We start from the raw sequence: 224,052 nt of genomic DNA on the forward strand, positions 1-224,052 counted from the left end.
TGGCTGTCCCCAGGTTGGCATTGGGATTCTGGCTCCTCCTGCTTCTCCAGGATACCCAGGCAGCCCCCCAGGTAAGGCAGGGTTGCACCAGGACCCTGCAGCCTCTCGGGGTGCAGGAAATTCTGAGGTCTGGGGGTACCCTGGGCTGCAGGGCTCCCAGGGGTGCTGGGTGGTGGGTGCTGGGTGTTGGGCACCCACAGGAACAGGCAATGGGCACCGTGGGGTGATGAAGGTTGGAAGCAGAGGTGTCAGGGGATAAAGGTAGAAAGACAGGAGAGTTTGTCCTCTCTAGGAACTTCGCAGGCAGGAGCAGGGGATACAAGCTATGATCTGCAATTTTTTGTTGGAATTCCTTGTGTGACTGCTCCCCTGGGTGCATCACAGGTAGGGAAAGAGATTTGGTAGGGGTGTGGACTCTTCTGCTTGGGTGAGTTGCATTTCTTTTTGCCTGGATGGTCAGGTGTTCTGTGAGAGGCTCAGTCCCTGCAGAGCTTGGTTTGGGGAGGCTTCTGCTCACTCTGCTGCTTAGAGCCAGGGCTGGCAGATTGAAAGGTGTAAAGGCAAACAAAACAATAAAATACCTTCCCCTTGACAACCACCCACCCCTCTGATGCTGACTTCCTCATGAACAGGCTATAATTTCTGCATTGAACTGACTTAAAACAGACACAGCCCGGGAGCTGCACTCAGCTGATGCCTCGCAGAGATGCAACCTCCCTGCTCAGATCTTATCATCTCTTGTGGCTTTGCTTCCCCAGGCTCCCATCACTTACCCCCCTCGTGCATCACGTGGGAACCACCCCCCAGCACCTGGCATAAATCCAGGTAATTTCCCTGGCTGACACCTATGTGCACACATACACACGTAAGGAAAAAAACAAGTCATTTTGCAGAGTCTTTTTGCATGGGTAAGGTCAGGCAGGAAAGGGGCTGCAGGTGCTGGATCCAAATACCAGCATGGTGGAAATAACCTGAGACACCTCTCAGTACACTGTAGGTGAAGGACATCCCCATCACTTGGAGGTTTTAATAAGGAACTGACTTATTAGGTCTCAGAAAATAACCCAGTCTTGCATCCACTTCACAGGCACTTGGGAAGGATGCTTCTGACTCTTGCTAAGAGCAGGAGTTTGCCTTTTTTAAGAGTAGTTTTGCTCAGGAGTTTGTGTCTTTGTGCCTTTAGCTGTGGTTTCCCCTCCCTCTGCTCTGCCCTGGGTGTCTGTCTGGCCCTGTCCCTGGGGCACGGGGGGGTCACAGCCAGGCAGGGCTGCAGGCTGCACTCCTTACTGAATACCTGGGGCATCCAGAGGAGTTTGTCTGCTCTGCTGAGTGCAACACCTGGGAGAAAGGCACCAGAAGAAAGAAAAGGTGTTTTTACCACTTGATAGTCCTTTTGGTATTTTGTTCCACAAAACAGAAAGGGCAGTGAGAGTCACGAGTGACATTCAGACTCACTGCAAAACCAGCAGCTACCTGGAATAAATACTTAGCTCTTGCTGGGATGAGCAGCTGGCTTGTCACTGTCTCATTGCCTCTATCACAGCAATATTTGTGTTTACTGCTACTGAAGAACAAGTGGTGCTGCTTAATGTGAGCAGGTCAGAGCTTATTTGTCCTATTTTAAACAATATTCCACCTCACATGAGTCCACAGTTTGGGGTTTGTTTGGTTTTTTTTTTTTTGTCCTCAGTTAACTCACACGTATAAATAATGTCTTTACTACCAAGAAGATGAAGCTTGACTAGTTGAAGCCTTAAATTATCAGCTTCTTGTGTACTCTCAGAATCTGGATAGAAGCTTGGAAGGGACTCAACTGTTTTGCTGCACCATTAGTCAGTTCTAGAATACCCAGTGCTGGCAGAAATTATTTTTTTTTACTGTAATGTGGTTTCTTCCTGACTTACAGCTCATCTGTAGCAAGCTGATTTCTTACTCTGCCTCACCATCACTTTTTCTCTATGAGCTCAAAAGGCCATAAATAAATGAGTCAGACCTTGTCCTGACTGAACCGAGGAGTAGCCCAGTGGCTTCAGCACCATCTTCTCAATCCCCAATGTTTAATTTGGAATATCAGACATTTGTGGAGATAAAAGGAAAGTGAGCAGAGGTACAAAGCCTCATCTTCTGAAAGAGCCTCCCCAAAGCAAGCACTGCAAAACCCAAATGTTTTGTACCAGATTTATTTGCTTCATTTCACTGAGCTTTGGTCTGCCAAGTTTTAGAAAGAGACAAAAATGGTTGGTGTGATAAGGCAACGAGAGCACAGAGCAAACAGACAGCCTTAGTTCAACAGCCTTAGTTCCTGAGAAATTGCATTCATATGTGGTTTCCATAATTCCGTGGAAATTCAATGCTTTCCTTTTGCCAAGGCCCTGAACTGGTTTTTGCTGCTTAAACCACATATAAATATTTTGTAACTCCAGCACCCAGCCATCACTCTGCCCAGGAGCTGCAAGACAAATAAGCATTTGCAGTCCTTCCAATGGGTTTGATGGTTGGTGTCTGGATTTCTGCTGTTAAAAGGAGAAAAACCCCAGACACTTCAGTCCTATCACTTGGAGCTTGGTTGTACAAAGAGATCTCAGATGCTGGTCAGACCAGGAAAATGCACACAGCATCTGCTCCTGAGCTGTGGCAGGAGTGAGACCGGAAAGTTTGTCATCCTGAATTCCTTGAGGTGTTTCCAGCAGTCCCATCCTGAGCAGGAATCCTGACTTCAGCCAAGTAAAAAACTCATTATAATATATTTTTTTTTTAATATTTAAAAAATATTTTTATTTTCTATTAGATTTTAAATATTTTTAAATAATATTTTATTTTTAATAATATTTTATTGCCTACCCACCCTGATTTCCTCAAGAGTAGCTGAGCTGTCAGAGGTGATATTTTACAAGTGGAAACAGCAGTTCCAGGTAGTGACACTGAGGTAACTCACGTTGTCACAGTGAGTGGGTGAATTACCTCAGCTGAGGCCTATTGCTATCCACAAATTATTCACACTTCTGTTCCCTTTTCACTTCATCTCTTTGCCTGGCTATATTTTCTTTTAGTTAACTCATTACCCTGATACTCATTACACTTAGAAAAATGAAACTTACATTATCCTTGTATAACTTCCCTTCACCCTTTTCCCAAAAGCAGCCTGAGCAAACCCCTGCAGAAAATCAGCTGGCTCCGTTGTTTTGTGGGAGATTTAAAACATTTGGAGACTTTGGCCCTTCACCTCTGCTATTTCTTCAAGGCATATTCTTAATTTTTAGGAACCAATTGGTACCACCCCTGTGACAGAGCTCTGCCCCTAATGGGAGACTTGAAAGCAAAACTTTGTGGATGTGTGTACCTGGCTGGAGTATCTGGCTGCCATTTGTGGGGAAAAAAAAATAAAAATCGAGTACTCTTATAGGTGTATTTTGATAATTGGTGCAGTGTTCATGCAGTAATTCATCACAGCACTGGCACCAGGTCAATTCCTGCTCAGAATCTGCATTGCTGTAGCTGAGAGCAGAATCTAACCCTGAACCCCTCACTCCAGCATTTTAGACAACCTGACCAAGCAGCCCTTCCCTCTCCCTTCCACACAGAGCTGTTCCTGTCCTGACCAGAGGAGACAAATAACCTCATGTGCTGCAGAAATCACTCAAGAATTTCCTGCCCACCCTGATTTAAAATCCACATCAGGTGCAGGTGTAGTGAAATGAGGCAGCCAGGTGCCACTAATTGCCAGGGAGTGAGCATGAGCTCGTGTCAAGCCCACCTGTGCCTGATTAGGGTGTATTAGGTAATGGAGTACTCGTGTGGCTGAAGGGGAGTATCCTGTGAAGACATCCCATCAATGATGTTTTCCTACTTGTTCTACCTTTGCAATACCTCTTTTATACCTCATGAATTGTGTGTTACTTGCCAAAGCATACACTTTATTGGCCCCTGGTCCTGCTCATGTGCAGTGGGTCTCACCCTAATCAGGCACAGGTGGGCTTGACACAAGCTCATGCCACTCCCTGGCAATTAGTGGCACCTGGTTGCCTCATTTCACTGCATGCAGGCAGAGCTGAGAGCCCAGGAGGAGGAGATCACTTGGTGGTGCCTCTAACCCAGCATCACTTACCTACAACCAGGATGCTCCTGGTTCTTAAATTTTCTTTCTAAAACTATTTAATTCACTGAAGTGACCCCTAAATAATCCTTTGCCTTGCTGCTGCTCTGCTGTTGTTTCCTCTTGTTCTGCCTGCCCAGCCCAGGGGGCTTCTCCACAGAGGCACCAGGAGATTCCATGGAATTTTCCTGTGCTCTAAACCCTCCTCCTCAAAAAGAAAAACCCAGGGTGCATTTTTGTGAACTCAGTTCCAGGCAGGCTGAGCACTCAGACACCTCCTGGCTCCTCTCTGAGCTACAAAAAGTGTTTGGTAGGATGGGTGACCTGGAGCTGGGTCAGAGATGTTGGGACTGGATCAGAAATGACAGAAATGTTGGGGCAAGGTTTCTCAGGGCTGTTGCTGGAACTTGGTGGAATTGAAGGGTTTCAATATGTTTCCAAAATTTAATATCCTCTTTGACTGAAAGCCCCTGTTTTCTGATGTAACCCAGGGCAAGTTAAATAACTTCTCTGTTTTCTGCTCCTGCCATGAAAAGCCCAGAATTATTAAACAGGAGAAATATTAAACAGCTGTGAAATGAGCTGGGCAGCAAGAGGCTGCGTTGCCTCCTGAGGCAGCAGGAGCCAGGAGGGGGTTATTTCCAAGGGCAATGGGAAACTCAGCTGCAGAAAGGGAGATGTAAGGTCTGAGCTGCTCTACCACTATCTTGTGGGAAAATCTCTGGGGAGTCTGCTGATGGAGATTTCACAGAAAATTGTCATTTTTACCTTCTGGCAAATACTGAAAATGAAATTTAGATAGCAAAAGTTTTAGGGGTTTATTAAGGGAGAAGCCAAACTAAAAAATCAGATTCTCTCATCAGAAACCTTGTAAGACTGCAGTTTCCCAGAGCATGCAGTGGCCCTTTTTTTTTTTTTTTTAAATACATTTTTTTCAAATTAACTTGGGAACATTTATAGATGATGATTTTTAGCCTTCTTTTTATTTGCTATCTGCTACAAGATTTCTAGAGGAGCTGCAGACAAACAGACAAACATTCTCAGAATTCTTAGTGATCCTGCAGCTGGGTTTCAAAGGGTGTTTGGAGCAGCACTGGCTGAAACCCATTTTTGTAGGGCAATGCCTCTCCCCTTTTATTGCATGCACCAAGGAGTTGGTTTCTGCTCTAATATAGAACTGTTCTGTAATTGTGTCTTTTCTCTGTTTCAATTTCCAGGCATCAGTAACCTCCCCTCATCCCTGTGCTATGCTTGAGAATTGGTTCTATGATGAAACTTCCCAAGGCTGCTGTTACCAGTGTCCCTCAGGTCAGAATATTGATAATTCAGCCCAATTTATACAGAGCCTGAAGAAAAGTGCAACTGAACTGAACAGTCTGGTGTGGATCCAGATGTGACTTTGTTCTTCACTGCTGTGCATGCAAACCATCTGTAATCTGCAAACAGGGCCATTTGCTGGAGTTTCTTGTGTGGTTTGTGGTGGTTGAGTTGAGACTCAAGTAACCAGAAGTGGGCAGGTCTCAGAATTCATTGCAGGGAGTCAAACAGCCCAGTGAAACGAGGCTAAATAAATAAGTTTCTGATCTGAGACAAAAACACAAAACGAAGGCCTGGGAATTCTGTCACTGTCCTTATGGGCAAAGCAGTTTACAAAGTGTTCTGCCTGGGAAAGGTCGGAGCCTCTGGGCAGAAGTGAGCTGGGACTCAAAGGCTCAAGAATTCCACAGCAGGAAACACCTTGGTAAGACAAGAGTGGGAAATGTCTGAAACTCCCCCTAATGGCCAAAAAAACCCCCTCCGAGGCTGGGGCATTTTATGGTACTTTACCACCATCACTCTGTGACAAAATTATTTATTTTTCTTTTTCCCCCCTCTTCTAAAAGGAAATTTTTGACATTTATAGCTGCTCTAATAATAGAGGGTTTTGTGCTTGGTTGCTCTCATTTTCAGGCAGTTACAGCCCAGTTCCTACTGGGACATCTTGTACTGCTGGCCACACCACTAGAATTGTTCAGAAGCTGTGTAAGCAAACAAGACCAGAGGTGAAAAAATTGGTCCCATAAAAGAAGAGAAGAGGTGGGGATCTGACTCTGATCCAGTCCCCAGAAAAGCTCTTGTGGGAGCAAAAGGTCCCATAATGACAAATGTCAGAAAAAGCCTTGTGAAGAGCAGGGATTTGATTTTCCTTTGCCTGCAAGGAGCCCCCAGTCTCAACCATTTCACCTCTGGTTATTCTTGCAGCTCCTTTTGTTGCCACATCCTCATCTCAGTCTTGGACATCACATCCTCCAGGCTCTTCCACAAAATAAACTCAGAATAATCTTTTTTTTTTTTTTTTTTAATCTTCTATTACTCCTTAAAATAATAATAACCTGTTCATATCTGCTACTAACTCAGCTGCTCCCTGCAGACTAAGTTCAGCTTTTCTAAAATTCCATGGAAGCAAAGTGGAGAAAATTCCATGGAATTCCATGGAGCATCTCAGACTTTTGGTGCATCCTGGCTTTCCTTCCCTGGGTGCTGCAGCCCACAGATGCACAGCTTGCAATGTGAGCACCCTGTGCAACCCATCCTCTGGTTTGAAGCTCATTTCAAGTCCAGTTTCAAGATACACTTCAAACCAAACCTCAAAGGGTAATTCTAATCAATGACTACAGGTGCCACATCTCAGGTACTGAATTCCTGTTCAGGTAAAAGGAGATTTCATACCTGGCATACCAGAAAAATGTTTTCCATCATCACTCAGCCAAATATTTCCCTCCTGCCAGGAGGAGAAACAGAGCCTTTCATGGGAAATCAGGATACATGCTAGAACAGCTCATGTCATGCAGAAGTCAGCATTCCACTTCACATCTGGGTATTCTGTTCATGGTTTTTTACCTTTTTTGTTTGGTTGGATTTTTGGGTTTGTTTGTTTAGTCTCTAAGCCAGTTATTAACTCCACAACCCAGTGCTGCATCAACACTCCATTTCCCACCCACAGTAAAGAGCAAATCTTTGGAGTGAAGAAATGAAGGTACTCATGAAAGAAAACCACCTAAACCACTTAATTCTGCTTACTTCCAGTCCATTTTTCTGTACAGGTGATTGCAGCTGGTATCCCTGCTGCTCAGGTTTTTATCTGATTACTGAGCTATGAACACTGGTAGATAACAGCACCTGAAGATCCTGTCAGGGAAGCTACAAAGCTCCTGCAGCTGGGGGGAGATTCCTGTGCAGGAAACCTCAGACAACTCAAGTTAAAGTTTTTGAGTTGTTGGGGGAGGGAAAAAAGACCTCCAGGTGTGTGCAGCTTGAAAATTCAGCAAGCAGCCTCCCCCTGGGAGAGGATGGGCTCAGAGAAGAAGTTTTGGGGAGGTAGGGGGGATGTGGTATTCCATGGGCCATAAATAAATAGCCCAGCTGGGTTTAGCTCCACTCCTCCACCATGCTTGCCAAAACGTGTTGTAGGGGAGTTGTTTCCCTGCCAGGTTCCCCCTCCCTCTTTGTGACTGGGTGATGCTGCAGCTGGGATTCCTTTCTCTCCTGTTTTCCACCTGTGAGCACTCAGCTTTGCCTATCTTTACATTGCTGCTTTACCTTTGTGTCTGCTTCTGCAACTCCTTCTCTTCCTTACCCTCCAGGAGTTATTTCCACCTCCTGGCAAAGCCTCAAGCTCATGGCTGACCCCAGTAACAGCAAAGGCAGGAGGATACTGAGGGTGTCTAACAGGTAAATGAGCAGGATGATCCCGTGGTTCTGAGCAGGTAACCTAAGTGTTCTCTTCTTTCTTCAGGGTCTGTTAAAAAGAAAGCATGTCCAAGGGACCCAGATGGAGACTGCATAAGATGTGGGCCTGAAGAATATGTGAATACATCTTCCCCAAAGCCCCACTGTAGCGCTTGTGTCTCCTGTGCAAAAGGTTTGTTCTCCCTCACACAGACCTTCCAGCTACGTTCTCTCTACATGTTAACACTTTCTTTATATTTTATTCATTTAGAATTTCCAGCAGCAATATTATCCAGCTTTGGTTACTGATATGGAGAGAAGAATGCTCCCTTGTAGTCATTAGTGTTACCTTCTCTGTCACCTGGGACCACCTATAAATTCTCTCAATCCCAAACTATCCAAATCTGATTTTTGCTTTCTCTCTTGCATTACAAGCAGTAGTGATTAGTAGTTACCTGGAAGTAACTCCTGACTAGTAGTAACTGATTAATAGTATCACCTGCTAGTTATTGGTATCACCTTCTTTGTGACCTGGGACTACCTAAAAATTCTCTCAATCCCAAGATATCCAAATCTGATTTTTGCTTTCTCTCTTGCACCCATCCAGGCTCCTATGCCTGAAGTTGCTCTCACAAGGAGTGCCAGGAGCCTGCTCTGCCTCCTCAGCCTCTGCACTGCTGCTGCTCAGCTGCAGCCCCTGCTGTGCTTTTTTCCTGGCAGGATGAGCCTTTTGCTGCCCTCTCTGTCTCTTCCCCCAGAGTTTGACCTCGTGGAGAAGAGTCCCTGCTCCCTGAATTCCAGCCGTGTCTGTCAGTGCCGCCCGGGTCTCTTCTGCCAGACCTCTACCCAGGACACCTGCACACGATGCCAGCAGCACACCCTTTGCCAGCCTGGTTTTGGGGTCAAACTCAGAGGTAGGATTGCTCCTTTCTGGCCTCCCTTCCCCCCCTCTGTACCCTGGCTGGGACCCACCTGCTGCGTTTTAGTTGGTTGGTCCCCAGTCATCATTTTAATTTAGGGACCTCAACAACTGATGTTACTTGTGAAAAGTGCCCTGAGGGGACTTTCTCTGACCAAAGCTCCAGCACTGAGATCTGCAAGCCCCACACAAAGTAAGTCCAGAGTTCTCTAAAGCGATTGGTTTAATAACAGAGGAGGAAAAGGGGCACCTGCCACTTGTGGGGCAAAGTATACAGATTTATCCTGAAGGCAATGGGATGGCTTTGGGCTCATGTGCAGAGCTGAGAAGGCCTCTTTATACCTGTGTCACAGCTCTGTGCTTGAGGAAGGAAGGAAGGAATCCCTCTGCTCTCACTTGTAGTTCAGTGAGTGCAGTGGAATTATACAAGTGTCTGCGCATCAGGTTAATTAACACCCTAGGGGTGAGAAGAAGGTTAATGACTTTTTCACTGAAGGTAATAAATGCAGGTGGTACAAAAATGACCAAAGGGATGTTTGTCTCAGAGAAAATACTTTTTATCCTGTACCCTGGCAGTTTCCTCCAGCACTGATTCCCTGTTCTCTCTGACTCCCCAGCTGTGCTGCCTTACACAAAATACCACTAAGAAAAGGAAATGCCACACACGACCAGGTCTGCCTGGACCCATTGCCCACCTACCTCACTCCAAGCATTTTGTCCATGAAATCCAGCAATGAAATGAGTAACTCTGACCTAGAGAGGTTGGAGGTGAACCTGGTGACCATCTCTAGTACCCTCTTCAGTGCCACAACAACTGAAAACCCCAGTTCAACTCCAGAGGAGAAAGCTCTGGCTGGGCCTTTTCCTACCTCAGCCAAGGAGGAGATGACAAGAGGAGGTAACAAAGATAAAGCATTTACTCCCTGTAGCATGTTTTGTTTGGATATCTGTCTTTGGTAGATGCAATTTGGATGTGGGAGCTTCCTGAAAGTCCCCTACAACTTATGAGCTGTTGTCTGTGGCTCTCTATATGTATGGCAAACATCCAGAGAGCTTCTCCTCTGCCTTTCCTCAGCCTTCCCTGTATTCCCTTTGCTCCAGGTCAGGTTCTCTGGGGAGTGCTCCTCACTGTGGCAGTGCTCCTTGTGGCCATGCTGTTGTTTTGGAAACTGGAGGTGTGCCAGAAGCAAGTCCTCAGCCTCAAAGAGAAGTGTGAGTTTGTGGAAGTGTGATACACAACAGGCTGCTGGGTCTCTGGGTGTTTGCCAAGTGGGAATTCCAATTTTGTGAAGTGCATTGGGGAAGAGAAGGTTGAGTGCTGCCTGGTGGAGCTGGGCCTGAGAAGGGCTCCAGGCAAAGTCTTCCTGCAGCATGGACAAGGGACAGAAAGGTTGGATGCCCTGGGAACTGACGGAGGGAGATGCTGCAAGCTGGGGGGGAAGGGGTAAGCAGTGGTTTCTTCTCTCGGCACAGACATTAGTACTAATGATACCTGAAGTGTTCTGTGAGCACTTTCTGGTTCCTGGGATAGGATTGGGCTTTGAGCTCAGTGAGAGGAGCACTGATTTTCACTGCTTCTGACTTTGCCTAGAGCTGGATGTAGGGTGTGCCTGCACAACAACATTCCCTCGTTTGTGGAAGCAGGGTGTGACACTGTAGCTTGGCTGTAGAGCTGTAGGTGTGGTGAAGCTGTCAGAGCCTCTGTGCTCCAGGATGAGTTTTTCTCCATGAATAGTTCCCCCCCCAGCACATCTGCATTCCATCATTTCACACAAATCAGGCTCAGACCTGGGGGTGAATGACTGACTGATGGAGCAGGAATTGTAATCCTGATGTCTAAAGAATAAGTGGGATGTTTAAATACAGAACTATATTTTCTGGGATTGTAATTTAAAAGGTGGAAGTTTTTTCCAGGTGAAGTGCAGCCCTGCTGCACAGGCAGGTGATGCTCTGGGTGTCACAGCCACTAGATGGCACCGGGGTCCCACGGCACGCGGGACGTGTCACTGCTGGAACACCGAACCCCCAGTTAATTGCTGGGCACTCACACGAGGGAGATGAGTTCCAAAAAAAGTCAGTGTTAGCCATGGCAACCTGTACAGATCCCCTGGAGTGCACACATTCTGCCTACGTAACTCCTCAGCACTTCCACTCCCACGGACTGATCCCGTGTGCCAGATGCTCATCACCACACATCAGAGCTTTTCCTACTCCTTTACTCAGGAATACCACTTAACACCTCTTGTGGGCAGCTTATTTATCTCTAAAGTGAATTTTTTCTTCCTTATTTCCATACAGACAACAGGCAGTGTTACTGGGCAGCATTACAGAGCTGGTGCATTGAAAAGGAAGGTGGCAGCAAGTCAGGGTGACCCAGCTGGGGACATGGCTGGGGGATGAGTCTGAGTAATACTGACATCCTTGTGATTGAGGGGAATTTTCTGCTGACAAGTTTTCCTCTTTCCATTTCAGGTTTTGATCCAGTGAAAACATGTCCAGTAAGTGTGAGCAATATCCCAAAACAGATCACTTTTCAACTCCAATGTAAATTATAATATTTTAAAATATCCTGCCCTTCTGTTTGGCCTTTCCCCCCATGATCCCCTAGGTGCAGTGTTGTGATGTAGTGGGATTTGCTACTTCCATGTCTTGGGCTGTGTTTAATGTGTTCACCACGAGCCTTGCTTGTGAAGGGAGTGTTTGGTTTGGTTTGATGCCATTCATGTTGCATAATATTCAAAATCACAGAATGAAGACACCTTTTCTGCCTTCTGGGAGAACTCTGTCAGTCCCCTTTTCTCTTGCTACTCCAGTCACACCAGTGGGATTTGTACTTTCCTTCCATCCCCTTCCATGTCCTCTGCTATTTTTAAATATGGCCTTAAGTGATGCAGGAACCTAGTTCAAAGAAACTTCAGCTCCTGTGCCAGTTCAGTACTCTGGAACCTTCTACTCCCTGTAACAATGGTGCCAGGAGGTACCTGATGTGATTCTGACTGCTCCAGAAGGGTTCTGCAGACCTCTTGCTGTCTTCACAGTGTTCTGTGTACATCCAGCCCTCCTCCTGTCTTGGCAGGTGATGCTGAGTACTGAGAGTGGCCCAGAAGAGAAGGAGTTACTTGACAGAACCCTCCCTTTGGAAGCCAACAATAACTTGGTCTCCAGCACAGAAAAACCTGATGTGAGTGTGAGTGATGTGACCCAGAGCAATGGGAATGCTCCAGATTGCCTGGTTGATTCTCGAGTCAGAGACCACACAAATAATCGAATTGGTGAGTCCTGCTTTGTGTTTTTTTTCCCCTTCTGGCCTTCTCAGGTTGTTAGTAAGCTGCAAAGTGTCAAAAGCTTCTAATGAAAGTTGAAATTGAATGTCCAGAACCTTTGAAACACAAATTCTGCTATTTCTATTCATTTGAATGTACCACTTTCTTATTTTCCTGTCTGCCTTATTCACTCATGATACTGGCATAAAACTGCTCTTCTTCCTCTTTTCCCTTCCTGAAGATGTCAATTTGCAGAGGAAATTTGAAATCCAGAACATGCCAGCTGGGAAATGATGCTGAAATATTTAATGACAGTTGCACTTGGCATGTCTCAATCTATTGTTTTCTTCTCTTGGTTTCACAGTAACAGCTTGAAATGTGTCCCATAAGTTCCCATAAAATCTTTGACCATGACAGGGGTAGGAGAGGAAGGAGAATTGTTTATCCAAGAGAGACACAGTATGCCTGAGACATCCTGGTAGCTCCCTTGGGTTCTCCACATCTTGTCCAGTTCCCAATTAATTATTTCTTCTAACAGAGTCTTGTGAATATCTTCCTGCCTTTTCTAATTTGTCTTTTTCCTGCAGTGGCCTCATCACATGTGAGCTGCATCTGCTTGATCTAAAGTGCTCAGAGTCCCAAAGCCAGACAGTGTAGGGTAAAACGTGCAGGTTTTCCTTCTCACTTAGCACGTTCACAGCTTCAATTTCAAATCTAAAAGCACCTTTTAAATGAAGAATGAAACAGGCAACTTGCAGTGTGTGAATTCTGTGTTTTCACAGTGATGGGCTTGACCCCCAGGCCTTTGATTAAAAATAGAATGGGAGAATAAAAAAACCACAAAACAAAACTGTGACCAAATAAATATTTTGCATGAAAAGGAAGCAGCTTTAGGGTCAGCAGTGATTAACTACTTTCAGCAGTATTTTTTTCCTTCCTCAGAAACAATATGCATCATGAATGCCAACACTGTTATTGTGGGGCCCATTTCAGATGGGTCTAGTGGCAAAAACTGTGCTGCTCGAGGATGTGAAAGTAATGCTGAAGGCCATGAAAACCCAGAAGAGGAGCTGGCAATGCACTACCCAGAGCAGGAAACGGAGTCTTTTCCAGGGAATGATGTAATGATTCCTGTGGAAGAGGAGGGGAAGGAATCTCATCACCCTACCACTGCCACTGAGAAGTGATAATCCACTGGGGAGATGGGTGAAGCTGCAGAAACATCCAGTGTGAGCCTGAGGCTCTGTGATAAGGGAGGTAAATCCCTAGTGCCTGAGGTTATCTGATGACTCCTGTGAAACACTGACCTGCACTCAAACAGGGAGTGCTGGGACATGTTCCATCATTCAAAGCATTGGTCTTCATAGCTGGTGTCAAATGTTTCTTTTTCCCTCTTTCTCCCAGTATCATGCTGGGAACAAATGGAAATCAAAGCCACAAAATTCAGAGGATTTGTGGATGCCAGCTCAAGTTTCACAACCTGCTTTCTCTGCATCAAGGAACTGAAAATTCTGTCTCATTGTTTCTCAGAGTTATGAGCATTCTGGCCAGAATTCCAAGTTAAACTTGAGCCCCAGTCATGTTCCATAGGTTGTTTCTATTGCAGTATTACCAATACTTCTAATTTTGTCATGTATTTTGCAAAATCTGTTAATTTTTTTAAGGCTTCAACTCTTGACCAGAAGTAATGACAATTTCAGTTTTCCCTAACGCAAACAGAACTCTTAAGTTTGAGGACTTTGTTTCTTGAGGAAATAGGATTAAAAGGGATCACAGACATAGGGCAAATAAAACTGAAGGAAGTCCATTGTACTTTACAACATACTTTCTAATTTTTGAAGTCTGAGTCCTGTTCTGTGACTACTTCAAATCATCAGTAAGTGTGCAGAATGGTCTCTGCTGGTGGAAGCCACACTGGCTGAACACTTGGGTGTGGATGAGCTTTGGGTTTAGCCCAGTGAGGAGTCTGTAAAAAGGGAAAAGAAGAAAAAAACTTTTTTTTTTTCTAGAAAAGGGAAGGAGTGAGAAACAGTCCTTATCACTTTGTTAATATCTGCTTGGTTTAGAATTGCTCATGATCATCAGGGTGACACTGATGTGCACATCTTTGCTTTTAAACAACTCAGTTTTGTGGTCACCTGGCTCGTGTTTTGCTGCTGCTTGATCTTTCATGCTGCTTGTTTGACAGCTGTAAAAGTGCTGACTCTGGTTTTGCACAGGACAATGGAAAATGAGTAAGATGACAAAGTGTGCCTTAATAGTCAAAAAAGGAACCACAAAAACATCTACTGGCTTTGTAGTTTTACCCTGGACAGAAAGCTGTAAAAACAGGTGTGCAACTTCAGCGTATTTTGTCTTAGAACACAGAAAAGGAACATAAGGTCAGAAAAACCCCCTTTTTGGGCCAGACTAGCAGTCTGAGCCCAACGTTTTGTCTCTGACAGTCCAAGATATTATTTAGGAAGAGCACATGAGCCTGGTTAATAGCTGCTGTTTGCATTCCTCACCAGATCAGCTGCAATTGGATTAAGGATGTGACTTTGTCCCAGCCTTCAGTTCATTCACATTACCATTGATATTTTTTTTCTCTTTTTTTAATTTCCTGGTACAATCTGCCACCCGTAGCAACAGATTACAAATAGCTGTACCATTCACTGTCCAAAGAAGTATTTTTACCACTTTCAAACTGACCTCTTTATTTCATCAAGTGCCACTAGTCCTTGTATTACAGAATTTTGTGCTATTCTGAGTTCCTTTAAGACTGATTGTATCTTCTTAAACCTCCAGGCTGAGTTCTGGTATTTTTTTATATTCCTCATCTTAGATGCTCCACTGCCTTGGTTATTTTAATTGACTTTTTCTTCATCTTCTCTAACTTCAGTAGATTATTCTGGACATCTGGAGGCCAGAACCACACACTGCACTTAAGAAGAGGGATGGGCCAAGGTTTTAAACTTTGGTTGGTGGTAAAATTATACTTTTTGTTTTGCCTCCCATTCATTAAACCTCACAATGGGAAGGTATATCAACAAAGGGAAGGAATATCAACAAGATTTTGCAGTTGAAGAAGGAAATCCAGAGAAATTCTTACTTTTCTGGAACCACAGTCCCAGAGATGAAGTGGGAAAATCCCAACATTATGAGATCTGCTCTTGGACTTCCATCAGTGGATAATCTGCATGTAGTACATTTGAACACCTTAGGTAATATCAAGTAGTTGTTAGTTCCAGTATTTACTGCCTGAATTCCATTCTTCTCTGCAAGTCCAGAGCACTGCATGATTTCTAAAAACAGCTGCTGCCACGGAGTGTTTTAGTTCATCTCCCGAGTCTTGCAAGAGTGAATTCTTTCTGCTTGCTTCTGTGTTTGTCCTTGTTTTGTTTCATGCAGAAGGGAAGCTGCTCCTCATGCTCACACTGACATTTAGCTTGGCTGTCAGCATCACCACGTCAGATGTGTGAGGTGAAGAAGGAAACAGAATTAACATTTTTTGGTTTTACTTCCTGTTATTGTTCAAGGGAAGGTCAAGTCACCAAGCAGTGACATCAAACAGCAGTGCAAGGAAGAAGGAAAAACCTAGAACAAATCCTGCTCCCCCTTTTCTCATTGCCTGTCAGGACAGTCAATCGTTTTCCACTGCAGGCACTTCTTTCTAGAAAAACGTAGGAACTTTTGTTTCATTCTAGAGAACCTCAATTTGTGTATCCACAAGTGTGTATCCATGTTCACCTGGCTGGGGTTGTGAAGGGGTCATCTCTTCCTGACAGCTCATTTGGGGGGTTCAGCTCTGTGCAGAAGTGAATCTTTTTTACTGGGACAGCTTTCTAGAGGAATCATCTGCCTTGCAGCCTGCTATCGATGTGTTATCCTTGGATAGTTTAATGAGGGTAATCCCCGAATTAAATCTTACATGGATTTTAAGCCACAGCCACACTTCTCTTGTCTGATCTGTCAATGCTTCATTGATGATAATTTCAGCACATGGATCAGTCGCTGAACAAAACTACATTTGCAAGAGATCCGTTCCCAACTTAGGAAGCTATTAATCACCTGGAGTCCTTCCCCAGGACAGACCCGAATTCACGCCAAGGCCGCTTTGCGGGGCAGTGCGTGCGGGGGGTGCGGGCACACGGGGCAGAGGGGGTTCGGTGCCGGAATGCTGCAACCGGGAACTTCTCAGCTGGACCGCAGAGCTCCCTGTGCACACCCCGCAGGCTGCTCCGCACCGCGTATCCAGGAACTGCCCAGCGCCCCGCACCGCTCCTGCCCCTTGGCGATCCGCCCTGGGGCTCAGGGGGAACGGAGCCCCGGAGAGACAGGGAACCGGGAGCGGTGGCAGAGCCGGGAGCAGCCGCCTGCCCTGCCTCCGTCCTGTCCCGTCCCGTTCTTCCCCCACCCCTTGTCGTCCCCGTCCGCGTCCCCGTCCCCGTCTCGTCCCCTCCCGTCCCCGCCCCGTCCCCGCCCTGTCCCGTTCCCTCCCCGCCCCTCCTTGCCCCGCCTCGTCCCGTCCCGTCCCGCAGGGTCCTCACTCTGCGGGGATGGGGCCGCGCTGGGCGCTCCTGGCAGCGCTGCTCCGCGCCGCGGCCACCCGGGTGAGTGCGGGGCTGAGGGGGGGTCTGGGGATGAGGGGGGTGTCTGGGGTTGAGGGGGTGTCTGGGGTTGAGGGGATGTCTGGGGCTGAGGGGGGTGTCTGGGGATGAGGGGGGTGTCTGGGGATGAGGGGGTGTCTGGGGTTGAGGGGGGTGTCTGGGGTTGAGGGGGGGGGTCTGTGTTTCATTTGTATGAAGAACATTTGATGTAGTTCCTGCTCAGACTGCTTTGTTTGACAGCTTGAGTTTGAGGATAGTAACTGTAGGAAAATAGAATAGAGACCAATAGAAATGTAGAACGAGAGTTAGGGTTAAAATATGTGCTTAAATATCTTCATTTAAATGGCCTCCATAAGTAAAAGTCAATGTTATGTGAATGGTTTAAATGTATAGATAGATATTCACCCATTATATTCACATGTCTCATTGCTGTTACTGTTATAATACTAATCTAGCAGGAAACTCCTACACTTGCACTACCTAACGCTGGCTTTTTTCTTTTGAGTGAGTGTATTTTTCCTTTTGCAAACAGATGGCAGGTCTTCAAATATTTTGACACTTGTTCGTTGAAGTCACTGAGTTGTGGTGATCATTAGGAACTGAAAATGAAGTGTGACTGGTTAAAATTGCACTGATCTTTAAGTTTAGTTTATCTCTTTTGAATTTCTACTCCAGGGCCAGGATGGACTTGTGACTCATGATTTTCCTTTAATTTCTCCTAGGAATACTCATTGCCTTACACACCACATTCAGCACAATGCAAAGATCCCATCACTGAATTCTATGAAGAAAGACTTAATAAATGCTGCAGCCAGTGCCCTCCAGGTAGGCTAAAATTCAAACTCTTACTTTCCAGCACCAAATTCAGTCAATTTTCAAACGAGCTTCTTACATTTTGATTATTTATACATCTTAAGAGCGTGGAATTTTTGCTGTTGTCAAGCTGGGACTATAAATGCTGGGACTCATACACACCAGAAGGCTGTGCTGCCATTCAGAGAGACTTAGACAGGCTGGAGAGTTGGGCAGGGAGAAACATGATGAAATTCAACAAGGGGAAGTGTAGAGTTTTGCATTTGGGGAAGAACAACACGATGTCCCAGTATAGGTTGGGGGCTGACCTGCTGGAGAGCAGTGTAGGTGAAAGAGACCTGGGGGTCCTGGTAGACAAGAGGATGACCATGAGCCAGCAATGTGCCCTTGTGGCCAAGAAGGCCAATGGCATCCTGGGGTGCATTAGAAAGGGGGTGGTTAGTAGGTCAAGAGAGGTTCTCCTCCCCCTCTATTCTGCATTGGTGAGGCCACACCTGGAGTATTGTGTCCAGTTCTGGGCCCCTCAGTTCAAGAAGGACAGGGAAGTGCTTGAAAGAGTCCAGCGCAGAGCTACTAAGATGATGAAGGGAGTGGAACATCTCCCTTATGAGGAAAGGCTGAGGGAGCTGGGTCTCTTTAGTTTGGAGAAAAGGAGACTGAGGGGTGACCTCATCAATGTGTTCAAATATGTAAGGGGTGAGTGTCAGGGAGATGGAGTTAGGCTCTTCTCAGTGGTGACCAGTGATAGGACAAGGGGTAATGGGTGTAAATTGGAGCACAGGAGGTTCAAGTTGAATATTCAAAAACATTTTTTTCCTGTAAGGGTGACAGAGCCCTGGAACAGGCTGCCCAGGGGGGTCGTGGAGTCTCCTTCACTGGAGACATTCAAAACCCGCCTGGACACGTTCCTATGCGAAGTGCTCTAGGTGGCCCTGCTCTGGCAGGGGGGGTTGGACTAGATGATCTTTCGAGGTCCCTTCCAACCCCAAGGATTCTATGATTCTATGATTCTATGACTCTAGAAAGTACCTGTAAAATTGACACCCTGTCCATCAGAACTGGAAGTTAACCTGGCTGGGGGTTATCAGAGGGAGGCTGCTGAGCACAGCTCTCTGTGTTGTTCTGACTGATGGATTCTTAAGTCAACATTTGGAGGAGAGAGCAACAACTCACTAAGAGAATTACAGCAATGAGGCAGCACCTGTCAGGCTGAAGCCCACTAATAACAAATATGTTGTGAAACAGAGCATGGGGCAGAGCTTGGTTTCTGTACTTGGATAACTTCAGTGATGTGAGGGGCTTTCCACTGGAGAGGTTGATCCATAATTAAGGGAGTTTTGTTGGTTTCCACTGCAAATCAGACACTGCAGACCACCACAGCAAACATCTGCTTTCAGGTGTCCCACCTGACACTTCAGTAATATTTATTAGTAAGATTAGTTAGGCAGAGTTGTTGACTGCAGAAAGATGTGTGGGGTTTTTTTGGGGCCGTAATAATGCTGTTTGTGTATTTAAATAATCGAGGTTTTGCCATACATTGTCATCATATTATTGCATTAGACATAGCAAAAAATCTGCCTGTTTGTCTCACAATGTGCTGAGCAAACAAAATTTGTGTCCATAAATGCTGAGTTGCTGTCAGAGAGCTCTGGTAGGGGAAGCAGGAAATTGGTAGATGCTGAGGAAACCACAGTTGCTTGAGCTAACTGAAAATTTCTAGATAGATTTGTCAGGTTTCCCTTTTTAAAAACACACCAGATGAAAGAGGATAATTCACAGCTAAAACCTTTTTCCTTTGTGATGGGTACTGTTTGGCCTATTTCTCTTTAATTTTATTTTTTTCAGAAAAATTAACTTTGGGGAGCAAGTGGTGGGAAGTCTAAATTTTTTTTTATTATTATTATAAAGTGGAATTTTTAGCCATAATTTATCGAAATGTGAAGCTTAAATCATTATCAGGGTATGGAAGGCAGAATTTTAAGGTTCAGGTAAATACCTGGATAAGCAAAGTCTTTGGAAATAATATTTATGTCTCCACTCCAGGGCCCCATCTTTCAGAGAGCAGAGCTTCTCCAAGCAGCTTTCCCAGTGTTCCTGCTGCTTTCTGAGCCTGTTTTGCAGGATATTTCTGTCCAGGCTATGAGATGCTCTCTCTGTTTTTCTTTTCTGCTTGTTTTTTTTTCCCAACAGGTGAATACAAGGCAGAGAGCTGCAGTGCCAGTGCAGACACCAAGTGCAGCCCCTGCAGCCCTGACACCTACACAGCAATCTGGAACAGGTCTCCTCTGTGCTTTGCCTGTGCACCCCCCTGCAGGAAAGGTTGGTTTCAGGTATTAAAGAGGCATTTGTGACTTTAACACCTGCTCAGCAAGCGGCTTTGGTCTAACCCAGTCTTTTCTCCCAAGACAACTCATAAGAATTGGGGAAAAGAATCAGGGAAGGGTCTTGAGAAGGGAGTTTCAGACCCAACTTGGATAGTTGTATTTCTAGCATCCAGTCACTCCCCTGGATTCAGTTTGTCTGCTGAACTGACAGCACCAAACTCCAGCTGGGAAATTCCTTTCTTGGTTTTATTTCCTTGGCAAAGCAGTGCAGTCAGTGATGGCACACAGGTTCAGTATATAAATTAGTACATTGCACCAGCATCTGTGCACTGGTAGAACAGAGCAAATGCTTTACCAAATTCAGTCATGCTCTTGTCCATAATTTTTAATGGAAACTGGTGTACAAAATATTCTACTTGACTCACTGGCAAGTAGGTTTGAAGAATACAGTCTTTGGTCTCATCTAAACAGGTAATCTTACAAAGCTGGTTAGTTACACTATAAAAATGTCTGTAGTAAGGTCTGTGGTAACTTTAAATGCAGTTGTACAACCTTCATAGGCTACAGATTTTAGTATGGCCCCAGATGCTGCAGTGATGACCCCAGGTAATGCAGAGGGGCAGATTTATGGCTGTGAGACATCACAGCACATCTTCCAGGTACAGAGTGTCAAGAATGAATTCTACAGATGCAAATCTCTCCATTCCTAGAGAGAAAACTCTTCTGACAAGGTAGATGTTGGGGCAAATAACATTTATTTTATGACAATATACTAGCCAGAAGCTGTAAAATTGTTTTCAGTTTGTGGTAGGTGAACATCATATTTACTTGAAACTTTGCAGGCATAATTTTTAAGTGTTGCTAATGACATCTTGCTTTGTTCTTGTTTTAAAAACAGGATTTGTGCAGAATCAAACCTGCACTAGGTCCCAGGACAGAATCTGTAGCTGCCCACCCAATGAGTATTGCATCTTGAAAATAGATGATTACTGCAAAGTCTGTAGGTTGCACAGAAAATGTGGGAAAGGTTACAGAGTTTCCAGAAGAGGTAATTTAATTCTGAACACTCTACATGCAACATAGTTCTCCTGTATGAAGAGGGTTATTTTTATGTAATAATAGTCCATAAATATTTCTAAATCTGTCTCCAAGTCAGCAAATCCCAGGAATATTGTCTTTTAATTCCCTACAGTTATGCATTCTTTTTAGAGCAACCACTATCTTAGCAAGCAGGCCATCACTAGAGCAACAGGATCTTCAAGAGCCATATCCAGATGGACATGGTGCAGTCTGTAACTACCAGATATCACCAAATTCCTCAGCCCAACTCAGTCTTCCTTGGCTTTGCTCTGCCGTGTGATTTCCTCCCTAGAAGTGACTCGGATTCAAGACCATTTAATTTCTGCTTGAATCCTTGAAACAGGGCTTCAGGTTCCTTTCTGTTACCCTGCAGTTATGTCTTTATTAAACGGTGGAAGTCACCTCTCTGACAATGGAGCTGTCTCCAGGTTCTGAGTAGCATCCTCAGAGGTGGAGCCCTGGCTGTTTATAAGACACAAAGATACAGAACTCCAGCAGAACGTGGGAGGTGATCAGATTGTCCGGGCTGAGTGAGGAAGCTCAGTTTGGGCTGCAGTACCACGTTTTAACCTTTTGGGGGGGGTTTTAGTCTTTGAAAAAGCCTGGCTATCAAGGGCACGAAATGACCAGCCGGTTAATCTGGGGTGGGTTTGGGTTGGGTGCTTCAAATCATCTCCTTTGTGACAGGTAAAGACCCTGCATGTTGTGTCGTTCTGCATCACTTCCAGGATCTGTACCACAGATCCAGAGTATTCATTCTTGTTTCTCACCAAATGAGTAACTGCAGTGGTTTATTTTTGTTTCTTTGTCTCAAGGGACAGACAGCACAGACACTGAATGTAAACCTTGTCCTCCTGGAACTTTTTCACCTGAAGAATCCTACAAGACCAGCTGCAAACCACATCGAGTGTAAGCCAGTGATTCCCCCTGACACCAACCTTACCTCTGCATGGGGCTGCTTTCTTTCCTGACTCCTCATTTTGTCTCTTGCAGCTGTAATTCAGTGGCTGTTCCTGGGAACAGCATTCGGGACACAGTTTGCAATGAATCAGAAGCAGCACTTGCCACAGTTCTGCCTCACACTGCTCTGGACCTGCTCCTGACCCAAAGGACCAACAAACCTGAAATAGTAACTCGAGCTGTCATGTTAAACTCTGTACCTGACCTCTCTTACATCATTGGTGAGTTATTAATTCAGTTAAAGTAGTTTTTATCTGACTAGGAAGCAAGTTCACATTTAGCTCCCGTTTTCTTTCCAAGACCAATCACCTGTACCCAAGCAGAAGCTGAATTAATTCAACCTGATACTGCTTGTAATGAGCTGCATAGGATGTACTCACAGCTCTGTGCTACTCCAGTGCATTCTGCAGCCCTTGAGAGTCTGGAAAACTTTCTAGCATTCCAAGCATAGGTCTGTTCTTTCCTATTCACAGCCTACCCAGAAGGCATTTATGTTTAGGAGGGTTCTGGACTCGTATTTAACAAAACATTGATCTCATGGAGAGGTATCTTTGGTTTCTGATGCCAAAAATCTGTCCTCACTTTTCAGGACAGGGAAAGTAAATTTTATAAAGTGGTGGAGACTGAAATGAGATCTTGGTATCCAACAGGAGAGGCAAAAAACACAAACATCAGACACACCTGATACTTGTAAATTTAGCTTTGTAGCCAGGGACAGAAACTATGAAACTCTTTCTCATTAGATCCTTTGTCAGATCAGCCTTCTAAATAATTCATCTTTCTATTTTATTTTCAGGATCAGTAGCAGGACCACTGTTATTTGTCCTGATAATTGCTATTTTGGGGTATTGCTTAGTCTTGAAAAAAAAAGGTAAGATTCATGAGGTGAAAACAAGCGGATCTGTAAATACTGGAAAGTGTGGCACCTTATTTGTTACTAATTTGAGCCTGGTGGTTGAATGATGTTTGTGTCTCAGAAGATGATGGCTCTTTTTGAAGCTTTTCTCATGGCTGGTTATGGATGATGATAATGTATGAGTTAATATTTTTTTTCAAGGGGGCAAGGCAATGATTTACATGTTTCTGCCTCAGTAGTTGGCAACCTATAGCTTTAGGAAACCCTGAGGAGCTTTTGACACCATTCAGCACTGGGGGGAAATTGGCCAAAGGGTTCAGAGGTCAAGGGAAGAGAGACTAACAGCAAACTCATGTACATCAGCTTGGTCATCTCTGTTTTTCAGCTACAGAAAAAAAAATTAAAAAAAAAAAAACACGCCAGGAATTCTGTTTGCATTTAGAGTAAAAGCAGTTTTATTTAATTACTCTGGATGAAATTAATCTTAATAGAGGGGTACAGTGATGCAAATGCCCCATTCAAATCTTTCTTGTTCCTCAGATCATAGATATTGTTTAAACATACAACATCCCAGTGGAGCTGGACATCTGTACAACAGCTGTGCTCCTACTGGAGCTTACAAAATACTTGGTACCTCCTCACTTAGACATATTATCAAATGCTGAAGAGTCAGGACCATAGCTTATTGTTATCACTACATTTTCTCACTGACACTATGCTAGAATAGTTAATAATTATATGCTGACTGTCCTCTTTGCTTGCTGGCTAAACTTCAGTTACCTTGCAAAATTAATACAGTATAGCTTCCAACATCTGTAAACAGTGTGTAATAAGTATACTTTTGGAGTTCATTCCAGGAGCAGAGGGCTCAGACTGGTTAAGAGAGCAGCTTTTGCAACTGAAAGAACTTTAGGAGTTAATGAACTGTTTTTCCTTATTTTCAGCACTTGCATATTATCCACCAGCTACAGAAGCAGATTTGGTGAGTGTCCTTCCTTCCTTCCTTCCTTCCTTCCTTCCTTCCTTCCTTCCTTCCTTCCTTCCTTCCTTCCTTCCTTCCTTCCTTCCTTCCTTCCTTCCTTCCTTCCTTCCTTCCTCTTCCTTCCTTCCTTCCTTCCTTCCTTCCTCCTTCCTTCCTTCCTTCCCTTCCTTCCTTCCTTCCTTCCTTCCTTCCTTCCTTCCTTCCTTCCTTCCTTCCTTCCTTCCTTCCTTTCCACTTCCATCTTTTCTATGTCTTTAGAAGTTAAATTAGACACCACATGCTCTTGTCTAATTGCAAGCAGAAGGAAATTGCACAGCAGAAAGTCACCAGGGATGAGAAAGGGGTGGTTTGGCCCCCAGAGTGCAGGATGTACCTACATAATGTAACATCCTCAGTGTCTGTTAGGCTGTACTAGCGATCAAACCCTGGTGTGGTTCACAGAACCAGATTTCAGAGTCTTTGTTCCCCAGCTAATCACTGCAGTGCTGTAGGTGCCTCCCGGAGACAGGTTCATTCTGTTTAATGCCTAAAGACCTGGTAGGATTTTTACATGCAGCCATCCCTATGTAAATAGCAATTATCATAGCAGTTTCTTCAGCTGCCTAAGTACTGACCAGTTCTGTGTGGTGTTTTAAAAGTAATGGTTTGCATTTCTCTGCAAACGTTGCAGCCTTTTTCCCCTACAGAAAAGCAGTGTGACAAGAAAGTAAGAAACACAGGGCTGCAAAACTCCAGCAGCTCTGGACAGGAGAAGCAGAATCTCCTGGAAACTTCTGGGTCCAGCAGTAGCTCCCTGAATAACCCACCTGGGAACACAAGAGTCAGTGTAATAAGTAGCAAGAACAATGAAAAGAAAGAAGCAGAAGGATTTCAGCAGCCACATTCAGCTGCAGGAAGGTGTAAGCTTCACAGTGGGGACAGACACAACTCTGCAAGTTCAGGTAAGAAGGTATTGGAATGACCCAGAACCTCCTGAAATTGATTTTCAATTGTGAGTCTCTTTAGTAGAAGCTTAAATGGCAGGATAAAACCTGAGACTCATCTTCAGCAGAGAGTTTCACTTTGGAAAATAAAAAGTGATGGTTTTAAGTGGTCAGACATTAACAATAACAAGATTGTGATCAGTGGTGTGCAGGCTGGAGGCACCGGGGTGGTGCTTGGCTCTCACTCCCACTCTCAGGTAAGTGCCTAGGAGAGCAGTAAGAAAAAAACACTGCCAAAAGCAGCTGGAGTGGCAGCAGATGGGCAGGGAGCTGGCAGAGATCCAGGGCTTTGTATTCATTTTTACTGCTTGTTTATTCCTGGGGTGACACATGGATTTTATGGAACCCCAAGCCCCCTTGAAATGTTAACCAGCTTACCCAAATTGGCTGAAGCAGGAAGGTATTTAGTGCCTGGTTTTATGTTCAAGAAGTGCATAAAGAATCCAGCTGTCCTCTCCTGGGTTTCATTCTTTTCTGTTTATTTGACAGAACTTTCTGGTCCTGGAGGAACACAGGTGAATGTGACTTGTATCATTAAAGTGTGTGGTCCAGACTGCAGCTCCCAGTGCCCAGAGCAGACTCACTCAGCTGGCTCCATGGAGTATGGAAACACTCCCTCAACAGGGGAAAAGTTTCCTCTTTCAAAAGAAGAAAACCCCTTGAAAAAAGAAACTGAAATTCAGATCTCAGTGGAAAATGAGGACAATTCAATTCAAGAGTGACTTCCAGAAGAAAAGAAGTTTCCTCTGGGTACTCAAGATCTGGGGCTGAAAACCAGTTAAAGGGAGTTACAGATGGTGTGCTCACTGACTGATGAAATGAAGCATACAACCTCCTGTCTTCTAAAATAAATACTATGTTGGATGTAGCATTCTACACAGACTTGAAATTTCAAATATTTCAATACTTTTGAGGTTTTTCACCTCTTCTGTCAGCTTTGAGAGCTGAAGGATGATATTGGCAGCTTAAAAAAAATTGAATTATTTTTCTTTTAAACATAATGGCCAACTCCTCCCTTTCTTCTGTGATACCTTAGCAGGACCTTCACCAGACTTGAAAAGGAAAATTCTAACTGTACCATTTTTTTGTTGTTGTTGATAATTTGGCTTCAGATATGCTACTTGTCAAGAGCATGGCTGTGACCAGCACTTGTAAGAAACTGCAGTTAAATTATCCATTTAATTTGAAAACTACTGCATTCAGCTTCCTATTCCAGATCTTCATGGACATACTTCCCCTCATCCTCCTGGATATTTCTTTTATTATCACAGTTTTCTTTTGCTTGTTACTGGACCAAACTTCTCAAATCAACTTGAAGTACATCAAGGAATGAAATCTTCCACAGTATTTTTCTTACTAGATTACAAGTACTATGTGTAATCAGTAGTGTTTCATTAGGTGTACATAGTTTACTTTAGAGAAGAAAACCTAGTTTAAATAGTTATCTTGGAGTAGAAAGTAAGTTCCTTTTATTGACAGCTCTAAAGTTTGTCATCTTTATGTCATGACTGACTTAATTACATTTCCCTGACTGATTCTGACCTTGTTTTTGAGGTTAACCATAAACCCAAAGTATTTTTCTCTATGTTGTAGTGACTGCTGGAGAAGATTCGTGTGAGCTTGTGTCAGACAGCTCCTGCCCACTGACCTCCTGAGGGCTGCACAGTCTCATCTGCCAAAAGTCAAACCTCAGAACCAGAAAATCCTGTTCTCTCACACTTCTTCCTTGATGCTGAGTGTCCCGCCAGCTGTTACAGAAAATTAGTAGATGTTTTCCTTGAACGAAGCTGGGAGTCTTTTGGTTGTGGATTTTTAGGATCCCATAATTATATTTTGCATCTGTGACCTCACCACCAATTGTGGTGTCTGCTCCACCAGGATTTGCAGTCTGGTGATGGAATTACATGACTGAAGTCATGCAGCAGGCACAGCAATTTTATTTTATGCCATAAAACGAACTGTTGGGCTAGATGATGACTCTTCTTCCTTCCAACCAAACCCTCCTGTTCTACCTCCAGAGAAAATAAATGCAGTTGTCATTTCTAAGGCCTTGGCCTGAAAAAGGTTATTTTTGTCATAGCATTTATTCTCCAGCTACAGAGGAGATACAGATAATGAAATACAAATGTTAAACTTCCACAAAACCCTGAGGTTTACTAACAGCACTTCTGGAGCTGAGACCAAAGGTCTCCCCGACCTTCTACAGACAGGTCTTGTCTTCTGCTGGCAACAAACCTTCTCCAGCTGTATCATAAACTTGTACTTTAAAGTCATTTTCAGAAAAGACTTTTGAAAACGGGCACACTGGAACTGTTATAAAAATGAAGGGTTTGGCCAAAAAAATAACCCCTAATTTTATACAGCAGTTTGAACCCCTTGGCACTGTACTATTTCCAGGTCTTTGTCAGCTCCCAGGATTGGGATCCCATGGAAGAAACAACGAAAGATCCTGAAAGTTTTTAAGATGTCGAAATGGAGGTTTCTATAAACCCACACCTTGCGGGTGTGGATTTATTGGGCGTTCAGTTTATGAAGCTGTGTGACAGGAGGCAAATTCAGGTTTTACACTGAAATCGAAAAAAAAAAACAACAACGTGCTTGCATTTGCTTATAAAAAGTAAAAAAAAACCACAAGCCTCCATGTTTATAACTCTATGTCCTGTATGTCTTCTCCATCTTCCTGGCCTCTCCAGGAAAATACATGGAACCTCTGACGCATTTAAGAGCCAAAACACTGCTGACCGCCTTGACGCGCAAGGACAGCGGCTGACACACCCTGGGTGACGTCCCGGTTCGGTTCGGTCCGCTCTGCCCGCCCTGCCCTGAGGGGAGCTGCGGGCAGACCCTTCCGGGAGGCGCTAACGGGAGCGGCCGGACCCGGACCCAGATCCAGACCCAGATCCAGACCCGCCTCTCCCAGTCTCGCCTCTCCCGGTCCCGCCTATCCCGGTCCCGCCTATCCCGGTCCCGCCTATCCCGGTCCCTCTTATCCCGGTCCCGCCTCTCCCGGTCCCTCTTATCCCGGTCCCTCTTATCCCGGTCCCGCCTCTCCCGGTCCCTCTTATCCCGGTCCCTCTTATCCCGGTCCCGCCTCTCCCGGTCCCTCTTATCCCGGTCCCTCTTATCCCGGTCCCTCTTATCCCGGTCCCGCCTCTCCCGGTCCCGCCTCTCCCGGCCCCGCCTCTCCCGGCCCCGCCCCTCCCGGCCCCGCCCCTCCCAGCCCCGCCCCTCCCGGTCCCGCCCGTCCCTCAGCTCCGCCTCAGGGAGCCGCGGGCCGGCGCACATCGATAGCTCTGCGCTCCCTGCCCAGGCCTCCCGCCGTCGCTTGTCTCGGGGTCGATCGCCGCGCGTCCCGCCCGCCCCCCGCACCTCCCGAGGAGCCGGGTGTGAGGAGAACCCAGGTGGGTACCGGCGGCGCTGCGGTACCGGCGGGCCTGGGCCCCGCTGTCCTTTTCTCCTGCGTCAGCCTTCGCTCCCCACTCACTCGATCGCGGCTGCATGGCGCCGGCCCGGCCCGGGGGCCCCTCCCTGCCTCACGCCCCTTGCCGGGCTCCGCCTCGCCGGTCCGGTCCCGAAAGGGGAGAGAGGCAGCCGCGTCCTCGCTTGTTTCTTCTCCTCGGGGTCTTGGCAGGTTCCCCCGGGCCGGGCTCTGCTCGCTGTCTCCGCCCTCAGCCCCGCGGCCGGGCCTGGAGGGGTCTCCTCAGGAGCCGTCTCCTCAGGAGCTCTCCCCGCCTGTCCCCGGCCTCTCCCCGGCTTCCTCAGGGATCTCTGGGGCCGCCTCAGGCAAGGTGACCTTTTGCTTTGACTCTGACAGGCGCTGTGTGCCAACAGGTCTCCCGTGCCTGTCCTCCCCGCCGTGTGTTTGCTTGCGTGGAAGGGGAGAGGGTGAGCTGTCTTCCCCAGGGCTCCTCCCCGACCTTTTTCGTGTCTGAGCGGGCGCTGAGTGCAATAAATGTCCCTCAGCACCTTGCTCTGACAGGAGACATCACCCCTGATCCCTCCCCCCCTGACCCTCAGCTGCCTCTGTCCCCGCTTCTCCAGGGCCTTTCACGGCTTCCCTGTTGGACAAATGACGTCTTTTTTCCAGAAAAAGTGAGGCAGATTTGCGTGAGGTCCTGGTTTGGACTTTGATTCTCATCCTGATAAGGGCTTAGTGTTGCTTTTCTGTTAAGGAAATAAATCCACTGTCACAGAAATGAAGTGCTGTGGGCTTCTCTCCAGTGGCACGGCAGTGGACTGTAAAGTGACAATGTAAAAGCCTTAAAACAGGAAAGATTCCTAAATAGTTATTTGTGTTAAGGTTGAGGAGGTGTTTTATTTTAATTACAGTTCTTATCATGACTTTTGGCATGAAGTTGTTCGTGCACAGGAGGTTTTCAGTCACTGGGATGCTAACCAGTTCTGTGCTTCTGAAGTTTTTGTCAAGATCTCTCCTCAGATTTGGCTCCTAACACTGTAAATTTCTGCCTTTATTATTTTTTAAGAGTAATGGGATGACGATTGCTCTATTTGCTCTTATTTGAACCTCAGCTTTCCTGTCAACTTCATTAGAATAAAAACCTGTGATACAAAGTGTTGGTCCCGTGTATATGAATGCTTGGTCTCTATTCTGTGGGATAAAACAATTGTTTTGGGAAAACGTTGGGAAATTTTACCAGGATAAAAATGTTAAATATGTCTAAGGTGACGAAATGCTTTATTTGTATGTAACTTCCCTCTGTTATTTATGATGTTTGTGTTTCATTCCATGTGACAGGATAGTTTCACTTTTCAGCCTGTAGAAAAAGCATTTCATTATTTACTTAATTCTGGTTATAGGACTTAGCTGCATTAGCAAAATATTTTTTTTCGCTGCCTTTTTTTAAAGGAAAAAAAGTCTTAAATGTGGTGGCCCCAAATTAAACCAAATTTCCTTATGGGAAACTTCTGAATTTTAATGTCAAATTTTGAATGAAACTCTTGAAGCCATTATTTTTTTCTCTTGTCAGATGCCAGTAAGTCTGACATACCCTGCCTTTAAGCTCAGTAGAACTCCATCACGTACACTTGTTTCCTACAAACAGGACTGATGCATTTACTCTCTTCCAGCCACAAGATGTGCATGCTTTTTTCCTTACTCTAACAACATGGTTGTAATAATGCCCTTGCAGAACCTAATGGGAGTTTTGCAATTCACTGGTTAACAACTTGAACAGGGACTTTTCATGGTCTGATTGCCACTCAAGTGGAAATAGAAATGGTTGGAGAAGGTTATGAAGGGGAATGTTTGCTTGTGGGAGCAGAGCTGCTTCCCTGCTGTAGCATTATTTCCCTCCTGGATGCAGTAATCTATGGTATCACTTTGAAAGCCTGTTAGAGTAACTGTTGGTGAGCTATTTATGGGACTTATATCTGATTACCTCCCACATGTACACTCCTCCCAAAAAAAAAGAGGTTTGAGCAGGGTGAGTTGTTTCACAGATATCATACAAGAATTCTACAGAAATGCAGCCAGGGGTGCTGGGCTGTCAGGTTAGACCAGGCTTCCAAAACCAGAGTGCTGGCAATTTGAATGAAAAGTTGGCAGTAGAAGGTGCAAAACTACTTCAGATTAATGTCACTTTTTGGTCTTCACTTTGCTGGAAGAGAATTGTAGATTGGACCTGTTGATTATTGCAACAAAATGTTGGGTTTTTGATTAGAAGAACGATGGAAAAATGAACTTAATTTGCAACTGTGAGTGGTCTGGAATCAAAGTCCTATATAGAAGTCTGAGTTGAGACTTAAGCGTTTTTAGAGGTAGAAACCAAGGTTGGTGTTTTTACTGGTTTTTAGATTAATTACAGTGAGACTGAAGGGATGGGCAATTTCAGTCTGCTGAGAGTGTATTTCAGACAGTCATATTCTTCATGTTTTTTTCTTTCAGAGCAAGAGTGTAATTATGGAACAGAGATCCAGAAAATGACAGAAAAGCATTAGTTGCTCTCTTCTAGGACAGTCATGTTGGAAGGATTGGTAGCCTGGGTCCTCAACACCTATTTGGGCAAATATGTCAATAACCTGAACACTGACCAACTTTCAGTTGCTCTTCTAAAGGGTGAGGCTTTGGAGTATGTTCTGTAGTGTATTCATACTATGATTTAAAAAAAATAATATTACCTTTTCATAATAATTGGAAGGTGGAATAGAAGAAGGATCACTTAATATTGGTTTTAATGTTTATATGAACTGTTTTTAATACAGAGTTTTGTGCTAGCATTTTACAGTCAATAGTAAGTTCTCTTGTGTTCCTTTCTTTGTTGCTTTTAATCAACACTGCTAAACCAATTTGTATGAAACTTTTAAAAGTATGGTTAGTATATTTTATCAGTATATTTAATTTATGTAATATCTGAGTGATGTTTCTCTTTAGTACTATTCCCTGTTGAGGGAGTGTGGCAGGAGATGTTCTGAAAGCTTTACCTCTCTTGGTTTGGTATAGTAGTTATTCTTCTGTAATTAAGACTTCTGATTTCTTTCATATCATGCTCGTGAGTCTTGTACTTTTACAGAGTCCACAAATCATAACTTTCTAATTTACCTTCTGCTGCTGTTGTTTGGTCTCTCTGTAGATAGTTTTTTGAAGTGCTTCAAAACATATTTGTGCATTCTTTTTGTAACATAAAGAAAAAACTTGGAAGTACCTTTTTTTGAAAGACAATGAGGAGAAGCTTTCTCCTTGGTTACAGCAAAGTTCAGATGTAAAACCTTGCAGATCTTAGCTTCTAGATGACTTCCTCAAATAGTCTGAGCAGGTGGCATCAGAAAATTACCTAGTATATTAAATAACCATTTCAGTTAGTTGTAGCACAACTTGAAGCCATAGTTTGTCTGTTCTCATAAAATGCCTTTTTTTTTTCCTTCAAAACATGATGCTAGTCATTTCAGGCTTATAATGTTCAAGTTGGCATTCTTTAACATAAATTTGCTTACTGAATTGTTTTTTTTTCTGGTCTGTACAGGTGCTGTTGAATTGGAAAACTTGCCACTAAAGAAAGATGCCTTGAAGGAACTGGAATTACCATTTGAAGTAAAGGCAGGTTTGTATTTTGCTTGTGTGTGCAGGACAAAGGTTTATAAGCAGGTTTATTTCAGGTTTTCCACGGGTGATCAAGTGTGTTTCCACAGGAATCTGATGGTATCTCTGGTTTTTATATCTAGGTTTCATTGGCAAAATAACACTGCAGATCCCTTTTTATCGCCCACATGTGGATCCATGGGTGATATCTGTCTCAAAACTGCACGTAATTGGTGCACTGGAGAAAAAAGAAGATTTTGATGAGGAAAGGGAGAAGTTGAAAGAAAGAGAACACAAGAAAGCCCTTCTTCTAGCACTTGAAGAAAAATGGAAGGTGAGTCACACTTGTCTTTCGTGGTGAATAAATAAATAGCTATGGTAGATGGATCACATTTAAGCTTCCTAACAAGTAGGAGAACAAATGTATAGGAAACTAAGCTAGAATTTTTGATTTATAGTGCAATTTCTGCCCCACCCCTCTGATGTGGTTTTTCCCGCCTATGTTGGATACTGAAACCACCCTTTTTTCCTGTTCCCTGTTAGCAGTCATTTCAGTGTAACAAAGTATTTGGTTTCCTACCTGATGTTTCTGTTTTGATTAATGTTTATCCCTATTTTCTCTTTTAGAAAGAACGACAACAGAAAGGGGAATCTTACTGGTACTCAGTTACTGCATCTGTGGTCACAAGAATTGTAGAAAACATTGAAGTAAGCCTTTGCATTTAGAGCTTTTCCCACTTGCTAAGAGTAACCTGTGTGCACTCTGCTTCACAGGGTGTAGTCCTCAGAGAAGAGATGTGTAAATCAAAGGTAGATATTTGGCAGAGGACAGGCCCTTTTCAGGCTGAACCTTCACAACTTGGGGCTTAAGTCAGGACACATACACTGTCTTGTGAAAGTGGGTAGTTGTTTTGGAAAGAAGGGCAGAGACTTTGGTGGTATCTGGGGAGAAAATAGGAGCAGAGAATAAAAAAAACAGAAGTGAGGAATGGGATTTAACAGGGGTCTAAATAACTGCCAGAAATCTGTTGGAGAATTGCAGAAAATAAATGCCACATTGCTTCAGTGTTAGTGAATATTACTGCTGTCCACTCTAAGGATGTAAACAGTTGCCTTTAGTAATGTCTTTTTTTTTTTTTTTTTTCCTATCTAGTTAAAAATCCAAGATGTCCATTTGAGGTTTGAGGATGGTGTCACAAATCCCTTGCAGCCATTTGCTTTTGGCGTATGCATCAAAAATGTATCCATGCAAAATGCAGTGTTTGAACCAGTAAGTGTAACCCTGTGTGCAGGGCCTCAGGGCAGCTGTGCTGCTGTGTTTTATGGTGCTAATCAATATTTAGTACAATGTATGGCATTTTAATAATACTCTGGTTATTGTAATAAATTGATTGTGGGCATTTCATGTTGCCTATTGAATATGTAGGGCTGAAAACTCCGTGGCACGTGGGGTGTGACCTTGACATTATTTGAGTTTTTCTGCTTCAGGTTGAGAAGCGGATGAGGAAAAAGCAGCTGGATGTTGCTGACTTCAGTGTTTATTGGGATACCAACTGCACCTTGTTGGGTGACCTGCCTCCTGGCCAGCTACAGGTGTGAGAGAGACTTTACATATGAAAGAGAGATTGTTGTTGTTGTTGTTGGTCTTCTATCTGTATTGCAGACACAGCTGACTCTGGAATTTCATGGATTTGGTGCTTTTAAGAGCAACAGAAGTTTATGGGTTCATGCTGTTACCATAGGACATGTGCAGCCCATGCTGTGCTTAAAATACCTTGTTTTGCTCTTGAAGAGAGAGCGTGTTTAAGAGTTGTTTCTTTCATGGACTGTCATGCTAATAAAGTCTATTTTAGTATATGAAACCTTTGTATATTAATGAATGTTGTGGATTCATTTCTTAGGGAATAAATCTGTTTGTAATCCACAGGAAGCGATGGATAAAAGTATGGAAAGTCGTGACCACAATTACATCATGGAACCTGTTTGCACTTCTGCTCTTCTGAAGAGAAATTGTTCTAAGAAGCCCTTGAGGTCACGCCAGAGTCCACGACTTGAGTGTGATATTCAGTTTGAGACTATACCCTTGAAGCTTTCACAGGTAAACACCAACCACACTCATTTAACTCATTTCAGCCCCTGAAACAGAGTCTCTTGAGAAGCAGGGAAAATGAGGCCATCACAAACTGTTTGTTGTCTGAGACTGTCTCTAGTCTGAGCCAGGCAGGCTTCAAGTAGCTATGTGCTGGATTGCCCACTGCTTCATCATCAGTTTCTAATAAGATAACAGAATCAGGAAGATACAGCTTTGCTTTTTGGTTATCACACTGCCTACAAATCCAAATCTGTAGTTTGACATAGTGTGTTTTTTACTTCCTATACACTACAACTGGTGTTTATATGTCAGTGCTTCTGAAGATTCTGCTGCTAAAGCCATCCTAAATTATTTATCACTGAGAAAACAGTTGCTGATTCAAGCAGTGGATTACCTGTAGAGGTCACAAAACTGGTAGTTTTTGTAACAGCTTAAATGCAAGTGATGTAGCATAAAATAATACTTTCTTAAAGATTTTGTTTTAGAGGCAACTGAAAGGGTTATACTAAAGAAGTTTGTTTCAACACCGAGAGTTCCAAATTATTTTATTATTTTACTGCAACTGATTGTTCCAAAAAAAAAAAAAAAACCAAGTTCTTTTTTATTTACAGTAGTGACAGGAGGAATGGACATCACAGAATCCCAGACTGGTTATGGTTGTTAGGGACTTTAAAACTCAGCCAGTTTGCTCCAAGCTTCACCCAGCCTGGCCTTGGACACTGCCAGGAACAGGGCAGCCACAGCTCCTCCTGGGCCAGGCTCTCACCAGCCTCATCATGGAGAATTTCATCCCTAAATCTGCTACAGAATGTGCTAAAGTGGCTGATCCTAGGTTGATAGTCAGCCATGGAAGGAGTTAAACTAAGCCTAGGGTTGTTCTTGTGTTTGTTTTAATGCTGCTTTGCTTTGGAAGGCACTCCCAGATTGCCTAATTGATCTGTGTAATGTTTCATTAAAAGATGCAGTACCAGCAGATCATGGGATTTTTAAAGGAATTGGCTAGAAAGGAACGACAGCTGAAATTCAGGAAGTGGAGACCAAAGGTTACAGTAACAGAGAAGTAAGTATGAGAGAAGAAGTCTGCATGGCTGGTGGTGTTAGTTAAAAACCATACTGGGGAGACTGGAATGAAGACAAATATAAAAAGCTAGAAAACAGGAAAACAGTCATTTATTAGAGTTTGTAATACTGGTCACCTGGGTGAGCAACCACCCTCTTTTTTTCCCTGAACCTCTTTTGGACATTTCACCAGTTAGACATACACTTGTTTTTGGTTTTTTATAAATATTGCTAATACAGTAAGTTGAAATGTTAAATGCTAATGCAATAAACTTAAAACTGTTTCAGCTGCAGGGAGTGGTGGATCTTTGCTCTGAATGCCAACATTGCAGAGATCAGGGAGCAGAGACAACGCTCCTCCTGGGGCTTTGCCTTGCATCGGGCCCGAGATGCAGTCTCTTACACTGACATGTATTACAGCAAGCTGAAAGGGGAGCCACTGTCTACTACAGAGCAGGTATTTAGATTTCCTACAGTACTGATGAATCAGCTGATATGTGATTTGTTCAATCTTCTCAAATTTTAAACCCAGCCTGGCTGAGTAACGTCTCCAGTTTTACTGCAGCACGTTTCCAGTTCACAGTCTGTCTTCTGACCACAACTTGAGGCCTGGGTTTGTGGGAGGTGTGTGTGCAGCAGGGTTCTTGTGCTTTTGTTTCACTCTGCAAAAAGCTTTTTTGAACTGTGACTGGTTTTCATCAAAAATAGCATTAACTCTTATGTCAAGCTGTAACATGCTTTCTTAACTCATCTTCTCTATAGACTCAAATGTATTTAAGTAAGAGAATGTGTCAGGTCACCCACATGGTTGGGTAGGTACTGTGGGGAAAGTTGTGTTTGGGGGTGCTTTGTGGTTTCATTATTTTTTCACAGTTGTATTTAGAATGAAGAACTTAGAGGCCAAGTGTCCCTAATGAACTGTGACCTTCTTTAGAAAGAAAGAAACCCTCTGAATAGCTGCTTTTTGTCTTTAGATGTATTGGGACTTCTTTGTTAAATCCATTCAGGGCAGCATGTACCTCACCTGTCTTAACTACAGGTGTGATTCTACTGACACACTTGAGTCATGTGTGCTCTTGTGTTCTTTAGACATGAGCTGTAGGAGTAGGTCAGTGTGCTGGAAATTCTGAAGTATCTGGCAATCTAGCTCATGTTGTCTTCAGCAGACCTGTGAAATCTAACAAGGGCAGTGCCATTGGACTAGAAAAATGTCTTTTGCTTTCTTGTTCTGGGTGAATTATAAGCTTTCACAAACATCTTAATTAGTACAGGGAAGACAACATGTCTGTGCAACTGAACAGGACTGCTACCTCGTCCTGATTTATCCAGTTAATTTGTTCTGTGAATCCCTAACTCATTCAGTGCAGATGTTTGATATATTTGTGAACAAGATGTTATACTCTTAGTGCAGTTACTTTACCTTTTTTTTTTTTTATCTTTTCAGGCAGAAATGGATCGTATAGAGGATGAGCAAACCTATGAAGAGTTGAAGATACTGTGTGAGATTGTTCATGACAACTTTCATGACATAGCTGAGGTGAGGAACACACTGCAGTACACAGGGCAGTATTTGAATTTTTTAGGTGAATTATTCTGAGGTATTGTGTTCTGTTCTGCTGCAGTGTATTAACATGTGTCTGAATATTTTCTCAGAGTAAATAAATGAGAAGTGAGCCTCATGGAAATGGCTTTCTGAGCACACTTCATGAAATACAGACTTGTTTCTGTAACAGTACAATGTCTCTCACATGCAGTTGTTAACATTTAGAGCTGTTCTGTGATGCCAAGGGGTGACTTTTTTGTTTACTGCTTCTAGACTAAGATTTAAATAATGCCATATGCACATGATTATGCAGCAGTTAACCAATGCTATGTTTTATTTCACTGCTGCTGCTCTCCTAATAGGATGTGCATTGATTGAAAATATCACTGCTGGTATACTGAAAAGTGCTGAGTAAACAGAAGATGGAATTGTGTTTTTATTGTGATGTTTTTATATGCTTGTGATATTCTTTCACTTGTGAGTAGTAACATACAGGTATTCCATGTCCAAACAGAGTGTTAAAGAGCCTTTTCCTGATTCCCATGGGGGTTCCCCTACTGGAGAATCTGCACATGGAAGTGGCACTGGAATGCTGCAGTATCTCCAGTCCTGGTTTCCTGGTTGGGGAGGTTGGTATGGATATGCTCAGCAAACATATGAAGGTGAACCTTTTGAAGGGCTGCTGCCAGACCCAAAGGAGCAGTGGAATCCAGAAGATATCCTAGGTATGGAAAAAGAGGGGGTTCTGTTTCTCTTTAAGGCTGTTATGTAAATCTTTATCTTAAAATTCAGATAAACTTTTTTGTTCTTCAGTAGCCTTCCAGAACCTTGACTTGTTTAATGCATTTTTGTGTGGCTTTTTTGTTTCTTTTTCTTAATTAGGTGCAGATGATTTTTTTGATCCTGCTGCAGATGCTTCTAGCATGAATACCTTTACAAAGAGAGATCATGTTTTTGCTAAATTAAATCTACAGTTGCAGGGTGGCTCTTTCACTCTGTTGCATAAGAAGAAGAAAGTGGTGCATGCTGAGGAGACTGCTTTTATGCAGCTGGAGTTTTCAGGTATTAAGTCAAGTTCTCTTCTTTCTCAAAAAAGACCAGAGCTGTGTCTGTCTTCAGACCTTCCTTTGATGTTTTGTTTTAATTGTCTAAATTACTATCCTGAAACAAAGTTCAAAATGAAGATAAAGAAACAGTTCACAGAAATTGATGTATCAAGTGAAAATAAGTTTTTCTCTTCAGAGGTATGAGTCCAACAGAGAAATTTAATTTTAGGCAGTGTTATGCATGAAAGAAGGAGCCATATAGAAATATGTGAAATATGTGAAAATATAGAAATATTCACAATCTTTGTCATGTGTTCCAAATTCCCATGCTGAAATTCTTTAATAGAAATCAATATATATATTCACTTCCAGAAGACTTGCTTGTTGGACAGTAATTTGTTAGCTGTAAAGTTTAAATAAAATCTGTGCTGCTTCCTAAAGATAGAAAAGCATTTTCTGTGTTTATGTTCCAGGTGTAAAGATCTTAGCAGAATCCCTTCCTCGCAGGAATTCTTCCCTTCTCAAAGTCCAGCTTGGTGGTCTTTTTCTGAGAGATTTGGCAACAGAAGGAACTATATTTCCTGTTCTGGTTTTCCCAAATCCTGTAAGTGAAAAAAACCTCTTTGACTTACTATGTAGGATGCATGAGTGTGCATGAAAATAGTTATGCTGCAAAACTCAATACCTCTCTTTCTGGGTAAAAAAAAGAGAACACAAAAATATAACACAAGTCTTGAAGAGATCAGTTTCTTCTTTTTGAACTTCTCCAAGGATCGTTTGTAGAGCTCTCTGCTGTTTGCCTCATCTGTCTGTAGTTTTATTTCCAGAGTTATATTAGCTGGGAAGAAGATAATTTGTTACACAAAACATGATTTGTGGAACAATGAGCATTGCTGCTTAATTAGTGATGTTTTCTTTCTTTATCCTAGAGCTCATTGCTCCCAGGAAGTTTTATTTCACCTGTGTACTGTTACATCAGAAGCAGAAGTACAGAACTTTTAAAATTTTCTTCCCAATGAATTGCTGAGAAGATCTCAGCTGTCTCTTCTAGGCAAATAAAATTTGAGTCTAATTCCATGGGAATTTCCTGTGTATTTTGTACTTCATAATTTGTAGAGAACTGGCTGACATTTGAACTTCAGACTTCAGTCTGTCTGCTACATGAATAGACAGCATGAGCTTCTTGGGCATGCTGAATTCTCTTGTTTGGCTACATCTAGGAAAAACAATCATGTAATAATCTAAGAGTAAACATTTAATTCATCTATAAGGTAACCTCAAGACTGATACTGAAAAGACTTTTATGCTTATATCAGGTGTCTTGGTTGATTTTATCTGAAGCAACATTTTCTTTTAAATTCTTTTCAGCAAAAGGAGGTTGGCTGCATGTCTTCCATTGGACTCCAGAGTTTCTGCTCAGAAATGACTAATCAGCACTCTGGTAAAGATTTCATTTTGTGTTTGGTGATAACAGGCACATGAGAGAATTCTTACAAAGAAGAAATTTCATAGCTGTGTGCCTAGAGTTTCAATTCATGCCAATGTTTTCAGTAAACAGTAAATATAAAATTATAGAAGCTTTGTTCAGACATAAGGGTGCAAGCAAGGTGACTTTAAAGAAAGTGAGTAATAGAAAATATATTTTAAGACAGTAGGAGTTGCACTTGCTTTTTGTCTTGATTTTAAAAAAGGGAAAAAAAGGGTAGAAGTTCAGCATTAGGATCCCAGAACTGAAAATGGGGTTTGTATCTACAAATACATTGGATTCTGTTGGCTGTAGCAGAAGCTGCTCATATTACCTGCTTTACTGTTACTAAAGAGTTTTCAGGCAGGTACAACTTTCGTGGCAGTCCCAACTAAAAATAAATTATTAATGCTTTGGGGTGTGTTTTTTTATTTTGTCTGTGTGTTTGCTTTGGTTTCTTAAACAGCTGCTTTCTGTAACTCATTCTTTGTTCAGCTGCAGATCCTGATGCCCCAGTTTTTGAGATGCTTTATGAAAGAAACCCAATCCACAGCAACTTTGAGAGGCGCCTGGAAGTCAGTACCAGACCTCTAAATATTATTTACAATCCACAAGCCATCAAGAAAGTAGCTGACTTCTTCTACAAGGGAAGGGTTCATACCTCAGGTTAACCTTTTAATGTGTTTCTTTTTGTGGGATTGGGGTTTTTTTGGTGGTACTATGTATTTATTTTTTTCATTGTTAGAAATAAGCACTAATCAAAGAATCCAGGCTTCTAAGAACTGTGAGTTTTAGGAGTTTAGTACCTGAGCCTGTAAGAGTATAAAGTGACATCCTCTGCAATTTAATTACTTGTTAGACATTGCACTAATTTAACATTTAGTCAGGATTTCCTCTCTAATGCTTATCACCCTCTCTGTCTCTCTCAGCTTAAGTAAATCAGATTGAAAATCTGTCAAAGAGCAGAAAAAGGCTTAGGAAGGGTTTTTTGGTGGGATTGCTTGGTTTTTGCTTAGATACTTCCTTTTTTCTGTAAAGCAGCCTGGTGTGTACAGTCAAGGGCTTGCCACTACTGTTTTCCTGTATTTTACTGGTAAAATTTACCAGTAGATCATTTCTTTTTTCATTTTCCTGATTCAATGACAGAGGAACAAAATTATATCTAGTTTGTTTTGTATTTCTTATGCAGGTTTTGGATATCAGTCTGAGTTAGAGGCGAGGGTGGCTGAAGCTGCCAGGAGACAGTACAACAAGCTGAAAATGCAGACAAAAGCTGAAATCAGGCAAACTATTGATCGTTTGCTAGTAGGAGACTTCATTGTAAGTTTTTGCTCCCTAAATATTTATGTAGAATTTTTTTGCCTTATGTTTTAGGACTTGAAGCTCGAAGGAGTTGGGTTTTGGGTTTTTTTGTTCATTTACATGGTGTTCTTTTTTAAGAAAGTGTGGAGTTCTGCATGTGTTATTGTAGCATTCCTTTTGCTGTCCTGCAAACCACTGTGGTTCATGGAAGAATAGCACTGGCTGTTCTTACTGGCTCCAGTGTGCATTGGAGCTCTGCTATTGTCAGATTTATTAAATTTTTGTGTGTTTTATTTAAAGATTATATTCTAAATTTAAAAATTGTTCTGCCTTGGTGGTTTCCAAGTAATCATCAGGAATCTCTGACTTTGGAGTTAGATAAATTGATGCAAGAGAGTTGCATCTTAGTATGGGATGCTTCACCTCATGAAAATGTCTCTTCACTGACTGTAATAGGAGTCTGTGGTTTAACAAGCTGTCAAACTTCAGTATGGCTGGAATTTTTTAATATTAACTTCAGGTGAAAAAGTGGTGAAGTAGATAGATTTGTCTGACATGTTTGTTTTTCATTTTTGGTTATTTTTTTTTTAGGTTCCCCTCACATATCTCTTGTGTGCTATTACTTCTTTCTTCTTGACTTTCAGGAAAACAGCAAAAGCTGGACTGTGTGCCTTGATATTTCTGCCCCTCAAGTGATCTTTCCTGATGATTTCAAATTTGTGGATCCTGTGTTAGTTGTTGTAGATCTGGGAAGAATATTACTCACCAATTCTCAAGGTCTGATCTGTAATTGTTGCAGCTTTGCTTTTCTTTGCACCTTCTAGAAATTCTTGAGTCTACATAGAAAGAAAAGATGTCTTAAGGCTATTTCCCCTATATATACAGTTTCACATACAGTTTCACATTTTGCTACTATAAAAAAATAATTTTCATTGATACACAATTTTAAAAATAATGGGGGGGGAGTTGTTGGGGCTTTTTTATTATTATTATTATTATTATTTGTTGGGGATTTGAGGTTGTTTTGGAATTAACTTTTAAAATAAAGGCTCCACTGAGATATCGTGCACCTCTTGGAGGCTGTGAACAGATGGGAAGATGGTGCATCAGGCATTTTACCAGAGAGATGAATTTGGCTTAGAGTGGTGTGAGTTTCAGCTGTGAGCAGTGAAAATGTGCTTTGAATAAGCCATCTAATTTAGGAGTCACATGGATCTCTGTTCTTAGCACATGCATCTATAGCTGTCTGAGGAAAGATGAAAACGGGTGGTTTTGTTTCCTTCAAAAGCAAAGATCACAGATTAATAAGCAAATCCTTTCCTTTCAGGAAAATTAAAAAGATAGTGTGGTGGGACTTGTACATTAAATTAGACTTGCTTAAAATCTAGCTGAGCTGTATGGTGTGTGAGGAGATGTTAAAAGCATTTTTGAAGAGAGCTGTCTGGTATTCATTTTGTTAAAAAAAAAGTACAAGTCTAGGATGAGCTGTTAGTGGTGTGGGGGAAAGTTGAGGTGTCAACCCAAAATTATTTACAGTGAAATATTTCTACTCTGGGTATCTTTGCTTTATGGAATAAAAAAATCCTTTTCATAGGATAATAAAATAAATGTTTGCCTTATGCAATAAGATTATTTGGACAAAAGCTTCTGATCTTAAATATATTATAGTTAATAGCTCTTCCTTTTCAGTTTGTTTTGAGGAGTTTAGGATTGCAAGAGTTGTGTAGGGAGGTTTTTTAAGCAACTTGATTAAAAGTAAATCTTGTGATAATAAGTGGTTTGAAAATCTGGAGCAATAGTGTCTTTTGATAGATTCTGTGATGCATTGTAACTGACAGCTGCATCTGTGTGAAAGAAGTGGATTTTCTGTTGAAAAAATGTGGGAGTGGAAGGGGGAAAGGACAGTTCTGGGTGTACTTCATGTTTAAAAAATAGAACTTCAGAACAGATGATCAGGTAATGATGGGAAACGATGGGGGGGGAGAATACTCTTGCTTTTATTTGTTTGGTTACTATTATTTTCTTTAATTCACAGAAGACTCTAAAAGGAGTGCAGATACTTTTTCTTCAGATACCAATGAGCTGAGTGATGAAGAATATAAAACACCACTTGCAACTCCTCCCAATACTCCACCACCAGAATCTGACACTAACAGTGGCATCAAAATGTCTGAAATCACCGGAGTAGAAATCAGTGAGGAGCAGCTGCAAGCACACTTAATGAGTAAAAAAATGTATGAGAGATACACCCTTTCATTTATGGACCTGCAGATCATGGTGGGGCGAGTGAAGGACAACTGGAAACATGTTCAGGACAGTGATGTGGGTCCCACTCACGTGGTAGAAAAATTCAATGTCCACCTGCAGCTGGAACGCAGGCTGATTTACACCTCTGACCCTAAATACCCAGGAGCTGTTCTGTCTGGCACCCTGCCAGACTTGAAAATTCACATTAATGAGGACAAAATCCTGGCTCTGAAGAACTGTTGTTCACAGCTGAGTAAATCTGAAACCAAGTCTTCTGATGCCCTGCATCTAGGGAAAGACAAAATCTTTGCAGAGGTTGACCAGCTTGGCAGTTTGCATGATTCTGTAATGAATCTGACACAGAGTGTTGTCATGCTGGAGCAGCACACCAGGGAAGTCCTTGTGGAATCTCAGCTGCTTTTGGCTGAGTTCAAAGTCAACTGCATGCAGTTGGGTGTTGAGAGCAACGGGAGATACATCTCTGTGCTCAAAGTTTTTGGCACTGATGCTCATTTTGTGAAAAGGCCATATGATGCAGAAGTGTCCCTGACTGTCCATGGCCTGTTGCTTGTTGATACTATGCAAACATATGGAACAGATTTTGATCTTTTGATGGCTTCTCATAAGAATCTGAGTTTTGATGTGCCAACGGGAAGTCTGCGAGACAGCAGGGCTCAGTCTCCAGTGTATGGACCACAGGATGCACGTCCTGTGGATGTAGGAAGTTCAGCAGAGAGAAGCACTGCAGCCTCAAATACTTCATCTGGTAACAATGGGAAAGATCAAGAGTCCCTGATAAGATTAGAGTATCAGTTTGTGAGTGCAGAGTGCCCATCCATGAATTTGGATAGCAGTCTGCAAGTGATCTCTGTGCAGGTGAACAACCTGGATATCATCCTTAATCCAGAGACTATAGTGGAACTGATTGGGTTTCTCCAGAAATCTTTCCCAAAGGAGAAGGAAGATTCCAGTCCTCAGCCTTTGGTAACTGACTTGGAAAGAGATTGGAGGGAACAGGAAACCTTCCAGTCTACCTATGCACAGAACACAGAGGTAGCAGTTGATATTCACTGGCTAAATGTACTCCTTCTCAGGACAGTTGGCATGACAAATGGAGAGAAATATGGCAGAAAAATTGCAACAGCCAGTATTGGTGGCACCAAGGTCAATGTCTCCATGTGTGGTAAATTTGATGTAAATGGTTCTCTGGGATGCCTTCACCTTATGGATCTAACACAAGACAGTGTTAAGAACCAGTATGTTGTCAGCATAGGGAACACTGTAAGGTATGAAAATCTTATTGGAGATGTAGATTATTTTGAGTCTTTGTTCTTTAGGCTTGATGATGGGAATAGTCTTCCAGATGCCCTAAGTTTCACTTTGACAGAAAAGTCAAAAGAGGAGTGTTCTCTCAACCTCAAAATGGCCTCCTTGCACTACAACCACTCAGCTAAATTTTTGAAGGAACTGACTCTGTCAATGGATGAACTGGAAGAGAATTTCCGCAGCATGCTGAAAAGTGCAGCTTCCAAAGTTACCACAGTCCTGGCAACTAAAACTGCTGAATACAGTGAAATGGTTTCTCTGTTTGATACAACACCACGATCAAGAGATGTTGCCAACCTAGAAGATAATGAAGGATATGCATTTGGAGCACAGCCACTCAAAACTGATACTATTAAGCTTATATTAAATGTAAACATTGAATCCCCAATTGTCTCAATACCTCGAAAGCCTGGTAGCTCTGAACTGCTTGTAGGTCATTTGGGACAAATATGTATTCAGAATTTTGTACCAGGAGAAGATGAATCTAAAAATGATAGACTGCAAGTTGAAATTAAAGATATTAAAATGTATTCTTTGAATAGTAGTCAATTTACAAGCAAGAAGGAGCCTGCAAGTGAAGTGTCTCATGGGCTGCATTCTTCCTCAGGTCCTGGCAGTGTTAATAGTCAGGAAGAATCCCATTTTACTCGTCATGACTTCTTTGAATCATTACATAAAGGTCATGGTATGTTAATTGGAGGACTCTTAATTATTTTATATGAGTAATAGAGGTTATTACAAAATGTTGTGTTGACCATAGGTCTGATTGTAAATTCTCTCTCACCCATCATCCTGAAATACTTGATTTTAATTAGTATGGAGAAGTTTCTTCACTAATGCCCATTTTTATTCTCCTAATCAAAAACTGAACAAGGCCTCTCAGGCAGAAATTTAACAAAGCATGTCTCTATCTGCTTATTTTAGCATTTCTAAGAGATTCTGAGCAATTAAAATGCCTACTTCATTAGCTCTGCACAACAGTCTGTAAGATACTCAGTTCACCTATTGAAATGTTGTTTTCATCCCACTTAACAGCATTCCACATCCTGAATAACACCACCATTCAGTTTAAATTGGAGAAGATACAACTGGAGAGAGATTTGGATTTAACTTTTCCTCTGAGTAGTGAAGACTTTGGAATATCAAGCATTATGAAGATTGAAGGGAAATTTGTGAACCCTCTTCAGGTGTAGTAACATTGTATTTTCACTATCAATATAAAAGTATTTCCCTACATAGAAGGCAGGTGTTTTCAGGCAAATATCTTCCAAGTTTAACATGTTGGGAATTTAGAAATGAGATCCTTATACATATGGTTAGAAGAGACAGTCTTAAGTCATAATAAGAATGACCAGAATTTTATCTTGGTTTGGGGCATTTTAGACATCTTTATGAATTAGTTAACTTTAACTTACCATGAACATGTATCACAGAAGGAAAAATAAGTGTGTCACTCTCCAAATACATTTATTTGCAGTTTTAGTAGAAATTAAATATTAAAATGCCTGTATGTTGAAAAAAATCTCTGCAGGAGCAGAGGGTTTTAGAAGAAACAAGCAATGGTGGCTAAGCAGACTGTATTTTCTGTATGCTACTCTGTAATCTCATCATGATAAAGTAAGGCTTGTTTATGTGCTGAATTATTTTTAGCTTTACTCTGTGGGGGTGCTTTTTGCCTGGGAACACAAGGTATCCTATTCTAGGGTCCTATGCTGCAATTTGCAGATTGGGTCATCTTCCAGAGCTAATAAGGGAGAATTGTTTTGCTTCAGCTTTGCATTGTACCTGTTCTGGATTATTTTTTGCTTGTGGACAAATTTGAAATCTGTCTGGTTTGAAATCCCACAGTCTTTCCATTTAGGAGTTTTAAAATCTATGCACTGATTTTATTCATACAGAGAGCTCTAACGTGACGAGTGTTTCTTTTTTCTACCATTTTAGGTGGTGTTAGCAAAACACGTGTATGAACAAGTCCTTCAGACTCTGGATAATTTAATTTACAGTGAAGACTTGAACAAATTTCCAGCCACCTCTGTATCTTCAACTTGTCCCAGTTCTCCTTCAGCATCACTTCATAGCACAGGCACAGACTTCTCAAGTGAACGGAAGGAAAATGGCTTGTTCAGCCATTCCACTTTCAGTTCTGTTCCAAACAAGTCCTTAGCTATCAGGGAAACAAAGTCTTTTTCTCAGATTCAGGCAAACTTCCATATCTCAGAGCTCCAGGTTCAGTTAAGTGGTGATCTTACACTTGGTGCACAGGGCCTTGTCAGCCTTAAGTTCCAGGATTTTGATGTGGAGTTTGCTAAAGATCATCCTCAGACTTTGTCTATTCAGATTGCACTGCGCTCTCTGCTGATGGAAGATCTCCTGGTAAAAAACCCAGACTCCATGTATAAAAACCTCATGGTGTCCCACGGAGCACCCAAGCCATCCAGTTTAGCACATAAGGAATATCTCTCACAGTCCTGTCCCTCAGTCTCCAATGCTGAGTATCCTGATATGCCACGATCTCTTCCTTCCCACATGGAAGAAGCCCCCAATGTATTTCAGCTGTACCAAAGACCAGTTTGTGCCTCCCGTAAGAAGCAGAAAGAAGATGCTGACTCTGAGTATCCTCTGACTCCACCTCCTTCTCCAACAGCAGACAGATCCAAGTTGCCCTGTGGAAAAAGTAACTTTGATGATTCCTTAGTTCACATCAATATATTCCTAGTGGACAGGAAACATCCTGAATTTTCTTCACACTATAAGAACATTAACCGTAGTGTGGATGTTGATTTTAATTGCCTAGATGTCTTAATAACTTTGCAAACTTGGGTGGTGATACTGGATTTCTTTGGGATTGGATCCACTGCTGATAACCATGCTATGAAGCTGCAGCCTGAAGATACTCAGCAGACAATCAAATCAGAAATAAATACCTTGTCAGCTTCTCAAGCCCAAGAACCTGTAAACACCAAGCTGGATCTGAAGGTATACTTGAGATGCAAAATAGTAAATGGATTGCCTGTCATAAAGCATCTGGTTTATAGAAAAGTAAAACGTTTGGTTAAAATGTTGTCTTGTTTTCTAGTGGAGAATGGGTATAAATTCAGAAACAGTAGATTTAAAGTGTGTATTTTTTAGAATAAGTGTAGAACTTACAGAAAAGCAAAATGTTTGCAAAATATTTGGTTCCCTTGCTCTGTGCCCCTCCTTGGACACTGAGAGGATGCTGGAGTGCTCCATGTTCATCCCATGGAGCTCTCATGGGAAGAGTTTTACCACCCACCCCCATGCAGCCTGCTCTGTGTCTGAGAGTGGGGAAGGCTTTGAGGCAGTGATTTACTTCCCTGGGACAATGCAGGGCACAGATTAGATGTGATCTCTTAAATGGTAACTTTGCTTCAGTATTAAAGACCTCATGAACTGAAATTGGCACTGTACTGTTCTGTGTACTATGGAGTTTGTTTAATTTTAGAAAGTATATACTTTTATAAATACACATTTATATCTATATGTATATATGCATAAACATGTGGTTGGTTTTTTAAAAAAAACATTGATATATGTATTTGAAGAATCTTTGCCCAGAAGTCCTGCAGTCTAACTTGAAAGTGACAGGTCTTGAAAGAAAAGAAACAGAAGATAACTCTGCTAGGTTTTTTTGATGACCTGATCATTCTGAGTTTCTTGGGAGACCTCTTAATGTGCAAAGAAGAAAGTCAAAATGATTGCTTTCTTCCAGTGTCTCCCAGTCAAATAATTCTTGTTTGGCATTTGTGTTACAGTGCAATTGCCTTGAAAAAAAACCTAGCAAGATGTTCCAGCTGTATAGGTTTGATCCCAACCTGTTCCTTTTTGTTTGACCAGGTCCATTCTTTATCATTGGTACTGAACAAGACAACTAGTGAGCTCGCTAAGGCCAGTGTGTCAAAGCTTGCAGCTCACTTGGAAGTGATTGGTGAGTAGATTGGAGGGCTAAAATTGTCTACAGTTTAAAACAGAAGGAGGTTTTCTCTTGAATTGTGCTTTGAAATGCTTTCATTTTGGTTCTCACTGGGTTTTTTGTGTTCATTGCCTGGGCATGGTGCATATTTTCTTCCCACTGCTTCTTCCTTTGTTTTTTTCAGGCTTGATTTTTAAATCCTTGCATTTCTCCCAGGTGGTCATTTCTCCCTTGATCATTTAAGCTAGGGTTTTAACACTTTGTGTCTTATGTTTCCACAAATCAGAGTGGGGTGAGCACTTTATGCATGTAAAGCATGGAGTTATGTTTGGGCTCTGGGAGCACTGGTGTGACAACACCACACTTGGTGGGGCAGTTCAGTGTCATCAGGCTTCACATTTAATTGGATGTGATTTATTGAATTACTTGTAGCTTATCCTACTGACAGAAACTTGGGGTTTAATATCCTATTTGTGGTTGTCCTAATTGTCCTAATGGTCTGTCTTTGTCTTGCAGAGGGAGATTTAGTTCTGCAAGGAAGCATTGGAAGTCTGTCCTTAAGTGATCTTACAGCTCATGGAGAATTTTACAGAGAACGTTTCACTACAAGTGGGGAAGAAGCACTCATTTTCCAGATCTACAAGTATGAATTTAAACTCCTTGTCATTCAACATTAGCACCATTGACTTCCTCACCCTACTGCCCCCCACAGAAAACCAAAACCCAAACAAACCCCTGGGAAAAGAAACTCACAACTGTCAGGTCTGCACGGCCTGTCAAAAGAGTTCTAATTATATACAGTCAACATTAGTTAAATCCTTTATATTATCACTTTGCATGCAAAAAATGAATAGGACTATTTCTAAAAGGTAGCTAAGATGGCTAAATTGTTTTTTCCAACCTTTTTCCTAGATATGGGAGGCCAGACCCCTTGCTGCAGAGGGAGTGTGATGCTCGGGTCACTCTCCGGATGGCGTCTGTTCAGTATGTGCACACTCAGAGGTTCCAGGCAGAGGTGGTGTCTTTCATCCAACATTTTACTCAGCTTCAGGATGTCTTGGGTCGGCAGAGAGCAGCAATTGAAGGACAAACAGTATGTCTGGGCTTTGTCTCTTCTTCCCTAGAGTATTTTTGGAAGCTGAAATGCAGTATAGAATTTAGGCTAATGCATCGACTCCGTGAGTTGAAATGATGGGAGGTTTTGAGTTCTGATTTAGTGGAAGTTGCTCATGATCATCTTGTAGTTAAAAGACCTTATTTAGGGTCGTCCTGCTGCTGAAGTAATCTTCAAGCACTGACCTGAGTAGTGTCTGTTATGCTTCTTAGTTCAGTGGTGACAGTGTGCTTCATTCCTGGTTGCTGCATGTGTTGCACAGGTGTGTGCTGTTTGCATCAGGGCCCTTTTTTAACCAGTCTGTTTTCTTGGCCTAAAACAAGAGCTCAAGTTCTTTCTTTTTTTTTCCAGTAAAAAAAATTTACTACATCTTAATTTCATATCTCAAGGAGTGTAGTGTTCCTGAATTCAGTACTAATCACAGCAAAATAATCACCCCCTCCCTGTATTCTTTCAAAATTTTTTAAAAATGAATTTTACTCTTCCCAGGTCAGAGATAAAGCACAGCGAGCTTCCCGAGTTCTCCTGGATATTGAGGCTGGTGCTCCTGTTCTGCTGATACCTGAAAGCTCCAAATCCAATAGTCTGATTGTAGCCAACCTTGGAAAACTGAAAGTCAAGAACAGATTCCTGTTTGCGGGTATGCCTGGTACTTTTTCATTAAAGAACAAGGTAAGAATCTTACTTCTTCATTTAACACCTCGTGTTTCTCTAGTTCCTGTGCATTTTGTTTCTTTGCCAAAGCAGTAAATGGTTCTTAGGTGTTTGGTTAAATATACTTTGTACTACTAGTACAAGTGACACAGTCCATGACAGTGTGCTGGGTAATCTTCTGGATCTGAGCTCAGCTGATTGTACCCACCTGCTCCCTGATCAGCCTGCACCTGGGGATTGTTTTCTGAGACTTTGGGGCCAGGGTTTGGGGGAACAGTTCTGTAGAACTCGCTAGAACTGCCCTTTTTAGGAAGCAGGACCCAGCTGGGTGCACACCTGTACCTGGGAGCATAATTAGCTTTCAATTAACCCTGTTCAGCAGCTGCTTCAGCTCTTACCAAATAAACAAGAGTGTGAGTGGTAGAACAGAGCTCTGTGTTGGCTCACGTGTGCTAGAACACACTGGAAAGCAGAATTGGTTTTAATAATTTTATTTTTTCCTGATCTTAATGAAACTGAGTGTGTGTAGTTTCATTAGAAAATGAAAGTTTGCCAGTGAAAGCTTAAACCTAAGGACAGAGAATGGTTTGTGTTGCAGTTGAAAGGTGCAGCCAGAAAACTGGAGGTAAGGAAAATCTCTCTTGGATGGCTTTCTGTATCTTCCCTATGGAACAAAATGGGTTCTTGTTCTGGGAACCCCATAAGCCCTCTCTAAAGGGGGCAGAAGTTAGATGGACTAAACTATTGCAGCAGTTTTGTGTCCTGATATTTGTCTGATTTATTTATTTAAAAACCAGTGCCTTTATTGTAAGGAAATATTGGACTGTACTATTGAGTTGTCTTCTGTACTTTCATGTGGTGATGTATTTAAAGGTTTGTAAGTGGTAGATTGCTAAATTACTGTTCCAAGTTAAAAGAAAGGATGTGTGCACAGTAGTTGCATTTCAACTTAAAAATTCTGTCTTACACTGTAAAATTTAGGGGTTTGAAATGGGATCAGAGGGGGCTTTGGGGTTTATTTTCATTTTTTCTTTTTATTGTTTGTTTTTGAGGATCTGATTTTACAAGGCAATGCATACAAGGATCCAGTTTTATTTGAGGTATTTCACATCTTTAAAGTAGTGTTCAGGTGCTCCTCATTCATTTAAAAAAACTTTTTTTCTTGTGGAATTTAGCACTTTAAAGGTTCTCTAATATATTAAAAACTATATTTCTGTTCTGAGGGCCTTGCTGAATTCTGGAAGAATTGGATTTAATTTTGCTGTGTGGTGTGCTCTTTATGCATGTCTGAGGAGCTATTCATTTGGACTTAATGCATAAATTCACAGATTTATAGATGGTATGATCATTTTTCTTTGCATGTACTTTTCAATCTTGTCTTTACAGTATGAAGTTAAATATTAATGTCTTCAAATTTTCTATCTCAAAATCCTTGATCATGGCTGCAATGAATTTTTCCAGTTAACAATAATTAAAACCCATGTAAGGCAAGAAGATTAATGATTAAAACTAGAAAGGAAAGTTTAAGTGTAAGGACTGTATGGTGACATCAGAAGGTAGAATCATAGAATCATAGAATCCTTGGGGTTGGAAGGGACCTCGAAAGATCATCTAGTCCAACCCCCCCTGCCAGAGCAGGGCCACCTAGAGCACTTCGCATAGGAACGTGTCCAGAGGGGTTTTGAATGTCTCCAGTGAAGGAGACTCCACGACCCCCCTGGGCAGCCTGTTCCAGGGCTCTGTCACCCTTACAGGAAAAAAATGTTTCCAGATATTCAACTTGAACCTCCTGTGCTCCAATTTACACCCATTACCCCTTGTCCTATCACTGGTCACCACTGAGAAGAGCCTAACTCCATCTCCCTGACACTCACCCCTTACATATTTGAACACATTGATGAGGTCACCCCTCAGTCTCCTTTTCTCCAAACTAAAGAGACCCAGCTCCCTCAGCCTTTCCTCATAAGGGAGATGTTCCACTCCCTTCATCATCTTAGTAGCTCTGCGCTGGACTCTTTCAAGCACTTCCCTGTCCTTCTTGAACTGAGGGGCCCAGAACTGGACACAATACTCCAGGTGCAGCCTCACCAATGCAGAATAGAGGGGGAGGAGAACCTCTCTTGACCTACTAACCACCCCCTTTCTAATGCACCCCAGGATGCCATTGGCCTTCTTGGCCACAAGGGCACATTGCTGGCTCATGGTCATCTTCTTGTCAACCAGGACCCCCAGGTCTCTTTCACCTACACTGCTCTCCAGCAGGTCAGCCCCCAAGTTATCTGCAAGCAATCTGAGCAGGACTGAAACATGAGGTTAATAAATTTAGATCAAAACAGACTAAAGGAACTCTGAAATTGCCTTCAGGAGTTAAATACAGTGCGTAACCTCTCACATCAGACATTTGGGGGAGTTTCCTTGTGTTGATGTGATTGTTTTAGTGCTCAGCATTGTGAAGGTGGGAAATCTTACAAGATTTCCATGGGATATGTGATGATGGGGAAGTGTAAAAAGTACTGTACATTGATATAAATGAGCTTTTGTTATTTTCCAAAAGTAGGGATTTTAAGAATGAGAGTAGGGATATATTCTGTCTTTAGCTACTGCAGAAGAATATGGGGACACATTTCAGTATGATGATTAAAATCTTTAAAGTGCATAAAATGGTAATTAATTTATAGAAGTGTTCACAAGTTCTAGTAAAATATTGCTGACATGATCTTGCAGAAATCATGGTCTGTGTTGCTTTCCTGACCTGAAGATGTTCTGAGGAAAAGCTTTAAACATTTAACAGTCTTTATTCTGCAGACATGCTCGGTGTCTTCACAGTCTTTCTCTTCTATTTTGTATTAATTTCATTTAAATGTTTGCATTTTCTTATTTTCTGCAAAACCCACTGGTTTTGAATCTGTTTACTGTTGGGAAGGTTGCACAGCTTTTTAAAGGAATTTGCTGAACATTTTTGTAAAAGAAAATGTTCTAATCTACTTCTAAGGCTACAGGAAGAAAGGTGGCCATGTTTCTACAGTGAAAGATAACTGGCATTCAGATAAAATATTTAGAGTTTTGACAGGAATTTGCTGCTACTTGAACCTTGGTTTATTGGTTCCTCAGAACTGAAATTAAAATTCTGTTGTTAATTACAAAATTACTTTCCTTAGCAGGATTCTGTTCAATTTGCATCTCCTTTGGGAACTCCAAAACATGGCATGAAGAAAACAAGTGCTGAGGAATCAAAAGCAGTCATGGAAGGTTTGTTCATGAAAAAATCATCAGGAACAAACATTTCTAGGCTGAAGAATGAGCCCGTGAACACACTGAGTAAACAACAAGGGCAACAACCAAAGCTGCCTGTTGTACCAAATCCTGACAGCCCAGGTATGTGATAAATAGTAGAAAACTCAATATAACTCTTCTGTTTCTTTGTAAATTAACACAGTGCAATCTTGTTCTTACCTCATGTGACACTAAAAAAGTCAGGCTCTGGATATAAAGACTGTAGATGTAAAAGGGAATTACCCTTTAGGTCCAAGTTGATTTTTGCAGCTCAGGGGAATGGTCATTCAGTTTCTGGAAGAACAGTCCTGCAATTTGGGCAGTTTTTGAGATGCATATTGCAGACATTTGGGGAATATAATTGGGCTCTTAATTATGTGTTTACATATACCTGTGGATGAGCTTGATATTTAAAGGTATTGAGTGTGAATAAAAAAATTATTTAAAAAATCAGGATACCTTCCAGGAGAGACTTAGCTTTCTTTTTAAAGTAAGTTGACTACTTTTGTACAGACTTTAAAGTCTTCTTTATTAATGTGTTACCTCCTGTCCACTTGCAGAGGACCACATCTGCCTCTTAGACTGCATTGTAGTTGATCTGCAAGACATGGACATCTTTGCTGCAGAAAGGTATCCAAGAGAGTATTCGAAGGCTGTGGAAGACACAAGTGCAGACTTGAGCTTTCCATCCTACTTTGTGAGGCAGACAGGAGGCAGCCTGTTAGCAGAACCTTTCAGGCTGAAGTTACAAGTAGAGAGGAACTTGGACAAGTAAGTATCTAAATAGGATCATCCTGGCAGCCTGAAGCCAGGACTGTGTTCTGTCTTTAAAATCCTGCCTGCTCTGTAAGAGCACCTTGAAATCCTGAGTATTTTACCTTCCTTGCAGAGAGCTAAGTCATGCAGTTGCAGATATATCAATCCATGGCAATCTGTCATCAGTCCATTGCTCTCTGGATTTGAACAAATATAAACTGATCCGTGGGCTGCTGGAGAACAACCTGGGGGAGCCTATAGAGGAGTTCATGAGGCCTTATGACTTGCAGGATCCCAGGATTCATGTAAGAGGAGCTGTGTGCAGTTGAAATTCAGTCTTGAAATGTCTGGGGGTTTTGCTAGCTAGGATAAATAGCTGTTATTTTCCTGTAGTTTACAAGGTAATTTTCTGCAAAACCTATTGGGTTTGAATTCATTTATTGTTGGAAAGATTGCACTGCTTTTTGAAGGAATTTGCTGAACCTTTTTGTAAAAGAACATGTTCTAATCTGCTTTTAGGGCTACAGGAAGAAAGATGGCCATGGTAGATGGGTTTTTTTAATAAGATTTTGATTAGACAGCAAAAGAAACTTTTTGTCTGTAGAAATTCCTGTGAATTCAGGTTTGTCTGGGCAATTCTGTTGTCCTTCCAGGTGTGGCTTGCTCTTATGGTTGCCTCATGGTTTTGAGGTTCTTATCTTTAGAAGAGAGGTGTGAAACAGCCATCAGTGCTTGTATGTGTTAGTTCAAGGATGCTCAAGTAGATCAGTGGTGAAAAAAATTCCTGACTATTTAAGCTGAGCTACTGTTGCACAACCTGCAGGTCTGATTCAATAACAGAAGGTACCTGAAATAGTTTGAGAGAATTGTTGGCTCTGTGGGTTTTTTTTCTGGGAGGGAGACAGTGACAGCATTTTGTTTAAGAACAAACAAGCCATAGAAGAGTAGAGTCAAAATGGTTAATAGTAATTTTTCAGGTTGAAGGCTACACTGTTGGGAAATGGGATTTTATTTTTTTACCCAGCGATGGTTAGTGAAAGTCTTTGAAGGTGAAAGACACTGCAGCTGGTTTTATTAGTCTGAAATAACAAAATTTATTTTGGAAATTAATGTTAAACAGATGCACTTAAAAAGATTGTTGCTGTTTTTCCCCTTGCAGACAGTTTTGAGTGGAGAAGTGTATACTTCCATGTCATTCCTCATTGACATGGTTAATGTGAGTCTGGAACTGATGGACCCAAAAGGAAAAGATGGATGCAGCTCTTTAGCCAGGTGTGAATTTTCTTTTGTTAGTAAATACCTCATCCCAAGTACTATGCTTACCTGAGAGATTATAGGACAGGAATGAACATAATACATGAAATCATGGTCTAATAATGCAATGAAATAGAATTTCTTAAGTAGAGTCCAAATTGGGAGTTTCAGTTGAAAGATGGAAGAGAGTGACACTGTTCAGAAGATGCCATCAGTGTCTTTCAAGTAGTCCTTGAGATAAAAGATCAATAATCAGTTGACTTGCCCAAGGCAAATTATATTCTAATTAAGAAAACAGTGAGAGGTAATCTTAAAAAAACAGATTCCTGATGTGTTGGTTTGTGTTGTTTTTTTTCTTTAATTCAGAAGGTTCTGTATCAGCAGAAAATATTACATGCAGTACAGATCTACTTTCTATCTGTGTGACATGAAATATGATAATAGCTGTTTTAGAAAACACATAAATAAAAGATACAGTAACATGCTATGCATGCTTTTAAAACCAGTGACTTATAGAAGTATCTACAAGACTCTTAAATATATTGTTTTGCTTTTTATTCTTCTAGGTTTGATTTTAAGAAATCAAAGTTGCTTTTTGAAAGCTCTTCTAATGGGACCAAATCTGTAAATTTGGTTTCTCATTCCATGATGGCATTTGACACACGTTATGCAGGACAGAAGTCTGCTGCAGGCATGCCAAATGTCTTCAACTGCATCTTTCAGTCATCAAAGAACACCAGTAGTCCAGGAGCAATCCAGATTGAATTACACTTCAGGTTAGTCCTTCTGGCATTTGTTTTTAGCAGAGCTGTTCTTCATGTAGACTGCTGGCATTGTTTTCCCATCTGAAGATGGAGTGGTCAGCCATACCTGATAGTTTGAAATCTGCAGTTAGTAATTAACTGGACTTTTCAAGTTTCTTTTTTAGTGCCCTTCTGTTGCAGTAAAAAAAGTTTGGAATTGAAGGTGTAATGTATCAGATTAAGTTCTGGCTTATCAAAATCAGTAGTGCTTGTGGCTTCATAAGGCTGGTTTATTGTATCTTGGCATAAAACCATATTCTAGAATTTTTAGTAAATGTTGCACAAAAGCTGCTTTCCAGTAGGTGTCACACTTGTCTTACTGAGAGAAGCAGTAGTACAGAAATGGCACCTCTTTCACAGAGTTTCTGCATTTTCTTCTCTATTCCTTCTTACTTTGTTTGGTTTTGATGTAAATCTCTTTCAAATGCTTAGAGACATCACAGTGCCTTTTTAAAATTCAATTTAATATTTAAAGGTGCAATATATTAAAAAAAGAGAAACTGTTTTTTCTATAACTGTTGCTCTGGTGCTTGCCTGTGTTGGAGGTTAGCTTGCACAGTGTAGCCTAGTCTGATTTATGAGTGATAGTTTCAGGAATCTTCTTCCCAACTGTTGTGCTTTTAAATTTCAGCCACATAAGCATGTGTTCTGTTTTTACTGGTGAGAGCATCCTTGGCACTAGATGTGAGCTTTTGCTGAGCTCAGTGATAGTGTTAGACTGGCTCGTGCCTTTTGGAAATATCCTGGAGAGCCAGGGAGGGTTAAAGGCTTTTGCTCTTGGAAACAGTACAGGCAGGCTGCTTCTCACAAAGGAATTATGGCTCTTTGGAGATTTTATAGTTCAAAATGTGCTGGATATAAAACTGTTTCATGGTATTTAAGCACTTAGATTATTTTCCAGTTAGCATGACCAAATATAATTGGTATTCCAGATCACAAAGCCAAACAGTTTTATCCCTTCTAGGCAGATATGCAAGATGTGATGCTAAAAGTTCAGCAAGGCTGGCATTTTTCCTGAATGACAAAGAAGCTTCCTGTGCTGCAAAATGTTGTCAGGGTGTGAGAGGAAACACATTGTATGTCTAATCTTCTAGTGGGATGTGGAGCCAGGTCTGAATTTCACACGCAGTATGTTAGGTTTGATGCTGAACAGATGTAAAATAATAATAAAAATACCACTTTTAAAATCTGAGACTTTGCAAATTAGTATCAACAATCTCAATATACTAAAGGAGCTTTTATAAGTTTGCTTCTTGTTACACAGTTTTTCAATTAATCTTTTGTATCATTACAGTTTAGCATTCACACAGCTAAGATCTGGTTTCCATGAGTACAGCAAATTGATGAAATTCAATCTCTTAAAATATATATATATATTTCAAAGGCCAGACACTCTTTAAACTAAGTGTATTCCTGTAAAGTTCCATATGGTTCTTTCTTTATAGATTCTGGTAGTTTTCCACATCATTTTAAAAGTATGCAATATGTGAAGTTCATATGTGTGCTTCTCTCTTCTTAAAAGGTCTACTAAGGATTCCTCCAGTTTCACAGTTGTCCTGAACAACCTTCGTGTATTTCTGATATTTGACTGGTTGTTACTTGTTCATGACTTTTTATCTACTCCTGGGGATACCAAGAAGAGGGAAAATCCCCACTCCTCCCGGCAGCGCCCTCAGGGCAGTGAGACAGCTGTGGTTCCCAAAGCAGTGAAAAGTGGAGTGGTTACCAAACGTTCCTCACTCCCTGTGTCTGCAGAAAAACAACTGGAAGTCAAGGTTAATGTGACAGGTAAATGAATTCTCTGCTGCTTTCTCAGGAGCTTTTCTGATTAAAAGGCACGTGCTAGTGGGAAAAAAAACAGGTCCTTTGAAGGACAGAAAATCAAGAAACCTGCTGCAAATGCTTCAGGTACATGAATGGTATTTCCAGTTGCCATGTTTCTTATCTGTCACTTTGTTTTGTTAAGGAACTGAATTTGTGGTCGTGGAGGACATGTCTTGTTCTGATACCAATGCAATCATTCTGAAGGGCACTACAGTTCTCACTTACAAGCCCAAGCTGTTGGACCGTCCTTTCTCTGGTAGTTTGTTTGGCATTGAGGTAAGACAGGAGAAATTTTGTCTTGTGAAGTATCTAAAGTTAGAGAGGAGCTTGCAAAGATAGTTTACTATAAACATCTGCAGAGTAGTACCTACAGCTGATTTTTCAAGCCTGGTAGTTCCTCATCAGATGCTCTTATTCTACCTCAATTTTAAGAATGGTTTTATAGTGTTTTTGTTAAGCCACTGAAACATTTTTCTATAATCTTAAAATGTTGCCAGTTACTAATCTAGCTTTGAGTCACAAACTGGCCTTTGATGTTGAGGTTCTTGCCAGGCCTGTTCTCTTGGCTCCTAATTTGTTTTAAACCATTTTTAATTTTTAGGTTTTTTCGTGCCGGTTGGGGAAGGAGCAAGAGACTGCACTGTCAATTATTGACCCAGTACAAATTCAGGTGGAACTTGTTGGGAATGCTTCCTACTCAAGTGGTTCAGGACTGTTGGATGCTTTCAATAGTGAAGATTTTCCTCCTATTCTAGAGGTAATATTGAAGGCCTGAAAAAAACTGTGCAATAGGGAACACAAGATTGAGTTGGCACTACGTTTTTATGCCAAAAGACTCAACAGAATGCTTTCACATGTGGAAGAAAAGAATAATATAAATGTATATATACATTTATATATATTATACACATTTATATTATATTATTATATTATGTTCTATTGTTATAATTATATATTTTTATATTTATATTATATACATATAAATTGTATACATTTATTATATATATTACATGTATATATGTAATAATATAAATGAAAAGGCAAAGAAGGAAGCTTGCAGAAAGTGCTTTTACTGTTAACAAAGGAATGATTTGTTATAGAAGTTAATAGTAGGAAAAAACGTTGTCTGATAATGTAGGCATATTAGTTACTAATAACTGAAAGAAAAAGGTTTATTTTCTATATCTCATTATTAGTGTTTAGAGACTTTATTATACCATTATACCCAAGGAACATTTTCCTCCCTCTGGTATGTGCTTGTAATGCTTTTGGTGTTTAGTAAATAATAGCAAGCTTGGTAATTTTATTACTGGAGCTTTAAAGCAATGTGCTTGTTAGATTTTAATACTAAATTTTGTCTTCTTTTGGGAAAGCTTTGTTAATATCCAAAGTATACAAGAAAAGCATGTAGAAAAGGGTAACTGAATCTTATGTTAACTTTTCATTTAGATTCAGTTGCAAGCTCTGGATATCAGACTGTCATACAATGATGTTCAACTGTTCTTGGCAATTGCTAAGTCCATTCCTCAGCAGACCAGTGCAGCTATGCCTGACTCAACTCTCTCTGTTGCTGAAAACACTGCTAGTCCTCCCAGTTTAACAGTGGTGACTGAGACTTCCTCTTTGACACATGAAACCAGAGAGATAGCCAAACGTGTGTTGGATCCTGTTCTTGGTACGTTTTAATCTGTTGGGGTGAAGCCATTTTATATCTATAGCAACAAAGATTTTCTGGTAATATTTTTGGATAATATTTTTGATTTTCTGATAGATATCTGTCAAAGGTTTGTAACTGGTTAAACTGTTCATTACAGAGGTGCAGCTGGCTCGCCTCCAGGAGCTGGGGTTCAGTATGGAAGACTGTCATAAAGCTCTTCTGATCTGCCAAGGTGACTTCAGATATTCTTTGTTGGTCTTGCAGATTGCTCATGTTGCTTAACTTGCTTTTAAGTAAAATCTTTCAAACTGTAAGGTAGCTGATGCTGTATTTCCCTTTCTTCTTTACTTTGGCTCTGTGTTGGTTTATAATCTTCAGTATTCTCATTAGTCTGTTGTCCTGCTGTGTAGAACCCATCCCTCAAAGATTCTTCTTGCCTTTTGAGAAGCTGTGTGGGGTGTCCCAGTGTATTCTTCTGGGAGCTTTGCCTTGGTATTTTCTTTTGTGGTGTACCTCTTGCTTGCTGTTACCATTACTGTGTGCAGTACATGAGAAGATGAAGCTCTGAAATGTGAGTCTTCAGCACCCTCGTGGTTTTCACCTCCTGAATAGGCATTCACAGTATTAATATAGATTTCTGTTATGTTGCCACTTGATCTGCAAACTTCAGAACATTTCTTATTCTTAGAAAATACCAATGTATTCATAATCTTACATATTTATGTTTTTTAAGTAGAATTCATTCAGGGTACTGTTGGTGTCTTGTTACACTCTTAGGGGAGAGGGATTTAGTTTGTTTGTGTTTGTTTTTAAATAAGTACACTTCATTGAGAAAGCAGATGATGATTGGTTGTTTCCTTCTATCTAAGGTGACTTGAAAAAAGCAGCAAGTTGGTTATTTAAGAATGCTGAACCTTTGAAATCAGCTTCCCTGACCTCTTCTGGTCGAGACAGCCAGGGGATTGTGCCTTTTCAGTTCATCTCTGGAGTGGAAATTAAAGCAGAAAGTGTCTGCATTTGCTTTATTGATGACTGCATGGACTGTGATGTTCCTCTTGCTGAGTTAACCTTTTCACGTGAGTATCTTGTGCTGCTGAAAGAGTTGCAGAAAATTATTGTGGGTATTCTGTGTTTTCAGCACCATGCATTAGGTTGCTTGTGAAATTTCATCTGGCAGTTTTGGTGGTGATCGTTGTGTGGAGCTTGGAGGGGTTTTCTGGGGCTCATTGTTTCTTATTTCTAGATTTTATTTGGTTTAAGTTTTGCTTCTAAGAAGATTAGACTTTTTAGGGTAAAATTCTGGTTTCCCCTTTATCCATCAGAAGAAATGGAATCTGTCCTGAGCAGAACTCTCTGTTGTAAAGCCTGTCTGGATGTAAATGTTATTTGCAGAGTATTATGATATACTTTTTGTACTATTTAAATTTAAAAGACAAGACACTGCTTACTTACAGTCCACAAAATGAGGAGACTTGATTGTTTTGCATTATAACATTCACTTTTTTTGCAGGTTTGAATTTTCTCCAACATTTGAGAGCCAGCCCTGAAGGCTATGCTCATTTTACCCTCTCTGGAGATTATTACAATCGTGAGCTTTCAGGTGAGATACTGGGGGGTGGTATATTCTTTATTTTAGTGTAGCAAACCAGCCTTGCCTACTACAGTAGCCTGAAATTCACCCAGTGTGAAATGCTTCTAAGGGAATATGAAAGGTTGACTTATGTGTGTGAACATGTAATCCTAAACAAGCTACCATAACTTGGTATCAGAGAGAGGGATGTGGAAAGTAGAGAGCTTACTTGCAACCAAGTAAGTTTCAAAACTGTCAGATAACTTATTTCTAGATAGCTTCAGGATGAAGCTGTAATTAGCTTCTAATGCTTTTGTGGGAATAAAGATGTTTCTTCAAGACCCTACACCATAGCATCCACTGGTTCAGATGGAAGAGCTGGAGCCAGTAGTATTAGCTACTGAAGTGTATTAGCTACTCATTTACTAGTATTAGCTAATACTAGTATTAGCTAGTAAATGAAATCTAGTCTTAGAATGTTGGCAATGTTCATCATGCAATGCCTAGTGCAGAATGTCAGATCACCACCTTGTGCCATGCAGACTTATCCTCTGCTTTAAGCCCAGCCCTAAGAGGGGTGGCATTCCAAGGAAGAGGCTCAGAGTTAACCATCTTCAAAAAGGTACAGTGAGAGACAGCTTCCAGGGAAACCTTCAAACTAGACTTGTAGATCGTCACTCTCCTGAGGCACTTTGGCAACGCATTAAAAAGAGCATCCTGCAGTCCTCTGAAGAATCCCCAGGGTTCTCAAAGTCAAACAGAGACTGGTTTGATGAAAACAACCAAGAGATGGACAGAGAACTGCTCATCAAGCACACCTTGCTGAGCCATCTTGCCACATAAGAAAAGCAGCCTTTCCTCTTGCATGCAGTGAGCTCCAGCAGAAGCTTGGAGACATCCAGAAGGAGTGGTGGATCAGCCTGGCAGAAAAGACAGAACTGTGTGCAGTTAGGGGTGACCACAGAGGGCTCCACCAAGCTCTGACAGCAGGGTATGGACCCACACACCAGGTCCAAAGCCCCTGCTCAGTGCAGATGGCCAAATGCTTCTCACAGATAAAACTTCCATCCTGAACCAATGGTCTGAACACTTTCAGACTCTCTTCAGTGCCAGTGCCACAATGAGAAACACTTAGAAAAAACTAGTTTTAGAAATCTAGGCTTAGAAATCTTGAAAACAGATTGAAAGCAAAGAATGTTACTAAAGCTGAATTACTAAATACTTGGGCATGTAAATAGCATTGCAGTGTGGCCTCTGTGTGACACAGGATTTCTCTTTGTTCCCAGGCTGGGAGCCATTTATTGAGCCGTGGCCCTGCTCAGTCTCCTGGCAACAACAAGCTGCCAGCCGGCTCCACCCCTCCCGGCTGAAGCTGGAAGTCAAGGCTAAACACCGTTTGGATATAAACATTACCTCTGTCCTCTTAGGTATGTGGGAGTATGCTCATCCTCAGAGCAGGATGAGGCAGCAGAGCCTCAGTGTGCTGCAAATGACAGACACCTCTAATTGAGTCCTGCTGGGAAATAGGTGGAGAGGAGGAGATTTGGCAGCAGTCCCTAGGCACTTCCCAGGGTGTTACACACAGGTGTGCATTTAGGCAGCCTGTATTTTATCAGATAGTGTGAAAGTGTAACGACATGAGCTACATATTTTAGGGGTCAGGAGGAATTCTTTCTCCTGTCACGTGAATTCTATCAAATTCATATGTTATGTGAAATTTATTTTTAATCAGGAACAGGCTTTCATCTAAAGCTTTCCATACAGTACTTTAAAATGTTTTAAAAGCTCGTAATTTTTTAGTACGTTGACAAGTGTAGTGGGAAGCTGCTCATTTCAGTTCTGCAGTCTCTGAAAACCTGAGCTGTCAGTACCCATCTCAGGAAAACAAAATATTTTATCAGTAACTCAAACTTCATGGAGGCTTCTGTGTTATGAGACTGTGTACATTTCCCAGAAATATTGTTGCTTATTCTGTGTGTTTCCTAAGAGTTCCCCTAATGCTTTTTAATGCTACTGATAACAAGCAGTAAGGCTAGTTTCTGTGCTAGAGTACACCATTGGTGTCTTGATATTTTTGCAAGATGTGCATGTAACTCTTAAATAGAAAAAAAAAAGTTAGAAACTACTTCTCCCATGAAAATGTTTTGGTTTAGTTGCCTCCTCAGGGAGACTTCTGACATTTCCATAGAAATATCTTAAGAACATGAAATTCTACTGATGGTTAAAAAAAAAAATCTTAATATAAAAACCACGACATTTTCAAGAGACTGCTGTGATTTCATGAGCTGGTTTTTGTCCTTTCTGTGTAAGAGGCTCACAGAAAAAGCAGTGAAGGAAAACCTTTTGCCATGAAAATGAAGTTACTTTATGAATTCAACATAGTTTTCAATGACTTTCCTTACTGCCTCATTGGGGACATGTGCTGTCTGTGCTTCTGTTCCTCCAGAACAATACTCATGTACCAAACAGTCATGGATGGAAGATTACTGTAAGCAGGAGGAAGAAGTGAGTGTGGTCAGCTCAGAAGACTGGATGGGTTCTTCGGTGGATCCCCCATGTTTTGGGCAGAGTATGATACTCTTTAATTGCACTATTTGAAACTTTATTGGTTGACACACACAGTCACCTGTCTAATGTATTGCAAACATAAGCATTTGGTCTTCATTTGGCAAAAAAGACAGAAATGCTATTTTCTGCTAAGTTCTTTGAAAACAAAAGACTTTGTGACTACTTAGCTTTGAGTGAGAACTTTGAATTGCCAATTCTGCTTCCTTTTTTTGTCAGGCTTGCTCAGCTAATGAGTAACTGCCCTGTGAAAGGTTAAATAAAAATATTGAGGTTAGGGTGTGGGCAGTAGAGAGGTGGTTTTCCTCATTCTGTACCCCCAAAGACCTAAGAGTCTGGATTTCTGGAAAATAATGCTGTTAGATTTGTGAAACAACTCTCTCAGTCATAGCTCTTGATATGTGGCAGGTCTTTCCAGCTTTTCAGCTTCCAGTGTTACTTCTGGAAGACATTCTAACGATTCAGGTGCCATCATCAAATGTGTAGCCTGGTATTCTGATTGCATGTTGCCTGGGTCTTTCCTGATGCATGATGGGGAAGAGTCTTCCTTTATTTGTGTTTTTTCTTTCCTGCTAACTTTGTCTTTCCTGTCTGCCAGGCCTTCCTCTTGTCTACCTTAGAACTAGGAGTACAGCCAGTTTGACTAACCTAGAGCATCAGATCTATGCTAGAGGTACTGTATAGCAGAGAGAGATAAAAAGGTGTTCTTCTTTAGAGGGTTCTTGTACAATAAATAAATACTGTGTTATCTGTGTGACTTGCTAGTAGGTTGGCCTCTGTTTCAAACAAACAAACAGAAACTCCAAAATCAAACAACATCTATGTTACTTTTAAGGTGCATAACAGAGTGTTTCATCCTCTCTGTTATGTTCCTCTCTGGGCACTTCAAGGATAGAAGAAAGAAGTATAACTAACAACTAACCCTGTGTAGGAAGGTTGTTTTCAGCAAGGTTATATAAATTACTGACTCTTCAATATATATTTTCTAGAGAGACAACCTAGGGTGATTAAAAATAGCATAATGTAATCACAGGAGTCTTTATTTTATATTCTAAAAGAATCCAGTAGTATGTTCAATATACATACCTGTGCTTGATTCATCTATATTTAGCTACCTTAAGATGCTTTCAGAAGGAACAAGCTGTTTTCAGTAAGCCTTATAAAGTAAAGTGTTTCCAATAAATACCCTGTTAATTTGTTTTGTATTTGACAGTATAGTTTTTGGTCAAAGCTACTCAGTTTAAAGTAAGATTTATTTTTTTTAATCTTTATTTTTTAAGATTTTTGGCATTATGGAAGAGAAAACAGCACACTTGATAAATATGTTACTACTACTGCTGAACTGGAGGAGAGAAAGCTTTCTATAAATCTACATCTGTGACCCATTCACACTGCTCCTTAGTAACATTTTATCTTAGTGGTGGCAGAGGGTTCATAGATGTTTAGGAACAAAACAACTGAAAACCAGAAAATGATAGGATTTATTTTTCTGAGATATTCTTCAAGAAGATTTTTTTTTTTTTTTTTTTGGTGAAAAAACCAAAACCTCTTAATATTTATTGCTTAGCTTTTGGTGGATGTTAGAACTGAATGGCTAAGTGAATGCAGTAGCCTCAAAATGTAACTTCTGCATCATCTTTTGAAAATCAGGCTGTAGTCCCAAAAATTACTTTTTAAAGTCTCAAAATAAATTGGCAATTGATGAAATGCCAGACTGAAAGCACATTTGGCTTCTGGTCTGTAATTTTGTACAACCTGAGCTAGCAAAAAAATTGTATGAAGTCTAGCTCAACACTAAAGATTGTTTTATTTGCAGTTGGCAAATATCCATTTGAATTTTCCAGAATTTCATCTTTTTGCCATTTAGTTGGAAATAACTTTCTCTGTGAGCAGTGGACAGGTCAGGTATAAGTCACCACTGAAAATATTGCATATAGTAATGTGCTGTCATTGATTGGGAAAAAAAGCTGTGTATGATCATCAAAAACTTCTTTACCCACCCTGCATTTTCCCTTCTTGCCTGTGTCAACCTGTGCTGCAGTTAATCTTAGATGCATGTTCTAATGGGATTAATGGGAAGTAGTGCAGATAAATTCCATGGAATAGATTTAATTTCTCTTACATTTCTTTAGGCAGCTGATTTATTACGTGCACCTCTTTTCTACTTCTCTCATACAAAAAAATATGTACTTAGGGAGCAGCCATTTTTCTTCCTTTTTAAGTAGTTACTGGAACTTGGCAGGGTGTTTTTTCTATCCAGACACAGTAAGTATTTTCACAGATAGGATGTCCTGCAGTATGGAAGATGACTTGATCCTGTATGGGGAAATATTTCAATTTCTTCAGTTTTTGAGGATACAAGTCCCATTTAAAGAGTGTGCCAGATAATTCCATATTCATTGCATTAATTACAGCATAAATCTTAATTATAAACAAGTATGTGTTTAATACTTCATTATCATTTGGATGTACATGAAAAGTTAGTGATAATATGATGGGTTTTTTCAGTGTGTTATTTATAACTGGAGGCTTTGTATTTTATGAGACTTTATATAAGAAACAAAAGAACTTGCAGGTTAATCTCAGTTCCTGGGTGGACCGAATGGAGAGGACTTTGTTTGATTTCTACCATTTCTATAATACAGTTAATACATTTTAAAATGTTTGTAGTGATCTGTTGTCCTGTTTCTTTGGGCTGTTTTCTTTAGTTAGTGCAGGCTGTGGTTCTCCAGCCATTGAGTCTCATTCTACATTAATATTTTATTCATGCCTTTTTCATAAGCATTTAGACAATTTTTTACTCTCTGTTATAGCTGAAATGAAGACTCCAAAACGCAGGCAGCCATTTGTGCCATTTGCCCTTAGAAATCACACTGGATGCACACTGTGGTTTGCTACCCTGACCACAACACCCACCAGGTAAGAAGCTGCTGTGGGATCTCTGTGACAATATTTGTCTGGCTTCTCTAACATGTCAGCCAAACCCTGATCTTGTTTCCAGTGCTTTCATTTTCCTACAGAGAAACAAAGGCAACTCCCAGTCTCTCTTAGTTAAGACCCTTTGCTTTGATAGTGAGATACTTTTACTAATAATAAAAAGATTGTTTTTTGAAGAGGCCCAAGAGAATTTGAAAAGTGGCCCTATACATTCATGATGTGTATGTAACTGCAGGACCTCTATAGAGTGAGACTCACTAGAAAGCACCTCTGAATTGGTTTAGTTATTTTGTTGGTTTGTAAGATGTCTTTCTCTTCACAGGGCTGCACTGTCTCACAGTGGGAGTCCAGGTGTTGTTCCTGAGGAAAATGGGACATTGCTGGATGATGCCCATAATGTCAGTGAGTGGCAAGAAGTTATCACAGGGGAAGAGGTTCCATTTGAATTTGAAGCCAGAGGGAAGCTCAGACACAGGTGAAGGGATCAGGCTCTGGGTTATGTTTTGACACACTCAAATGGAACAAATGGGATCACTGTTGGGAGGACACAGCAGATGTCAAAATAAAATTGGACATGTGTTTAAATATGCTGAGAGTGTTTTACTTTGAAAGTTTTAAATTCATATATAGAGTGAAATTATCAGTTGTCTAGTAAGCAGCAAGTGTTGCAGTCTTCCCTAGGTGTGTGTTGAATCATGATAAGCTTTTTGGAAAGATATAAGGGCCTCAGTTGCAAATCATATGTCCTTTATTCTAAAGGACTAGGGTGGGAGGTGTGAGGTGTGGTGGGGAGGCATTTGTTGAGTGTGTTACCAATGCTAAGCACCAGAATAATTTGTTAACAGACAGGTAGCCTGCTTTTGATTTTGCTCATATGGTGTATTTGTACTTCTGTTTGTTCATTAGAGAAGGCTGAACAATTGAACAGACATAAAATCAGGTCTGACACTACCCATGAAGTGGAAAAACTTGAAGCTTTTTAAAACTCTTCAGTGCAATTAGTTTTTCAGAATCCAGAGGATGTTGTTGGTTTGGACTGTTTGGCCTTCATGCTCTATAATAATGCTTAATAGTAATTTAACTTGATCTGACCTGATAGGCACACACATGATCTGAGAATTCATCAACTGCAAGTGAGAGTAAATGGCTGGGAAGAAGTCAGTCCAGTTTCTGTAGACAAAGTTGGAACATTTTTCCGATATGCTGCACCAGACAAGAACTCATCCTCTTCCACTGTAAGTAATCCGTGTCACTTGAGAGTCATCTTGGAGATTTTGATCTTAAAGCAGCTGCTGTATGAGAGTGTCCCCTTTCCAGTTAGCTTGGATTGGAGAGTTTGGAGCTGCTTGATTCCCAAGTTTTATGCAGAACAGACACAGTCAGCAGTGAGTCTGTGCTTAGGAGTCAGAGCTTCCAGTGACAGAATTAGTGACAGTGATGGGATCCTGGAGATCAAGCTTGAAATGAGCACAGCATTTCAGCAGCAATTTGTATTTTTTCTGTTGCAGGAATGCTTTTCATTTGTTTAATTTACTTAAAATAAACAACCCTGGCAATTTCCTGTAAGCCTAGGAACTGTTGAAATATGTGGCTGCTTAGACAAAACATACTTGTCAGGCAGGAACAATGCAGTAGTAATAATCAGCAGGCTGGTAGTAGGTGGCTGAGGGTCAATGATAAAAATGGTCTTGAGGATTTCAAAACTGGTTAGGTTTTGAGACTAGGCTACTGAAAATTCCTGTGTACTGGAGAAGTCAGAAGTTGAGATATTTGTCATATAAACCAGAATTAAAATCTATCTCATGCTACTGCTGAGAAGAGCCAGCAGTCTTCAATATTTTCTTATGTTTTTATATAGGAGCTTAAAAAGCATTGGCTCTCTCTGTAACTTCATTTTTGAAGGAAAAGGATGATTCCAGAGCTTGCTTTTTTTTAACACAACTTCCTTCCCTCCGCTCATTTCTTTTTAGAGCAGTATTACAAACAGGTTTTGCTAATAGAGCTCTTAAATGTTTTCCAAGCTGTACTGAGATCAGAAACACAAAGTGATGAAAGTAGTTTACTTTTCTGCAGTAATGCTTTGTATTACAACTGAGAGTGATACCTTAGAAGTTGAACAGCTTTTGTGTTCTTCTTCACTTTTCTCCCAGCTTGGAAGCCCAATAAGCAGAACAAATATAATACATCCACAAGTCTATGTGAGTATATATTTTAATTTTTTAAGAACTGCTTAAATAAGATTACATAATTCTACAAATGAAGTGTTTTTTCCATTCTTCTAGAACCTTCTCAATAGAAAGGAAACAGAAGTCAGGCAAACAAAAAATATTTTTCAAATCACAAGTATATAACATAACTTAGAAATGGGTCTAAACTCTAATATGTGAGCCTATGTAAAATCTGGCTTACAGGCTCAGTGTCAGTGATGACTTTATGTAATGTAGGAGATAAAACACCACAGCAGAAAGGCAATAGGAATATTTTAAGATATTCTCAGTTTTAACAAAGAGGAATGATGCGTGTTGATTATATGAGGCTTGGAATTCAAACTCCATGATTTTATAAAATAATGTACTAGTGAGTCTATAAAGTGTGCTTTTAGGATCTATGTTAGTCTTATTTGAACTTGCATCATTTTAAAAACAATAAGGGAGTATTTAGAAGTGGGTTTTTTTCATAGTTAACACCCAGGATTACAAATCATTACGCATCACCATATCCCGTAGGTGTTGCACGTAGACTCAGTTGGCAAGTTTTAACTCCAGCAGTTCCAACTTCAAAATCAAGGTGTCCCTCTTCTAGATGTAATCATTTCCTGAGCTTTTTAATGCTTTTAATTATCTTCCAGTTTTCTTCATTGCCTCCAGTTCGTGTGGTGTTTGAAGTGACCATGGAAGGCAGCGCTCGGAAGGTGATAACGGTGCGCTCAGCCTTGATTGTGAGGAACAAGCTGGAAACACCCATGGAATTGAGGCTGGACAGTCCTTCTGCTCCTGACAGTAAGTGGGGTGCTCTCCTCCCATACTGTGTGTGAGGAGTCCTTAGCTTCCTCCCCAAGAAGATTCACTGCTGCCTCTAACAACTGACAGCAAAGTAGGTGTTTCTGGAGGGGAAATGGGTCATATTTAGAAGAAAGTGATCAGTAGGGTAAGCTGGAGAAGCCAGTAGGATTTTTGCTTATTGTTCAGGTAAACAGGGAAAGCTGAGGTTCTGGAAAGAATTAGTAGTATAGAAATGTAGTGGTGTGCTGGTAGTGTACCCAAATGTAATGAATGAGGTAATTTTGAAATAAGTGTTTTCTCTAAAGCATCTAAGGAAAAAGAATTGGAATTCCAGCAAGTTTTAGTCTGTTTACAGTTTCCCATTTGTTTATTGCCAGCTTGTTAATAGGGCTTAAAGCAATGGGTTGGTGTTTAGAACACACATAGCTATTGTTTCATGTTAAACTGAAATGGGTTGCTTCAAAAACTTGGGACTTGCTATGTGAAAACATGATGCTTTTCAGTAAAGGGGCCTGTTTTGATATGTTTGTGTGCTCCTCTGGTTACAGAACCTGTAGTTCTTCCAGCAGTTATGCCAGGAGATTCCTTTGCTATTCCATTGCATCTTACCTCTTGGCGTTTGCAAGCCAGGCCGAAAGGAATGGGGGTCTTTTTCTGTAAGGCTCCAATTCATTGGACAAATGTCCAGAAGACAGCAGAAGTTTGTAGCAGCAAGCGAGAGTGTCATTCAATGGAGTCTGAAAACAGCAGATTTTTCAGGTAATTAACACCTCATTATTTTCCTGTAAACTCTTATTTCTAAATGCTGGTTTTGCTGTCAGTCCTGAAGTTGTGGGATTTAGTGCAATTCACAAAGCTGGGTTCAGTTGTCCTGTTGAGTTCATCGAGTTCTTCTCACATCTTCCTTCACAGGTTTTGCGTGGCTATAAAGAAAGAAAATTACCCGGATTACATGCCTTCCAGCATATTTTCTGACAGTGCTAAGCAGATTTTCAGACAGCCTGGGCATACTATTTATCTACTGCCAACAGTGGTAATCTGTAACTTGCTACCCTGTGAACTCGAGTTCTATGTTAAAGGAATGCCAATTAATGGGACCTTAAAACCTGGCAAGGAGGCAGCATTGCACACAGCTGATACATCCCAGAACATAGAGCTTGGTAAGATCCTTTCTCAGATACCACTTTCTGATCCTTCTGGAGGAGTAGCTTAATATAACATCAAGGCAGCAATTAACCCTGAGCAGGCTTCTTTGCAGAACCTCTTTGGCAGTTTATGACTTACTCAGGGATTTCTTCATGGGGCCAGAGGTTAATGCAGTGGGCAGGCTTAGAAATTAATCTGGGTAAGATGGATGGAGTATTCAGAAAGATCAAGCCATATAAAGCACCAATCTGTAGGCTTATCAGATACTAATGTTTCTGTGTGGGTGATGCTTGGTTTGGTTTGGTTTTCATAGGGATATTGCTAGAAAACTTCCCCATCTGCAAAGAGCTGCTGATACCTCCTGGGACACAGAACTACATGGTGCGGATGCGGCTGTACGATGGCAACAAACGACTGCTCAACTTGACCATCAGGATTGTGTGTCGTGCTGAAGGGGCTCTGAAAATACTAATTTCAGCACCATATTGGTTAATCAACAAAACAGGTAGACTGACAGTGTTTTCTTTCATAACTGTAATCATGCCCTGGGAAATAAAGGTTTCGTGCAATGTTTTGGTTTGCCTTCTAGCCAAGCAGAGCTTTAAACAGAACTTAAGTGGAATTAAAGTTATGGAGAATTGTTGTTGGTTGGTTGGTTGTTGGTTTTGTTTTTTTTTTACAGTGACAGTAGCTATTGTTCGATGAACATTAGAGCACATAATATAGACATTTAATTTACTATATTCTAGATTTTCAAACATGAACTATTCTACCTCTAAATAAATCAAGATTACATCCCTGTTCAAATTGTGGTTTTCAAAGACTGAAATGCCTTGAGCAAGCAACAGCTCTGAATTACAGCAATTCTCTGCTAACATCGGAGAATGTTAACACATTCTCTGGCACATTCAGAGCTTCAAGAGTTTGTCTGTTTGCATGGACCACACTCTGGGGATCCAAGCTGTTCATAGGTCTAGGTGCTAAGCAGGTTAGACAGCCAGTGAGAGGGAGGATGCATGAGGTGTCTAGTGGGTAATACTACAACCTCATATTTTAGGTTGTTAATTTGAAGTAGTTATGACAATTCTCATTTTTTGTTTGTGCCAAGGTGTTGGTTGACACTATTTTTTGTACTTATTTAAAGGATTGCCTCTTATCTTCAGACAAGATAATGCAAAAACAGATGCTGCAGGTCAGTTTGAAGAGCATGAACTTGCTAGAAGCCTCAGCCCTCTTCTGTTCTGCTACGCTGATAAAGAACAGCCAAACTTGTAAGTAACACCACAAAAAGAGAAAAGGGAACCTTACAAAGCATTGAAGTAATTTGCAGAAGATCAGGTGATTATATATTAGTATAAATGTCACATAGGAAAAATCCCTATAAAGATGATCTGATATTAAGTTTCTAACTACTAAAATAAGTATAGCATATTGGATCCTTAGACATTTCCTAATGATAACTCCATGGCTGGCTAATTCTGTCATGTCAGCAGGCTGCTTTGGCTTTATTTTGCCTGTTTTGAACTCATTCTTCTCTAAGAAATTAAAAAAACATTAGGAAGAGACTTATTGGAGTTGTATAAATTACTCATTTACCTATAAGAAAGCCACTCCAACCCCTAAACCTAAAATCCAAATGTTAATTGAGAAGAAGTAGCAGTCACTTAGTAGGAAGTCCACTTGTAGCAGAGCTATTGTGATTCTGATGTAAAAGGAAATGGCAAGACTTTGGATAGTTTTCAGTTCCTTTAAATGAGAACTTGCATTTTCCATGAAAATAAGACCATAATCTTAAGTAAATTTATCTGAAATGTTCTGGCATTTTAGTGTAAATGAACAGCAGTTAAACTTACCACTAAAATTTATTCCAATTTTTTTTCCTTCAATGAGAAAAAGACACACCAGTGTTATTGTAGCTGATGAAAGTTCCCAAGCCTTTTACAAGGAACTGTCTCTGTGTGTTGACCAATATGTGTTATGGCAGAACTTCAGCATGAGTTGCTCAAGAGGAGATTTATCATGGCTTCTGGTGCTTTTATATTAAAACACGGGTGTTCTTTCTGTGTGCTTCATCAGCAGCACTGTGTGGACATCTGATACTTTATGTAAATGAGTAAATAATTGTGTTTTCTTCTTACCCTTAGTTGTACCATGCGGGTTGGAAAAGGAATTCATCCTGAGGGCATGCCTGGCTGGTGCCAGGGTTTCTCCCTGGATGGGGGAAGTGGAGTCAGAGCCCTTAAAGTGATCCAGCATGGGAACAGGCCTGGCCTCATTTATAACATTGGTAGGTGTGGGGAGGAACTTCTGAGAAATACTCTAGAGCTTAGCCAGACATCATGTCAGGGACACCAGGAACAGAACAACTACATCAGGGAAAAGTATTGCTGTTAAAATTACTAAACAAAACTTCATATTCTGAGTGTTTGATGGTTTTATTTGGAATTTCTGTTATGGGAAATACGTTGTGGCAGATGTCTTGTAAATAATAGCTTTATTTTCAACTTGTTTTTCTTACCAGGTATTGATGTTAAAAAAGGCAGAGGCCGATACATTGATACCTGCATGGTAACATTTGCACCTCGTTACCTGTTAGACAATAAATCATCCTACAAGCTTGCCTTTGTTCAGAGGGAGTTTGCCAGGGGTCGGGTAAGATGCTTCCTTTTTGTTAGTTGTTACTACTCCACCTGTAGTCACAGTGTATTCTAACCAAAAAGAACACCCCCTTGCACTTTGAAAGTGTTGTCAGCTGGTTAGGAGAATCTTTCTGAATATTCTAGTAGCATCCACTGAACAGAATAATTGTAGTGTTTGTATTTGAGAGGTATATGGGTTAATGCTGCGTTTTTAATACCTGTAGAATCTGTAGGTATTTACCAGTTTCTCTTCCTAGGGAGCCTCCAACCCTGACGGCTACATCTCCACACTGCCAGGCTCCAGTGTTGTGTTCCACTGGCCACGGAATGACTATGATCAATTGTTATGTGTGAGACTAATGGATGTGCCAAACTGCATTTGGTCTGGGGGCTTTGAGGTCAACAAGAACAACTCATTTCATATTAATATGAGGTAAGAACTGCACACAAATCTTCTGTAGTATGCTGGGTTGATTGGGTTTTTTTTATAGAATCAGCTGTTTAACACAGCTGTGGGTTACACAGTGAAGAAGCCAACCTCTCTTGCACTTGTTTGTTTTCTTCAGGGACACCCTTGGAAAGTGTTATTTCTTAAGAGTGGAAATCACCCTGCAGGGAGCCACGTACCGCATCGCCTTCAGTGACACCGAGCAGCTGCCGCCGCCCTTCCGCATAGACAACTTTTCCAAGGTAAAAGAGGAAAAAAAAAGTCACTTTTTCTTCTACTTCTGGCAAAAAAAGAAGAGCAGGAATTCTTTATTTTAAGTAGAAGTGAGACCTGACTACCTTGTGTAGAGAAATAAAATGAAAGTGTGTATACTAAGCGTGTATATTTGGATATAATTATTGTCAGTTTCTTAAGTTTTAGTAAAAATTGGTGGTACTCAACTATTTCATCTTTAAATAATAGTGCTATCATTATGGCTTTCATGAGTGCATTTAGAGTCTTACAAGAGAGCATTATCACCAATTATTACCGATGAGAAAACTGAGCTAGGGATTAAAAAAATAATTTAAATTGTTTATTTTACTGACTGCCTTGTCATTAGAGCAGGAGACAGAGCTCTTGATAGTTACTGCCTCTCATTCTGGATCTTGGTACTGACCTGTTAAATGAAATGGGCAAATCTAGTTTTGATTGAGAGGGTTTTGACTGAGATGCTACCATAGGACTAAAGACATTTTGAACCATGAACAGACAAAAGCAATGATTTTTCTCATCCTTTTGAGACAATTTTTAGCTGGGACTCAAACTGAGACCATTGGGGCGGGGAAGTAGTGAGCTGAACATGTTCAATGATCCTGAAAAATGAACAAATGATGGCAAAAATCTGATTAAAAGTTTCTGTGTGAAACTGAATCCTCTTTCTTAACTGTTGCAGGTCCCAATTGTTTTTAATCAGCATGGTGTTGTTGAGCCACGACTGTACACTGAAGTGAAGCCCATGACCTCTCTGGATTATGCCTGGGATGAACCTATTCTGCCACCTTTTATAATGCTGACAGTTAAAGGGGCTGGCTCCTCAGAAATTGTCTGCAGCATGAATGACTTCCAGGATAGCAAGCAGCTTTACTATGAAAACTTCATTTATATTGCTGCTACGTATACTTTCTCAGGGTAATTCTTTAGATATTGCATGAAAGTATTTTGAATGTTCATGTTATTTAGCCTTTATCTTGTCTCTTAACTCTCATTTCAGAGTTTTTCAGTGCAGCTAAACTTTTGTCAACCTTGTAACTAGCAAAGAAATGCCAAAATTCAGAAACTGAGCTTGGGAGTTGGTATCTCCCCTTACCTGGTCATGGTGACTTAGCTCTGCAGATGCAGCTTGCCACTGGTTTTGTCACACAGGGAGAAAGATTTAGCATATGGCATCTGCTGTGACCACATTGTCTGAACTGCACAGAGATGTTTAGGGTCACATCTGGGCCTTAATTTCATTTGGTGGATTAAGAACAGCTGAATACAGAATATAGCTGTTCATGATATGCCTGTGAATTTTGAACTTGCACCGGTTCATTTCCTGTTGAACACAGCTACAGGAGATAGTTACATTCTTTGCTGCTTTCCTCAATATGAGGTAGAAAATTTTATTTGGAGTTTATCCTACTTGCCTGTGAAGTAGTTGCAGTGAGAAAATAAGCCTCTTTTAAGAATGTACTCAAGTGACAGTTTACACTGGTGATTATGACAATTACCAGAAAAAAAAACCAAAAAATTTTTTTTTCCCATTGGCAGCATAAACAATCCTCTATTGGACTTTGTTACAGTCTAACTCAACCTCCAGAGGAAGCAGCTACTCTGAATAAGCATAAATATGATTTCTTGGTGTTCTAGTTTACAGGAGCCAAGTGCAAGACCAGTTGCTTCGAATAAGGATGCTGCATATGCAGAGCTTGTCCTTGATGTTTCTCCAAAGACTCAACGAGTTGTACTGAAAAAGAAGGTACCAAGACACATTTGATTTTATTAAAATGCTGTTGCTATGTGCTGAAGGAAAATAATGTGCTGGGAGAAGGAAAAAATAAAAGCATTTTGATGAGAACTTAGAAATGGTAAAGACAAACATCATTGAAAGCAACACATTATTGCAGGTCAGGTTGCTTGAATTATGGTTGTGCTTCTGGGTAAGATTTTTATGGGGATAAGGTGGACAGAAAAGGGAACTGGAATAAAAGTAGTAAGGAATATTGTAACTGCTTCTGAGACAACCAAGTGAGGTAAGTGGATGTTAGAGATTCTAATGAAGTTGCAAGGTAGAGTTTACTTCCTTTTTGGTTCCTTTAAAGTCTTCTATTTCTGGAGCTCTTCAGAAGTAGAAACTGTGTTTTTAATGTTGCTGAGATTAAAAATAGCTTGTAAATACAGCTCTGCCTCTAACAATGCTAACACAGAATGCATATTAATTGAATATCAGAATTGAATTAGAAATTTTTATACAAACTAGTTCCTAATTTCTAATTCAGGATGCTGAAGTTAAACACGTACAAGTCATTCCAAGAATTACAATAGAAAGCACCTGATAGCAAAACAGAACAGAAATACTTGCACTGTACTAGTGTGTTCATTTAAATGTTGAGTTTTTGTGCAACAGGAGCCAGGAAAACGATCCCAGCTATGGAGAATGACTGGCACAGGAATGCTTTGCCATGAAGGTTCCTCAGTTCCTCACAACCCCCAGAAATCTTCTCCTCGATCTGTGGACTCTTGTATGATCTTAGACATTGCAGGTCTGGCAGCTGTCACAGATAACAGGTACTGCAAATACAATTTTGCAGGACACTTATGTAGCTTCTAAGCATGTCTTTGAAAACATACTTCACATGATATTCTCTGAATAAGGAAAGAAATTGCTCTGAAGGAATGTGGAAGAGCTAGATTTTATCTGTCTTCATGAATGGACCTCCTGATCCTTGGAAACATTTCAAGAGGGTGGCTAATGTAATTTCAGCAGCAGGTTGCTAAAGGAGCACTTCAGAAGTGAGATTAGGAAAATGAGCTTGAACAATATTAGAATAAGTGTTCACCTTTAGATCTCAAGAGCAAAACTGGGGAGTGGAGTCCTCTGAGTACTACTGGGTGGCTTCTGTTCATTGCAGGTACGAGCCCCTGATGCTGCGGAAACCTGACCGGCGGCGCAGCACTACCCAGACCTGGAGCTTTTGTGATGGAAAGTTGACCTGTGGTATTCATGGACTTGTTGTCCAGGTCAGTTCTCATTAGCAGTTGAACTTGTTTTGACTGCAGCTGATAAAGATTGCAGTCACCTGGGCTTAGTATTGATGTGAACTAAAAGGAATATCCTAACCATCAAAGTAAGTTCCAGCCTCAACAACAGATATAGTAAGGATGGCAGCACTGTAGAGTTTCATTGCCACCTCTGATCCTATTTCAATTCTAAGGCCAAAAAACAAATCTAGAGAAAAATATTTTATTTAGTCCCATTATGCTGCATTGATGATTTTCTGATCAAATTACCTCACATTCATAGTTACTGCTTGTCAGTTTGAAGCAACCAAAAAGCACTGTGTTGCTGTTTTAAGGTTTTGTATATTAAGGATTTACATCCTCTTCTGCAGATCCAGAGTTCAGCTTTTAAAAAGCTTCCTATCATTTTGAAAATAGTTTCAGGATGGGCTTCCCATGCTCAGTCATGACATGATATCTTCTGTTTCTTAGTTATTGATATTTGGTTGATTAAACATGAGTTACCAGAAGCTTTAGTAATACCAAGTGAAATTCTGCTGGACTGAAGTCCAGCTCTAGTTCTGAAGAGTAAGGAGATCAATGTAAAATACAATTCTAAATTAATTTTTGTAAACAATTAACTGAGGCCTTTAGCTATCGTGTAATTTATTTTTTTCACCTTACTCTTCTTTCTTTCTCCAGGCAAAGGGGGGAATCCTAGGTCTTCATGATGGAGCAGAAGTTGTTCTTGGTCCTGATACTTCACTTGAACTTCTAGGGCCAATTCCACCTGAACAGCAGTTCATAAACCAGAAGATGAGGCCTGGGTCAGGAGTACTAGCTGTTAAAGTCATCCCAGATGGGCCAACTAGAGTTCTACAGGTGATGGTCCTTCACTAACTGGAATCCAGTTTTGTTATTTATTTGTACTTGAAATACTTTTTTCTGTATTGCAGCTAAATTCTTACAGAAAGTTAACTTTATAGTGAAGTGAAGGGAGAGGGCAATAGCATAAAGCAGAAGGAATTACAACAAAAGTTTTGGGCTTATTTTTTTTAAAAAAAGGATTGTGTAAGGTGGGACAATATAGCTGTAATTCATAAACTGACAAATGATCATTGTGGTGATGTATTTGTTCATCAGATAACAGATTTTAACCAGCGCAGGAACGATCGTTTGTCCAGTGAAGGAGAAGAACTCCCAGTGACAGAACAAGATCTACGCAAGTTCAAAAACCCAGACACAGAGCAGGAATTAGAAGTAAGACATTACAACTAGTGTCTGGTTTTTATCATTTTCCTTTCTAGAGTTTAGAGGGGGCTGGGACACATTGTTTGTTAGCTTTTCCCTGAGATGACCTCTTGTTATGAACTTGTAGATTTTCCTGTTACAAACCAAACTTCTAAGGAGTTTTATGTCTTAACACGTTTTTATTTGCAGACTAATTGTCAGTAAGCTGTTCAGCCTCTCTGGAGATGAGTCTATAAAAATAACTTGTTTACAGAAGCATGTGTTTAGTGTCACAGGATTTTCAGTGTTGGTTTGTTTGTGGTTGTTTATTTTCTCTTCAAATATTCGTTTTTCAGGTGCTTGTGAAACTGGAAGGTGGAGTGGGATTGTCTTTGGTCAACAAAGTTCCTGAAGAGCTGGTGTTTGCAAGCCTCACAGGAATTAATGTCCACTACACACAACTGTCCACAAGTCAGGTGTTAGAGCTCAGTGTGCAAGACATACAGGTATTTGCCATTTGGAATTTTTTGTTATCATAATAGGTTTGAAAAACTTTTATTGCTGCTACAGAAATTTCAGTTTCTGAATATTGTAGGAGTCTTAACATTGATATTTCCTTTTCTCTTTTTTTTCCCTACTTAGTAAAATTGAGCTGGTGATATCTTGCATTTTATGCCAGTAGCTCATATTAGGCAAGCTACAGTCTTTTTTTCTCCCTTTTCTGATTCTTCATTCTTTGTAATTATGTAATGAAAAAGCAGCATTGAAAGCAGGAGTACTGATGCTGATGGTACTGCAGTATAAATCAGACACAGACAAGTAAGAGAAATGTAAACCTCTTTGTGGTGGTTTTTTTCTTCTGGCTTTTCAGAGTCAGAGTTACCTTTTTTTTCAGTTGGGTCTCTGTGAATTCACAAGTTAAACTGAAGACTGTAACGACTTTTTATTCTATTAAATAACTGCTCAAGTTTCTTATAATTCTGTTCCCAGTAAGATTTTGTTGGAAGGGGAATTGTGCATACTGATGGAGATAATGTGAGATAAACGAATACTTGCATTCATCAGTCAGACATAAATGCAGGAGTATCTTAACCCTGCTGCTGTGTAATACTTTTCTGTTTTTTGAAAAAGGAAAATAAACCTCAGAAAACACAGCAGCTTTGTTACAGGTCTGTTGGTAGCTGTAGCCATTTTTTAAATGGAGGACATTACTGAAAATGTTTTATGGTCTCAGTAGCAATCAATAACCAAGTATACTCAGTATTTCCCTGGATCAGGACCATATATTTCTGAAAGCTTTTACATGCTGAGATAAAGGGAATCAATTTTGCTGTTTCTTGTGACCTACTCAAATTTTTTTGTCTGTCTTCTCCACCCTGTAGGTGGACAACCAGCTTATTGGCACCACACGGCCTTTTATGCTCTTTCTGACACCAAAGATGAGTGAAAATGAACCTGTGGAGACTGGTCCTGCAGTGCAAGTAAATGCAATGAAATTTCCCAGTAAAAATGCACTGACTGATATATACAAGGTAAGCCACAATTTTCATGTCCCATGCAGGTACTATTTTACTGTTCCTCTGTTTAAATGACCTTCAGTCATTACTAGTTGTAGGTAATCTCAAGTGAGGAAAACTACCCAAGAGATTTTCACTGGAATGCATTCATATCCCATTGAAGTAGAATACATTGCCCTATTTAATAGCCTACATGGATCATGTATCTGGTGTTAATACTGTAAACTGAGACTTGTTTATCTTCATAGCATCTGATGATCACTGCTCGAAAGTTCACAGTTCAAATTGAGGAGAAACTACTTCTGAAGCTATTGAGTTTCTTTGGCTATGATCAGGCTGAATCAGGTACAGTATAAAATTACAAAGACCAGTTTTACAGTGTACAGAAGTATTATGATCTTTGCATATAAGCTAAGTTCAAAATGCCCAGCAAACTCTTGCCTGCTTGGAAACTTCAGCTCTTGAACAGCAGCTGGAAAGCTAATATCTGAGTGACCCCTAGGAAGCTGTTAATGCATGATGTGTAATGTGCATTCTGTGTATATATGTCTTTTATTCAGGTTCTGAGCCAGGTAACCTGCTGCTGTCCAGTACAGGATGTTTGAGCTGAGCTGAGCCTCTAGGGGATGGAGTTTAGTATTCATCCCAAGTTCCTGCAGTAAAAGAAATAGTGCTATTAACTTAGCAAACCACCTTGTTTACCAATGTTTGTTTCATTAAAACTAGGACTAGAAATGGGATCTTTGTTCATTTGTTCTCTGGGCAGTTTCTCTTGCTTAAGTGAAGGAAAATGTTGGTTTTCTGACCTGTTAGTTGTGGGATCTGTACCCCTGGCTGTAACTGTAATACCAGTTTGTCCTCCACTCAGGCAGGACAGCTTTTGAATCTTCTGATCTCACAGATGATGTGCTAATTCTTGTGTGGTCAGGTTTATCTGCACTTCTGAAACTTCTGTCCATTCTGTAGTGATAATAGGAAAGACTGTCAGCTTTCCTGGCTTTTGAGCATGTAAGGAAGTACAGAGAAAGCAGAGAGAGGAACACGTTGTCAGCCCATGGCTACAGAGTCTGAAACATTGTGTAGTTGTGTTTATGGAGCCTTGCCTCTATGCTGAAGATCAATTAGAAGTGAGATCAAAAGCTTGAGTAATATGAAGTTGGGTGACTTTTTTTTTTTAATCCATCTAGAAATACATTCAGTGTAGAGATGCAGGCAGATCTCAAAAAAAAAATGTTGAGCCTCAAAGGTCAACTTCCTGTCACAAGGCATGAGAAATTAGCAGGCACACTTTTTATTTGTACAGAGGCACCATAACTCTGTACAGAGGATGCATTTATAGTCCCACATTTATTTCTATACCATCTATTCTGATTCCTGTGTTTTGTCTGAATGCAGAAGTTGAAACATATGATGAAAACCTCCATGAAAAGGTGGTTGAACAGGGTGGAGGACAAAAGAGATACTACTTTGAAAACCTGAAAATCAGTGTGCCTCAAATAAAGCTGAGTGTCTTCACTTCCAACAAGCTGCCTTTGGATCTCAAGGTACATCAATCCTTTCACAGAGTGGGCTTCCAAGTAGAGATTCTCTTGTAGGAGGAAAAGGAAACAGGAGCTTTAAATTACTAAAAATTTCCATTTACTCTTCCATTATTTAAGTTATTGGCACTGCTATTATTTGTATTTAATTTGCATAATTTCCAGTCACTTCTGTAATAGTCTCTCATTTCTGTAATTTCAGTTGAAGCACAGTAAACTTCACCTAATAACTCACTACTTCACAAGGGTTCTTATTGACATTAATGGTACTGTAAAGAGACTCAAAGGGAGTGAATATCATATGGGAGGGCTGAGGTGAGGGTGAAGAAAAACAAGAAGTTACACAGCTTGGGGAGCAGAGGTACAGGACAACTCTGTTCTCATCCAAAAAAAGATCTCTTTAGAATTGAAAGAGTTTTCAAAAAATGTGTGTTTATGGAATGAACTCATATATCCTGGAGTCTACCAAGATGCCCCAGCATATCATCACTCCTGCATTCTTGTATTGCTTTTCCCAAATCCTTGTGCAAAGGAAGACAATTCAGCTGTAATATTCCTTAAAATTCAACTGCAATCATCACTGTGTTGAGTGTGTTTGCACTTCAGCTTCCACATGAAAATGCATATTTTTAATTGTTATTTTTAACTATTTTTTTAATTATCTCAGAGAAACCAATCTTAGTGGTGAGTGCCTTTAAGAAACCAGTAATGTGCACTGGTCTGGTTGGATTTCTACCACCTTCTGTGTATGATTGCACATGGATATGTCTTGGCAGCTGCCAGCACTGTTCCCAGAGAAGCCTTGGCACGTGGATTTTTCCCCTAATGGTGACAGTCAGTGACTGTGCTGTATGTGAACTCACAGCAGTTCCATTCAGTTCTGTAGCAGAGGAGGGTTCAGGGTGGGAGGGAGAGAATAATCACAGTAGAGCCTTTGTAGAAGTTTGTCTGCCTCTCTCTTATGTTTGTGGCTTGGACATTGCTGTCTGGTAATTTGGTGTAGACAGATAATTTTTATTAGGTACAAGTATTACCAAAGTTGCCTTACATAATATCTGATAGTTAAACAGGAAATTACTTCCTACCCAAGTGAATAATGAGGACTGCTCCAGCTAGTCATCCATTTACTGAAAAAACAAATAGGTCCTTTCTTACTTGCAAACTTAAATCAGATCTGTAATTTACCTTAATTGCCTGCAGATGGCAGAAAAACTCATATTACTACTGAGTATGCTTTAGTAATTAATGCAGGAAGATACAGCAGGAGTATCAGGCCTCTTTGCCTTCAGATTTTTCTGATGTTGGTGACTGTACAGATTCTGTTAGCAAAACCTGAAATAGGAGAGATTTCTTTCTTTCTTAAAAGATTCGTTTTTCTGAAATTATTTTATTTTATGTGTGCATATATAGATATATTGCTTATCCACCTCAAAAGTATTGGGTTTTTATGTATAGGTGGTACAGATTACAGATGGCCTATGGGCTAAATACTGTCTTAAGTTTTTTTTCTTTAAAATGATCATGAAATGAGCCTCAGGCCTGCAGGAAATGATGTATGTTGTTCCAGCTCATCCTGACACTTAATCCATCCATACAGCTTCAGCAGGGTGGAAAATACCCAGTTTTGTCTTCACTGTGTGTCAAGGAAATTCATTTAGAGTTCTCTTTAGTTGAACAGTAGAGCAGTTAAAACAAAGCTGTACTGAGCCAGGAATCTTAAATACATTTTGTTGTGAAATATTGCTATCAAGGGTAGGAAACAGCCTGCATCAGGAGTGCTTAATGACTCTCTTGTTATTGAAGAAATGCAGTTCTAGTAGTTGATCAAAGCTTGAAGTAGGTTTATGGCATGATTGCCCTCTGTATTGAAGGACCCAGATGGCAGTGGTGAGGCACTCTGGCAGCTTTGATAATTTTGGTTTGCTGCCCATTTCAAGATTAATTCATTTGGATACTGTGAATGAGAAGTAGAGAGAAAAATTAAAGTAGCAATATCTTTTATTTAATCAGGCACTGAAAAGCACACTGGGATTTCCTCTGATCCGATTTGAAGATGCTGTGATTAATCTGGATCCTTTCACTAGGGTCCATCCATATGAAACTCAGGAGTTTATCATTAATGACATTCTGAAACACTTTCAAGAGGTAAGTGTCCCACAGATTTTGTTGTGGCAAAGGCTGAGCTTCTGTCCTGCTGAATTCTCTACTGAGGGGGCAGGAACTCTGCCTTGGCTGTTTATTAAAGTGTTAGCACTGCATTGCTGCTTGGCATGGAAAATGCATCAAATGCTTCTAAAACACACTGCATTTGAAGATTCAATGACTGTTGATCTTACTGCTGTTTCTGTGTTGATCTCATCACTAAATCTGCCCCTCTCTTCATTAAAGCTCTCTGGGTTTGTATCTGCTTTTGTTGTAGGTGGGTCTTGGGTTTGTTTTCTTTTACTCTATGCTGCTGGTGTTAACACTGCTACATCAGTGATACTTCATTCTTCCTCTTGGTTTTACAGGAGCTGCTTAGTCAAGCAGCAAGGATTTTGGGTTCTGTGGATTTCCTTGGCAACCCTATGGGTCTGTTGAATGATGTTTCAGTAGGTGTTACTGGACTCCTGAAGTATGGCAATGTTGGTGGTCTCATCAGAAACGTCACACATGGAGTATCAAACTCTGCTGCAAAGGTAAAAATTATGATATTAAAGCTTGCTAAAGCACTAAAATACAGTCAGGAAACAAGTCAAATCACTGACCATCTTTAAATAGCTTTATGCTCTGTTTGCTTTATAAAAAACTGTGTTTAAGTACAGATTTTTGGTAACAATTTATACATACACTTGAGGGATGCCAGAAACCCTTCAGGAGTCAAAGAAACCACTCAAGGCCTTGTTACTGCTTTATGTGTGTTTTGCAGATTTAATGCAGTAGTTAACCAGAGAACTAAAATGTTGCTCAGGTGAGGCACCATGTACAAATGAACAGTTTTATTATACTATGTATATAGTACACATACAGAGAGAGGGTTCTAGAAATCTGGAGTATTTAAGGGATTATTTAGTATAACAGGAATTGTTAACTTAGATTTTTTGAAAGTAATTAAGCTCACATGAATATTTATTATTACACTAACACCTGAGTTTGTTTTTCTGTGCCACATATCAACAAGCTAAGGGATTCCAATACTGCTACACATTTGTCTCTAGTTTAATTCCAGAGTGTCTGCATGGTCAACTTTTTTTTGTTTTTCCTGATTACAAATGAGATAATTCAGTTGTATCAGTGGTACCAGTGAAAATAAATATCCTTAATGTCAGTGACAGGTATGAACTGAGAAGGCAGCCAAAAATAGGAAGTGGGTTTGATCATGGTTAATACTGAAGTGTATGTTCTTGAAATATCTTTTATTACATACATGGTGTGTCAGCATGTACTGTAAATGAATGAGGAGATGATGGGTAGAGCTGGAACAGTGCTTTCTTCACATAAGGACTTGTTAAAATTTGGTTTTTGTGAAGATTCTTTACTACCTATTAGTTTCCTTTTCCAAACTGGTGAGTGTGTACATGTATAGTATCAGGGTTCATCCTGTCACAACCTACTCCCCTTACCTGTATGCTGCTTTTTCCCCCATGTTAGTGGGAAAAGGTAATTCAGGGAATAAGAGAGGTGAAATACAGAGTTTACATGATACAGATAGCTCAAGACTAACATGGTCACACCTCATTAAACTGCCAGGGCATCCCCAGTCCCTCACCAAGTGCTCAGCTGTGAGCATCCCTCACCCAGGTGGTTGAACCATGGGGAAAAATGACACTCTCTGTCTCCAGCAGAACTGTCTAACCCAGTTTGGACAAGTTCAAGAAATTCAACCAAAAGGCCACATTGTTGCTCCTCCTGCCTTGCTCCTTACCAGGTGATTCTATGATTATCAGCACTGAAAAACCAAACTTATCCCAGCAAGCTGGTAGAGGATTTACTGAGCTCTTGTAAAGCAGCATCCCTCTGTGTAATCCAGTATTTTTGTCCATACTTTCTACTCGTGGTTCTGGTCTCTTGTGACCCTCCACCCCACCCAATAGAGGATGTTTCTTTAGAGTTTCCTTTCTATAAAGTGTTGTTTCCTCATTGCAGTCACATCTGCAGCTACACTCCCATAAATCTTTCTTTAAAAGGCACGAGCCTTCCTATGTTTCCCACAAGGGCAAGGTCATTCTTTGAACTTTGGAGTCATTTGTAACCAAGGGTTTTGTGAAGGAAGATTTTCAAAGGCAGAAGGGCAGTTGGATGCTGAACTCCTTGCAAAACTGAACAGGAGCTGAGTGCCTGCTTCCCATTTATACCTTTGAAAATCACCCCAGGTACTATTTATCTGTCTGCCTGGATGGTTTTTTCTTTCTCCTTGATACATCCAAAATGTCTGTGATTCCAGTCTCACACAGTTCCCTTTTAAAAACTTTTTATATGGACAATGTTTCTGTCCTTTCAGAACAAAGACATAATTATATCCCTTAGAAAGACTTAATAGCACATTATGGAACTCCTTGATTAGTCCTCCTTCCCCAGGGTGGATCTTAATAGTGCTTCATGGAAGATGATGATAAAAAAGGCTCTAATAACAAAGATGTATTTTTCATTATATGTTGCCCTGCTTTTAGGCATCTAAATCTGCTAGAAAACTAACCCATTTCATTTACAAAAAAGGTCAGTCTTTTAAGTACAAATTGTGATATGTGGTACAGCACAGAACTGTATCTTTTGCTCCTTTCTACTCTGCCATGTATACACCTTGTGACTGTGCCTGGGTATGTGAAGTTTTGGTAAAGAAAAAAATGAAGGGGAAAAAATAATTGCAATTACTCACGAAAAACAAGACTGAATGATAAATCATTTTCATTTTGCTGCTGGTGCTGTCTGTGGGGAAAGTATTTTAAAATATATTTTCACTGCATAAATTTTCACCTGACTCTGCTATACCAAGAGGTCCCCATCTTTCACCTTGTTCTGTAGAACTGGTGACTGATGCAGCCAAAATGAGATGAGCCTGTGCTCTGCCTGGACATGGATGGCTGGGAAAAATATCTGTTTTGGTTATTTTGAGTACTTTTAAAGTGTCTTAAATAAAAGTCTATCCTAGATTTTAAGATGAGTTTGCTTTTAAGGTGCAAGTAGATAGATAGATAAACAGACCCTAATACTATAATCATCCTTCCAAAGTAACACTGCTTGACTGAATTGGAAAGTAAGCTCTTGGAGTTGTATCTGGTTTTGTCATTTTATTGCTTTTTTATTTTATAGTTGTGTTGATTATCCCTGTAATGGCTTTTCCATGCATTTCAGAACACGCAGTGGGTAATGCCTTCTTTCAAGTGGAGAGCTGCAGTGTATTTAAGTTGGCACAAAACCTTAGGTTAAATAAAGTTCAGTACAGACAGTTTTGTAGTTTTTATCCCTTGGAGACTCCAAGTTCTGTATTTTAAAAAGTTCTTTGATCCTAAATATAGACACCTGAGGGAATTTCATTCCCTCTGAATGGAGACTTCTATAGTTGCCATATGTGTAGAAATGTCTTGCATTCTTGGCATCCACACTTTTTTTTTTTTATTATTTCCCTGTTAGGCATGATAGTACTAAATCCTAAGTTATTTCTGTCTCAGAGGTGTTTCAGTTAGAAATGGATCTTGAAAACTGAAGCAGCATCTGAACAAAAATGTTCTGTAGCTTGGGTTATCCAGGTTAAGTGTTGTATCTGTTACTGGCATAGGGAAATTCCTGGTAGGAAAGGGCTGAAAAGGTTATTCACCTTGTCAGTACTATGTTTAATTTGTCTGATTCTTTCCACCTTTGCAAAGAATTATGTTATCTTTTATGAATTATGAGCACCTAGTGATATAGTTCTTATGGCTGCAGCTAGACTGTTTCTGGATATACACGTTGGGTGGAAACAGTTGGTGTGTCTCTCCCATCCTCCCCCCTAAAATAATTTAATTCATTTCTTGAAAGAGCATAATTTTAATATTGAACTTCAAAGTGTCCAGTGAGAAATTTAATTAGGCATCTAAAGGAAAGGTAAACCTCAGCCACAGTTGCATTTCTTGTTAATGTTTAGTGCAAGCTTGCAGAGCTCTCTGAGAGGCTGGGAACAGGCACCTGGGATGCTGAAGTTTATGTCCAGAGAAGATGAAACAAGTTGTCTGATGGGTGCTTGTTTTCTCTTATAGTTGAAGAAGAGGCACATTAAATTCATGCCTGGAGTTTCATTCCATGCATTTATTTTAATTCATCTCAGAGTGGTGGCTTAGGTGTTTAAGAGCTTAACAGTGACAGGGAAAGAGGTGAATGTAGGGTGCTGTAACCAGGCAAGAAAATTAGAAGACTGATAAGGATACAAATAGTGCTCCAGGTGAGTGTTTGACATGGAGGCATTTGCAGAAAAGAAGCATAAAAGCAACACAAAGGGAAACAGGAGTTTTAAGCTTCATTGTAAGATAAATCACAGCAGAATTTCAAGTGGCTGCCAGTGACAGAAAAATAGATAACTGAATGGAAAGTGAAGAGGAAGTAATAAAGGGATTATTTAAAAATAAATCATGAAGAAGTGTTTGACCTATATGAATGTGAACTTTAACAAAACTGGCAATAAGTAACTTGGGAAGTGGCTAGAGCAGAGCACAGAAGGTAGGTGTAATTTCTGTAGGTCTATCCTAGAAGAGACTGAAAGGTTTCTAAAGCAGCTGATGGTTCCTTTTTTTTTTTTTTAAAGTTTCTTAGTTTATGTAACCAACCACTCCTGTTTGATACTTCTGATAAAAGCCTTTGTATATGAGGCCTGAGAATAAAGTACCTGGTGGTGTTTTACTCGTGAGATCGTTATACAAAATAATCAACTGATAATCCAGAAGGATCATGGTGGCACTCAGGTTCTCAGTTTCCCATTTTATATTTGGACAGTTTTCTTTTGACTCTTCTATTTAGCTGTGAGCAGCAGAATGTGTGTGATCACTGGCAGTCTCATTCTGGGTAATAAATGGAATAAATGTCATCCTTCTGGCCACTTTATAGATTTGAATTTGGATTTTAACACCTTCCAGCTGTCCTTTGCCAGAGTACTCCAGGTACTGAAGTTGTGATATTTAGCAGCAATTGCCATAAATATTTTTTCTTCCTAGAAGTGATTTGTACAGCCCAAAGCCAGTGTAGCTTTCCCTTCAGTTTTCTTCAGTGTAATTTGTAAGGTTTTTCTCCTCATGTCTTCTACTGAGTTTTGGGGCTTGTTCAGAGGATGCATCCAGGTGGCACTGCAGATCCTCTTCAGTTGAACTTGCATTTCAGTCACAGATTTATCAGTTCATGTGCAGATTCAAGTGCTGAGCAGTAGGAATCTGTATGAACATGTGCAGGTTGTGAGATGAAAAGTAATTTAATTTCCCAGGCAGAAATTTTTTACACCTGCTGAAGAGCTTTCTTTTGAAGGGTTTTACCAACTCTTTTTTTTTTTTTTTTTTTTTTTTTTTGCAAAACAAAATACAGTTGTTCTTGTTTTGCAGACTCATTGGGGAATTAAGTGAAAAATGGAGAATTTAAAATGTGGTATGCAAAATGTTGCCAAAAGCACAAACTGTGAAATTAGAAATAAACATTTATCATAGAGATTAAATGAAATTTGATTTTAACCTAGAGTTTTTTAATGGTGACTGTGTCATGAAAACAGGCACAGAGATCCCATATATCACAGGGTCTGAAAGAGGAAAAAATTGGGGTGTGGGCTTGAAATTGACTTCAGTCTTGACAAAAGGCTAAGTACTCCTCACTGCATATAGAGAGTTCTGTTGTTGTATAGAATACTTTAAATAGCACAGATGTAAACTTGAAATTCCTTGGCTGTGTATCCCTGAGGAGGGACAAGGGGATTTTTATGTCCTTGGGAGATGGTGCCTGCTGGAGCTGTGGAACAGATGCTGGGCATCAGCTCATCAGATTCAACACCTCATCCCCAAATTGCTGCTGGGTGTTGATACTGCAGGCAGGAGGCCAGGCTGGATAAACCTGTGTGCTTTGGGGTCCCTACAAAAATCTAATGGGGCACAGAAAACCTGTGGGGTTTTGAGCAGGAGGGCTTTTCAGATCCCAGGTGTGGTGACCATGGCAGAAACTGAAACACTGGAAAGAGACCAAGTGCTGGGGAGGTGCTGGGGAAGGGAATGGGAACAATGATAGGAAAATATAAATCAAGAGTTCTGGTAAAGATGGTGTTGAAAAGCAAACCATCAGAATACCTTGTTGTGAGGCATTAACTCAAGGAGCTGGACAGATGTCTGCAGGCCCTTGCTCGAGTTGTCAGTATTTAGAAGGGTTTTTCAGGAGAGGGATGGATGTAAGAGGGCAACCGATTCCATTCCCAAGAAATAAACAAACAGGAAGACCTTAGAGATTTGTAAGAGTTAAAGCTGGGGGGGAGGGGGGCAGGAATTATCTGTTAAGAGTATTAGTTGTTTAATAAAGCGCAGTTGTCCTCCAGATGAACCCGCCAGTGACTCTGCAATCGGGGTCATTCCAAGTTCAGGCTGCGGACTTTTGACTGCCTTCTGTGTCTGTGAAAACAGCCGGCGGTTCCTGCAGGGATCACTCAGTCAACCCTGTAACACAAAACTCCTGCATCGGGCACCTGCTGGCTCGGCTGCCCAGGAGGTCGCGAAGGGAAAAGGGAAGGGAAGGTCCCCAACTCCTCCGGCATCTCTGGAGCCAGAGCCGGGGGGTCCCTCGGGGGATGCCCCGCACCCAGGCGGTGTCAGGAGGCATTAGGAAGCTGGGTTAACGATGGGATGTGAGCTCATTAAAGCTCCTTGGGTTGTTTGACAGAAATAGGGGTGGGGAATGCTGCCGAGAATCTCCAGAAATGTGTTTGTGCCTTTGCCTTCTCCTGGCTGTCGGTAATTCAGAGAGGGTCAAAGTTGATGTGTCTCTTAAAATGAGAAGCTGATTACAGCATTTCGCTGATTTAGTCGTTTCTAAATGCAGACTGTGTCGGTTCTGTTCACAGTTCATTACACACTGCTCAGTGCAGTTTGGTACAGATGGGTTTTGGGCCCGACCTGAACCACCCTTCCTGTTGGGCTGTGTTCAGCTGTGACCTGGCTGGGTACTGATGTGTAAAGGAAGGTGTAAAAGGATGCAGGGTAGGAGTTTAACTGAATTCACAAACTTTCCTGCTTGAATATCTGAGTATTTCTTAAAAGATTGACAGAAGTCAAGTAAAAATACTTTGTGGAACAACTTTGGATAGCTGGGGTTAAATCTGACAAATAAACACCTCCTATTTTTCCAAATACTTAAAGCATTTCACTTTTTACCCCCAGTTTGCAGAGTTTAGGGATGTGAAAGGGATCACAGGGATGTGAAAGGAGGAAGCTGTGTTGTCTGTCTGTTTACTAATGTCCTGTTTGTAAAGTTAAATACATGGTTCTGCCATCCCATGCCTGCACTGATAAGTAAAGAAGCTGGTCTAAAAGTTATTTTTATAGCAAGTTGCAGAATTGTGTTCAACCTTGAGACACAGCAATGAAAAAGAGGAAACTCAGACTGAAGACCTTGTTAGACAACTTTATCTGTCCCACTCTGAAGTATACCCAGAAATACTGCATATCCTCTTCTTTTGACTCTTCCAAAAGAGTAACACCAAGATCTGAGAATGTTTAACTGCTCTGAAACTTTTAACTGGTACAGATCCCAGCAGCATATATGTCTGCTTAGCTTATGGCATGTGCCCTGTGAAGATTTTTGCTTCCATATAGTAAATTAAATAGTTTTGAATTGGTGTATTTTACTGTCAGAAGTCAGTGTAAAAATTGGCTTCCTCTAAAATACCTCTAACAGCTTGCAGACATGTAGGAAACAAAGGTGATTTTTACTGATACTGCTCGCAGGCAAGTAACCACAAGGGATTAAACTTACAGATATGTATTAAACATTAGACACAGCCCATTGTATTTAATCACTTTGGCTGAACAGAGCTACTTCTGTTCAGCTGGGAAGGGATTAGATGTGGGGTTTGGAATTTTTATTTTTTTTTCAAAAGAAAAAACAGCTCAAAAGAAAGTAGCCTCTAGTTTCTAATGCTATAAATCTACTTGAGTTTATTATATAATTTAGAACTATGTTTTATGTTAGCTGTTTTAAGTATGCTGACATTTTATTTTAAATGTGTTTAGGTAATAGCTAAAGAAACGTTGTTTCATGCTAAAAGACAGCTTGTTAGTATTTTAAAAAAAAACTTGAAGTGCTGTTCTATGTGAAACATTTTGTACTATATAAGAATATATATGTCAGGGCAGGGGGTGTCAAGTGTTTTCCAGCTCATGGTTACTCTATGTATATTACTATACATTAATTAGAGCTTTACTGTTAGGTTGGCAGCATGCACTGAGTGGAGATGAGCTGGGATCCCTGTTGCTCCAGTATCCAGGGAGCAGAGAAGAGGAAAATAAAGTTCCAAACCCAGTATTCCTGCTTAGGGCTGTAAAGGACAAAGTTTTTGACAACATTCACATTTAGAAATCTGATTTTCACTGTTGTTTCTTTACCTGTACAACCTTTGTTTGTTGTGCTAAGCACCTCTTCTCTTTCACATGGAAATTTAGGGAAGTTGCTGCTGAAACCATGGAATGAGTTTTAATCATCATGAGGAGGGATTTTCCCCTTTTGAAAAATCTGAGAGTAGGTGTGTGAGAACTGAAGATGACACAATTCACAGTTTATATCAGACCTTTTAAACTAAACAGCTTTTAAATACTGTTTTTCTACCTTGGTGAAATAACGTACTTAAATTTGTGTTTTGGTCTTTGAGAAGCAGCTTTTATTATTGGAGATAAAAGTATGAACATCATCAAGACTGTTTTGAAAGGTTTTTGGAGCAAGAGGTGAATGGAGTTCAACAAAGAACTCCTAAAAAGTTCTGCTAAGATGAGAGCTGAGTAAAGCCTGTGATTTCTGATTTAAATGCAATTCATTGTGAGGTTTGCACAGAAGCAACAATGACCTATATTTAATTTCATCACTTTCTCCCTTAAAATTCCATCTTGGAATCTTTTACTTCACTCAGTCAATAACATTTGTAAATGTACCATTCTCTGATGCTGGAATTACAATGGAATGTTTGGACTAAGGTCATAATTGTGTATTTATCCTTTTGGGATGTCCTTAGAGAACCAAGCAGTGCCAAGAGCTTAAAAAGCCTTTAAAAGATTACTTAAAACTTATTTCCATGCTGTGTGCTTCATGCATCTGGCTTAGAGGGAACACTCAGTACAAAGTCTAGAATTAGTTTTCATTTGCTTTCAGTTCCTGTGCCCCAGAAGCTTTGTTGTTTGGCACCAGCTCTGGATCACAAAGACTCTATATGGGTGTTTTTTCCTCTGTTGCTTCAAACAGCAAATACATAGTCAGTGGTAAAAAATTTTGTGGCAAAACTTCCTTAATGATTGGACCTTGAAAAAGAAAACAAACACACACCCCAGAAAAACCCCAGAATATCAGCAGATTAGTTTCTTGTACAGATAGTGTTTCATCTGCTTTTGCAGCTCATGGGATCCAGTTTGATGCTGACTGGAGACACTGAGCAAACACGAACCAAGAGGGGATGAATCACCAGATGACAGAGGAGGAGGCAGCTCAGGCCAGGGTGCCCCAGGCTTATGGAAGTGTAATAACATTTTCAGTAACTCTGATATGCTGAGAGTGGTTTACGTGTGGTTCCAAAGCTGGTGCTCACTGTAGTGTCATTTCCTCATGTTTGGATGGAATTTTGGGAGTTGTATTTTGCCCTCCTCAGGAGGATTGGTTTCTGTTGGACCCTGTGAGTTAATGAAGGGCTTGGCTCGTATTTTCTGCTTGCAGTGTATCACCAGTTGGTAGCTTCACCTCAGATGTGAACCAGAGCAGGGTGAAAACCAAGTATCAGGTGTCTTTAGAATGCAGACCTGGGAGTCAGTGTCTCTCCAGAGAGGAAAGTACCAGAGTCACAGAAGAAAGAGTGAGTGATGGTGATGAATGCTCAGGTGACTGGAGCTTTTTTCTTGTCCAGGCCTCTGATAAGGCAAAGGATCAAACACTGCTTATTTAGGGTTAGTTGAAATATTTTTAGTACCTGAAGTGACAGAATTCTTATCATTAGTATGGAAGACCCACACTTTGCTACCTTTGGAGATGCAGGGTTGACAAATGAAGTACCCACCCTCTTGGATGGAGTCCATTCAGTAGCACTTAGGTGCCTTTGGGTTAAGAAGCAGGGAACTCAGCTGTTCCTGATGTGTGTGTTGGAATTCTGTTTCAGGAGAAAGCTTATCAGAAATGGGGATGAATGCAGAGATAAACGACCAAGTTATTAATTTCTTTTTTTCATCAGCAAGTAGACAAAGAGCATATTATGAAAATTAGGATAGGGAAGGGGAGGACTGGTTCTTAGAAGTCCCTTCATTAGTTTCATGTTTGTTCCACAGCCTCTTGTGTTTAGTTATGTTGGCATTTACAGGACCTTAAGTAGGCTTTGAAGTTATCAGGTCACACCTTATTAACAAAAGCTAAGGAAGAGAAGGGTGGGCCACACTTTTGTTGTCACCTTTGTTTATCTGGAGACTATTTTACTATTTTCTGCATGACTGGGTTAACAGCTCTCTGAGCCACCATCACTGCTCTTCTGCACAGCCCTAGTGTCTGAATCTCAGTATCTAACTTTGGGCTTTTCAAAGGAGACAGCTAAAACAGGACAGATTCTGGGGGGAGGAAAGACAAGTGCTTTAGTGCTTCAGCTTGTTTAAGTCTGCCTTCAAATTTAAGGACTGCACCGGACTTCAGCTGCTTGAATTTGTGATGCTTCAAGTTTCTGATCCCACTTATGAGTAACTTTGATAATACAGGGGTTGTAATCTACACAGACTGGGCATGAGGTGGTGTGCAGGTCTGTGGTTGGTTGGTCCAGGGGCTGGTTTTGTGTTAGAAATCTTTATTTTTCCTTTTTATATAGGTAGGGGCATCCTGTTTGCTGAAACTGGAGTCAGAAACCATTTCAGGGAAAAGATTTTTGAGGAACATAGAAAAGGATGGTTACAAATTTCTGATCCCCAGCAGTGCTTCCCCTCACCTGGTGTTACCTGCCTTGGGCAGGATGAGTGCTGATGTTGGGCTGGTTCAGATCTTGAATCTGATAACGCTGACACCACAGCCTGAATCTTTCTTGCAGCTGAGAGTCAGAACATGGCAAGTGGCTCAGCAGAGCTGTGAAATGTCTCTGTTGTTTTACCCTCGCTGATGTTTCACCTCTCATTGTCAAACCTGATCACTGTAGCTCAGAGCAGGAAAATGCTGCCCTGGTTCCCAGCTGGAAATGGTTCAGATGGGACCCATTCACTGTGCTCATGGAGGTAACCCCTGGGTTTAGGTACAAGTGTTACAGATGGCTACAAAAGTTTGGCTTCAGCCTTTGTTAAATGAAGCCAGAAAACAAACAGTACCCGGGAGGGGGTAGAGGTGTGTCCAGAAGGAATTCAACATCAGGTTCATGTTCTGTAGTTCATGTGTGGAGTTGAGATTTGGCCACTTGGGTCAGGGCAAAATGGAAACATTTCATGGTACATTTGGTACATCAGAATCCTTACATTGTTCTATATACCCCTGTAATTCAGTGTTATTTTTTAAACAGCATGAACAAAAACGTCCCCATTTAACATTGTTTTTTTATGTTTAATGGAGACTACAACTTTTAAACTGTGTGCCTGTGATTTATTTTTTTTTCTCCTCTTACTAAGAGTAATTTATTGTTACACTAAAATTCTTTCTGTACACTAAACAGAATCGCTATTGACCATTAGGTGTAAGATTCTGCCTCACAAAGGAAGGAAAATCTGAGGGAAAACTGGATTATATTTAACAGGAAAGGTGATACAGTGGTACTGGCCAGTGTAGACAGGGGGTGGGAATCTAAACCCACCAACGCTGTAAGGAGAGCTTATGCTTACCAGTTTGGATCAATAGTAATCAATGCATTTATTCCTGCTGGCTGGTTGTCTGATGATGCTCTAGGATAACTTTCAAAATGCATTTTTAAAATTCATTCCTCAAAAATAATTTTCAGGCCTTGAGAGATTCCTTAATGAGGTTTGAATTTTTAAAGCAACTACTCTGATCCTCCTTGAGCAAAGTATTTGTTCAGGAAAAAATCTAACCTTAAAATGATAATAGCTTTAAGTTGGTTTGTGTTCCTAGACTAATTTTAAAAAATAAATAAATAAAACAGCCAGAACCATCTACATGAAGTTCACAAGGAGGTCACTGATCATCACTGTGCTCTGTTCAGTGTCCATATGATCAAGTCACAGGAGGGGTCATGGGATTTAATTGTTGTTCATGTTGTTAAAGTCCTTGTTTAGATCATTGGAGCCACTGGGATAGTCTGAGCTGGACAGAACTATCTAAAACTAGGAAATCATGTCATTAGTGAAAAAGAAGTGACAGAAAAAGGAAGGGAATTTTGTCATTGCATCAAGCACCTAAATTAGCTGCTGTCTATTTCATGTACTTCAGAGCTTTCCTCGTACCTGCAACAAAACGAGTTGTAGAGATCTGGGTTCCACAACTCAAATCTGGGCGTTTGCTTCAGCAGATCTACACAGGAGAGGCACCATTTGCTCTGTTAGTAACAGGAGAGGTTGTTCTCTTACAGTTTGCTGGGACCTTGTCAGATGGTTTGGGGAAGACGATGGACAACAGGCACCAGACGGAGCGGGAGTACATCCGGTACCACGCTGCAACAAGTGGAGAACACCTGGTAGCTGGGATCCAGGGACTTGCACATGGTAAAACCCCTCACTGCAACCTGGAGGCATTTGTCTCCTAGAAGTACTCCTCAGGTTGGACAGAACAGTTGGTGTTACTCTTGGGTGATTATTTGAAGCCAGGGAAGAGACTTGATATTTGAATTTGAATGCTCTGCAGGTCAGGGTGGGAGGATTCTGTTGACAGAAACTCCATGTAAGGGTAAGGCCTTCTCACACATAGCCAGAAGTAATAGTTTGTTGGGGTTTTTTCCTTTGCATATTAAAATTTTAAAGAAAGTTCCCCCAAAACTTTATAGAGGCATAAAATGCCCGTGCAAACAGTCTCTTTCAGGGCCAGACATTAAAATTTTAATTAGATTCTAGTTTGCTTTCACTCTCAGAGACCCAAGTTTCCTCAGCCTCAGTACATCAGTTTAAAGTAACATTTCCCCACTTGGATTATTTTGTGGTTTTGTTTTGGGTTTTTTCAAGTATACTAAGAACTAGAGAAATGAAGTTGTGTAACAGGCAGTGGACTTCTCAAAGTTCACATCAATTTAATTTGTGATTTATCTGTTAAAAGTTAACAAAGTCAAATCAATACAAGCCAAGTTTAAATAAAATATTCATATTTTGCATCATCTTGACTCCGTTTGTTTAAACGTCAGTCTTCTGGTGCAACTGTTGCAGCCTGAGTAAAGATAACCTGGCTTTCTCTAAAATGACAAACTTTTCTCTGCTAAGCAACAGTCTTCATGCTGGGCTTTTGTCAGGAGACTCAGCAGATACATAAATGTGCCATGAGTGGTGTCTCTAACCCCAGTGTGAAGTTTGATATGAATTATACTGCCAGAAATGGAGGAAATCTGAAATATGTCAGACAATTATAAAAGCACTTAATTGTGTTGTATTAGCCAGGAATTAGTGGGACTGATCAATTCTGTGGAGTTTTGAAATTCATCCCATTACATTTTTTTATAAAGAAGCCAATAACTATTTAATAACTATTAATAGCCAATAACTATTTAATCCTGTCTGTTGAAATGTAGGAATTAACCACAGTTACTCAGAAGTTATATAGCTTAGTTTGTTCTTCTCAAGTTGGTAAGTTATGTCCTGCCTGGTCTGTAATTCAATTACAGACCTTAAAAGAGAACCTGGCTGCTGAAAGCTGAGGGGCCAAATGCTGGTAAGCATTTTCAAATGAATTTGCTTTAGCCAGTTCACTAAAAATTGTGGTGTTCTAATCATGGAAATGTGAAATCTGTAAAGCTTCTTCTCAGATAACAGGAACTGTTCCAGGGCTTTTGAAGCCTCAGTAGGTTCTTGATGTCTTCAGAGCATTCAGACTCTCCCCTGCATGCACAGAGATGTCTGTTGGCAGCATGGGCAGCACAAATCACAGAATATGAAGTTATTTGCTAATATCATCAGTTCTGAAACAGGTTTTGTGTCACATGAAGTGCTGAGCACATTTCTGTCCAGCTGGACAGCAAACCAGTGGGGCAGACAGCATCAGCTGGGATAAGGCTCCATCATTTTTAGAGGCAATACTCTGGCCTACTTTGCTGTTCTTGTCTTCCCTAGGTATCATTGGAGGATTGACAAGTGTAATAACTTCAACTGTTGAAGGTGTGAAAACTGAAGGAGGTGTCAGTGGTTTCATCTCAGGCCTGGGGAAAGGGCTGGTTGGCACAGTAACCAAACCTGTGGCTGGAGCTCTGGATTTTGCATCAGAAACTGCACAGGCAGTGAGGGACACTGCAACTCTGAGTGGCCCCAGGTGAGTAACCAGTTTGTTTTTCACCAACAATACTGCAAAAATGCATATTGTATCTGCTGCAATTTCTGGTCTGATTATTTTTCCTTACACAAAGAAACAATAATTTAATCAAATTTACTATGAGTTGTTATTAGTGATGTAGCCCGTTTCATTCTGTTTGCTTTTTCTTTAATAGATGGCCTTTTTTATACTACAATAAGAGTGAAAATTTCTCAGAGAAACTGCAACATAAAATAGGAATTATTAAACTACAGCATTAGATGCAAGCAAACATTTTTGAAGGCTGTATGTAATGAGATTAAACTTTAGCTGTGGGATTCTCATCCAGAATTGGAAGAGTTGTCCCTGCTCTACCCCCAGTTTCCACTTAGCTTTGTAGAAAAACAATGCTTCAAAGGTCTGAGGAGTTCTGGCATCAATGTAGTGTTATTGTCTTCTAATTTTCTAATTGTTTTCTAATTTTTATTTGGTACAATAGCTCCCATTTAACGTGTGGATATATACCCTCATATCCATGTGCTTATCTGTGGCTGTGAAGTGTCAGCACATCAGGACAGATGGAAGGCTTCCTTCCTGAGTTCCCAGCCTACTGTGGGCTCTACAAAATAATGATGATTATGTTTAAAACAAATGAATGTTCATTAGCACTGACTGGGAATGTGGAAGAGGGAAAGGGCTAAGCTATAGAAAGGCTGCTCTGAGAGAAGATTGGTTTTACTGTTTATGGCCAAGAATTTACTTTATATACTGTGCCAGGAAGTCCTGTTGAATGTATGTGAGATCCTGGGAGCTGAAGAAGTGAAAGAACATGCTAAGTAAATGTTACTGTCAGAAAGCTTAGAGAAGTGTTTACAAAATGTTGGGTTTTCTGGTTCTTTTGTCTTCCCATTAGGCTTTTCCATTTCCTGTGTTTTATTATGCCATGCTTGGAATCCTGACATGGCTCCCATCAGTGTTGCAGTAAAGAACAATAAGCTTGATGAAGTGTGAGTGAGGTGTAGGAAACTTTGAAGAAGTTTCTAGGTGTGCTTTGGTGGGAAAAAGGAAATGTTTTCATGTATGTGCCTTGTATTTGGTTCAGCTTGTTGGGTAAAACCCAGAGGTCAAGGATTACACAGACAAAATTACATCAGGACTCTGAAGTGCTGCCCTGAGAAACCACATCTTCTGCTTTGGTTGTACAGCTCTGGGGTTTGTGACTGTACAGATGGATTCATACAAAGATGGGGGAGCATTCCTGGCTGTGCTGTTGGCTGTCTCACCAGTTGAGCTCTGTCTTTACTACACCTTGTTTCAAGATACACATATACTTAAAATTTGTGTTGTGACACTTCTGTGAGATGCAGCCTGAACACAGGAGCAAAGTTATCACCAGTTGACAAACCAGAGAGCAGGTGGGGAAGGGAGGGCCTCCAACTGACCTTATCTGCAGCTTGTGTTTGCCTCTGTGATGTATTTCCCTTTAATTTGGTAACTGTCAGTTAAGAGATGAGGTTAAGATAGATGAGGTGAGCCATAATTTTGCTTCCTCTAGATTCTGAAATATTATTTATAGAGGAGCACTGAAATTATTTTCCTGTTTGCACACACTCTGAAAAAACTTTCTAACCCAGCAACCTTCTACAAGGAAAAAAGAAAAAAAATGAGAAAAAAAAAAATCCTTCTCATTTAGTAAACTTCTCCAGTTTACAAAATCTGATCAAAACTTTTTTAGATAAACAAATGTACTTGAGAATATGCTAGGGGAGAATAAAGTCCAGAAAATACACCACTGCCTATAAACAACTTCACACTCAGGTTTTGTTTGGGAAGGGTTTGTAGGGTTTTTTTAATGTGCTCATATAATGAAGCAACCAAGTTGTTCTTTTGGGGTATAAAAAAACTCCAACAAAGGATTTGTACATTTTTTGACTGCTGTGTACCAATATCCCCCTGCCACATTTGTTAACTGTTCAAATATGTGTGGTTTGGAATCTAAATAGAACAATGTTCCAAACCCAAGCTGCTGGCTCCAGTTGAATATTGTGTTTGAGCATGCTGGGCCATGTGGGCTCCTCCAGGCTAAGTACACAAAAGCAGCTCACCCTGATGAGTGTGAGTCTGGAACGGAGCTCAAGTGCACTTTGGAACAACTGAAAAATGTGAGTTCATAGGCATGGCAAGAGTCATCTTCACCTTATCTTCAGACTGACAGCATCTGTGCAAGTTTTGGGTACTGGTGCAAATTTGAGTCAACCAGTTAATTACAGCAGGATTTAAATGGCATGATGTGTAACCATAAATTACAGGCCCCTTGCAATTCTCTAATTACATGGTTGCATTTTTAGAAAGCCCTGAATGTAATCTGCTTGACTTTAACCAGTTTTGAGTGAGCTGAAGAATTTTAATGAAGGTTGCAAATTTCCTAAAAGACATGTTCTAATTCCAGTGAGTTCCTGAACAGGACAGGGCACCAGGGAAGATGTAGCTTGTGTCACTCTCATCATGCTACATCACATAGGTTCACCTGGGCTCCAGGCCATGAACTGTGGTGGGACTCGTGCAGCTTGAACAAACCCTGTGTTTGGAACATGGAGCCAAAATAATGTGGCTGAAATGCAGATGATGGCTTTATAGCTGATGGTGGCAGTTTTAAAGGTCGTGTTTAAAGTACAAGAAAGTATTTTCTAAGTCTGGCTTTAGGCTGGACTTTTTCAAGGCTAATCTTACCACTTGTTATGTAGTCATGTCACTTACTGTGCTTGTTTATGAATAAAGCTGCCTTAATGCTTTTAATGCAGCAGAGAGCACAGAGGAAAATTGTTGTTGACAATGCAGCATACTTCTAATTTATAAACAGTTAATGCCTGTGACTTGATACCTTTATTGAGTGAGTTTTATGTGTTCTGAGCACTGCAGTGTCACATACAAAAGTTCTGATTATTTCCATATTTTTCATATACTGCCAAAAGTCTTAAAGACCAGTTCAAAACAGGAAAGCTGCTATGTGTCTAGATATGCTTGGAAAGCTCTCTCCTAGGAACGTGTTTTAAGTCCTAGTGCGGCACAAGTAAAGAACATTTATATTTAGATGTGTGTCTAACTTAACAAGTACTGCAGGGAACTGCTGCTTCTCTCCTGCTTCTGCCAGGTCAGTGCAAGTTTGAGATTTTTAAACTCTTACTGCAAGGGTTTCTGTCCTGCCTGATAGTTACAATATGAAAATCAGGAAAAAACTTCATGACCTGCCCAATTCTAATGGATTCTCTCAGTGAACCAGACTGTATTAAAAGAACAGTTTGAGACTGCACTACCTCCCATCTCCAGTCACTGCTGAACTTCTCTTTAGGGCTTTACATTCTACTGTCAGGAATCCATCCAGATTCTTCTGTTGCTCTCCTTGCACTCTCATTGAGCTACTCTGAAATCCCTCCAGTCCAAGTTCCCATAAGGATTGTGTGAAAAGGGACCATCATGTCCCTGTTTTGTGACAAGCTGTGTTCTGCAAGTCATCCAAAATTGTGTTGGCTGATTTTACTGCCATATCACATTGCAAATTGATAGCCAGTTTTCTGCTTGCTATTTTCCCCCAAGAGTTTTTTATGTTTTGTGTTACTACTGCTTTGAAAATAATCTTGTTGTCATTTAGTATTTGTGTTCTGGATTATTTTTCCCTAGATGAACCAGGTTGCCATTTTGCTGGTTGAATCCCATTTAATTTCCTGCCACATTTCTGACCTCTTCAGGTTTTTAGTTCTTCACTGTCCTCACTGGAGTTTTAAATGCCTCTTAGTTTGTCCTCTCCAAATATAACTCCACATGCTGCTTTTGCCAGATCCTGGAAGTTAAGCAAGCCTGGTTTTGTGCCCACACATTTAGCAGCACCTCAGCAGACACTTATCCCTTCTTTAATCATACTCTGTTACCAGTCTCACCTGCTCAGTATTCTTCTGCCAGGTTTTAGTTTTCCACTGGCACCTTTCTGTGCTCTGTTCTTCAGCCATCCACTCCTGCTTGTTGCCTGAGTGGAGATTTTCTTGTGTGGGGAGCAGTTCCTCAGACTCCAGCCCTGTGCCTCTTTAGTAGGGATGATTTCATTTGCTGGGCATGGTTGAAGGAAATAACTGATGCGTGTAGTTTGTTGGGTTTTGATTTGGTTTTGTTTTTTAATCCCCAGGATAAAGTCAAAGAAAGATGAACCTTTTAGGCACTGTCTGGTTAATCATATTTTATTGCAGAAGCTGTAGCTGTAGAGCTGCATGTATAATCATGTCCCAGTTTCCAGAACAATACATTGTTCATTGTAGGAAATCACCAATAGCTGCTCAGCACCCAGGAGAAGTCTGGATGATGTGGAGAATGCAGGCTCTGTGCTGACACATCCCTCCCCCTTTCCTGGGGGTTGAATGGGCATAAATTGGTACTCAGTGTAAAACCAACACCTCTTTATGCCTTACTGCAAATACCTTGCTTTGCATCTGAATAATGCTGCCTGGAGATTATTGCTAGGGATCTGCATCTCTAAATATCATTTATATTTGGAATATATGTGAAATCAGTTGTCTTTATAGTTGGTTGTTTGTCCCCTTTTTTGAACTTAATTATGTTAAAGGACTGAACGAAAAAGCCCACAGCATTTTGGACCTACAGCAGCAACATCATAGTGTACAATATAACACAGTACTGCATACATGTGGTTACTTTCACATCTGGTATATGTGAATGTTTATTAGTAATATGAGGTTTTAGAAAAAAAATAAGCAATTACTGGCTTGCATTAGGCAATGTTTAATCATAGAGGTCTTACGTTGTACAAATAGTCATCTGATTATCCTCTGGAACTTACAAGCTACACTTCTGAGTAGCACTTTGCTCAGACTGGAAAACCTGGAAGCAAACTTCTTCCCCATCTGTAAAATGACACTTTTTCAAATTTCTGAGGCTGTTCATTAGAGCTCCCCTTTGCATTTTCCTTCTGGGTTTTCATGCAGACAATGTAGTAGCCAAGAAGTTCTGGATGGTTTAAATTCCAATAGAAAATCCTACACCTTTAGTTAAAAGTCTGACGTCTTTTGTTTAGAGCCTTTTTGCTTTCCTTGACAGAATCTGTTCCTACTACAAAAATTGAGCAAAAGCCTGGTTTAGGAAACCAGTGGGGTCACTGTGTTCTCCATGGGCAACGTATCTGGTAATATTAAAAAGGGAGACTTTATGAGAGACTGAACTGTAATTCTAAATACCAACATTTGTTTTGTAAGTAAGATTTCCTACTAAAACATTAGTGTTTAACTTGACATCTGAAGGCAGAAAGAGAGCCTGGATGTATTCAGAATGAAAATGTAAAACATAAAAGTGAGTAAAGCTGAGCAGTTAGCTGAGCATAAAACATGAAACGATGTTTTCATTAGATGTCCATTCAATGTGCACAACAAATAATTTCAAAAAGATGAATGAACGCAGAGTTCCTAATGTGAGTCTCCACAAAACCGAAATATTTACTAGTGCCCTGGTAAGTTACAACCAGGGGCAAGAATGTTTCCTTCCCTGGCTGAAGGGCAGTGCATCAGTGACACTCGCATAGCTTCTGGGCTAAACAAAAGGCTGCTGCTCTGGCTGGGCTCAGAACAGGAACCACATGGAGCCTGATCTCATTGTGTACAGTAACTGATTTGGAAAAGTTTGAGTTTGTGAGAAAAAGGCATTATGCTGAATGAGGCCATGCTGGGATGAGAGGAGAGACTGGTGAAACTGGACATCACTTGTTCACTTCCATAGGTGACACTTGTGTGGGCACGGGGAAGCTGCTGGGGGGACATGGAGAGGTGCAGTTGGTCCCTGTGCTTTCCAGTGAGGTTGTGTCATGTGGGCCTGGTGTAGCCCATCAGAAGTGTAAGCAATCAGGAACTCCCTCCTGCAAAGAGCTGAGAAATCCTTTGGTGGTTTTACTGTGGATTTATTCTACTACATACACTTTAAGTGAGAGTGAAGAAGGGTGCATTTGCTCCATAAAATGTAATTACACAGTGTGCCCACAGTATTTAGCTCGAAATGAAAAGGGATACATCTAGAAAAATTTCAGCTAGAAAATTTTATTTCCTTAGGAAATACTTGTCTTTCTAAAGCCTGTGTATTTTTTGCATTTACCTCATATTTCAGAAGAAGCTTTTGGACACCAAGGCTAAAAAGTAAAGGAATCACCTTTTACTGTGTTGTACGTTTCCTGTTTTCTGGCATTTATGTGGTTTTTACATCCTTATGCAGCAAGCACTCTAACAATGATGCTGCTCTTTCCCTGTATTCTATGCAATACTTTTCTTGGGGTTTGCACAATTCCAGAGAGCTGCAGTTGTAACTAGAGTGCAATGGTATCTCCTGGAACTGGGGAGACTCTTGGGAAAAAAACCAACGTTCATGCATCAGCATCAGCAGAACCAACTAAAAAATCAGCAAAGAGCAGGCAATAACATATTAACAATTTTCATTCACAAATCTACTTGCCTAGGATGAGGTGGGCTAAGCTGCGAGCGTATGTGCAGCAGAAAGGAACAAAAGCTTTATTCAAACCAGACGTGTCTGCTGGAATGTACTGGGACAAATCATCAGACTGCATTAAACCAGTCAGACTTGATCCCCAGAATTGAAAAAAATTTAATACTCTTTCTGTGGGTTTTTATAATATCTTTTGGCCCTCTTGGTAGTATTTTCAGTTCATAAAAAGGCTAGGGAAGATGAAACTGTTGTAATGAAATAGGAATATAGCATTTGTTTATTTACTTATTTCTAAAGCACAAATGGCATGAAGTGCTCACCAGAGCAGTGGCTGTATGACCTCATGTCCCAAAATATCTGCTTCTTGTGCCGAAGGGGTGAAGTCTGGGCTTGGGCAGCTTTTTGGGAATAAGTTTTACTAACCTTATGCTGATGAAGGTAAGCACAGACATTTTCTGTACTAAATAATAAGTACAGGGGCACCTTCTGCTGCGTGCATGATCTGTAGCAATCCTTGGGGGTTTCTGTGTATTTGTTTCTCATGTGTATTTTTGGAATAGCATCTTTCAACTTGTCTGCTTGCCTTCACTCCAGATAATTTTGCCCTGAGGTCACATTGTTTCTTTATATCCTTAATTTTGTGACCTCTGACAAAAAGTGATCTTTAATTACCACAGGAATAAAGCATTGAGTAGAGAGTATCTGAGCATACCCAGAGGTGGACTTTTTCCATTCTGAGATGAAATACAAAGATGCAGGAACTGCATGTTACATACAGTATGTGACTATTCTCTCCTCTACATACTGGGCTTCTAGTAGTTTGTGTCTTACTAAAATCGCTTCCTGTATCATCCTACCAAGTACAGGTATCACAGCATCAGGTTCTCTGAGGTTACTCCATGTATTAAAATGGCAGAAATCTTAAACCATGCAGCTGGACACGTCGTACTGTTGGTACCATCAGGTTTTATTTTCAAATGAAAAGATCCTGTGTTGCTTTAAAACTAATACCACTTCTAAGCAGTATTTGAAGGCAGATGAGTTGAGGTTCACATTTATGTAGTAATTAGAGGCTGACTTGAAAGCCAGGACCTTGCAGCAAGGTATGTGCTAGGGCACTGCTGGGCTGTTCACCTGGTGCTAAGACAGATTTTTTTCCTTTGTCATTAAGGGTGAGGTTTTCTCTTCAGTCCTAGTCCAGAGGCTGTAGATGGGAGCCCAGGGCCTGCTGGGATGGGGTTTTACACTTGTGCTGTCCTTTTGCCCTTCCACTGAACTCTTTTCATTTCAGTCATGAGCAAACAGTCAGTGCCTGAACTAACAACCCTGCAATCCTCCAAAGCACGCCTCGCTTACAGTACCAAACAAAGGGAGGCCCGCGTGGGCCGGCCCAAGCCAAGGAATGCAGCTTCGGGGTTCTGCTCCATAAATTTAACCAGCACGACAAAAAGGAGATAATATGAGCCTTCGTGATGATCTGAAAGGGGGAGGTTTGTGTCCCATTGATTGCGGTCTGGCCCGGTGCCAGGCCCCGAGCCTGACCGACAGTTGAACCATATCGTTAAGGCGTGTAATACAGCTCAGGGCTTGTACAGCAGCCAATGAGTACATATCCAGAGGGCAAAAGTTTATAAAGAGTTGAGGCTGTCCTGTTTAACCCTCTCACACTGCATGTAATATATACTGCTGCCATTCAGAAATGGTCACGTTGCTATTAAAAATGTAAACCTTCGACTTTCTGTACTTGGAAAAAAAATACACGTGTGTCTCATTTCTAATGTGCAGCAGATTTATAAAGTGATCTGAGAAAAATATGTAAAACTGATCTTTTTTTCAACAACAAAAAAAATCCAAGCCACCTTTTTTTTTTTTTCCAGTACTACTTTATCCATAGTTACTTTTTTGTTCAGGGATGTATTCCGGGTTGTTCTACAAACTCTTTCATACAGATGGAGCTATTTATTGCCCTGATGTCACCTCATTTAACATGTGGCTGGTATTTTTATAGATAAATTTTTCACCTAATGTTGCTGTTAACATGCAGAACACTATCAGTTTTTTAAGTACAGCCAGTTGATTCGAATTGCTTTCTCAACTTCTAACTTTAAAAATCAAAACAAGCTTTCTGAGTAGCTTTTCCTTTAGGTAAGTTTGTGCTAGAGGACTTTGCTGTGCCTGCTGCAGTCCCAGCTGTGCTAACTGCAGAGTCTAAGAGCAAACAGTCATCAGAGTTCATTTCACACAGCTCTTCATGCACACCTAGCACTTTATGTCCTGGTGCTGGGCAGGGGCCTCTGCTTTGCTTTCCTCCCCTGAGAGGGTTTGCTTTCCCAGAAAGGTAGGAGTACAATATGGAAGCATTTCTGTTACACTCAAGTGTGTTGCACTTTTCAAGTACAGTGACTGCATTTGCATTTACAACAAACGGGCATTGCTTGGCCAGCACTGATGGGTTTTGGTGGGACCATTCTAAACAGAAGCACAGAAAAAAACAAACAAACAAACAAACAAACAAACAAAAAAAAAAAAAAAAAAAAAAAAAAAAAAAAAAAAAACTAATGCCCTGCCTGCCAGCAGAAAACTATTCACAAGTTTTAATGCCTTGGGCAGAGCAGCGTCAGGGCCCTGGGCACTTCAATCTTCACTGAGGTATGTTCAGCTTGTGTTTTTCAGATAGGTGTTGGTAAGAAATCCCTGTATCTTTTACATGAATCAGAAGGCAAATGGGAGCACTTTTCAACACATTTGTGAGACAGGAACCTTTAAAGTGACAACTGTAGTCATCACTCCTTGATCACTCCAGGAAGAGTCTGGAAATTGAGATGGCAGTGTTACATTTTGTTAACTCAAGCTTGATGATATCAAAGTGCTTGGAAAAGTGTTTGTTTGGTGCATGGCTGTTAAGGCAGGGGTGGAGCAAATGCCAAAGGTTGAACAGTGGTTGATGCAGAGTGTGAGTGGTACAAGAGCTGTGCAGTGTCCCAGCATGCAGGCACATGCTGCTCACACAGACCTTGGGGCTGAAATATGGGTGTCCTAAGAATGTGCCACCTGGGTGTGCACATCTGCTGCCCTGCTGGTTTTAAAGAAGTGATTTTTTGATGTCTTAATTAAGCTCTTTTCACTTTCTTTTGAACTTGGAGCCTGAAGAGATTTGTATACAATCATAAACCTAGTGAACAGTTCTCGATTTTAGTTTGATCTTGTATACAAAAGAAAGGGGAAAGGGGAAGAAGAGCTGCATCCACCAGAAGTTGGCAGGAACAGCCTAAATGATAAACAGCTGCTTCTTCAGCATGCTGGAGTTCCCCTAAGAGTATATGGAGTTAGATAAAGGTCTTAAAGATCTGAGCTGGTAGATCCCTCAAAAGAGGAGGGATTTGACTGTAAGTGGGAAGTTTTAACCCTAGGAACCATTTATTTCCATGTTTCTGCCTGAAACTAGCATTTTGGGAACACATTTAACGAGTACAATATATTCCATGCATTTGCTGGAATAAACGGTGCATATAAGCTTCCCTCAGATATGCAGTCAGCAGGGAGCTGTCTGGCTCATGATTTTACACATTCTTGCATCTAACTGAGACATTCTGATGCCAAATCCAACACTCGGGCTGACTGCACTGCGTGTGCATTTTTTAACACACCTTAAAAGCAGCTGTGTCTGACCCAGTGCATGAGTTCCAAGGCAGAGCTGTGCCAGACCTCTGGGTTCAGGTGTCAAGGCCTCCAGAAGTTGTCTGTCTGCCTGTTGGCACTAGGAAGGAGGCAGCTGCACTTACCCTTGGAAACACAACCTTGCTATCTGCCAGTGCAGTCAGGGGGGACAGGAGCTCTGGACTGCCCCAGCTTTTTCCAAAATGGGCCCAAAGTCATTTATTGTTCTTGGAGTATTTGCACATAAAAAACTAACGCTGTCTGTCCCCTTATGCTCAGTAAATTCTGGGGGACATTCTTGCTTGTCACAAGAGTTCAACACTGGAAATGAAGTACAAAGTACATCACAGAGGAATTATGGAAAGAGTGGATTTTTAGTATTTTGCAAAGGTGTGCTTTGCAATACAGACTACACCAGCAGTGACATCCATTTGTTTCCACTTGTCACCTTTATGATCCTGTGGTATGACTGCATCATCTGTTGTTTTTTGGCTGTGATGGCTGAACTTTAGGTATCAGTTGTTCAGCATTTAATTTTTGGTGGCACTTCTGTCTACTTTACACTGTGTCCTCTCCATCACACACCTGTGAGCCAAGCAGTGTCTTAGTTGTGTGTTTTGTGGAAGTTACGTGCATGGGATCAGGATCTTTACAGGAGGCTGCAGGTGCAAGTCAGTCTTAACCTCGTGCAACTGTTGGAGGTATTTTAGTTGTGTAATTTATGACAGAAGATGTAAGACATATTGTATTCTTCATTGAGCTTATATATTCCTCATTTAACTTAAATGTATTCCTTTTTTAATTTATCAGATTAAGTCACTTCTTAATGTCTGAAATATGCACTAAAGCCTTAGACAAAGCACTCTTTGTATTTATGAACCAGACATTTTTCAGAGCCAAGTAACAGGTTTGATATTATTTCTTAAAAATACTAGCAGCAGTTGAATTGTTTCATAGGCTTGTATTACCTGCCAATTTTCCTTTGTTTGAACTAAGGTTGTTTTACAATCATTTCAATGGGATAAGAATTGTTCCCAGGCTGAAAGTCAGTACGCCAAGTTACAGCCCAGAGCAGGCTTTTATCAATAAATTTTATGCAAACCTGAAAAACCAAGTTTACAATGGAAACACTGACAGAATTTGAGCTATACCAGAACCAGTAAGTTACTACTTTAAATGAGTTGGAATGATGAGGTTGTTAAACTGGAACACCTTTATGAATGCGACACATTGATGACAGTTGCTGGAAGTTTTGGCAGCAAGAACTGGGTCCTGCTGAAGAGGATTATTCCTCGAGAGCATGGGAATAAGAGCCCTGCAGCAGAGGGCTGGGTCTCCCTGGAAAGCTGACATGGCTGATGTGCACAGCAGTTGTCAGCTAGACAGGCTTGGGGGGGTTTGCTGACAGGCAGGTGAAGTCTCTGAAGAGCCTCTTCCATTAAATACTGGTTTCAGGTGCCAGAATTGCATCTTCTTGCACTTACAGCTGGCGTGTGTGCAGGATTTGGGGTGTCCTTGTACTCTGTATGGATCAAAACGTGTGATGGTGTTCAAGTTGGATCTTTTGAACAGATTTGTAGTTGCCAGTGCTGCTCTTTTCCCAAGCAGACAGATTCGAAGTTAGACAGATAATACATTTTAAATTAAAAGTTGTGGTTATTGCTGTCCTGGTCATGGGGGTTTTCCTTGTTGCTTTCCTTTTCTCAGGAGAAGTTGCTGGATTTCCTGAAGTTATTTTATTCTGAATAGTAAGTTTGGGTGTGATACTGAAAGATCCAATAACAAAACCACACTTTTATTTGTATATTACTTTAGAAGTGTAATGTTCCATTTCACAGGCTATCCTTGGTTGATATGTAAAGCTGGGTACCTTTATTTTTTCAAAGTTTTTGTCAGTCTAGGTACACTTCAAGAAAACCTTTTAGGTCTGAAAAACACTCAAAGATCAATAACCATCTCAAAACCACTATTTATGCACCTCAGCAAAACCCACATCTACATACCTGGTAGTATAAACCTCACAGAGGGAAATGTGTAGTGAAGGAAAAAGGATAAAAGTAATTCTCAAAACCTCTGATGTCTCTGGTAAGGTTTTTCAATCTAAGATGGTAAATAATTACCATAAATAACACCTGAACAACTTCCTTGCCAATTGTTTAGTGATCAAATTGATGACAAAACTTCTGACTTAAAACTGGTCAATTGAATCACTAGAGTTCTGTGAACTGTTAAGCAAAAGCCAACCAATTAACACTGTTAACTGTTTTTAGTGTGCACAAAGCCAGCTGAAATGAGATTCTCTAGTGTTCAGCTTTGTCTGAGCAGTGAAGAACTGGAGTGTGTGCCTCAGCCTTGTGACACCATTTCCAATCTCTTTGTGTCTTCATTCAGCAGCACTCCTCCCTGCTGTGACTAGTAGACATGAGGGCATTTCTGTCTTGTATTGCCTTTGTGTGCTTATTAAAAAAGAATCAGCAAATCTGTTGAGTGCATGTTTCATGTAACACAGATGTGGGCACACCACTGTTCATTCTGCTTTACAAATCTTCAGCTTTTTGTTTTTCATCAGCATTGCTTATTATTTACAGAAAGTAACTTGAGACAGTAGAACAAATTTTTAGATTAAAAAAATCAAGTCATGTGGAGTGTTTTTAGCTGTTCAGACCAAACAGACCACTTTGCCAAGGGGCTGATGGAGTAAATGACTACAGTTTATTATAGCTGCAGTGGCACTTAGTTGAAAAGCAGCACCAAGGTGAGAATTATCTTTTTTATCACCAGGATGAAGATTTTAGCATGGAGGAGCAGTGGGAAGAGAAAAGCACTGCACTTTTTAAGTACTTATTCCATATAAAAATAAAACCTAAAACCAATTTGCAACCAAACCCACAGCTCAGAACCTGTGCCACACCTTCCAGAAGCCATTGTGGTGCCTCCTACTTTCTCTCTGACCTGCTTGTAAGCCAGACATGAGAAACCTGTGTTCACTGCTCTTGTGGTTTCTATGGAATACATCTGATTAAAAAGCTCTGTTCTTTCCTCATTTTTACAGCAGTCTTACTTGCAGTGCTTCAGGGAGCTCTTCTCACAGATAGCACGGAAGATAGCACAGCTGAATGTTTATCTGAAGGATGGTTAAAACTATTCTGCAGTGTTCTTGCTCGCTCCAGTCCACAGGGATGATTATTTAACTTTCCTGAATGCTTAACAGGAGAGTGTCTTAAGTTATTGATTGGCCAACAGTTAATTAAAAACTGTGTATTATGCTTCAGACATTCACTCTTCGAACATGTCAACAGATGCTACAGGTGCTGACAGCCAGGATCTTTGGCTTCTGTACCCTGTTTGCAAAATGTGCTGGTTTTATACCAAACACAGCCAGGATAGCCAAAATAGAGAGAAAGCTGCCCAGTGGAAGAGCAGCAAAGTCATGATACAAATTCATGAATGAAATGAAGGGAAGGGGAAAAAAAAAAAAAAAAGTGTCTTAACAAGGCAAGGGTGTCAAAGACTCAAAGGAAAACAAATTTTCAAAGAGTGCATAGGTTTCAAGTCTGGACAGGATTGCTGACAGGGAAAGGTAACAAAGAAACAAGGCTCCAGAGAAAACATCTGCAGAAAGCAAAGCTTAGAAGGCAAGTACTCCTGTGGGCTATTGCCAGACAGCTTTAAAAGAAAATAGGTTGTTACATGGGACAGTTTCCCTTCTTCTAACCAAAAAGGATAGAAACAGTTCATTGTACAGGGTTGTTACGAAGCACTAAGATGGGAAGGAGACAGCACTGATCAAAAATTATGCATTTGGCTTGGAAAATCAGTAACAGCAGTAGCCTGAAAGAGACAGAGCCAGGGTGACACTGTTGGGAAAGGACAGAGAATAAACAGGGCTAGGCAGCCTGTAACACAATTCTTCAGGGATAGGGTGTTCCAAAAGCTTACAGGAATTCAGAATATTATTTTTTAACAAAATACTGAACCTAGGGTGCAGTTCTTTAGCTCTGTGGCCAGGATCAACCTCTGATGTCTATTAGGCCACATGTGTCTCTTTTTCATTATTATTTTTTAAATTATTTTTTACCTCAAGAAAGGTGAAGTATGCTAAACCCTTCTATAGAGACTCTTAACTAACAATGGACTTTTCTTTTGTCATGTCTTAACTGTATGTTTCTATTTCCCTAACTCTTCAGTTTTCAAACCACTGATGCTGTCTATCTGTGTGAGCTCTACCCAGGTTGATGCATTCTTTATTTTCTCTGTAGAAGTGAGAAGAAACAATTAAATAAGTGGAACTCTGATGATTAATAGATCCCAAAATCTGTAGCCAGTACTCTCAGTTGAGGTTGCTTCTTCCCATTAATGTAGCACTGTCCACTGCAGAAGAAAACAGGGAGAAATTTCTTTGAAAAGTGTGTGAACAGACAGATTAAATATTACAGAATCTGTTGGCTGCATCTGTGAAGATCTTCTGCTTTTAAAAGCCTCATAAGTCAAAATAAGTCAAACTTTGTGTGCTAGAAGGCTTATGTGGAAGGAAATGTGCTCCTGTTGTACTAAGTCATTCTTCTTGCCTATCTCATCTGCAGGACACAAGCAGAGAGGGTGAGAAAGCCACGGTGCTGTAGGGGACCTCAGGGGCTCCTGCCCCGCTATGTAGAAAGTCAAGCAGAAGGACAAGAACAGCTCTTCAGGCTGACTGACAACATCCAAGATGAGTTGTAAGTACTGAATTGCACAGTTATTTTCTGTGGTTTCACTCACTGCCATCATACCCTTGCATCTTTGGGGAAGAGGGACTAAAAGTGCTTTAAACACACACATGCACATACGTTTGCTTTCTCTTGGTGCTGATGGGCATGGCCACAGTGGCACAAGCCACAGGGCTGCTTTGGGTCACCTGCAGCACATCCAGGCTGGGCATGAACCAGGCAGAACCTGGGGCTCTTCTTCCTTTGTATATTACTCCTCCCAGCCCAAAGCCCAGGAGAGAGGGTAGTGACTCCCTGGCAGCACTACATGAACTGCCACTGGTCTGCACAAGGGGACTCTCATTTAGATGTGAGAGAAGTAACTTGGTGCTGTGGTACTTGTTATTCCTAAGCTATGGCTGTTAACAGTTAAAAACCAAAATAGCCAGGAAAATATTTTAATTTTTCTCTCCAGTAAAGTCACTGCTGGATAACTTGCATGGCTCACACTAAAGACACATCTATGTTTGAATGCCCTGGATATTGATTCAAGAAAGCAATTCCTGAAAACAGTGTCTGTGTGCTGTGAGTGGCCAGGTTTGACAGTATAAAAAAACCTGCAGAGTGAACATGTGGGAAGATACATCTGTGTATTTGTGGCTGCAGCAGATGGCAGTTTGTTGGACTGGAGACATTAGACATAATTTATTACTTAGCCTGATCTCTACCACAGTTACCTGAACAGCTGCTTTCAGTGGCAAGTGTAAGACACTGTGATTTATCAGAGTATCTGCCAAGGCAAAGTAGTTAAAATTGCTGATGGTGAAGCTGGTAGAGAGAGGTACCCATCAGGCAGGATATCCCAGTCAAACCAGTGCCAGTGGTCAAGCTCAGAAAGCCAGGTCCCACTCCAGATTCTGCCTTCAACTGCCTGTGAGGAAGAGTTTGCAATCTGCCAGGTGCCTGCAGCCCTGTGGCCTTGCACTCTCCTTATCCTGTTCCCATCTCATGTAAGGGTATTTGTGGATGTACAGTCTGACTCCCAGGTAAGGAGAACTGAAAGGGAGCAAGGTGTACCCCATGAGCACGTCAGTGGGCTTGTGTCATCAAGTCACTCTGTTCATTTGCTGTGACTTTCACCATCACTCAACAAGAAAACAGTGTTTCTGGTCATGGAAAGTAACTACAAAATTATGCCTCTGACTTTTATCCTAGTATCAAAATCAGAAACACATTTAAAGACCTGATTATTTGCATATTTTCCTTCACAGTTAAATCCATAAAAGGGGGTTTAATACCTTGCTCTACTGTTCTAACTAAATGTTTCCACATTTTTTTCCAGTTAGGCTCACTGTTTCACTTCTGGAAAATATTGTGTAATTACTTCCTGATGTTGTTAAAAACCTCACAAATTCTCCAGAGATCTGTTTGCTTCTACTTTGTTCTACTGGATCGTGTTTCATTTAATTTTCATTTTATTAATTTGAGATCTTTTTAATAGTATAGAAGCATGGGTTAAAAAAAGTTGTACCTTGAAGTAGTATCTTAAAAGGTTAAATACCCATTTGAGAGCTAGACACAGAGAAAAAAGTAACAGTTGGCAAGAGAATATGGGTAATGATGCATGACTCAAACTTAGAACAAAATTTAGAGCCTGAACTACAAATTAGCTAATGTTTCTGTGCTCCATCATTAAATCACTGTCCTCTGTTTCCATTCCTCCAAATATATATGTACATTACACCAGTAGAAATCTTGTATGGAAAATTAGATACATAATCTGTTGTTATTATGGAGAAAATACAAACCTGTAGTCTGATTACCCAGTTGCTTCCACTGAACTTTATAGTAGCAATCAGTGCTCTGGCTCTCTCTGTGAAATGTCCCCTGTGTAGTGGGCTGTAATACCCCACACCAGAAAACTGCTGCTCTGCTTTGTGGGTGCACAAAACCTTCTCAAGTTTCTCAACTTTGCTGTGACAGACTTTGCTAAGGACAGTGACACAGTATTAGGGATTTCTGATAATCACCTTTTAGTCTTCTTTTCTCACTGGAAAAGCAGCAGGGAAAGTCAGTGGACCAGCACATTTCCTCCAGTTCCACTTTTAGTGGAAGTCTGACTGAGCCAGAGCAAGGATGTAAAATACTGTACTTGATTTTTATGTGTCTGTCCTAAGGAAGCAGACTGCTATCCTGCAGGCCAAAATGCTGCTCCACTTTAAAATTATTTTCTGTGACACTTCATAAAAATATCCTTCTCCATCCTAATTAACTTATTTCAAAGAAACCTTACCCTGACATGTTTGAACTCTGATGGAAAAATGAGGGACAAGTGCTAGTTTCAGTAACTGAGGTAAGACTGTCTATCACCCAGGTATTTTTAAGCCGAAATACACTTTTCTGTCCATTTTGTGTTACTTAAAGGAACACGATTGAACTACCCTATCCTGCAGCTTCATCCAAGCTTAAAGCTGGGCAAAATCACAGGCCATTTGGGTTTTTTATTAGTATGGCTTTGCTCCTCTCAGCACTGAGATGAAAATACAAGCTGTGTGCTTGTCACGTGTGTGGAAGCAAGGGCAAGTGTCAGCTGGCATGGCTGGGAGGCACAGGGCAGGGAAAAGGTTAAGTTTGGTGCAGGATACCATCTTTCAGAGGACTGCTTGTATTAAGTTACTGTATTCTTCTAAACAACAACAACAAAAAAATTCTCTGGCCTCTTGAAATATTTTTTACTATCCCACTTATAGCTATGGGCTTATTTGGATATAACTCTGAGTAGTTTATGCAGAGTGATATTGAAATGGCCAACAGTAATTCTGGACATGATGGACTTCTCTGATCTAACAGTAATTCTCATTACTGACAATCTTCATAGATTTCAGACAGTGGAGTATCAGCATGTCTTAGGGCAACAGCAGACAGTATTTGTTTTGTTGAACAAGAAACAGTTCAGAAAACAGTAATTTGTAGGTACCTGACAGCATGATAATCTTTTTTTGTTAGTGTTTCATATTTAATTTTATGAATTTTCAGCATTTTGTAAGCACACTGATGAGATTCATTTCAGTAGTAAGTCAGAACTGCTGGAGAAGTATTCATAGGCTAAATATCTATTTCACTTTTGCATGCCTTACTCCTCCTTTTTATACACATCAACCTTCTCAGCCATCATAATTCTCAATATTCTTAACTCACTCTTTCTACGTCTACTATTCATCACTCAGACTAATCTCTCAGGGGAAACCTGCTTGCTGCTTAACCTTTCACCTCAGTGTTAAACAGCTAATTTCTCTTGCTAGCTACTGAGCCAGGCAGCAAGTTAAACTTGGACTTTATTTTTAAAGGCAAGGGAGGTGTGTTAAAAGGAGGCCCAGGTTTACAGTGTATAGAAGGATAATGCTCTTGACATAAATGTCTGCAAGCCTTTCACATATCAGCAATGCATTCGGCGTTAGGACTTGAAGTTTTCCTCCCATGCAAGGAAATTTCTCTACTGAAGCCTTGTTAAAGGGTGGTTTTATTTGCCTTTTCACTGTCCAAAGCTAGAAGCCAGGCATTTAGTGCTAATACTTGATTTACAGCATGATCTTTTTTAACTGGGTGAGAGGGTACATCATCAGCTTGATTTTTAGAACAGGTTAAATTAAATACAGATGAACTCTACATGTTAAGGTATTGATGTTTCTGAAAGACTTCTAAAGGTCACTCAAAACAAGTAAAGACATTTGTTAGTCTACTATTGTGAGGTACAATTAAATTATTTTTTTTTCTTTGCAGCTTCATAGCAGTGGAGAACATAGACAGCTATTGTGTTCTCATTTCCTCTAAAGCAGTTTATTTCCTGAAGAGTGGTGATAACACAGACCGGGAGGCTATCTTCCTGGAAGTCAAGTATGATGATCTCTACCACTGCCTTGTTTCAAAAGACCACGGGAACGTCTATATACAGTTGACAAAGAAAGCTGTTAACACAAGTAGTGGTGTTGCCATGCCAGGCCCATCACAACAAAAGCCAAAGGTAACCATCTAGCCCATGATGTTCCCTTCATGGGGGGTGGAGGTGTTCTTTTCCCCTCTGTGCCTGTGCTTGAAGTGTTCACAGTAAGCTTGTTTTCTGTGCTAAGGATGAAAACTGTTCTGTCAGCAGTGACAACAGCAGCTGCTGAAAGTGTTTCAGTGACAGGAGAACTTGCTCCTCAAGAAGAAAAGCTGAAGGCAAAAAAATAGCTTAAAAAGTTACAGTAGGCAGTATGCATTTACTGAGAAAGCCTCTAAACTTTACAATACCTACCCCAGGCTTTGCAGTCTCTCTAGTACTCTGTACTCTAGTCCTCTCCTCCTAGATAAAGTATATTTTTACTACAAAGTATCTAAGATTGCAACCTGTTTATGTGATGCATGTAAAAGTTAATCAGAACTCTCACTTCTAAAATCAATTACAGGGGTTTTGCTGCACTACTGTAGTTGCTCAGTGGTCTGTTTCACAGGCAAGGTTACAAGCTCACCCCTGACCCAAGTCAGTTTACATTCCAAACAGACAAGCCAGATGAAAGTTAGGAGGGGAAGCAAATGCAGTAAGTTCATATATTGCAAGATGTTTCTGCTCTTATTCTCAAATTTCTGTTTCCTTGTCTCTGCCTCTCTGTCTTCCTCACTTCAGCCTCACCACGGAGAAGTCTCCTCTGAAACACTTCTGTTTCTTAGAGAAACAGATGTTACTTCAGTTAGTGAAGTAATAAAGAATAAATATATTCTCCTTTAGGTGGTAGCAGTACCACATTAAGAAAACATCCCATTTCTTTTTGCAGGTGAAAGTGAAATCTGAAGTTCTTGCAGTAAAGCTATGTCAAGAAATAAACTATGCAAAGAGCCTTTACTATGAACAACAGCTTATGTTAAGACTCAGTGAAAACCAAGAACAATTAGAACTGGACTCTTGAAACCTCTTCCTTACTGCCAGAGTGAACTGCAAGTATCAGTCTGGAGCCAATGGTATTCTGAAAGTAGAGAAAGTACTACCTGGGAAGGACAGAAATATTATTTAGTAATTGGCTAAATGGAATCATTGAGCATAAGAAGCCAAGGGAGGTGGGGTTTTGGAGATGAGGTTTTGTTTGTTTTGGGTTTTTTTTTTTAAAGCATTAGTTGTGTAACAAAGATACAGCTGAATTGTATTTGGTTCTGGGAGATACCCTGTATTTTGCTATCATGTATATATGTAAAAGTATTTCATGTAAATAAGAAAGTACAGACCAGGGTGTTGGTATAAACAGAAGTCTGTTTACTGTGTAAAGAAATTAAAGAAGCTATACTGAGTCCTACTGCACTACCTGAAACTATACATTCTCTCTCTTTTCTTGAGAAAGCTGATATTCACAGTGCAGGAATGTAGATAAACATTTAAAAAATACAATAAAAATAAGAGTTAACTGCAGCTGTTGGAGCACAGACATTCTGTAGTTTGGAGCTTCAGCACTGTGAGTAGGATGCACTGTTTGGAGTTACCTTTTGGTGTTTTCTTAAATCACCAGTACAGCTAAATGCACATTTACCTCATGTTCCACTGAGATTTCATCCTTGTTTAAAAAAAAATAATAATTGCATTTACTAAATACTGCATTGAGGCCTCACTAATTCAATTACATTTTCAAAGTATTAAAAAATAAGAAGCTGACTCTGTTCTGAATAAAAACACTCAGACCTACTCAAGTCTGCAGCTCTGAAGGCTCCTGCTGCTAAGTTGTTTTTAAAATAGTTCCACTGAACAGCCTTGGAAACTGAAATCTTCAGGTTTTTTCCTACAGTTGGATGGAGTAAGTGTATGCAGGGGTCAGTGTGGAATTCTGCTAGCACTCGGGGTTGGGGGGAAGAGGAAATCACTGGTCTTCATGACAACCTCTTCAAAAATTAAACTTTTTGAAATAAAATTAATATGCTTTTTCAAATACTGTACATCAAATCAGTGTTTAACTCATCAACGTTAACCAAGCCAAAGATGGAGGAAGCAGTACACTTACCCTGCATCACAGCAACTAGGAAATCTCATTTTCATGTTTGCTCTCTGGAAGCAGTTCAGGAACCTCTGCATCCCCTGCAGCATTTGGCTGTGCAAGGTTCAAGTGTGAATACAGCTTGCCTGAACTGAGTAATCTACACTGTAGGAGCACTGTTTTGTAGACCTTTGTCTCAAAGTGAGGAGCCCACTTTCAACTTAGCTTACCTTTTAATATTACATATAGGAATGTTTTAAAACTGAAGGTTATGGTATAAGGAGAAAATGTGGTATCAGTCAATGTGTGTATGGTCTGTGACTGGAAATCAGAATCCATAAATGCCCATTATGCAGATGAAGCTGACCTAATGCATCACTTTTCTATATTACTCTATATAATTTTAAAGTGAAATAAGGAATTCAACACGTGCATTGACACAAGAGTGCTTTAACAAAGTCCTGCTGGACTTTGCCATGTAGACTCCCTGCTTTTCTCCCCTGTGAAATTCTTTTTTTAATGCAGCAAATATCTAGCTGCTATAGATGGTAAATGGTGGGGAAGGAAAATGAAAAGTAGTTCACAGCTCTGTTGAGAATTTACACGAGAATGGCTTGAATACTTCAGTTTTTTAACAACTCTGTAAGGAGTTGGTGTGCAAACACCTGAAAGCAGTTTGATAGTACCTACTCTGAGTTACCTGAACTCAGGGAGTCACAGCAGATACTGGATTGAGTTTGTGTATTTGTTTATTTCTTTTGGACTGTGCTTAGCCTGTTCTTCTGACTTGACAATGCCTTACCCAAACATTATTTAAATCTTTCAAAAGTGTACCCACTAGCCTAGATGTGTATGAGTACTGTGGACCAGAACTGGCTTAGTTCCAGCGTGTTATGTACCTGATCCTGTGCCCCTCTTGAGTACAGGGGCTGAAGCTGCTCCCTCACCTCTGGGAAGGCCAAGGATTCTCAGCAGGGTACACACACAGTGCTGAGCACCAGGAGTGATGTACTGACAGCTGAAAGAACACACTGCCTCATTTAGTATTCCAAATGAAATTGAATCAGAACTTCGGGTTGTTGTTTTGGTTTGTTTTTTTTGTTTTTTGGTTTTTTTTTTGAATGTCCGAAGATGTTATTTATTGGTGTAACCCACCTATTTTTATATGATTTCAGACCTCTTACTGTGAACTTCCTATTGCTATTGGCACTACTAACATTATTACTCAGTGAATAAATATAACTTTCAGATTCCAGGAGCTGTGCTCAGAAATAGTTTACAGAGGATATGAAGAGTGAGTGCAAGGCTCCAGCTTTTACTCAAGTTCTTAAAAAAAAGGCAAGCTGTAAGCAGACAAGACAATATGATAGTTCCATTTACCAGATGTTGCTGTTCTTCAGGTTGAGCCTTGTGAAGGCAGTGTGCTTACCCCACTTAGCCTGGTTTCACTGGAGGAGGTATGACCACTGCACAAAGATGCAGTCTGCAAATTTCAGAACCTGGGAAGGAAAAAAGTCACTGAGATAGGAACACAGCTTCCTCCCCCTGCCCACTGTCCTTAGCACACAGCCCATAAGATGCTGCTGCTTCATGCCTCTTGATGCTCAAGTGTTTACAAAAAGCTGTTCCCCTGCATGCCCTAATAAAGATTAAATAACCCATCACCAATACAGGTAGTATTTAAAAAACCCTATAACTCGTGCCATGATATGCTGAGGTAACAATACTTTGCTTCAGCCTATTACTTTTGACTTTACATCTGTTTGTTTTACTGAGAACTGGACAACTTGTACACTTCATACCCTGACCAGCTTCATTTTCTTGCTGGAATTGCTACTGAAGAAATGTAAAATAAAGATCACTGACATGAGTTATTTCACCATAATTCTGGAGAAGTGCAATAGATAGATTCCATTCACACCCTTCATGTGCTTTTGCCTTCAAAACAGTTAATTATGTGCAGGAACAGAAAACTGCTGTAGAGGACAGGAATGAGTAATTGTCTAAGTTAGACACAGGCCTCCTGAGTGACAGAACAGCTCTCATGTAGTTTAGGTATATGAGGTAAAACCTGGACAACCCCCCCCCCTCAGGAATACTGCTTGTGACAGGAGGTCCAACACAGCCTTACAGTGCATTTCACTGACCTCAGCACTCAGATGATCTGTGTTTGAGATGGTCTCATTTTCTAAAAGACATTTAAGAGTGGGCAATTTAAAAGTGAGCTATTGAAACTTCAAAGACAAAGCACAGCTTGTGAAATGAAACCCAGACAGCTTTCTACACATCTGGATGACCAGCAGAGCTGATAGCTGCTTTTGTGCTGTAGTAATGTCTCACCAGTACGTCACCTACCCAAGGTCTACATGCCAGAGTTAAGTGAAGCACCACATTTCCAAAAAAAAAAAACCAAATCACAACCCACAAAAAACCACATTAGATATCAGTGTAATTTTGTATGAGAAAAAAAATCATCCTTGTATTTCTAACACTCACATTCTGCTGCCACTAAAATGAGACAGACCTTTGACTAAATTAGGTTAGCAAGGTTTTAATGTGCAGAAATACAAAGAAGAACACAGATGGCAATATCATTTTAGTCTAGAAGCTATTCTGGACAAGTAGAACTACAAAAGTCCGTTCTATTCTGACCTAAATCCACAGCTGTAAGTGCAAACTTCCCTTTTGCTGCCCTGTATCTGACAAAACAATCAAAACATGTTGAATTACTATTTTGGATCATACTGGTTTGAGCTCTAAGATAACACTAGTCGCCAACAGGAATGTCATGTGCCCACCAAGAGACCTTTTGTGGCCACCAAGAGACCTTTTTTTTTTTTTTTTTTTTTTTTGCCTTGCTGGGGAAAGAGTCTTACAAGTAAACAAGCTGGTAATGCATAAGGATGAACATACAGGGAACATAAGCATAATATGACTGCTAAAAAAGGCAAACCCCACCCCCACCCACCCAATAAGGGATTTTAATTCCTGGAGATAGTCCTCAGATGGATGCAGGAGCTAGCACAGGTGGGCAGAGGAAATAAAGTTCTGCTCACTTGCTGCATCTGAAAGAGGAAAAATTCATCACTTTCTGAAGTCACAGACTAAACTGAAAAAAAAAAAAAAAAAAAGAAGTTTGGTAACTTTGAGACACTTTAATGAAACCAGGGGTGAGGGTCTACTACATGTACTTATGCATCTTACTATGGTATATTCAAACTAAAACAGATCTTGTTACAGACATTACTGGATCACAAACAATCCTGTTACCTACTTAAACTTAGCCCCTTATAAATAAAGTCTAGGCAATGAGACCAGAAATACAAAGAGAGGTATGCCTGAAATGAGGCAAACTGTGCAGGAGCTGAACAACATCTTTCCCTTCCTTCTGCTCCTGAATACATTTCCAATAAATCAGCTACATGAGATGAGCTGAACGGCTTGTGAATGCTGTTTATCATACAAGTGCAGTGCTTACATTTTTGTGGAGAGCATATAAGTGGCTAAATGGGCCACATCTCAGAACAGAAAAATAATGTCCCAGTGACAAGGTTTCTTGTATTTGCTATCCTGGTTGCTATTTTTCTCATCAGCATAAGAGAAATTTTTCTCACCAAGTGTAGGGCTCTGAACAAACCACTTCCAATTCCCTACTTGTATTACTGGCCTATTTATTACAGCCTACTGGTCACTGGAATTGGCACAGCACTAATTCAGCTGCCACAGGAATACCATACAGTTATCTAGCTCTGAAAATGTTTCATGAAAAAAGGACACAGGTCAGTCTGACTGAACAGCAAAGCTCTCTACAAGCAGATTTTCTGAAGTGGGTGAATGTGAGGAAAAACCCAGCACCACGTGTACCCAAGGCTGGGTCCTCACACTGTCACCCTCACGTGCCTCAGAGATTTAAGAGACTCCAGTGTTAACCACATGAAAGAAAGCTTGCTGAAAAGGACAAAAGAATTACTTATTAACCACTGACAAACAGAGGAGAAAAAAATTTTTTTTTCTATTTTCCTCAGTAGGACTACAGCACATTCTAATATAGAAATAATCTTGGAGCAAAATGCAATTACATAAGAGTTGCATGCCTGCTGCATTATATCAGTTCTATTAATGGCCTGGTGTGCAGCTATGTTGCCTCAATGCAATCAGACGCCAGTAGCACCAGGGGCTCTGGGTTTGTGGGTTGGTTTTTTTTCTGTAGCTGATACACTGCTGCCCAAGCAATGTGCTCGGCACAAAGAGTTCTCTCCGTGGCTAAGAATAACCTTGCACCTTCGGCCTACTCTGGTCTGACTCAAAAGTACTAAAAGGCCTAAGAGAAGTAAACAGATTCCATGTGCATTTACATTTTGGATAAATGGGTGTCACCCAAAGGACAGAAACTGTGTATGGGAGCTATAGAACAATTGCTCCTGCACGCTGGAAATAAAAGTAAAAAAAAGTCCCCTGGATGTTGCAGCTCTAGAGAAATTGTAACAAATAAAAGACCAATCTGTCTCACCAGCTGTCCCTCAACCCTCTAGATACAGCACCATCGAACATTTGCTTTGCCCTGGGAGGGTGACACTCACCAGAGCTAATGGCTACTGCCCCAAGGCCCTTGGCAAACAATCCACAATCAGCAGTACAAACCATCGGGTACTGGCATAACAACATAGCAAAAAAAATTGATAAAACCTGATGAGCAAAAATAAACAGCTCCTAATCACACAGAGCTCACACTACACTGACATTTACAAGCAGGTTTAAAAGCTAGCCTTGAGCTTCTTCATTTCCAATGCTAAATCCATGTAACACAGGCCTTCACCCACATTTCCTCTCAGTAGCTACCGTTTTGCTTTCTCCTCCAAGCACACACCAGAGGGAAGCTGGCATGCACAAGATGTATTTATACACCAGAAGCCCAGAATGCATCACAGGACATACAGAAATTCCCACAGCATCAGCACTGTTGGATGCACTCTGAATTTAAGACAAGCATCCACTGTCAAAGCGAATGTTACAAGGCTGTTTGAAACACTAACCACCAGTGGCAGGCTGCTTAGCACTGCTTGTGTGCCTGAGCCTACATTCACTCACAGATGATGGTATCACTGTAGGATCCTTTTGCTGTGAGTTCCTGTGAGAGTTTGCAATAACCTATAGATGGCACAAGAATCCAGTTTCACACCTTGCACTGGTAACTGGACTGCTATGGGGAGAAACCAGGGTTCTCTGCATCTTTCCTGCCCCAATACCAACAATCTGTGACAGAAACCATGCCACTGATCATCTGATGATCAATCACAGCACAGTGCCTGCACTGCCCACTGAACAATCTGCATGCTTTGCAGGCTGCATTCAGCAACACTCCTTCCCATTACCTGCACTGAACAGGTACTGCTTGCTGACCAGCAAGAGAAGTTTCCACCACAAGGCCTCAGCACTCGCTCTCACAGAGAGATGCAGAGGGGAGGCATTTCTGGAGGTCTGGCTCCTATTCATGAGAGAAATGTTTCCCTTGGCTTGTGAAAAGTTGCTCAGACTGAGAGCAGGAACAGGCTGAAGAAGCCAGCTTTCCATTCCCTGTTCCATTACTCTTTTTGATTGGCACTTTAATGAGGGCGCCAGGGGTCGACCCCCTGCCAGGGGGCCGGTTCATGCCCCGTTTATCTCACAGTCCATGTAAGACTAAAATAACACGCCAGGCTGAGTTTCACTGCCTTGTGATCCAACAGCCCACCATGATGGATTGAGTGACTGCAGCAAGTTGGCAGCTAAAGTGTGTTGTAACAGTATCTTTCTGTCAGCACAATACAATGGATTTGCTGATTCCCGGGTTTTCCCAGTGTTCACCATTACCATCGGCTCAGAATTTTCTGAACTTCATTTTCCAAGGGGCTGCAAAGTGATAATAAATAACATACCAAAGGTTACGCCAAGCTTTTCTTCCCCTCAACTGTCCTACTGCTGACAAAGTAGGGGTTGTGGTGCCAGCTTTACTACATACAGATCAGTCATAAATTTTGCTTTTCCAGAAAGGAAGAGAGGGGGCAGCTATACTGCTCTTTTTGTGTGAGCTCATTCTGCCAGGCCAACACATGCTACACAGGACTTTTCACCCCTGAACAGAAGAGTGAATGCTATCCAACACCAGAGGAGGTTGCTGTGTAAAGTTGCTTTCTCCAGAAGAGCCATCAGCTTATTTGGGAGCTAAGTTCACAAGCTGCAGAAATATGGCTAAACCAGCCAGTTTGTCTTTGGGATCACCTTATCTTACTGATTCACATGGCTCAGAACAAAAAAATAACCCATAACTGAGATAGAAAATCCAGGAATCCAATGTGAGGGATGGATTATGCTTCAGATCCCTGTCTTTAATATTACAACATATCCTCATACCTCCTCTATAGGAAAACTCTAAAGAAGGACTTCTCCCTTTAAAATTCAGGGTATTAAGAAATTGGATTTTATTTAGTCATCTGAAGAGGTCCTCTGTGTCATCTTACTACATAATGCCTTGTCTCTGTGCCCTGTTTCCTCAATATCCTTTTCATTCTCCTTGCTACTGTCTGTGAAATGAACAACTTGCCACAAATACTGGGGAGAACATTCTTATTTTCTGCTGTTGCTATCCCAACCCCTCCAGATTGAACAAATGAGCTCCACAACAGAAGTGGCTTTTCACTTCTGTTATAAGGATTTTTGACAGCACTAATTGCAACAAGCTAACAACTCTCCCACCCCTCCAAGTCGGATTAACAGCCCGCCCCCAGGGCTAATGAATATGGAGGGAAGAATAACTCTAGATACATACAAGTCTACAGCTTTCAGTTTCTTTAAGGCTTTGCATGAGACAGTTATCACTCCAAAAAATACCTCTAATAACAGTTTTAAACTTCAGATTCCCTAACATCAATGTGTTCTGAAATACCTCCTTAAGGGCACCCAGAACTGATCCAGCATCACCTGCTCCCATGTCTGGAACTCTAGATCCATCTGACTGACCAGAAAAAAGCGTGTTCCCACCAACATGAGAAATTACTGAGAGAGAGAATGAGCAAGGAAGGTAAAAGAAATGATAATGCAGATGTGGACAGGGAAGAGGAAGGAAGAATGCATAGGAATATGAAAAATTAACATGATGGGGAAACTGTGCCAGACTGAGAAGCTGCTTGAAAATAACAAAGCTGCTTTCAACAGCAGCTTTGTTTACACTGACAATACGAATCACTAGACAATAGAGATTTCAATTCATGGTGCTGCAGAAACAAGCCTCATGAGTTGAGAATTTTTATTTGTCAAAGAGAAGAAACAATCTTAACTACAAACTGGAACAGCAGCAGCACATGGGGTCGCCACTGGTGCAAGTCCTTGCTAGCCCTGAGCATGTAATCATTGTAATTCTTTGCATAACTCCTCTAGAGAATCCAGTTTGCAGTTCTGTGCACCCCAACACTGTAGCCTGCAGATATATTACTCATCTAGCTTTGAACTACCTACCTCAGAGACTGCCAACAGCTGCCACAGCAGAGTGAAGCAGTTGTGCTATGAATGCAGTTTGAAGCTCTACTGAAGCTGCCAGTAGTCACTCAACCTTGCTAACCCAATTCCAGCTCCTATCTGCCTATGCAAGTTGCTGCAGCAAAGCCCCAAGTGCTCCTCTGGGGAGAGCTGGATACTTACACCTCAGCGCAGGAACACAGAAGAGGGCATGCCGAGCCTGCAGCCAGAAAGCCTGGGAATTATTAGGAGAAATGAGTGGGTGGGGAAGCTCTAGGGAGCAGTGGGAGGATGCGGGAAATCAGGAACACTGATTTGAATAACTGGTAACAATTATTAGATCTTTTTCGGTATGAATCATCTCTCAGAGACTCATCATTTAAATGATGTCACTCAGGGGGCAGTAGAAGACCCAAGCCTGCCCTGACATAAGGCTTTCAAGCCACAAGGTGAATGGCCCAACAGGTCTGGTGAACTTCACCAACACATCTAAAAAGGGAGCAACTTCTATGGAGAATACACACTCTGACAAAAAGCTCTGGGTCTGCCTAACTGATGGGAAAGGAGTGGTCTTGCTTACCCCCTATGACCACTGAACTTGTCCTTGCTCCATTCCCTCCCCAGTGGTGTTATTTGCATTTACAACTACAGGTTGTAAAATTAGCCAGCCAGAACCACCTGAAAAGAACAAACCCAAAACAGAACAACAAAAGAAAAGCCCAAAACAAGCAAACAAAAAATGAGTTTGAACAGAATCCCTCTCTGATCCCTAAACCCACAAAAATGCTCCTGTCATTTCAGTGGAAGGGGCAGCAGAGAGCAGTGCTGCCTTATGCAGATTTCAACTACTTATCTTTTTTAGCAACCGCCAGGAGAAGAAAAACTGTTCGATAAACAACGAGTAGCATCAGCAACAAGCACTCAACAGCAACCACACTACACATACTCCTTTCCTCCACACACCCCCTTTTCCCACTCTACGGAACCATAGGCTCTTTTTGGGCTATGGAAATACAGAGCTTCTGCACCCAATCCACAGCTGTTTCTATTACTCTACAGCTCTTCTACTGCAGCACAGGGCTGACCTGAATGCACATCTGGGGATGGATTCTGGTCTGAGCTCCTGTCCTTCCTCAGCACCCAGGAATTTCAGATACCAAGGGAGATGCTGTCAATACTTCTTTGCAGCCAATCACCTAACATAAACCTGGCAGTGGCTGAGGAGCTGAAGGAGAAATGGCATTTATATGTAGTCTGAAAGAACTTGAATTCCTTCCAAGAAACAAAATGGGTGGTGGAAATCATTGTTCTGCATTGAGCAAAGCAGGGGGCAAAACTGAAAACATTCACTGCTCCAGGAAGGGTCACCACTTCTTTAAGGTAAAGATTATCTCCAGGTTTATACAATGCTCTACACATTTGACAGCAATGCTCCTGGCATTTACCACCTGAAAATGCACTACCAGTAAAAGTTTCTTAAGGGGGTGTGCAAGGACCATTGTTTTACAGAATTTAGGCACACATCGATTATTATTTTAATTAAAATACACGGCTCAGCTCCTGGAAATACTGTCTGTAAGACAGCTTCTACTGGCTTCAGACCTTCCTTACCTACAATGAGTGAAAAGGACAAAGGAAGATCAGAAGAGAACTTGAGAGTCCCAAGCAGTGACTTTTAGCCTAAGAAGTTATTTACCAGGTATTACTCTCCAAGACATTTGCCACACCAGAAAACAGAAAAATGGTCTAAAAAAGTATACCAAGAAGTTCAGCCTTGCCACTACACACTGATTGTGGTGGAGCAACTACTTAAAAACTAGTAACTTTGATGTGCCTGGAGCTTTCTTGGGAAAGGAGAAAGAAGAAGAAGGAGCACGGATTTAGGAAAGGATCACAGAACAAATTCAGTTCCATACCACACACGTCTGGAGTAAATCCCATTACATATAGGTGATGTGAGTCCACAAGTACACCATGTCTAGTTATCAGTACATATTATTAACTAAAAAAAATTGAAGCTTAATGGTCAGTGTAATGCTATGTTTTTACAACATCTGTCAGCAATTATTTTTATTTACTTTCACTGCAAATGCAGAAGAGAAGTATGAACACCAGAATTCACTGAATTCCCACCAGTCTTGTGTTTTCCCAGAAATAATCTCTAATCATCCCTGTTCAAACACTATCATTTGTTCCTGGCCCTCTCCAGTATGGAATCTCTTCCCAGTAGTCTATGATCAGAAATTATTGGTCTTCATTCTACACTGAAGCAAGTAATGACTGCCCCCTCTGCAATTAGTGGTGTTACTCCTGTAAGACAGTTGCTTTTTCAGACAGCAATTCAAACTACAATATTTCTTGAACTCAAAACAGCAAATCAAGCCCCTTTCTGTTCCTGCTCTCCCCTTGGCCATGTTTTATACTACTACTACAGAAGAAAAAAAAAAAAAAAAAGCAAAAAAAACGGAGGCAGGGACAGCAAGGGTTTGCTCGACTTGAGTTGTACTCCACCTGTGCAAAACAGGGTGAGGAACAGGTTAGCTGGGTGAAAAGTTCACTGCAAGCTGAGCTGTCTGTTTCTCTTGCTTAATTTATCCGATATTTGGCTAACCTTGCTCTGAACCCAGCCCCCAAGACCCCCTTCCTCTCATCCCTCCCCAGCGTGTTCATGTCAGCCAAAGACACCGCCCCTGATTCCCTTCTCCCTGACCCTGCTGAATGGAGCGGGGGCTGGGACAGAGGGCCAAGCACAGAGTGAGGGCCCTTGCACTAGAGAGATAATAATTATTTATGCTCTAAACTTTAGCAGGCCTCCTTCTCAGTAGCAAACAGAAAACCTCTACAGTCAGCAACACTGCCTGATCCCGTGTTCAAGCTTATCAGTTTTCCCAAGGCTGGATGGCACCTACTCTGCACTCTCACCTCCTCTGCACCCTGCCACTCTTCCAAGGACCCAGCACTTCCTAAGGATCTCATACCTCGTAATGGATCAGACCTTGCCAGGAGACTGTCACACAGTTCCTCTTATGTTCCTGATCACCAAGATACTGGTTAGCCCGGTGTCACCATTACCTCGGTTCTGCAGCCCAAGACCCTCAGAAGGAACACAGCAGACACACTTAACAGACTGCAAAGAACAGAGCAGTACCTGCATACACAATACCACAGACAGCTTTCTTCTCTTCAAATCCCATTCAGTCAGTGAAGGAAAGGTGTGCTACTGATGCTTTGTGGAGAAAAGGATTCCCCAACCTTTATGCTCCCATAAGCTACTCACACTGCAGAATACGTGAAAGGTTCTGCTCAGACACTGCTGCACTGCTTCTCTTTTAGTGACAGTCTACAACTTTCCCAAACATCCTCCCCCTGTACCCCTAAAACTGTGACAAGAACACCCTGAAGTTACTCCCACTGTGCAGGCAGCAGCAGGGCATCACTTTCACCTCCTAGAAAAACATATTCAACTCCACCTCTTGATTCAACACGTCAGAGTTCCACATCAGGTGATGCAAACTACTGGAAAAACTGCACAAGAATGTGCATTTCTCACAATCTTTCTCTATTTTCCTGCTGTGCTCAGGACTGCTCCCAGCACCCTCTGGGGTGACACACAGTGTATCTGAAGGCCTTCTCAATGACTGGACACCTCATCAGTAAACAGTGCACAAACCAAGTCTGTCCTGCTTTCACTGCTTGACTGTGCAGCTAGTACTCTTTCCTGTTTAATCTCGGACTCCTAAGAACCCACATGCTTTTATACCCACCTGCTGGCACTCTCTGCCTCTAGGAGATGGTGAGTTAGGATCAACAAGACTGCTAATTGAGAATGTTTCCTTAACTTCACTATACCCTTTGAACAAAGGACGTTATAGCTGTTCCACAGGTCTGATACACCTAAGGTGCTTTAACTTCGGTAGAAACTCTCACAAACAGCTATTATTAATGATCTGTTTCATCACAGAGACCAAAAACTCTATTACAGCATCACTGAATCCAGAGAGAACAGAGCTGCTGTCCCACTGATCTGGGGGGAGCAGACACACAGCCTGACAGCTTTACAGTAAGTGAAAATTCCTTGTGGTCTAAGAATAATACTAACTGCCTTCTCGGGATCACCAGATGACCTTGCCTTGACACATGGCTTAATTTGTCTGGAAGCAGTGCAGACCAGAGTAGTTCTGATGCAGTCACTAATTCAGTGACACCATCCATTTCAAACTTCACAACTCCCACACCAAGGTAGAAGAACAGTTTGCAACAAAGAGTCCTTGTTATTAAAGGAATCTCAGGGCCTTATCATAGGACGTGATCCAGCATCCCCCACTAAACCCTGCACTTTTTCAAGGCACAATAATTGCTATGAAGAGCAAAGCAAGGTTGTCAGGAAGACAACAGACTTCAAACTGCTACATAAGAAAACAAAGGATACACACCAAGCCCTTAGCCCACATTGCATAACTTTTATCACCCAGATACCATTGCATCAGAATAATTATACTATTAAAATAACAGACAACAATAATTTCCATACAAGGGTTTCTTTGTGCAAACTTTCAAAGCCTTTGTTAGAGGTTTTAACACCCCTTCAAAACTGATGTAGCTATTCACAGACAAGTAAGAAATCATAGGATTGGTACAACAGATGTCAACGATGATGCGTAAGAAAAAAAATAAAATCCATCGCAGAGTTCAAGTGCCACATATCCCAGTTCTTTGCTCCTTCCATCCACCACCCCATAAAGCAAAAATACTGCAAAGGATACCATGCCAGCATGGGAAAACTAAAGGCAAACTTAACTGAAATACAGCTCAAGAAGTGCACAACATGTGATTTAAGAATCACTTCGTTTAAAAAAACAAACAAACAACAACACCAAAAAACCAAAACAACACCTTTACGCAGCATTTCCTTTATCATGGCATAAAAATGCAGTGTTTGTTAACAACCAAAAAGAGTTTGTGAAAACTCAGCCCTTCGGAGAGATCAACAGCTTTCACTTTAGAAATCACAAGATACAAGAGGGCAATTGACAAGTCGGGCTTTAAAGAAAACCAATGTCCTTTTTTGAATGTATCCAACAACAACAAAAAACAAACCAACAAACCTTCACTCCCTTCTCCCCCCCCAGAAAAAGCCACATTAAGAAAACATAAGAGAGCAGCAATCGGAACCAGCATTTCGGGTTCTCCAGCAGGTTCTTCTGTTCCTTCCAATTCTACAAATCGAAGGAAAAATCTCTGTCCTCGCAGACAGACCGTCACAAACACCAGTCCTGCACTTCCAGATACCCAAGGCTCAACGCACTCGTTGCTTCTGTCACGAACGCCCATCGGGATTAACTCTGAAGAGCAGACCCTCGGACTTAAGCGGCTGGGTCATCACCGAGAGCTTCAGACGCTTTGCTTAAAGCGGAACGAAAATCATTAAAAGACAATGCCACGAAAATCACCCCATTTGTGGACAATGGGCTTCCTCCAGAGAACCATTCCACAGCGAGGAGCGCGGTCCGGGCTCCGGTGGGCCTCACCCGCAACGTCCTGAGGTGCAGTCACGGTATATCGCGACAGGGGCCCTCCTTCACAAGCCGATAACGAGTCTTTAGCAGTCGCCCCACTCAACCCCCTACACACACATACCCCGAGAAGCAAACGCCACTTCCAAAACCCCTCCATGCAGCCTGAATCGCGGCCGTTCCCCGTTTTTGTTTGTTTGTTTGTTTTTTTGTGCCCTCCATCTCACGCCCCGCTTCTCCTCCTCCACACTCTGTGAGGTGTGCGGACACCCACCCCTTATCATTCACCTTCCCCCTCCATCTTGTGAGGTGGCAGCAAGCCCGATCGCCGCCGCACGGGGAAAAAACGTCCTGGTTACTTTGTTTTGTTTTGTTTTACAGGGGGTGAAAAAACAACCCAAACGCCAGCTTTCTCCCTCCTCACCTCCGCGCCCGCCGCCGCCTCACTCTCCGCCTCTGGAAGGTTCTGGAAGGTGCACGCGCCCCGCGCACTACCAGCGACCGTTACCGGCCCCGAGGCCGCCCTGAGGCACCCGCGCAGCCAGGGCAGTGCTCAGGCACTCAGGGCTCGCTGTCGCGACACGGCGGTGCCGGAGCACTAAGGGTTCGCTGTCGCGACACGGCGGTGCCGAAGCCTGTCGTGACAGTGATCACGGGCGTCGGCAGGAGATGGAGGGACGGGCAGAGGGAAGCGGCGGGAATGGGAGTTTATCCTAAGGCATCGTCCGGGGTCTGCGGCCAAGACCAACCGTCCCGCAGGAGGATTTGCTACCTACTGAGCAACCAAAATATTAAAAATTGCTAACATGTGGAACGTATTAGGACATTTAGAAGGAATTCACATTCATTGTTTCACTTGAAATATAAAGGTTATAAAACTTAATGGCCACATGACAAGGAAACTATATGAAACACTCGGAGATTTACAGAGCAAGTGTTCGGCTCTTCAGGCATGTGGGCTGAAAATTGCTTTACAATAGGCAATGCAACCTGTGGGTTGAACACTGAGGTTTTCTGGCAGTTTTCTTTTTTTCTCTTTTTTTTTTTTTATTTTTTTTTTTCCTTGACCTTGCAGAGTGGTATTCAGTTACCACAGCAGCTCCAAAGTAAAACAGAAACACAGCTTGTATCTTCTTTCAAGTATTTATTTCTTTTGTCCTGTTAACATCAAATAATGAAAGGAATTGTAAGGATTCTGAAAGGGAGTAAAAAGAATGAAAGCAGGAGAGAGGAAAAGAAATACCAACATAATGGCTTATTTCTCACAGCATGTGCTACACAAATGAACAGTAAACACATACCACAGAAAAATGCAAACAAAGGCTACGATTGCTGAAGGGTCCAGGGGAAAAAAAAAAATCTATCCTCAGTGCTCCCAAGCAAACAAATCTGCAATTAAATCCTCAGAGCCTTCACACTTCTGGGCCAATTTAGCACAGCAGGTACCTTCCCCCAAAACACCCCTGGCAGGGAGGAACCATCGGGCCAGGTTTTCAAACCTTGTTTTGTGTTAAGACATGGAAATGTTGAATGGTGGCATGAAGAGGAAGCTGTAATCCAAAGGGTCAAGTACAAGTGTGAAAACCTCGTTACAAACTCGCTGCTAGGGTTTGTCTATCCAGAACAACAATTCATGGGCAAATACCATGTTTTGTCCAACCTGGGTTCTGGCAGTGGGCATGGCTCTTGCCTCTGAACTTCAGGCCAGGAATAGCTGATCCAGGATGCTGTCACACCAAGGCTTTAGAGTGATTTTAATTTTTTTTTTTATTATTTTAGGGTTATATTATCAGTGCATTCATATATTGTCTCATTCTGTGACACCAGGCAAGACTCTAGTTTTCTTTTTCACCCTTGCCCTAGGTATAAAATAGAAACTGAAGTGCTCTGGTAGTGCAAGGCTTGCAAAGGTTAAAATAGTTAATAGTTAAAATACTATGTGTGCAGTTTTGATACAGGATTTTCAGATCTGTACTCAAGGGAAATGGGAGAAGATGAACATCAGGTGAATTGCATTATCTCATCAGCAAGCACAGCCTTTCAGCTGATGCACCTGTGTCCTCATGGCTTTCAGACATTCTGCTCCTTTTCTACATTTCTACATTTGCTCACTTTCCAAATTTAAGTGGCAATACAGTTTTATTCCACTTATGGTTTGTTTTTTTTTTCTTTTAAAGGAACTAAGGGTTCAAAATCCCAAAAAAATCATAGTACCATTCCACTTGTATGGAAATACACCATGCCCTGATGACAGGAGGTCACTTTCATATTAATTAACTATTCCCAGAATCAGCACAGTTTGATTTTTTTACCCTCAATAATCTGAGGCTAGGAGAGAAGTGAATCCAGTGAAAGAAACAAAGCAGAACTGTGAATATTTGCTGCTATAAGGCAAATGCACTTTTGACAGAATCCCAAGTTAGTTTTTTTCCCCTTGAAAATGTCTATAAGCACGTTTTTGATCACAAAATTGGAATATGTCATGAGAACGCATTCAAGTATGCATTTGCATTAATGCTGTTGCCAGAAGCCATCTCACAGTCATCCTCAGACATACTGGAGCCCCTAGAAAGCTTTCTGTGGGATTGGAAGGCATCCAGGCAGGGGAAAGCAAAGCCACCATGTGGTTTGGATGGCCAGTTCCCCAGGAAAACCTGACATTAATGAATGGCAAGCTCTCCAAGTGGCAGTTGTGGTGAACAGCTTGCAAGCAAATCATTGCCTGAGAACCATGAAGTACATAAAGTATTCGATAAATGAAATTTTGAAAGAAGTCTATTTAAAAATCAAGTGAAAGAAACCTGGCTAATTTTACAGCAAGGATTGCCCCTGTCAAAGAGTTCTGCCAGCTGTAATGAAGATCACCAGAGTAACAGTGGCCCAGCCAGCCTTGGAGCATATCCCACATGGCATTACATTAAACTGCAAAAGGACACTTTTAGGTATGATTAGAACAATATTTTTTAATATTCCTGAATGGGAAATTATCAGAAGAAATCAAGCAGCAGTGCTGGATACCCTACAGTTCAGAACTTCCACCATTTTTCCATTAGTAAGACAGGCGGAAAGGGTTCCTGTGCCCATCTGGCTGTTTATTTTCTACTTTACAGATCTGTAAACACCACTAGACCTACAGTTCCATTCTTTGTCCCAGAAAGCAGGGAGTGTTGCACCTTTGCACTCTGGACTTTTCATGCATCTATTGTTTCAGCAAACCTTCCTTTCATTGCTTGACTTTTAGCTTAGGATTCCCCCTGGATGGTTAAGGGGACTTTCTGGCCAACCATGACCAGTGCTTCCTAGCTCAAATTCAGATCCTGTAGGTGTTAGAAAGAATATGCAGTTACCAACTTGTCAGGAAGAACTATTGGGCTTTTGGTATGCTTAATGCTTTAGAGGAAGCTAATCTCAAAGATATTTAGGGCAGTTTGTTCATGTTTGAGGTGTGGGGACAGGCACACACAGGTGAGAGACTGCCTGAAGGGAAGGCGCCGAGATGAATAATCTGCATACACAGCATTTTAGCTCTGAAACTGTCAAAACACAGTCCTCCCCAACAGGAACAATTGGAAGAGACAGACAAAATGATGAAAAATGAAGGGATCAGCAAAAATCAGACCTAATATAAACCCAACTAAAATAAACTCAGCACGGCTCCTGTGGCTCCTTCAAAAGAAGGTCTTCTCCAAGAGTTCATTTACAAGAACTCAGTTCACTGAAAAAGAAAGATAGAATATAACTTCCTCTATCGTGTGCCATTAAGAGCCACTGGCAAATCTGACTGATAAGATGAAGAGGTTTTTAAAGGGAAATCCTGAGAACTGCATTGCTGCCTCCCAGACTGCAACACCTGAAACGTGACCACGTTTCACTGCTCCTAAATACTGGGCTTAAATGTTTGGAAGAATTAAGATTGGTTTCTGAAATGCTGTGGAGAATGAGAGCTGTGAGGAATACTTGTCTGAGTTTTAAAAATTACAGTTTTTACCTAAGAAAACTTACAATTTTGAAATCTGCTTGAACAGAGGAGAGCTGTATTGGTCAACCTACTTTTAGAAGTGGAATGAAGATGCATTGACTCTATGTTCAAAACAAAATGAGGTCAGAAGGCTCAGTGCTATAACCCTGCGATGATGGAAGCAGAGTATTCTACTGAATTATTAAAAATAGATGTCTGTACATGAGTTCTTTGTATTTTTAACATGTATGTAGCAACTTTTGCTGCAGGACATCAACACTTTTTATAAAGAGTTGTTTTCCTGTCAGCATCAGATCCCTCCTAAAGAAATTCAAGGCCATATTTAATTTGATTAACATGTTTTTTAAACCTTTGCCTTAGTAATAATCTGCATTTATTCTTCATTGCTTGGGGAAGAAGATACTTGGAGAAGATATCCAACAGCAGCTTTTCACTTTTCTATTCTTTTAATTATGATTTCATTAATGAAATCTTATACCTAGGATGCCTGTCTGTGGAAAGCCTGTACAATAGAGACAATTCTCTAGGATAAAGAAAATAAAAAAAAAAAAATGCTTTTGCATCAGAAAAAAGCCTGAGGTTCAGAAAACTGAACCACACCTATATAGTAGCACTAGGTCAGAATGATTACTAACATGAGAATCACATGTCCTGGTAATACCTAGGCATGATAGATGGCTCTTGCAGCTGGCTAGGAAAAAGTGAGTGGTGAGTCAAACTGACCCTTGCTTGGTTTTACATATATGGGCTGCTTTCCTTTCCTCAAAAAAACTCCAGAGAAAGCAAGCAGTGACTGGTGTAGTGGGGTGTTCTGAGCCAGCAAGCTACAAAGTTAATGGACTGCATTTTAGGGCATGGTGACCCATAAATGAGCAGGAATAACACCACCCATCTCTTACAGACTGTGTATTTGGATGGAAATCACAGGCTACTGTTATTCTGTAAGTTCAGGAATAACTTCATGGTGTCTGGGGCCACCAAATCCTACCTAAGATTAGATCTGTCCTCCTTTTTTTTTTTTTTTTCTCTTGGGCCACTGTCAAGCTCAAATTGGAATGCTTTCTTCCCTTAAAGAGGAACTGTTCTTTTCTAGATTTATGCAGAAAAATCAGTGTATGCAGTCCCCTTGATTTTTTTTTCCCCCCACGTTACTGTCACGATGCCCATAGCAAGAGCAAGCATAAAGAAATAATAAGTTTGGACTCCTTGGGAAGGTGTGAAGATATAAATTGTCTCATCAGAGGTCTGTGCTTTTCCACTGCACCAGTCCACACGGGCTGGATCAGTACCTGTTTCTGCTCAAGTGTCAGCTTGAGGGATCTGTTGCAGAAGCAGAAGAGGGTGTTATGTTTCAAGAAAAGATGCCAGGAGCAGGAGGTACCTTCCCTGGTACTGGTAACACTTGTGTCCTGTGTCTGTACCTGCTGCCTCAACCCGATGCCTTTCACTTAGTCTCGACCCAGTACTAAGGCTGCAGGATCCCAGCACCAGGGAGGTGAGAGCTCCAGGGGCAGTGCAGAATATTCTGATTCTCAGGGCTGTTGGTTGGTGAAAAAGGAAAAATATTACATTTGACATAATCTTCCTTTACCCCTAGTATGAGCAAGTGCTGTCAAAAAAGTGGCTGTCACCCATATTAAGTTTATTAAAGCCACATGAAGAAATAAAAACAAAGTAGCTGATCCAAGGTCAGCCTGTATTCTTTTCTCAACAGTTGCATTTCAGCTAGAGGAAAACACTGAGCCAAATGAAATGTCTGCTAAAAACAGATGTGTTCTCTTTGAAACAAATGCCCCCACTTAGGCTCTGCCTGCACCGAGTCTGTTGCTGTGTTTTCAGATTTGGCAAGTGCAGAGCTCTCTGCTAATATCTGAAGGTGGGAGTGTTCAGGGAGTTGTCTGAAAGGCTCGCAAGACTAGATCTGATCATATCCACCCACACTAATTAACACATTACATAAAAGTACAACAAGTTTCTCTTTGCAAACATCAGAATCACTTGCCCAGGCACTTTCGGTGACGTTCTAGAAGAAACCTAGGGTTGGACTTTGTCACTTTTTAACCTCAACACAACAGTGCCCACACAGGTAGGGTACAGTTCCCACTTCCACACCTCACTCCTCATCCTGAGCAGGGCCACAGCTGGAAGGGCCTTTTTAAAGTTCACCAAGGGTGCAAGAGGGAACATGATTTTTTTTTTTTTCTCATCAAAACCAAAAGACAGTATCAGATATTGAACATAAGGAATCAGATTTACTTACAAAGGAGTCCTTCTCTCCCTGCCCTGCCTAATTATGAAAATTACTTTGTGCAAACACTGGCCTCTGAAAACACCTGGAACTGAAAAATCCTCCCATTTAAATATTTTTTTTTTTTACTATCAGGAGAACATATTTCCCAAAATGGCAAAAAATTTCTCTATTATTCCAATTTTAAATCAGAAGCAACCTCTTGCACAAAAATACAGTAAAGGGTTTTTTACTTCTTCATAGACTGAAGCAAATCAAACTGCAAGAGCTTAGCAAATTTCATATGAAATTTCTGTGACCTGTTTCTACAGCTTCACTGAGATTTCTCCAGCAGAATAATAAATATATACCCCGATTTAGATTTACTCCAGACTCTGTATGACATCTGGCTTCAAGATGGTGGCACTGAAAGTGCAGTAATGACATAGGAAAACAGAAGAAAAAAAAATAATTGTGCAGTGGGAAGCAGGAGGCAGTGGAGAGAGCAGGGAAAACCAAAATTAAAATAAGTCAAAGGGCGGAAATGCCTTTGAGAAGGCCTTAGGCTTCAACAAAGCTTGTCCATATTTGCAGCTCTTCAAAATTGCCCAATACTAACCTTATGTGAAAAGGACAGGAGACCTCAGCAGGCATTCCGGAGGAGCCTTTCTGTAAAAAAAAAAAAAGTTTTCAAAAGCATCCATCCAGTTTTCAAGTAGCTTACTGGATGGAGAGCATTCTGTCTTGCAACACTCAGGAGAGAAGAAAGTCTCTTACCCAACTCTTCCTCACTATCTGAAAAGCAAAGTCAATGTTTTCCTCTCTGCTGTTTGCTGCATACCTCTCCCCCACTGTGACTGCTATTTGACCTGCTGTCTGCTCAGAGACCCTGAGGGGAAGAGAGAGGCAAGGTTTGTGTGTGTGTGTGAGAAGAGGGAGATGGTAAGAGTCTCAGCTACATTCTGACTTGTTTATATTCGTTAGAAAGAAATCAATAGCACGGAGTATGTGAGACAACCTCTGAAGACAGGGAGTAGCTTTTATGCAGTGCAGGAAAAGAGCAGATTCAGCCAAGGGGCAGGATTTGGGGGTGAGTGGGGAGATAATTTCAATATGTGTATTAGGTTTTTACCTCACTTCTTACATTAGGATGTCATCAATGAACAGAATCTCAGCATAAAGGTTTAATTTAAGGGTGCACTGCAGGGTGCCCTTTTTCACCAATCCTGTTAGCTCTTAAATCTATGATCCTGGCATGCTTGGCTGTGATTAATGAGGAACCAGAAAGGATTAGAGTGCATAAGGGGAGGTACATATCATCATCCCTTCCCCTCCCACCCATCTCTTGATAAATATGGTACCTTCACTATTACTGCAGATCCTGGAAGGATTCTCCCTTCATTGAATTTGTGTTTTCATTGAACTAGTTTTCTAGTTTTCTTCTGAGAAAATTTACAAAAAAATAAAGCTGAAAGCATATATTAGGGTGGGCTTCAAAATCACAGAGATCAAAGTTTCTTTTCGTTCTCTCCAGAAAGCCTCAGACATTTAGGAATTCAAAACAAAACTCCATTGTAAGAAACCTTTCTAAAGCTGGCACAGTGTTACAGCTTCTATCTTCTGCACTCTGAAGGAAAGCACTGACCCAGATACAAGAGTTCCTCAAAACATCCATGCAGCAGAGGGGTTGCATCAATGGCACTTTTGGCAATCTCTTCACCCTAAGCTGTGCAGGAAGAGATTTACCTCCTGGTTTGCAGCCAGGCTCAGCTGGACCTACATTGTTGGTCGACATTTTACATGGCAGAGCCAAGGGGGTTATTTCTAGCTCACAGTTTTTCTGCTGTAACTCAGATTTCCTTAGGAAGCTGTATAATTTGGTGTATGGGGTTTTTTTTCCTCTTGAATACTGCTTCTCCTTTCTATAGCATTTTCCATGTGAATTTGCTGAGCTTTTGACAAACATTTAGGTAGCTAGACTTAAAACTTTTGAGGTAGGGAAACACTAGAAGTATCTCCTCTGCAGGTCAAGGTGCACCTTGAAATTATGCAGCTTGCCCCAGGTCACACAGGACAGGTATGGAAAAGCCCCACATTCAAGTCAGAAGCCCTAAATTCACTCCTTTAACCACCTGGCCTCCCTGGAGGTGCTGCTTTCAGGTGTTCTCCAGTTAAGCTTGCTACTTTCCTTGTATTACAATTATATTAATTCCTCTTTTAGCAGTGTTCCAATGTTTCAATGACATTACAATGCCTAGTGCTGCACACTGCATCTGGCATAGGAATGCAGTGTTGTTCTTACTAGGCTGTCACAGAGAATATATCATTACAAAAATAAATAATGTCTAGCTGCTCTGGCATTTCAGTCCAAGCAGTATTTATCACTTTTGGCTGATCAGGACCTGATTCAATGTCCCTAAAAACAATGGGAACATTCCCAGTTGAATTCTTCGTGCATTTAATCAGGTCTTTGCTAACTGTGCTTCCAAACTTCACATTTCATGCACACTACAGTTCTGTCTCTTCTATTTTTAGAGCATTATTCACTTACTTCAGTCTGCAGACTGATACAATGGATTTTCCTCTGCATGGATTAAGTCAGTGAGTGTATGTTTGTACAAGCAGGCTCTAGTTTTAGTTCTAGATTTAGTTCATCCCCAGTGGGATGCTGCCTACACGTGTGGCAATCTGGGATTAATGCTAAAAATATATATATATATTTTATCATGAATGAACAAAAATATTCAGAAAGACAATTAAATTTCACATAGGAGTTCAGTGACAGAATCTTCCATTATTCAAACTGTCTGCTCTTCTGACTGAGCATTCCTCTCCAGCCTTCACAGGTGAAATCAGACAGCATAGTCCTTCCAGACAGAAGTCCTGGGTGGCCTTTACCAAAGAAAACATCTCTCCACAGTTTGCACCTTCCCTGATGTGAGCTGAGCACAGCTTCATCAGCAGATGTAAAATGAAGGAAGGGAAGGAAGGGAAGGAAGCTTCCACTAAATGTCCATAACTTAGCTCTTCAAAGGAGTTTTTAAGTTCCCCATTCAAAAAGCTGAAATGAAACCAGTAGCAGTTGGTAACTGCTGCTCCTCTGGAGAGAGGGGATGAGGGATGGGATGCAATGTGCTGCCTCTCAGCAGAGACAGCCCACAGACACTTTAGAAACAAAAATTACATCTTAAATCTATGATTAGCTTTAACAAACGAACTCTAAAGAATTAAACATCATACAAACATTTCACACTTTTTGTTTTTCTTTCCAAGGGTCCATAGTCTAGTCATTCAATCCTGTGCAAAGGTCATGTTACTATGGATATGACCTGCAAGAAATGTGTTGCCTCAGAGCAGTGCAAGTCACATGAACAGGCTAAAAGCCAAGACTGCTGATTCAGAGTCTTGTCAGGATTTTCATGCTTGTGTTGGCTTAGCTGAAGAACAGTCTCTGCAGCACCAAGTTTATGTTCGTCCCTTAAAAGTGTTCATGCAGGTGTAGCTCCCAGAAAACTTGTGGATTTCTTCAAGTGCTGCCTGAGGGAGAATGCTGCAGGAGAAGCAGAAAGAAAGTAAGCAGACCTGACAAACCTCTTAGCCTGTTCTAATAAGAGGATGTGTAAATATGCATTTATATACACACATCTAGAAGTACACACATTCTCAAAAATCAGTTAGGGAGAGCAAACAGACAAAACGTGTCATTATCCTGCTGCAAGGAGGCCTAAAATGAGAAAATTATATCAAGTTCTCTTTCTCTACAGAAATATTTATGCAAAAATGTCTGTAAGAACTGTAACTTGGAAGATCTCATCATGTTTAATTCCTCCCAAATATTGTGCAGAATCCTGCACTCTGAAATACATGAACTTAAACTGAGTTGTCTCGTTAACTTGCCATCCATTTGTGTGAGGCATGTTGCACCCTTACCATGAGGTATGGATATAGATCTGATTTCCTGACACCTACTGTAATAGAAAATAAATTATTAATTAATTATTAATCAAGGAGAAGGGAAATCAGCCCTATTTCATTCTGTAGAGTTTCTGTGAACTTTTGAGAGTATCCCAAATTTTATATTCAGAGCAAAGCACTTATTGCAAATTATTTTTTCTGGTTTGAAATGCAATATTGTGATTATTTTCAACAAAAATCTCATGGCTTTGTTTCAGTTCCTAACTGAAGTAGGTTTTCCAAGGGCTTTAGTTGCCAACTCTCATGGAAACACAATTTTAAGTTCCCTTCCTCTAGTTGTTTCAGGATATGAAGTTATGACTTTCTTTCCTTAGGGACTTTAAAATTCCTGTGCTAATCACATACAAAAATATTTTTAAAATAGTTTCATTGCTTGAACAGAAGCAGTGTTCTCTAAATACAGATCTGATGTGCATACTTTATTGTACAAAAATCCTTTACAATATGTAGCCCTGTGTTCAAAAAGTGGCTTAACTAAATCAAAATCAACTACATGCATATCTTAAAAAACTTGCTAGATACAAATACCAGTTCAGACCTCAGGAATCCAAATTTTGGGAGTGAAACTGGTTTCATAATTGAGTAATACTCAAGGAAAACATCTACAAAGGGAATCTCAGAGAGTTTTCTCCCTTTTAGTTCTATGCTTGTTTTCCATGGGAAGGGATGAACCAGTCTGATCCTGGATATGGGGTCAGTGTCACACTGAGGTTCCCTCAGAGGGCAGACAGGGAGGGCTCTAAGCCAGTCTTGCCAAACTGCCTGAGCAACTGCTGGGCAAAGGAAATATTTACCTTTTTAGGATGACAAGAACATGCATTGTCCATGGAAGTAGCAGGAAGGCTTGATTCATCTGAACAGCTTCTACTGTTCTCCTAGCCACTGTCTCTGGCTTGAGAGGAGGAAAAAGATTAGGGAACCTGAATAAATAAAGTAAAAAATAAAAATAATTATTTGTTAACCAAACTCCTTCTTTAACATGTGACTGTCCACGTCCTGTTACTCACTAAAATATCACTGGTTACTAGCCCGGAGGAGCAAAACATTCCAGTTCCAGCCAGAAAGCTGGAAAGCAGAAAGCCCAGTTCCAACTGGTACTACTGGGTTTGCTAACCAGTTAAGAATTCACATGCTGGTGCCTTTAGGGTGAAGTGGCAGAGTGTATTCAGAACCTTGATTCAGGAATTTTCTTAAATGGTATGCAAACCAAAACCAAAATGCTGCCTGTTCAGTGTTGATGGTTTTCCTCCTCCTCTGTGTTGCTCTTTGCTTGATTCAAATTCTTGACAGGTGAAAGACAAATATTCTGCCCTGTTGCTTTTAATACCAAACATAAGGTTTTTTCCTAGCTCCAGCAATAGTTGGACACTGCATATTTTCTTGACTAAGACAGCACAAACTGTATGAATAGGTTATTTTGTCCATATTAGAAGATTGATTTGGTCAGCTGTTAGTCTGTGAATTTGTTCTCCTACATAGAGGTAAAAAGAAGGTACTGCTAGACTTCAGTAAGTGGCTGTCATTTCTTTTGGTGGGAAAGATTTCAGTATTTCAACAAATAAAGAAGGAATTTGTACTGTTAATTTTCAAGTGATTTGTAGGCTGCTCCTTTTGAATTACCTCAATTTTCAGACTGCCTGCTCTCCCTTTCTAGTGGCTGCATATGGTCCAAATACACTCAGGGAAAAATAGCTTTCAGTTTTCTTTGTAGAAGCAAATGTCTCTGTCAGTCCAGGCAGGCTGTATGAATATGCCAGCAAACTGAGGGAACCAGTCTGATGAGTCCCAGGTGGCCTAGAGTGACCCTCTGTTCCCAGGCAGCCAAATGAGACATCAAATTCTCTTACCTAAATGAACCATTAATTAGGAGTGTATTCTGATGATTCATTTAAAATGAGATGCTTTATTCTAGTTCCCCTGGACTGACCTGATTCTCATGCCCTGAAACATCTCTGTGCTTGTGTGGAAGGGCAGGACTGTTGTGGCATTCACTCCAGGACAGTCCAGCAGCCCCAGGGTCAGGCTCTCCATAAAGGCAAAGGATGAGGCTTTGGAGGTGCAGTAGTCAATGGCACCAGGGATGGCTGACAAGGCCAGGACAGAGTTCAGGCAAACAATGTGTCCATTCTGCAACTCCAGCATCCTGGGCAGGAAGGCTTTGGTGGTCTGAGGAACAACAGAGTTAAAAAAAAAACAGGTTTGCTTATGGGAGATACAACAACAACAAAAAAGAACAGTAACAAGATGACACAGAGACAAGAAGCCAAACTGCACTGTTCCTTCTACTAGGAAAGGAGTGTGAGAGCACCTTGTTGGTTTTCGTTTTCTGGGAGATTCTGAACAGGCAAAGTTTGCATAGAAACAAAACAAAATCTTTCCTAGCACATAAGTAAGCAGTACCCACAGATAAAGGGTATTAACAGAATGCTTTATATGTTTAGGAACTTCTTGTAGAGGATAAAGTTTTCAACAAAGTGATGAAATAACAAGCTCTTTTTTTATTACTATCATTTAATTCAGAATGTAATGAGTTTCCCATTAGCTTTCTTCCCTAAGCTATGCAGCCTCATGCTCCTCTGATGCTCAGTACACATCATTGTACAGAAAACCATCCTCTGTGAGTTCAGACTTTCTCAAAAGACATCAGATGCTTTACTGGAAATCACAGAATGGGCATAGGATAGCACCAAATTCTGTGTTAGTACTGGAAACATCTATTTTATTTTTTTTTTAGGCTTTGCCCCTCGCATTTTTTTCTTCCTACCTTTCATGTTGGACTGATTCTACCAAGTATCATTTAGAAAGACCTAATAGCAGTCAAGTGCTTACTGGCTTTAAGCTTTCACTTAAAGGACAAAGTGACAAAGGAGCTTATCTTACCCAGAACTGTCCCAGGGTGTTTATGTGTTGTGATTTGAGCAGTGCATCATCATCGCTGTCCATCAGACTCTTCCCATGGACCACAGCAGCATTGTTCACCAGGATAGTGATATCACCCACCTGCAAAAAACCCAAATGACTTGTTACAGCTAATCCCTCTTTACAAATACCTGAATATCTGTTATTGCCTAGATAGATAATTCTTTTCCCAGCATCACTTCCACAGACACCAACCTTTTCCCGCACAGCTTTGGCCTGCCGATAGACCTCCTCTCGATTTCCTACATCACAAATGAAATAATGGCATTCTGTCCCCATCATCCTGATTTCCTCTGTGGTCTCCTTCAGGCATTTCTCAGTTCGACCCCACAGGATGATCTGCAGCAAGAAATTTTTGTTAAGAGTCAATCTACTTCTGCTTCAAATCTAGAATAATTAAACCATGCTTCTAACTTCAACAATTTGATGAATATCTTTGATGTGTTTTCACTGCCAGCCCTGCTGCTTTGTTTCATTTAAGAAACATTTCATTGGGGTTTCCCAAAAGTTAAAAAAAAGCAGGGAAAAAAAAGAGTCTAAATTATATCACTCAATTAACATAGTAACAGGAGGGTAAACATAAAAATTTAGGACCTGCAGTATTCCCTCCCCACAACAAACCTTACAAATCCCTTGCAGAGAGCTTTAACATGCTTATTTTTTAGGACTAGTTAAGCTTATCTCATAACTGGTACTAAAACTAATCTCTGGCAGGGTCAAAGATCTCTTCCAGTGCAACTAAGCAAGGCTAAAATCCAAAAGTACCTGTATCCTCAACCATTTCCTACATGAGTTCAGTTACAATTGATCCCATTTATAAATCATCAGCACATCTGTGCACATAAACACACGCAGACTGACACAGACATTTATCCTCAAAATCACCAAAGGACTAATGAGTTGGTTAACCAGAAACTTCAGAGCGTGTGTAAATATGCCAGAGCCATTTCATGAGAAATCCTATCCCAAGGGAAGTAATTTTCAAGGAAAAAGCTGTGACCAGCCTTAAAAAGTGTGAGAAAGCATACGGCTAAAAATTTGGCTCATGTCCTGGCCTGTCTTCAAAAGTGTCAGCATATCATCCTTGGCCATCAGGCTTTGGCATCTACACAAAGCTTGTAAAACTCATGGCTATTTACTCACTTCTGAACTCCAAGCTAGACTGGGTGATATTTCTTATGCCAGCTCTGCAGACTTTGAAATCAAGAACATGTGAGAAATTTCACAAGCTTTCAGGAAATATTTACCAAATACTGTAAACTCTAAGCACACACACTTACTTGTTCTCTCTTTCACAACCTACATTTCTGTGGAAAGAGGACTAAAAAAAAAACATTACAAAATGTTGACCATAAGCAGCAAGTTTGATGCCCACAGAGCTTCCATCAGTTTGAACTTCAGCCCCTAAGCAGGACTGGAGCAGTCAAATGCAAACACTAAAACCACTAAATAACTGACACGTTGAGAAGTGATAGAAGGTAGAAGAGGAGAGAAAGAGAAATAAGGTGTCAGACACAGGGAGTAAGGCAAGAAACTGACCTCACATGCCTAGCACAGCAGGATTTCACACTGCTATTGCAAAATAAAAAGTAGATCCCTCACTCTTCACTTCACTTGATTTCAAACATCCACACAGCCTCTTATTCCCAAGAGTTGCCACTGATGCACTGAACATCAGGAAATATACATGGAAGAATAGTTAAATGTCCTGGTTTGGGCCAGGATAAAGGTGATTTTCTGTCTTGTACTTTTGCTTTTAGCTAAGTCTCTTGTAAGTAGTTGCACTTGCTGAAATTAACAGCAAGTTTCTCAGACAGTGTGTGCTTCTAGGACTGATAACACTTGATGTTTATAGTTACTGCTGGAGACTGGTGTGCAGAGCCAAGGACACTGCTCAGCTCTGAGGAAAACATTTTACTGTCCAGGAGGATAAAGAGGTCCCACCTGAGCCCTCCTTTGGGGAGGAACAGACAAGATAGATGCCAGAATTGACCAAACAGAGTATTCCATCCCATATACGTCACACTCAGTATAAATCTGAGGCATCATGAGGGCCAAGCATTGATTTCCAGACTTCTGGATTTCCTGATTTCCCTTCTTCCCTTCCTTCACCCGGCATCCTGGAAGGATCCCGTCTGTTTGTCTGCCTGTGGTCCTGATCCATGCCAGCCCATATCTGTGTGTTCCTGCCTCCAGTTCCCGACTGCTGCCGACTCCAGGAGTCCAGCCTGGACTTTCCCAGGGCTGCCCTGCAGCCTCGGTGGTGACGTGAGAGTTATTGGGGGAAAGGAGGGAGGAATGTGGTTTCCATTTTCCTGTATATTTGTATATATTTAGTAATTTTTCCTATTTATCATCACTGCTTCATTAAAGTTGTGTAATTTAGTTTCTAACCCATCAGTCTCTCTCCCTTATTCTCTCTCCTTTCTTTATCAAGGAGGAGAGAGACATTAATAGAGAGCGTCTGGTATTCGGTTTAATTGCCGGGCCAGTGTTAAACCGTGACAGATTTATTGGCGCCCAACGTGGGGCCCGAGCTAATTGGCTCGAGGCCAGTTCAAATTTTGACCAAATTGCCTGAACAGTTTGAATTCAGTTAAACCGTGACATTAAGCAAAGGACAACCTGTCAGAGGAACATCTGTCTGTGATGCAACTCTTGGACATAACATTTTTTATGCCCCAACAGTTACTTTGGGACCCTCAATATCCTACAGACATATCTTGCAAGGTGACCCCAGAAAAACCTGGGCCACAGAACTTGCTGGTGATTCTGGTGACAGCATTAAGTTCAGGACTGATTTTTTTCCATGGCAAGTTTTCATATCCTTGATACTGTTCACACTCAGGTGAAGGCTTCAGCCTATGTAAAAGAAAAGCAGTAAATAAAAGACCATTCTTTTGTGAGAGGTGAAGGCTCCCCAGTGACACAGTGGGAAGTGAAGTTTCCTGCTGTCATTTCTGCTACTTTTTACAGAGGGATAAAACTCAAAACTCAGTAGAAAATGCTTTTGGTCCAAACTCAAGCCTGACTGCTCCTACAAGATCATGTAAGACTTTCAATTTCTCTCTCACATCTGGCCAAATTAAATTGGCACAAGTTTCCCTCCAGCCTCCTAGGACATCAGATCTTTCAGAGAGGCAAAACTTGGAATTGCTGCATTAGCCTCATAGCAAGGCTTCTGTTGCTCCTGAACTCCCTTCACAGAAGGCTTTGGCTTAGTGTTTCTGAACAGGCAATATTTTGTTCATCTTGGCTTGCCTGCAGAAGTTTCACCACTGTTTTCCTAGGTGCTTGTTCTACTATTGTCTCCTGAGGTTTTCTCCAAACCTCCTCAACAACCTTCTGCTCTCCTGAATCCATCCCTTTCTGCAGACTCTGCCATTTTACCATTTGCTGTTTGGCAGTCATAAGGTTGTTTTATTTGTAACATTCTCACTAAACCATTCAACTAGACAGTTCAAGGCTCAGGGATATTCATACATGTTCTCAGTGCTCCTAAACAAAACCTTTTGCTTGCTGTTGACCTGGTGATTGATTGTGGGTCTGTGTTTTGCTGATGCCCCGGAGCTCCTGTTGGCCTGAAGCTGCACAGTTAGCATTTCGCTTCCTCTTACATGCAAACAAGTATGTGAGCAGCTCTCATTCTATTCTTTGCTCAGTCAAGATCAGGAAAGGCATCATTTAGCTTTATCCTGCCCTAGCTGAGGGCTCTGCATTTGTAACACGTGTAGATCTGCAGCTGAGGAAATGGTCCATTTTATTAGGAAGCACAATTTTCAATATGTAAACACAGGAGTCAGGGCTGTGTCCCCTTCCCTTTTAATTCTAAATTGTCAGTAAGTGTGTCCCAACTGGGGGCTGAGTCCTGGAGAGAATGACTCTTACAAATACAGAAGCTCCTGTCTGGGACAGAGGAGAATTAAGAGGAATAAAGGACAGAAGAGACACGGGGTGCATTACTGCAGAGCCTGTTAGGAGTTACACAGCCACCCCTCGGTGATCACTGAACGGTGGGCAGAGGAATATTGAATCTGCGTTTTGGAGTTCTTGGACAAAACAGTTTTTTCCATCCTGGAAAGAATCCAGAGCCCTATTTCATCTCCCCCTTCATCTCCTGCCATCCCCTCCTGCCTGCCCCTCCCTACCGCACTAGACACGCTCTGCTTTCCAAAAGTTACTGACCAGAAAATTGTCGAGGGCAAGAGCCCAGCGAGGCGGCAAATCCCCGCTGCGGCAGGGCGGCTCCGGGAGCCTTCCTGCCCTCTGCTTACCTCTGGGTGACCCCAGCGCTTGGCAGGCAGGAGGCAGGTGGAATGTTCAATGGTTTTATGCTCCGGGGCTGCTGGGGAGAGCCCGGGCAGCAGCTGGGTAGGACTCTTCCTACCGCTGGGCAGATGAAAGAATAGATTGATGATGCCAGAGGAGCCGAACGCGCCCTCCTCTTCATTAACTGGGAAGTAGGGAAGGGGCTGTGACATCCCAGCTCCGTGCAAGTTCTCCCAGGATTTATACCCCAGCAGATTCTGCAAAACAAACCTTTCCCTCTTGATCTTCTCCCCTCTGGACAAGGCACAGAACTCCTTATCTGGCCTGAGGAGGATCAGTTCAGCTGCAGCCCCTGCAGCCTTCCTCCCAGAGGCCTCCTTCCATTCGGGACTTAATCTGCTACTGAGACCCTGCCCCGAGGCCGGAGAGGGTTCAGAAGGAAAGTTGTAGCTGCTCTTGTACTAAAGACAAGACTTTCTGGTCGAGGCCTGCCCTGGCTACTGGCCAAAAGCCCCAAACCTGACAGCAGCTTTAAATCCTGATTTTCATTGCAACACAAATAAGAGTTCTGCTTTTAACTGCCATAAAATCAGGTAAAGCCACGAATTTATGTAAACTGGTCTAGACTGAAGCTGCTATCAACCACAATATACACAGGTGATCTATGCTTCCAGGATCTTAAGTATATTATTGGAGCAGGAGATGAGGTTAGAGCTAATTTTACATCATTTACAAGGCTATTTAACTTGTTTGGTCCAAGTTTATCACTATCACACTTTGGGAACAGCAGCACAGGAATGTTGCCCTTTTACATCATCAATTCATTTGCCACTCCATCTTCAGCAAACCCACTGGGCCAGACTTTATCTGTGAGCTAGACCAGCACTGGGAAGGTGTCCCACAGCAAAAGCATTTCTGAGACTGAAGATGTGCCATTTCTTGACACTCTCCTGGGATTATCTGGGTTGCATTTTAGTAGAGAATTGCTCACCCTTAGTCTTTTCCAACACTGCAGCACGTGTTGTCATTAGCAGATATAACTTCCATTCCAAACATTTTTGCATTTTACGATTCATGAAGCAATTCTCCGAGTCATTTTGAAGACACTGAAAGATTAAAGTGCTACAGGGAGTGCCCCTCCTGCCTGATCTCATTATTGCTGCCTCCACAAATCAACCCCAACTCCTCACCTCAGATCAGCAGAGATAGGAAGTAGTTGGTAGGTCAACACATTTCATTCCCCCTTTCAACCTCCTGCCTACTCCCGTGGAACAAAAGTTGCTCTGTTTCAGCTGGTATCTGTAATTGCACAGACTGCTACCTTTGTTCAAACACAGATAGCCTTTTCTGCACCCAAGACTGACCATTCCTGCATGCTTTTAGGAAGTACAGAGTGTAAATAATCCACTGAGGTATGTCAGTCTTATCCCCACGTATTTACAAAGCTGGTAGTACAAACTCAAAGTTGGACCAGGGAAGAAATTAATTCCAGTGTGTCCCATAATCCTGGACGAGTTTTGCATATCAGGAGAACAGGAGGTTGGAGCCTACAGCCTCCAAATTCTTCATATATTTGTTTGTCAATGGCATAAGGGTTTTCTCCTCCACCCCTCTCCCTCCCTCTCTTGCCCCCAGGGCAAAACCAGACAAGTCATTTCAGGAGTTCTTCACGGCAGAGGCATGCTGAAGACAGATTACTGGAAGAGTGAAAGGTGTGGCTGTTCGGTGTGAAAAGCCAATCTTTGCTTAAGAAAAGAAAAAAGAACCTTTTGATGCCTGAAGTAGGTCAAAATACTTAACCCAGCCCCTTAGTGACACTTGCATAAAAAGTAAGCAAACAAAGCAGGCCAGTTGCAAAATTTTCTCAATTCCCACAGTGGAAAATGAATATCAAAGCTTCAAGGGAAGGATCTAAGAAAGATTATAGGTGGAATAGACATGGAGGAATAGACAGTAGACCCATTAACCTGTTTTTCACAAACAAGCTTCCCTGTATTAGAAACTATAAAGACATTAGACTATAAGAATTTATTTTAAATTTAACCCTGTCACCATGGTAAACACAAAACATTGCTTTATTACAAACTGGTGTGAGTTAAGGCCAGGAGTTATATACAGTGATGAGATTAAAAATCAGGTGTAGAGACTTCAGAAGGAGACTAAAGCAGTGAATTCCAGTTCCTTTCATCTGGAGACCAAACTTTTACTATTTCTGTGTTGATCTGGCACTCAGTGGGATTAACATTATTTACCTAAAACCCCGCCAATTCTGATTTTACACCTATCAACCTTTTTTTTTCTCCTCTGAAGAAAACAAAACAGCACCTAAAAGTCATAGAGATGTAAAGACCTGTACCCTACTCAGATGCCTTCCTTGGAAAGAAAATCTGTCATTTTCTGTCTGCATTCAGGCATTGAAGACTTAGCTCCCCCCAAAGAAGTGAACAAATGCCTACTGTTCTCACAGTCAGGACTATTTAAGGACAGGTGGCCCCATGCTGACTTTTTTCCAGTGGTTTTTCCAATTGCTTTCGTCTGCAACATGAACTGCGACTCCAGACTGCCTTGGGAGCAACACTTCTCAGCTCTGTTGTACAGACCCGTTGAGGAAGGGGAAGGGTTAGGGTTGTTTGCAAGAAGAGGTCACGCAGGAGTCAGCCTTTACAATCCTATTAACGCTGGGACAGGGTCAAACGGAGTGCACGTTCCAACAAAAGCACCAAGTGGCCACAAGCTGTCACCCTGCAAAGGTTCATGGAAGCATTTGTGGGGGAAAAAACGACAGATTTTTTAATGGTGAATGTCTGCCACACCATGTGTTAGAACTGGCCTCTGGCTCCAGGGAACCAAAGCACACAAAGAAATATCCAGCAATAAAAATCTTGGGCTGCAAAGCAGAAAGAAGTGGCATATCTGGGCGTGGGGAGAAAGGGAAGTTTTTTCAAGTTCTGTATCTGAGGACAGGCTCAGGCTTTGACAGTATCTACCAACAGAAACATAATATTCCATCCTGTAAAAATAACAAGCGTGCTGCCGCCTCCATTTACTTGGCATGCCAGCCATATAATCCAGAGTCATATAAAAATGTCCACAGAAATCTCAGGAAATTGTAGGAAGGGTAAATATGCAGGTGCAGAAAGCCCTTTAGTCCTGCAAGCACAGTAGACAGGATGAGGGCATAGGAAGTCAGTAAATAACATTTAAAAGGAAAAAAGAAAAGAGAGAAGAAAAAAAGAGAATTGACAGGAGCTTCATGACAAAAATGGCATTGTCCAATGGGGCATTTCAACATAGTTTCAGGTTTGCTGTGTAGATGCTTTCCTTCCGAAATGCTGCATTATTGTTTTCACTTATTGCATATACCTCTCAAAGTAAAAGAGTCCTTAATGTAGCATGTTAAATGTTCATGTAATGTAGGTAAACATTTACTGGGACAGAAAGTTATGGTGACACAAGGAAAGCAAGTCTGTTTGTTTTTGTAAAGCTCAAAGCAACCAGAAGTTTAGGTTAGGGTAGTGTTAGAAGCAAGGGACATGTGAAATTAAAAACTATTTCCATCACCTGACTGGGTGAAAGTAACTCCTAAAATTGCCTGGTTCAACCAAGAGTTAACTGAAAAGTCTGCACAAACTGCACAAGTGAGACCTAACATAGATTTATGGAAAAGAAGAACTACAAAGTGGGTGCCAACAGAACTGGGTTAGTTTTTAGAGTTTGCCTTCGTATTTGTGAGATAATTTCTTTAACAGAGTGCCTGATCTGGAAATGCTGAGTGGATTTAATATCTAGTGGAGAAGACTGGACAGTGCAGCAGCACTCTGAGACTCCCAAGGCTATTTCCCTGGGTAGTTTATAAAAGCATCAATTATGCTGGATTACCAGTTCAGGGTAAAAATTATCAGTTTTAATTGACAACAGCTTCAGTTCTCTTTGAAGCTAAATCACGAGCGCTTTAATTATTCTGGGGAATATATAAAACTACACTAAAAAAATAATTAATACAATCTTCTCAATCAGATGCTGTACTCAGAAGGTAACTGAATTAGCCCTCTGATTTCTGAACTTTGAGCAATCTGTGATCACTGCCATGGTACATGGAGCTCAGTTCACTCCTCACTGTTGTGCAGATCTGTGATATCTCATGGTAGCCCTGTTACCAGGCAAGGGGACTTTGCATTCTGCTTTATTGTCACATTAGTAGAATCCAAAACTAAGGTGGACAAAATGGTATTAGAATGGTATTAGAAGTGCTGATGAGTGGAGAAGGAACAGTGACAAGCCAGAGGAAGACACAGGCAGACAGACAACCCCAGCTCTTGTAAGAACACCTCCAAGAAAAAGCAGAGGAACTGTTCCAATTTCTTAGGCTGGACAAAGGCTTACAACAAAAACAGAAATGGAAACCTAAGGATGAATAACATTTCTAATGCTGTCATAAACTACTCTCCAGAAAGGCCTAAAAATATACTCCTGATCATCCCTCTGCATAACACGATGCAGTTCTTTACTGAAAAAATAATTTCTCCCACAAGGCTACTGGAGAAGTATTGAGAGTTAAAGCAGCCTACATTAAAATCATCTATAAACTGAACACCAGCAACAGCTCCAGACAGGCTCCCCTACAAGCCTCCTTTCTTTGCCTGTAGAAAAAAAAGAATTGTTACCATTTTAAAACCATGTAAAAACTGTCAGAGGGAGCTTTTCTTATTAGTATTTTACTCAAAGAAATAAAGGATACTGCTTAGAAGAAAGCTTCAATATTTAAATGCTTAACTGGTTTCCTATCTTTTTATGTACATTTCAAAATGGAATTTTTTAATGGTGGCTGTTGCTATGCAACAGGGCAGCATTTCAGAAATCTATTAATCTGTTGTACAAATGACAGTTTTCAGGACATATTTAACTCTCTCAGCCTATTTAGTCAAAGAAGGAGGATGGCAATCAGGATTGTAAGCTCCCAGAGATCCCTCAGATGGGTACAACACAGCTAAAAAGGGTCTTTCAATAATTATGCCATTTCTTTCAACACATTTTGAAGAACCACAGAAAGTGTGGGACTTGAAAGATCACCTAGGTCCAAGCCTCTGAATGGGCAGGGACACCTCCCACTAGATGAAGCACCTACCCTGCCCACAAAAAAATGTGAAAACCAGCACAGCTCTAGTCAATTAAATTGCATCTAAATGTAGAAACAAAACTTGTAGTAATTACTATCCAGAAATTATCAAGCAATTCTAATCAGATTCTGTTTCAATGATACCTGTTCAAACTAGAGGGGCTGGGCAGGCAATCACAAATCAAGCTCTGGCATCTGTAAGGCTTTGTCATTGTTGTAATGGCACTTAGAAGCTTAGATCCTGAAAAAAAATGACACAACTTGGCTTTGATCTGTGACTCAAAAGCAAATAAAAAGTATTTTAACCATTTTTACTGATTCTAGGAGCAAAAGGAGACATTCTGACTTAATGTATTGCAAGAGTTCATCCCAATTCTACTGACTCTCTGAGATGGATCTTTTTTCAGCTTCTAACCAGCATTCTGATTATTTAGTTGCTCTACCAATTTCAGTGGCAACCTGAAATATTGCTCTGGTAATATAACTTCAGTGGCTTAGAAATTTCTCTTGATTTCTCCCTTAGCTCAGTCAGGAAGAGAAACTAACATTAATTTATAGAAGATGCCTTTTCCTAAATTTCTTATTTTGCAAAATGCTGCACTAAAATAGGCTGATGACAGTGGTCCAACCCATCAGCACTTCCTCTGTGGGAGCAGTAAACAAGTGTACTGATGTCATTAGGAACTGGCTGACCCACTGGTGAACTCTGGGCTGTAAAGGAGATGCCAGGTGCCTGATCACTACACACACACTGACCCCACACACACACATAGGTGTGCACACACACACACATCCTTGCAGCATAAAGAGCAGTCTGCAAGAGTCACAGATCTAGGGAAATGAAACCCTAAAAAACCCCTTTGATAGCAAAACATTTGGCTTTTAAAGAGGCAAACCTCTGGCTTCCACAAAGCCCAAACTGCAATATAAACACAACACTGACAATAGTCTCTGAGGGGCCTGGATTAAAGTCAAATCACAAGCAACACAAAGAACACTCTACAACATTGCACAATCAGCAGATCTCAGAACCCCAAATCAAACAACTCTGTTCAGTCAGACAGGACTCCTGTGTTTCCCAAGAGCCTTGGAAATGTTCTTACATCATTTCTGACAGCTCACTGTGGTCAGAGCCAGCCCTGTTCTATTACCACTTTGGGAAAGAAGTATTTGTACCAGCTGGATGTCTTTAATATTCCACTTGGAAGCGTGACCTCTTCACTTTAAGGCAGTAAGCTGAGTTCTGTCCTCACTGGTGCAGGGTTTTTTAGGAGGTAAGGCACCAGGAATTTGAGTTTGTAGTCAACATAAAATCTGTCTGCTAAATGTGGATGGCAGGATTTTCAGAATGGAGAAACAATCATAATTACTTAAAATTTGGTGTTTTTTTGAGAGGAAACGCCTGAGTTCATAATGTAGGCCTCGATGTATACAAGGAGGCATTAGTTGCACAGTGAAATTTCTAAGAAATACTGAAAAACTATTTTGTTCAAGTGAAGTTTTCACTTTCTGATCCAAGTCTGCACTCATGGAAACTTAGCTGGCCATTGGAGCCCAGGATTTACTGGGAAAGAGAACTGGTGCAAGTTGGTATCTGTGCTGCCCAAGGGACAGTGACTGAGTGAGAATTCAACTCCATTTACACCCATTTTCCATGGTGGTTTCACTTAGATAAGGGGTAAAATATCTCAGGCAGGTCATACCAACGGCCACTCCACCCCTACAGAGGCTCTTTTGAACCTGTGGCTAAAGTATGTCATACTAGAGGATAATCACAGCCCAGAATCTTCCCAGGCCTCATTTTTATACCACCTCAAAATAGGTAAAGTTAATAGCAAGGTGTTTAAGTGTCCTCAGTATAACTACACTGAGTTATGCACTGAGCACAGGCACATCCATACAGCAGAACTGATTTCAGCAGAGCTGCAGTTGTACTTCCAAACATTCTTTTTTGTCATAAGTGGAGCACTGACATATTTCCTCAGGCACTGTTAGAGAACAGAAATCCCCCTGTTAATCAAAACAAGTAAGCTCTGTAGCCCTGTGTTCAATAACTTGTAATTAAGAAGGTGGCAACATAAGGGTGGCTGTCCACAAAATCCTTTCCTAATTATGCACAGTTTATGGCTAAACTAATAGGATGAACAATTTAAATTAGTTACAAACTCTGCCAAGGTACCCATCTATTCCCAAGTCTATTAATTAGAATCAATTTAATCCCCACTGGGATAAAGGTCAAACAGCATGGATCTGACCCTCTTCTGCTGGCGTCAGTGTTATCAGCCAATGGATCTGGCAGTGCCTGGGTCTGACTTGTTTGACTCTTCAGCATGTTGACATGAGGCTGTGAAGAACTGAGGCTGGGCCCAGCTAAAAAGATATATCTAATAATTTCTGCTTTATATTCCTGTCTCTCTTGGTGGTCAGCTTGGAGGGTATTGTTCTCTGTCCTTACAAATCTTCATTTTCAGCCCTCATCAAGTTTTCCAGATCTTGGCTTTGGTATTCCCTCTCAATGCCACTATCCTCATCTTACTGATCCCCTTTCACTTACTATCAGGGCTCCTTAATTACTGTAGCCTCCACCTCACACCCTTAATTTTTCAAACAACTTTTGTGTTATCTACCACATTGTTGGCACCTCTGTGAACGCTCCTCAAAACTCTTTATTGTTGCTCTTCCAATCCCACTTTAAAACCTCTGTGATGCTTTTCCAAAACTGAGAAACGATTAAATGAGTGGTGCTGAAACCCCCTGCTTTACAATCCCCACCAGTACAGGTTCTGTGCTGGTATTCAGCTGTTGCCTTTTGGTTTACAGCTTTATTGTAAACCCTTAGGTAAGCATCAACCTCTTCTGCTGTCCTTAGAAAGTGCATTAAGCATCCTTCTGCTAAATAATCTGTGGTGTATGAGTGGATTTCTGAGGCACTACAACAACAAGAATATATAACCCCATCTTTACAACTAACCTCAAGATTTCTTACAGCCCTTTTATCTTGTGGGAAGCCTCATTAACTGTTTTGATGCCAGTCCTTTTGATGCCACTGTAAAACGTGCTGGGTTCTGGTGTGCCAACACAGCACGGTTTCACTGGGGCAGTACTTCCACATGACACCACTGTATCCTGATGTGAGATGACAAGACTGCTACTCTGCAAGTTCCACTTCTTGTTAACAGTATTTATTCTCTTTACAACATTCTCGGTGACAAAAGACAGGAATGTTCCAAATTATAAGCTAAAACAACTCCAGCCGGAATGCTGCCTCACAGACATCAACAGATCTGATATCTGATAAATTCTGGCTGTGCTTGCCAACCAGAGACACTTATTCAGCATGTTTTTCAAACTGCTGGCCTTGGCACTAGCACACAGAGCAGGCTAAATGCCATCTAAGCCTGGGACTTGAAACGAGGCTTCTTCTGCCCATCCTTAAATTCAATCAACAAGGAAGTGAGCTGCCAACAGGAAGCCATTAAATAAAGTTGCTGTCAGTATGTAATCTTTACAGAAAGAAAGCCTTTCTAGAGACCATAAAGTGACTCAATCAAATCTATGCTCTCATAGTTTACCAAAAGTTCCAAATTAAAACATTATTTCGCGTGACATGGAAAAAACATTCACTCCCCAACTCCTTTCATACGCTTCTGGTTACTGGTAAGTTACAACATGCTCTAATAGTTTGCTGTAAGATTAAGTGCTTACATTTTAAGTAAAATTAAAGTAGCCATTATTAAAACTATGCCTGGAACTGTTCAATTCCTCTGGTCTCTTTGCTTTTTTTTTTTTTTCAGTCACACACACAACAGGAGACATTACCTAAATTTTGGTATTTGCACTATGGTAAATATTCTCATAATACTAAAATATCTACAGCATAGAAAAGGCAAACTTTTCTTTTAGATTACATTTTCTTTTTCCCTTTGAGACATGTCAGATTGCCTTTTCAAAATAGCCAGTTACTTATTTGCATTGCTAAACTGCTACAGAGAAATCCATTAGGTACACAGCTTATGTCATTCTGGTATCTCCATTCAAGGATGTGGACAGGAGCTCTCTCAACAACAGTGCCTTACTCTGGAATAGAAAAAGATGTATGTAAATTTTGCACTCAGCCTTTTAAAAATTATTATACACCAGGCCAACTCAACATCTCTGTGCAGGACTTTGAAATACTGCATTTGCATTGGGTAAAGTACATCAGAACTGCATCCATTTCTCTCACAGAGATTATTTTAAAGGCTTTATGATTTCATTATGTCAGATCATGGTGCCTGTTCAAAAACAGTACGTGGTGATTAATCATATCCTACAGAAAACCAGTCCCTCTCAGCTCTGAAATTCTGCAGTTTTTAGTCAGCTTCTTTTCTTGTATCAGAACTAACCTTCTCAGGGATGGCCAGATCAGGTCTGTTCATGTTCTGAACTCAGAGCAAATTGCAAGATACACATCAGAAATCAGTTACTACTTGCAGAATACAAATGTCTTCTTGATGACTGGCCCAGCCACAGTGGATTTAAAATCTGACAGACAGCAAGCAGAAAGACTGAGTGAGTTTACTTCAGGTATGCTATCTCATCTCTTCCCAGCTCCTCTGGCACATTATCAGAAATTATATCCTTTGGACACAACAAAAGAAATGTTTTCATGTTTGGAATATTGCACTCCATCTGGGTGGAACTCTGCAGCAGATTAACATTCCTGTTAAGAATCTGATGTCAGGTTTTTCTTTAGGCAAGAGCTAACTCTCAAATACAGCTTAGGAAGAGTATCCTGCAGGTTCTGAAAGTGGAATCAGAGGTGGATGTTTGAGAAAGACCAACATTTTAAAAGACATTTGAGATGATGAAGTCTTCCTGAAAACCACTTGAGATACTGATCGCTTTTGTCCTACACCTTAAAGAGGTCACAGCTCTGAATGACTTTTAGCATCAGTCTCAGTATTTTGCCCTCACTTCAGATTAGTATTAATTTAATTCAAATGTATACACTAATTCATACAAACCAGGACAATATGTCAACAATGATTCATACAGACCAAAGTGAAATATTCGGAGAACTGCAGGCACAGAGTGTGTGGATGATGTGGGAGGAGCATGCCATTGCAGAAACTCATGTCAAAACTTGCCAAATTTTCCATTACTGGAAATATAAAGCTAAATTCTAAGACCTGATATTTTTCACATAGCCTCTCTGCAACACTCTCATCCTAAACAGAATTTACAGCCTAAAATCTCATTCAGGTAAAACCCCCAATTATATGAGGCTCTCAAGCACCTGCAGTTCCTCTGAGGTTTTTAGTTCTGCTGAACTCCATGGAACAGAGGGTTCAGCAGCAGTGGGGGATTGCACAGCTCTCATCCCTTCCTCCTCTATGCTCTTTCTCCACTTACTTATCACTACCCCAACTGTAACTCAACTGAAAGAGGACTCTCAAATGACAAGGTATCTTCCTAAATGAAGACATTAAGGTCTGACTTTGAAAATGTGAAAGTGATAATAGAAAGCAGGTAGAGACTTCAGGGTGTTGTAGTTTGGTTTTGTAGCCTCAACAAAATTTGAGTGATATAAGCAAAGTAAAGCCCAAAACAACAACAATCATCTCTGACCAGTTTTGAAAGCAAAAGTTTTCAATGCCTTCAGCATCTCTGTTCACTAACCCCAAATAATCACTGTACTGTTGTGTTTATGACATTCTGCAGCAGCCCATCACATTGCAGTCCTGTTAAAAGTCCCCTGCAGACTTGCAGACATAAATGTCTGGACTCAGTGCTGACAGAGCCAGGTCATGGCTATCAAGTGGTACATTCCATGACAGAGAGAAGTTTCCGTTTCTTGTTTTTGTTGGTGATATTAGCTCCTTGCCATCTAGTAAGGGCTCTTGTATGTCTTGACATTCCAGACTGCTTTCTGTGTATTTACGAGGTAACTTCTTGCACAGTGATGAATGTGAAGAACTCTCAACAAGGTTAATACAGATTGTCCAACTCTTCTCTGCAGTACAGTCACACTAACACAAGGCCAGGACTGCCCCTAGCACATTTGGTATTTTGGAGGCATCTCTCAAGCCAGAACACCCTTTTGTTCATTCAGCAATAGCTATGGTTACCAAGAAGGCAAACACCACAGCTGGTTGGAAAAAAAAAAAAGACAAGGGAAAACCAGGAAGATAAAACATACTTATTTTGAAATAAACTGAGACCACAGAAATGATCAGTCACAAAGGCATAACAGAAAAGCACTGCTGTATAAGATCCCTTGTAGTCAGTAGACTACTGAAAATCCATGTTGCTGATTTCTGAGCCCAGAGACCTCAGCATAAAAAAAAACTAATGAAAATCAAAGTCCCATCAGGAAAGGCCTAAGAAACTCTTCCAAAGTCACCGTCAGACTAACCTTGAATTCTAAAATACATCTCAGAGTTGAGGGATCTCTTTCTATCCTACAATTATGTGTTTTTCAGTTACTTTTATTAGTTTTAGGTGATATTTAATGCCTAAGAACCAAGTACCCTTTCCTGTTCAATTAGAACTCAGAGCAAAGTAAATCTGTGAGCAAAGTAAATAAAAATTACAAGGAAAACTTTTAGATGTCAAGGAAATACCCAAAAAGAAAACCTAACAAAGAGCAAGACATAGAAGTTACATACAAAAGACACATGCATCAAAACTTCATTAGTGGAGATCATCAAAACCAGGGCTGACAAGCCTCTGGCAAGGGCACTGTAACAGAAAATGCTGTAGGAAAAGCAAATGGCTTAGAGGAAACCAGAAGCATTTTCCAACTCAACCACCAGTGAATGAACCCATTCAGCTCCTCCATCCCCCTGGCTGCTCACATCTGTAGAGGACTGTTCTTCCACAAGAGAAATATTGTTCCGAGGGGCCAGTCTCCACAGCAGTAACTCAGCTATACAGCACATTCTCTGCAGAACACTGTTACACTTTGAAAGTGGATTTTTATTTCATAGGCATTAAACCATAAAGTCATGAAAATCTCTCCTTCTCCTTTTTCATTAACACAGATATACCCCACTGTTTTGGTTAAACACAGAATATCAAAAGCTAAGAGCCTTAACAATGCTACCAAGGTGTGAGACTGAGGCAGAGGTGATGCTTTATTGGTCAAACATTTTTAAGGCTTAGTCAAAATTCTCAAGAGTTAAAAGCCAAAACAGTGAAAATTTTGAATTTTGCAAGCAACCAAAAAGGAACAGAAAGGAAAAAAAATACATTTCTCCAGCAATTCAGCCAAATAAGTCCTCAGCCAGCACTTCTGAATCTGGACACATCTCTGGGGAACAGCATGAAAGCTGAATTACAATACTTGAGTACTTCTGGAGAAAATTCAATGCTGTTCATCCCTCATAATAACACTAACATGTCCTGTATCATCTGTAAACCACTCTTTCTTTGCATACAGCAAATTTATTTGCTTGTGTTTCTTTCCAGAAGTGCTACAGGAAGCACTGAAATACACAGTGCCTCCCACAACCAAGTAGGTTTTGAAAAACTTCTACCCGAAAGTTAAAATGGACTGTGGATCCTTTGACCTCTTAGTATACATCTGAACAGGGATGATCTGATGATTAAAATCTCTCTTTGACTGAAACTGGCTGGTAGTCTAAACTGAAAAAACCCTAAAAGACAGACAGTTCAGTAGCTGAAAATACAACTGAGACCACTAATAAGCCACTTCATCAGAGGCCAATGAATGACCATGAGAAAAGCAACATCACCTCAGAAGGAAATGCCTCCTAGATATTTATCTGTCAAAGTCAGGAGGCAATAGTTTGAGGGGTAATAGCAGTGCAAAGGACTTTAGAGAATGGGGGTAGAGAATGGGAATCAGGATGGATGCACATGATCGTGCCCAAGAGGCTTCCACTCTGCTGGATTGAGAACTTCAGTCTCCATGCTCACGTATCAAGAAGAAGATGCTGTGTTTCCATTTGTGTAAGCCCTTCTTTACCTCTTGCCACCTTCGTAGCTTTAAAGGCAAAATCAAATTTTACAGTAAAGAAGTTGTAGATCTGACAATTCATAATCTTAGTGCTACAACATTTGTTATCTTAGGGGAAAGGTGCTCCCATGCATCTCATTTGTGATTAACAAAACCACCGTTTGTACACTAAGATAGAGTGCAAGTTGAAATCTAATCCAGCCTAATAGTCAGAGGAAATTTCATATGCCAAGAGTCTAAACTAACTTATCTTTCAGAAGATTCTAATCTCAAAAATATGGTTATATATCGCCGCCTACCTCCAGAACCCCGCCACTATGTCTGTGTGTGCAGGTGCTGGGGGACCTGGTCCTGACACCCTGCACACCCACCTTGAGGACCTGCATCTCCCTGCTCCTCTGTCCATCCACCTCTGCTCTAACACCCGGCTTGGCCTCAGAATGTCACACCTTTCCAAACTTGGGATATGGTGACTACTCCATCTGATCACCAGGATCCCTTATAAACCATTCATTCTGATCAATAATTGAATCTTTGTGTGTAACTGTGAAAATTAACCCTGCAGGAAAACAACAGAAAAACAGAGCAGTTGATTTTCACAAGCTATCCACCACAAATCTCTTCTGTTTCTTTCTGATGGTCTAAGGCAACGCATAAAATCAAAGAGTGGTGCCAAACAGGGGCCTTACGTTCCACATGGAAACTGCACTAAATTCACAATTAGTGCTGAGCACAGAAAGCAGGAAAGAGATGAAATCTCACCACAAAAGTAATGGAAGCTACCACACCTAGGTAAAATAGTAATGGAAAATGTTAAGGAAGGAAAGGATACACTTACTGAAGGTTGCACAGGAAATGTGCCTCCAGCAAAGGCAGAAAGGCAGGGCCACCACCAGAGAGGACCAAAACTTGCTGAGTGTCATATTTGATTTACTGGATAGCCAGGGTACAACTGAAAGGAGAATCTGCTTCAAATCCAGTAAACCCAAACCAACACACCTTGATTGACAGACTTGAAAAAAAAACCCCCAAAGTTCTCAACACAAGCTGGCAACCACCCAGCAGTTCACAGCATCATATAAGTACAAATGTTCCCAACAATTATTCTCATTTATTCTTCCTTTTAAGACACGTAGAGATTTTACAGATAAAACATGCAAATGAACTACAGTTTCTGCCTGTACACAGCAATCTCAAACTCAGCTCTGTATCTCAAACAGCTCCCCCTCTTTTTGGCCCATGTAACCTGGCTCATCAGGGCCGACTGCCATGGCTCAGCTCTTAGCTGAACTGCAGCTCAGCAGCCCTGGGATCAGCTGGAGGAATGGGGGTACTTTAATACCAGTGCTTAGCATAGCAACCAGCCCCACTAAATAAATAAATAATGAGGCCTGGTGTCCTAACAGATAACATAAATACACTTTCAGCAAATTGTTCGGGTCCAAAGGTCAGTCAACTTGTTTGCTGTCTCCAAGAATTTGTAAATCTCAACATGATGTTTAAACACAAACATATACAAACATCAAAGTTCAGTGCTGACATATTTTACACCTCAGAGCTGTATGCCAGAATAGCTCTGTACCACACACAGAAAGCTGCAGTGCATGTGTAAGAAGTGACATGACACTGTGCCAAACTAAATGCAAATTTTTCTTTAAATATCCTCTCATGCAGTACTTTTTTTCTTTATTCTCTATTTCATTCATGCTCTCTCACACGGGAAAGTATTTATGCAGCTGTCTTAATTCCACAATTCCTCCCTTTCATTACTCATAAAGGGGGTGAAGATCTTTAAAACTCAAGCCCTGTTTCAGGGTGTGGGTGTGTTTTGTATTCCTGACAGATTCACACCTCTATTACAGAAACACAAAGTTTCAAGGTAAACCACCAGTCCTGAGCTGGGCAACAGCCACACCAGCTAGGCTGGTGTGCAGACAGACCAGGCAGTCCCTCAACCTTTCCCTTTTCCCTCTTTCCTGAAGGAAACGTGCAAACAGTCTCACTCGTGTTGTGCTTTTTTCCCTTGCGGGGTCTCACTCATCTTACCTTTAAACAGCTCTGGCTGGCAAAGAACAAAATACAAGAGACTTGAGAAAGCACAAGAGATGAAATTTCCACGGAGAGCAACCGCACCGCCAGGCTGAGCTGCAGCTCCCCTCTCTCCCGCTAGGACAGAGCCAGAGCCCTCCCGCACACACCGTCTGCCCCTTTCCCAGCCCAGCCCCTCTGCTGCGGGGTGACACGGCCGGGAGCCGGGCTGTGCCCCGGGAGAGCCGGGCTCTGCTCAGCCCCAGCTGCCCCCCCAGCTACCACCCCCGGTCCCCACACCCCCCCATGAGCCGGGAAGCAGCCTGGTAAAACGGAGACGGCAGCGAGCACCAGCTTCCCGCATGGGAATGACAAAGCTCTCCTTTCCCTGCCCCGGGGAACCCCGGCTGGAGCGAAAACCTCTCCTTTGTCAGCGGAGGGGGATTCACGGCCAGGGGGGGGTGAGGGCGGCCTTTCCTCACCTTCACCTTTTGTGAGATGAGATGAGGAGAGGCGGGATGCAGGGAGAGAGGAAAGGGCAACTTCTGAAATGGGAAATCAACATAATGGCTCGGCACGCCAGGGTTTTGCAAAATCCGTGCCCCTTTTAGCCTTTAAAGAAGCGATCCCATCAATCCCACCTCGAGGTGAGGGAAAAGGCTTTTCCAGGCTCCCGATGGGAGGACTCCCCAGCAGAGCAGCAGGTGGGAGCCTCCTCCCCCCCTTCCCCTTCCTGGCTCACCTTTCTGGCTCCTCGTTTGGCGAACTCCCTGGCCAGATGGCGACCGATGCCTCTGCCCCCGCCGGTGATGAGCACGTTCTCCATGGACAGGTCTCGGAGCTTGGGCGGCAGCACCAGGCACACGGCAGCTTTCACCACCAAATAAACCATCTGCACGGGGAAAAGCAGCAGAGCGCCCAGCCACTTCCAAATCATCCTCTTGTTCCAGGCAAGTCAAGAAGGCAAAATTCTCTTTAGAAACCTTCGCAAAACCAAGTGAACGCAGAAAGAAAACCAATACCCTTCATTCACCCCAAGATGGGTGACAAAGTCTTCAGCCCCCCTTCCAAAACTTGGGGGCAAGAGATTCCTGGACTGCAGAAATCCTTCTCTCCCCTTAAAAAAATTGGGGTAGGAGTAAAGTAGTGCAGAAGACCGAGTCACTCCCCTGTTTCTTGATCGGTGTCCTCTGGGATCGTCACATGCAGGTAAAACGGTTTCCTTGCTTTTTAACTGGAACACATTTTCTTAAAAATTAGAAGAAGAAAAAAAAGAAGTAAAATTAAAAGTAACCATACATCCCTCTGCTTCAAAGAACGACATAAAAATCCAGTATCCAATGGACGGTTTTTATACTTGGAAAAATAAAATAAAGCAGCCTATGTCTCCAAATTTCAGCCTGCAGTGCCTTCCAGGCAGCTCATTTCTATTCTTAGACTCAGGAAATTGCTTAAATAAGACAGAATTGCCAGGACCTTCTTTTTAAGAAAGGCTCTATTCAGGGCAAGGTTGTTTTTAACATCTATAAATATCTATAGATGTTTTGTCCTGTTTGTCCTGAGCCGGCTGAAAAGGTTGAGCCTCTGCCCCCTCTCCTGGTTTTATTTTTTGTTTGTTTGTTGGTTTGTTTTTTTTTTGTTTTTTTTTTTTTTTTTTTTTTTTTTTTTGGTTGTTGTGGTTTGGTTTTGTTTTTTTTTTTTTTTTTGGTTGGTTTTTTTTTTTTTTTTGTTTTTCACTTGGAGTATCTGTGATCACAGAGCAGGAATTATGCCGCACACTATTTCAGCTCTTACTCATTTCTCCCTATTGCTCTCTCTCTGCCTATCACAGCCTCGGCGCTGGGGAGTTTTTATACCCCATTAAGCCTGATTGACAGTTAAAGTGTTGGGGAGATTTCACTACTGTTTCTGTGAGTGGCTGGCTCGGCTCTCCCCTCCCCCAGAGCTATCTCACTCCACATAAACTCACACATGCCGCCAGGCTCAGCCCTTCGCTCGCTCCTGGGCTGTGGCGAGCGAGCCGGGGCTTGCTGCTTGCCACGCTGGGCTCGCAGCTGTGGCTGAGCGCCAGCCCGGCAGCCCCTGCCCCCTCTCCATCTCTCCCTGCCTCCGGGGCTGACCTGAGCCCAGGAAAAAAGCAGTTCCAGGAACAATCAGGGTTAAGGCTGAGTTCAAGGAGCTCTGGCTGCAGAGAGCTGCTTGCCCAGGGCAAGCCGGTGGGGATGGGAAAATCTCTTTCAGCCCCGGATTGCTGGGTTGAGGCCAGCCTAGGCTGATAGCATTAAAAAAAAATCAATTTAGCGTTGGAGCAGTGTTTTTGCGGACAACTTGACAAGGCATGGATTTTCCCAAGCTGGAAGAGATTTTCATTGCTGAAAACTGGTGATTTAGTAGCAGGGTGATAAAGAAAAGCAGGCTCTGAATGAAGGAGAGCGACTCGCTTTCTCACAACAAAGGGTGGCTTTTTTCCTCTCCTTTTCCAAGACTTTTTTTTGTCCAGTTGTGAGGCCATAGTTGCAACACAAGAAGGTCTCCGTAGCACTTTGAACTATGTTGTAACAGGAGAAAGGGTAAAGTGTACTGCAATTTGGTCCCCTGGCTGGGTTGTTTGCACTGTTAAGCATTAGGCAGGTAAGTTATGTTTCCATTTCTACTGATTAAACATTTCTGAGAAGGACCCAGCTGCATGTTTGAACTGAGCTGGTAATGCACAGCTGGTAGCTGTGGTAGCAATCAGAAATAACCCAATACACAAAGTTTCGAGGACGTCAAAAGATGCTCAGGGCTGTCAAACCTCACACTGCTGTCTCCACAGCTGAGCTGCAAAGACATTCCTTTTTATGACTATGTATCATTAAGAATGTGCCAAAATGAATCCAATTCCACTTTATTTCAGGAGGTCTGGATCTACATGCACTATCCTGGGAAGCCATCTAGTGGTAAAAACCAGAATTACTGAAAAACGAAAACGTTCTCAAACTTCTTTCCCTCTATGATTACGAAAGCACCACTGCAATGGAAGTCTAAGCATCTATACATAGGGAGCCAGGCTGTATCACAAACAACAGAAGTGAGTTAGAAAGCTGAATCCTTTTGAAAAATAAAGCAAATTTCATGACTTGGAATCAACCAGATGTTTTTGAAAACGGGTGCTGTTCAGAGTGGCCATGGGTAAGGGTGTTCAGGGGATGGTTGTTTACAAAAAGCAGAGCAGCCGATTTTCAGGCACCACCCAGATTTAAAACAGGTATCACACATGGCTGGGTTTTTAACACGAGGTATGAAAAATATCTAAACCCATGATTTTCAGCTCTACTAGAAGTACCACAAAAGTTTTCAGAAGGTAAGGAAATAAAATGTAGTGAGATCTTATGGACTTTTTACCTCTAGATGCCAGGTAACCCCATATGAAATAAGCCATATGACTATCACTGCATCATCATCAAATGTCAGGAGAGAGGTTTTTGGAGAGAAAATGAAGTGTTCTAACCCAAAGTCTATACATTTTTCAGAATCAGGTGGTGTTCCCTGACTTAGCTGCATCTGAAATAACCAGAGCTCAGAGAATTTCCACTGCTGCTTGGCAGCATTTAGCACCTCTGTGTGTTTTTACAGTAATACCTTTAGAAATGGAGCTCAGGGAGGCACCTGGCATTACAGTTTTCCTCTCGGTCCAAAAACTCTGAGGGGGAGAGAGAAATTAACACAGAGAGCCTTATGTCTGGTTTAAAGAAGTATGACTCAGTGTCTAGACTAGTAACAAATATAACAACTTTCTAGTATGGAAATAAGCAGCAGTGTTAAAAATGAAGAGATAAAAAGTTAAAGTACACTTGATTGTTTTGATTCCTGAGCTCAAACTCTTTATGCATAAATCACCACTGACACATTTAAATTAGAAAATTCAGCAATATTACACAGCTAGCCTATTCAGATTAAAAATTAATTATTAATTTTAAATATTTGCAGGTCCCTTGAAGCCAGTGTGAACTGAATAATCTTGAGAATACTGATTTCATGTATCTGTTTCCAGCTTGAATACACTCTAAAATGTATTGGAAGTGGTTTTTTGGTTTTTGTTTTTTTTCATTCATTGTAGTTTTGGTTTATTGATTTATGTGCAAAGTTGCTACCAAATACATCCAGAACACTGGTAAGCCCATGTGAAAAAGCTGGCAACAGCACTGCTATACAAGGGAAAGTCTGTGACACTGGGGTATCAGGTAATACCATATTTCACATCAGTTCATGGTTCCTGACCATGGACAATCTGTCACAATCACAGATTAAAACTAAATTCCTTTAAAAAAGGAAAACCTTTTGCCAAGCTGATCTGTTTTTTGTTACAGGGAGTACTGCTGTCAGATTTGGATAAATCAAGAGCTAAACTTTGGATTCTTGATTTCATTCTTCCCTTGAGTTCACATTTTCCATTTGAAATGTGTCCCAGAGGTTCTATGATTTCAGGCTGTCCTTCTACATACTACTAAGTATCAAAAGCCTGACACCGTTGCCTTGTAAGTGGAGTTTTGCCATGCATTAGACTCAAAGGGACCAGGTTTCTGTTGTAACTTCCAGTCTGTGTCCAGCCTTGTGCAAAAAGCTACATTTGGATTTCCCTCTGCTTTCCTAAGGTCTCATGACAAATCAGCACCATTAATAAGGATACAATAAATATCTTTCTGAGTAATTCTAAACTCTAGAGGACATCCCTTACGAGATGCACTGTGTGTATTAATAACTGTAAAAGCAGAGGTGCAGTGTTTTCAAAGTGCTTGGAGGTGCCACCTGGAATTCAGACTAAGGGATCCAACATCAGGACTGGTATTTCTTTCCCTTGTCTAGTCATTTCAGTACATGTTAGACCTTGTCATCTGTACTAACTGCTTTTCCTTTTTTCCCCTTGCCTATCTTTAATTAGAAGTCAAATCTGTTAGCCTGCTTCTTCATGCTGGAATAGAGAGCAGTGAAAAAAATATCATGTGTAAACAGGAAGCGAGTAACTACATTGTGTTAAACTGGTTGACTCATGTTCTCTTTGGTACATTTACCTCACTTTTATGCCACTCAATATTTACCATTTCTCCTGTCTAATTCCTCAGTCCTGACAAAACTTCTGAGACACACATGGAACTAGGCAGAAGAAATAAGTCTGTACGGCTCTCAAAATTACAGCAGCTTATTGTTTCAAGAGTCTGAACTGAAATCCTACTAAACCAACGTGATTCAGATTTTGACAAAACCAGAACAAACACAGCCTTGTCTATCGTATTTCAGAATACAAAAGTAGCCTTAATTTTTGCTTTAATTTATGTTGTGATGGTTTTCAATGTATCCCCTCAGATCTGGATGGAGTAAGAAATTGGGAAGGGCTCAGTTACGTGTCCTACGGATCACAGTGATCAAAGAGATCAATTACTCCCCAGCTTAGTCAAGTAATTTGAGTCAGTATTGGAAAGATCAGTGATCTTATGATCAAGAATTCCAGACCTGCTGAGTTAGGAGGAGAGTTCCATATTGTAACTGACATGGATATCCACCTGGTACTTTATCTCTTATGAGTCATGTTGTTTACTCTCATTCCACACAGATAAATATTTGTTTACTAATTCACACCAAGGTTTCCTGCTCTTTCCTGTAATGCAAATTTTGCATAAATGTGATTTTTTTTATAAGCAGATATAGTTAATCTGGTTCTTTTAGGGGTATAAGAAAAGCTAGAAAGGACTTACCCTTTTTTAGTCAAGATCCCACTTTCTGAGGGAATATAACTCCAGGTTTGTTAGTCAAACGCAGAGTCTTCTGGCTCATAAGAAGGAGTATTTCTCTTCTATGACCATAAATACAAGCTTTTATAGGGGTTTTAGAATGGAATATCTGGGAGATTAGTAGAGATAAAGAAATATTTCAGAGTGTTCAGAGGATAAGCATAGGCTGTACTGACATGTGAAGCTGAGCTGATGTTTGTTTGTTTTTTACTTTAACCCAAAGAAGTTTTGTCCAGGCACATGTTGGACAGAAATGGATGGAAGTGGCACCTGGCCACTCCTTCCTGCACTATCATCACCTCCACGGCCACAAGCATTGGCACCATATGGCCTAATCCCAGCCTAAATTACAACAAAACGTAGAGTTGTCTTGGCAAAAAAATAGCAAACTATGAATTTGTAAAGGTATCAAAATCCTTTCTTTACAATGACCCAGAACAGAGGGTTAGGGCCAAAGTTCTCCCAGTCAAGGGGAAGTTTCCCTCTGGTATCACTGGACCATTGGTGAGCCCAGAGCCCCTTGCTGCATATTCAGGTGGGGAGCTTCCAAGTAACTGATCCCTCTGTATGAATCTCTAAAAGCAAAATTCCTTTATATGGAATGTCTGTTTCAGCTGTTCTAACCAGCTGTCTGACTCAGCAGTATAACAGGGGAAAAGATGATCAGCAAAAAGCCTTAGGTCTTATTTCAGACCTATTCCAGGAGTGGTTCCTGAGCATGGGGACTGGAGTTCAGCACTGCCAGTTTTCCATGGGTTCTTTAGTAGAGGCAGTATCTTTAGCTACACTATACACCTTACAATACACCTACAAAAAAAACCTGCACGTGGCTTTTCAGGCCCATAAAGTAGAATGCAATTAAACCAGATAAAAGTAAAAGTTGGTTTGCAATTTTGGAATGCTCAAAATACTGACATTTCCTGGATGTGAGTCTTCTAGGTACTGACTTTGATTAATAGCCGGATGTAAGGATGCTTCCACCAGCTGGCAGCATTATCTGTAGGAGGAGCATGGTGGAATTTTGGTATGCAAATTACTTCTCTGTTGAGTCAGTCTGGAGGGTATAAGTTTAGACAGAAGCACATCAAACAGTTCTCTAATAAATTATTCGCACCAAAGAAAGATGGAATTCCTCTATGCTTTAATAGCAGGAATTATAGTTGCTTCTTTATTACTGGTTTTAATTGTCATTTATCATGACTCCTTCAAGGCAGAGATTCCTCCTGAAGTTGACCAGCCATCAAAGCTCCACTTATATCATTGCTGTTACACTCTGATGCAAATTCTGGTGAGTTTACTGTGCTCTGTGATGCTGGGATTTTTAGGAAAGGAAAAACTTAAGTAGAAGGATGAAGATTTGCATTTAGTATTGCAACTGTGTGTAATGGGACCCCACAGATTTAAAGATAAAAGCCAAAGTTTGACTTTGGTATCCTACCACTGCGTAGAAAGCAGCCAGTATGAGGTGAGTTCTTTTAAATACTGAGATAGACAATCTTATGCTGCAGTTTTAATTTGATTGCCTTCTATAATGAAATGATTGGTCCTATGGATGAAAGGAGGGCTGTGGCTATCATTTACATGGACAATAACCAAAGCTTCTCTCAATGCACTTTGATACATTTCTGGTAATTTTCTAAAATTTTGAGCTATTTGCAGTGGTTTTCTTACCTGTGATTCTGTTTTTATTTCCAGAGTGACTGAATTCCTGTGTCATATTTAAATATCATAGAATCATGAAGGCTGGAGGGCACTTCACCTGATCTAACCTCCTGGCTAAAGCAGGTTCAGCTAGAGCTGTTCTCTCTTATTTAAGGATTTGTAAGCCAGACTTGCTGTGATGTGTGCTTTGCCATCAGAGAAAGAAATGGGTTTTGCCCCAAAAGCTTTCAAAGAAGGCAAATGGAGTACACAAGAGCAGCCTAAACCCTGTCATGTCTGGCACATACCTCAAAAGAAAGCCTGCAGGGAAATCAGAGAGTGGTAAGGAGCTCATCCCAAGTAAACTTCTCTTCTAATTATGCATACTGAATGTAGCAATTAAGGCCCACATCTTGATTTTGGAGCACTATAAACTAAATAAGGCTCAAGTGGGTTGCATGAACTTACACAGCAGCATTCACCAAATCCAGCCTCATGTACCCTGCTGTATTGCCTGGCATCAAAGAAGAGTCTGCTCTGAGTCTACTTATGTATCTCAAACTGCTTTTCATGTTTTCATTACATAAACTTAATCATAATACAATAATTTGCCTGCATATTATTAAGTTCTTTGTTTCTAAACTTGATTGGCTGAAAAGATTCTTTCAGGTTATTCTTTTTACCCACTTTTACAGCTTTTAAGTGGCTGTTATGCAACAGTAAATATTCTATGTTGATTGACAGCATGTTCCAGAAAGTTCAACTTCCTTTTTCTGGATAGCTTTGAATATGCATACATATGATGCTCCTGCTGCACCTATCCACATATTCTGTCCTAAAAAAATCAATGGCAATCCCAGAGGGAAGAGGTGACAGAAAGCCTTCTCACTCACATCCTAGCTTTTGTTTTAATCTGCTCATACAGATCTGTGTTTAGTCTAACAGTGCATATTGCAGTGTGATATACAGCTTTGGTGACAATTATTTTGGCTGGCAAAGCATAATACTACAAAGTGACTGACAGAAAGCCTGGCTAATGTAGTCTTGAAGTCCACGAAGCTCAAAGGCAATATTTTTTGCTAGTTGGTAAGCGAATTCATAATTATTTTTAAAGTAAAAATCTGGTCCCCATATGATCTTCTGCATAAAAAGCCACTTTGTGCAAGCAAGTAGTTTTTCAAAGACCCATTTCCACAAGAAAAGGTGTGCTGACATGGTGGCCTGGGCTCTCTTTTGCTTAGACATATCCACATTTTGAAGTATGTTTCACCTACAGACAGACTGATCTGTCAGGTGGTAGTCATACCTTTTATTGTTTGAGTGTATTGTTACTGGTTCTGAAATATATGGTAATAATTGATCAAGAAGCTTTTCAACAAAATACATACCAAATTCCCCATTCTTCTTCATGACAGTGTTTTCCCTGGATCTGAAGAAGCCTCTGTGAAGTCAGGAGCTCCTGAGATAAGGAAAGAGGGTATTTAGAATGCTCTGATACCAAGTTCATCATATATATATATTTACTCTCTGTCATCTGAAAGCTCCATACAAACTCAGGGATGTTAGAAAGTAAAGATGAGATTAAATAAACACAGAATGTCAATTCTGCCAACCTCAACCATTCCAAAATCACTGCTCTCACAAGGAGACTGACTTAAAAGTCATGACAGTTTTTGAAAACTGCTGTATGGGGAGGGTCATATTGGCCCTGTGGTTTCTGGTGTGATTGCCTTGGCTTTTATATTCATTTTCCCCCTTGCCAAGATACCACCTGCAGTTTCAAATGTAAGGCAAGAACTGGGCAAGACAAATCTACCCATTTGTCTCCAGGAACTGGGGCCTGACACACCCCAAGCACTGCTGGTAGTTGTGGCACACAGTATTTGCAAAATCCCAGATCATCTCTTGGTTCCCATCTTTGTTTCTAAATGTTTTCTCTTTCTTCCATAGCTCATGGTGGTTTCTTCTGTGAGTCCTCACCCATCTTGTTTATTGCAGCCTGGTCTAGATTATTAGGAAGAAAGAATCTGTGTTGTTTTAGAAAGGACTTGGTGAGCAAATGATGTTGCAATCCACTTGAACTACATGAGATCTGGCTTCATGTGTACATGACAGGAGGGATCCAGCACCTAACAAAGTTGTTCCTCTTTGTCTTACTCTGGGATTCTTCCACAGCAAAATTATTATGTAAGGCCAGTATCTGAATAGTCTCTGAGACAGACAGGGCAAATCTACACTAAAAGACAGAGACACCAGGTTTGGAAGAACAGTTTACAGAAGCATAGCTGGCCATTAGTTTATGAGGCATTGATACAGCAGTGTACAAGGAGGATTCTGTTGTTCATAGGAGAACAATACTTGTGATGATGATCATGATTCCAGAAGAATGAGTTATAGTAGTCCATAAGGGCTATGAGGTCATCATTTAATGGGAAATGTACCCAGCAGGAAATACATTTGTTACATCACATGTTCAAAATCAAGGATTCAGTGTCATCTTCAGGCTGTCTCAACTACCAGACTGGCCTTGGATAAGAAAATGTTTTCAGACGTTTAACAGACCTCCCATCTCCAGAATAATTGTTTCCCCTATTAGCTTGTTACTTGTTGTAAACCAGATCACAGAAATAAGAAGGTATTTATGGAATATATTCCATGGAAAAAGAACTAAATTTTTTTTGAGATGAAGATGTACATTTTCACTTTCTTAACTGTAATCACAAAGCCACTAGAGCTAGAGTGATAATCATATAAAGAAGCAAATAATCAATACAAGAATTCTGAATATAGTAGAGAAGAAGGCAGCTCGTGGCCTTTATAGAGTGGGAAGATTTGAATTCTGTATACTAATTTCTCATTTTTCCTGTTATATCTATCCAGGCAGAAATTTTAGAAAATTTGGGGATCATTAAGGAGCACATACTTATTAGGTTGATCACTGATGGGCTGCCAGCATGCAGAGATTCAAAACTCTTCACAAAGGATCTGCTTTTTGCTGAGGTGCCAGTGAGGGTTTACCTTCCCAGAGTGCCATCTGCAAGCAAACGGAGAGGAATCATCTTCATCCATGGAGGATGTGGGATTTTCGGAAGCATCAGTAAGGAACTGAAAGAGAAAATATGATTATTTAGGATTGTTATCTACATATAGAGAATATTTGGGTAGCTCATGAAATAGGCCAGTGGCCCACACTCATTCGTGGCAGTATGACATTAAAAAATAAGGGATGATATTGCTTCAGTATTTTAAGATACTAATTACATTAATGACTTCTGTTCTCCAGGAGGTTATGAAAGGATATGCCAGTACATAGCCAGAAAATCTGATTCAGTGCTTGTGTCTCTTGGGTAAGTGAGCTCCACTTAATGTTACTCCCAGAATTAGAGAGTTCACTGCTTTCACCTGATCTCTCCCACCCCCTGAATGATCTGCCCTCTCTGTATTAACATTTATTTGAATATAACAAATGAAATAAGAGCTCTAGAGTTGTCTGTGTTGTTGATAAGAGTGTGAAAGCACAGGCTGTGAAATGGCAATGAGAATGACCTGATACAGGTCATAAAGTAACATAAAGTTACAAAAGTAGTAGGAATGCTGGCTATTTTCAGAAGAACAGAAAGATTTGTTTGTTAGGGATGATTTAAAAAAGTAAACAGTAAGTCTAAAATCTATATTTTAAATGGCATGGACCACTGCTTCCTTCTAACAATGCTTATGGAAAATAGCTGGTGGTATGGAGAAACTTTAGTTTGCAACAAATTCTTCCATGGAAAAAAAATTAGTAAAGAATTTTATAAAGTTGGGAGGAATTGGTTTTGCTAATGAATTGCATATTCCATACATTGTCTGGGGTAAGTCACAACATCTTTGAAGTGACTGAAGTAAGACATTGATATCCTTTATTCCCTGTTTTTTAGGAAATTTACTATGTATTAATGCATACATTGAATTAATTCCACAGAAAAGTGACAGAGCAGAAAAGCAGAAGCAGTGTGCCCCATCAAACAGTGAATCCTTTTACAGACAGACCTGCAGTAGTAACTGCTGTCTTTTGTACACTTCAGGTACCGTTTGTCTCCTGAACACAAGTATCCAGCCCAGACCTTGGACTGTCTCACTGCTACTGTGCACTTCTTGAAGACTGCAGAAAACTATGGGGTGGATCCTGAACGGATTATTATTTATGGAGATAGTGCAGGGGGCACTTTTGCTACTAGTGTTTGCCAAGAACTGGTAAATAGAAGAGATATCCCAAAGATATGTGCCCAGGTACTGATCTATCCATTTCTCCAATCGTTAAACTTTAATCTGCCATCTCACCAGAAAAATGCTTCTTTTGCCCTCTTTTCCCGGGAACGTGCAGTGCATTTTATTCTGAAATACCTGCAAAAGGACTGCTCGATGAAGGAAGCTGTTTTGGCAGGGTCCCACGTTCCCCAGAGCATGAATTTGAAATACAAGAAATGGATAAGTCCAGACTTTATCCCAGACGTATTTAAACTGGGCTACAAACCACCACCACCAGCTCCATTTTTACCTCAGGTCCACAAAGAAACAAAAGAGATGTTTCATACAAGGTTTTCCCCACTGCTAGCAGAAGATGCTGTTGTTGGGGGCCTACCTGACACTTGTTTAATCACCTGTGAGCACGATGTGCTCAGGGATGATGGGCTGCTCTACAAGAAACGCCTGGAGGACAACAATGTGAGAGTGACCTGGCACCACATGGACAAAGGCTTCCATGGTGTTCTGGGATTTTTTGGTTATGGTATTTTCTCTTTTTCAACAGCAAGTAAAATAGTGGACCAGACTGTAAACTTTATAGAAAGCTATTAAAATGTTTTCTTAAATACACTGAACTGGTATGCAGATAGTGTCTAGCTATTTGTACATTAGAGCCTGGGCAAGAAAGGGTAAGCTCAGATGTTCTGCTGAATTCTGATTTTCTATTGCTATTATTGGAGAGCGTGATGTATTTTTAATACTTTTTTAAACCCTATTTACTTGTATGCTTTTTTTCTTGTTCTCTTCTTATAGCAAAGAATAAAAGTTCAACATAGCAAAAAACATCTTAAAGTGTGCAGTGTATGAGTAACCAGCAATGTGCATATGCACATCCACGTATTAGACACAAAACCAACATGAGAGCACAGAAAAAATACCACACACACACCCCCCAATGCCTCAGATACTTTCAGTACTTCCGAGATGAGTGGTAATCATCATCAGACTGTGTGTACAGGCAACCAGTAACATTGGACTTGGTTGTAAAATCTGAAGGAGGGAATTGGGTGTAGCTGAAAATCTGGATTGAAAGGGAAACAGCTGATGCAGGAGGAAGGCACAGAGATGCGAGCTGTATGAGATGGCTGTGTCTGAGACTGGCAACACAGATGCAGCAAAGGAGAACCACACAAACATAACTGAACCTCCTCTAAACTATTTCTAGTTTCTGCAAGTTTCATTCTGAGAAGAATTCTTTTGCTTTTTTGTATCAGATAAATAATCAATGTGTTTACCTGGAATCTGGGGAGAAAGCACATAATAAACAGCATGGAAGCTGCCAAAATAATTTCTGTGGATACCCAAATCATAAAGGAAAAAAAAAATCTCAGTTACATTGCTTAATGGAACAGACCCACCTCTGCTAAATCCAGATGTAATTACCACTGCATGTCAAAGCACATGGCCACAAAATGCCAAGGAATTGTAAAATATTTCATCATTGTTATGCAATCACCTTGCACTTGTCAAATCTACTCATACACAGGTGTGGAAAGAGGCTTGCCTCTATCTACCTGCTCTGTCAGCCAGACTGTGAGTAGGAAGAAAACAGTGAGTTAAATCCTTTATGTTGTCACCATATTAATTAAATATTAAATAGAGTGACAAGTTAGCAGTTACAAATCTGGAGCAGCAAGTTGTTACCTGTGAACTCTTTTCTCCAGTACCTCTCAGCAAAATGAAATTATGATTCCCCATGTTTTATTGGCACAACACTTTTTTCTTTTTTCTTTTCTTTTTTTTTTTAACTGCAGGCATTAGCAATTTGGTATCTGCTCTTCAAGCAAAGCAATTCCTATCCAGGAGTACATAATATGATAAAGGTCCACATGCTCCAGTGTTTATTGATTACAGGATTTGCCTTGGTTATGCAACCTGATGTGAAACTGGGAATTCATTTTGGTTTCTGATCTCAAGATGAAAGTTGGCTTACCAGCTCACATGTTGGCAGCTGAAGCCAGGCCAGCAGAGTCAGTATCTGATGCAAACACTACGTAAAAAGCTGGATAATATTTGAGCAGTTAATCCATATCTGTTTTGCCAAGGCCATACTATTAACTATGTAAAGCTGGTTTAAAGTTAGTTTTATGACTTCATGACTTTCAGTCAAATGTGTAAGAGTCACCAGGTTTATCTTCATTTAAGATCATTTTTATTTGTGTATTGCTCTTCTTTACATCTTCTACAGCAGGCTTGTTGTTTTGATGATTCTTTGCAGGTGCAGAGATGGTTGAAGGGCCAGACCCAAGGATGTCCACACAGTTCCACTTTGTATGTTTTGAGATGATCACAATCACTATTTTACACACATCTCATTCAGTGCAGTGTGCATTATGTTCCTTGTCAGGTCAGCAATCCAGTACTTGTTTTCATTATTCAATCTCTGGCTCATTTATGGGCCACTGTCTAATCTCTATACTAACTTACTCCTGAGATTTTTCCATGGTTTACTACAAATTTTAATAAATTTATAATATGTCAGAAGAATTATTAGTTCTCTTGAACACGTGCACTCTACAATCACTACTGAGTGTTATAACCATGGTAGTGCAGATGGGTAAGTAGGAAGCAGCAAGTGCTGAAAGAATGTGTTTCTTTTTTTCAGTAGGGACTCCCATATTTTCTAAACTTTAAAAAATCACAAGACATAATTGCCTCCATGGAACTTCCTGTCCTCTAATTTATTTTAATTAATGACAGATCTGCCATGTGTCTTGCATTGCTAGGACAGAATGTTTGTTCACTTGAAGACATTTTATAATTTCCAAAGTGTGGGATTTGTTTTCAAATACTTCAAACAGATCCAATGGCAGACTTGCAGGGCACCTACAGAATTATGCACACCAGTTTCTTTCCAGCAGGAATTCTGCATACAGAGCAGTACAGAGCAGATACAGCATGCAGACACAAGTTATGGATCTTGGCATGCCAGCTGATAGCTAATGGCAGGCAGTGCTGGTGAAGCCTTGCCCAGTTCAGGTTTCAGGCTCAGCCCTTCAGGAACCAGAGGATCTGACACTCTGAAGCTCCCCGGGTCAAGCAGCACCTCCCCCTGGGAAGGTTTCCCAGTGTCCAAGTGGGTGTGAGTCTAAATGGTGATTACTTAGTGATCTTAGTGAGTACTTAGAGATTCAGAGACAGACAGAGTTTTTGGGACCCCAACTGGCTCAGTCTCTGTCTCCCCCAGCATGTCCACCTACACAACAGAGAAAAAGCTTAAGGATGCCAGCTCAATATTGAAAAGATTTTAGGCACTGACATTTAGCTCTTCACTAAAAAATCATTTTAAAAGGAGTTCCTAGGGTAGAAGAAAATGAGATTTTGCTTCAGGGACTAATTCCTCCTGTATATCCATCAGGAGCAAGAGATAAGGTAAAAAAATCAGAAGCTGGAGAAAGCACACATTTCAAATGTTACTTAAGGAATGGTTCTCCATCCTGGGACTCAATCAAACATGTAAATCACAGAGCCTATGCTTATAAAACATTAAGTATTAGTCTGTGAACTTGCAGTGCCCAAAGAAAAAGGTTTATTACTTCAGAAATCAACGAGTTTGCTCCTTCAGCAGCTGAAACCAGATCCCAGCACATTCAGTCATCGATCCCCCGGGGCTGGTGGGGATGCTGCATTGCCTGGACCTGGCTAACATGCCATGGATAAAATTAAGAAAGAGTTTGGGCAGCATGAGAACAATATGGAATCAGCTTCTTCTCAGAGAGCCTATCACCAGACTCTAAAATTAATTTTATTCCTGTTTATTCTAAACAGTGTCTGAAGTCAGGAATCAAGTCTGATATCATCTTCGTTATGCAGGTTTGGGATTGTGCATTCTAAAACTCTGGGGTTCTCTGAGGTTTTGAATTTTAAACTACATCTCAAAGCCAGATCATGCCTTGTGCTTTTCTGGTTTTGTTTGGGGTTTTGCTGGTTTTTTTCTTGTTTGGTTGGTTGGTTTGGCTTTTTGTTTTTTTTATTAAGGAAAAATTTTACACATTTGTTTTACCCATAAAGCTGTTTTTCAGAGTGAGTCTTCATGGTTTCAGCACACTGCTAAAAAGACAGTGTTCCCAAAGGTGATATCAAGCAAGCTGAAAAAGCTTTGCTTTACAGATTTATTTTGTTACAGGTTAAATATTATTGCTATTGATTTATGCACTGAAAAACACGTTAGTTCAGGGGAAGGCACAAATCCTAAAGCTCACTGCAGAGTATACAGAAAAGAGTGGGCTGCTGCTGTCTACCCATTGCTGTTAGCACTGAAATCAAGAAAGCCAAGTCTAGTTCTCATCAGCTGGCATATTTCTACCTGGAATAACATCTGTAAATAATATATTCATGAGAAAACAGAGACTGAAGTACTGTAAGGCTCAAGGAAAAGGCTGTTGAGAAAACAGACTCAAACCAAACAAACATCAGTTGGTGCAGCTGGAGAGCAGCTATCAGGGAGGATGAAGCAAGATGCAAAGCAGTGACATTTCAGGCTGCAGCTGACTCTGGTTCCATTAGGCTGGAAGGTGCAATGGCAGTGTACAAAATCAGTCATCAAAGGTGATGAAATATGTTTGCAACACTGAAGAAGCAAGACGTGGAGGTACAATGCAGCAAGAAACTGAGCAGATCTAATGATTACTAAGAAATCCTGCTCCATGGGAATTGGCAGAAACTAAGAAGTAAACCAGACTTGACTGCATTCCAGAAACAGGGAGAGACCTACGTTTTTGTCTTCTGGTAACACTGACATGATGTATCAAGCACTATCGTGATGAGCACAGGTTCAAAACATTTTAGCTACAAATATGCAACCCTGCTTAAGCAAGCCTCTCCCACGGCTGTTGCTGCCTGTTGAATGGTGTGATTTGATTGCCACACGTTTGCATCTCCCTATTAGCATTTTTAAGAGCTGGGTGATAGGAGATGAAGAGAATCACTAATCCCGTGCCCTCACCCTACGAAATCAGAGGGGGAAGGAAGCCACAGCTGGTTCTTCCATTGGCTCCTGGCAGCACAGGGAGATGGAACTCCTCACAATTTTTCTTGGTGTTCTGACTCTCTTTGTGGCCATGGCATTCTACTACGAACACCCCAAGGCACAAATCCCTCATGGATTTAGTGAGCGCCAAAAGCTTTATGTTTTCCATTACATCTTGAACTTTGGGTTTGGTCTGGTAAGTAAAACTTGTTTAAAGCTGGAGTGTTTTTTGATTAAGGGGTAATGGATTGATTGGGGATTTTAGTATCAATGTTTAAATATACTGCAAAGATGGAACTGGGTTAGTTTGGTGATGCAAGCCCCACTGCAGATACCTTCAGCTCATCAGGGTATAACAGACTCTGCTGTTTGTTATACAGCATCAAAGGTAACAATGTGAAAAAATAAAGTTCTGCAGACTGTGTAATTCAAATTTTTTTTTCTGGCAGCCTATGCTTTTAGTCATGTTGCCTCAACAGAGTGATGGAAGGCTTAAGAAGCTTACTGCACTGTGTATGTGGAAATCCTGCCCTGCACAACACAGGGCTTACTTACAGAACAAGCAACTCAATGACAGTGATCTCAGTTCTCTTCCATAACTCTGCTTGTGCACCATCTGAGAGAGCTGCCACATTCTGCAGCTTTTGCTTTTCAATATGTCTGTATGACTTTCTTTTTTGCATAGGATCTTAAAGCTGTCCTACTGAGACATTATTGGTGCATTTTTGATTCTCCTTTGTTTTTCATCCTCGTTTCTCTCCAAAACTAAAATGTGACTTCCAGTTATCTTTTTGGTTCATCAATTGCATTTTCCTGAATTAATATAGGATAGTTATAAAAGTGAAATTATTTTTTATATACATCTGCTCTGCTATTTGTGGACTTCTACATTGTCAAAACACTCTTTAGAAACTCTTTATCCATCAGATAAATTTTTATCTTTAAGTGATTCGTCTGTAAAAAGTTAAACTGCAGAATATAGAGACTTATACATGATTAATGTAGTTTTAAACATCTCATCTTATCATTTGGTAACCTTTCTGCTGGCCAGTAAGAGGCCAAGCAAAAGTACTGTACCACATCACCTCAAAGGAGCAGAAAAACAGGAACATTAATTTATGGTTATTCAAAAGCTTAACTGCAAGTAAAGTCATAGAACCATAGAATCATAGAATTGGCTGGGTTGGAAGGGACCTCAGAGATCATCGAGTCCAAACCTTGATCCACCGTTGTCCAAGTCATGTGGCAACTCTTGGCATTGCTGTTAGGCCAATTACTTATATCAAAGTAGCCAAATACTTTGATGTCAAAATTGCAGGCAAAATTAAAGTTTCCTAGTGTGCCCAGTCTTCAGCTAGGACAAAAGATGGATGTGAAGTCACTGGAGACAAAGGAGTTAGAAATAGCTGTGCCCCAGTCTAATAGACTTTATGAAGAAATGTCTGCATTCACCTATGGGTATATACTTAAATAAAACCTGCTACATCTTCATGGTAATAAAATTTCAGTGAAAAATCTATTAACTCATCTTTTATTTTTTAGTCTAATATTCAGTCTATAAGAGGAAAATTTGATATATCAGTAAAACTAAACAAGAGCCAGGGGACTTAACACTGATCCTATCTGGGAAACTGAGGAGAAGATTAAATTATGCCACCTAACGTGTTAATAGTTCTGCAAGCTTCTTGTACCAAACCTATTCCAGTAACGATTTAGGCAGAAGGGCTGGCATGAAGTACAATTCAGAGGAGCTCCAGGATGTGCATGGCAGGCCTTGTACCTGTGTAAAGAGGACAAAGAATCCCAACACCAGCTCTGTCACACACCCCTCCCACAGACATTACCGCACACCTGCTGCTGCAGGCTCTGGTCTCTGCCTCAACATGTGTCTGGACTCCCACTTCTAAATTAACTCAGCTCCTACACAGCTTTTCTCCTGGTGCATGGAAATCTCCAGCCCAGCTGTTGCTGGTGGGATCAGTTTTTCAGTATTTCACTGAAAACACCAGACACTCTTCACTTGGTGTGCCTGCAGACAACTCTTCAAACAAGACCATGGTTCTCTCGTTCCATACTGACTGTCTCATGCCACCTGTACATCTCCATCAGTATAACCAGACACTTGTAAGAACCATCAGGAGGCAAAGTTTGAATCAACCACGGAGTTTTAAATTTGTCATGATCAATCTCCAGGTAAGATGGAAATCTGCACTAATTTGTGGTTTCTTTCCCTTTACTAACAGGCAGCATTTCTGGAAAAAGTGGGTATCCTCCCAGAGGTCTACCTACTCAGGACTGCAATGGATGGAATACCACCACTAAAAGATAAACATCTTCTCATCAAGGACTTAAAGTTTGAAAAGGTTAAAGTAAGAACTTACCAACCCAAAACATCAACCACTGGCCAAAGGAGAGGAATCCTCTATTTTCATGGGGGAGTTGGGCGGTTTGGAAGCATTCGTAAGTAATATCAATGAAATAAGCTATAACTGCACATACTATGTAGGTTTTGATCTGGTATGGTATTTCTTAAATGACAAGAAGAGTTAGTAGTTTAAGCATTACAAATAACAAAATTAACTTAAGGACAGCAGAATATTATTTTTTTTGGCATGCAGTAAGTAGCATGTTAAATTCTTTTTATACAGGTCATGTACCTAGAACATTTATTCTCTGATCACTTCCAATATCTGTTTTCTTCTCTCTCATGCTTATGAGGAAAGTTGAAAGTCTCACTTGAATTTTATTTCTTATTTTAGAGAACCCAAATCTGTGTTCACATACGTGTACAAACTTGTGTGTATGTGTGTATACTACTGTGTGACTTTACAGTGGTAAAACAAGAAAAAATGTCTTTTGGAAGTGAAATGGAAAGGTTTAAGAGATTACATGGTGGCTCATACACAAGAAAAGATCATGTGTTAAATTAGCAGGGATTTGTGCTTGTTTGGTTTTTTAAAAATAACTTCTTCTCTCCAATACCACTTCAGAAGTGGCAGCAGTGGTGCTTTCTATGAACTGACTTTTCAGAGAGGAGACTGGAAGAAAGCATTGGTGTAAATTTAAGGTTTCTCACTGGCAAGAAGATCCCCACAGAGGCAATGAAATTGTGAGCAATGTCCAGACTAGACCACGCCACAACAAGAGAATTACAGTGCAGCACTAGTCACAGAATAGTCATGAATATTTCAGCATATTTTTGTTCAACTTATTGTTAACACAGGTAACAATTCCACTGAAATATTTTGTTTTACAGGGGCCTATGAAAGAACATGTCGTTATTTTGCTAGAAAAAGCAATTCAGTGGTTGTGTCTGTGGGGTAAGTGGAGTTGTTCCACACACACAGCAGGACAGATATTTGTGCCTCCTTCTAGGTTTGTCAGCCTTTAGTGCACAGTCACTGCAAGCCCTGTTCCTTGTCAAGTCCATACTGCACTTGGAACTAATGACCACGTGTCTCACCAGCACTAATTATTCTTATGAAGAATTAGTCAGCTAATCCCCACGTGCTTACTTCCAAATAAATTCCATTGTAATAACTTTATAATTTGCAGCCACCACTAAGAGGTGAGGTTGGTTTTGTTTCCTCAAGCCATATCCAAACCACTGCAAGTTGAAAGCCAACAGTTTGAAGTGTAACTGTTTCTCTTCACAGCAGAGTTGCACAGACTCCCAAACACTCATTTTGGAGGTGGCTCTGAAGAACTGAGGTGGGGGAAAGTCACATTTAACTTGCAATTAGCCTGATATGAGCATTCAACATATTTTTCTGATGACATGTAACAAATTTTTAAAAGAACCAGTTTCTAAAAGTTTAGGAAAAGAGTTGATGCTTTGGAAATTGATTAAAATTGCACTAATTACTAGTAAAAGCCTAAAATGTTTGAGGAACCAGTAACTCATATTGATTCTGTTTAAAAAGAATTCAGATTATACAGGACCACTGAAAACATTTCGTATTTTCATTATACATTTTCTATGCTCATGTGCTTTAACAATTTGTTTGGAAACGCTGACTTCAATTTCTACCTAGAATTGCTGATAACTGCTTCACACACACCTGCCTTCCCACCCAGTTCTACAGTAACTGAGCATGTGCCTTCAGACACCCAAAATACAGGGAAAGAAGTATTTTGCATAGATGGAATGCACTGACTCCCCCCAACATTAACAACAGCAGCAAATAACCCCTCAAAAGAAATAATTATGATCAATTCTATTGCTGAAATTAGAAACCCAGAATATTTCCCAGTCTTCAGAAAGAAATATACAATTGAAAAGACCATTCCCTAGACAGGACTGTGCTAGAACACCTTCTCTCCTGTTTAGGTATCGTTTAGCTCCAAAGCATCCATATCCAACCCAGTTTGAGGACTGTCTCACTGCCACCATCCATTTCATGAGGAATGCACAGGATTATGGAGTCGACCCCTCTCGCATTATTGTCTGTGGAGACAGCAGTGGAGGAACACTCACTGCTGCTGTAGCCCAAGCACTGGTGAACAGAAGAGATCTCCCAAGGCTGAGAGCACAAATCCTAATATATCCTTTTCTCCAGAGTGTGGATTTTAATTTGCCTTCTTATCAGCAGAATGAGGGAGTGCCCATTTTGTTAAAGGAACGAACCATTGCTCTGGGTTTGAAGTATCTTAATAAAGACTTGTCTGTCATAGAAGCAGCACTTAAAGGTTGTCATGTTCCAGAAGATTTGCAGCTGAAGTACCAGAAATGGGTGAACCCTGACTACATCCCTCATGAGTTTAAAACAAGAGGCTACAAACCAAGTGCCAAACATCCATTCTCAGAAGAAGCCTATGCCATCATGAAGCAGATGTTTGACCCTGTTTTTTCACCATTGCTGGCTGAAGACAGCACCTTTGCTCAGCTCCCTGAGGCTTTCATTTTGACCTGTGAATATGATGTGCTTAGGGATGATGGACTGCTCTACAAGAAACGATTAGAGGATCATGGTATAAAAGTGACCTGGTGCCATCTGCAAGAGGGATTCCATGGAACAGTATTCTTAGCTCTTTGTGGCAAGGTGATAGCATTCCGATCTGGAAATAAAGGCCTGAAAAAGATAGTAAATTTTCTAAGATTGATGTAAAATTCCACTTCTTGCCTTCCTTTCCTGATCCCTATCTCTTCTTTCCTGGTTTTCTTAAATAATATTTTCTTTTTTTTTTTTTTTTTTTTTAATAATTTCTGCATTGCACCTAACTTCTTTTAACCCAATAAATTGTGATGGCTTTTACTGTGTTTCCCCTTATGATGAGCAAAGTCAGGTGAGCTTGCCTTTCTTTCCTCTACCACCTCTTCAGAGTTTTCTCCTGTACCCATGGAATCTCTGGTTCCCCTGGCAAGTGTGTTGCAATGCAGTCTCACTCAATAAAGTTCTGGTATTGTTAATACACAGACTGCAATTTGAGGTCAACTTGGGACATGTCACAGGGCATCAATCCACAGCTTAAGAGGATAATAAGCACAGTCAATGATTTATCAAAGCCTTTACCTGGAGAAAGCTGATTTGGAAGCAAGCTGAAAGAGAACTGAATACAGCAGAAAAGATCTGAGCGTAGACATAAAAAAAAGAAGTGGAAGGAAAGGAGGTCAGGAAAAGGGGTAGGCTGAAACTATTTATGTTAAAGTATTGGTTAAGAAATAGATAATCTATTAAAAATCATGCATTTACATTTTATATATAGATATATGGGAATATACAGTAATATTAGTTACTTTACACTTACACAAACTATAGGCCTGCACTGTCTGAAGCAGAAGCACTTTCTCACAGAAAACCAACATAAAGTAGCAGTAAAAGGACTGAGGAGAAGACCACAGCACTGTCAGGACCTGGAAACAAATGAAATGCTGGAAAGTTCAGTACAGCTGAGAGCTCTTGACACTATTTGAACAGCCTTATGTTGAGGGAAGATGTTAAAAGAAATTAACAAGGGAGAAAAAAGAAAGGAAAGCAAATTGTCGTACACCATTCCCATCACCAGATGTCAGCACATAACCGAGTTTTTGATGCAGCAGAATAACCTGGCAAACTTGGTGCTCTGGGCACAGCACAAGAGCACCCGAAAGACATTACAAAAGGTCAACAATCGGTGGTTTAGACTTCCAGAGTTTTACTGAACCTGTTATGCATTCATAGAAAAAAGCGGCACGTTTAGTAACAGTGTACATGTTAAACCATAACAATTTTAAAGCTGGATTACCTGTTCTAACCCATTCAAATGACAGGGGTTTATTACAAAAGTCTACAACTTCACTTAATTCTGCTTTGCTAACTTTACATCACTTCCTTGTACCACTCCAGTTAAAAAGGCAATATACAGCAGCAAGTATTTTGAAATATAAGTAGGCAATGAGAAAACATTCTAAATTTATTAACTCATAATACTGTTTATCTAGAAGCATTAACATCATTCTCTGCCTATGATGCCCATTTTCTGTATTGCTCCTGAACTAAACAGGGGTAACCCTGCCAACTATGGTTGCTTTTATTCCTGTCCATCTTCTTCCTCTGGTTGTCTCAGTGATTCATTGTCTCTGCTGACTCTCTCCTGACAGTGAATAAATTGCTAACCTAAGTATTTAGAGTAACCAGCCTCAGACAAATTAAGGCCAGTTGCAGATGTTACATTTACATTCAAGATACTTAAGGATTAGTAGGAATACATCTTGAAGTGGTGACCAGCCATGAAATCCCAGGTGGATGTTCCAGAGCAGCTTACTTGGATGCCATTCCTGTGGAGCAGAGTTCCTTCACTTTGAGGAACAGAACTGCACATTCAGGAACTCGTCCACACTTCAACAAATACAGTATTTGTAATCACTTTCCTTTTATTTTTTTAATACATGGCAGCTTTTTACTGCAGAATTTGTTAGCAGATGTTAATTCCAGGAGTCACTTGGAAGGCACAGACTTAATAATTTTGAGAAAGAAAGGTTAAAATAAAGCTTTATGGCAAACTGAATGAATGATGTCTTTCAGTCATGAGTAAGAGCAAAGTGCATAGGGAGTAGCTACTAATTTGGGTGGGGAGATGGAGATAACAAAAAAGGAGGACACCAAAAGGTGGGTGGGAGGCAGGCTAAATGAAGAAGGCAGTAGATGAAGCAAAAATACAGAGTACTTTTAAAAAACAGTATCACAGAGCATGCATTTAGCTGTAACTTCTTAAAGCCTCTTATTGTCAATGTAAAGGGCAAACTAAATCCATCTCACAGATCAGAAGACTAAGGCTTACAGGTATGAAGAAGTCTTAGATGCTTTCAGTCACCTGTTTACACATTCAAGAAAAGAAATGTGAACTGATGGACAGTAAATTTCTTCATGCCCTACTCGGTAAAACCAAATTAGTTAAATTGCACTAGAAAGTCGAACTATCCTACTAAATCATCTGGAGTAAATAAATAAATAAGCCAGGCTTTACCAGATATTAATTTTGAAATGTACATTAAAAATATCAGAAACCATTATTTCTGCTTTTAATTCTTTGTTGGAACACACTGTATTTTTTCTTGTTTTCACAGCTTTATTCCCTCCAGTTAGTTATTAAGCCTGGCTGGACTTGACAGAATCAATCCTTCAGTCATCATAGCCAGCTACTTTACAACACATTAGTTAATCCTTGGAGTATTTCCTGTACTACAGAGCAGCTCCATGGTAGTCAGTTAACTATAGGCTAACTGTAGACTGTTTCCTAACACAGCCTACAATCAGACCTGAAACTTTTTGCCATATTTCGGAGAAAGAAACAAGAAAAACAGTAACAGATGACATTCCAGAACTCGTTAGCACCAACTACCTTGGCACTTCTGCCTTTCTCAGTGTTTGGTTTGAAAGCTGCCTGAAAGTTGCTGAAAAACAACTGAGAAGCTGATGAGCTTTATGCATTCTCAATCTCTAAAGAGATATCTATCTATAAACAGCTACAGCAACCTTATAAACACTGACAGGTGAAACGAGGGGAAAAAATAGCAAATATCATCTTTCTTTGAAAAGGTATTGTTGTAATACTTCACCTTCCCACCCAAGACCATTAGAAATATGGTGAAAAATTAAGAAAAGGATTAATTGTAGAGGTGACTAACCTCTGGCATACACAGAGACTTGCTGATGAGAAAATAGGAAGAATTTACTCAATTATCATCAGTTCTGTACTCACCATCATACAAAATATGTCAACCTCCAGCAACACTAAATTCAAATAATAAAGTATCAATTTTGTAAAATCTGAGTAGCTGCCTATTTTGTAAGAATAAAGAACTGTATGCATATCCATAACACACATTACAATACTAAACTGCAGGCTCTGCTAATTTTCTCCAGTTTAGTGGGATCTCTTCAATCTTCTTCAGCCTAGTGTCAAGCTGTTCTTATCTACAGATGGGTAAACACTTTGTCAAAGCTGGGGTTTTGCAATGAGCTTGCTGAGAGAATAGAAGAACAGATAAAGCAAAACACATCAGCAAACACCTACGGCTTAAGAAGCCACTATTAGTACCCATATACTATCTACTGCCAGAAAAGAGAAAAAAGCCTTTTTATTTGCGAAGTTGTCAGGTGCTCACTTCACAGAGTGGACTGAAAGGGAGTAAGACATTTATTGGACAATTTGACATCTCAAAAATAATTGAGAAAAAACCCACGAAAAATATATAGCAAAATAAATATACAATAAAAATCCCACAGGCTGTGCTACAGTATCACACTACCTAGAAGTTGCTTACAGAACTAACAACCAAACCTACCAGCAGGATCACCCTTGCTGTGCTGCAGAAAAAGCTCCATGGATAAACATTGATAAGTTCAGGACAGCACTGACCACAGGGATCTGGGTTTGGCTACATCCCTCTACAGTCTGACACTTGGAACTAGCAGTATCATGACATTTGTGCTCCCTGTCAGAGAGAGGCAGCCCCAAAGAGAAAAACCCTCACTGTGAACAGTTGACCATTCATCTGTTTCATGAGCATTGGTGCAAATTTGTGTTGCTTTAATTCTTGTCTCCACAAGCAAATCAGATTGTGCAAATCAGCTGTGATGATTGCTTTGCTTCAAATACTGTGCAACGAAGCTAAGGATTAATTCAGTTTTCAGACCTGAATTTCATTTTAAGAGAAAGGACAGGAAAAAAATTTAGGACCTGTAGCTTTGAAATTGTGTGAGAAATGAAATTCTGGCTATAAATCAGAAAAATCACCTCACTAAATAATTACCACCAACTTTCATCATCCCTCACTAATATAGATGTGTCTATGATGCCTCAACTTTGAATGACAAACAGGAAGTACAATGCACATCAATTCCTGAGAGTTTAATTAGTGAAAAGCTTCTACCAGAAACAAGAGTAGTTTAAATCTCCCAATGCACAACCATATACCTGGAGAGATCTCACTGTGTGTAAAGACTTGCACTATGAAGTTTCTAAAAAAATTGTGGATTTGAATAGTTTTCTTCTTCAAGAAGTATATAGCTTGATGACAACTGCAAGCAGTCCCACATCCCACTACAACAGGAATGTCCATCCATCATGCATCCACACCAAGCCAAACACAACCTTCAAACAAGGACCCCTCTGAACAATCATTTCTCACTGTTCTGAAGAACTCATGATACAAACCAAAGCCATATACTTTGAATTCCACCTCTTGTTAAGGGTAAAAGCTTCCCCCTCCCCTTTGTTAAGTATAGGGAAGTGTTGCCAATAAGCAAAAGAAGGGTGGAGAAAATTAGGGTATTGCAACATTAATGAACTTTTAACTTCTGCTTATGAAGGGAGTGCTCAATCTCCTCTGAAGACACCTCAGATACACTTGGAAACGAGGCTCACTTCTATTGAAGCAAAATGGCATCTGTTTCTAAAACTTTAGCAATATTAGGACTGTTTTTCATGTCTCCTGTTATAATACCAATAGTGGTTTTGGGAGGGGTATTTTATGATATTTTCAATTCAGAACTGCCACCTGGAATTGAACAACCTCTAAAGCTTCGTCTCTTCCATTCCTTGATGATTACAGCCCTGCTCTCGGTAAGTTAACTTCCTTAAAACTGGGGATTTCACTTTGGTTTTGGCAGACTATTTGGGAGCTGGAAGATAACAGCTTAAGAAAAAAGAAAAGAAACAGCAATTCACTCCCCTGAAGCCTGTACGCTTTGTTACATGAACCCAATCATGTGAGATGAATTCATAAGACTAACATGAGTGATCTTAAAAGCTTATGTGGATGTTTCAGTGCATCTGTCAAACTGCAGCCACTTTACACCAGGAAACTGTTTTACATGAAAATTAAAAAATGTAACGATATGTACGTTGTGCCTGTTGAACTTAATCTACCTATGACCATGCTCTCTATTCACTGAGACAAGCCTACATAACTCCACTTCTTCTGAATTCTTTCTTTTCAACAGGGAAAGATTTTGGCGAAGCTAGGGATCTGCAGTGACTTTAGCTTATTGCGAGTTGTGCTAGATGGAGTACCACCATGGAGAGATTCCAAACTTCTTATCAAAGATCTCAAAGTAGATGAGGTACCATTGAGGATTTATCAGCCTAAATGGCCACCTACTGGCAAACGAAGAGGAATACTGTATTTTCATGGAGGAGCTGGCACTTTTGGGAGCATTAGTAAGAGCAAGTTTTATTTTTAAAATCAAATCAAAACCTCTGTATTTTTACCTTCAGACCTGTAAGTCAATATCTCACCTGTCCTTCCTGATGCCAAGTCTTTCCAATCTCAATACTAACTGCAGAACACCTTGCAGAATTACTAGTCTAGCACATGGTAAAGGTAATCACGTTTCTACCTTCTCTGGGCCACAGGGGAGGTTGATGAAGGAGCTCTTAGTGGATCTGAGGCTTTTAAATCCAGAACTGTGATCCAGAAATGCCTTAATCAGCTGTCAGCTAACAGCAGAGGGACTCTGCTCCTTTTCCTGTGTAAGCTGTTCCCAGAAAGACTCAGCTGTGGGGGCAGAGAGACCACTACAACAAAACACTTTTGCTTGGGTTCCTGTGAGGGAAGTTCAGCTCAGAGGATGTGCTTGTACCTTAACTACCTTAACTTAAAATGAGATACAGCACAAGTACTGGAGTAAAGGTTAGAATCCATGACTCTTCCCTCCTCCTCTGTAGTCCATCTTTTCTGGAAATCTAACTTAAAAGCCTTTTTAGGTGATGCTCAACCTTGATCTGCTTTCTGGAGTAGTTATAGTATCATGAAAATGGCAATACTGCTGCAACAAAGAATACATACTGGCTTCACTCATAGGAACAATGCTCTGAAAGTACAGAATTTAAGCTACACTTTGGTGCTCAGTACTGAACTTTTGTGTAGAAACACTACAAAAGTCAGTGTTTCTCAACTTGGAGTCCATGCATCAAAGGAAACCTAAGAGATATAACATAGTCCAAGAAAGAATATAAGAATACATTTTTTAAAATCTACAAATATATTGGGGATGCACTTTTTATAAGGGCATGTAGAGAGAGGACATGGGGTAAAGGCTTTTTTCCGGAAGGAGGGAGATTTAGGTTAGACATGAGGAAAAAAATTCTTCACTGTGAGGGTGCTGAACCCCTGTCCCAGGTTGCCCAGAGAAGCTGTGGCTGCCCCATCCCTGGCAGTGTCTCAGCCCAGGCTGGATGGGGCTTGGAGCACCCTGGGCTGGTGGGAGGTATCCCTGACCATGCAGACAGGTTGGGACTGGATGATTTTTACTTCCCTTGGAACCTGTCTGTGTGTGCTTTGTCTTGAAGCTGAGGCAACTACCACGGAAATAGAGATTTCATTCCAAAAGGGGCTCAAACAGGGAACTTTGTGCATTTTGAATCCTTTACTGTTTCAAGGGGTAAGACTCCACTAGCACTATCTAAGGAAGACTTCAGAACCTGCAAATGAGTCTGAGAGTCTGCCTACCTTCATTCAGCATCACACAGAAACACCAATGTCACTTCGAGTAACTTAGATCCCATTCTGCACTGTGACAGAAATAATCCAGCCCTGTTTACTGCAGACCACGTTAGTCTGAGTGCTGTGATGCTTCTGGTTCTAACTTGGGTGGCAGTAAGGACTCAAGAGATAACCCCCTGTGATCTAAGTGGTCTCTATGATCTTTGCTGTAAGAAAACAAACATACCACAGCTGCATAGCTGTAGCTGCAGTTCACACCACAATTGCTGTTGCACAATCTGCAGACGGAGGGAGCTGTGTCACATACCATGTGAGACCCACACCTACACACTGCCTGCACTACCTGACCTTTCATTTGAGTTCCTGGGGGCACTGGGAACAGGAAAGCAGGGAACAGGATGGCAAGATTTGAAAAGGACTTGGGGAATCTCCATCCTACTAAGGCTGAAGTTCTCAACTATCAGGGGCAATCATGAAGAAGAGATAAATATAACTTACAGATAACTTATAACTTATACAGATAAATATAACTTACTCCTTAAGATTCATACAAGTGGAAGTCATGCCTCACAAACCAATGTATGCTTTTTAAGAGAGGCAGCAAATACATTAATAATGCAGACTGAGTTGATAAAACCTACTTTGATTTCCAAAGGAGTCTCTTAAGGAGACTACACAGCCATGACACAAGAGGCAAGGTCTTTCTTTTGGATAAAAACTGATTAGAAGACAGAAAGAAAAGTTGTGGGGGGTTCCTGTGAGATTCCCACAAGGAGATCTGTGCTGAGGCCAGTGCTACAAAATGTATTCAAAATCAGAAAAAATGGGATACTAACTCCAACAAGGTAGTAAATGGATGAGTGAAAAACTGCAGAATGTAGTTATGGTAACAAAAGTATTAGACAAAAAATGACAAGTGAAATGGAATGTAGGGAGGGCAAACAGGTAGGCAGAACATCCAACTTTATAAATAAAACATTAGACTCTAAGCAGACTGCTCCCTTGAATGAAGATTGTGGCAGACAATTGCCTGAAAATACTTAGAGCACAGTAACAACCAAAAAGCAAAAAAAAAAATAATCCCATGAATTACTACTAGGAAAGCCTCTGATTTCTGTATATTTGTCCTCATATTATGCTTATCTTAGATATCTGCTGTTGACCACCAGCTAAGATGTGCTTCCAGCCCAGACAGACTCCGTTTTTACCTAATATTACCATTCTTAAATGTTTATATTAATGTCCTAACAGCCACTGACCAAAAGACAGAAAATATAATAACATGGGAAGAACACAGTGGACAGCAAAAGTTACTCTCTCACGTCGCAGTGCCTTCCACAGAGCTTATGTTCAGGGATCTATATTTTCACTTCAAAGGATATTTGATTCTTAAAACATCAGTTCTGATAAACTTTCTCTTTAGGAGCCTTTGAAAGAATTTGCCGACATATTGCCAAAAAATGCAACTCAGTGGTTGTGTCTGTTGGGTAAGTGCTGCTTTTACACAGAAGTATTTATGGTAATACAGTTCACAGCTGAAACATTTCTGAAAAACACACTGAAAATATTTACTATTTTAGACTGTGCTCTGTATTTTTCACTTCAACCTTTCATTTAATTTATAACTGTGCTTATAGGCTAAGTATACTAAAATAGCTCTAACACCCTGAGTCTGCTTTTCTGATCTACACTAGTTACAAATATAATCTTTAAAACTTACAAAAAAGGCCTACAGAATTACTATACCAGTCAATCATGAACAATAAAAATTAATATCTAATTACTGTGACAATAACCACAATATCTTTGACAATTCAGTTATCGTTTGGCTCCTGAACACCCATACCCAGGGCAGTATTTTGATTGTCTGAATGCCACCTTATACTTTATGAGGAATTTAGAAGAGTACCACGTGGATCCTGCTCTCATCATCATTGGTGGGGACAGCTGTGGAGCTAATTTTGCTACAGTTATTTGCCAAATACTGCTGAATGGAAGAGATCTCCCCAAAGTTCGTGCTCAGGTCTTATTCTACCCAGGACTACAAGGGCTAGATTTTTATTTGCCTTCCTACCAGCAGAATGCTTCAGTCCCCATCTTGTTCCGTAAGCTAGTTATCTACTTCTGTTGTCGTTACCTTAACAAAGACCCCTCACTTTTGGAAGATGTCCTACAAAGTTGCCACGTTCCTGAGAGTATGAGACAGAAATACAAAAAGTGGGTAAGTGCCGACATCGTTCCTGATGAATTTAAGGTGAGAGGCTACGTCCCACACAAATCCACCTGCTATAAGCCTCAAGTCCATGAAGCAATCAAAGAAATCCTAGCAGGAACATTTTCCCCACTTTTAGCTGAAGACTCCATCATTTGCCAGCTCCCTGAAGCCTTCATTGTGACCTGTGAGTTTGATGTCCTTAGGGACGATGGCCTCCTGTACAAGAGGAGATTAGAGGACAACGGTGTTCCAGTAACCTGGTATCATTCTGAGAGTGGTTTCCATGGAATTTTAGCCTTTTTTGGCTATGGGATTTTTTCCTTTGTATCTGGAAAAAGGATAATGGATAATACTGTGAATTATATAAACAATTTATAAAAGTATTTTCAGAAAAAAAAAATATGCAAGCCTTGTATTATCCCTGTCAACTTTGTACTTGTCAAAGAATGTAAGAGCTTCTCATTTATGTTTCAATTCTGACTGCATTCCATGCTTTCTAATTTCTGCTTCTGCAGCAGCTCCCTAACAGGTATCAAGATAACTTAAAGCACTACCATTCTAGAAAAGATTATTATAAAATCACACTAGTAAGATCAAGATGCAAAAGAGAGGCACCTGGCACAGTGTGTTTCACTTCAACTCTAGCAGTTGTGTGATCTTTGCATGGCTGGTACATGTTGAAGGCAAGCAGCAAGAACATCTCTTCTGAAGATGCTCTGACTGCCCAGAAATGCTGAAGAGAGGCAAGAGATATCTGTAGGATCAGATGGAGAGCCAAATGTCCCAGGATCTGTGAAGTCTGATGTCAGAGGGAAGCTGCAGCTACGCATTTTTATTTCTAGAGCTACTTTGCACAAAAACTATGCTTTTCTTGAAAAAGCATAGTCCAAAAAAAGACTTCTGTCTGAATTAATGAACTGGAATTAATATGGGTTTGATTTTGCTTGATGGGTTTCTTTTGGAACTTGATTCTTGGAATTTGGAAACTACAATCCCTAAACTTTACTGTGGGTACCTGTTAGGGAAGTGAAGTGAAACTTCTTTACCTTTTTGTACTCTTTCTTTCAAGAACATCTTATGCTCAAGACTACCTGTTATGCTACATTTGTTGAAAAAGTTCTGAAGATCACAGATGTTAGAAGGAAGAGAAGCACAACACTATATATATTATCACTGTAATTTTGTGGCAATTTTGTGATATTTTCAATAACAACAAAAATAAAAGTTTGCATTTCAAATATTTCTGTTAAAGAGTAAGTTACATTTGTGAAACACTCACTCACTGATCAGATAACTGCCAGAAACACCACTGGGTGGGCTGTTTTTAGTTTTAGGGTGGGCTTTAGCTGGTTTTAAACAAATCATTTTCTTCTACTTCTACTCCCCTATATTTTAAGATGACCACAAACTCTATTAAAACAACTCAACTTCTGACTGTAAAAATGTCATTATTAATTAATTTTCTAACTAAAATGACATGGTACTTTCCCCAGATCACTTACAACTTAACTTTAAAACAAAAATTTTAACATGGGTGCTTAATGAAGTCAGATTTTTTCCTCTTTAATTTCCCTGGGGATTTGCAATTTCAAAAATGTTCTGGCATCCCAGTTGTTTGAAAATTTGCTGACTCAGATTCACAATTAATACTTCAAGCATTATTTGAACTACAGCAACTCCACGTGAGCACAACCCCATTCTACAGTAAGAACAAGATAAAACAGGTTGATTTGAAACTTTAATTCCTGGTTACCTTGAGTTATTTTATGCTGTACCTGTTGCACACTGGGAGCTGCTGAGGTTTAGCCAATACAAGGTAACCTGATCAGGAGTCTAAACTCCCTGTGCTGTTTTTCAATTGTGTTGCTCTTTTAGAAAAAATTACAAATATTTAAAAAAAAAAACAAACCAAGATTGGGGTAATAATGTAATTTTTTCAGTGAGCCCTTCAAAAAAACCACTGGTGACAATCCATTTGGCCCATTTAGAGGGACAATCACCATGTGCAGGCTCCCATCTCTGCATAACCCTAGAGAAATTCTTCTTTGGAATAGTATTTATAGCATCACAAACCCAAAGCACACAAATGCTCTGTTTCTAGTTTCCACCCCTAGTTAATTTAATAGTGATGCAGTTTATTCCTAACACTCTCCTCTCAGCTAAAGACTGGTTTGTTGAAACAATTCCAAAATTATGCTGGCACAGATCTTTTAATGAACTCAGGACATTGACCAACCTACCCTTTGTAAAATAAAGGGAGCAAGGGGAAAGAAAGCAGGGGAGGGAAAGATACCTTCTACTGTATTTGCAGAAGGGAGGAGAAAGGTTTTTACTAAGCAACATTATGAGGAACAACGAATCAGGAAGTAACAAGCCAAAGATATCTGAGAAAGTCAACTCAAAGACATTTCAGATCACTTTGCTGCTCAGCAAAATGGCAGTCGTATACACACTGCTAGTGTTATTCTTGGCAGTTTTTCTGGCTGGATTTGCCCTGTTGATTATGGGGGCAATTCACTTTGATTTCTCCAACTCAGAAGTTCCTCCTGGAGTGAATCAGCCTGTGAAGCTCCGAGTCCTTCACATCATTTTGATAAGCAGAGCTGTGGTGGTAAGTGACCTCCCGGGGATTTCTGCGGGAAGAACGCTGAACCGCAGAACACTGAAACTCTGCTTGGGATTAATTTTCAGAGAACCAAGCAGGGCATGGATATCATGTAGCTGCATGCTGCATGTAGCACTTAGAAATTCAGTTTTGTTCAATAAACCTGCAGGAGAGTTTCTACACTCTGCTGCACTGTTACAGCCCTGCACTGGGAAGTACACAAGCGTTTTGAAAAGTACACAAGGTTTTGAAAGCCTGACTGCAACAAGTTGTGCTAACCTAGCAGTAATTTGATTAAGAACTCATATATGTTAGATAATTTCTATTTTAGGTTCAGAATATATCAGATGTCTTTGGATCATGTTTTTAAGCTTTTCTTGGATGTAGGGATGAGGAGTTATGTATTGATTTTGAAGATAAAATTAGAAATTGGACATTTCAGAATAGGTTCTAGATTACAGTGAAGAACTCTAGACATATATTCTCATGCCTAGGCTGCACACAAGTAGCAATTAGGAAGAGATTAAGCAGCTAGAAAAGCCAGTTCTCTTTTTATCATCACCTATAGATTGCCCATCATCACCATAAACCAGGATTGTATGCTGCAATGTAAACAAAGCAGTACAAAAGAAACCAAGTAAGTTGAATGCACAGGTGAGAATATTCTTTGCAGTTGGTCCATTTCTGCTTGGAAAATAGCAAATAAAAAAAGAATAAAACTTTTTATCATGTTTTTATACAATCAGAGTCACTTAGACTTGTTTCTATAATGAAGTAAAATCAGTTGTAACATGTATTAGTTTCCTCAGCCTCAAAATCAGGCAGGAAGAACACTGTAAATAGCTGGAGGCACTGAAGAAAAGGTCTTTCACAGGTAAATATAATGGCAGTCATAACACTGGACTGACAATCCATACAAACCTGGCAGTAAAACAAGAAATAATTCTAACAAAGTGTTGAATATTAAGAGCTTGATCCAAATCTTCATAAGGACCAATGTACTGGTTTGGCATGACTAAATACTTTATTCCAAAAGAGAAGGTGTGCCTTTTTTATCATTATTTTTGGGAATTTATGTTGGACCAGTAGCTCTTGTGTCTATTCATTTCATCTTGTGCCTAGCATGAATATCATTATGGCATACAGAAAAAACCCAGAAGTATAGGGCTCCTAAATATCTTGAGATCTTCTTGCCAGTGCATCACAAACATCAGCAAAGACTTCTGAGATGAATCAAAAAGGAATTATCAAATCTATTCTCAACTTAGTCAACTCTACTTGTCCCTATCATGAAAATCAGCAAAAGAAATATCATCTTTTGCAGTGTTTTCACATACTCTCATGGGCAGTAAGAGAATAACCAGTGAAAAACAAACTCCTCTTCAGTGTTATGTAAAGGACCCAGTGAGCAACCAAAGGGATCTATTTCAGCAATCTTTGTTAATGCTGCATTGTGTTGGGATTTTGTTCTTCTGCTGTTCATGTACCCTCTCACGATGCCATAGTTATTTATCAGTTATATGGTATCTGTATAACTATGCAAGTATTTTATGATTGCCCTAAAAACACATGACTTGGAAATCCTCAGTATCCTACCCATACAGCTCCTTTACTTTTGAATCTCTTGAATGAACTGCCTAATCTCTTTGCCTTTGAACAGGGAAAGATTTTGGAAAACATTGGCATCTGCAGTCAGATTAGCTTTGTCCGGTACCTGCAAGGTGGGAAGCCTCTAGGAGTGGACCCAGAGCTCTTCATCAAGGACACGTGGTTTGAGGAAGTGCCTGTAAGGATTTATCAGCCTAAAGTTCCATCTGACAGCCAAAGGAGAGGAATTATGTTTTTCCATGGAGGAGGATTCGTATTTGGAAACCTTGGTAAGATATCTAACAGAAAAAAGTGTGTAATTTATTTAAAGAAGTACCTGCTTCATGAATGGTAAAGCTGATTGTCACTTGATCTGTAGCAGTTCCAAAGTTCAACTATAACCACACGTGAACACTCCTAACTTTTGCTGTCAGAATTTGCTGCATAACTGCAGTGCATTATGTGAGTTTTGATAAAGACAAGGACAGTGAGATCTGAGGGAAGAAAATACAGGGAACAGGAAGATGAGGTGGTACAAAAGAGCTGAGGAGCTATGAAGGAAGGAACAGAAAAGTAGAGAGTACTTCCTTCTTGCAATTCTTTGATTTAGCAGTAGATAACATTAGTACTCTGGAAGAAATAAACCAAAACAAACCTAAACCCTACCAAGTGTGTTTCTTTCAGAGACCTACGAAAAGCTGTGCCGTTCCATTGCCAGAGAAAGTCAATCACTGGTTGTATCTGTTGGGTGAGTCTTTCCTCATGCTGCTTTTTAGAGATTATTTCCTATAGTGAAAACATCAACCCATTGCTTCCCTGACCATAGCAAAAACCATTCCCAGAGAAACATTTCTGTGGGATTTGTCGACCATTTGGTTTACAAATTCAGTTGGCTCTTGCCTGGAGCCACTGAAGACTGTCTCAGGCTGCTTTCACTGCCTGACTACACCACAATCATGCTTTGGAATGAAGTTTTGAATCAACATTTTGAAATTCAAGTCTCAAAACTGGTAAAAGACAGAAATCCATATATTCTACTTAATCCTTATCCAGGGTAACTCTGCTTGATGCTTACAGAAGCACTATGAATGACAGGCTAATATAATCATCAATATACTGGCATAACAATTTGGACTTAACAATGAGGATACAGTTACACTGTAAAAAAGACACAAACCAGAAATACTGACATTTGTATTTGACACATGCGAAGCTAAATCATAAAACAATTAAATGACTGTCAATAAAACTCAGACATAGTTGGCAGCTGAGTTCTCCTGTGTTGCAAAAGACCTGAGCAATGTCCTACATAGATCATATGTTAGTCTGCACTACCTGGTCAAACTAGCTCCTGTTCATTTATGATCAGCCTGTGGAAAAGACAAACCTGAAGCAGTCAGGGTATTGCTGCATGCAGGAATGAGTATTTCCAGCAACACATTTAAAACTAATATTTCCTTCTCATACATGATGTCCCTTGTGTCCTCAGGTACCGCTTGGCTCCTGAACACAAATACCCTGCTGCACATGAAGACTGTCTGAATGCTACCATACACTTCATGAAGAACATCCAGCACTATGGTGTGGATCCTGACAATGTCATTGTCTGTGGGGACAGTGCTGGGGGCAATCTAGCAGCTGCTGTCAGCCAAACCCTGGCAGGTAGATCAGACCTCCCCAAACTACGTGCGCAGATCTTGCTCTATCCAGGACTTCAGGCACTCGACTTCAATTTACCATCCTATCAGCAGAACCGAAGAGTCCCTCTCCTGTCCCGGGAACGAGCTGCTTGCTTTGGTTTGCTCTACCTAAATGGGGATGCATTGCATCTGAAAGAGGTCTTGGAGGGCTCTCATATTCCTATAGATATCAAATTAAATTATAGGAAGTGGGTGAGTCCAGACAACATCCCTGAACGATTTAAGGTCAGAGGCTACAAACCACACGTGCTACTTGACTGCACAGCTGCTGTCAGTGAGTCAGTGAAAAGATTCTGTGAGCCCAACCTGTGTCCTCTGCTGGCTGAAGATGCTGTTATTCAGCAGCTGCCTGAGTCTTTCATCTTGACTTGTGAATATGATGTGCTGAGGGATGATGGCTTGCTTTACAAGAAGAGATTGGAGGACAATGGTGTTCGAGTGACCTGGTACCACCTTGAGGATGGATTCCATGGAATCTTCAATACATTTAATAGTGACTGGCTGTCATTTTCAGCTGGAAAAAGGGGTCTTGACATTATCGTAAACTTTCTAAAAAGCTTATAGGAACAAATTCTTTCCCTTCTCTAAAAATGCCTATTTTCTGTAGTCTTTTATGCTTCTACATTCCAAGTAAAAGTTTAGATAGAACAATTTCTTAATGAGCAATTATGCCAGTGTGACCACTGAAAAAGTTACTTCAAGCACACTACACAAGTTTTTTAGTGCTGTTTGAAGTATTCCATGTACAGTCTGCCTACTTTAATGATCTATTGGGACTGGCCACTTGCTACTTTCTCAGTAAATATTAAAGATGCAGTAAAATTTTAAAGCAACATCTGGTCTGACCTATTTCATTCAGTTATGACCTATGGTTTCATTCTTCCTACAAGGCTAACTGGGTTTTGGCAAAGGGGGACACCAATATTACAATACTGTAAAATACTGCTCGTGCTACATGTACCATCTGAGCCACAGATTCCCAGACACAAACTTGCAGAAAATTTCTATGCACTAGTCTTGAAAAAAATGAAGTCCAAACTGCAACAGAGATGCTCTATTAATAGCTCTCTTTAACTTATATTGGAGGAAATGCTCTGTTTTCCTATGTTCATCAAGCATATAAGATTGGTGCATTTAATTTTGTAAAGCACACATTAGTTATCTCTTTTTCTTTTTGCCCCTCATATTCCCATTTTCTTTTCTAAACGTTCTTGTTAAAACCATATGTTCCAAACTACTTAAAGCATGTCCACCATGCAGGAAGCAATATGTTGTCACTGCATGTCATATGTAAGAGATTATTTAACCTCTACACTAGTTGGCTCTCCTTGTAAACAGCCACCAGTCATGAAACAGAACTTCACCAAGTACTTACCTGCTATCTCTGAACAGTCATTCATATCATCTGCATTTCAAGAATACCATGCAGAGTACCAAGCTCTGTATTCAGTCCAACAATTAAGGTAACGCTAAACAGGAAATTAAACACAGACTCATCTGACTTCTGCAATGTGATATGGGGTGGCACCCTGGCACAACTTTTCCTAAGACTTTAAAGTGTTTGGCATCTGAGAGATCTGTTGTAACTTGGACAGCTCTAAGGTTTACTTTTGTCTGAGCTACATCAAAGACAGGCATAAGGAGACCTCACCTTTGGTTAAGTGAAATGGTGGGGTTTTGTATACTGGCAGGGATACTGCTGGTGATTTTTAGTGCCTCATTCATACTAGTAGTTATTGAAACAATTCAATCTGAGTATTCCAATGTCAATATCCCTCCTGGAGTGAATAAGCCTGGAAAGCTTCGACTTGTTCTTGCTTCTATGATTAGTACATCTGTTATGGTGAGTTACTCTGCCATGATTTCTGCCAGAAACATGATCTAGGTGATATTTTGATAAAGACCTATGAGTGAATACCAGAATCCTGCTGGATGTATTAAGAAAGAAAAGCTTTACTTTTTTTAGGGGGCTGACTTTAGAGGATAATTTTTGTAAAATCACTTCTGCTAGATCTCAGTTTCAGCCAGGTTTTCCCTTTTACATAGAGATGAGGCCAGTCATAAGAGGCCTCAGCACCAGCATCAGCTAAGCTTCTCTAATTCATATTAATTATTTATAAGAAGCGAGATTGCTTTGATTTCTATTTTAGCTAAGCACAGGTGATGTTTTTAGGCCATTCCTGAGGCCTCCCAGTAACACTGATGAAAGACCGAGTGCTTCTTAAGCAAAGAAAACCAGACCTGGGGGAAACCTCAGAGGAATGACATCTAGGCCGTAAGTGGTGGGACTCTGGGATGAGAACTGTAGGACTTGGCAAGTCTGAGATGGAAAGTTTTGGTTTTGGTTATTTTTTTTTTCCCCTAAGACATTCTGCCTGACTGAGTGTGGGTGGGATGCGTGGGCCTACCTGCTCAGGCGCACGGTGCCAAGGCAAGCCCGCTCGCCCAGGTGCAAAGCCTCGCAGGGGGCCGCCATGACTCCATCTTCTCCTGCGCCAGCCTCCTGGTGCCGAGCAAACCGGAGCGGCCGCTAAAGGCGAGGCTGGAGGCGAGCGGCTCTGGAGCTGGCAGAACCCCGCCAAGACGAAGCCTGGGTGTCCCCTCAGGCCTCGCCGCGGCCGGGGTGAGGCAGGGCGCAGGCTCTCCCTCACGGCAACCTGCCCGGCGCGGCGTGAGGCGGCCGCAGGCTGCGACAGGGGAGTCCGCCCTAGGCCCAGCCGAGCTCTTCTCCCTCTCTTCCAACAGGGGAAGATTTTGGCAAAGCTGGAGGTGTGCAGCGAGCTCGCCTTCACCCGCTACATTCGCTCCGGGAAGAAGCTGGGGCCGGACCCGCAGCTCTGGCTGACGGACGAGCAGTTCTGCGGAGTGCCGGTGAGGGTCTATCGGCCACGCGCGCCATCTGCCGGCCTGCGAACGGCCGCCATCTTCTTCCACGGCGGCGGATGGCGGTACTGCGGCATCGGTACGGACACGGACACACGGACACACGGACACACAGACACACAGACTCAGCGCTATCGCCGCCGTCATCTGCGGCAGCCGGGGGCAATAATTCCGCCCCGAAAAGCGGCCGAAAGTCTGAAATGTGGCTGAGCTTCCCCGCCATCTCCGGGCAGCTTAGCGCGGGCTGCAGCCGCCCTGAGGGGAATGGGGGCAGGGGGAGGGCACGGCTCGCGCGGGAAAAGGCGGCTCCCACCTTCCTGACCCATTGCCCTGAGGACCGGAGCGGGCTGCTAACAAACCAACAACTTTTGTTTGTTTGTTTGTTTTTGGTTTTTTTTTTTCCTTCAGATTTCTATGAAAAGATCTGCCGTTACATTGCCAAAGAAAGCGACTCGGTGGTTGTGTCTGTGGGGTGAGTTTTGTCAGTGCTGAAAGCCTGTGGAGATCTTTTTGCTCCCTTCCACTTCCCACAGGGTTGCACATCCTGAGGGAACGGTCCTCAGTTCACCATCTCCCCAGGTGGTCAGGCACAATTTCAAGGGGGCTATTTTCATTTCTTTCGACCAATCTGTTAATGCAGGGAGAGTGCAAACGGACCCTAAAATAAGTTTCATGTATCTCACAACACAGAGCTATGCAGGCACTGCAGAATACGAAGAAATGGTTCCCAGAAGAGTTTTCTTACGTGCTGAGAACTGACTAGTGAACAAACTTGGAAGGTGGTGATTTAGTGATCTATTTAATTTGATGTAATCACCATGTAAACTTCAGGGAGTTTTCGAATAGTAACAAATGCTAATATATTCTAGTACTGATAATACAGAAAATCATAGCTCTGTTCCAGTTATTTAAATAAACAAAACCAAACTAATTCTCAAGAGGAGTGCTAAGTGAAAGTGAGGTACAGAATAACTAAATTACTTCATCCACAAGCCACATGGAATCTATACCAGGAGAGTAAAATGAACTTTTATCACTCAAGTTCTGGTCAGAGCTGTTTACAGAAAAAGATCCCAACTGTGCCATCTCCTTGCAGTTCCATCCTACTGGCTATCATTTCCTGTGGTAACTGACTGAACAAATACCTGCTTAGAAGATAATGCTGTTTTCCTGCTGAAGGAAAAATACAGTAGAAAATGTATGTAGTTATGACATTTCCTTCTCTTTTGTTGCTTCTTTTTGTGTCCTCAGGTACCGCTTGGCTCCTGAACACAAATACCCTGCTGCATACGAAGACTGTCTGAATGCTACCATACACTTCATGAAGAACATCCAGCACTATGGTGTGGATCCTGACAATGTCATTGTCTGTGGGGACAGTGCTGGGGGCAATCTAGCAGCTGCTGTCAGCCATTCTCTTGTGGGCAGATCAGACCTCCCCAAACTACGTGCTCAGATCTTGCTCTATCCAGGACTTCAGGGAGTTGACTTCAATTTACCATCCTATCAGCAGAACCGAGGAGTCCCTCTCTTACTCCGAGAACGAGCTGCTTTCTATGCTTTGCAGTACCTACGTGGGGATGCACTGCATCTGAAAGAGGTCTTGGAGGGCTCTCATATTCCTCCAGACATGAGGCTGAAGTACAGGAAGTGGGTGAATCCAGACAACATCCCTGAACAATTTAAGGTCAGAGGCTACAAACCACACCAGCCCCCTGAATTCAAGGCTGAAGTGTATGAGTCAGTGAAAAGATTCTGTGAGCCCAACCTGTGTCCTCTGCTGGCTGAAGATGCTGTTATTCAGCAGCTGCCTGAGTCTTTCATCTTGACTTGTGAATATGATGTGCTGAGGGATGATGGCTTGCTTTACAAGAAGAGATTGGAGGACAATGGTGTTCGAGTGACCTGGTACCACCTTGAGGATGGATTCCATGGAATCATAAGCCTATATGAGTTTTATTCTTTTTTTTCCTTTCCATCTGGGAAAAGGGGATTGGACAGAGTGCTTAAATTCATAAAAGGCCTTTAGAAACAAGTTTCCTCTTTACAACTCCACTGTGTTTCCATTTAGGCTCCCAGGCTTCAGATAGTACTTGGCATCAAAAATGTGATAACCTTTGTGTAAAATATCAATTTTGGCATTCATGAACTTCAAATACTGTCTGAACACACTGGTCTTTGTCCTCATGAAATTATTGACAGTTCAGTCTTTAGAGTTTGAATATTTTCTACATGCTGTGTTTCAATCCCTTTTCTTTCAAATCAGCATATGATTAATTCCTTGTATTTAATTATCTGATTTTTTACTTCTATATAAAATCTATGAATTATTTGGATTAAATAATTACTGTGCATTATGGTCAGGATCTTTGTGATGTCTATTTGGTGAGCTCCAAAGCACAAATTTGGTTTGTTTAGGTAAAATATACAAGTGAGATACACAGTGAGCTGGAGGGTAGAGGAAAGCTCAGGTGTTCAGCATGTATTGAGTGAGGACTGCAGAGCCACATTTTGCAAGAGCAGCAGGAGAAGGCCTGAGATGATTGAGGACATCTTGCTAGAGGCAAGTAAAGGCTGCCCTGATTTTGAAATAATCCTGGCTCTACAAACTCCCAATTAATTTTGGGATGTCTCAGTTACACCCCCTGAAGCTCAGGGCAAGAGAGGCTTATTGAGAGGGTACACATCCAGAGTAAGGGTCCCTGAACTGGGTCCTGATCTGTGTGTGCTGGAAGCTTTAGCTTAAAGAGAAAATATGAACCAAGATGTATGCACAGACTGGTTCCCCAGTATATTTTTCAAAGAATTTTTGGCTGTGATGTATATGTTTTGAGTTTTATTTGCTAGACAAGGAAGTGTATTCCTTGACATGATGCTTCATCACAGTCTGCTGATGGAAAAACAGCAGTGAGGGTACTCAAAACATTAAGGCTGAGGAAATTCAAATCCTAAGGAAAAAAAAAATACTTCAAACATGAGGAGATTTGCAGAAGCAAGCAGTGCCTTCCATGAGCTGTCAGAGAGCAGAGCCAGCCCGTCCTTCAGCTTCCTGCAGGCTGCCGTTGGACAACGACACAGGCGGCGATGGCAGGGACGGGTCCGTCAGGAGCGCGGGTGCCCTGCAGCCATCAGCAGCGCCAGAGGGGCGGCTTAGGAGCGGCGGCAGCAGCCCCGAACCCCGCACTGAGCGGACGGGTCCCCGAGCGCCTTCCCTGAGCGCCCTGCCGCTGCCCGCACAGGTCACGCACGGCCTCCTTGAACCGAGATGACACCGCTCCTCAAGCCGGCAACGGCTCCCCCCCGGTGCTCGCTGGCCGCCCGCACCATGACCCCGCCGCCGGCTTTGCGGAGCTGTCAGAAACGGCCCGTGACGCCCGGGCCGCGCTGGCGGAGGGGGGGCGGGCGCTGCCGGACCCCGCCGCGGGCCGGGGAGCCCCGCGGGGCGGCCGCCGGGCCATGGCTCTGCTGCCCGCGCTGCTGCTGCTGCTCCTGCCCCTGGCAGCGCTGGCGGTGGCCCTGGGCACGGCCCTACTCGGCCTCCCCAGCTACGACATCCCCCCCGGGGTGAACCAGCCCGCCAAGCTGCGCCTGGTCCTGGCTGTCCTCCTCGGCACGGCGGCACTGGTGAGTCGGGTCGTCCCCCCCCCCGCTCCGTTTTGTCATTTCGGGGAGCGGGAGGGGTGGGGGTTTTTCCACACGAGGCGGGGGGTTGCGGGGTTCGGGATGGAACCCCTCACTGGGGTGTTCTGGCGGTGAGGGTGGGCAGCCCGGTGGCAGCACACCCGAGCCCCGGCCCACGGATTGCGCTTGCAAGCTAAAAAAAAAAAATAAATAAAAAGGATTAAGAGCCGCAACTCCCCGCCGCCCTCGTGTGATGCTTGCGGCTCTCCATCACGGGGAGAGCGCTGCGGAGGGGCACCCCCACTCGGGACGCTGCCGAGGGCTCGGGCAAAACCCATTTCAGGTGGATAAGTAGCGTGCCGGGGCTTGTTGGCAAAGGTTGCCCAACGGCGGTGCTGATTTAAGTCACGAATTGAGAGCTGAGCTGGTGTTCTGTCTGATAACTGCCCTCAGCTTTAGTCCAAGTCACCTTGCACAAGGAAAACTACAGCCCTTCAGCTGCTGATGCCATGGCTGACATTCATGGCACAAAATCCGGTTAGGGCTGCTTTACTTAATCCCTGGACTCCCTCTTACAGCATTGCATAAACGGCATTAGAGCCATCCTAAACTCCTCCTTTGGCACTTGTACTATCTTTTAGTGTTTTTTAATTTTCAGTTTTGTCCTTAACTTCCTTAGCCACACCATCATCTTTGCGATCACACAGACGTTTTCCTCCGTGCTGTTTCTTGCACCATTTATATCCTTAGAAAATTCACTGACAAAGCAGCCCAGCTCTCCTGAATCCCACTATAAAGTGACAAGGGAATGGATATGGACTCTCACTGGGCATTATAAATTAGGATCTTGTTTATAACTGAATAATTAGTTTAATAATTAGTTTTATAGGGTTTTTTAGTAATTTAATAATTAGTTTATACAATAAAGAACAATTAAAGATTTCATTGCTGTTTCTATATATGACATTTCATTGCTATCAAGTATAAATGAAACAAGAATGAGCACAGCAGTGTGCAGGACAACACTGACAATTAGAACATATACTCCAAGACAGCCATTTCAGATGGCCTATATAAAATTTCTGATGTGATAGTAGAATTACACTGGGTTTGAGTAATGAAAGTAATTTTTTTTTTTAAGTCTATAAGATGTGAGAGCTTGGGAAAATTGCTTTACTTGAATCAGAGAGCTTTATTTTTATCAGACAACAGGGGTCAAATGGGTGTGTGTGAACCCTGCATTTTTCAATCTGATTCTTCAGATTACAGCTGGTAGGATAAAAGGTAGATCTCCTTTCTGGCAAACCTAATCCAGGCAAACTTAAAACAAATACTGTTTCCTGACTCTACAATGGGATCTCTCACTTTTTTAGGACTGAGCATTCCTATCAAGAAAAGCAGCTATGGAGATGCTTTTCCACACTGTTTTCCACAGTTTTATTAGGGTAAAACCCAAGGACTAAACAGCCTGTTACAGAGAACTGTCTTGTCAGTATTTGGTTTACAGGAAGCCATTTAGGCCATGTTTGGGAGATGGTTGCATAGTCACTGTCCTCCTCTTTGAACAGCCCTCAAGCCTGTTATTCTCTCTTGTGTTGTTATTATACCTCCTTGTAGTGTATTAATATTTCCCAACAATACTACTTTTTGGGGGGTGGGGGTAGATAAGCTCTGTGTTTCTTTAAAATTTCCCTCAAAAAGAGTTCAATGTAAGTATGGTGCAGAGTTTTTATACTTTAGCCAACTCAAGACTTTTAAGGAAGCCTTGATTTCTTTTATTTTTAACAGGGGAGGATTTTGGAGAAGACTGGACTTTGCAGTCAAATAACTTTTGGCCGATACGTGCGACAGGGGCGGAAACTAGGGGTGGATCCAAAGCTCTTTATCCAAGATCTGCATTTTAACAAAGTACCTGTGAGGGTTTATAAGCCTAAAGCTCCCTCTGGTCGGCGAAGGAGAGGCATCATCTTCTTTCATGGAGGAGGCTGGGTATTTGGAAGCCTTGGTAAGACATCTGCTAGAGGAACTGTGATGTAGAACGATTATCTTTTTATAAAATTGAAGTAAGAGGAAGCTTAAGAAGACATTTTGGGAGGAAGTCTAAAGACAAATACATGCCTGTCTAAAATGAACGTACTCAAGCTGTCTCATGGATTAGGGCAGTACCAAAGCACTAACAAAAATATTTATTTTCCAGATACCTATGAAAAAGTATGCCGCTACCTATCCAGAGAAAGCGAATCGGTAGTTGTATCTGTCCAGTAAGTGACCCCTACCCAGTTCTATTGTTTGGAGATTATTGTTGCTCTGGTGCCACAGCAGTGCTGTACTGGTGTTGGAGATGCTCTTTTTTTTTGCAGAGAAATTTCTATAGAACTCAGTGAAGTTCATAGAGACAAATAGCAACAACAGAGATTTCACCGCCATTACCTGTTCATTCCCTGATATACTCAGGAAAGACTCAAATTAAACTCTTTCACACACAATAGTAATATCTTTAAAAGCCAATCAAAAACTCAGGTAAAAAAAAGTCTTCCTCATGCTGAACATACCAATAGACAGTAAGATGCCCTAAGCAATTGTGATTTATGGAAAAAGAGAGAACTATCACACTATATTAGTCCAATTTTACACATACAAAACAGAAGCACAGAATCATTAAATCACCTGGTCAAGACTACACAGGGAGTTTTCAGCATGACCATGACCAAGTAGCGTACACGTCATGGCCAGACTGTTAGTCAGCAGACAATCCTGCTGTACTGAGTTCTTGTGATTCTATACACACTTTACACTGTATCTGCAATCACTAACTGAGGTAATCAATATCCTGGAGGAAAAAAATAATAGAGCTGGAAGACAGTACAGAATAGCATTTCCTGATTAGTACTAATGACATTTCCTTCTCTTTTGTTGCCTCTCTTTGTCCTCAGGTATCGCTTGGCTCCTGAACACAAATACCCTGCTGCATACGAAGACTGTCTGAATGCTACCATACACTTCATGAAGAACATCCAGCACTATGGTGTGGATCCTGACAATGTCATTGTCTGTGGGGACAGTGCTGGGGGCAATCTAGCAGCTGCTGTCAGCCAAACCCTGGCAGGTAGATCAGACCTCCCCAAACTACGTGCTCAGATCTTGATCTACCCAGGACTTCAGGCACTCGACTTCAATTTACCATCCTACCATCAAAATCGGGGAGTCCCTCTCCTGTTCCGGGAACGAGCTGCTTTCTTTGCTTTGCTCTACCTAAATGGGGATGCATTGCATATGCAAGAGGTCTTGGAGGGCTCTCATATTCCTCCAGACATGAGGCTGAAGTACAGGAAGTGGGTGAGTCCAGACAACATCCCTGAACAATTTAAGGTCAGAGGCGTGAAGCCCCTGAGGCCCACTGATTTTATAGCGGAAGTGTATGAGACAGTGAAAAGATTCTGTGAGCCCAACCTGTGTCCTCTGCTGGCTGAAGATGCTGTTGTTCACCAGCTGCCTGAGTCTTTCATCTTGACTTGTGAATATGATGTGCTGAGGGATGATGGCTTGCTTTACAAGAAGAGATTGGAGGACAATGGTGTTCGAGTGACCTGGTACCACCTTGAGGATGGATTCCATGGAATCATAAGCCTATATGATTACTGTGGTTTCTCCTTTCCATCTGGGAAAAGGGGATTGGACAGTGTTGTTAACTTCCTAAAGAGCTTATAGTAAACATCTTAGATTCCATGAGTCTGTTCATGCCTCAGCCTAGGAAAATATCTTTTTAGGGTATTTATTATCAGGTGATGGGTAGTCAGTCAGGGGCAGCTGTTAACAACGAAAAACAAGGCTCATTGGAACCTCATTCCAGCTGTTAGTTGGAACATGGAATATGCAAACATCATACAAGCTTGTACCATGCTGCAAGCTCTTCTCTTTAGCTGTGTCAATAAAGAAGAACATTAGTCTGCATGGACATCCTGGTTTGTCCCACTTGTTTAGAACTTGTCTGTGAAGAGAGCATGTGTGTTGTGCAGGAGTGTGTGGTGTGTTGGTATGGAGGGGAATGTGGTTTATAGCACAGTCTTTTGAAACATAGTGTTTGCTCTGATTCTCTGGTTAGAGAAAAAGACTCAGCAGCTGCAAGTGGGTTAGGAAGGACTGGTTTGCTCAGCAGTAAATAGGATGCAGCCTGGAATGTGGTTACTGGAACGACTGTTGCCATGGGGACACCAAACACAAATGGTTCTAGGGGATAAACAGTTCCACACATCTCATTTCTCAGCACCCAGGCAGGCAGAAGGGGAGCCCCTTTCTGGCCTAGTTTTAGCACTGAAATACTGGATTACCTCTCGCATGCGTAGGCTGAAGGACACTTTCTGCAACCAGAGAGGAGGGTAGTGTGTGTGAGACAAAAAATATGACTGGATTTCATAAAGATGGACAGGACTGGTGGAAAGTTGAACCCAAATACTCTTCTAAAGTTCTCATTGGAAACTGGCTGGAAGACAGGAAAACGGTAAGATCAGGAATAAAGTGTGAGAACAGGAGCAGAGTGGGTCAGAAGCAGTGCTGTGGAGGTGGTATTCTATTGCAGCTGAACGCCAGAGCCCAGGCTCACTCTGAGGAGTAATAAAAAGGAGAAGGATAAACACCTTGCTTGGCCTACACAAATTCCCTCAGTCTCTAAGCCAGGACAGAAGCAATGCTGAGCATGGGTTGTATCATGTGGTTCACACCAGATGTACCATTAGCCAGTGAAAAATGCTGTAGCACTTTTTCTGGCAATCACTTCAAGCTGTTACACATATCTATGCAACTTAGAACAGCAATATATAACACTTATATGTACAAACATTACACAAGAGAATCTTCATTAACTCTTCCATTACTAGTAGCAAAGGCTCTTTAATAAGTTGGGCATTGGCTTCATTTTCTTGTTTAAACAAGAGCATCTTTGCTAGAAGAGCTGCTTGTTAGACTGCATGCCCTGCTTAAGAGCTGAGCAAAATGTTATCATTAGACACCTAATTTTGTCAAAATGTCTAATGTTCAATATTGGAGCTGTTATGGCAAATCTTCTGGACTCTGCTAAAATTACTTTAGATTTGTTGTTTTTTTTTTAATAGAGCAAAATGCTAGACTATGTTGCAGAGAGTGGCCTGCTGCAGCAGAAGTAGGAACAAAGTGACAATAAAAAAGGAGTTCATACATCTTTTTCAGATGGTAGTTCACATGGCAGGTGGAAGCATTTCACACCAAACCATAAATAATTTCTCAAGGGCTTTACAGTATCTTACCTTTACACCAAGGAATCAATCCAGAATTTTACAGCAGTTGATTATACCAGCTGAGGAAAAATACATAGCACAGACCTCTTTCCAAATAAATGCTTTGAAATGCATAGATGGAGAAAGCAACATTGGAACAGAGGTTCTGTAGTGATCAGACTGCCTCAGCTATACTGGGAGTTGTATATCTCTCTAGTTTATTAAAGACACTGGGAAACTGGGCAGCAGCATATACAAACCAGACTACATTTGCTTCTCATATCACAAGCCAGACCAAATACTAAGGAAAACCATGCTGGTAAAACGTGAGGTAAGTAAAAAGTTTCAGATGCAGGGCTGCAGGTGCCAGCATGTCAAACAATAATCCTCAAACCATACTTTATCTCCTACACGTCCATATACACAGAGGGTGGTACTGAAGCTCCGTGGTTCCCTCTGCTTACAGGATCCAGAGCTCCCTTGTGTGGCTGATTAAAGTAGGATTTGATGAAAGCCCTTCAGAGGCAGACAAACAACACGTACCCTTGGTACTCTGGATGTTTCCCAGTCTCTACCTTGGAGGGTGACCAGGGCACATGAGGAATACCAGCTAGGACTACCAGTTAGGACTGGGAATTGCATCTTCAGAACATTCCCTGGGCTATGATTGAAGCTTGTTGGTAAAAGATTATTTTCACCAGCACGTCTCTGATTATTAGGAACCAACTACATTTAAATGAGTCCCATATCCTTCAAAACAATACTTTTCCCACAGGTATCATCTGCTAGAATGTCCCTTCCTCCAAGGTGCCTCTCCAGTCCCAAATATTTGTATCATTCTCTCCTGACAGACAGTTGGAAGGCAGTATATGTAATGCTAGTGAATGCCCAGTGAAACACTTAAGCAGCCCAAGACAATCAGCTTGTCACCTGCAAGCTTCTTAAATCTATCTACAAATAAGTGATGCATGTGTTGAAATCAGACTAAGATCTCACATACTGGTGTAGTTGCTTCATTTAACTGCAAATTTTCTTTACTTGAAATGCAGATGCCCTTATTTTCAGGGATTAAATTATGAGTAATGTGAGTACTGACAACATTTTTGTGACATCTCTGGTGGTACAGTCTGACTCCAAAGCACGCTAAGCCAGCTGAATGCTCTGCCCAAAACCAAATCAGTTTCATGTCCATCTCATTTCAGGGCCTGTCACGGCAGCACTTCTTCACCCATCATGATGAACCAAGAAACCGAAATCTGGTGTCAGAGTATGATGATAAATACAACAGGCATGGCTACAACCCTCTGCTGCCTCCCCTCCGCCAGTGGAGCGGACGCAAACTTTCCTGGATTCCTCAGAAAGCAGATTTCCCCATTCTTGGTAGTTTTTGGCATTATTAATTCAAACAGATGAAACATGGTCCAGTGGTCAATCTATACACTTAAAGCCAGGAACTTCCTTTTGTTTTAAAACTGATAATGGATCTTGTGGTGACTTTGAAGAGTTTCTTGCCCAGTCACTGGTGTATTTTTTGTCAGTGATCAGATTTCTCTCCCCTATGCAATAAAAGCATCAGCTGAAAGCAAGGAGAGCTGTGAGATACAACTATCAGGAGATTTCATGGTATATTATTATGTTTCTGAATTAAAGTGATGTGTACAGCTCAGCTAACTTTTTTAATATCTATCAAACAGACTATGAAGAATCAGGGCTCCTTACATTTAGACCATTACTGCTGTCCTATTGATATCTAGTGGTGGTTTTCCCTTCCAGTCAGAGGGTGGACATATATGCCCTGGGAAGAAAAAAGATCTCTTTTGTCCTTAATCTGCTGTCAAAATAGTACAAATATCCCCTATGATAACTGCAGAGTAAAAACACCAGGACCAAAAATTTTAATTCTATAATTTCTAATACTTAATCATTTCCTGTCTCAGAGCCACCCACCAACTATGGCCTTTATGAGCATCTGATGGAAAAATGGCACAAGAAAGAAGCTGGAGTGATGAACAGTGTCTACACTGTGTCCTATCAAAGGCCACCGACTCCTCCTGTTGCCACTTGTCAGCTGCACCAAACAGTAACCCACGCCCTCCCTTACAACCAGCAACATTTCTCCCCAGACAGAGAAATCCTGAGATATAAGGAGGAAGCCATTGGCGAGATGGTGAGAGAGACAAAATCAAGGGACACCTCTGTGTAAACTGCTTAGAGTGATCTTAAGTACTACTTAATATAGCTTGTTTCTCCTTTACTTAAGCATGATCTGTTCCAGGCAGAAGGAATCAGAATTAGGTTATCCAGGCAGAGGGATGCCTGATAGTTACAAGTTGCTGGGTTACATTCTGATCTGAAAGTGGCTGGGAATATTTCAGAAGATACTTAATAAACCACTGAAAAAAATTTTTTTCATCTGTTGGTTTCTATTAATTATGTTATAGTAAGAGAAAAACAAAGGGTGGGACTGAACCCGAAAGCATGTAAGTTTCTTAATTGCTCTGTCCTTAGTTGGTGGGTTTTATATTATTTTTACAAAGCTTGCTGTACATTTACTTCAAGGAAGGGGAGAAAAGAAACTTGTGTTATCCCATAATATATTTGAAACATCCAGGAATAAAACAAACACACGAAATGGCTGCATACCTAAGGACAAGGTGAACCAAGGTTTCTCCCAATGCAGGAAGCAAGCAGACCTTGACTGCCCTTGGCTTTCTGTACTGGCAGTTCACAGAAGATAAGCTGCAAAGTAAACAGCATTAACTGACCTGAAAATACCAAACAGCAAACCCAGAAGTATTGCAGGTGACCTTTATACTGCAGGGGAGGCCACCCCAATTCTTCACTCTATTGAGAAAGTGTGTGGAGCACTTATGTGAAAAGTGCTGCCAGAAGTCCCAGTTGTGATTGCACTGATGTGCAAATTCTGTATTTAAATCACCTTTGGTCCAGAGGAAATATTTGCAAGGTTCAGCTGCCAGTTGTCTGAGGCTCAGTAATAAATTCGCAGCAAGTTAAAGGCTTGGACTAAATATATCTGGACTTAATCCAAGATATTTAACTTTCCATCGGTTTTGCTCAAGATTAGCAATTAAAAATATTTTTAGGCACAAGATAAAAGCATATACCTTAGTCTTGGCATGGACAAGCCTCTGGCCATGGTCTCTACAGCATTTTACCTCTGCAGCACTCTAGTGACAGTGGTAGAGGTTTGATTTTTCAAGGTTGGGTTTTCAACTGAAGGGCACTGAGGACTCAGATGTGTGTGTGGAGCACCAGTGGCACCTACTGGCAAAGTCATTGCTCACCAGTACGGGAGAAAAGGAGTTTGTGGGAGAGCTACACAACCCCCAGCTGGCTGCATGACCCAGAACGCAGCCCTGTAATGTAACCTTTCAGCCATACCAGAGCCCTGATGAGATAAGCGTTATATGGTGGTGGGGTTTGGGTGTTGGGGTTGTTTTGTTTTGTTTTGATTTTTAAGTTTGTTTTGATTTGGTTTGGTTTTTTTGGTCTTCAAAGCCCCAGGGAGATCAAAGGCAACTGGAAAAAAGTAAACATGAAATAGGTGAAAGTAGGCACTGAAACAGAGCCAGCTATTAGTGCTATGTTATACAATGCCCATTTTCTTGAGAAAACATCTTTAAAATAAACCATAAAGAAAACATGCCTTACAGTGGAAGAACAATGAGTGGATACAAAAATTCTTGTACCCATAAGAAACCCCACCCAGATTAATTTTACTGCCAATATGTGTACTGAAAAGTGTATTTTTCTGCTTATTACACATGTGCTAATATTTTAAATGAAAATACCAATCAGATATGCATCTTAATAGCACAGCAAGCCCTCTAAGATTTAGTACACAGCTTAGACAGTTATACAAAAGTAGTTCTCATTTCATGCAGCTCTATCGGTTTGCTTAAAAATGTGGTCATCAATCATTCATAATTATTAAATATTTATATGAAATGAAACATTTATGGTTATTATCCACAGTGCTTCCGAAACCAAAGCTCATTTATGGAAAGAAATAACCAAGCTGTTGTACAGGGAATTGCTGAGATGCACAAGTACCACCTGTGGAAGTTGTATGAAAACTTGAATTCCAAAACTGGAAGCTGATGGGGCAGGGGTTTCCCACACAGATCTGATCTGTTCAACTGTTAATAAGCTATTAACAAATAAAATATAAGACTATGACACCTCAAGGAAGCAAGCAAAGCATGCTAGCTAAATGTCAGAAAGAGCAACACTAATAATCAAGCTTTCTCCCCCTTTTTTCCTACAAAGTGTAGTTCAGACTGTTCCAGACAGAAGCCCCAAAACCAGAAGGTCAAGCCAGTGCTGAAAGCAAGGCTGCAAACTCATGGCTACACCAAGGATATCTCACTGGTATTTTCATTTGATTAGGTTCTGATCCTCTACATCTCTGCCATTGCCAGGAGGTACAAGTAAACATATGCACACATTTTTCCAAGTCCTGTAGTGCATTTGGTAGAAGTGTGTTGCAGGAGGTAAAAATTAGGGATACCTACACCTACAATTTATTGACACTAATTCCTGCTGAGACAAACAAAGCTGTTTAATCAATTACAGTACTTCTGTATTAGAGAGTTCTTTCTTCTGTCTAACACAAATATACTTTCCAGTTCCCTTGAATCTTGAGAATTACACAGACTTCTATTCAAGATAAAACCACTAAGACAGAGGTGGGTTTTCCATGCTTCAAGAACAGGTAAAAACTGAAACAATTAAGATCTTCACAGTTGTCACAGCAAAGAGGTGAGAAAGTCTGAAACACCATCATTAAAAAAATCTGCAATAACTCAGAAATCTCTGTACTAGTAAATAGAAAATGCAGCCAACTAATCCAAATGTACAACAGAAATGCTGGTTACACACTGAAGATGTACACTTTGCAGGAAGAGGGGATATTAATGATGAAATTAGCAGGATCTTATAAAGAGATCAACTTGAAATACAGGCCTGGTGATAAAAAATCCTTAAGACCTGTGAAATATGGACCCAGCTCAGGATGTAAGTACATTCCTTTCAGACAAGTAAAGAGCTGATGTTTATTCTGGTGCACTCTGATGTTGCAAGGCATAACTCATTAATGTGCAACAAGCACTTTGGGACCCCAGATGGGATTTAGCCAAGATTTTTTGACACACTGCTTTAGTCCCTGGGTCTTGTGGACACTTGTGACTTGAAAGCAAGAGTGCACCAGCCTCTCCAGTTTCTCATGGAACAAATAAATGTTTTGATACAACTTTCTGCTATGAAAACATTCTAGACAGTCTTGATTGCATGAAATAGGCCTCACATGTGAACTTCTGTGACATTAAAGAGACAGAGTGGTAGTTAGAATTGATATTTCTTGCCTTGAAGGAGACTGATGTCAGCCTAGATGAGCTGCACAAACAGGAGGACAGATTCTTTGGACTGAGAATCTCAGCCAGGGCTGGGACTCAGCCATGGAACACTGATTGTGCCTGGCAAGTCCTGCAATAATTGGGAACTGTGGATGCCAGCTCTGAAATGAGGGTGGTCACAGAGACTAAATGGCAGTGCAGGCTGTTGCCAAGAGGATGTTTGCATGGTCAAAAGGTGCCTCTTTCAGAAAGCTATAAATATCCTTGGAAGGTGCTTGAAAGGATGTATCCAAGTCAGTTACCTGGTAAAACAGCTTCACTGGTCTGAGTTTGAGCATTACCTAATGGGGACACAATGGCTGCCATGTCCTGCCCTCCAAATCCACACATTTCATTGCACTGATTTATTTGAACAGCACCTTTAGCATCTATAGTTCCTCCAGCTGTGATTCAGACTCACCTGCTTTCCATAAGAATATAAAAAAAGCTTTCTTTGATGGCAGTCATGCAAGGCACACATACCTGGCAAAGCCTGTTGTTTATTTAAACATTTATTTTTCATATTGATGATGAAAACATCCATCTGCCATTAGTAAGTAGTCTTTTTTTAAAAAGTTTTCTATTGTTTACAGAACTAAGCTGAACTGATCATCTCTTAAAAGGCACCATCTTAAAACCATACCATTTATACTCTATTTTCCCCCTGTCAGTCCAAGTAGTCTAAACAGATTTCATTTGCAACACACCTGTGATGATAACCTTAGTGCCACAGGGGGTTGTAACACTTCAGGAAAAAAGTCAGTGTCCTTGTTTTTAAAAATAATTCTTATTTGGCTCTTCTTTTCCAGACAGTGTGGCTTTCCTCATAGAACCACTAATACCCATCAGCAACCATAGCTGGTGTAGAGAACTCTTGACAGTGGAAAAGAAACACTGTGATAGCTGCAGTGTTGGGGGCATTTGTTCTGGCTATGGGAAGCCTGGAGTTCTATTCAACAATGACCCATAAAGAAATTGTTATATAAATAATGTACTACTTGTTCTGGGGCAATGTTTGCTAAGAAGGAGAAAATCTCTAGGCACAGCCATTTTATAGGGACTTGCTCTTTATTCTCACATACTTTTATTCTTTCCCTTGCAACAGCCCCTCAGGATGCCAGCCATAAACAGAGAACACAAAGACAGCCCCTGGCCCAGAGAGCTCCCAGACCTACTGGTGTTGAAATGCTCTGTCAGGAATTTAAAAGAACACATTAAAGAAGCCAGTCCATTGAAAAAATATAAGCACTCAAGTCCTGACTGCATAAATATGCACTTACCTGCTTCAGTTCTGTAAAGATGTAATTTAGGCTGCTGCCTCATGACATATTTTGTGTCTAATTTAAGGAACTGTCTGTTTGGACAAGAGGGTCTGGACGCCTGTCAGGTAAATATTAGGAGCTGTAAATTTTCACAGCAGATTTAACACTAAATTTAGTTACCACTATGTATAAAGAGAACATTGACCCGATGGTAGCCCTTGTCCTTGACAGTGGTTGGCCTGAGAAGCAGCTCAGGGTCCCTAGAGGAATGTCTCTGAAGTCTCCCTGAAGTTCCAAACAACTCCATTCTGCCCTGGCAACCCAAACATCCTTTTCATCAGCACTCCAGCAGCTCCTGCTGGCATGGAAATCTGTAACCTCCTCCTCCCCAGCTCACCTCAAGGTGGGGAACACTCCCACCAGACAGAAAAGTGTTTATGGAGAAGAGGCTTAGAGGAGAGGCAATGCCTGAGCTTCTTGTGTGTCTCAGCCTAGATGCCAAGAAAGAGCAAATCTGGGATTTTTAAAATTCCAAATAAAGCAATTCTGAACTCCTACAGAGATTCAGAAGCTTTGGCTTTGCACATGCTGGTTGCTGATAACTGCCCACAGAGCCAGATTTCTAATTTAAGCTTTTCACTTTGAGACATCTGGAGGAATGCTATAAAAATCCACTGCTTTGCACAGACAAGCCTGCATTTTTCTTCTGCTTCCTCAAATGCTTGAGCTGTGAAAGGACTTTTAGTTATAGAATCATAGAATAATTTGGGTTGGAAGGGACCTCTAAAGGTCATCAAATCCAACCCCCCTGCAGTAAGCAGGGACACCTTCAGCTAGATCCTGTGACTGTGCTTGCTGGACAGCCCACTCTCCCTCAATATTCCTGAAATTGTGTGTGCTCAGTCATTTTACTTTTAAAGATCTGCTTAGCACAATCTAGTTTGTGCTTTTGTATAATGGGTGTGGACGTTTTTCACCATGTATATCACTACATGAACACATTTCATTAATGCTGGTTATTAATGCTGATTAATAATCATTTCATTAATTCATTAATAGTGAAAGCAAATCCCTTCATCCAGCCTCTCAACTGTTTTAGGCTGAAATACACCAATCCCAGTGGTGAACATCAGCACAGCAAAGCCTCGAAGCTTTGAATGACCACTGAAAATAAAGGCACTGCAGCCATGTGGGGATGCAGCAGGTGGCAGAATTTCCTGGGTTTTGGTGTTCCCTGAGGACTGCATCACGGTTCCTTGGGATCTCTGGCACTGCTAGGGAGCTGTTTCCTGGCCCCTGATCTGTGCAATGTCCAAGTGATAACCAAAGGTGGCTGAGATCTGGTGTAGTGCCCAGCAGTGCAGAGCCCCTGGAAAGAAATGAGCAACTCTCATTTTCTTCCAGGGGTGGAATTTCTACAGGTTCCTTAACACAGTGCTACAGCCCTGTTCAGAGGATGCAGCTTTTCTAAATATTTGGAAATCCCTGGAGGTGAAAGGTGCCATGGCTAATGTTCTTTATTTCTACTACAGTAGAAAAGAGGTCAAAGCAGGGGTGAAGTTAAACTGTGCTTGATTTTATGCAGTTAACACAGAAAGCAGACCCTGGCACTGGTAGTTGTTAAATGGTACATGGCTGACAGACAAGGAGCAAGAGCTCTCACTCTCCTCATGAATAACATTTTTTTTTCCTGGAATAGTCAATGCACTTGCTACAGAGTATGAGGGAGACAGAAAACACTGATGCAAGGCAGCCCAAAGCAACCTGCAGTGTTTTAACATGACCAATTGGCAGTGAGACACAAATCCAGGTGATTTACACCCTGTCCGCTTTCACACTGCATGGTGTAATTCCTGAGGACATTGCCATACCCAAGAAATGCTGCTCCAGTTCCAAGGTGGCCACCAATGATGACATGACAAGGAGCCAAGGTGACTGCCCCACCTGAGAGCTGGAGACACAACACAGGCATTTGATCCTAATTCCCTTATTTTAAACACTTGACTAAACTTTCTTCCTGCAGAGCCTGGAACCAAGTGCTCTGCTGGATTGCCAGACAGTGCTGTCAGGCTGTGTTTACATGCTCAGGCTTAGGCAGGGTTCTTGGTCTGAACCTGCTTACCTGATTAATGAGTCTCTTCTCTAGATGGCCCTTTTTGCAGAAAGAGCTTCTTATTTGCTATTTATAGGGACTATTTGCAAAGCCATCTCAGTCAGTGGCAATGAAATCCCATAATCAGCAAACTGCTACGGGGGAAAATATGTCCCAATTAAAAATAAATGAGAGATGTGCTAATTTTTTTTTTCTTCCTTTTTGTTTTTTTTTTTCTTTCAGAGCTGCTAATGAGAAAAATCAAAATAGCACCTTCCAGCAAATGGGTGACAGATCTAAGGTGTTAAAAGTTTGGATCTGAACATGAACAAAGCATTCTCAAGTCCCCAAATATGCATCCCACTAATGGGAAAATGTCAAAAATGCCTGTGAGGTTTCAGATGGCCTTTTGAAAAACTGAACACTGGCACCAAACCCCTGAAATAATGGACCAGCTTGTTACCAAGCTGCAATAAATTTAATGTTTGTTGGTTTGGGTTTTTTTTAAGGTGAATGTAGCTTTGGCTTATGGTGCTCATTTGACAATCTTGGAGATCACAGTCATCTGCTTCTGCCTCAAGCTAAGACAGCAGGCACAGAGGCAGGGTGAATTTATTCACAGTGCTTTAATTTTATTCAGATTTGTTAAAATAAGAAAAAGTGTATTTATCTTCAGACCCTAAGAAATAGCAGCTGCTAAATCATGTCTTTGAGAGAGATTACCACTGTGGAATTAAAAGGGTAGAATCTGCCAGCTTTGTATTTAAAATAACATTTTTCTTTCCTTAAAACATGCTGAAGTCATAGCAAACTTCCAGACGTTTTTAAGGCCCATTTTAAGGAGACCCACTATTGCCAATTATTTTTTTCTTTTAGACTTCTGCAGCAGTAATTACTGCTTTATTTTCACACACGTGATGGAATTCCTATGTCAGCAGTAAAAGAAATTGCCTATATAGGCAATAAACATGGACATGCTGATTTACTGTAATAGCAATCCCTGTATGATTCAGTTGAAATGCCTAAGCAAAAATTTGCTGTATTCATCACTGCAGGTCCTCAACCTCAGCATCATAATATATGTAACACAGCAGGGACTCAGACTGCATTTCCAGAGGGAAATCAGGAATTCTACAGCATGGGATACATTCCATACAATATGGCCCAAAGGAAATGCAAACAATGGAAAGTTTTCCAACTGTCTGTAAAAAGGTTTACTGTTGGGATGCTAATGCTTGGTTCTTAGAACTGCAGCTCTTGGGATTACAAATAATTCTATTTCTAGACCATGATGATTCACAAGAAATCCCCCTTTTCTCAGATCCACTTGCACTTCAAAGTTTGGGGGGCATTGTTCCCCCTCCCTCCTCTTTTTCCCTTATAGATTAAATCCCACACTGTCCAATTAGCCAAAATAAACCTCATTTGCACCAAAGCTTTTGCCATCACAAGTTTGATTTCAGAGACAATTGCCTTCAGGCCAAGCACACAACACATTTGAAGCAGCTATCTAAACACTTGGCCTCTCCATGGTGCAACATGCCACACAGGATACAAATACCACGAGCAGGTGCCTTAAAAAAAAAACCTTTAAACACCACAGCTGTTGAAGTTCCACATCTCATCTCAGGCATTTGGTCAGTGAGGAAGGTGTCTGGGGCAGAGACAATTTATCATTATGCTGTAACACTCCCTTAAATGCTGACAACAATTCAGCAGATGCCAGGTTGCAGATATGATTCTTTTACAGGCAACTTTCATGCTTTTTAAGACCACAAACTGTCTATTTCTCCTCCCACTTCTGCTTCTGTCATAATTTTTAATTGAATTCTGTTCTCCTTTGACTGGAGCAGGGAAGCAGTTCCAGAGACAGATCATCTCCTGAAGTGACCAGTGTCACAGGGGAAGCACAGCCCCAAGCTGCTCATCCCTCTAGAGTGCATCTCTAGCAAACACATTTCACTGAGTCAACAAAGGGACAAAAAAACCTAAGAATTTTTGCTGATAATTTTTTCCTTTTCATTTTAGAGATACACAACACTTGGCTGGATATACTCAGAACTAGGAATCTCCCAAGTTTCTTTCTTTAAAGAGCTCTTGATATTCTTTTCCAGTAAGTCAGCATTACTGCAGTAAATATTGAGCCTTTCATAACCTTGCTATGTGTGATCCCTTCTGAAAGTCACTCTGCAATCAAATGTACTGGGATTTCATAATAGTAATTTGCCACACTGTCAGAAATAGGCTCACCATGCTGCTGTCATTGGTGTCATGTGAACATCACTCAGTATGTGCCCTTCAAATCAAAGCCAATGCTCTGAGCCAGTAAGAGAAAGGGGGGAAACAAAGAAAGACTGAGAAAACATTAACTCCTTCCAGGCAAGTGAAGCCAGGCCTGAAGGAGGGAGCTGCAGAGATATTGTCTATGGTGTCAGCAACTGCTTCAACATCAGTAATACTGACTAGGCAATAAAGTTGCAATTTTTTCCAGTCCACCTGAAATCTGTTCCTGTTGTCTCTCATTCTGTGGAGCGTGGCACCTACAAATTTTCAGTGCCACAGGGAAGATACAATTCCCAAAGCCCCCAGGCTGTTAGCAGACCTTGACTAGTTGTTTAGGCTTTCAAAATGGTTTTCCATTCTTTTCTGCTTTTTGCAAGGGTTTTTGTGAGTAGTTTCCTCAGCTCTTTCTGGAAAAAGTCTTAGTGACTGGGAATTCACAAACATCTTTATTTACAGAAGCAATAGATAACATTCCTTTTAAAGGGATCCTCACCTGTACTCACACAGCTGAAGCTGCTTTTCTCAAAACTTTCACGTATAAAGCCACACAGTCATTAAACTTTCAGTAATTTCTAAGGTTGTGTCAATAAATCAAGGAAAAAAGAACCATTGTGGAGCTTAGATTGACCAAACCAATTTGACTGAGAAACCTGAGTTGGTTTTAACAGTGACGAGTGTAATCAACTGCTGTGATTTGCTCCTAAAGATTATCCAGAAGCCTATTTATCTTCAGTAAATTGACAAAAAAATATTAGCCTGGTTGATTCCATAAATTATAGCAACAAGCATAAACTACAGGCTTAACACTGCGGGATTGTTTGGGCTATGGATTAGGTACCTCTAGGTGGATAAAGCATTAACAGCATGGGAAGGAAAAGGAGAGAAAAAAAACCTCTTTAAAC

At 41.0% G+C, this 224,052-nt stretch overlaps 11 protein-coding genes and 1 long non-coding RNA gene across 27 annotated transcripts in view; 10 read left to right on the plus strand and 2 right to left on the minus strand.

Annotated features, from left to right (window-relative positions):
- The window catches only part of TNFRSF8 (TNF receptor superfamily member 8), a 13,229-nt gene extending 59 nt beyond the window's left edge, over positions 1-13,170 (plus strand). Inside the window, exons 1-9 of the mRNA XM_008491182.2 lie at positions 1-71; positions 5,311-5,401; positions 7,869-7,994; positions 8,560-8,715; positions 8,820-8,913; positions 9,338-9,618; positions 9,822-9,946; positions 11,797-11,992; positions 12,926-13,170. The exon at positions 1-71 is cut by the window's left edge and continues 59 nt beyond it. Coding sequence (XP_008489404.1) covers positions 1-71; positions 5,311-5,401; positions 7,869-7,994; positions 8,560-8,715; positions 8,820-8,913; positions 9,338-9,618; positions 9,822-9,946; positions 11,797-11,992; positions 12,926-13,170 — 1,385 coding nt within the window. The remainder of the gene's footprint in view (positions 72-5,310; positions 5,402-7,868; positions 7,995-8,559; positions 8,716-8,819; positions 8,914-9,337; positions 9,619-9,821; positions 9,947-11,796; positions 11,993-12,925) is intronic.
- A 3,310-nt stretch (positions 13,171-16,480) lies between these two features.
- LOC103526197 (tumor necrosis factor receptor superfamily member 1B-like) lies at positions 16,481-25,569 on the plus strand. 3 transcript variants are annotated; one of them, XM_030463705.1, is made up of 10 exons: positions 16,481-16,575; positions 17,295-17,397; positions 19,576-19,704; positions 20,608-20,757; positions 21,605-21,698; positions 21,783-21,970; positions 22,546-22,620; positions 23,550-23,587; positions 24,258-24,528; positions 25,060-25,569. In XM_030463705.1, exons 1-10 carry the CDS (start codon positions 16,522-16,524, stop codon positions 25,290-25,292), a joined length of 1,335 nt encoding a protein of 444 aa, XP_030319565.1. In that variant the 5' UTR covers positions 16,481-16,521; the 3' UTR covers positions 25,293-25,569. The 3 variants fall into 3 exon arrangements, with proteins under 3 accessions (XP_030319565.1, XP_030319566.1, XP_030319567.1); XM_030463706.1 differs by lacking the exon at positions 22,546-22,620; XM_030463707.1 differs by lacking the exon at positions 20,608-20,757.
- Positions 25,570-27,800: 2,231 nt separating this feature from the next.
- Positions 27,801-118,126, plus strand: VPS13D (vacuolar protein sorting 13 homolog D). Of its 4 annotated transcripts, XM_030463438.1 has the most exons (71): positions 28,113-28,358; positions 30,476-30,646; positions 31,551-31,628; positions 31,750-31,940; positions 32,234-32,314; positions 32,760-32,876; positions 33,095-33,199; positions 33,534-33,704; positions 34,658-34,758; positions 35,046-35,214; positions 36,202-36,294; positions 36,815-37,025; positions 37,183-37,362; positions 37,820-37,950; positions 38,715-38,787; positions 39,307-39,477; positions 40,001-40,131; positions 40,758-40,890; positions 42,149-44,371; positions 44,722-44,873; positions 45,628-46,662; positions 47,542-47,632; positions 48,134-48,260; positions 48,530-48,710; positions 49,221-49,403; positions 50,438-50,485; positions 52,547-52,760; positions 53,219-53,429; positions 53,548-53,719; positions 54,574-54,686; positions 55,235-55,444; positions 56,994-57,259; positions 57,438-57,571; positions 57,897-58,052; positions 58,745-58,970; positions 59,110-59,184; positions 59,822-60,028; positions 60,463-60,552; positions 61,809-61,949; positions 62,969-63,091; positions 63,686-63,760; positions 65,901-66,006; positions 66,347-66,499; positions 67,124-67,259; positions 68,175-68,222; positions 68,873-69,023; positions 69,575-69,785; positions 69,939-70,186; positions 70,486-70,677; positions 71,317-71,443; positions 72,317-72,459; positions 72,694-72,824; positions 73,069-73,244; positions 73,378-73,501; positions 74,194-74,429; positions 75,150-75,258; positions 75,907-76,067; positions 76,412-76,520; positions 77,202-77,381; positions 77,643-77,759; positions 78,086-78,235; positions 79,112-79,261; positions 79,495-79,591; positions 80,642-80,790; positions 82,795-82,929; positions 83,295-83,462; positions 95,489-95,621; positions 97,170-97,365; positions 112,074-112,205; positions 115,956-116,196; positions 116,987-118,126. In XM_030463438.1, exons 2-71 carry the CDS (start codon positions 30,550-30,552, stop codon positions 117,116-117,118), a joined length of 13,227 nt encoding a protein of 4,408 aa, XP_030319298.1. In that variant the 5' UTR covers positions 28,113-28,358; positions 30,476-30,549; the 3' UTR covers positions 117,119-118,126. The 4 variants fall into 4 exon arrangements, with proteins under 4 accessions (XP_030319299.1, XP_030319300.1, XP_030319301.1 ...); XM_030463439.1 differs by lacking the exons at positions 28,113-28,358; positions 50,438-50,485 and adding an exon at positions 27,801-27,971 and having other exon boundaries at positions 52,544-52,760; XM_030463440.1 differs by lacking the exons at positions 28,113-28,358; positions 50,438-50,485 and adding an exon at positions 27,801-27,971.
- LOC115599485 lies at positions 116,244-125,927 on the minus strand. The gene is made up of 3 exons (XR_003988449.1): positions 125,843-125,927; positions 119,549-119,667; positions 116,244-116,387 (listed from the first exon to the last, which is right to left on the minus strand). It is a non-coding gene; the product is annotated as an uncharacterized LOC115599485 (long non-coding RNA).
- A 7,015-nt stretch (positions 125,928-132,942) lies between these two features.
- Positions 132,943-165,310, minus strand: DHRS3 (dehydrogenase/reductase 3). Of its 7 annotated transcripts, none has more exons than XM_008491185.2 (6): positions 164,391-165,310; positions 144,468-144,611; positions 144,234-144,353; positions 143,281-143,519; positions 142,148-142,273; positions 132,943-140,928 (listed from the first exon to the last, which is right to left on the minus strand). In XM_008491185.2, exons 1-6 carry the CDS (start codon positions 164,583-164,585, stop codon positions 140,844-140,846), a joined length of 909 nt encoding a protein of 302 aa, XP_008489407.1. In that variant the 5' UTR covers positions 164,586-165,310; the 3' UTR covers positions 132,943-140,843. The 7 variants fall into 7 exon arrangements, with proteins under 7 accessions (XP_008489407.1, XP_030319310.1, XP_030319308.1 ...); XM_030463450.1 differs by lacking the exon at positions 164,391-165,310 and adding an exon at positions 163,667-163,820; XM_030463448.1 differs by lacking the exon at positions 164,391-165,310 and adding an exon at positions 162,867-162,943.
- LOC103526198 (arylacetamide deacetylase-like 4) lies at positions 164,772-176,112 on the plus strand. Of its 5 annotated transcripts, XM_030463442.1 has the most exons (6): positions 164,772-164,857; positions 166,548-166,718; positions 170,627-170,704; positions 173,938-174,154; positions 174,341-174,404; positions 175,122-176,112. In XM_030463442.1, exons 2-6 carry the CDS (start codon positions 166,641-166,643, stop codon positions 175,891-175,893), a joined length of 1,209 nt encoding a protein of 402 aa, XP_030319302.1. In that variant the 5' UTR covers positions 164,772-164,857; positions 166,548-166,640; the 3' UTR covers positions 175,894-176,112. The 5 variants fall into 5 exon arrangements, with proteins under 5 accessions (XP_030319302.1, XP_030319304.1, XP_030319303.1 ...); XM_030463444.1 differs by lacking the exon at positions 170,627-170,704; XM_030463443.1 differs by lacking the exon at positions 166,548-166,718 and having other exon boundaries at positions 164,778-164,857.
- A 4,241-nt stretch (positions 176,113-180,353) lies between these two features.
- On the plus strand, positions 180,354-185,418 carry LOC103526199 (arylacetamide deacetylase-like 4). The gene is made up of 4 exons (XM_008491230.2): positions 180,354-180,506; positions 182,554-182,770; positions 183,567-183,630; positions 184,641-185,418. The coding sequence occupies exons 1-4, from the start codon at positions 180,354-180,356 to the stop codon at positions 185,416-185,418; spliced, it is 1,212 nt and encodes a 403-aa protein (XP_008489452.2).
- A 4,756-nt stretch (positions 185,419-190,174) lies between these two features.
- LOC103526158 (arylacetamide deacetylase-like 4) lies at positions 190,175-194,832 on the plus strand. Its single transcript, XM_008491186.2, has 4 exons — positions 190,175-190,357; positions 190,738-190,954; positions 193,663-193,726; positions 194,058-194,832. The coding sequence occupies exons 1-4, from the start codon at positions 190,175-190,177 to the stop codon at positions 194,830-194,832; spliced, it is 1,239 nt and encodes a 412-aa protein (XP_008489408.1).
- Positions 194,833-196,888: 2,056 nt separating this feature from the next.
- Positions 196,889-200,910, plus strand: LOC103526159 (arylacetamide deacetylase-like 4). Its single transcript, XM_008491188.1, has 4 exons — positions 196,889-197,065; positions 198,720-198,936; positions 199,331-199,394; positions 200,136-200,910. Exons 1-4 carry the CDS (start codon positions 196,889-196,891, stop codon positions 200,908-200,910), a joined length of 1,233 nt encoding a protein of 410 aa, XP_008489410.1.
- A 1,102-nt stretch (positions 200,911-202,012) lies between these two features.
- On the plus strand, positions 202,013-205,258 carry LOC103526201 (arylacetamide deacetylase-like 4). The gene is made up of 4 exons (XM_030463446.1): positions 202,013-202,189; positions 203,092-203,308; positions 203,638-203,701; positions 204,481-205,258. The coding sequence occupies exons 1-4, from the start codon at positions 202,013-202,015 to the stop codon at positions 205,256-205,258; spliced, it is 1,236 nt and encodes a 411-aa protein (XP_030319306.1).
- A 1,427-nt stretch (positions 205,259-206,685) lies between these two features.
- LOC103526202 (arylacetamide deacetylase-like 4) lies at positions 206,686-210,558 on the plus strand. The gene is made up of 4 exons (XM_030463713.1): positions 206,686-206,853; positions 208,639-208,855; positions 209,048-209,111; positions 209,784-210,558. Exons 1-4 carry the CDS (start codon positions 206,686-206,688, stop codon positions 210,556-210,558), a joined length of 1,224 nt encoding a protein of 407 aa, XP_030319573.1.
- Positions 210,559-211,249: 691 nt separating this feature from the next.
- C21H1orf158 (chromosome 21 C1orf158 homolog) lies at positions 211,250-216,221 on the plus strand. The gene is made up of 5 exons (XM_008491232.2): positions 211,250-211,348; positions 212,317-212,430; positions 213,302-213,479; positions 214,037-214,266; positions 216,096-216,221. Exons 1-5 carry the CDS (start codon positions 211,250-211,252, stop codon positions 216,219-216,221), a joined length of 747 nt encoding a protein of 248 aa, XP_008489454.2.
- Positions 216,222-224,052: the final 7,831 nt, after the last annotated feature.

The sequence above is a fragment of the Calypte anna genome, chromosome 21, assembly GCF_003957555.1.
Source record: "Calypte anna isolate BGI_N300 chromosome 21, bCalAnn1_v1.p, whole genome shotgun sequence".
Taxonomy (NCBI): Eukaryota; Metazoa; Chordata; class Aves; order Apodiformes; family Trochilidae; genus Calypte; species Calypte anna.

What these genes read in the sequence shown, in the direction of transcription:
- LOC103526202 (XM_030463713.1), top strand. Translation starts at nt 206,686, where the DNA reads ATGGCTCTGCTGCCCGCGCTGCTGCTGCTGCTCCTGCCCCTGGCAGCG. An exon ending in TCCTCGGCACGGCGGCACTG is followed by an intron (nt 206,854 to 208,638) that starts GTGAGTCGGGTC and finishes TATTTTTAACAG; the next exon opens with GGGAGGATTTTGGAGAAGAC. An exon ending in TCGGTAGTTGTATCTGTCCA is followed by an intron (nt 209,112 to 209,783) that starts GTAAGTGACCCC and finishes CTTTGTCCTCAG; the next exon opens with GTATCGCTTGGCTCCTGAAC.
- LOC103526158 (XM_008491186.2), top strand. Translation starts at nt 190,175, where the DNA reads ATGGCATCTGTTTCTAAAACTTTAGCAATATTAGGACTGTTTTTCATG. An exon ending in TGATTACAGCCCTGCTCTCG is followed by an intron (nt 190,358 to 190,737) that starts GTAAGTTAACTT and finishes TCTTTTCAACAG; the next exon opens with GGAAAGATTTTGGCGAAGCT. An exon ending in TGGCACTTTTGGGAGCATTA is followed by an intron (nt 190,955 to 193,662) that starts GTAAGAGCAAGT and finishes CTTTCTCTTTAG; the next exon opens with GAGCCTTTGAAAGAATTTGC.
- LOC103526201 (XM_030463446.1), top strand. Translation starts at nt 202,013, where the DNA reads ATGGTGGGGTTTTGTATACTGGCAGGGATACTGCTGGTGATTTTTAGT. An exon ending in TGATTAGTACATCTGTTATG is followed by an intron (nt 202,190 to 203,091) that starts GTGAGTTACTCT and finishes CTCTTCCAACAG; the next exon opens with GGGAAGATTTTGGCAAAGCT. An exon ending in ATGGCGGTACTGCGGCATCG is followed by an intron (nt 203,309 to 203,637) that starts GTACGGACACGG and finishes TTTTTCCTTCAG; the next exon opens with ATTTCTATGAAAAGATCTGC.
- LOC103526197 (XM_030463705.1), top strand. Translation starts at nt 16,522, where the DNA reads ATGGGGCCGCGCTGGGCGCTCCTGGCAGCGCTGCTCCGCGCCGCGGCC. An exon ending in TGCACCCCCCTGCAGGAAAG is followed by an intron (nt 19,705 to 20,607) that starts GTTGGTTTCAGG and finishes TTTTAAAAACAG; the next exon opens with GATTTGTGCAGAATCAAACC. An exon ending in TTACAGAGTTTCCAGAAGAG is followed by an intron (nt 20,758 to 21,604) that starts GTAATTTAATTC and finishes CTTTGTCTCAAG; the next exon opens with GGACAGACAGCACAGACACT.
- C21H1orf158 (XM_008491232.2), top strand. Translation starts at nt 211,250, where the DNA reads ATGACTGGATTTCATAAAGATGGACAGGACTGGTGGAAAGTTGAACCC. An exon ending in GGCTGGAAGACAGGAAAACG is followed by an intron (nt 211,349 to 212,316) that starts GTAAGATCAGGA and finishes ATATCTCTCTAG; the next exon opens with TTTATTAAAGACACTGGGAA. An exon ending in AGCAGATTTCCCCATTCTTG is followed by an intron (nt 213,480 to 214,036) that starts GTAGTTTTTGGC and finishes TTCCTGTCTCAG; the next exon opens with AGCCACCCACCAACTATGGC.
- LOC103526198 (XM_008491229.2), top strand. Translation starts at nt 170,540, where the DNA reads ATGGAATTCCTCTATGCTTTAATAGCAGGAATTATAGTTGCTTCTTTA. An exon ending in ACACTCTGATGCAAATTCTG is followed by an intron (nt 170,705 to 173,937) that starts GTGAGTTTACTG and finishes ATATCTATCCAG; the next exon opens with GCAGAAATTTTAGAAAATTT. An exon ending in TCAGTGCTTGTGTCTCTTGG is followed by an intron (nt 174,405 to 175,121) that starts GTAAGTGAGCTC and finishes TGTACACTTCAG; the next exon opens with GTACCGTTTGTCTCCTGAAC.
- LOC103526159 (XM_008491188.1), top strand. Translation starts at nt 196,889, where the DNA reads ATGGCAGTCGTATACACACTGCTAGTGTTATTCTTGGCAGTTTTTCTG. An exon ending in ATTCGTATTTGGAAACCTTG is followed by an intron (nt 198,937 to 199,330) that starts GTAAGATATCTA and finishes TGTTTCTTTCAG; the next exon opens with AGACCTACGAAAAGCTGTGC. An exon ending in TCACTGGTTGTATCTGTTGG is followed by an intron (nt 199,395 to 200,135) that starts GTGAGTCTTTCC and finishes TTGTGTCCTCAG; the next exon opens with GTACCGCTTGGCTCCTGAAC.
- DHRS3 (XM_008491185.2), bottom strand. Translation starts at nt 164,585, where the DNA reads ATGATTTGGAAGTGGCTGGGCGCTCTGCTGCTTTTCCCCGTGCAGATG. An exon ending in CCAAAGCTGTGCGGGAAAAG is followed by an intron (nt 144,354 to 144,467) that starts GTTGGTGTCTGT and finishes GGTTTTTTGCAG; the next exon opens with GTGGGTGATATCACTATCCT. An exon ending in ACACCCTGGGACAGTTCTGG is followed by an intron (nt 143,520 to 144,233) that starts GTAAGATAAGCT and finishes GTTGTTCCTCAG; the next exon opens with ACCACCAAAGCCTTCCTGCC.
- VPS13D (XM_030463438.1), top strand. Translation starts at nt 30,550, where the DNA reads ATGTTGGAAGGATTGGTAGCCTGGGTCCTCAACACCTATTTGGGCAAA. An exon ending in CTGACCACAACACCCACCAG is followed by an intron (nt 66,007 to 66,346) that starts GTAAGAAGCTGC and finishes TTCTCTTCACAG; the next exon opens with GGCTGCACTGTCTCACAGTG. An exon ending in GGCCAACTAGAGTTCTACAG is followed by an intron (nt 77,382 to 77,642) that starts GTGATGGTCCTT and finishes TTTGTTCATCAG; the next exon opens with ATAACAGATTTTAACCAGCG.
- LOC103526199 (XM_008491230.2), top strand. Translation starts at nt 180,354, where the DNA reads ATGGAACTCCTCACAATTTTTCTTGGTGTTCTGACTCTCTTTGTGGCC. An exon ending in TGAACTTTGGGTTTGGTCTG is followed by an intron (nt 180,507 to 182,553) that starts GTAAGTAAAACT and finishes CTTTACTAACAG; the next exon opens with GCAGCATTTCTGGAAAAAGT. An exon ending in TGGGCGGTTTGGAAGCATTC is followed by an intron (nt 182,771 to 183,566) that starts GTAAGTAATATC and finishes TTTGTTTTACAG; the next exon opens with GGGCCTATGAAAGAACATGT.